Below are 251985 nucleotides of genomic sequence, written 5' to 3'. Positions count from 1 at the left end.
ATTGCCAGGAAGGATAGACGGCCAAAAGATGCTGCATTTAAGAAGCTCAGATGCAGAACTAAAGTTGACAAAAACATTCAGATACAAAAGAATTCCTATTTGGATGACACTGGGTCTGCTGCTTAATAATTAAAGTTGTTACCTCAAGGACCTCAGGAAATGCAACCACCTCTTTGCCAAGGAGAGACAGCTTTGAGGTACGGAAGAAAAGCCAGCAATTTCATGTAGCTTGAGCAGATCACAATTAACCATGTGCAGTATAAGAAGTTACAGAACACGCTTAGTCAGAGGATCTGGATCCAGCAGGGTGGAAGCAGCTCCGGGCTCAGTCCAAGCCACTCATCCTCTTAGCTGTGGAGAAGTGAGAATACATATCCCCGGTTAGAGAAAAGGAGGAAGAGCCAGAAGGTGAGGAAAAAGCAATAGAGTACGAGAGGTGTAAACAGAATTCAGGAAGAGTAGTAGTTGGCATACTTTATCTCTATGCTGCATTGTAATCATTTTAACTGATAAGCGGTATTTGCAGTGTCAAATGTAGGATGCCGAATCCCAAGTGAGCCTTGGGAAGAGAGAGAGTGCAGGCGTCGCCAGAGAGGTGATGTATTGTTTTAAAGTGTTAATAAATATGAATCTAGTGAGTACCAGTGTAACCTGTGCAATGCAAGTATGAGCAAGCTTAAAAGTTTATGGTCTGTCAAAGAGGAAGGTTTTATGCTGAGGCTGAGATTGTATGGTTGCTGGTCACAAACAGGTAGCCTATAGCAGAGGAGGCTGACGGCTGAATGCTCCAACTCCCATACATACATACAGTACAAGATTGTGCCCGACCACTTAAAGCTTTGTATTTTTGAAGAATTTTAACCATACCTTGACTTTTATTAGCCAGCCTAAATAAAGAGTGGTAGATTATAAAATATGATCCCCTGCCAGGACAAATTGATTTTATTTTTACAATGCAGGTGAAATAAAAAAAGACAGTCCTGAAAGTTAGTTTTATGATGAAAGTTAAAGGACAAGTCTCGGTCAAAAATGATGCTTCTCCTCGCGTTCCCTGTGGTTTTGCTGGAAGTCAGAGCAAATGTCAAGTGTTTACAGCAAAGCACAATAACTTCAGCTCCATCTGAGTGTAACAGAATGTTGAAGGTCAGCTGGATGTTTATGATATCGTATGGTGAGGCATCACTTATGGATAGGAATGGTTGCTCCACTCATGACCCCAAAAAATGATCTCGCGTTGATACTGGATTAGACTTCAGTGATTAATGTGACACACTATTCTGCCAGAAAATAATGAGATGTTTATTAGAGATGAATGGGTATTGGAATTTCATACAGAGGATTAGAGACATTATGCCGGATCACCACAGCTTCTGAGAGTCACATTAACATCCACAAATCATCAGCTGTAGGGTGATGTAATCATACCAAGTAATAACCTTGTGAACTTCTTCCGCTCATCTATGCTAGTCAATTTAACAGACTTGGAATGCATATGGCACATAAAAGTATTTCTGAATGATCTGGTGACCTAGTCTAATCGGGGATTCAGATGGATCATCTAAGGCCGTGAATTTGTAAGAATCCTGCCTGACTATACAGACCTTTCTACTCTTGCTCATTTACCCATTCGCACAAAAACGAGTGACTGCCATGGAAGGTGAAAGCTGGCTCATCTGGAGCAATTAAGACTTCAGTGTCCCCCACAAGGACACTCCAGTACAGGCTCTGTGCAGCAAACTAGCAATCTTCTGATTACCAGACAGTCTAAGCCACGCTGCCCCCTGAGACACAGTACAGCAACAATCCAGGCAACTTGCTGGGAGGTGAAACCTCTCGCACACTGCAGTGCAAGGTCAGATTAGGCAAATTTCAAACTTGGATAACCAGCTTGCCGTTCCGCCAAGACTCGGCCGCTAACAGTCAACAGGGATCACAGTGGCGGCTTCAAGTAAAAAAGTCACATCCATAGGTAGAAGGGCTTGAAACAATGTTTGCAGTGCATCAGCTGCAGCAGGAATAAGAGCAAACAGTAAAAGGACCATAAATGAAAAAAGACGCTGTTTAGTCAGGAATAAATCTGTGGTGGGGTGGAGGAATGACGGTGCAGGTTTTGACGGAAACGGACAAGCAATGTGGAGGCTTCCATGGTCAGACCTACGGAAGACAGAACCACAAATGGAGGTTCTGGTCCTGTCAGTTTCCCTGTCAGTCTCTTATGGCGTAACCTCCAGAAAGCTTGTTGTGCTAGAGAGAAAGACCACTGGAGCATATCCTGGGCTTGTAACCTCATGCTCTTGGGGACTGATACTCTTAGGACACAAACTCATAGCAGATGTGTATGCTCTCTTGTAGCAGGCCACAACATCCAGCAGTAGCCCATCGGCTCTCCAATGTTTTGGGGAGCAGACTACAATAGCACTGAAATACAGTGGGGGCCCTTGGCTACAAGGAATTTAGAATATTATATTTAATTTAATTGTTTTTGTACTATTCACATATTATCATTTGTAGGACTAGTATACATGCACTGAGTACAAAGCGTAAGAATTGCAGTAATTACAGTATTTATTGCAGGCTGCTATCTAAAAGTGTTTCCATCGGCTAAAACTATTGTTAGTTCCTTGTGAGTGTAAATTTTGCAAATTGTCAGGTGTAACGGATAATTTACATGTAGTGGAAAATGTAGGGACTGGTTTAATTTAGACATTGAGCATCAATTAAAAACTAATGTTCAAATTTTACCCATATAGACTGAATTTGGTACACATTATTGGGCATACCAAAACCATACTTTTAAAATATCAATAGTCCCCTTGCTTTTCATGCACCATCAAAGCAAAATGACATTCATACTTTTATCGCATTCAATTCAATCACTTCCTTCTGTATTAAATCTCCTTTTGCTATTTTTTTCAATCGATACCATGAAAAGGAAGAAAGCTAATTCAGCACATTCCTATATATATATATATATATATATAGTCACACACTTGAAATGACCATATCATTTGGTAACCAGTAGCACTAGCACACTTATTCCCATCATGCCAAGTTAAATCAAAATGACTGCTGTAAAAAAAAAATATATATATATATAAATATATATGCAGCGTACATCAATACCCAGGCTTATGTATCACATTAACCCTACTGTGCCCTCAGTGTCTTTCAACCACCTAACTTCATCTGTATATCTCTGTTGACTGTAGCCCTGTCATTGTCACAGACCCCACTTGGAACAGGGTTTTAATAAGGTTGAACACAAAGAAAAGAAAACAAACACTGACATCATTTATTCAATGGTGAAATTCAAAATTCTGGAACTGCATGCAACCAACATGTGTTTATGTCAGTGCAGAGGTCAGACACAATTGACCAACAAAGTGGAAGCATGGATTGATTTCCATCAGCATGATATCGCAGATCGTCCGCTGTTATATCTGGTACCACGACTTGAGCGGCCGATCTCGTACGCGCTAAAAGTAGTGAGACGGGGACTTCAAGGAACAAACTTGTTTGTCCTGCACATTCCTAAATGGTCATTTGGAATGATATCGGGGGAATTTAATACCGAACAACCTGAACTTGTCATCGTGTTCCTCAATCTAGCTCCACTTTACTATAATTTTAGAAGTCGATGACAACTGAAGATCAAGACAAGAGCTGCAGTTTTGGAGATATTCCAATGCAGTCCTCAACCCACCACGCTGGAGACATCCTTATGCTGTCTCATTTTCCAACACATCAACTTTAGGAACAAAAATGCTCACTGGCCGCCCTTTATATCCCACCCACTGGCCTGCCAGTGGTCGTAATGTTACGGCTGATCGGTATATGGCCACATATAACGTTTGTGTATTAATCGTTAAATTCTAACGGGAAACTTGCTTAAGTCATCAGGGGAATCCAGGAGACAGCGATGTCAGTGAATGTGCTTACAGCAGTTCCAGATTTCTCTTCTCTGGCAAAGAATGAGGAGGAGGAGGCAGTGGTACAGACACTTCCCGCTGTGTTTATTTAGCAGCACTCAGGCCTGTGTGTTTATGCTGTCAACATGTCAGCTTTGTTTTTGTCTTCTGATGCAGTGGGTTTGTCTTTTACCATGATGCAACATACAAAATAATATGGAGATGGTAACAGCTCCCGACTAAGACAGACTGGTGCAAAGTGCTATCACGTTCATCAAGGTCATTTTTCTTTTTACACATATTTTCTGTCTTTATATTAACCCTCCGTTTGAGTTCAATGAAGAACAATGCTTATGCTGATGTCTGCTTTTTTCATTTCTTATCATTTCTTTTTTCTCCCTTGTTGTGTCATTGCATAAAAGACATTTGGTATTTAGTTTGGTTGCATTTGCTTCAAAAATACAATGGGTTTTTCCTTGATCCTTAAACTTGAAATATTAATATCGATATTGAGATTTTCAGTGCTAAAACAGCATTTTTAAGGATATGCATCATAATTCTTATAATGACATACAGTCTCACAATTTATTTCTTGATCTTAGTTATCACATTTTCTGGAATTTTCTCTACAGAGCCAAAACCACATTCGCAGCAGCAGTATCAATAGGTTTTACTGAGACAGTCAAAAGTATATAGTGTTGGGAACAGTAGGATACATTCACCTTTACCTTTATAAATAGTGAAGGTCAGATATTGAGCAAACCTGTATGATTCATGACACTACAGGGACTGAAACATTTATTCTAATTTTTACATTTTTACACAACAATTTTAACATTTTTCTCATTCATTGTGTGACCACTTTACCAAGTGCACAGCCACTTGTGCCTCCTCCAATGAGTAAGACTGCACAACTTGTAGCTGAGGGCTAGTACTTGTGGATGAAAACTGTTGATTGCTCTTTACAGATTTGTTTCATTCTTTTCTCTTTGATATGTTTCATTTTTTTCCTTTTTGAGGAAAGGGGCTTAGCATAAGCCAACCGACAGACGAGACATCTTGGCTTGATGTTTATGGATGGGTTATCCATGAGCTGATCACTCACCTGGATAAGAGGAAGCTGGATGCACTCATTGCAGAGGCAGGTGATGCCAAGTTTAAACTGGAGTTCGGGTCCTCTACTGCAACTCAGTTGGCCAACTACCTAGTATTCCTGGATGAGATGTAGAGGAAGGTGAGACATTCATGATTACCTTTTTGCCATTACTCAACAAACTACCAAAATATACCATGCTTTTTTTTGTATTTTTTGTCTGATAAAAATGTATTCAGATTATTTTTACCCTTCTCTTAAAGCAGCGAACAGTACGATCACTCATGGAATAGCAGAGAGGGATATCAAGGCGAAAGTTGTGCATCTCGACGAGATGATGTAAATGGTCCCCACTTATCTAGCGCTTCCATCACCTTGCGGTTTCAAACCTCTTTACACTGGATTTCATTCAAACACCGATCGTGGCGGATCTGCCGTGCAAGTCACCAGCAGACAACTTGGGCAATTTGGCGTTCAGGGTTTTGCAATAAGACACTTTGGCACGCAGGTTGGAGGAGCCAGGAATCAAACCGACAACCATCAGATTGGCCAGAAGTCTGCTCTATCAACTGAATCACTACTGCTCAGCATGACAGACCTGAACTACGGGCTTCCGGACATTAAGCTTGAGTCAAAGGTATCTTAAACAGCTCAATAATATTTTTTTTCTATTCCTTCTTTTTCTCAGCCATCTGTCCTCCCAAGAGTTTATGAAGAGAAGATACAACATTTCTCCATAAAACTTTATTTCATATAGAAACTGCAGTTCCGTTGTGATATTTTATTAGATTTCTTCAAAGTCTGCACTAAGGCGAGTATATTAAATTAAGGTGGGTAAATATATACATATATATGTAAATATGTGTATATGTATATAGGAACAGCAACCATAACCCCACTCTTTGGCAAAGGTATACCATCTCAGTGAAGAAATACAAATTTTGATTAATTCGGTGCCAGTGGGACTAAAAATTATTCCGTCACATAAAATCACATAATATTGTTTGGGATGCATTTCATGCTACGCGCTGTTACTCAGGGTTTGCCTGTGTTTCTGATTTATCTTTTGACTTTAAATCTTTCATGTGTAGGATGCACAAATTCTAGACATCGATGCAGCTTTCCTCCAAGTGATTCAGCTGCCAGGGGAGATCAACGTTTCCATAAATGAACTGTCGGCTCAGGCCTCAGCCATCACTTCCTACAGGGAACAAATTCATAATGACTTAATTATTCATATTCTTTTTATTTTAAGTTAGCCTGAAAATTCAAGTCTTTACACAGTTACAGTCTCTACAGGCGATAAATTCTGGGCCGCAATCTTATTCTTAGAATTTCACTGTTTCCATAAGGACCCGGTATACTATCTTCTTCAGTTGCACCTTGTGCTTAATTTCTAAGAAGTGATGTAATCTAGGAGAGAGAGTGCAGTGGCGTGGAAAGGTTGACTCAGGTCTGACTCAGCACCGACTTGCACAAAATGTCAAAACTCCTCAACATCATCCCCTCCTCTTCCTCACTTAGTTTAAGAGTTAATGTTCTCTAATTCTTTAGTTGTAACTAATGTTCAACTTGTAATTTGTAAAATGTGCTGGTTGGTAAACAACCAGATGCACTATATCATCCCAACATAACACCATCAGATGAGGTGATATAAATATAAACTTGGACTGAATTTTTTTTTTTTCCCTAGATTCTTAATCAAGTTCCTATTTGATATTCTTTTTAAGGTTTTCTTTTTCTTTCACTTTTCACCAATGCCATTATCTTCACATACTCACTATATTTTCATGTTTGGAGCTGCTTTTGACTTAGCAAAAATATGATACAGTATTTACTATTTACTGCAAACTGCAAATATTAGCTGTTTGAGATATGATTTTTTTTTAAAAATCCAGAGACTGTAATTTACTTTTGACTGTTTAAAGCTACATTGTCCTTGTAGAAATGAAAACCATCCAGCAGCAGTCACACTGACATTTAAATGTCCAAAAAAAAGAAACAACGGAACTAACCAAAAATATACAGTCAGAAAATTGTGGCAGCAAAGATATGTATTCCATTTCCTTCTAAACATTCATCTTCTAAATTGCATTTTACGCTATTTAAAGTTGCAAAGGCACCAGGAGCTGTGTTCCTACAATCAACTTTTCTTCAGTTTTATCAGGATAAATAAGTGCAACCTACAATGGATTGTTTTGTTTTCCCCTATTTTGTTTCTTAATTGAAGTCCTTTAAAGATGTGGCTTACTTGTTTTCTTGCTTTCACTAAAAGTAAATATTTCCATGGTGTTTGTGATGTTTCCGACGCAAAATTCGAGACATGTATAACGTGCATAGACAAGAAACAGTCAATCTAGCCCTGACATTAGGAAATGCTAAAGCGGGATCAGGTTTGTACTTTAACTTTTTTTTTTTCTCAAAATTGATTTGAAGCAACAAGCAAAAAAAAAAAAAAGGATCTATTCTGTCACATAAAAATGTCAGAAAACAAACCATTGTGTTTTATATGTGTTTGTCCTATTTTCTTGCTAGTTGGAGACAGTCTATGACAGCGGGTTAATTCCAGCAATGAGCAGGACCTCCTTTCATTTCCACACAGTGGGATTCAATACTTTGAATTACTCGAAAGAGATGTTTTATCATTCAAGGGGCTGAAATTTCGAATTGCAAGTAAGAGGAAGTGGCCTGATTGGGCTGATGTGTTGAAGAAAAGCATGATCGGAAGGAGATCAGACTCAGGAAATTTCCAAGCTTAGGGAAACCAAGTTAGCGACAACCACAGATAACAAAGTTGCCATAACTATTGAATAGACTCAAAACATGTCTTACCACATATGGGGAGGCAGACGACCCTACAAGATCTTGAGTAGAAAGAGGATTTCTTTTAATCCAGGGCTGATCAGAAAAATGCCACATCTGGAAAGAGTGGCAACAGCAATGGGGAAGATCTTGAAAGTAATGATTAGTCACATTTTCTGCCTTGGCTGAAAACAGCTGTTGTTATCGCCTTAATTGGTGAGCGATCGGTGGCAGAATTGGATGGCAAATTGTTCACATATTCAATTCAGGTCCGCTGAACACTGCAGGCAGTATGATCCCTCGAGGTGATTCAGTTCGGGCTGCGTCCGAACTCCATTCATCCATTGTTCTGGGGATGGGGACTAATTTGAGCAAGTTTTTCAGATTTTTTTTCCAAGCTACAAAGGGGTGCTCACTCCCTGCAAAAAGGGCCATTACCCTTCCAGGGACGTCTTGAATACCATAACCCATGGTCCCCGCTGCCCTTGTACTGCTCGGATGAAATCTAAAGCTGCTAAGTATTTTGAGAAGACTACTCCAGTGTCCAAGGTGTCCACCTTGATGTTTGGATAGCTCGGGATATAAACAACCTTCGATTTTAATAAAAGACTGTCCAATTCAGCTCCATGAGAGGAAAATTCTTCACCGAAAGAAACACAGAAGCTGCTTAAGGGTTTAGGGTTTGGTCTGCTGTGTAACTGCTTCAGGTGAAAATAATCCATACGAGCGTTTCCTTCTGCGATTTAGCAGAAAGGATGGAGGTTTTTTTTTCCGAATTGTCTTTGCAATCTCATCTGTATGCTGTACATTGCCCGCAGGGGTCTTATAGTAGATAAGGATAATATAATGGCAAACAAACAGAAACCAAGAAGAATGTCAGTTACCGAGCCATGATTTGATACTACTCAAGTGTGAGCTAAAAGCGTTCCTCCTCCACTCTACCTTGCAAATATCACCAAAATGAGAAGCGTTCATGATGCAAGGACACAGAGTAGAAATTTTTAGCCAAAGTTGAGTCTACTCCGCCTGGTAAGGGTTGGCATATATTGGGATATAATGCTGACAGTGTGTTACTTGTCAATATATTGTATGTAAAATGGAATGTTCTACGTCATATTGACTTCCAAATGATATTAGAAATATATTCACAGCTAAAAACAGAACACTTTCAAACGGTCTATCTGAACTATAACTTTATAAGTTTCCAATTGAAATGGCAAATTTAATTGGTAATTTAAAAAATGGTAGAAATGGTAATTTAAATCCCTCACACAACCGTATGGATATATATGCTAACTAGCTACTAGTTAACTGTCCATTCAAGGGTCTTGGATCTTCTAAATATGATTTTTTTATCACTTTTTCTTAATAACCATTTATGATTTTTAATGCTTTTGGAATTTGATTAATGTAATTAGTATTATTAACCATTTCTAGGCACGAGTGTGAACTTATCTGTATATATTATATGTACACATGTTTTTTTTTTTTTTTTTTAATTTAAGTGCTTGACATTTACATTTCAAAATATGAATATCTTATTTATTCAAATGCAACCTTCTTTACTTTTCTTTAAGGATATTTGCTCTAAAGCCTAAAAATATATATAAATAAATAAACAGAATATTGTCAGTTTTATGTCAAGTTAAAACAAAATTTTCAGGGCTGTACGTGCTGTTCAGCTTGTTATCTCCCAATGAGCCTTGCAGGTGGAGGACGCCTGGAAGAACACAGAGTTCACTCGGCTGTTTCATCTCAGGATGCAGAGATGATATCCAGGTTGTGCAGTCACACACACATCTACACATAATTCTTGTAGTTTATTGTTAAAATCTTTGGATTTCTTTGAAGGGGAAATTAGCTGACAGCATTACCTTTTATCCCTTATATATATATATATATATATATATATATATATATATATATATATATGTATATATATGTATATTTATATTGTATATATTGTATGTGTGTGTGTGATTTTGTGATTCACAGTTGGTACATTTTAATACACTGATGTTGATTTTAGCCACAGTTTAAATGGACATGCCAATTCCTCAGGTTGCTTTCTTTCCCTGTCAATACTATTACTATAGTTAAGTTGCTGCGATCTCTGCTGGGGGGGGTTGGCCAAAACCTCAACATTTTGCCTTTTTATACATGACTGACATGCAAAAATTTAATTGAAATTGAATTCCACAATTGTCTTAACATCTACATCCCTCACTATAAGGATAGAATTGATACGGTTGAGTGTTTTCATTCAGAGACTCACAAAGACTTAGAAAATAATACAAAAAGGATTTATTTGAGCAGAATAATGTTTTGCTTTTCTTATTTTGGCTGCAAGCACACATTCATTACATATATTATATAATATTCAATATATTATTTAAGAGTCGTCCGCTCGCTATATTTAGATTTTCACACAGGCTTCGTGTGTTAAACAATAGCTCCCCCTAAAGGCTATCACTAAGGGGTATGTGTTGCTGTTCAAGTGATGGAAGAAGAGAAATGGAATAAATGTAAACTTATTTCATCCAGATTGTTTATCATGAGAAATTTCTCTCAGTCTGAAATCCTATTTACAAGTGCCTTCCAAATTCAATTTTCTTTCTTTTGTATGACTTCCTCAACTATTCTCTCTGAGATTAGTGGCTGATATGCCCAAAGGAACTGGCTGTATCTTCTGGGCCTCAGACACCAAAAGGCAGCTTCAATTTGAGCCCAAGATGTTTCTCAAAGCAGATGCGTCCTGGAAGGAGATCATGGCTGAGGTCAGCACGATGCCCAATGCCCTTAGAGCTGCGAAATGTTGTATTTGGTAGCATTCATGGAAAAACAAGCAAAACAAAAAATGGGTGAAACATTTACAGCCCCCCAAGCCCTAAAAGTCCCTTTCATCTTGGATAGATCCTCTTGAGGGATTTCAGCTGGGACATTGTTTAAAACCTACACTAAATCAAATGGACTTGCAAAAAATATACTTTTACTTCACACCTAAACCCCTCTGTCATTGTTTTGGGCGTTTTGCATTATTTCTTAAGGAAATTCTTTGTGTTTACAATGGCACTCTTGAGATGTGACAGCATATTTTTCCTGAATGATACAACTTCCCAGTTGTTTCCATTACCATTTCCTGAATGAGGACTGAGTGATAAACAACATGACCGATGTGTGATGCTGCAAACTCTGGTATTCATCCTCTATCTGTCCCTTGCAGGTTCTACTTCCTATCCAATGATGAACTGCTAAAGATTTTGGCCCAGACAAGAAACCCCGAGGCAGTGCAGCCCCACCTTCGGAAATGTTTTGATGTAATTACATGCCCGGAGTTTGCTTTACTGCCGGGCCGACCATCCATCGCTACAGGTCCATTGACTCCTTACATTGTTTGATTGTGCTGTATTCTGCCCGCATCTCAAATCCATGATGAACGTATAGAAATATGCAGTTGTGCTGCTGGGAGCTGAGTTAGCAGACGAGCCATACTCATCACAACTAGTTTAAATAAAGGAACTTCACAGAATTTGAAGAGAAACAGCAATTCGTCTTCTATAGTATGTGTAGCTAATTTACGCTTGTAACATTTTAGCCATCTGGTTGAGGGACTCTAAAAGAGGATTGTAAAGTAGGCTCTCAAATTATGCAAAAATAAAAAAAAAAAGAAGAAGATTTTTACCGTTGAAATTCTGCAGCAATGTTTAAATGCGTACTCATGCACTGTCTGTGAGAAAGCTGATGATCTTGTACAATGGTAAGATGGTAAGACTCTTTTCGGCAATAAATGTAAATAATATTTTTCTGCCTCTGAAGAAATTCTAGCTACAGTTCACTGTCGGTAACGGTTAGCAAAAACATAATTCAAGTGGATCATGAAGTCTCACAATAACATTCAAAATGATTCTGGCTATTGATGGAAAAATGCAACCTTTGATTGTCAAAAGATAACCAGGCCATGCTATAAATTGCTCAACAGTATTCAGTTTTGAGAAAAGAAATGGGCTCAGAATGGTCTAGTTAGGAAGAAGGTGCTGTGGCGGGGAAAACAGAGTTCACAAAGGAAATAAAATATCTGAGGTGAAAACCTTCTATTTAGATGACTGTTTGAAATTTGGATCAGTCAATTAAAACTCGGGCACACATCACATCAGCCTTCTTCAAGCACTCCTGAATTTATGCGTATAAGGTGTCTGTATGCGGCATGTGTGTACATGGTGGCATGTCATGTGTGTATTTCAGAGGTTGTTGCCCTGGCAGCACCGGTACAAGGCAAGCTTCTTTTATTGCTAATTAACACTGTCACTACGGCAATATTCTTCCGCACTAGTGCACAAAACACAGTCCAACAGCTTATATCTATTTTCCTGATGGCTTAGGAGGAGAAAAAAAAAACACTTTGAATGGAACCAGCCATCAGATTAATCTTTAATCTGACTATGAATGGCAGAGCCTGGGACCAGATATGGACACTTGAAATGTCACCATGGCTCCATCCAATTATATTTATGGCAAAGAATACCTGTCGGCCTGTCTGAGGCTGGTTATCACACTACTTATGGTAACACGTGACATGAGTCAAGCTTTAATATGGGTGAATATACAGGTGTAAAGCCCCTGACTTCAAACACTGCTCATCAAATCCTGGAATTTGGCCTGGCTAGTATGAGACAACAGACTCAAGGAGTTTATTGCCATAATGCATGTAAATTAGCCCTCAAATTACTTTCATATAGCCGGTAATTGAACAAGTGTTTGAAGTTGCGCTTTCTTCGTATAATACATTAGCATGAAGCGAGGAAACTAACGTATGCAGAGATGATTGCTGATAAGTAACGGATGATGCTTAAGATGGGCAGCACTTATCTAAGTCAGTTATCGAGTTTCCAATTCGCTTAGATCATTATCCGACGGACGCACAGTCAGTTTTCTTTTCTTCTTTAGAAGGAAAAAAGTTTGAGTTGTACGTGGATTATTTTTAAAAATATTTCTTAGAAAATTGAGATGAGTGATCTTCACCATCCTAAACCTCGTGCGTGATCTCCCACAGCCCAACCGTGCAGGACTGATGCCACTTGTGTATCTGGTTAGATCTGGAAGGCGCTCCAGCTGGACCTGCAGGGACTGGCAAAAGAAAGACCATTGCGGATTTGGCTGAGAACATAACAATGTGCAGTTTTCAGTTCTGACTGACTTGGCTACAAGGTCAGCATCTAACTTTCTTCTGTTAATTCATCCAATCAACATGTTTTTCCTTAATGACTCACTGCCACAGCATGTCTGGGCCCCGTCCCCTCTGGTCTGACTCCCTCTCTGAACTGTACCTCCTATGTGGTGCCTTTAGATGGCACCGTTGAAGAGGCAGTCAAACCTCTCAGCTCGCTGACTGTCTTTTATTGAGCATTTTCAGGGAAGATAAAATAATTGTAAAATAATTGGTTAAAAATTGTCTAAAGACTACACTATACATTTATATTTCTTTATTTAACACCTGTTAATTAAATAAGAATTTAGTCCAGAAAGGTTATAACTGAACATGTAGCACTTTATATTTTTGCCTTCAGGTCAGTTTTAGTACAGCTAAGACATGATTGTTTAAAAGCCAGTCTTTCTCTGAGGGAACATGTATTTCAATGGAAATGTGCTTTGATTAAAATTAAAGGATCGCGATGTTATATTTAAATGCTCAGAATAGTTGTGTTATCTTTACTTTCCCACCTCATTTTGACTCAGTTTAGTAATTTACTCAACAGACACTTGCATGAAAAGCCGATTCACCAGAGATTATTTTTATGAATCGCTATATTTTTGGAGATGTAGGCCATGTTGGATCTCAACGGAGTTTATCTTGTCGTAGTCAGAATTCTAGGAAAAAAAGTCTCTCACAGTTTGCATTATAAAATCATGGCCCAGTTATGAAAGAAAATCCACAGCCTTTGCTGTCAGCAGCTATATAAACAGATACTTTTTCTCAGTATGAAACGACTTTTAACAAGACTGTTTATCATTTTTCAGTAGAAGCAGCCATTTTTTTCTGAAAAGGGGTATATCTGTGGCATTCTCAGCTGAACATTTTTGCACTTTAAGAGAATCACAAATCATTTCCATTATATTTGAGAGAATGCTAACATCCTTACCATTTGGAATTAGCGGTATAGGAAAAGGAAGGAATGACTGAATGAATGAAACTGAAATATCCAATATCCCAATCAGCAAGAAGTCAATGATGTTTAACATTTTGGACAGACATTATATCAGCTACACATTTAACATGCTCCTTCTATGTTATTCCACTGTCAAAATAAGCAGGGATTCACTGTTCAGAACTGCACTGAACCAAATCGTTTATTAAACCGTCTGTAGTGAAGCTGCAATATCGCCTATAAAGATCTGATGTAATTTACCTGACACGGAAAGCTATGAGGTCACAAGGGAAAAAAAAATGAGAAAGGGGTGGTATTTACAAAATGGGAAGAATTGAAGAACACGTTATTATATGATGTCATATAGTGGAAGTGAGTGAGTGGTATTTTTAATGTTCAGATAGCAGGGTAAAACAATGAAGACTCTTGTAAAGCCCTCAGTGACCTTAGTATGATTCCGTTTTACAGCGTAATAGCTCCATTGTTGGCTCAATATGATCAGCACACGGATGAAATGACCGAACAGCTACTGGAATTCCAGGTGAAACACACAAGATAAGTGTAATCTATACAAGGCTTCATATCATAGATATTCCATTTGTCAGGGAGACGGACAGTCTGTGCAGCCAATAGCATCGTGTTACCTGCATCTTATCAGCTGGTAAATTCGGTCCCGTTTCCCTGCGAAAGACAAAAAAAGCAGGTGCAACTTTATACAGGAATTCCTCTTTATTGTCTGTATCTCACAGCATTATAAAGGTGTCAATAAAGATTACCTCAAAGCTGTTTTCGGATTTATACTTTGTTGCAGGTGCTATAACGATTATGGCTCGATGTGTTTGATCTGCCTCCCGTTCCTCTTGTGTGCAGAAATAGCAAGGTTAACTATTTCCTGAAGTTTATTTGTTTTCCCACATTCATTCACCAAAAGGAAAGAAATTGACTACATGCCTGATTTCCTTATTCTATGTTCTCTTGTGCACAAAAATGTCTGCAGGCCATGGAGCTGGAACACCTCCAGCAGGTCTACAGGAAGACCATCGCTGACAGAGAGATTCACAATGCTCAGAGCAAGCAGCTAAAGGTTTGAAATTCCACCATTAACAGCTAGAGTATCAATGCTTTCACCCCTGAGATGGCAGTACCAGATAGGGGATTAGGGTAATTGGAAGTTTTATTTTATTTTTTTTTGCCACTGTTAAAAATTCTACCATATGGCTATTAAACGCTGTTGGCTTTTATTGGGCTATTTTCTGTCTTCTCCACAGGATCAGCCTATTCAGTAACAGCTATCCCACAATCTCCAAATAGCCAATCAGAAGCTTGAATTTGTGAGTAATAAGGAATTAAACCACGTTAGATTATTTCCTCTTAATTAGCTTTGGGATCAAATTCAGAGTGCTTATGCAAAATTAACTCTGTGCCAATAATTATTCTTCTAACAAAGTGAAATGACTGCTAAATTACCTTAGTAGAACAGCTTTGATTGTATAACCACCTGCGGTTTGCCAGTTAATGCACAGGTCTCTTGTGTCTCTGTAACTCCCTCCCTTTACACAATTGTGCTTTTCCACACCATATCGATAGACGTGCTGTGTGAGAGAGTAATAAAATATCCATCTGATGTATTTTTAATAAGAGAACAAGCCTTGGGTATCCCTTCTCAAACGTTTAGTATCAGTGGCCTTTTCACGCTGTCTGAAAATAACTGACTTTGCAGAATTGAATGACGGTCAGAAGCTCCCAGGGTTTTTTAGGGGAACGTCAGGAATATCTTTCAAAGTGCACTGTGCATTTTCATATACAGGTCATTGATTAGTTTTGTTAATATGAAAAACTTTGTCCTTAACCGCTGCCCACGTTTCTTAGACGTCATCAAAATTTCTTCATAAACACCTTCTGAGTGTGGGATGGTAACGTAATTAGTGACACATTTCATTTTACCTTGTTGGTGTATCAATCATAACTGTTTACATAAACAATCAAACAAACAACGTGTGTGCCTGCAGGAGAAGGATGTGGCAATAATTCAAGGCCAGAAACATGCAGCGGGGATACAGATCCCACAGCTTCTGTCTGCCTTGAGTCAGCTCGAGGCCCGGTCAGTTCCTGATACCCTTCGACTACACCTCCTGTTCCTCAAGCAGTTTATTTGAAAGGAATTCATTTTGATAGCTGTTCATTACTGTCTCTCGACAGACTAAAAGAAGTGTCTCATGAGGCAGAGGCAGCCCGCAGAGAGCAAAATGTATGGGAGAGAAAGGCGGGGGAACTCCAGGAAAGATGCACTACTTCAGAAAAGGAGAAGCATGAAGCCCTGACCAAACTCCGAGAGAGTAATCACTTAGCGGAAGAGGCTTCTCTGCAGAAGGACCAGGTGACTATGGCCTTGTTCTTTCCTCATCCAGTGTTCACCTTCGTTCTCCTTCAGTGGAAAAGGCCTCGGCTCAGAAAGTGGTCCGGCAGCAACGCTAACAAGACCTTACATCCCTTCAGCGCTCTAAATGTTAGCCCGCTGAAATCTGTGCCCGTGTCTGCGCTTACCCTCTCCCCACAGGCTTTGTTAAGAGAAAAACAGAGAGCAGAAGAGCTGGAGAAGATAAAAGAAGCCGTCAAACTGTTGATCCAGGATGCAGCAGCGCGCACCCGAAAAGAGGTAAGGAGTTACTGAATCAGACAGATTCAATTTTCTGATTCATACTAAAACTTTAGCTGAGCTAGAACAATTCAGTATAAGTCAAAAGTTCCCCCAATAGGAAGGCTATACAGTATGTGGACCAGAAGACGTAAATATTATTCACTGCTTTTACTTACAACAGTATTTTACAGGGCAGATGCAACTTGTTTCTGATTTTAATCAATAGTCTACTCAGACTTACAGCCTTTAGGTTTTTCTAATCATGCTTTCAACATTTGCCTCTGAGACATTTCAAGATGTACAATGTAGAAATGAATTCATCCATGCAGTGATGATTCCAATCACACTGAACATAAGCTATCTACTTCAAAATCACCCAATTATTAACTTTAATAGGTATGATTATTCACTTTCTATATTTACTTGAATATCTCTAGAAATACCTTACACAGCATTAGACACTGATATTTCTCTCCGCTGCACTTTCATCTAGTAAATTATCATATTTGCTGTAAAATCCTCCTTATCCATCAAAAACTTTCAAGCAGTACACCCTGTTAATGATGCTCAAGTACAGAAGGTGGTCACCGGTTGGGCTTCAACAAATGTGTCAGAGTAACTGTTGATGTATTTGACTTTCAATAAAATACAGAACGTCTCTTACCTTTGCCTTATTACATCTTAGGCAATTTGCTCCCCGAGCTGGAGATTAATGCTAAACAATGCAGACAATGTGAAGCAATTTCCTTGCCATAATCTCCCCTCTACCTTATCTTCACTTCAAGCCATATTGAGTAATGAGATAAACCTGAGTTAATCCCAAAACTGTTAATATTGGTAGTCGGGCCTCAAAGTCACCTGAGGAAACCAAGTGCCACTCAGAGAGATGGAAATGAGGGGTGGAGTTTCCTCTGGGGTGAAGTGAAAATAGCTGTGATTGCAATTTTTCAACATGATATTGTTGTCTTTAATACTCATAGATGCTCTGTAATTGTTTTGTTCTCCATGTTCCATTTCCCATAACTATAATCCTCAAACTGAACAGGATGCCGTCATTGCTTATGCATAAGGACATTTTATTCATGTAGTATTGCAAATTAATCTATGTATGAAACACTGTAATTTTCCCAACTGACTAGAAGGTGCCTGGAAAACAACACTGGCATTTGAATCAGCCAGTATCTCTCTTCTGTATCAATTGTTCTCTAAGCACTGTTTTTTAACTCACTTCTCTTTCCTTACATAATTGATTTACAAGAAATATTAGCCAGTTTAGTTGTCCTTTTTAACTTTGATAACAATGGAACTTTGGGACAGTGAAGTTTATGGATAAAAAGTGATTTGCTGCAGTGTTTGCAACTTGAACTTTGCAGATTCGGTTTCACATCCATTGAAATGTACCCCATCTTCTATTCATGTATTTTTAGAATATAGACAATATTCTACATAGCTCCATAGTCTTCTATTAGTATATCATAAATACATCAAAAACCATCTTTAAGACAGGAAAAAGCCACCTCGTCAGTGATTCATGCCATGCTATATTGTTCTACACTTGATCTGGAGTTAAAAACTCTCAGTACATAAAAAAAATTCTTGTTAAGATTACGTTTAAAATTTAACCATAATTACTGTTAAAAAACATACTTTCTTTAATTTCGGTCAATGTAGGATCCAACAAATAATAAAATTTTTCAAATGATATTGAATTTTCCTCAAAAATCTGATCGACAACATATATATTTTTCTCAAGCGATAGAAATTGCATTGGATTTGGTTGGGAAGAATTGGTTATCAAGAAAACAACACAACCGCACTCACTGCCAAGTTCCCCTGAACGTGACAGGATGTTGTGGGATCACTAGCACTGGTGTCTGACAAACTTTGACACAAGAGATGTCTGACAGTCTTTTGACACGAGAGGTGTCTGACAATTTTTGACATAGGAGATGTCCCATCTCTGCAGAATGAGAATCAAGAAGGAGGCAGAATATATTCTAAGCTTTGTGCGTATCCTTCAAGTTGCACCGCTTCCTTTTTTTCATGGATGCTTGCATTGGAAATAGACTTTATCAAATGTTTGAAATAGATCATTTTGTCAAATTTTTCACTCACACCTGAAACTTTGTATTTTAGATTCAGTTGTCTTTTCATTATCTTTTCTCTTACTCCATTTAGCTTAGTAACTTATTTTATTCTTTGGCCAAGAATTCATAAACCTAACTTGCATTATGCTGCTGGAAACCTTGCACTGTAAATTAGTTTTTAGGTGTTTGCATATTTACACCGTCCTTCGATATAATAATGACAATAATAATCTTCTTCTTCTCCTTTCAGCTTTTCCCTTCAGGGGTCGCCACAGCGAATCGACCTTCTCCATCTAACCCTATTCTCTGTATCCTCCTCTCTCACACCAACTACCTTTATATCCTCTCTCACTACATCCATAAATCTCCTCTTTGGTCTTCCTCGAGACCTCCTGCCCGGCAGCTCCAATTCTAGCATCCGTCTACCAATATATTCACTATCCCTCCTTTGCACATGACCAAACCATCTCAGTCTGGCTTCTCTGACCTTTCCTCCAAAACATCTAACATGTGCTGTTCCTCTGATCATTCTCATTCCTGATCCTATCCATCCCCGTCACTCCCAAAGGGAAGCTCAGCGTCTTCATCTCCGCGACCTCCAGCTCTGCCTCCTGTCTTTTCTTCATTGTTACTGTTTCCAGACCATACAAGATCGCTGGTCTCACCACTGTCTCACACCTTTCCTTTCATTCTGCCTGGTAGTCTTCTATCCCATAGTACCCCTGGCACTTTTCTCCACCCATTCCAACCCGCTTGAACGCATTTCTTTACCTCTTTTCCACATCCTCTGTTGCTCTGGTCTTTTGACCCTAAGTACTTGAAATCCTCCAACTTCTTGATCTCTACTAGCTGTAGCCTCACCGTTCCATATATACTGTCTTGCTGCGAATAATGAAACTTATAATTAATAATAACTGCTATCCTGTAAATTTGTGACTCTGTCCGGAAAAAGATGGACAACTTGCGACAGCAGTGCAACATTCAGATCCATTGTATGGCTGAGGAGCTGTCTGCGTTGCAAATGGTAAGAATGCTGAGGACAAATTCAGAATCTGAAGTCCTTCTTTTTCCTCTCTGCACCTATCAGTCTATATATCTTACCTAAGCTTACATTGAATCACCTTCTTTTCTCAAGGAATGTGCAGACAAAGACTCTCAGATAGAGAGGTCCTTGAGAGAGAGAAAAACTGTTGAGGATGAACTGGAGAAGGTATTTCAACGTAAACATGAGTTGGAGTAAAAAGCTAAAGTTAGCATTGGTGTAAATTGAAAGTTGATTTTTTTTTTTTGAAGGTATGTAAAGAGTGCATGGATCTTGACCAGAGGTGTGTAAATGCAGAAAGACTGAGGGATGAAATGGACAGCGTTCTAAAAAGAACCAAAAACAAACTAAAAAAGATTGAAATAGAGTAAGTGGAAAATAACTGGTTACAAGCCGTTGTCATGATCGCCCTTAAAGCTGTACCACAGATCACAAGAATACCCCAATTTTGGTCATTTGATAATCTGACTTTCCGTGTCTTCGCTTCCATTTTCCATCCATGTTCCTTAAGGTACAGAGAGGAGATCTCTTGTTGCCGGGAGAAAGTAGAGCAGCAGCAGGGTGCTCTGGCCAAAGTCCGAGATGACTGTCTCAGCCTCATCGAGGAGAACCTGCAGCTCCGTGGCGAAATGGATGAACTGCAGAAAACCACCTTACTGATAGAAAAGAGGGCTAAGCAACAGGCAGGTTAAAAGTGAAAAAAATGGAAGGGTGTTATCAGCGACAATTTAAAGAGTAACATACAAAAAGTTTGAAAAAACAACAATTCTCCAGGAAACTTTGAGTGGTCAGCCAAAGTTAAACGGCATTGGCTCCGACCTGTGCAATTGACAGAATAAGCCGTATGGATACTGAAAGAGTAAATGAATTATTAATGGTAAAGGCTTATTCCAGTGAATAAATGAATGTTCTTCTTTGAGTTCGACGTCAAAAAACATCCTTGCTCTGTTGTCCTTCTGTAGGTATTACAGGTCGAGCAAGAGTACAGCCTGAAGGAGCAGGGCCTTGAAGCACGGTTGAAGGAGTTAGAGGAAAGCAGCCAAAGCTCAAGTGCTTCTCTTACGCAGCTCCTCAAAGTACAGCAGAAAACCATTCAGCGATGGAAAGATGAGGCCGCTAATTTGGTTCAGGCTTTTGAGAATAAACTCTTGCACCTCCAGTAAGAACCTATGATGGTTGACCACAACTCAAGCAAATATGACTTTAAATATATTTTGAAACCAAAGGGTAGTATGCACCAAACCCCATCATGGGCTAGAAACTTCCCTTTGGTGATAAAATAAACTAAACCTCAACTGCTTTAGTTGCAAAACATGTAAATGACTAAGAGCTGCTGAAATAATAATTGATACCGATTATAACTCCAAATAGGACTGAATAACGTCTTCATACATGAGCATACCTGCCTTAATATTAAATAATAAAATCAAGAGAAAGCCTTTTGCTCTACTTAATTATTATTCGTTATTCAATTCGTTTTTGGATAAAACTAAATATATATTTCATATGAATTTGTTTTTCCCTCAGGGCAGAGTTGAAGCGACAGAAGCAGCATTCACAGGAGCTCCAAGTTCGGCTGAAAACTGACCACAACACAACTGCGGAGGTGTGAGCACCACACACTCAAACAACAATGGGCCCGATTAGAGAACCAGACAAATTCCCATAATTATTGCTAAATATGTCTGATGAGTGGTGTCTGAGAACTTAATGCACAGATTGGCTCAAGACTGTACACTCAATTTATGAACGATTATTTTTACATCACATTCTAGCTTTCTCAGAGCTCTAGATTCAACTACACAAAGAACTGACAATGATCATATAATAGATATATGTTGATGGTGTTCTGTGTCTTGAGAGTAGAGCCATACTGACAGGCCTGAATCTTACAATTCCTTTTTTTCATAAATTCATGAATACCAAATCCCGCTCCCGTGGTGTTAATTATGCCAAATTACCATTTGTGGATTGCGCATTAGAATAGGATAAGTAGGATGCATAATGTCTATGCAGGATGTCTTCGATTGTTGCTTTAGAACAGGGGTATTCGGTGAATCATATATGACATATGGGGCAAAATATTCTGTTCTGTCACACTATAAAGGGTAAAGATTGTGACAATGATTGTAACATTGCCAAATGTTATAAATCATTTGCAGGATGTGAGTTTCTTGCACACATTGATAATCAAATGAGTAAATAATGTTTGTTTACAGGTCTTCAAATTGTACTTTTCTGTCTAAGGAGTATGAGAGGCTGCTAGCAGAGTATGAGGAGAAGACTAGTCGTCTCCAGAGACGCCTGGTAGAGACTGAACAAAGGGCTTCAGATGCTTCACAACAGGTCTGACAAAAGATTTTTTTGTTATGCAATGTTTTAGGTATTAAAATAAAATGCGGACCAAAAATCCCTTGCAGAAAAATTTTATCATATGTCAGCCTATGATGTGTGTGTGTATGTGTGTGGTTGCGTGTTCCCACTGGCTGCTTGATGAAGCAAACTCTTGTGACATAAGGTGGAAAAAATGCAGAATATACATACTGTATACAGACTGGTGCTCCTCAAGTTTATGTACCCATTCTGTGTTTTGATAATGGTGGTTGACAGCACTGTCTTTTCCCATTTGTTGTGGGCTGCTCCACACAGTAGCATGTGTCTTTGTCTCTTAGCGCTCTGCTTTTGCTACATGTAGCTCAGCGTTTCCTGTTCAGACCTTGTTGAAAAGGCTCTGGTGGCATCACTGTCATATCTATTCATGCAGCTATCACATGGCTTAAAACTACTCTTAAAACTACTTCCACACAGACCTTTTACACATAGTCCAAAATCCTTTAGTTCAGCCAGGTGAGATCTGGTAAGCATAGTTTATAAAACACTCATCAAACCTCTCAGTGAATGCGCTCCTCTACAATACAAGCATTTGAAGTTATGTTCCTGCGCCCATTCACTTGTTTTTCATCGATCCATATCAAGCAGTCATCAATACATTGACTGGCTAGACAAGATCTGCTCATTTGGAAAGTTGCATGAAGATTATTCAATATATGCATTTTATTTTGTGCCAGAAAGTAAGATATTAAAGGGCCCAGTGAAAGGCGAGTTATATTTAGAAAGACAATATTTTGGCTTTATGTGCACACGTGACTGAACAAGCAGGAAAACACAATAAAGCGAAACCAAATAAACTACTGGCTGAGACAAATGGCCAGATAGTCACTATCTACCCAAATCATATATCATCATCATTATATATATATAATCTGCATGAATATGGATATTGTTAAGTTTCTATTTTTTTTTTTTTCCAATAGATAACCATGCTGGTATCTGCACAGAAGAAAATACTTGATCCAGCGCCTGTATAATGGTAACCTTCACTATTGGAAGAGAAATATAGATCATTTGTATGTGCTAAGTTTAATCATTTAGGCCACAGAAAAAAAAAGCAATTGTAGATCTCAAATAAAGATGTTCGAAAACTGTACAGTTTAATACAATCATGTTGTATTTCATGTTTTTAGTGCATTGTATCCAAAACTACTTAATTTCTGTGTAATATGTTTGATTAATGATGCTGTTTAATGCTTTCTTTTCTGTAGGCTATAATAAAGATGTATTCAAAAATGTAGAAATACTTTTAATTATATCGGTGTGTTAAAAACAATCAGAAGATACAACAATTAGTGTCTAAATATTTAATGATTTTGTTTATAACTTCTCTGGTCAATCTGACACATAAATGTCTACCATTTAGACTAGTAGAACATTTTGAAAAAAATGGATGAAGGGGATTTGTGTCTCATAATGAGAGTGATTGTGAGATTTGTTTATGGACTACTGTCTAGACTTTGTACGAAAGCAAGATACACAAATATCTGGTAACTTTGAAATCAAGGAGGCCCAAGGATCGCTCGTTTATCAAAGATGCGAGAAAATAAATGAAATTATTATTTTTCTTGAAGACAGATAGTAAGGGATTAAGTTTTTCTGCAGTGTCTGCTACAAGACTATAACAATATTTACCGTGTGTGAAGGGAAGAAGCCTACAAGCTTCATCACAGCATCAACAAAAGCTTATTTGTAGCTTTTAGAAACATGGGATCAGGGTTTCTTTGGTAAAAAAAAAAAAAAAAAAAAAAAGTTTAAAAAAACAACAGGGGTTTGCTGCATTACCCAATCAAGAGTAAATCCAGCCATCCACTAAAGGGAATTCAAACTTATCTGTGCCAGAACTGAGCCAAATTGGCTCAAGCAGGCTTGGAAGCTGCTTCAATGGACTATCTCAGAGTGAACAAGAGGATTGTGGATGGACAGATATTTCATGATGAAATGCGATGCCATGTGTTCTGTGAATAAGAGGAAAGTCAAGCAGGGACGCTCAGGGATTGTGCCATCAGTTTTTCAAAGCTAACTTATTTGACAGCAGCATCAGTGCTTAAAACTACAAATTCTGGTATGCACTGTATGGTGGCTTCAACTGGCAGTCCTTTTTGTATTGCAAAATGATAATGAAAAAAACAGAAACTAACAAAACAACAAAAAAAAAAACACTTCAACACTGGTCTTGCAGGGGCAAATGTAGATGGTCAATTGACAGGAGTTGGTTGATATATTTTCCTCTAAAAGTAGAAGAAATATTCAATCGCGGGGATTTCACACGTCTTTCCTTTCCCACAGCCTCGGCAACAGGCGGCAGCGACATCTATTGGCAATTTGTAGGAATAACTTCCTAGTGAAAACCACTATTCTCCATTTCCTCTGGTGTCATTAAAGCAAAGAAACGATGGTGCCAGGTTGTTTCATGTTACACCGACGAGGATTATCTATTTATTCTACTCACTCGGAATCATGAAAACAGAAATTCCAAAGGAGAAAAGTGATCTTTTTGTATACCGACAAAATTCAATTTAAAGCACATTTCCAAAAGTCCCTGTCCTGTTGTTTTTCACTGCGTATAGTATGTTTTCTGTATTGTGTTTACAATTTTTAATTATTATCATATATTATTATTAACTGAATCCTTTTGGCCACCTGTGTTCTTTTTCACTGTATTTTTCATGTTGTAATTTTTCTGTATTGTGTTTACAGTTTTCAATTATCATATATTATTATTAACTGAATCCTGTTGGCCACCTATGTTCTTTTTCACTGTATTTTGCTTATTGTATTTTTTTCTGTATTGTGTTTACAATTTGCAATTATTATCATATATTATTATTACCTGAATCCTGCTGACCACCTATGTTCTTTTTCGCTGTATTTTGCATATTGTTATTTTTCTGTATTGTGTTTACGATTTGCAATTATTATTATATATTATCATTAACTGAACCCTTTTGCCCACCGATGTTCAAATGCCGTAAGCGCATCTGCTGCTCTCAGAAGTGCGTCAAACATTTTCGATATAAAAGGGTAAATTTGGAACTCCTGCGTTGCCACAACATAAGGTTGCGCTGCACGCCGGGAATGCCCGCTGTTGCTTGGCAACCATAAACGGCTCTTGCAGCTGTGTATGATCGGACGTTTAACTTGTGTTGTTACCTCAGTAAAAACAAACTGCCTTAACTGAGATGTTTTCCACACCTTTTTACACAGAAAAGCACAAACATAAAACATACCTCGGCGCTTGACATTGATGGTAGGCTGTTTTTACTTTTATTTTCTAATTTTCAGCTTTAGTTTGGACGGGGTTGTCCCTTTTTGCTTGGCGTGTCGAAGTACTTTAGAAACAACTACACGCCACGTTCGGATTATAAGGCGCGGCGGCTGTTCGGCTTTTGCGTTCATTTTCCAGATGCAATAATAATGATGAGTGTGGAAAAAAACGGGGACTTGGGAAACACACTCTTCGGTTCCGAGGCTGGGCGGGTTCGGTCCCAGTCCTGGGGGTTCGGGTGTGTGGAGCTGTGTCACATAGAAGAAGCTGTGATATCACAAAAGGGAAACATTATAACTGTGATGACACAGCAGATGCAGTGCAAGCATGATGGAATGGGAAATCGGGGAGAATACTGCAACCTAGTGAAAGTACACAAAGATATTTTGACTACCAATTATTTTCCCCTATCCAGCCGTCATCCATCTGTCCATCTACCGACGTTATCCCGCTTATTTGTGGATCATTTACTAACATAACCATCACTTTTTCTGACTTCTATCCATCTTCTGTCAAGAGCCTTCGGCGGAAATTGCTTTAACGCACCATGGCTTCTGCGTTTCCCAAGGATTCACCCCGTCACTTCGGTCAGAGCAGAGAGAATGAGTCAAATGGTAAGCCCCCTCCTTTACTGGCTGTTTTAAATACACCATGACTGTTATTTAACTTCTCTGTCTCAGGGTAGCTTTGACAATGCCATAACAACATTGTGCCTTAAGTGTGTCCTGTTTAGAATGTGAGCAATTGCACAATATCTTTGCTTTCCCTTTCTCTTAAGTAATTCTACAGTAATTCTTTTCCAATTAACACTCTTTACTAGAGCGAAAGCACAAGTTGCCTGAAGTATCAAGTTGCACAAAACTACCAAAGATTCCGGTCAAAGATACACAGGTATGACAAGAAAATACAATGTAACCACACCCTTTCATAGCAGATATTTCGTGGAGAAGTGCTTATGATGAGACAGACCCGGGTGTCTGGTGTTGTGCGTGATAATTCGCGGGGACTATTAATAGAGTTATCACTAATGAGTTAGAATCCTTTCCATGTAAAAGGTTTACTGACCGACTAGGGTCACGTGCACAACATGGGCTCAATTTAGTGTTGGACAGGGATTATCTTAGGTTATATGGAGCATGATAGAAAACCCAACTATGTTGGGTTTTCTATCATGCTATTTCAGATAGTATTAATTAATGTTGAATTAACAACTTATTACCATCAAACTAGTCTGAAGAGTTGTTGCATGAATGGGAATGAACACTGCAAACAAGGATGTTTGGCATACATATGATTCCATAAATTTACATACATTTTATTCTAATTTTATGTAATTGTACAGTTTCAGCTAAAACTGTATGAGTTGCCGGGGCCGAAAGATTCAATCAACATAAAGATATCTTACAAATAGTGATCACAATCTTTTAATGGGAGATTGGTAAATGGTGCTTGAGTGCAATACTGATGAATATTACCTTCTCCGTGACCAACCAAAATTATTCTAGGCTGTGCTGAAGAGGCGCGTGACCCGAAAACAGCCAGTTCCCAAACACTTAAAGACCCAGGAGTTTTTTCCAGGCTGGCACACTGAGACGCCTTCTGCCCAGCAGAGAGAACAGCCACAGAGACACCGCGAGCAGCTGTCTGTCCAGCTGCCTCCTCTGCTTGGCACCTCAAAGGTCGGTGACACATTTCTTCAAGGAGAGGAAATCATTGAACATTATCATCTCATTTATCTCTTTGAGTATTACAACTGTGGATTTAAATTGCTGATACCATAATTATCAACTGAAGTTAGTGTATGCTAGAAACACAAAAATATTTATCTGTTGGTCTAATGAGTCATTTTGTGTGTGTTTCAATTGACTATCTGACTTTTTGTCCTATTGATGTACTTCAACTGCTATCTGGTTTGAACGTAATGCTAGTTGAGATGCCTGCATGAGGGACTTGATCTGTTTTTTGTTTTTTGGACAGAGCGCGATGTCGACCCCTAGTCCTCTCAGGTGGCCCTTTTCTCTCAAGAGAGACGGAAAGCTGGACTGTACTACAAAAGTTCAATACCATGAGTATAATAAGAATGACTACATGATGATCAGCAATGAAGATGTGATAACAGTGTTTCATAATGAGTGCGACATTGTAACCCGTGAGCGGTGGGAAAAGGAGTATGAGCTGCACTGTAAGCTCATTCAAATACCTTTTTTCGCACGCTTTAAAATATTCAAAGCCTTCTATGTCTGGCACATAAAAGTTCGCAACAAGAAGGTCCATATGGCAAGGGAATTTCTCCGACAGAGTTTGTTCTTTGTCAGTCAGGTATGCTTTAATTTTGATCATTTACAGTCAAGACATAACATAAATTAACACATTCTGTTAATGTTGGAGTCATGTTGAAGTCTTTGATTTGTTGTGATGTACTTATTGGTTTTACGCAGTCACTTAGCCCAGCACTGATAGACATCAGGAAAATGTGTTTTGAAATCAGTACCTCAGGCTTGTATCACATGGAGAAGAAACACACCTATACACTGCAGGAGTTTAAGGACACCCAGTTCAGGCAGCTACAAGAGGTGCAATCACACTTTTATGCAAAAATATCTTCCTGATCCGTCAATCCACTAAAAAAAGGACATTTTAAGTGTCTATGTGAGTACCTTTATATGCCTTTTTATAATTATGCCTAATTTCTAATTTTGAAACCTCTTTGTTCACTTTTGACAGGTGTTGTGTGACCTGAAAAAATTTCGAGAGCTGGTAAAGGATGTCACAATTAATGCCTGTCGCAACTACTTAGCTGAGCATAAATACAAATCAAACATCCCAAGTACGTACTTGTTGATCAGTTGGATCCACATTAAAACACATGCATGCAATAATATTTGGGTGTTTCATTGTTTTTTTTCATGCTTGTTATAGGTCAAAGCAAACTGAAACTTCTATCCGAGGTCAATAAGACTTTCCTCTATAAACGTCTCCTCTGGTGGGTAGTCTCCTTGAGTTCATTTCAGTCGCCATGACTTATATACCAGACAATAATAATTTACTTGTGAAGAAGTTTTGACTATTTGCATTCAAAATAGATTAAAAAGATTATGTGAGAAGACCATACACTTCAATGAGAAACTTGATAAGACTGCAGCAATGTGACGATACTTGTAGCACGTTGCTCTTCCCAATATCCTAAGTCTTAATGTTGTACATCAATACCAAACAACCCACCAACCCTCAGTTTCTCACCCCCATCCAGCTTCATTCGCCTTGTCGACTATATGCTTGTCAGCACCTTGCACATGTTACTGGTGAGCGCAGTGTCTAAACTACTAGCTGTTCTGGAGGAGCAGGTGGGTCAAATGCCCAGCTGTGCTGTTATTCAAAGCTGGTGCCACCAGCCTGACACTGACCCTACTGAGGAGGGGGCAGATAAGAAGGTAGAGCATCAAACTCCCTTGAAACCTTTAATCCAAACATAGATCGTGATTATTCTCAGTTGAAAAAGTGTGTTGTCACAACAAGCAAACATACTAGTGCTGAGTCCTGCTTTTTGTATTTCCTAATTTAGTCTTTGGAGTGTGAAGCTACACGTGGCCAACCAATGTTCATGTTAGAACTGATGCTGGACTCCCATGTGTTGACCTACAAACCCTCAGAGGAGAACTTTCAGGTTTGACAGGAGACTTCTTAACTACTTAATTTGGATCCAAATATGATTGTTTCTAGTTGCTGTGTGTGAACCACTCATTTTTCTCCAACAGGAAACTATTGCAGAAGTCACTGGGCAATTCCAGAACACAGTGATGTCAGTGGATGCGCTCACAGCTGATCAAGATTTTTATTCTCTGACAAAAAATGAAGAGGACGAGGTTGTGCAGACGCTCCCTGCCATGCTTATTCAGCACCACAAATTTACATCTATTTTTTGCAACAATTTCATTTTTAACTTGATCTTTGTGTGTTACTGCCGATATTTAGCAACTGGAATATGAACCCTACGAACAAGAGTACAAAGATGGCCCCAGTTTGCAATTTATTATTGAGACGGATTGCCACCATCAAAGTGTAATCCAAAAAATTAAGGTCAATTTTCTTTCAGCATTGTTTTGTATTTTTAAGTTACTGTATAAATTGATCAAATTGCATTTTTCTGTGTATTTAAATGCACACTTACGTATATGTTTTTCTATTACTCCCAGAAATCTCTCAGGTTGGCATTTGAAGGAGCAAAAGTGTATTCCCTCACTTTTGAGCATTTTCGTTTGTTTTACAAGGAGAACGAAAGTCTGGATCTGGATGCATTACGGCAACACGATCATGGTAATTTATCAATATGACTTTTGTTCACTCGTTCACTCATATACTTCTTAAAGAAAATTGTATTATATTTTTAATGTTGAAAATATTCTGCCACTTTATAGCATTTTTTTTGACAAGAAACCCGCTTTGATATTCAAGAAAATACACACAAATATAATAATATATATATATATATATATAGGAGGAAAATGAATAAACATATAAACAAAACTCCTTAGCTTGTAAAATCCAAACATATAGAGGCAATCTTGTTTCTGTGAAAATATGATGTATAATCATGAGATGTTTAATTCACACTCAATATGAAAGCTACAAGATTAGGTTTGTTTTAGCTTATTTGTCACTAAACGCCAATATTAGGAAACCTAGAATGATTGACTTGCCCGCATACATAGTCCAGTTTATGTCCACATATAAATATAATATATATATATATATATATATAGGTATATTACTGACAGTCCTCCAAAAAGATAACGATCTTCTCCCAGTTGTGTCATTTAATTCCAAGACCACATCTGTCAACACACAAAACAAACTGTTACCCAAAATATATCCATGTACCAACATACAGAACAAATCAGTGATTATCTTCCAAAATTATTTTTGTTGATTGCTTCATTTCACAGAATTGTCCTTTTTTGGAAAGGCACTGGAATTGTATCATAGTGAGCACAAGGAGGCCTTAGCTATCCAACAGAGAAGGCATCTTGGATTACTACTTGTGGATAAAACACAGCTGAAAGAGATGCTCATCTCTTCCCCCCTCCGCTGTCTGGAGGTCAGGACAGATTAGACAGACATGAGATATCTACATGGATTAAAACAAAATTATGTTATGTTTGATATGTTTTATCATAACAATTTCCCCCACATAGACGGGTTGATAAAATAATAGCAAAAAATGTTGAAGTGTGTTGCTTAGCTCTAAACATCTGTTCCAGGTAATCAATGAACTAATCACTCACCTGGCTAAGAGGAAGCTGGATGCACTCATTGCAGAGGCAGGTGATGCCAAGTTTAAACTAGAGTTCAGGCCCTCTACTACTGCTGAGTTAGCCAACTACCTAACATTCCTGGATGAGATACAGAGGAGGGTAAGATGTTCATGTTTAGCTATGTTTTTTTGTTTGTTTTGGTTTGGTTGCAACGACCCCAAAAAAAGCATGTGCTCTTTTTCATCTTGCAACCCCCCCCATTGTATTTATTTTTGTATTCCAACATATCAGATTACGGTGCTGGAGGACCAACAGGAAATAGTTTGCCAGATGCATAATCTGATAAACATGTATTCAGTCCCCATTACTCCAGAGGATGTAGTGGCTTTTGCTACCCTGCAACCATCTATTAACTCATTACACAACATCATCATCGAGGGAGCAGCAGAGAGAGACTCCAAAATGGAAAAGTTTTGCAGCTCTCTTCAAAACGACATTGAAGAGTTGACCAATGGGGTCATAGAAACCAGCGCTAAATCAAAGGTTGGTTGCATTCATCCCTAAAACGGTAAAATTACTTTATTTATTTGGTGTTAAAGGAAATAAAGACACCCAACATTTAGCATGAGGTTGCCTAATATGAATGAATCTTGTTGAATCTTGAAATGAATCTTGTTGCTCATGGTATGTTCATGTTTATTTGCTCTACTCATGCTTTTAATATCTTTCATGTCCAGGATCCTCTAATCCTAGACATTGATGCCGATTCTTCCCAAGTGCGTCTCCTACTGGGGGAGATCCAGATAGCCATAGATGACCTGCAGGCCAAGGCCACTGCCTGCGTTTCCTACCAGAAGAAATTCAAGGTTATTCAGTCATTTATTTTGAATTCACATGCCTTCCTTTGATAGAAATAAAGTCAAAATAGTTTGTGACCCATCTCAAATTTACAGTATATTCAGCCTCGCTTCCTGTCAGGAAATGTCAGCTTTTTCTGTAAAATTTCCAGTATTTCAAGTATTGGTATTAGTCCCTATTGTATTAGGGCAAAAACTAAATCTGGGCAATCTGGTTTTTGTAAGATCACGCTCAAGATGATAGTCTGAGCCCCAAGTGGTATAAGAGGGCTGAAAAATGTTTTTCAGTCATGTGTTGATCTTTGTCATTGTTGATTGTCAAAAACATTTTCTTTTGATGCCTCCAGATGGAGTTGAGCAAGTTTAATGCCTTGGATGAGTTATCTGCAGAGTTCAGGCTGAAGCAACTGCTTTGGGACTCTCTGGAGGAATGGGACTCCTTACAAAGGGGATGGGGTCAGGTGAGAGACTGTCGAAATATTCCATGTTGGGGTCTGGACATGTTTAATTTTACACTGTTTGCTGTTTTACACTGTTTTCATATTCCACAGAGCCATCTTGAGCACCTCGATTTGGAACAGTTTGGCTCACAGGTTAACAAATATGGCAAGTATGTCACTCAGCTGGAGAAGGGTCTTCCAAGCAACAGTATCGTTCCAAGTCTTAAAGATAAGGTGGAAAACATGAAGCAGAGGGTGAGTATCGGATATCCAGCCAGGAATCATTTTACATCACCGTCTGGACTGCATACATGAATTGCTGATTTCTGAGTTGATTCTTTTGTTTTAGCTCAGAGAGATAATGCTTTTGCATGTTTTCCTTCAGCTGCCTGTCATCACCGATCTGCGTAACCCATTCATGAAGCCTGAACACTGGAGGACCTTAGAGTCTGTTGTCGGGAGCTCCCTCAACGTGGAAGACCTTACTCTCGGTGTTTTAGAAGATCTAAACATCTTTTCCTACAGCACAGAGATACAAGAGGTCTGCTCTTACTTATTTTATCATACTATTGTGCACTCCTTACCTCACTTGTTACTAAGACACTTATAGTTTTGTCACTTGTTTACTAAGACACTTTATAGTTTCACTGAGACACTTTATAGTTTATAGTTTATTTTTATTTCTAATTCTGCCTTTTTCTTTTTATTATTTATTACTGTTATATTTTCTGTAACTCTGGCACAACAATGTCCTTCGGGATAATAAAGTTGTTCTTATCTTATCTTATCTTATCTTATCTTATCTTATCTTATCTTATCTTATCTTATCTTATCTTATCTTATCTTATTTAGTTCTTAGACCAAATATTTATTTTGTTTTCATCTCAAAACTATATCTTCTATCCGCCACTGTTTTGTTGATAGTTTTTGAACCACGGCTTTTTGAGATAATCATGAATAAACAGGACTAACACAATGTAAACACTTTTCTAGGTGTCAGGACAGGCTTCGGGAGAGGCATCAGTGGAAGTCATTATTACAAAGGTGCGTGGAGAGGAGGGAAAAATATTTATCTATTGATTAAGGCCTTCCCCTCATGTAGATATGGAAATTGAATCCGGTCTATTTCCTGCCGAGCTAGAAACACTATTTTTTTTGTGGTGTCGGTGCTGTTCAACCTCTGCTCTTGTCATGAGTTGTGCAGGTGGAGGACGCATGGAAGAACACAGAGTTCACTGTCCTGCCTCATGGTGACTCCAAAGAAGTCTTCATTCTCGGAGGGACAGATGATATCCAGGTTTTAACATGGCGCACGCGTGCACGCACACACATACACGCACAAACACACACACACACACACAGGACAGATAACTGTGTTTTTGTGTTTCTTCATCTTTGTGCTTTTTTTGGTTTTGTTTTGTTTGTTTTTTCCTTTGAAGGTGATTCTGGATGACAGTATTATCAATGTGGCTACGGTTGCATCATCTCGCTACGTCGCTCCCATCAAGTTCAGGGTGGACAAACTGATGAAACAGTTGAACCTCTTCAACGAAACCCTGGTAAATGCAGAGAAAAAGATAATAACAACACAGAAGTCAGAATGAATGTTCAATGGCAGTGACAAATCCTGGATAAACTGAAATGTAGATTTACTCTGGCTTTCAATATTATACGGCAGCTCCTCCCTGTGGCCGTTATTTAGAAACACAGTTATCAACAAGGATATTAACACCTAGTTAATTTTCAGCAACTGTTATGCAGTGACACAAAGGTATAGGCATGGGATAAGGCACTTTAGTCACATAAAAAAATGTAAAAGTTCTTTTCATTCTGGAATTCCTCTGCTAGATAATCCCCATCCACTACAGGCTCATCACTACTGTTTTCTCCTTTTCTTTTTTAACTGGATTCCTAGGATGAGTGGCTGACATGCCAAAGAAATTGGTTGTATCTGGAGAGTATCTTCTTGGCCCCAGACATTAAAAGGCAACTTCCCAATGAGTCTAAGATGTTCCTCAAAGTAGACAAGTCTTGGAAGGAGATCATGGCAAAGGTCAAAAAGATGCCCAATGCCCTGAAAGCTGCCACACAGCCGGGTAGGTAACATACGACAAAAGCAAGTGAGAGGTAGAAAAAAATAACATATTCAAGATCAACCCTGAAGCCTCTTACTTGCCGTAGATTTGTTGGAGACCTTTCAAAGAAACAATGTTCTCTTGGATGAGGTCCAGAAGTGTCTTGAAGCCTACCTGGAGTCCAAGAGAGTTATATTTCCAAGGTAAACATCTGTATAGGGATTTTAAGTTAACCTGAATTTACATCATCTTAGATCCTCTTTTTGATAGTTTTGGACTTTATACTTTATTTTGACTCTAGACGTACTCATTAATCTTATTTTGCAATTGTAAAATCAGTTGTTTATCACTTATCTTCACAAGAGAGAATAGAGAATATGTGTCTGATGCTGCATGCTGTGTCCCTCACAGGTTCTACTTCCTATCCAATGATGAACTGCTAAAGATTTTGGCCCAGACAAGAAACCCCCAGGCAGTGCAGCCCCACCTTCGGAAATGTTTTGATGCAATTATATGCCTGGAGTTTGCTTTACTTCCGGGCCAACCATCCACTCCTGCAGGAGGTGTGCCTGCGACTGGAGAACAGGAGGTGATCTACAGCAAAGACATCCTGTTCATGGTCTCCCCTGAGGGAGAGAAGGTCAGCATGGACTAACCTGATTTCTTTTGCCATCTTCTCTGGTTCAGTTATACTCCTCTTGTTACCCAAAGTCCAACAATCGTCACCAGAACTAGTTTGAAAAACAGGGTTTAAGGTAACGCACCAATTAATCCAGGGATTTTGGCAGCAAATGCAGCCTATCTCTATTTATCAATATCACTAGACCACAAACTGTACGGTTAGGACAGAAAGTAGACTGTCAAATAATGCAAGAAATCAATAAAACCTTATTTTGCCCAATGCAAAACAATCGACCCCTGTGCTATTGGAAACTATTGTTTAATTTTCCCGAAGTTATTTCGGACAATTTTAAAGAGTTTCAAGCTTTGGGTTTTATTTGTTGCACTGTTCTTATTGGCTTGACAGTTATTTACTTGAATAGCAAATAACTAAATTGATCTGTTCGAAATTTTATTTTCTCAACCTGGCCGACAATTGCTGATATGCATTTCACCGCTTGGACATACTGATGTTATAACCTTTCACCGTGTTTTTAGAACAGACCTAATACTTTCTGCTCAATCCTCTAGACAAAACAAACGCAATATTTATTTAGTACTTTTGGTTTAAAATGATACATTTCCTCAGTATGTGCATGGTGTCTCAGATGAATCCAGCCCAGTCAGAGGCAGTCTCATGTATTATATCTCATACTCATACTTTTCCAATCGGGATGTTTTTTTAGTTTTCATTTATTTTTGTGTATGTTTGTGTTTTCGTTCAAGTAAGTCGAGTCGATTCATCATTGATAAATTATACCAACAAGGCTTTTGTGAATCCTTTCTGAGCCAACTGGAAACGTAACTGATACTGCCTGCTTCCTCCTCCACCGTGCCTGATGGGACCCACCGATTTTAAGCTCAATGGATTAATTACTGCCCTAGAATTCCTTCGCCACATCAGCTACTTGAATTGAAGCCAGATATTTAATTCTTAAAGAAGACAGTCCAGATACACTTTCACTTTTTAATGTTGAGCTTTTCTCGTATTTTGCAAGTGTAGGTGAGTTTGACCAAAGGTCTTAAGGCGATAGGCAATGTGGAGGACTGGCTCTGTAAGGTGGAGGAGGCTATGTTTACCTCACTGCGACGCCTCAGCAAGGCTGCTATTGCAGACTACCAGGTGAAATCGAGGGAGGAATGGGTGGTGGCTGGACATCCATCACAGGTACGCACACAACACACACACACACACACACACACACACACACACACACACAGTCACAGGCATTAGTATATCACGAGGCATCTGTCCCTTTTGTGCTGCGGTTATTCAAAAAAAAAGTAACATCTTATGAAAAACATTACCGGTATACTAAAGTTCTTCTGATGGTCTCTAATTCTAAATTATAGTTTGAAAGTACTTTTCATCTTTTCGCCAGGTGGTGCTGACTATCTCTCAGATGATGTGGTGCAGGGACATGGACGCCTGCCTGGAGGGAGATCATGATCACTTTGCTGCCTTGAAAGAATTTGAATTCACCAACTTTGATGTAACCTGCATTCATTAGTACAATACCTTTTACCCTAATATTCATAATTTGATAAATCGATCTTTTATGCTTAAGTATATTAAACTAATCCTTCAATATTTTGTGTTTTCTGGATCCCAGAGGCTGAATGCCCTGGCAGCACTAGTACGAGGCAAACTTCCACAATTACACCGTAATATTATCACTGCCCTCATCACCATTGACGTACATGCCAGAGACATTGTCACAGATCTAGTCCGCCAGAAGGTATACTACAATATATCTGAACAACTGAGATTAGAAATATAATACCTTAATGAAAAAATGATAGATGCCTTATTTCTCTTTCTCCCCTTTTCATTTAATTTCGTTTTTTTAGGTCGACACCAGAACTAACTTTGAATGGCAGAGACAGTTACGTTACTATTGGGATCATGACATGGACACCTGTATTGCCACCATGGCTCTGTCCACTTATATATATGGCTATGAATACTTGGGAGCCTGTCCAAGGCTGGTCATCACGCCACTTACGGTAAACATATGACATCCATGTGGTGATATATGTAAACACAAAGATCCACAACCCTTTACCTCACAGTGATCAAATCCTGGAGTTTGGTCTGGCAAGTGAAAAATAAAAATGATAATACATAGTAATATGTATGTTCATTGTACAGTTGTGTAGTATCAAGTGGCTTGCTGAGTAGAAGACAGGCAAATCCGCATATCGCCTTTAAAATATACAAATATACGACTAATATACTCAGTTGCATGCTGGCAGATATAAGCCCTATTAATCAACTTTGGATTTATGAGGTGAAAGTATTTCTCTTAGCTAAAGAGTTCATTTAGAAGCATTACATGCATATTCTTATTATGTTCCTTTTGAGAATTATTATGGCAACGGGGTTCCAGGTTATTCGTTTATAGTATTTGACAACAAAGCATGTTCAATTCAGTTACCACAGCAAGCCCTCATTACACCGTCATCCAGCAGTTTTGCCATTGCAATATAGCTTCTTGAAAATGTTCATAAAATAAAATGTAAAATGAAATGGGATTGAAAATGTATAAAACACGGGTAAGTGAAAGCAATAATTCACTGAATAGAACCTCTTGATATTGTCTCTTGTCTTCTGTTCCAGAAATGTAAATTCGAAGATGCTGATATGAGAATATAAACATTCATATGATGAAAAATTGTTACTAAAACCTATCAAAGATCATTAATAGGAATACTTGTTGAATAGTTGAAATGACATAATCAAGGACCAATTTCCTGTTTCAAAATATTCATAGGGAATCTTATGATGATTCCAAGGGTATAGCTAATTTTGAAGGCATTAATAAACTTATATATATATTATATAGTATTAATATATTATTTTAATAGGAGGGCATCCTTAGCCATCAGGGTTAGTTCCAAGCACAGTACAAAATTATCTGTAAGATTTACTTAATCATAAATATAGTCGGGATTGAAACACTTAATACTTTCCTCTCTCCTGATGAACAGTAAATTTCGACATTCAATCACAATATTAGTTTGTTTAGCTCAACCATAATTGTGAATAACTACTCTTGTTATGCGCTCTTGTGCTCTGCTGAGTATTTTTCCTGCTGTAGACTGAAGAAAAAAATGACAGGAAACCAATTTTTTTTGGACACTTGGTTTTAAATTGAGTTAATACATCAATAAATTGATCTTGCTCTAAATCCTTCCTTGTCTTTTTGGTGCAGGATCGGTGCTATTTGTGTCTGATGGGGGCTCTTCAGTTGGACCTGGGTGGAGCTCCGGCTGGACCGGCTGGTACCGGCAAAACAGAGACCACTAAGGACTTGGCTAAGGCCTTGGCCATTCAATGCGTGGTCTTCAACTGTTCTGATGGACTTGACTATAAGGTCAGCTTATCAAATTGTATCATTGTTGACTTATATATGGTCCCTGGTTTGTGATTTTATTCATTTATTTACTTAATTAAGTCTTATCATATTTTTATTAATGTTGTTGATATGCCTTCATTGTCTTTTAATTCAACGTGTATTCGTTTGCTGTCAGAATTCACTGCTTTGGCATGTGCTTGCTCTCTGTACTCTGGCCCATCGTGCCTCCTCTTTGGTGCCTTCAGATGGCACTGTTGCAAAAGCAGTCAAGGCTTCTAACCTGTGTTTTTTTTTTACATGGTCTTGCATTTGTATATGAATCTCCCACTTCCCCCAAATTCTAAGAGTTAGACATAGAGGTTATGTACATAGTAGAAATGATATAGTGTAAGTCAGTCTGTTTGAGAACTATTTAATATACATCAGTTATGCATTAACAACATTTTAACTCAATGCTTTACCTTAATATCCCTCCACGTCACAATTCTACTAAGCACTGTGATATCGCTCTGTGTACTTATTCTTCCCACGTATTCATGTCCCACAGTTTGACGGAGTCAACTTCAACCAAATATGCTGTTCTAATATTCACATTTGATAACTTTTAATATCTTTGAAGTACCCCCTTTTCATTGACGATATATTTTCCTGTACCCTTGAAGTTCCATATTCTTTCCAGTTTACACCAAATAATCCCCACAGTGAGGTTCCAGTTAGTTCAGCTGAAAGAAAATGTGTAGACTTCATTTATTCTCCCCCAGCCCTATTACACAAGAGGCTGCTCTGATTTGACATGTGCTTCACATACCTAACGTGTTAATCAAGTAGCATATTAAGAAATATAATTTAGATATTCCTTTTTGTCAGAGTCGCAACATGCATTGTTGTTGCATTTCAAAAATGTATTTGTTTTCTACCAAAACAATTCATTACAACGGGTACATTTTATCAGGTAACCTTGTAGCTACTGTTTTATTTTAATGATTCAAGGCAAGCTGTTGATTTACAATAAAATTACTGCCACTTTCTGCTTGTCCACATATCTGTAATAATTGCCCCCCTTTTTTTTTTTGGCTTGTAAGAAGATTATGGATATGACCTGTAGAAGCAGAATGGAGAATTAACTATTAATAAGATGAGTCATAATGTTACTGTGGATGCAACTTTACCTTCGGTCACATTCTTGCAGTGCTTCAACATCATGAAAGCATAATATTTGAGAGTCTTACCTCAGACTTAATGTTCATTGCATTGTTTCATGCATTAATTCTTTTTTTTTTTATTCCTTGTCTCATATGTTATCGATTAGACTTAACCACAATCAGTTACAAGTTTCTTTCTTTCTTGCAGATGATGGGGCGCTTCTTCAGCGGGCTTGCTCAGTCTGGAGCCTGGTGTTGTTTTGATGAATTTAACCGAATCGACATTGAAGTGCTGTCAGTCATTGCACAGCAGCTCATAACAATACGCAATGCTAAAGCTGCTAAGGTACAAGCAAGTTTATGAAATTACCCTAGAAGAAAGTATTAGCAAAGATTACTCAAATACATTCTGGCAAAATATTTTTCATGATTTGTAACTTTCTTTTCTTAATACATCAAACAGTTGTCACGGTTTCAGTTTGAGGGAAGAGAGATCAAGTTGGTGATGACATGTGCTGCATTTATCACAATGAACCCAGGCTATGCTGGAAGAACAGAACTTCCAGACAATCTTAAAGCTCTTTTTAGACCTATTGCTATGATGGTGCCAAACTATGCACTCATCGCTGAGGTAATGATTCCTTTACCTGTGCAAGTATACATCCTTCTGTCTTTACATTCCCCGTTTTCATCAAAATGGTATATCTGTTTTACATCTAATTTAATCAGTGTCCCTTCATCCCTCAGGTAATTTTGTACTCCGAGGGTTTTGAGTCCAGCAAGACCTTGGCAAGGAAGATGACCCAGATGTACAAGCTGTGCTCAGAGCAACTGTCCCAGCAGGACCATTACGACTTTGGCATGAGAGCTGTCAAGTCTGTTCTGGTCATGGCAGGGTCAGCGATATGGGCATCATACTCAAACATACACTGATATGCAAACATTTGGATGAAAAAAAAAAAAAAAATGACGGTCATTGACCTCTGCAGGGTTGTCCCAGCAGGACCAGCATTTGTACAGTACACACATGCACATACACACAGTCATACCCTCTGCCCACATATTGTGCCACTGTATTTATATTTGACAAGATTACATTTTAGCCACAGTCGTGACCTGCCATAATGAATAGAGTCAAATGCACATATTTATGTAAAGGGTTGATGTGGCTTTGGGCTTGACACAGGTTGCCTTAGAACTGAAAATACTTGGTTTGATACCCGAGCCCTTTTTGTCTGCCATGGTGCTGTTGGGCAAGATACAGAAAACCCTATCCGCCCCCCCTGGCTAAACGGCTTCCCAATGCTCACGATTCAGCCATAATAGGTTAAATGCAGAGAACAGTTTCCCACAATGGATAAATATAGCATTCAAATTTTCCAGTTGTCATTTTTTGAACTTATTTTTAAAAATTAAGTATTGGGCAGTCTCTGGTCAGATTACTGTGACTGCTAATATCAAATTTGGAAGTTAGCAATTGCATCGATTAGCTAAATGTTTGTTAAGGATCTTTTTATTGTTATTTAATTTGGGGGGATCAGTGATCAATCTTTGTCAAGAATGTATGCTGCTGTTACAGTATTTTTTTTTGTATTTTCTTATTGGCATTTATAGGGTTACTCAAAAAAAAGGACATTTCTGTGTTAGATTTATAGATTTCTTTGTGCTGAAGGTAGACACAAGCTTCGTGTTCAAATGGTGCTATTCTGTCATGCTTTTTCTACTGCAGAGAAAAGCAAAAGAAAAATATTCTTCCTCCTGAGTGTCAATATCATTGCAAGTGCCTTTCAGTATGAAAGTCCCTCGATTTATTGAATTCCCAATTTTTCAAGAGGGCACTTTATAGTTTGGAAAATGTTCTATATTTTTTCAGATTGACTTATTAAGTCATTGTACCCCTGTGTAACTCCAGGGCTGATGTTCTTATTCTGTTGTGTGTGTTGTGTGTGTGTGTGCGTGCGTGTGCGTGTGCGTGATGGGCATGCACTTATGCCAAATGCAAAATGGATAGAAGGTTAAGTAGATGTATTTACATTGCTATTCTCTCAAGAGATACTAAGGCCTAACTTTGCTGCTACTTAAAAAGCCTTTCAAGATATCAGGAATTAAAGCTACAGGCCGAATAAAACCATATCAATAAAAGAATGAGTTTTGCTTTTCGAGCTGGGGCAAGGCAAAACCGATTCACCAAGGTTATTCGGTTCCACGAAACTGGATGAAAGTAAGGGTACATGAAGTGGCTAAAATTACATAAGACAGCCGTTCTTTCCTTTTATGCTCCCAGTTGTTGCTCATAAGGTAAAATATAGGAAATAGTTGTAAATGGCCTGTGATTAATATCTTTTCCTAGATAATGCTCCTATGCCTAAGCTCACTTCAAGTTGAATCTCATTCATAATCATTGCATAATGTAATGTCTTATCGTTACTGAATTCTTTATGATTAATCATACTTGTTTGGAGGATCACTAATGCAATGTTGAATCATCAGCTGATTTGGAAACTGAAAATGTGCAAATCAGCCATATTTTTGTCAAATCATCATTTGCCCTTGTTTGCTTGCATTACTTATATTTATAGGAGAAGAAAAAGACTAATATTCATCCCTATAAGTGAATCCCTTTTTTGAATGTAATTTAAATAATTTAATGAATTTAATATCTACCAATTCAAAATCGTTATTATTAACCAAATGAATGAATTATTCTCTGACAGCAACTACTTAATAGATTTACATGTTTAGTTTAAACTGTCATAACTTCAATTCCAGTGCATAACCCCTTGATCACTGTGAGCTTTGGAAGAGCAGTAAATACACAATGCATCTCATGTTAATACTTTGTGATATGCACCTTTTTTTTATCGATCCATTCATTCATTCATTCATTCATTCATTGGATTGCCTGTCTGTGTAGATCCCTAAAGAGAGATAACCCCCATTTGAGTGAGGACGTTGTACTTATTAGAGCCCTGAGAGATTCCAACCTCCCAAAGTTCCTCACAGATGATGCACTGTTGTTTGGGTAAATAATTATGACTTAAACCCCCTTGAATAAGAAATACAACACAAGAGATCAGATGAAGTGATCACTACCTGTTAATGACTGTCTCCTTTGTGTTTATGCGTGTATAGTGGCATCCTGTCTGATTTATTCCCTGGGGTTTGTATCCCTGAACATGATTATGGTATTTTGCAATCGACCATTCTGGAGTGTCTGGTTAAGCGAAACTTGCAGCCTCTGCCTACGATGACCAAGAAGGTAAAACCTGTGCATGGTACAACTAGGCCTTATCATCCTATAGAATGATTTTCCTTTAAATTACTTGATAGTATTAACAAAAAAAAAACAAACAACTTACTGTTTATGGACTGTTTACAATGGATAGATGGACTTACTATTTACCACTTGACCGGCAGATAGTCCCTTCTACTTCTAGGGTAGTTATCTTCTATATATTATATTTTTTTTATGTATATAAAACAGCCGTCTATAACAGCCTATATATGAAATATATAAAAAAGGAAAAAAATGTTTCAGTTTTTTAATTCACAAAAAAATTACAAATAATTTGTTATACACAGTATTCAGATATACACTTTCCCTCACTGCCGTCACCAACAGGTGATTCAACTTTACGAGACCATGTTAGTCCGTCACGGTGTGATGTTGGTTGGACCTTCGGGCGGCGGTAAGACCAGTGTCTACAAAGTTCTGGCAGACACACTGGATACCCTTTATAATAGTGACCAGAGGGAGATCAACCCTTTCTATCAGCCAGTCAAGACCTATGTTCTTAACCCCAAATCTGTCACAATGGGAGAGCTTTACGGAGAGGTACAGCAATTAGTATGACAAGATTGAGCAGTGTTTTTTTTATTATCAACACTGATTTACATACTTGTTCTTAGATTTTCTGCAATTTTTTTTAGGTTAACACATTGACGCTGGAGTGGCGTGATGGTTTAATGGCGCTGAGTGTTCGTGATGCAGTAAGTGACACGACTGAAGATCACAAGTGGGTGATCTGTGATGGACCGGTTGACGCTCTGTGGATTGAGAACATGAATACCGTGTTGGATGACAATAAAATGCTCTGTCTGGCTAACAGTGAACGAATCAAACTGACTCCATCCATACATATGGTGTTTGAGGTTAGTGATACACCTGTTCCCAGATCAGCCCATTTCATTTTGTCCTGTAGATCTTGGTGTTAAAGAATTTTTGAATAAAATAAATCCAACATATTTGGTCCTCAGGTCCAGGACTTGGCTGTGGCATCTCCAGCCACGGTCAGTCGCTGTGGAATGGTGTATATTGACCCAGATGAACTAAAATGGATGCCGTATGTCCAGACATGGATCAGTGGTATAGGACCAAAGGTTTGTTCATGACAACACGATAATGCTCACAAACACATATGCATCTACAATTTGCACACTGAAGATAATTAGTAAAATGCGTAAAAGAAAATTACGAAGAAAAAAAAAACATGCCTTGTCCATTTCAATCGTTGTATGCAAGATACTAGAAGGAGAAAATGCACAATGGGTTCATTTACAAATGGATAACATAGACAAGGCACTATGACATAATACAAGTGGGATATTTCCACTTATGTAATCAAGTGGATTTTTATTTTGTTTTCTTGCTCAATATCACACCATCTTCTGTAATATCTATTTCATCTTATTTTCCACTTTACAGAAGATGTGCTGTAATGTTATTGTAGAATGTAAGAGTTCATTATTAGATCTCTGCTCATTGGAGTGAAGGCAGCTGCCGTCCTTTGCCACAGTACCCATCCCCAGTTCTCTGAATTAAAGCTAATGCTTTCTGGCTCAAGGTTTAAATTGTTTCCGATTAGCAGCACTAGATTTTAGAGCTACTTCATCTACACAGCCATTTCACTCATGAATGCAGGTCAGGCGAGGAGTTAATGAGCCCTTATTAGGCAAAACACTTGGCCAAGGGGAAACTATTGCGGTGATTTCCATCCAGTATGATCTGCTATATGTTTGCGGCAATGCCAATGTTGACCTGCAACCTAGTGTATTTTGCTATTCTGTATTGTACCATTGCTTTTTTTCCTTTTGCAGAATGTAGTGTTTATTTATTATGCTGTTCCCAATGCTGCAAAACAAATTGCTGTCTGCAGACAAATTATAAAAGTTGAGAGGTTATGATTATGCTTTATTTCCATATCATTTTGGTTCTGCAGTCACAGTGAAACCAGTCCATGTATGTTTTGTCAGTCCCTGTTAAAGACAAATTGGCTTGGCATCAAACTGGTCCAATAAAAGGGACAGTGATAATATGCATTGTGTGTTGTATAGTTATGTTTCAATTACTTCAGCTCTATTATTTATTCAAGTCTTGGTAAAAGTGAGTCCTGTATCTGTGTGTGTTTCAAGGCATATTAGTATCTAGTTAAATCTTGCCAATGCCTGTGTATGGTAATCTTTTATTTATTCAATGCAGGTTGTTCTGTGTGTGCCCTGTGTCTCTGCCTTACCTTAATTCTTTCATTGCATTCATTGCTCACTATAAAACTCATGGAAAAAAAAACCTCTCTACTCCTTGTTGTTTCTCCAGTTCCCAGATCCTGTGCGTAAATTCTTATTGGAACTGTTCGAGCAGTATGTGGACAAGGGTCTTCGGTTTGTGGTGAAGCGATGCACCCAGGCTATTCGGCAGGTGGACATCAGTAAAGTCAACACTCTCTGCTCCCTTCTGGAGTCATTGTTGCTGGGCAGAGATGGTCCAGACCTCCAAATGGTACATTCAGCTTAGATTTTGTCTGATTAAGTTTCGTTCTATTAGTGAATCAGTGCAGATACTATGTATATGTTAAAATAAGTGTACAGCGTTGGAACCAGGCCATTACTGACTGCTTATATTTATTTCTATGTGTGTGTCCATGTCTGTATCTGTGTCTGTGTGTGTCTTTTTTTCTGACCTGGTGATAGGACCCAAAGCAACTCAAAAGTGTACTTTGCCAGACCTTCGTGTTTAGCTACTTATGGGCAGTCGGAGGCAACCTGAACAGCACTCATTGGGAATCTTTTGACAACTTTGTCAAAGAGCAGTTTAAAGACAACAGCAATGCTAAGGTATATACTGTACATGTACGCATCTTTCAGGGTCCTCTAACTGTTATTAAATCTTTTCTGCAGAGGTGCTATGAGATTGTAATACAAAAAGGAAAGATGTCAGTATGTATTAAAAAAAAAATGGTATACACTGTAGTCCTACAGGAGCTTGTTTACCCAATTGTATAACATTTATTGGCAAACTTTGACAGTCAAATGATAAAACAAAGCACTCCTGCAACTGAAGGGTTGAGGCAAAGCTAATAACAAGAAGGAGCTGTTCCCCAACTTGAGGGAATAAGAATAACATTCAAAGCACACTATTTTCTTTATTTCTTGGTTAGATCAAAAGTAAAAAAAACTTGAATTGCAAATGAATATTTCGCTTCTCCAATCTCGCTACATTAGTTGTGAAGGTATAACTTAGCAATGGGGGAAATTTAAACTTCCGCATCCAAGAGGGCTGGTTCTGAGATTGTCACATTTTGGTGCCCCAACTGGACATTGTACATTGTACATCCAACACATAGCTTGATATTTGTAATGTTTTTACCGAGTTTTGTTGAGCAGATATGGAGGAAAGGTTTGTTTAAGGGCCATGCCTCAAGCATCTCTGTGCAGCAAGTTAGAGGAAAGCTCTACCTCACAGGTGTTTTCACCTTCCAACAACCCCAGGTCTGACACCAGTGTTGAACCTGCTTCATGTGACCTGCCTAAACTCAAAACATCCATGGGATTATCTTGACATTTTATTAACTGAAGTAGAACCTTAAAGGGGAAAGCGAAAGGAGCCTACCACCTTCTTTCGTCTTTGAATGTTTCCCCTGATGTTTTGCAATACAGCCAGCTCCCAGCAGGGGAGCTTGAGGAATTACACACACACATACACACACAAACACACACACACGGACGCACACTCATTGCCTCACACGCACACATGCACACACGCACAAGCACAATGAAACTACATACTCAATATGTATTCAACAAAAATGTGTCTTTGTTGGTTGAGTTTTAAATAACGCATGCATTTCAATGTATTCCTTAGAACTTTGCTAAATATGGGCCTCCATCTCCTTTGTAGCTTCCAAAGGAAAGATCCCTGTGGAGCGTGTACATCAACTTTAGCAGCAAGAGTCTGGAACCATGGGACAAGATAATCCCTTCCTTTCAGTACAGCAACGAGCAACCCTTTTTTGAGATGCTGGTTCCCACCACAGACACTGTCTGCTTTGGATACCTGATGGAAAAACTACTGTATGTGCGACATTCTGTTCTCTTCACTGGCGGTACCGGAGTGGGGAAGGCAAGGACTTTCAAATGCAGTACAAATATTAAGCAACCCAATGCATATATTTACAAACACACACAAGCTAGAATCATTTTGTGTTTTGGTGTTAGTGTAAATTATATAATATGTATAATATGTGAATTATATACGGCTAACTCAAGAACTCTTCTCTGCAACCTGTTACAGTCAGTGGTAGCTCGGGGTCTTCTCAACAGCATCCAGGAGAAGGAAGGCTACATCCCTGTCTATATTAACTTCTCTGCTCAGACTTCGTCCTGTCGCACACAGGAAATCATTGAGTCGAAACTAGAGAAAAAGAGGAAAAACGTTCTTGGTAAAATCTTGCCGTCTTATTATTTCATTTACCCCCATCTATTGTACAATGTCTTATAATGCTTGGTGGTTAATGCACTTTTATTTTGCATACAAATGTGATGCATACATTCATTCATTCATTGAGAAGTTGTCTATGTACCTGTATCAGCAGTGCATCTCCATATTCCAACTCCAACTTTCCAACTTTTGTATATCCATCAATTTGTCACTTGCTCTCTCTCTGATTATGTTTTATTCCCCACTTCCACTCTAGGCGCTCCTGGTAACAAGAAGCTAGTGGTGTTTGTGGATGATCTGAATATGCCCAAGCTGGACAGCTATGGCTCTCAACCCCCTATTGAACTCCTCCGTCAGTTCCAAGACTTTTCTGGGTTTTACGACAGGGATAAATTTGTCTGGAAGGAGATTCAGGTAAAAATCATTACAAAAAAATTATTGCGCATCATTATTTTGAATTTTGACAACACAGAATATGCATGGATACATATGCTCCAGGGGCTTCTGAGTCCAGCTGTATGCTGGCCTGAAGCATGGCTCTGCCCTATTTATTATTATGCAAACAGACTAGTTAACATACCCTTCATTCTTCTGTTAGAACAGTTGCTTTAAATAGAACTTTTACAGGCGCCTCACATATTTTTGGGGAAAGTGGGGCAGATTAGCCTCTCACTTAACCAAGAGAGCAGGATTTCTCAAATGATTTTCTGCTGCTCAGCTAGTAAAACTACAGAGTATTTATGTAACCATGATGTTTTGTTATCTCCTAATATACCCTAAGGTTTTATTAGGGAAGACATTTATCTAAAATATGTCCTGAGTATGTTTTCAAACAACAATACATCACCTTAAACCATGAAAACATTTGTTCTTGCTGATGTATTTGTCACAACTAGATCATTTCTGATGCATTACTCCATGTTAAGTTGTACCTAAATCTGTATGTCCAGGAAAAAATCTAATGTATCAAAAAGAATGATCCAAAATACATTCATCCCGAATGTGCATGGCTATTTTGCAGTATAATTCCTATGAAAAAGAGACCGTGACTTGCTGATCCTTTTAATTTGGCAGTCAATTCTTTTCCTCCTCCCCATCCAGGGGATGACTATTGCTGCAGCATGTGCTCCTCCGGGTGGGGGACGAAATCCCGTGACCCCTCGATTCATTCGCCACTTCAGCATGCTGTGTCTGCCAACACCTTCAGAAACCAACCTCAAACAGATTTTCAAAGTCAGTTTCACCAAACACTCAACTTACACAGATTCCCCCATAACACAAGCATCCACCACAATATCAACAGCATGTATCGTTACAATCACGAGACATGCTGATTTCTATCTCCAGCTTTCTCCTACTACTACTATTATCATCCACAACAATCACAAATTATTCTGTATCTCAACTTTGACGCAATCTTTCTTTCTTTTCCCCCTCTCAATATTCCTTCAGGCTATATTGTCTGGTTTCCTCAGTGACTTTTCCCAGACAGTGATGGACTGTGCAGGACAGATTGTAAATGCAGCTGTGGAGATTTACAACCGTCTGAGCATGGATCTCCTGCCCACACCAGCTAAGTCTCACTACGTTTTTAATCTCAGGGACCTCTCCAAGTGTGTTCAAGGTGAGCCGTGAACTTGTTTACATGCATGAATCTCAATGTACACCTTAACTTTCCACATTTCAATAAAGAACAGGTGCATCAGACTTTAGTGCAGTGCCTGGTTAGTTTGATACATTTGCATTTAACTGAGTTTTCAATTATTATTATTACTACTACTACTACTATTACTAATATAAAAAATTGGGGGGTTAATATAATCATATTCATCCAGTAAAATAAGAATGTTGTTTTTGTCTTCTTTCACTGAACTTTTGTGTAAGTGCAGAGTTTGACATGAGATCTCTGTTTTTATATAGACTCCATATTTCTATTTGATCCAATCAAACTGATTTAAACTGGTAGAATTGGAATTAGGATGAAGATAGGAATAACTTTAAATGAACAGTAAGATGGTATGTACAGTTAATTTTGAGAAATCTTCCCTTCTGCAGTTCAAATGTTGATAATAAAAATATTTCTGCATTCACTCACCCTGAATTACTTTTAATACTGAATGAGAATTAGAATTAGCTGCATTTAGAAATGTATGCATTAATCTAATTTTTCTTTGCGCAATATCCATATTTGTATGGAAACCATTTATTGCACTTGTCATTTGTATGCCGAAGACCATCTTTTGCATAGCTAACATCTGACCGATAACTTTGATTCCTGGATATAAAACACATTGAATACATTATGGATTTAAACTGTGAAGATGAGGAATAGAATGAAACACTTGACACAAGATTACCAGAAATTTAAGTCCAGTATCTTCACCAAGATACTTCAGGATTCTGCATATTTTAGCATTAAATATGCATCTTGATTGACCATTATTTTTAACAGCTTTCCTGTCACAAGTTATTAATGTAGTTGTACCACTTAAGAGCCACAATGTAAAGCTGAACCCAGCCAGATTGTGTGGCATAGAGTCCTTACCATCTCCCATTGACCTGCTAGACAACAGACAATGGGGGATAACAGCAGTAACAAAACAATTTTGATGGTGGCAACGGCTTAAAAACATTTTTGATGATGCTCATGTGAAAATGTTCCCATCCTTCCTCAAGGTTTGCACCTGCCTGCTTAAATTTGCATACCATAGTCTTACAGTACAGTATTTTATAAAACAAGACCACAAGACATTGTGTTTTAATTTGGCTGTTTCAGTCGTTCGTCCAATGTACACACACGTCTGTTTAAGCTCCATAGAAACAAAAAAAAAAAAAAAAAAAAAAAAATCTTTTTGTGTATATCTCTGGTGATGTTTAGGTATTCTACAGAGTGACTCAAGTCAGATAAGAGACAAGACCCAGATCTTTCGTCTCTTCTGCCATGAATGTCAGCGGGTGTTTCATGATCGACTCATCAACAACCAGGATAAGACTTATTTCAACACTATCGTCTGTGACGTAGCCAGTAAGACCGCTCTCTGGGAAAACTTTATGGATGCTAAAAATCCACTTGAAAGTTACTTTTTCATTTCTCTTCTTGCCAGGTAAATTTTTTGATATAACATTGGAGCCCTCATACTTTGTAACTCAACCCATCATATTCGGTGACTTTATTAAGGTCAGCCTGTCTATAAAATGAATATTCTTCATACCCTTAAAAGTAAAATGAATCCCATCTTTCATTCAATTCGCCTGCTTTCCATAACAAATTCCTTCTCAGGTGGGTGTAGAGAAGGATGAGCGCATTTATGAGGATCTTACTGACATGAATAAGATCCAGGCTGTTCTCCAGGACTACCTCAGTGATTATAACATGACCTTCTCCAAGGAGTCCAAGCTGGTTTTCTTCCAGGATGCCATTGAGCATGTCTCAAGGTAGCTACATGGAAACCTGTGGCCCTTTTTGAAATACATATTATCATGCTTTAACACCATCGTGAAGCGATAATAAATGAGCAGCTTTCAGTGTGTTTCCGCCCAGAATTAAGATTATCAGTTGTGATCTGATCTTCCCTCCACTAAATGGCAATCCGTGCCACTCACTTTTCCACCTGCTAAGTAAGCCAGATCAGCTAATTTCAGAGTGAATTAAACCAAATTGGCTCGCCTAGAAGGTGCATTCACATCTTACATGTTCTCCACTGAGCTGTTGTCCACTCGTTTTGTATCATTAAGGTCAAGTGTCGATACAAGGTCAAAATAGCCCCTCTGAACTGCATTGACTACTTAGTTGGTGGAAGGTAATATGTGGATACTACTTTGTATTCTCCACAAAACGCTTTTTTCCCAAGGGTTATTTGAGTCTCTAGGACATTGGAGGTACCACGCATGTGTAGTAATATCTTTTTTTTTTCTCTAGAGCAATCACAGCTGACTATTTGAAAGAAGCATATATTCATTTAGCTAGAATGACAGATATTGACCCTACAGACTATGAATTTTCTCTTAATTGTTTGAGAGAGTCCTGATACAAATCGATGTCTTGACCAGGTCTTCTATCTGTGAAACCGAAGTAATGTTTCATGATATGGCTCACCGCACAAATCTTTTCTCGGGTATAAATGTAGTGTGGTGGGAAGGGGGAGCATATTCTCCGACAATTAAAATAAAGAGACCCTCTCCTGCATTATTTATATTTTATTAAATATCTAACTGGTATGTAGCAACTATGACATTAATCTTTTTCCCATGAAAAAAAGTCTTTTGTCAACTTAGCAAAAAGGTGGATATGCAGCACTCTTCTAAATTCAAATATGAAGATACTAGATAATGCATAGTTTCAACTTTATTTGCAAATTGTGCTCGGCTTAAAGCATCACAGCTGAAACACCAGTGTGCATTTCGTCTCTCCTAGGATTGCCCGAATGATTCGCCAAGAGCGAGGAAACGCCTTGCTCGTAGGGGTGGGAGGGACGGGGAAGCAGTCACTTACCCGGTTAGCTTCCCATATGTGTGGATACCAGTGCTTTGAGATCGAATTGACCAGAGGCTACAACTATGACAGCTTCCATGAGGACCTGAGGAGGCTATACAGGTTGGCTGGGGTGGAGGGAAAAGATACAGTTTTCCTCTTTACAGACACTCAGGTAAGGTTCAAAGGCTGAAGTATCGACGGCAAAAATGTGTGCAAAGCAGATATTTTGAGAAGTCCTGCCTACATTTCGTAGATTGTGGTGGAGGAGTTTTTGGAGGATATCAACAACATGCTCAACTCCGGTGAGGTGCCCAACCTTTTTGAGAAAGATGAGCTGGAGCAGGTGCTTGCAGCTACCCGGCCAAAAGCCAAAGAGGCTGGAATCAGTGAGGAGAACAGGGACGAGGTACACACAAACACATGATATATTAAATTCCAACCAATCTTTTTTTCTGCCACTTCTGATTACAACGACGTAAAGCTGCAGAAACTCACTCGTCATCCCTTCATATTAAACGATGAAATGCTGAATGTTTTGGTCTACATTTGCATGTGGGAAAGGGTTAAGTCAAGATATAAGGAAATTAAGCTGTGGGAAGATGGTGACTGTCCATACTATGAATCTGTTGGACAACTTTTCAAGTCAGTGCTTTCAGCGGGAATGTTTGAGCTTCCTTTCTGCAGATAGCTCAGATGTTTAATTTGTGTCCCTTCTCCAAAACACAAAATTTGAATGACTGAGTCACCAACAACCCTCTGTCGAAACCTGATAACGGCTGGTGCTTTGGAATTAAGTGTGTTAGAGAAGCAAGATATCTAAAACATTTGAGGTAGTTGGTCCCGGGAATTAGGATTGGGAAACACTCTTCTGACTGAAGAGATATTTGGAGACAGTATTTTTATAACTGATTCCAATGGATGCACAAAGGAATAGGTGTTTACTTAGAGGCAAGACTTATCACCAACAAACAGGAATTGCTTGAGGCCAGAATTAAGGCATCAACATTTTTTACGGGATCCTTTTTTTTTTTCTTTTTATAACTGCTGTTCTGACATCAGAGTATGTCGACCAGAAAAGCTATTAAAGATATTTGAACATGTTAAGCATGTAACATTTATAAAAGGATTCTCTGCTTCTTGTAGCTGATGCAGATCAGCTTGGATTCTCAAGCTGATTTATGAGGATCTGCATCATAATTCTGACACCCAAATGAAACCAAGGGTAGAACAAGGACTTGTTCCGAGAGAGCAAACAACTACAAGGAGCAGAGACTCCTTTCATAAATGTTATATACTTCACATGTTCAAATATCTTTAATAGAGGTTAAGAAGGATCAACACAGAGTGGCTACTTTGCATCTCATAAAAAGAAAGTAACATTATTTATGATGCCGGTAACATCCTGAAACTGCACACATTGGCAAGTTATACTTTCAATAACCTTGGATTAAACACACCGCTCACAAGGAAACGGTAGGAACATGCATCAGCTGCTTGAGATCAACACTTCAGTGTTTGTGCGTTTGCTTGTCTCTAGGTATTCCAGTATTTCATTGCTCGTGTGCGGGAGAAGCTGCACATTGTGCTTTGTATGAGTCCTGTGGGCGATGCCTTCAGAGCTCGCTGTCGGATGTTTCCCTCGCTGGTCAACTGCTGCACCATAGATTGGTTTGTTCAGGTAAAATGAATGAGGTCTAAAATGTCAGACCACATGCTTCATGGCTATTTATCACTGTCTCCAACAGCGTTATTGTCTTAACGTAAACCACAATAAACTATACTGCTCAAAAAAATAAAGGGAACACTTGAACAACACAATGTAACTCCAAGTCAGTCACACTTCTGTGAAATCATAGTGTCCACTCAGGAAGCAACACAGATTCATTTTGACTTGTTTTAAGGACATTACATCAAAGTTGGATCAGCCTGGAGTTTGTTTTTACACTTTAATTTTGAGTGTGATTCCTAATCCAGACCTCCATGGGTTGATACAATTGATTTCCATTGATCATTTTTGTGTGATTTTGTTGTCAGCACATTCAACTGTGTAAAGAGCAAAGTATTTCATAAGAATATTTCATTCATTTAGATCTAGGATGTGTTTTTTAAGTGTTCCCTTTATTTTTTTGAGCAGTGTCTTAAAAAGGTATTCAAGATACTTTAATAGAGGACCGAAGAAACTGAGAAATTATCAGATTTAAGAAATTGAAATCAGAGAAGGAATAATGTTTCCCTCTTTAAAATGACTCAACTGGATAATGTATTTGACAGTGGTTAGGAATGGACTAGTACGGTTTCTGTAATGTTGTTAATGCTTTTTTATTCATTAATTATCCTCCTCTCTCACATTTGATGCTCAGTGGCCCCGTGAGGCACTGCTCTCTGTATCGAAGGCATTCTTCCTGAATGTGGACTTTGGCAGTGAGGAACTCAAAGAGTGCTTCTCAACTTTGTGTGTGGAGATACATGTCAGCGTCGCAATGATGGCCGATCGATTCTACGCTGAGCTAAGACGTCGTTACTACACGACCCCCACCTCTTACCTGGAGCTCATTAACCTCTACCTGTCCATGCTGGAGGAGAAGAGGCAGCAATTAGTGCTTGTAAGTTTGACTATCAAGTTACATCACAAAAATCATTAATTCAAGTGAGAATACCTCCATTCTGGTGTTAATCAGTCTTTATAAAAGTTTTTTTTGGAGGAAAATGGACACATACTGTTCTGACAACATCATTTGTGATGATTTTTTTTTTTTTGCCGATGATATTGTAATAAAAACTTGTATACAGGCTAAGGACCGTGTGAAGAATGGTCTTACGAAGCTGCTGGAGACAAATGTACTGGTGGACGAAATGAAAGTGGACCTGTCTGCGCTGGAGCCAGTTCTCAAACAGAAATCCATAGATGTCGATGCCCTCATGGAGAAATTGGCTATTGACCAAGAGAGTGCTGATGAGGTAATACAGGCACTCATTAAAAAAACATGTAAGCTACGCAAAATATTTTTTCCCAAGCAGAGCATACTGAAAAAGGAAAAAGCTCATTTTTCCTCATGGGTCCGCTTTACCGGACCAGTATGTAACATAAAAACTGATGCTTAATACAGGTGCGTAGCGTGGTAAAAGAAGATGAGGCTTTGGCCAAAGTCAAGGCTGAAGATACCCAGGCTATAGCTGATGATGCCCAGAGGGACCTGGATGAGGCTCTGCCAGCCCTCGAATGTGCGAACCAAGCCCTTAATTCGCTTGACAAGGCTGACATCTCAGAGATCAAGGTCTTCTCCAAACCCCCCGACCTGGTCATGACCGTCATGGAGGCCGTCTGCATTTTGCTCAGCACCAAGTCAGTTTACCTCATTTGCTGCCTGAATACTAATAATTATTTCCAAGATGGATTTTTGGATAACATTAATATAGGACTTCCCTCTTTCAAATTTGAAAAGCCTGCTGCTTATGATAATTGATTATGGTGGCCTAAAGCAATCGATAATCAAAATTATGAGTAGAATTGTTACATTAGAACAGTAAGTGCAAAAATCTACATTAACTGCTCCTTTATTTCAGCTGAGGTGTCCCTCAGCAAAAACCTTAATAAGATAAGATAAGATAAGAACAACTTTATTCATCCCGAAGGAAATTGTTGTGCCAGAGTTTCAAGCAAAAACATAACAATGATAGATAATAGTAGGAAGGAGGGAGAATAAGATATACAGTAAAAACTAAATTGTTAAAAATTAATTTAACAAGGGTTAGATTTGGTCCTCTTGTACTTTGCACTTGACCATTTCCATTAAGTGTGCAACTATTTTTTGGTCAGATTATTCATCCAGAAGACCAGTCTGGGAAATACACAGAATCATAAGTAATTTTTCCTAATTAGGGACATTGTATTCTCACTTCATTTGTTATAACCAGGCACAGTGACACAGTGTTTAGCCCTTTTCGCTAGAATCCAGAAGGACCCTAGTTGCATGCCTACAGCAGACCTTTCTGTGTGGAGCTTGCATGTCCTCATGTCTGCCTGGGTTTCCTACAGGTTCTCATTTCCTCCCAAAGACCAAAAATATGCAGAAGGTCTATCAGAGACCCTAAAGAACCGAGACATGTGAATAAGTCGGTGAATGTTTGTCTGTATGTGGCCCTGTAATCCACTGGCGACCGGTCCAGGTCGTACTCCGCCTCTCACCCAATGACAGCTGGGATACTCTCCAGTTCCCCCACGCCCCCGAGTGCTGGATGAGCGGTATAAATCATGAATTCATTAATTGATAACTAGGCACAATCAAAAACCTTAAAGTATCATCATCTTCAGAAAAGGTGATCAGGATTATGTTGGTATATTTAGAATAACCACTGCAAACACAATTTCAGTTATTGTTATAATAAACTCATTTTAAAGCGTGCCGGGAGATTTGGGTCAATTTTAATCCGTTATTGTAATTTTAGAAGGATTACTCATCTCCTGACTCAGCACTCATCCCTCTTTCAACCGTTAAATTTCATCAGTCATTAATCCCATGCACTGTTGCTCTAAATCAATCAGGATATGAAGTATCCTGCCTTTCTAACCTTTCACCAGCCTCTCTTCACCACTGGGGCACCTTTATTTTGCAGATGTGACAGAGTGGCAGGCCAAAAAACTTTATAATACAAAGGTCAGCGGTACATTAGCAATAATGAGGCAAAATGGAAAAGTTAGATAATGGTAGTTAGATAAGGTAAGAAAGGTAAGGTAGTTAGATAATTCCAGCAAATAACCAAAAAAATACTCTATTTCAGGACTTTTCCAGGGGGCATTTCTTCTCTATGAATTTCCTCTTTTGGGAAAAAAACACAGGAGTAAGTCTCAATTTTCAGGGGGAATTTTCCAAGAAAATAAATTGTCATGAACTCACAGGAGAAAATCTCCAAGCAGGTTATGAAATATATCTAAGTTAGCAAACATCAGTTTCATCTCCATGTGGATATTTTCAAGCTGGGCATAAGCTCGAGGTTTTTTTTTAATTTTTTTTAATCTTACCAGTCCCTCATTGGAATTCCTTTTTCCTAACAGGCCAGACTGGCTCAGTGCCAAACAGTTACTTGGCGATGCCAATTTTCTACGCCGTCTGACAGAGTATGACAAGGACAATATCAAGCCCCAGATCCTGGCCAAGCTGCAAAAATATGTCAACAACCCTGATTTCATACCTGAGAGGGTATGTTTGAATTTCTGGTCCCGTACTCAGACATATCTCATAAATCATCATACATCTGATATGTACAAAATTATGAAGTGCCTTATTCTTTTCTTACTATAAAGAAATACGAGGTTAGGGATTATATTATATATAGTATAATTATATTTTCTTATATATTATGTTTCCGCTTTAAGGTGGAGAAAGTATCCAAAGCCTGCAGGTCAATGTGCATGTGGGTCAGAGCCATGGATCTTTACTCAAAAGTCCTCAAGGAAGTCGGACCAAAGAGAGAAAAACTGGCCAAAGCACAGGTTTGTCAAATCAAGGATATCACCCCTTTAACAATGATATTAAAGTCTCAGTTGTCCACCAGGCAAGAACATCGAGTATCGGAGGGTAGTTCTTACAAATGTTTGCCCCACATCCAAATTTGTTCAGGGTATCCATTGAGGCCGTGTCCCATATTATAATGTTTAAATGATTTAAATGATACTGATTATTATAAAACATGCCATGACCCCAAAGATGAGGAATTTTGTATCACAGTGTTACATATCGTGCAAAACATCAACAACAGCATGAAGCAGGTATGCCTTTGTTGATCCCTTCAATATTCAGTAGGTGAAAAAAAATCATTGTCCATTTTCCTCTCGCCGAAATCTTTTTTTTTTCCTCGAATAACCATTTAGGCGGAGCTGGATGAGACCATGGCAACACTGAGAGAAAAGCAAGCGAAGCTGCAAGAGGTGGAGAACCAGATCCGACTCTTACAGGAACAGTTTGACAGCAGCATAAATGAGAAGGAGGATTTGGGTGATTGCATTCCCCTTTGAGTTTTCAATTTCCATCTTTTTTACTAGTTTTTACTAGACTATTTTATCTATTTATTTATTTGTTTGTTTGTTCATTCATTTATTATGAAAATGCCAGGAATTCATATTCACCCTTTTAGATACTTTCAATAAATCACTGAACCTATTTTTGTTTTTCTGTCTCGCTCTATGTGACTGAAAGTCAACACTATGGACCTGACACAGGCTCGACTGACCAGAGCAGGAAAGCTGACTTCTGCTCTGGGTGATGAGCAAGTACGCTGGGAGGAAAGTGTCGCCTGCTTTGAACAAGAGATAATCAATGTTGTGGGGAACGTCTTCATCGCAGCTGCTTGTGTGGCTTATTATGGAGCATTCACTTCTCACTACAGGCAGTTGGTAGGTGCAACATGTCACACAATCTGGAGAGGTATTTGTTACTGTATTTCAGATAACTGGGATAACTATTACTGTGCAATCAAGTTCACATCACAATGTAAGGAAATGGGCTTTGTTTGTATTGTCCAAATGGAAAAGTATTACAGGATTGGAAATCAACAAGATGTTTTTAATTTAAATTTCACTTTTAAAATGCAATTAAAAAAAATTATTTTGGTTAAAACTAAATCATGAAAGAAAAAAATAAAAACCCAATTATTTTCGAATTTATGCCACTTTCGCCCCAGCTGATTGACCAATGGATAATACAGTGCCAGGAGTTAAACATTCCCATAAGTGCCAGCTTCAGCCTCATCAACATCCTGGGTGATCCGTACGTGATCCGCCAGTGGAACACTGAAGGTCTGCCTCGCGACACGGTCTCCACAGAGAATGGGATCCTGGTGACTGAGGGTCGTCGCTGGCCTCTTATGATCGACCCGCAGGATCAGGTGAAGTTACAGATGATGCAGCTTTTAGATTCATCTGTGATCTATTAGTTTTGGTTCTAAAAGTATATCTGCACCGTTACATGTAAGAAGCACACACTGCACAAAGTGCACTTAAGCATGATCATTTTTAGAAATAATGTCTGTTTCGAGAAGTTCTTGGTGGAAACTGTGTTTTAACATATGAAACAGACTGAAGAGGATGGCTTTCAGAGTTGGGAATTCACCATAATTCTTATTTATGATCATAGGGGGAAACATCTACTGTATTCAAAGATATATTGTCTCGTTGATAAAAGCGTCCCCCAGCCTCCTTTAGCAGTCTTTTGGGGGAACTGTCGGAGACGACAGGTGTTTCTCAATTCCAGTGTCCTTGACTTTGGTCCCAGGGGTCCAACCAAGTCAGGTATTTCAGTTGCTAAACCTTAATTTATGATGTCTGGGTTGTGTCCCGTGTCCCTTGTGCAGATGGTTTGTGCAGTGTGGGTCTTAGGAGGATCAGTTCTGAGATAAAAATATAATTCTGTGGAGGTCTTTGTAAACACCACAGTCAGGCTCTCTGAACCTCTCTTGAGCCGATACTTGTTATGTTAATTGGTTTTGAAGGAAGTATTCTGTTTCCATAAAGGGAAAGATAACTATGATCACGAAAATTAATAAATTTAAGAATTGTCTCCCTAGATAATTCTAGCAATGACAACACTGCTCTTCAATTACTATGAAATACTGTGTCTTGAACAGATTGGACTATAGACTCAGGGTTATCATGGTGTACCATGGTTATGAATGTAGTTTCAGTTACATGCAAGGACACATAAGAGATCAAACCTGTAAACACAACACCAAACTCTTAAGTTGATTTTTGATCAGATCTATGTCCCTGACTTGCACCTTTGGTGGAATCCAATGATTTAGCCTAAAATGCAGTCATCCAAAACCTTTGTTGATTTTTCAGAGGTACGTGACATGCTGTCCCCTCTCGCAAGACACCCACACCCACGGTTTTCTGTTCTCCGCCAATGACCAGATATGTCATGTTCAATTAATCTGTTTGTTTTCTTAGGGCCATCATACATTGTGGGTAGTGAAGTGTGAATGTCAAATAGTTTTAATACAAATGTGTTTTCGGTTTACATGTTTGCCTTAGTTGCATACATTTATAGCTATCTGTGCTTGTACTTAAAAATGTTTGGGACTCTAACAGTATTTGTGTGTTTTCATGCGCAAAGACACATTAGTAAACACTGCAGATTCTGCAAAAGTGCTACTCCCCCAACCAGAAAAAACATGGAAATACTGTCACGGCTTTGCCTTCTAAGCCTCCTTGAAGCTGACTACCCACTAGTCTTTGACCACTGACAACTCTAATTTCCTCTTGTCGTGTTTAACTGTTTTTTTTATTCATCCTTTTCCTCCTCCTCCTTCAACCTCTTCTTATTTGGCTCCCTTGTCCTATGCTGTCAAGTGCAAAAATGGATCAGACAGAAATTCTGTCAACTTCTATATAAAGCGTCCTTATACAATATGTGTGTGCTACATAACATTTATCTGTGCAGTACCCTTGTTTGTTTTCTTGTGACACTCGCATAGCATCACTGACTAGAATGCCGTGCAAATAACATCAAGTACTGCCACTTATCCTCATGCTTAAAAAATATGTAACGGTCTGTAATGGTTTTACTTTATATTAAGGTTAATTCTCTCTGCCTCAGGCCAACCGATGGATCCGCTCCAAGGAAGCCAAGCACGGTCTAATTGTGATCAAATTAACTGATCAAAATTTCCTCCGTACTCTGGAAAATGCCATCCGCATGGGCATGCCTGTTCTGCTCGAAGAGGTGGGAACATACGCACTGTCATGATAAAAGTTTTCTTGTCATTACTTCCCTCCTTTTAGAATTTATTCAAGTCAACATGCATTTCCCCAAAGCACCAGTGTCAGGTATTTGTTTTTTTTTGTACATTTTGCGTTGTCTGAGTATAGTTGAAGGAGACCCTGGATCCGGCTCTGGAGCCCATCTTGCTCAAGCAGACATTCGTGTCTGGAGGGCGGACACTGATCCGCCTTGGAGACTCAGACATCGACTATGACAAAAATTTCAGGTTCTATATGACCACAAAGATGACCAACCCACACTACCTACCAGAAGTAAGGATATAATGCACATGCATGCACACACAAGCACACGGACGCACACACACACACACACAAACACACAGGCCAAAGGCCTAAATAACCTGTGATTGAACCTTGGCTTAAGGCAATGTTTATTTTTCTGCTTCAGCAATTCTCAGTGTACAACTGTTGTTAACTGTCAACAACTGTTGTCAGGATCAGCTTGCAACTGACATACTGATCGTCACCATGGTTTTGTTGCTACAATAACACCGTCAGACCCGGGCTTTTTGCAGGTTCCATCAATCAGATATCAATCTGATATTTTTAGTACTGGCAGAATGCAGAGAGAAATAAAACAGCAAATGCAAGAGATTTTGTACACTTGTGCCAGTCAAGCACTGTCTGATGATGCAACCAGACCTTGGCTTCCGGCTGCGGTCTTGACTACTTTTGTGCCCATGATTGTTTCGCCCATTGTTTTGTCGCCTTTTATATAACATCAGCTTAGGAGAGCAGAAAAATATTTGGCAAGTGAATGAGTAAATACAGAGGAATTGATACTATGGAGATAAGCTTTTGGCACCTGATGTATATAAGCCATATATTTTCCTGTAATCCTCCAGGTGTGTATTAAAGTTACCATCATCAACTTCACTGTGACAAAGTCTGGCTTGGAAGACCAACTGCTTAGGTATGTGCTTCTGTAAAAGATAAGATGATACTTTGTTTATAAAATGGTAAATAGTAAATATTAAATATTAAATAATAAAAGCAGACAAAACAACAACTAACAGATGCACACATTTTCATTTTTAAAAATAGCATTTGACTTTTATATTTTGATAATGGTGTCAAGATGTTGAATATGTTTAAATACATTCAATTGTTACTTTTTCCCCACATCACATGATCCTATGGTGTACCCTTTGTCTTCTAACTGCATGTGTTGCAAACTTAAAATTCATCTCATGCATGCAGTTTATTCATTAGATGGCATACTTTATTATCTTGTTAATCAAGCTGGCCTTATTTTGAAACCAAAACCAAAATATCTAGAGATGGTAGATATGAGCATGCAGCAAAGATGTGAGGGAGAGAGGGGAGTACAGTGAGAGGAGAGAAAACATAGAAAGAACCCTGACAAACAGGTTCGCCACATCAGCTGGGTCAAATGCTGCGACTGTATTCAAGGAGTTTAATGTCAGTTCATTCTGATGGAAATGGAGCAAAATGTGTTACTTGAGGCCCACTAGCAGCTGTACAAGATAAAATGAAATAAAGATTCGTATGAAATATGCATAATAGATGGGCGCTATCTAAACAAACTAACCAACAAACTGTACTACGTCAAACAATGATCTAAAAACGTGCATAATAAAACCTATTTCATATATCTTAATCAGAAAGTAATTATTGCAGAACGAAGCCTAATTTAGATATTTCATATAGAGTCTATTCTATGCTCAAAAAATTGAAAAAATAATTTTATATCATGTGCATTTTTACACGCATAATGAAATTAATACTCTCTCATTATTTATCTTTATTTACTTGTCACGTTTTTGCACTCCTCAGTGAAGTGGTGCGCTTGGAGAGTCCACATCTTGAGGAGCAGAGAAATGAGTTGATCGTGCGCATTAATGCCGACCGCAATCAGCTGAAAGCTATTGAAGACCGGATCCTCAAGCTCCTCTTTACTTCTGAAGGAAATATCCTTGACAATGAGGAGCTTGTTGAGACACTTCAGGAGTCAAAGGTACATTAAGATTTTAGTATATGAAACACTTGTTTCAAACTTTTTGTTAAAGTCTTTTCCCTCTATTTCCTTTCAATACTTCTCCGTTCTCCTTTCCACAGGTGATGTCAGAGGCCATAAAACAGCGCCTGGAAGAAGCAGAGGCCACTGAACTAATGATTAACTCTGCAAGGGAGCGGTACCGACCCGTTGCCACCCGAGGTTCCGTCCTCTACTTTGTTATCGCCAGTCTCTCTGAGATCGATCCAATGTACCAGTTCTCCCTAAAGTACTTTAAACAGGTGGGAAAACGACTATACTTTGAAATTCAGCCTACAGATAAGCATCGCTCTCAAATTTTAAGACTCTGTCATGGTCTTAAGGTTCGTTTCCTTCTCTAACTTTAGCTCTTTAACTCAACTATTGAAACGTCCGAGAAGAGCAACGTGTTAGAGGAGCGTCTCCAGATCTTGCTGGACCAGATCCTGCTCAACTCATACATCAATGTGTCCCGTGGTCTCTTTGAGCAGCACAAGCTAATCTACAGTTTCATGTTGTGCGTGGATATTATGAAGGAGCGTGATGAGATCTCAGAGGAAGAGTGGCACCACTTCCTAACTGCTGCAGCATCTTTGGAAAAGGTACAGCGGGAACCCGAATAGATTTACTGGTGCTTAAAACACATATTAAAAAGTATGAGGTCTCTATATATCATTGATGTTCCTGGTTGTTAAAAAGAAAAGAAATAAGCGAGCTTAATATTCAGCCAACTGCTTTGCCTGAGTTTTTGAGAAAAGAATGACTGGAGTGTTTGTGCCAGAAGCCCGATGTCACTAAGGAGATTTTGCCAATGAAGCCAGGATACATCGAACGGCATGCAGCTTAACTAGCTGCAGGAAAAACAGAGATAAAGGCCCATTTTAATTATGTTATGAGCTGCAAATCAAATTGTGAATATATGGGTAGAAGGATGCTAAGCTTGGAACTGCAAGACAAGACGTCTAGCGGAGAACCAAAAAGAGGATTTATGGATGTTGTAAAGCAGGGCATGGTGTGAGAAAATACCGAATGTTTACAGAATAAGGTTATATGGAGAACATTGGTTGGTTGTGGCAAGCCCTGAAGGGAGCAGCTTGCCAAACAACTTTTTACCTTTTTTTTTTGTATGTAACATCCAGGTATGTTCATTTCTACAACAAAGAAAGCAAAACTCAAAGGAATCTTTTCCTTTCCCTCATTTTTATTTTTTTGGGTTGATCAGCTCCAGATAAAAAGGGTGCTTTTTTTTACTATCCCCCATTAAGATTATTTTAGGTTAGCCTGCAGGCTGTACCTTCAATTCCTCCTCCTCCCATGCCTCTCGTGTTTTTTTTTCTTCTTCTTTTTTTTTTTTTTTTTTTTTTTCATAAAGAGGCAATCAGCCTGTGCCTGTTTGCTGGCTTATTGCCACTGAAACTGATGGGAAACACAGTAAGATTAAGACCGAATACAATGTGACAGGGTCTCTCTATGGAGAGGTGAGCAAAGTAAATATTTCTGTGAAGGGGAGATCAGAAAAGAAGAGTATATCTGTTTCACACACAGCCTGCATGCAAATGAGAGCAGTCAATGCAAAAGCCTACAAGTCGGCTACGTGAGTTCTTTGGAGAGACCCTGAAATTCTAGAGGGGCCTTGCTCAGACCAGAATCGACTCTTAATCTTTTTTGTCTCTTCCTTCACAATGATTCCTTCAGCATGAATTAGGAAAGATCATCTGACAGTGACCTGCTTTGTTTGTCAATAGCTAATAACTAATAGTAATCCTGTCCCGGTTTTCCTCTATTTCATTCCATGCAATCGAATATCCTGTCCTTACTCTACATCAGGGGTGGGCAAACTTTTTGGCTCAGAGGCTGCATTGACTTTTAACATTTGATAGACGGGCCAGATGAGCACAAGATACAATACATATGAAAAAAAAAAAAAAAAAACGCGTTTGTTAATAGTACATATCAGACTCTTCTGACATTTGCTTTGAAAATAAAACCAGCTTGGTTTGGAAGGCTCTGACGTTTGCTTGCATTTCATGCACAAAGCGATTTTTTATCCTAGTAGCTTCACGTGCAGCTCATTCATGTATCAGTATGTCCACAGTAAAGGTTAAATCACAAAGCCAATCTGTGTCATTCAGCTCAGGAAAATTCTCAAGTGTTCTCAAGTAGCTCCAAAAATGAAATAATCTCCTGTTTGAGCTCCCACATTCATTGATCCAATCATTCATATCAAGGATGAATTCTGTAACAATCTTTGGCGGGCCGGATTAAAAAGACCAATGGGCCGGATGTGGCCCGCGGGGCGTAGTTTGCCCACCCCTGCTCTACATCCTAAATACATCCATCATCTTCACTGCTCTTCCTAAATTTGAATTGTTGTCAGGATCATTTCTCATGTTTTATGGAATGGAATTACCAGAGGCTGATTTGCTTTTACTTATTTGCCACTGGTCCCTACGTAAGATTTTCCCTCATACTCCCGTAATAACCTCCCTCGTCTCTCGCTCTCTCACATAGGAATATGCAGAGCGGCCAGATATTCCGTGGCTAAGTGATTTTTACTGGGAGACATGTTGTGAGCTGGAGGACATGATACCCTGCTTCAAGGGCATCTCCGAGGAGATCACCAGAACACACATCTATGTTAAGCTAGGTAAACCGGCAATTGCTTTATCTGCTCTTGCATTATGTGCTCAGCTGCCTATTCTTTTTGTTTTTTCAATACAGTCACCGAAATACAACAGTACTTTTCTTCTCTCAAATAGTTAAAAAAATCCTCAGATTCATCACTGAGTGAGGGACACTTTGAAAGTGCTCATGTAGAGTTGTTCAACAAGAAATGACGACCCCCCTCTCTTTCAGGACGTTTCCAAGCATCCATTAATCCTGACAGCTGGGAAGATTATGTTTCAGATGTGCCTCCTCTTGAAGAATCCACAGAAACAACAGATATTAAAGGCCACTGGGATGAGAGGCTGGGGCCTTTCCAGAAGCTGGTCCTCATTAAGAGCCTCATGGAAGAAAAGGTAGACCATGATAACATATGGAAATCTCTCACAATTTTTGTTGTTGTTTTGTCATTTTTGATGCTGTGAGGTTGATATTATCAAAGAGCACAGCTCTCTAAAGTTCTCTAACTGGCTGATATCAATGATTAGATGGATTGTCTGTGAAAAGGAGGTTTGGCTGCTATTTGAATGTTTCCCCTTCAAATGGCACCATATTCATCTGGAGGTCCTGCCAAATCCTTCTGTGACACCAGGCAAATTTGTGAAACAACCGCTATGACTGAGGAAAATAACTGCTCAGTCCTTCCAGTATTATAAACTAATAATAATAAAAAAAACTTTTTATTTTATTTCCATCTATATTTTCATGGACACAGTACTCTCCATAATGGTTGTGACCTGTTGTATTTTCTATATCTCATTTCCTATTACTGCTTATCCTCACTATCATTTTTAATGTGTTTCTATAATTCCATTTTGTTCTTTGTTGCTTAGGTCGTATTCGCAGCAACAGAGTTTGTAATTGTCTGCCTGGGGAAGCAGTTTGTGGAAAACCCTCCTGTTGACCTGGCTAATCTTTACAACGACATGTCCCCCTCCACGCCACTGGTTTTCATCCTCAGCACAGGATCTGATCCCATGGGAGCCTTCCAGCGCTTTGCAAAAGAAAGAGGTTGTCTTGACAGGTAAAACAAATGGAAAAAGCTGGATCACTTTCAATCCAATGTGACAAGTAACTAAAGGTTATGAAAGTAGATCGAAATATCGTCAATTTTTTTTTGCCATATTATTGCTTGAGGAAAAGATTGATTGTACGGTTCACCAGGCTATTGCTAATGATGATCAGATTTTTACAATCTGGGCTGTTTACATTTCTCTCTATTTTCAGAGTTGAGTCCATCTCACTGGGTCAAGGACAAGGGCCAATAGCTGAAAAGATGATCAGGGCAGCGATGAAGAATGGCAACTGGGTGTTCTTACAGAACTGCCATTTAGCTGTGTCCTGGATGTTAGCCATGGAAGAGCTCATCAAGACCTTCACAGAGCCTGGTACAGCTTAGACAAATACATACCGACCTCCATACCATTTTCTTATGCAGACAATTTTACGTAACATTCACTTGATCTTTGAAATCTTAAATCAAATTTATTATCGTATATTATTTGTATTTTAAGCCTTGTTGGTAAAGGATACCCTTGATGTGAATGGGGTGAAAAAATCATGGTATTCGTACATGTGTCTACTCACAGTAACTGTAAATGTGATAAGATGATCTGAAACTGATTTTCACAAGACGGTGCAATAATTTACTAAATTATTTTGTATATAAAACATTGTGTTACGGTTATCAACAAAAAAAAAAAAAGTATCATGCTAGATAACAACAATAACAAATATCTGATAACCATATACTCTCCAGTTCTAGTCTTTTAGACAGTTAAAAATATGTGATAATATTCTCAGTCATCCAGGTCATGGTTAATCCGTTTCAAATATTATTGTGGCAACTGGACTCGATTTCTTCACTTGAAGACATTTTACCTCTCATCCAAGGGGCTTCTTCAGTTCAAATGGAGTTTGGGGAGTTTTCAATATACAACCACTAGGGTTTGGGGTTGATGCAGCCTCAGAGAGGCATAAGGCCGTGTTTTTTTGAGCCAATCCCAAGCCCGGATACATGTAGAGGGTTGCCTCAGGAAGGGCGTCCTGCGTAAAACTTGTGCCAAAACCAAATGTACAAATCAAGCCAATGACTCATGCCAATTCAGTGGAGGCCAGGGTTAACAACATCTGCTATTGGTGCCGATAACCATCAGGGTACCAGTGCAATTATGGGTTAAAGAAGGAGAGGCGGAAGGTGCGTTGCGAAGCCAAGAGTTTGGGACTGAGAGTCAGTACTTTGAGTATTAGGATGATGACAGGAAAAGCTAGAGTTGGTTGACATGATGCAGAGAAGGAAGGTGAATATCTTGTGTTTCCAGGAAATGAGGGGGAAATGTAGCAAGGCTTGAAGGTTAGGTGCAGGTTTTCAGTTTCAGAGTTTCAGAGTTTTCAGAGTTTGTTGAGAATATTCTCGAGCTGAAAAGAGTGTCAGATAGACTGATGAGTCTGAAGCTTGAAATTGGTGGGGATGTGAGTTAGAGGAGAAGGAAAAATTCTGGAATGATTTGAATGATGTAATGCCGAATATCCCCAGAGATGAGAGAATGGTAATTGGTGTAGACTTCAGTGGACGTGTTGGTGCAGGCAGTAGAGGTGATGAAGAAGTCATAGGTAGGTTCGGTATCCAGAATAGTGAAGTATTTGAACTTCCTCAATTATTCTGGCATTAGGACACCACCAAACCTGACATTTACGGCCTGCAAGTTTGGCCAGCGTCAACGAGGTCATAATATTGGAGTGTGAGATGGGATACAATCTAGTTTTCTTGACCCCCAATTAAGAAAATTAGTAACAAAAAAGTTAATGGCCTTTTTCCTTGATGCCCCTAGGCTGGGAGAATTGAACTTTAGAACAAAAGTAACCTATAAAGGAAATCTGTCTTCATTGCTTAAAGCAGCTAGATTTTGACGACATTGCTTTGACTGTATGAATGACATTTAAAGCCTTACAGTGTCTGCAGATTGGGACTGCACATGAGAAACCCATTGACACTGGTTGAGTTGCATTCTGACTTAGAAACACATCCAGTGTATAACTGGTAGAGTGAAATTGAAAACTGAAAGTGCAATTATTGGTAATTTTCTTTTTTTTCAGATTTTACTAAATTGAAAGAAAACATAGATAAAAAAAAAGGATATTGTTGAAATGTTTTGTCCTAATTTTTTTCTTGTTTCATCTTGTAAAGAGTAACATTCTACTCTTTTGACAGCCACATCCATCCATGAAAACTTCCGCTTGTTTCTCAGTTCCATGCCGACAAAGGTATTTCCTGTCACAGTCCTCCAGAACTCCGTCAAGGTAATCTACACCTCTTTTCTCTTCCAGTCTACTTTTACTTAACATGGTTAATGTCCTTTATCTGAAGGGATTTGATTTTCTATCAATACATAAAGTGTACCTTTGGAAAACAATTCGAATTCTCACCGGTATGATGGCCTTTAGTCAAGCATGAATGTCTTTATTATTATGCACGTGATATCATCATCATCATCTTTACAATTAGACACTATTTGTTGTAATCTGTGAATTAGAAAATAAGATTTCATTTGTGTTTGTAGGGATCAGGGTGTCTGACAATGGCCTACAACCAAATGGATGTGATTTGAATTTTAAAATTATCTGATATTCTACCTGTGGATTTTTGTTCGGAACTAGCTGAATAGAGTATTTGTCCCAAAATATTATTATATAGTCATATTAATAAGGCTGTCAGTTGCTAATTTACCATTTTTGTTTAGGTTAATTTAAAGACTGAATGTCTCACTGACTGTTCAGTAATCTGTAAACCGCATTCTTCATACTTCTTGAAAACTTCATCATGTTATTTGAACGAAGCTTGTTCATTACTGCTCTTTATCAGTGAAGCATGAGATTAGCAACTGTTTAACAGCTGCCACATGTTGCTACAATTCTAATGAACAGATGATCATAGTATATATTTCTGGCACTGGGTCAAAAGCTTTTTTTTTCAATTTCAGGGAGCAATGAAAATTTCATGATGCCCCTTGATATTAAAAATATCAGGGAGCATATATATATATTCTGGTTGAATATATAAACATTTGTAGCAATGACATTTATATTAGCTACCTTGAAGTTTTAGTCTGTTAGAGTATATGATAGTTTGGAAAATCAGAGTACACAGTGGTCTTTCAGACAGCAGCTATTCAGTCATGGTGCACATCTTTGTTGTTTTTTTTTAGGTGACAAATGAGCCTCCTAAGGGTCTGCGAGCCAACATGCGACGGGCCTTCACAGAGATCACCAGCAATTTCTTTGAAGACCACATTCTGGGACGCCCATGGAGGAAAATCGTCTTTGGAATATGCTTTTTCCATGCAATCATCCAGGTTAACCATCACCTGCACAATACCCCTTTATACTTATGGATATATTTCCCTTGTTGGTGTAAATATATGCCAGTTATCTGGCTTTTTCAAATAGATATGTTCACAGGAAATGCGTTTTTATTTTTTGTCATATAGGAACGTAAAAAGTTTGGTCCACTGGGCTGGAACATCCGCTATGAGTTCAATGACAGTGACAGGGAGTGTGCACTGCTCAACCTCAACCTCTACTGTAAAGATGGCTCCATCCCGTGGGATGCTCTCATCTACATCACTGGTAAGGAGGCGTATGCAACGATCAATCATATCCAAGCATGTAGATCTGTCCAGGGATGTGTTGTAAGATGTATGTATTTAGTTTTTTTATTCTTTCCATGTAATTATTTTTTACATTGAATACATTTTACGATCCTTTTCGGTAAGGCTCCAAAAAAAAACACAGTAGTCTATATCCAGAAATGTCTGTGTGTGGGAATTGGCTTAGTGCTGCTTATACTCCTTAGCAGAACCCTAACCCAAAACCCAGAGGTGCTGAATGTGATGCAAAGCATCTGACCATCTGACCACTCTCTGAAAGGGGAAGAGGTGATGTCTGTAAGCAAATCATGCAAAGAGGAAACAAACTGTCCATGTCGGCCACAGATCTAGCATGTTTTGATTATGGCCAGTGTTTGAAAAAAGAAAAACTGTGCTTGGCTCACCACCAGCCAGCTTCCCACAAAATAATTTGATATTGCTGTAATATTGTTGACAAATATTACATTGTACCATAATATGACTTTTGCATAATTTGGCATGTGCATTACAGGAAATGTACTCATTTCAGCAGACAGGAAATTTCGAGATGACAGTATCTTTTCTTGGTCGTCCAAAAACCTAATTTGGTGGCTTGGGAGAAATAATGTCACTTAAACTTATGATAACTTCATATTTTTCTGTCCTGTTTCTGAAATGCTGTTTGCCTGTCCCAAACTGACAGAAGTAAGCTATTTGGCTACGAATGCATCACCATTTTTTATTTTTGTTTGTTTGTTTTTTCCATCAGACATTAAAAATAATGAAATCAAACCATTAAGAGAGCAAACTGCTGAATCATGGAAAATAATAACAAAGGTCGCACAGCTGTTTGCTGCCATCTATCAGTCAATTAGGTTTAAAGAATTAATCAAAAGACACTGACACAAACCTCAGATTACACCCATTTAAGTGGTTTCGGTAAACAGCAAGAGCTGTGGCCAGACGCATTGTGTTGTCTGGCTTATCTAGCCATCTGTCCCATCCTCCTGACCACAATATGTCAGTAAAGCCCTGGAATTTTCCACACCCAGGCTGCAAACATTTATTTCCACCCAAGAATGAACTTGTCTAATTTTGATGGCCAGGGATTAAAACACATTTGTGTGCTCATGAATGCAATATCTGTGGAAAGCCTTTCAGCCATTCAGTCAACATTTGAACATTTGTCTGGAATATTCACTGAACTGATACGATTTTATGTGAAAAAAAAAAGACAGAAATGTCAAAAAGCATGAAGTGATGGTATGTTATATTCAGAGATCAAAAGTCAAGTTTAGCACAAGATGACATTCTGTAAGACTGTGTTTCTGTTGCATCATGAGATACTGACTTCAACACCCAAATGCATTTTTGCCTTAGATCCTGGATTTATATAAAGCTGATCAAATTTCAGTTGTATTTAATAATCTAATTTTAATATAAATTTAAAGCTTTTAAAGTACCTTAAGGGAAAGAAAAGATTCATTCAATTTACTGTCTTCATCACATCCCATATTTTCTCTTAATCTAGTTTTCAGTTGTACCTCCATATGATTATGTGCTGCACTCTGTTTCAATAGTGTGTAACACTCAAGCTGCAAATTGATATCTCTCATTGTTACTGCAAAAAAATGTGTTCTTAGTTTAATCCTTAATTTCAACAGCCGTCCTCTTCCAGGGCTGCAGTCTCTTAGAGGGAGAGAATTTGGGCTCAAACCAAGCATGATATTGCCTTTCCTCTTTTAGATGGACCAGTTCCTCTCTTCTGGCGCAAAAAGGCCGCTGCCAAGATTTTTCACGCCTGTAGCTTACTAAAGGCTTAAACAGAGATGTGTCTGGGTTTTTTTTTCCCTTTTCCTTCTTTCCTCACAGTCTTACATAACTGACTTTGGGGGAGATTAGATTTTGTCATTGTTAAAAGTAAAAGAAAAACGCTCTGAAAATGTAATGTAATGTGGAGAACCTAGTCATATTAAACACTGGATTCCTGATAAAGTTCATGCCAATGTGTGACCGGAATCATGCTGTGAAGATTAAAAAATATAAACGTAGTATGTGCTGACGGTATTGAAGTGAGATATGTACATGTGTTTTTTTTTTTTTTTCTTTTCCCCTCTTATTCCAGTCTGTGTTTTCAACTTTTTTATGCTAAAGAATCTGTGAGGTGTATCCTCTTAAGCTACTCCTGCTCATTTTCCTTCACTTTTATGACACAATCACTATTTTACAAATAATGTGTCTCTTGTTTTTGATCAAATTTAGTTAACTAAGACTAAACAATGCCAAATGAGTTGCCTCTTTAATACCAGAGGGCATCCAACTACTGACAGTGTCAATGCAGAATGAGTCCTAATCTTTTATGTCCTCTTATCCTGGGAAACCATTTGACTGCCTCTGATATCCATACAAAACCCGCCTTCCCTTCCCTTTGGCCTGGTCTTGATAAAAAGGGCTTCAAAATTAGGAAAAAAGTACATTGTGGACATTTTCTACTGAGAAAGAAGGTTACAAAGTGGCAGATGGAGTGCTATGCTTTGCATCCTCTTGCAGGCATGTATATATATATATATATATATATATATATATAATCTATGCTATGTTATATATAATCTATATAAATTATGTAAACCTATATTTGATGTTTGCTTCATTCATCTATAGTGAAATGCCATTTATATTTTATTTGGTAAAAAAAAGTTTCTAGTGTTGACTGAAACTAGTTATTTATAATTTGTTGCTCCAATCTCAAACATAAAGCAGGATTGAACAGCTGCACATTAAAACAAACATGTAAGATAGCACTGCAGACTGATAGCATTGTATGTGTGTGTGTGTGTGTGTGTGTGTTATCAGGTGAGATCACATATGGAGGCAGAGTAACGGATGCCTGGGACCAGCGCTGCCTTCGAACTGTCCTTAAAGGCTTCTTCTCCCCTGAAACCCTGGAGCCTGGCTACACCTTCTCACCCTCAGGTGCTCTAAAATCCCTAAACAGGAATAAGGCATTAAAGATATATTGCAGTCATTTGTCTTTATTTGACACGTCTCAATGCACTGCTTTTATTTTTTTGGGGTTAACTTGTTTTTCTCCTGTGTTTAAGGCACATACTATGCCCCAGATTCAGACCAGCTAGAACAGTTCCATATATACATTGAAAGCCTCCCAATCATTGACGATCCTGAGGTCTTTGGCATGCATGAAAACGCCAACCTGGCTTTCCAGGTAAGTCGCAATACTGTCCATCTATCCATCCATCCATCAATCTATCTTCTACTGCTTATCTGGAATCGGGTTCAGTGGGTCTTGGTTCTTTTTCATCCCGGTTGATCATGCCCGAACCACCTCACCAGGGAGGCGAGCAGGAGGCATCCAAACCAGATGCCCAAGTCACCTCACCTGACTCCTCCCTGTGGAGAAGCAACAATTCTGAGCCCTTCCCAGATGGCTTAGCTTCTCACCCTATCTCTAAGGGAGAGCCTGGACATTCTGCAGAGAAAGCTCATTTCTGCCGCTTGGATCTGCAACCTTCTTTTTTCAGTCACGGCCAACAGCTCGTGACCATAGGTGAGGGTAGGAACGTAGATCGACTGGTAAATTGAGAGATTTGCTACCACCAGAGCCCGACAGGCCAGAATAGCACTGTAGGACTCCTTCTTCTGCTTGATGGCATCCCTAACCGCTGGGGTCCACCAGCGGGTTCCGGGGTTACTGCCTCGACAGGCAACGAGCACCGGTCTGCCGCCTCGACAGTAGAGGCACAGAATATGGTCCAATTGGACCAAATGTACCCAGCCTCTCCCGGGCTGTAGTTAAAACTCTGCATGAGCTGGGCGTTAAAACTTTCTGATAGGGGGACTCTGGGAGATGTTCCCAACAGACCCTCCCGTTGCGTTTGGGTCTGCCAGGTCTCACCGGCATCCTCCCCCAGCTTCGGAGCCAGCTCACCTTCAGATGGTGATCAGTGGACAGCTCCTCCCTACCTGTCACCCGAGTGTCCTCAACATGCAGCTTCAAGTCTGATGATACAACCGCAAAGTCAGTCATTGACCTGCGGCCCAAGCTGTGCTGGTGCTAGGTGCACATTCGGACACATTTATGTCTGAACATGGTGTTTGTTATGGACAGTCCATGAAGAGCACAGAAGTCCGGTAACAAATCACCACTTGGGTTCAGATCAGGGGGGCCGTCCCTGAGAATCACACATTTCCAGGTCTCGCTGGCACAGCCCAGGAGACCATTGATGTCCCTGAGTAAGACGTGGGAGTCCCCCACAGGAGTGTTCTATAGCAGCCACTCTAGGGACCCCAAAAAAGGGTGGATAGTGTGAACTGCTGTAGGGTGCATAGGCACACACAACGGGGTTGGAACTCGTCCCCCAAACTGAAGGCAGACAGAGGCTACCTTGTCATCCACTGGGTTGAACCCCAACATGCAGGGCAGAGTCGGAGAGTAGAGTTGCAGGGGAATCAATATGTCCACACATCCCCAGCACCTCCCACCGAAGGCAACTCTAGGGTGGAAAAGAGTGCAACCTCTCTCAAGAGGCCTGGTTAAAGAGCCCGAGCCATGCGTCAAGTTGAGTCTGACTATATCTAGGCGAAACCTCTCAGCCTCATGCACTAGCTCAGGTTCCTTTCCCGGCAGAGAGGTAACGCTCCATTTTCCCTCAGCAAGCCTCTGCAGATGCGAATCGGACTGCTAGGGTCCCCTGCTCGGGCCACCACCCGGCTCACATTGCACCCGACTCCCATGGTCCCTCCTGTTGGTGCTGAGCCCAAAGAAAGAGGGACCCACGTTGCTATTACGGGCTGAGCCTGACCAAGCCTCATGGGTGCAGGCCCGGCCACCAGGCTCTCGCCATCAAGCCCCATCCCCGGTGACCAAAGTCCTGGCAATGAAAAAACAGGTCCATTTGTTTTTTCTTCATTGGGGCCTTCTTGAGCCATGCTTTGCTGCCTGGTCCCTCACTCAGGACCAGTTTACTTTGGGTGACCCAACCAGGGGCAAAAACCCCGACAACATAGCTTCTGGGGATCACAGGGACACACGAACCCCCCACACCACAATAAGGTTGTGGCTTGAGCGAGCATACTATAGAAATACAGAAGAAAGTACAAATACAATACAAATTCAGGTTGAACAAAATCAGCAGTTTTGTGTATCTTTCAGTCACGCTTTCACTTTTTCCACAAGTCATCATTTGAGTATTATACTTTTTATTCTCTCTGTGTCCCTGATTATCATCACTTTGTTGTCTTGTCATTTTCATTTGAAAACTGGGATAGTTAGACGTTGATGATAACTTCAGGCAAAATTAAAATAAATTTTAAATGAAAAAAACACCACCTTAGATTGTGCATCCACTAATTTATTTTTATCGATGCCATCGAATAGTGTATCATGATATCTCTCCAAGCATCCAAAAGAATGCATGCTGAACACTTTAATTTGTTGCAGTCAGAATGTGCATGTCTCTTGCGTTTGTGCCATCAGCGTCAAGAAACTGTGACTCTTATCAACACCATACTGGATGTTAATCCTCGCTCATCAGCCAGTCAAGGAGCTAAAAGCAATGATGACATAGTCAATGAGCTGGCAGAGTCAATTCTATCCAAAATACCAGGTATGAAGACACACTCAAAGTCAGTTTCTAAAACCATTTTACATTTTAATGTATTATGTTACCATCTTTTCTGTGTGTGCTTGTGTGCCTGTGTGTGTGATCAGACCTTTTGGACATGGACCAGGCAGTGGAATCTCTGTTTGTGCGAGACAAAAATGGACGCCTTAACTCCCTGACAACTGTTTTGGGTCAGGAAGCTGACCGATTTAATAAGCTTCTCAAAGTGCTCAAGGTGAAACACATTGTTCTCACACACAAACACACACACACACAAACACACACACAGACACACACACAAAAAGATCGATTATATAACTACTAATTTAACTTGTTTGTTTCTGTGAAATAGCTATCTTATATAAGCCCCATGTTTTGTCCCGCTCCAAGTGTTGAAATCTGTAATTACTTTTTTCACCATTTGGGTGAAGGGATGGGAGTCAGCAAACATAATTCTGAACATAATAAAACCTGCACACATACTGCAAGATTACAATATTTTGCAATAAATTGCACAAAATTGTTGAATACAATACTGAAACCGGATTTATGCATTCGTCTTAAATCAAACAGCTGCAGGTTGGACAAGCTTCCCAGTGGGGTGAAAGTCACAGTAAACCATCGTAAAAGGGAGTGCACTATAGAGTAAATAGTAATAATTTTTCTTTGTTCAAGGAACAGATCTGAAATTACCCTTTGTGAGTTGATTCATTGCTAGTGTAAAATAATATTGATTTTAGTGTTTTCAGTCATTTTGAATTCTTTATTTTTGCCTCTCTTACCCCACCGTGCCCTCCCCAGATTTCCCTTTCCACGCTGCAGAAGGCCATCGCAGGTCTGGTGGTAATGTCTGAGGAAATGGACCGCATCTACACAAGTTTCTTGAAAAACCAGGTTCCCACACACTGGTCAAATTCTGCTTACCCATCTCTCAAAACCCTTGCTTCCTGGGTGAAAGACTTAACCCTCAGAACCTCCTTCATTCAGGTCAGCGGTAGTAAATAAGCCAACTCTCATGCAGGTGTTGCTCATGTGAATTAAACATCTGCCAAGTCTGAGTTGTAAAAATAGATGTGCTCGACATATTTTAAAGCTCACTAAAAACCAGATTAATTGGAGTGCCATGACAGAAGCGAACACTATAGTAATATGATTAATTTCCTTTTTTTTGGCCTGGGTGTCCGTTTGTGTTACTGATGCTCACACAAGATGTGACAGAGAAATCCTCCTGCTCCTGCTTCTGTGTGCTCTTGTGTCTGTGTTTGATTGTATCTTTTCTCACTGAACATGAAACACATGAACATTCCAGGCTCTTCCCTGAGGCTCAGACCTCTTTCACCCCAACCCCCGCCCTCCCCTAAATATCCTCTCTCATCGCTTGGTTCATCTCCTCTGACTTAAACTGTTCTTCCGTAAGACTGGTCTGAACATGTGTCTCGTACACTCACTCCAATTTTACTTTCTCACATAGACACACACACAGATAGGACCCAAACAAAAAAGGGAGTGTGGCATTATTTCAAAAAGAGACGGGTAGCCTGTGAGCCAGTCTGCACATGCTCACCACCTCGGGGGAAAAAATCCACCTGACTGTGGAGTCACACATTCACTTTTGGGTCCCATAAGTAACGGACAACCTGGAATGGGCCATGGCTTGTTAAATACAGAATGCCTTAAAATGCTGGGTTATTTAAAGACACATATTTCCCTCTCCGTTGTTCTTTCCTCTTAGAATTGGATCACATGTGGACTGCCCAAATCTTTTTGGATCTCTGGCTTTTTCTTCCCCCAAGGGTTTCTTACTGGTAAGAAATACCTGCGGCACAAAAGCACTTTAATCTTTGCATTTCAGAGTGACACGATAGCACTTAAATTTCATTGTTATGTAAGTATAAGGAGCAAAGAAGACATAGTAATCAAATCAAAGTATTGAGGGAATGTCAAGGGATCCCAACACTGCATTCCCCCCATTTAAATACTTTTGATCCTTTCAAATCAACACAATTAAAGCTGGATATGTGTTCTCCTCTCCTCGCTGGCTTCTAGGGATTCTGCAGAATCATGCCAGGCAGTACAATTTGCCTATTGATGAGCTCAACTTCCGTTTTAACATGGTTCCTGCCTACAGAGACCAGCAAGCCGTCTGCGAGGCTCAACGCATGCTAAAAAGGGACGAAAAACTTGACATGGATGATGAGGTGATGGCTAATTTGTCAAAATGATCATTGTTAGAGGCATTTTCAGGCAATTTTGAAACCCATAGAATATATTTTAACCCAGGCTTTTTTGCCTTGATGATACAAAAATGAGATAAAATACTGAATTAATGACTCGGTGAGTCCTGTCAGGCTGGGCTTCCGTATTTCCCACTGACTCTGGCAGCCAGCCTCATTTTCATAATTAGAAGAAAAAGAAGTTAACATCCTCACAGTGATGTAAAAGAGCTCTAATTTTTGTGGCTCTCTGTCAAAAGCTGGAACTAGGTTTGTGTGTCTTTTGTGTTCTGTAGACGTTGACTGAGTGAGAGTTAACTGTTTTGCCAAAGCCTTGAAATACAAAGCAAAGCAGAAGAAAATAATTGAATTCAGTTCATTCTGGAACTGGTTCATGTAAGCAAATCTGCTGTTGCCTTACAGGGTCACCATTTCACTGCATACCAAAGTAAAAGACCACCTTTTTTTTTTTCTCTCTGATAACAGAGAGACTTTTTGTGGTCATTAGAAGATAGCGACATGTTGGATATTTTACATACATTTACACACCACATTGATTTCCTCTCCACCTCAGTGCCCTACCGTTGGTCTTCAGCCAGTTTAAATGCTCACTGAGCAAAACATCTGAGGCCGTTTTTGCGGGAAACGCTTTTTGTACAGTGAATTCATTACAAGGGTGTCAAACTCAATTTATGAGGCCCCCTCAGGAGGCCTAGCCGTCTTTTCGCATCGAGGCTGACGGTTGAAAATGGCTACTGTTTGCCTTTAACGGCACTGGATGCTATGCATGCAAATAAACAAAACAGCCCAGTATACATGTGTTTTATAATAAAATGCTTACAGTTTTATGTCTTCAGATGTAATGAAATATACAAAAAACAAATAATATACAAAATAATGAGGTGGACGGTGTCATATTTCGCCCAAAGAATTATTATAAAAGACACAATACAGACTCGGGATTAAGGAATTACTCAAGTTTATGGGTGAATTTCTGTTCTATATCCCAACATAGTATCTAGGATCAGATGAGGGAACTTTAAGTGTGTTCCTCTGATAACAATATTTACATATTTACATGTGAAAATGTTGTGAAGATGTCAATTGCAGGGTTTTGTAACTCCTGATAATTTTAGCAATCAAAATTTGGGTGAAAAGAAAAAGAAAAAAATGTCTGGAAAAACGCATTTAAGTCTAAGGGATTCAGGTTAGTGTTGATGTACGGCAAAGCTAATTGAGTGCTTTAGGTGAAAAAGGCAATATGGACAGGTATCGGCCGTGTTTGTAACTAAAAAAAGAAACGACAGATGGAAATGAAAACAAGTGGGGGGGCAGGGCTACATTATTTCTTCTTTTCTGGGCTTATACGATTGCTCATCCATCGTTAACCAAACAATGGAACTATCAAATATGTATATCAGAGTTGCAGAAGTCTCAGTGTGCACCCACATCATCCTAGTACTTTCCTTTTTTATTAATCGGAATGTAATCCAAATTGCACACTTTTCCCAGATCTGGCAATGATGATGTTATCATATATAATGATTTATGTTTTGGTTTGAACTAGCCTGAAAGGACATCCAAAATAACACAAACCGATATGTTGATATGAGAGTTATTATCATCACAGGGCAATTCCAGTTTCACTGATTAAATTAAATCTATGAGCTCGAGAGGACATCGCTGGATAAACATCAAACATTGCTGGTTCTAGAACTTTGCCCCATTTAAATTTACTGGTAGTTATCATTTGGGCTGAAAAGAGAGGTTGGTCACTGTGTTATAAAGGTGTTGCTCTAAAGGAATGTCTGAACTTGTCATTTTTTGGATACAGTTGCCGGAGCTGAAGAATGGCGTCTTAGTACACGGCATGTTCATGGATGCTTGTCGCTGGGATGATGACAACATGGTGGTTGAGGACTCCTTACCCAGAGAGATGCACGGCATACTGCCGGTGGTGCACTTTGAGCCGCAGCAGAACTATGTGCCTGAGCCCGATCTGTATCACGCTCCTCTCTATAAGACCTCAGCTAGAGCAGGGACGCTCTCTACCACAGGTATGCTGCGGATCTTTTTATTCCCATTTCTCCTCCACATCATACGCTGATGCACTTTCACGTTGAACTTTTGAACTGACCTTTTGTCCACTTTGATTTCTGTCTCACCCCAGGCCACTCGACTAATTTTGTTGTGACGGTCATGCTCCCGTCCAGTCGGCCCAGTGACTATTGGATATCCAAAGCTTCTGCTCTGTTGTGTCAGTTAGACGACTAACTTTTTTATTTTTGTATTAAACAAATAAATATTCATTTTGGATGTGTATCACTGGAGCAATGATTTTATTTATCTTTTCTCAGTGGAGTGCAAAATTGCTTGCAAAGTTGAGGGTATTTTCTATTCTGATGTTATTGAAAATCAGTGTTTGTTCACAGTTCTCGATCGTCCTGTAGCCTCGGACAGACCCGGTGCGTCTCTCTCTCCCGTTCTCTCTCTCTCAGTGTATGGCAGCAAAGTTCATTCTTCCTTCTGGGTCTTTGCACATCGAAGCAACGGTAAAGTCTGATCTTGGTCATTGGTGTGACGTGTTTATTGCAAAACCATAGCCCAACCAAATATAAATACGAAGGATAGTACTGTATTGAGTGTCCTTCACAATGGTCCATCTGTAAAGCAATTATACTCTACAGATATTAAGATACATTAAAAAAAAAAAAACACTTAACTACCACCTTGTTTGTTGAGCCAGGGCAAATTTACCTGTTTTTGCTCCTCGGCGCAGTAAATTATAAGCAGCAGTTATACTGTGAATTATATATTATATTATTTGAATTAATCTAACAATCTGTATAATGTTATGAACTCACAGGTAAGGGGACGAACTGCCTCATGGCAGCAATGTGTTCCTTTCAGACTAATAAGATGACCGCACAAAGCCAGACCCAGCGGCGTGACAACAAGGCCCCAGTTTATGTCTTATGATTTAAGGTACTGGACGTTCTTCCTCTCCATATTCCTAGCCAACGTTTCCATCTTTGCCCTGATAATCCTCACCTCAGGCCTTTGGCACAAAGGTCATTTTCCACCTTGCAGGTTTCTCCTGGACGGTTCTAGGCGCTCGTGTCTCTGTGGTTGACTCGGATTCAGAGGAGCAGATGGCCCGCGTGCTTCAGTGTGACGAGCCGGTAAACCTCACTGAATTAACGTTACCGATTTCTTGAATGTAATTGGTAGCTGTTCTTAGTCCTTTTTTTCTCAGACACCTTCTTACAGCTGGTATTTCTGTGAATAAGTTTACTATATCAGATGCAAGAGGTGGATGAGGGATGGGGAACTGCAAAAGAGGCAGGTTTTTATCAAATGTTACGCAAAACCTTCCATGAAGCTGTAAAAGGTGATGAGTTATCTAGTTTTGTTGGGGCTTTACGTTAAACTCAATCAGGATGTGACCATTTAGAGGAGACCTTTCAATTTATTATTCATGCTTGCATTCAAATGCAATTACGGTAAGTGAAATGTTTTTTTATTTGATATTTTTTGTTATGTTCTTTCCCCTGCTAAAGCTCAGTGGTCCATATCTAGTTTTGTGCTGTGTTCCTCCAACTCAGCGCTGCACAAATGACTTTATGCACATGCGACTTTCCGCAAATTGTGTGATAACAGCAGCAAGCACTGGTCTCCTAACCTCTTTTATTAACCTACTTTCTTCAGATCAGTCCTTTTTCTAGTGAAGATTATATTCTATGGATAACTGAATGTACTGTACCGTTATTAGGATAGAAATCATAAGGAGGAGTAGAGGAGGGGGGGATTGAAGGAGCAAATGAGATTTCATGCCCCAGTCGCTCTGAAACCAGATCAGCTACGTTCTGTGACCCCCTCTACACACACACAGTTTCATCCCTGTGGATTAAATGAGAGCGAGAGGACAGTTGATGTATAAAACAGATGTGCCCAGGAAAATTAAGGTGATTTTATAAGAGGGGGAAATGGAAAGAAAGGGGATTGATACGTGGGTTGGATTGAGATACAGCCAAGTAAACAGCCAACAAAAATCAACAGAGGTAACGTGAACATTTTATCATTTTGGAGTTGATCTAGCTTGATGGAGGATTTGGGATTTTCATGAGTGATTTAAACTGCGCAGATACTGTTTGCCAAGCAGATTTTACCGTCCATGCCACACAGATTACTCACCAGGCACTGAAATTATCAAACTTCCGTAGCTCTGACATCCAGGTGTTCTGCACACTGTGCACACTGTCAGTGATGAGTGACTTTCAAAAGATTGTGGTAAAAAGTTCAAAGAAATACTTTTTGAAGGGAGAGTTATGTGTAAGCAGTGGGCAGTTACACAAAATGTTAAATATGCCTGTGTTTGGGATGCAAATTGGTGACTTAGATAGACCTAGACAAGCTGTCAATCTAAAGCTAAATGAAGATGAATGAAGAACGGAGGTTTGTTTGGCTGGAAATGTTCTAAGAAAGCCAAGTCACATTCATTTAACAAAATACTGCTCTAATCTTTAGTCTATCAAGTTATGATATTATTTAGAGGTTTAATATATAGAACATGCTTTTTATCATTTCACTGACTGCACCTGAATACCACCAGGGCGTGCATGCATGGAAGCGTTCCAAAAAGCCGATGCCCGCAGACCTCACAGGAGCGGCAGGTGCGTCATCTTTACATTACATTTACTGCACAAAATCCTGCACTACATCCATTCCAGTTGACCTGATGCCAGCAGTGCCACCAAACTGACTCCAGTTCACCTGAACTGCCCCCCCCTCTCAATTCACACACAATGCACAGGGAAAGGGTGCAGTGGGAACATTAGGAATATGTAAGGTTTGTGTATTCTGTTGTTTATGTGGTGCAATTCCATGCAATTGTCTGTTGGAATGAACTGAAGCTTAAGATTAGATTACACCGATCTGAACTTGTCATCACTTTGATGAGTAGCGTGTGTCGTGTGTGTTTGCATGAGCAGCCTGTCATCTATGTGCTATTTTATATGTTTGTTGATTTCATTAATTACTTTTCCAAAACTTGTTCTGGTCTAAAATACCCATCTCAAGAGGTAAAATATCTCATGAAAGTCCCATTTTCTTGTTGCTCCCTCATCTCATCAGCTAATGGCTGTTACAATACTGCTGTTCCCAACCCGCTTCCTGCTTGTTTGTTCAATGCTTTATACAATATAATATGATGACTCTTCTTTCATTTCAGCATCCAGATCACCTGTGATATTTTGAAGACAAACATCTTCTTGTCTGTCTACTCTAGCTAGTCTTCTCCTCAGTTATACACTTTACTTATGCCTCCTGAGTCCTTGTTGTTTTGGTAATATAGGAATCAGTCAATGTCCCACTGTTCATTTTATTGGTGCAGGAGTTTTCAAGATGATGGTTCTCATCATGCTTGCAAGTGCTTGTTATCCTGCATGCCTATATGCATGCAGGATAACAAGCACGGTGAGGGAGACTTAAATTTGTACAACTAATTAGGCTCGTCCATCCCTAAAGAGATGCGCGCTGCTGCTGTTGAATGTAATAACCTTATTTTACTAGACATTTATCTCCCATTTATCCCTGACGATTGAAAGGAAAACAAAACATGAACAATACCATTAATGTCCTCATCCACCTTGGAAGTTCTGTTTTTCATCATTTTTTTCACTCCTGTATTGTTTCTTTCCACTCGACAGGTTCTGCTCCACAGGTTTCCCCCCGTGATTTGCTTTTCACTCGAAGAACCTGACATGTTAGAGAATGAAGCTTGTTAGTTTCCCCTTCGTTCTGCTGAGATCGGTTGTTGTTCTGTCACTGGGCATAAACTTGTCACAAAAAGTACAAAATGTGATATCCCACTACTCACGGCAACTTTTGAAAACTGATTATATGGTTTAAAAAGAAGCAAGCCAGTCAATTATCACACTTCTCCTTTATTTTTTCTCAAAATATCCATGTGCAGTGAGCATTTATGAACATCCTTAACAGGAGAATAAACAATACTCAGTAAAGAGGCACAAACCACAAAATAAAGTACACGCAAGTTGAGAAAAATACAACAATGGTGACGTTTAAAGAGTTTGTGATTTTATTGGCTTCCCACAACAGCCACAGTCTGTCTTTAACTCATCTCTCAATGGCTGTTCAAAATTATGACAGGTGCTCCGTCACATGTTTTATTCTCTGACTGACAATAATGTCCACGGGTCATTTGAGAATTCTTAATCGATCATCATTTGACGTGCCTTGAACAATCAATGCCGCAAACGCTTTTCTTCAGATGAACATGATGAACTGTACAGATATCTGTAATGTCACAGATATGTCATGAAATTTCCAAAGAACTGGCTGCCGTTAGTTTTCTGTCCAAGTCAAATATCTCCCGTAGACGTCCATTCCTGATGAATCTGTATTGCGGGTTGGCACATTCCAACCTTTTCTGCGACGTACTCGTATCATCCGAGACCCGAAAACAGCATGATTGACATGGGTTTTCTTCTAAAAACAGTTTGTTCTGTCAAACCAAAGTTTTTTCCTGCATTGCTCTTCTTTGTTCAGCATCAACTTTTTTTCTTATGGAGGGCGTGTAAAGATAATCCGTAGATGTACTTATTCATTTATGTTGAAGATTGTCTGCATATTCATAACAACTAAACTAACAGACGATTAGTTCATTTAATGTACTTTTTGGGAAATTAGGCGCCACATGTTAGCCTAAATAAAACATAATCTTCACACCGAGCACCGCCAATGATTACCTGGCAGGTTGCGGTGAAGATTTGTGCTGCTCCTGCACTGCTAAAACTAAGCCAACTACTGTTAGTGTTTGAAGTTTCATATTTACTGTACAAACATGACAGAGTCGCAGGAAGACACTCGGAATGTCAAACCATTCGATAAATACTACATCATTAACATCTACTGGTGCAATAGTACTTTTAAACCTCTAAAAAAAAATTTAAAAAAAACACACACACAATGAAATTACATCAGTTATGGTTAAACCAAGTGCAAAACAAAACAACAACAAAAAACACACCCCTGGCTGTTACACAAAACTTAACTTGATTATGATAAAATTTGAAAAAAAAAAAAAAAAAAGATCAAACTTGGTGAGAAACCACAAAATGAATATTTGCAAACTTCTGCATGAGCTATTCAGCTGAGGATGAAGATGCCCTCTTTGTCCGTAAAAGGTGAATAGCAGTATTTCAGGGCTTTGACAGAGCTGGGGTTAAAAAATGTGGTGGGAAGCAATAACAGAACGGCAGACATTTGTTCCTTTAAACTCAGCAAACCGAGGAACTGTTGTCACTCAGTATACTTTTTTCCAGCACTTGTAAAGTTTGCAATATCTGAGGATGTTGCTCGAAATCAGCTGCATCTGCGCAACAGTGAGAATCAGCCATGGATCCGATTGAGCCATCAGGGAGTAAAAAGATGCGTGGATCAACATAAATGCGTTACATAAGGTCCACGGTAATCCTAGTTGCATGTAGTTTACTGGAGATTAGTAAGTGTTTGCCCTTTGCAGAGTGTTCACAGCATAAAAAACAAAAAAATCACTCGTCACATGAGACCGGGGCCAGATACATTCCCATAGAAGAAAAGTATAAATTCTCCTCTAAAGACCAAACGTTGTCTTTCAATCCAAACTCATTTTGATAGTGTTACTCTATGGCATGTTTTTTGTAAGAATATTGCAGCACAGTATGTAACAACCATAGCACGCGAGACAGAGAGCCATAACACTGAAAAAATACATGACCTGTGTGAGTGGCTGTATTTGAATCACAAATTACACTAATGGTGCGGTCACGCAAGTATGGGTGAAAGGGCTTTTGAGGAGATTCATTTCGGAGGTGCAGCATGGTGTAATTTAATTTCAAAAAAGAAGCACAAAGCTGAAAAGGAATCCTTTGTTGCCCCAGTTAAAAATACTACTCCATGATACTAGTAAAACTTCATTCACATTTATAGGTATCGGACCAGGATCTGAGCTGTGCGAGGGGTAACACGATAAAAATAAAAGGGCAACTTGTGTGTGTGTGATTTGAATCACAATGAAGAGCAAATTTGTTATTTACATGAATTGGAAATGGGTGGCAGATTGACAATTTTGAAAATAACTTCATAGGTTAGTTGTTTTTTCCAAAATTACTCAGCAGCTCGCTTGACAAAACAGCCATGATAGTATTTTTGTGCAACTGCTATTTACCTCCCAAGATTTCCGGGGAGAAGAAAAACACTTTACTGCAATACTCACCTGAAAAAAAACAGACTTTCAGATTTTTTCCAAATGATGCCATGATGGAAGCCAATGTTGAAAAAAAAACAAAAAAACAATCCAAAAGCAACAGAGTCAGAGCAATGCTCTCCGATGAGATGCAGTGTGTTGGCAGGTAAACCAGGCAGCGACGATAAAGATATAAAGCGTATCGTGTCAGTTTCTACATGATTAACTCTCTTGTGTTTTCCTCATGCTCCTCTGTGGTAAACAGTATGTTTGGTATCATGTGGGGAAACCACAAGAACTCTCTATGTTACAAATAAATGTGTGGAAACACAGAGAAAGGTTCTGGAAGTAATGACATCTCTGAGCCGCAGGATCTACAGTGGTGTAGCAGAGGAGGCTTGTGTGGCACTGTCCTAACTGTGTCAGACGTTTTACCGTTTGCTTATCATCTTCACAGGATCGATTCGCCTTATGTGAAGTCTTTGGACACGGCTTCGATGAAATTGGGAGCCGACATGAGGATCGTGAAGGTGCAGATGATGGAGAAGAGCGAAAAGGCCACAAGGCACAGACGATCTACTACCGCCGCTGCAAACTTCCACTCGCTGCAGATCGCCTCCCCTTCGTCCTGCTCTCTGAAGCGCCTGGCGATGTACTGCACTTCCTCCAGGATCCGGGAAATTTCAGGAACCTGCTCCAGCAGTAAAGTCCGCGTGTGGTCCGAGTGGATGTCGCGTTGGGACGAGCCATTCGGGTGTCCGTCAATACCTCCTCCGCACATCACCACACCCGAATCAGTGCTGGGAGGGAAAGCCGGGCTGTCTGTTCCCATGGCATGGTATCCAAAGTAGAGGTTCATATTCCCATTGGTTGCGGTTGACTGCGTAGAGCCTTGACTTGGTATGGTGCTCATCTGGATGCTGTTGGTACTGTTATGGTGGGAAGTCGGGTGAGTGTATTTGAAAGTTGGGGGGCTGCTGACACTCACGGGTGATTTTTGATCCTCTCCAGGCTTCTTCATGCGGAGAAACCAGGCACACCAGTTGAGGAGGATGACCCGAACCTGGGTGAAAATGTGAGGCGCAAAGACAAAGGTGAAAGGAATAAGAAGGACGCACATTTTGGTAAAACTGAGGAAAAAAAACAATCGAGTCTACTGACTGAACTCTACTTTTGGTTAAAACAAAGGGTCAGGAATATGTAGCTTCTGTTTAGAGATGTTTTGTTTTGTTTTGTTTCTTAGTGAAACATAATTTAACGCAAGAGTGGCCGCCCACCCTGTTTCGTGAAGTAAAATTCGACTCATAATGGGAATTTTCATTAAAAAACATGAATGCATAAATACTCAAGGAAACTAACAGACTGTGAAATGATGGTTTCTAACCCAGTTGGAAGACAAATCTCTGCACGGCATCAAACTTTTGATGAAGAAAAACACAGGACAATACCAACTATGTCAAATATCTCGGATGGTTGTAGATAATGGGGTTTTTAGGTCGAGTCCCACAGCCCTGCACCTTCATTCTGTGACCTTATCCACTTACCAACCATGACTAGTCGTCTCTCTGCCGGATAAACAGTTAGTGAGCCAAATCATTCAGAGAAGAGGCACTTTCAATGAATGATTAGGATTAGCCAGGCAGAATGACCAATTTAATAGCAATGCAATTTAAGTATTATCACCAAAAAAAAGACTTCAACTTTTAACTTACCCATTTAGGCATTTTCCCACCGTGGGGGTCATGGTGATGGAACTGTAGAACCAAAACTGTCACCACCACGGACAGGCCCACAATCATCATTGTGCTCGCAAAGTACTGAGCTGAAAACGACCCAAAAGTGCAAATAACAAGTTCATTGAAATATAACAGACTCCACAGCAGATACAAATAAACAAACAAACAAACAAAAAATCTTCCAACTGTGTCTGGAAGAAGAATGACTACTGTTTCACTCCCGAATTTACAAACCAAACAAAATTTGTGCGCTCGGAGGCAAAGGCACCCATGGAAAGATGGCGCAGCAGTATATGCATGAAAACATGCACGCAACAAGCACATAAACACAAACACAAAATATATTTTGATCTCACTTCATAATTGTAGCTGAATGAAAGCCTATCAGGGTGAACACTCCGGGGCATCTAGTTTAGTTTTGCATCTTTAGCTCTATCTACCATGTGTTAGTGTGTCGACTCCAATGACAGTGAGCATGCTCAGTTTTGTTTTACATCACTGAGCAGCCAAATGATACAATGAGATGTCTCTATCCATAACCTCCCTTCCACTCATACCTGACACCCCGCTTTACAAAAAATACCGGAAATATCTGATGAGTATAATAACATTGTCAAAGATCCTAATGATCTGCAGTGCCTGGTCGGGTAGATTCGATGCATCGGCCAAAGAGAGGCCCTGAACCGGAAAAAATCACAGCAATCTAAATTAGAATAAATTTGCGAGCAAAGAGCTAAGAGAGTGAAAGGTCTGCACTGATTCACCAAATATTATTGGAAGTTGTTTTTTATATTTTATCTTTTTTGATGAAGCCTTTTGGCTGTGCTGTTTGAAATATGACATAGTAGTCTTTTGGATATTCATCAAATGTATTATTATTATTATTATTATTATTATTCTTTGATTATGGCTTTACAACCTGGAAAGTATAAAAGAAGATATTCAATTTAGTTGACTCTAAATGAGTACTTTAAGAAATATGTACACTCACTGGTGTTTCTGCTTGAGTCGTAAGTCTCTATGAGTCAGACCGCTATCCTAATTATTGCTCTATATTGTCAGATATCACTTGGTGACTCATATTATCCTAAATAACTTCTCATTTGAGCCAGTCCTTCAAAAAGTAGCAAAATTCAGAGTATCTTGCCATTTTCATATCATGCTCCTGAACCGCTTCTTCTTGATTTCTAACGCTCAAAGTGTATGGATCATCAAAACAAACAATAACTGAGCAAAAACGCCTCATACCAATCAAAGGAACGGAGTCTGAAGTTGCAGGCATGATCTCTGCCACCAGTAGCATGAAGACTGTTAGCGACAGCAGCACTGTGATGCCTAGAAACACAGAAAGACAGCGGATACAAGCGTTGAGCTTAGGAGAGAAGATCTTTCATCACCAAGTCACTGTTCTGTTAAATGTTGATTTAAGAGACCTTAAAATAAATGCATCTGGTTACGTCAAAGTAGGTGACAACTGCTGCGGCATGATTTTGAGAAATCCGGCCTTTTTTTCTCACCTGGAGAGAATATTCACGGTGTGTATTCTTACCCTGACCCTGTCTCTCTTGATGGCATTTTAAAACAAGCTGGCATTTTCAGGTCCAGGTGATTATCTTTGGTGCTTATAATTGGGCTTTTATATGTCAGCTAATGAATAGAATCAAACACAAATGCTAATTTCTGACTGTAATGCCAGTATTTGCATAGAGCATTGACAAATAAATGGGAAAGCAATAGCTTTAAGACCTGGTGGACGGAGATCAACAGTTCTGTCTGTTTGTTTGACCACAGTAATGAATCATCGTCCTAGTGTCTGTGAATGTGCGTGTGTGTGTGTGTGTGTGTTAGAGAGAGAGCGAGAGAGAAGCTATGTTTTCAGAGGTGTCCTGATTAGTGTGGGTTATGGTCTACCCAGCGAGATCTTCTCCCCGGAGTCTGCAGGGAGCAGGAAGACCAGCAGGGCCAGACCGGAGATGAGCACACAGGGGATGAGCAGGTTGAGGCCGTAGTAAAGTGTCCTGCGGCGCATGGTAACAGTGAACGTCACGTCAGGGTACGGTTCCTTACAGCAGTCGTAATACAGCTCATTGCGCTTCGCTGGCACACCTGGGGAGACATAAAAAATTTTGTGAGGCATCTGTTTCACATCATGGCAGAGACTTATAGTATGATTCTTCCAGCGTTCCATGGCTGAAAACATTATGAATTTGATTATCATTTTAGTTCATAAACTGCATTAGACCATGGCTTACTTTATGAAGCAAAGCAACCAACTAACATCTAAAAGGACTCCATGATCGTGTAAGTAATATAGAATTAAGTCGCACGGTGAACGTGACATCGAGTGACTTCCAATTCTGATTGAAAACTTTTTTAAATAATCGCTATGGTTTGAAACTGGATTGAATGCTTACGGATGGATCACTTGTTTCTTATGGTAGTTTTAGAAAAAAAAAAACCTTATAGGAAATGTGGTTCAAAAAAAAAAAAAAAAAAATTAAGTGAAAAGGAGATGCTTTTCTGAAAGGCTGTGTATAAGCATAAGACCATTGTTTCAATGGGAACTCACATAAATTGAAAGCATTCTATTTAATTCAATTTAAACTGCATCACCTGAACACTCAAGAGAAATAGCCATCTATTAATCTGATGGATTGCGGGTCTGCAGATGTATCCACTAAATCGTGTGTGTGTGTGTGTGTGTGTGTGTGTATGTGTGTGTCTGTCTGAGAGTACAGCCTGGCATGGATACGTTCTGAAGCACCAGGACAGTGTGTGTTCTTGGCCAACTTGCCGCTTGGACGTGCCTGAATTAAGTGAACCATCCCTGTGCCAGCTGTCGCCACACACACAGAAACCTAGGGCCAGCTGGGTACCCTTACAATGTGTGTGTGTGTGTGTGGGTGTGTGTATGCGTGTGTGTGTCGTATGAACTCTATGTTTGGCCTTTGATAATCCCTGACACCTGGGGTGGCGATAATGTGAGATCTTAACCCTCAAAATATAGAAAAGATGGGGCTTAAAAGATAAACATTAAGAGGGCAAATAGAAGCCAAGGAGGTGATAAAGTAACCTGATATTAAATGTACTTTCTTGTATTTTTTTTTACATCTTTGAATAATACCTGCTTTCTTTGTTCCTTGTGAACTGAAAATGAACTGGCTCAGTGTGGGAGGAGCTTTTAGAAATAAACTCAAGAAGAAAGTAATGGAAAGGAAAAATAATGTGATGCTATTTAGAGCAATAAATACGATAAAGAAATTAGGAAAACTCGAGTCCTTTGAGGACTGAAATGTCAAATTAGGTATCGAAAGATAAGTGTTGTTCTTTTTAAATGACGCCCTTCATAATTAAGTGATGCATTAATTTCAACTTTTCCGTGTGGGAACAGCGCTAAATGGAAGCCTGTTTAGCTGTGAAGACAGCCTCTGTAGGTGGCCTTCAAAAAAGAACATGTGGCTTGTTAAATAATTTACAGTGTAAATTCATGTTCTGTTGATTTGCTTATGAAAAATACATCTCAAAACTAAACTGGCACCATATGTAACACAAGGCCAACAAAAATTTAGAATTTCATATCATAATAAAAAGCATTTTCATTTGTTCCCACCTAACCGTTTCTGGAGCAACGCTTCTTTAGCGTATATCTTCAACATGGATAAGCCTGCTAAAAGGAAAAACTCTAACTTGTTTAGAAGATCTTGCTCCTCTCATTATTTTTCCAAATGATGTGTCATGTCATTTTTTGTCACTTGCTGTCTTGCACCCTGCTGATCGGCATTAATTAAGCAAAGGCTCTTATTACTGCTGGCATAACTCTTGTAAGCATATAAATCATACACCACTGATCCGTATGCTCTTATATATGATTACATTTATACAGACCAACTTAATGACTTTGGTCCATATCAAATATAATCTTGTCAACAGCTCAATATACATATCATAGGAAAACACTGTCTGTTGTAAAACTGTTACTTAAGGAAAAAGTGTGACAGTGAACAGCCCCATACAATGGGTGACCAAGCTCCAGCTGAGACGTAATTTAAAATTTTACTTTTATTTTTTTTCTAAGGTCTCAGCAAGCACTTAGCTGTAGGTTAGTAAGCATGATTATTGTTTCAGTATCATTGTCTGCAGACTGCCTAACAACCGAGTTGATGAGGCGGTTATTACGTTTTCCATACACATTGAAAGGATTAGTGGATTCACTGAATAAATGCATAAAATTCAGCAACCGAGAATTGTGATGTTTAGCATGTCTGCTGATATTTATAGCAGTTCTATTTATTTGAGTCTGTTTGGATAATTTCCTCTCTGTCCTCCCATTCTGTGATATTTTCAAGTGAACATTCCAGCAGCAAAGATGTGTTAAGTTACGTCACACTTGCACAAAGAATCAAAACACAGTTATGTGAAACGGACAACTGCATAACATTTTGAGAAAGCCTGAAACTAGTTTCTTTGTTTTCCTTCCTTCTCACCTACGAGGTCCCACTCCCCGTTGGGTATGTACGTAGAGATGTCCACATCCATCATCTGGAGATCCAGCAGCCAGCCGTTGTGGGTCCAGGAGCCAAACTTCAGGTCACACTTCTGGACATCGAATGGGAACCACCGCACATCGATGTAGCAGGTGCTCTTGAGGATGCCTGCACAGAAATAATGTTTTGTTGTTTTTTTTTTACAGCATTTAGAGTTATATACTATGATTGACTTGTTATGCCCATTTATGTTCCTCCTCTTGTGTGCATATTTTTGTGCTTCCTTGTGTGTAATTTTTGGACTTTTTAAAAATACAACAGGTCACTTCAGGTTTTACCAGAGGCAAAACTACTGTAAAGTTCCCCCATGAATTACATTCATTGATTGATCATTTTTACAGTATTTTTTATTATTTAGAAATCGCAACTAATGGCTTGTCACATGGAAAGCATCAATTAACGGATTTATTTTCATATATTATGTTCCATAGAAAAATATTGCATTTCAAAGTCTAACGGTGAATATTAATGCCATGAGCCAATTTTGATTTGCAGGTAACCTGTAGATCATTGAAGGAAGGTTGGACGATACCATCTCACGACCAAGAGCAAATTTATTCTAGAGATTGGTGTGTGTGATAATGTAACGTTAAAAATTGGAAGAAAACTTGAAAAACTGCGAGGAAATGAATCTTCAGTGCCTCACCTGGTGGGATATACTGACAGGATCCTGTAGCATTGACCAACACGTTTGTGTGGAACGTGGCATCAAACCTCTCGTCAGCACTGCAGTGAATTGGACAGAATATAAAAGAGGGACATCTTAATAGAAAGCTCTGGAACTCTTGTAATGAGAAAGTGTGGGGAGAGCAGCGTTTGAGGGAGAGTGAAATGGAGAGAGAGACAGACAAAGACAAGGACAAAAACTAACACGACCGAAAGCATATGTGAGTGAGAGAGAGTGGAGAGATTACGAGGATTAGTGTCAATCCAGACAGGCAGTGTTTAATTTAACTGATCATCTTTAAACAAATATGTTTTTTTCACCGTCGAGATGTCCTTCATACTTGCTGGGATTATCCTTACAATGTGAAGTACAAAGAACGTTGTAATTGAACAATGTGGAAAAATGAATCATTTGACTCTGGTAAATGAATTTAGCTTAAGACAGACGTTGTGTTTTTAATTGGGTGAACAAATACCTTTTCAAAGCTTTTAATCTTTTAACAGGCTCTTGTGAGGTAGCAGTCAATACCTACATTAATTCTGGATGAGTGTTGCATTTACAAAGCCTTCATTTTTTTTTTTTTTTTTATATAAAAACAATCCTGAAATCTGCTCCCTGAGCGCATGGCAGACCTCATTTAAATCAATGAAGTTCTTGCTGAGCTGTTCTGCCAAACAAATAAATGAAAGAATAAGCAAACAGACCTGAATGTCAGGAGCAATAAAGCAGACAGATAAAACGGTAGCATATTACACATTCATTTGTTTATGCATTGCATTGTCTTGTATATAGTCATACCGTCAAGTAATTTGCATAACAACAGATGGTCTTGATGGGATACACTGAAGCTGTACGTCATTTTGAGCGGTAAATAAGTGATCATCCAAGCTCGGACCAAACCGCCTTGCTCTTTTCCAGAATTTGCTGTTGTCTCTTCATACTTTTTGAATATTTACTGTTTAAGTCTAACGCCTAATGGAGAAAGTGACTTACAACCAACCACTTCCTCAATGCTCTTTGTCAACAGGTAGAACATAAATTTGGACTAATTGCGCTGAGAAGGAACCCACAAGCCATATGATGGGACGAAGCTTTGCCTGGTGCAGATTTATAGCCACTCCATCAGAAATTTATATAAAATGACCTTTTTTCATTTTGCTGCACAAACAGGCTGCCAGAATATTTTGTAAGATCTCCTTCTGAATGCTGAGAAAGAATGTGCTAAATTAGCATTCAGCCTTGTGCAGCCATTTGGAACACATTTACATTCTTATAAGTGAATGATATAAAATAAACTGGCAGGATGAGGAGATTGCAGGAAGTGCTGTAACTTCTATCTTTGACATTTCTTGGATTTGGTGGATTTTTCCTCCTTTAAACAGTTATTGCACTTATTACCATGAAAACATGACAACTGATAACAGTATATGAGGACATTTATTGAAGACTTATCTTAGATCTCAATCTGATTAGTAAACAGATCTCCTCCAAATATTGATGCCAAATGGACCAGATAAGGACTTAGCAAATGTGTTGAAGCCCAACATCCTGTTGCCATAGCTTCTAATCTTAATTCAAAATCAAATTCGAAAAACTTTATTCATCCCCTGGGGGGCAATTACAAATGCTAAAGCAGAAATAAGAGCCGAAAAAGAAAAAAAAATGTGAAAAAGTTGCTGATTCAATCTATAAAACGGTCATTAGCGTGTATACTTTGGCTTTAACTACACGTTCACATTAAACCTCCGAGCACAGAAAAATAAGGTTTTAGTACATTGCCTTTACCGTCAGGAATAGCACTGTTTCACTGTCACCCTGCTCAATGCAATAATATCACCCACATCTATATTTCATTCTTGTGAAAGGATGCCTGAATTATTTGTTCAAACATCACCCCGCCACTCATGTCAGAACTGTCGGAACTCCCAATCAGCCAAATAATATTTATTTTCCGAGGGAATCCCAACAGAGGAACAGCTTTCATTATTTACATTGCAAAAAAATGAAAGTAAGAAACTCTCCCTTTGCTTTTGTAGCTTCCCAACTGAATGTATCGCATGTTGAAATATTCAAAGTCATGCCTGGATCAGAACAAATTATTCATGCAGAACGACTTAGTGGCGTTGCTGACAAGAGAACATGCTCAGCATGCATTGTGTACATTCTGCATCGGTCCGCCCGCACAACAACTCGTGTTCAGTGTAACCGAAATGCACTCAGCAAATACTGCAAGTCTATTGAGAACACATTCCATGTAGTTCAAAAAATACAACAAAGCACACAAAGGTGCAGTCTCTCTGCAAGTAATTATAAATGAAGATGTAACACATCTACACCCTTCTGTGTGGCAGGCCCTAACGATGTGCGGATGACAGGATAAATGCACAGCTTTTGAATTTCTAAGTCAAAATTGAAGAGACTTAACCGTCGTCAAATGTTATAACGGCAACGGGACTTCGTTTCTCTCTTTGAAGGGTTCGGCTCTCAGGCTCAGAACAGAAGGCAGTTCTCGGATGAGAGGAGAAACATTTCCGAGGACAGAAAGAAACTCCAGTTGCTGTGATAACATATGTCAAAACTGACCATGCCGTGGATGACTGAGAACCTTCACAGACATACAAGTGACTTCTTCAAACACAGGATATTTCCGTGTCCCTGGAAAGTGTCAAAACCTACTTGTAGCCCCTTAACTAAAAACAAGAGTTCGCTGATCTCTGGAGTACTTCCAAAATAATGAGTCAGTGTTCATGACCTTCCGCTGTCTTAATACTTGTGATGTGTCCAATGCACATCGCATTAGTCGCCGAGTCAGAGGTAGAAGTTGCTGATGAGAGAAAATACTTGAGTGGGTAGAGTTGGAGTCCTGATTTTGTGTCATGTTTTGATTGCTGCTGACTTGTGGAATGTTCTTCCCAGATTTTAGCTTGATTCAATTGCACTTGACAATGAATGTCGCCTCCCCCTCCCCCTGTAAAGTACCCAATAACTATTATCCACACCTCGATCATAAAATGATTGATATAAATTCAGTTAAAGTTGCTTGCAATTACCTCATCAAATTCAGAGTCAAAATAGGATGGGGGATTTGTCATGAATTATTTACAAAGCTGTCAGTGATCTTAAAAAAGAATAAATAGAAAAAAACAAATATGTGCAATATTTAATGATGTGGGGGAAATTCATATTAGTGTCTTGTGGTATATAAGGATTACTTGTGTTGACATTGAGAAAGACTTGGGAGAAGTAACTCTCTGCACAGAAACATAAATAATGCAAAAGAGTATCAAAGCAAAATAAATTTGAATCTTAAATGTTAATCAGAGAAAGACAGTATACGATTATGTTGATCACATATGGTTTATAAATGGTCAGCACCAATTATAATCAAAACCTTTCCAACTCTAGCCCAATGTCTGTAACACACACACACACACACACACACACACACACACACACACACACACACACACACTCACACACACAGAGTGTGTCAGTCAGTTAGTCTTTTGAATCTTGTGCTGAACTGAACGAATTTTAGGGAGAAGATTTGTTTAAAGGACAGAACATTCTTGAAGTGTTGTTGGATTGAATTGACCGGGTTTCTATGTTACTGAACTGCACGAGAAAACAGCACAATGTCTGCACACATTTCGTAGAGAGAAAATTCTTCGGTGGATTTCAAACAGGGTTCCTTCAGTGTCAGCCTGGCTTTAACTAATAATGCAACATATCCCTTTTTTTTTTTTTCGCCTAGCCTTCTGTACTTGAAAACAGATGTTTTTGTTGTCAGAGTTAGAGGAGAGGAGGTTGTGAGAGTCCCATCTGCCCAAGTCAACCCTTTTGTTGAGGAAAAAGTATGTTCAGTAGCACAATGTGTTGATATAAACAGTCTGCTTTCCTCGCTAATCACCCCTAGTGAGACTCCTCCAGGAACATTGAAAGGGATTTGCAGCGACCCCATTTACTCGAAACTCCTGACCGACATATCCGCATGATAGTGAAAAATTTCCGAATCTGAACCTACGCCTATTACTGAGACCCGTATGAGGAGTTATTTGAACTCCACAGAAGCAGAACATAAGCATCGCTGTCGGTTAAAGTCTTTGGTGTGTTCGAGGGCAGCTTTTGAGCCGAGACTCTGTCCCTGCAAACTTATTCTATTACAAAAAACATGATTGTAAAAGGTATTCCGACGTTCCAAACTGTTTAAAATGTAACATTTCCCTCCCTCCCTTACTTCCATGCAGTAATCGTCCAAAACTGTCTCTATTATGAGTTGCTTAATGCATAATCTTTGTTCTTGTCCCTGCTGAACTCTTGCTTCTACTATCTCATCCCCACATGGAGAAAATATAAGTCTGGGTCACAGGTTAAATCTCTTTTCTTGTTTGTCAGACATATATCTATTAATTATTCCAGTCATGCTTTATACCTCATGCATAATGAATGCCTGTACTAATGTGCTTCTATGTCAGGATTATATTGTCATTATCATTACATCATCTTTGCAGCGAGATCCTCTCTCTCTTTCACACATATACCAACCATCCCACCATAAAAGAATCCTCCATCACTTTGAATGTAGAGCTGACAGCCCCACCCATCATTCAACTTAAATCTGCCATGTTTGGCAGGAGAGAGCGATGCCCTAGGAGACTTTGTGCAAAAGATCTTACTCCCTTGTTTAATACCCTCTTGTGGGGTTTGGCAGGGGGTAAATTATGATTAACAATAACAGTGCCCCTCTCTTCTGGTGCTTTTTCCAGCCGGCGGTAGCATGAAATAGCCACGCAGATGGCATTTTGCAAATTGTGATTCCATTAGTGATTTAAATGTGAAGTCTTTTCAGTAAAAGTGCATTTGTCTGAAAATTACCCTCAGTTTGCTGTATTGAAAATGTGTAGAAGTGTGTGTGCGTGTTTGCTGTATTGACAATGTGTAGAAGCATGTGTGTGTGTGTGTGCGTGTGTGTGTGTGCGTGTGCGTGTGTCACGGCCAAATGCATCTGAGTCACTCCCACCAAAACCAGACCAGACCAAAACAACATATTTTGAGCAAAACAAGCATTTTGTTCTTTCTTTCACATACAAATCAAATCTTTTGTGAGTAAATGTTCCACATTTGCATCCCATTGCTGCGCTCCCTTTTACCAGTTTTGAAAATTTCCGCAACCTTTAGTCCTCCATGGTAACACTTTTTCAATAGCCTTTCAGAAATATAATCAGGAGACTTGAACACCAGAGCGAGTCCAGATCACGTTCTGAATATCAATCCAAGAACAATTCACTTTTTTCTCCACATTTGTCAGTCTGTAACAGAACCATAGAAACGTAAACAGCAGAAAGCCAAGATGCCTGAGCTGGGTGAACAGAAAATAGGCTCAGACTGACTTACAAATAAAAGAATACAATTCACTTCAAGAGACAGATTATCTTTCCTTCCATCTATGGAAGTCCCATTCTGCGACAAACATGTGAAAAGAAATGAGCTCAACCCAGATGAATGTTGCAAGAGAGAACTTAAACTGTCTCAGTAAATAAGATGAAAATATCTGATTTTAAAATTGTAAACACCAAATAAGAAATGATTGTGTGCACAGCTAATGCAACCTATGTACTTGGTATTCATCCAAACCCTCATGCTTTATTAACACTTCAAAATATCTTATCTTTTTGACATTTTGAGCCATTTGATGCCCAAGATGCAAACTCTTTTTGGAGTTCCAGTTTACGCTCTATGAAGGAGAAGTGGCTCAATCATCTCATTAAACGAGACTTTAACCAAGGGTGAAATTACATCTTGGAAAAAAAAAACAAAAAAAAAAAAAAAACTCCATTGTCAAGCGTGTTGTTGGGCATTTGGAGCCTCAGCAAATGCCATAAATGTTACAAAAAATGTTTGGCTTCTTGATAAATAGCAACACATTTCAGGATGTAACTTCTCTGATCCATGCATGTTAAACTACAGACTGTGGATCATTTTAAATGCGGTATTCGTAAATAATAAACGGCTCTGTTGGGACATGGTAGGGCAAACTATATTTACCTGGGCAGTGGAGAATGTCATTATTGATCACTGAAATGAATTTTATTAGACAGCGTGAGCCCATGACTTACACTGTATTTCAAAATATTGTATATATATCTATGTCTACTCGCCCTCCGTGTGACTAATACTACTGTTACTAGGTATTAGTATTTCTGGCACGCCATCGGCTTATGATTGGCCGTGTAGCAGTAAGATGACTCGTCTGGTCCAGTTACAGTCGCGCAGCACGTTGTATGCTGATATGATCATGCCCACGCCGCACGGTCGCTCGGCCCTGGATGCTGTCCTTAGGCACTATACTCTTTATGTCATTTATATTCATATGTATTTATGAGGTGGGGCCCAACCGTGCACTTAACTCATTATTTCTTTTTAAAGACTGCGATATTAGAATCAACTTATGTAGTATTTTGCAACCCAGAATACATTAACCCAACATCATTGTAAATGCAATATGAAGTAAAGAACATTTGCAAATTTGGCAAAAACAAATGGAAAAAACAACTTAGATTCTTTTAATATCAAACATTTTATCTCTAACGCTAATATATCTCCCCCAACCCCACCCTTATGACACAAGTTTTCATGGGACTGATTTGCCCTCCACTTTATACTAATCCAGTGCAACACATCAGGTGCCCAGAATGCTGATCAAACTGTCAAACAGCTCAGATAATAATCAATATTGCAACTAAGATATGTATTCTAATGTGATGTCAAGTTGTATAATGAGAACCTTTGCTTCCAGCTGTCAATACAGGAACGGCTGATTGAGGACCGAGTGCAAATCGGCCACGTTGGGAGAGTAGTAGTGCTGCGTCTCCTGGACAATTGTGAGTTGGAACCCCATTGGAAGCATCCATTGTGTGGCCTGTGTTTAATGCAAATTATAATTCTATTTGGGTCATCATAATAGCTGTGCTTTTACGAGTAATTTCAGAGTTCATGCTCACATGCCCATGTTTTTTGTATTTTCTTCATACATGTATGCATTTTTCTATATCTCACATCAGACCAGGTAAAACTAGGAGATAGTAGAAGTTGGTGGAGGTGAGAAGAGAATCCAAAGTGAGACACACAGTAACAAGACAGGACAAAATGTGAGAACTTAGTGAATGACACTTTACCTGTTGTAGAGCAGGATATCTGGGACCCACACCAGATTGGAAGGAAAACGCAGGTTCTGAACTCCAGGGTAGCTTTCTGGGTTCCAAGAAAGATATATGTCTGTCCAGTACTGGATAAAATAAGCAGGGAAATGGAGAGTAATTAGAACAGATGGTAAAGGCAGTGGAGTTAAGGTGCAAATGTCTGTCGGAAAGGAATTCATGATAAATAGATATAATCACCCAATATAAGCTCCTTTTCTGATATGTTAATTCATTCTTACTTCAGAAATTGCTATCAAAACTCATCCTATCACACAATGTTGAAACATCCTCCTTTCTTTGCTTACATTTGTTAGATAATATAATGTCTCTGTTCTTATGTCGGAGTAGATATTTTTGTAAAATCGCCTTCCAAACATTCCGGACCCCTGTACCGTCTCCTCTGTTATGTAGCCTGTATTTGGTTTGTCTCAAGACTTTGAAAGGATTTTGAAGCGGCACGACACTAAAACTATCATCTCACACCAGCCAACATCTAAAGGCTAGTTTTTAGAGTTGTAAGTGTCATGCTAGTCTGACACTTAAAACTCTGAGGCTGAGATTGACACTTTGGATCTGTGGATCTTAGATCTTAAGACTTTGAAGAGATTTGGAAAAGATTCTCGGAAAACTACGACTAGGTTCTTTCAGCACTTTTTTCCATCATGCAATGTTTACACTGGGTATTTGCAGAGCCTCTGCTATTTCAGTCCATCACTTTTCCTTCTCCTCTCAGTCGTGATATGTTGGAGAGTTGACATTGTACAAGCTGGACCGAACTGCCCACAGCTCCACCATCCTCTCCTTTTTCTGGATGGTAAGCAAAAAAGTACCATCTCTGCTGTCAATACCGCTCTGTTGATTGTTTGTCGACCACTTCTCCTTTTGTCCGGTTTTGTTGGTGCTTTCCTATTACTGGTGATTGATTGTGTCGCGTCACAGTAAAGACTGAAAGACTTGTGATGATACCAAATGGATTTGATGTTGTTGTAAGCCCAAAGACTAAGAAATGACTGAGCTACATCTGCACTAAGACTGTAAGCTTACCACCTAAGAATCCGTTAAGACTCTAAAGATTTCTTTCTGACTTTAAGTTTCAACTCTGCAACTGCAAAAATCATAAGCGCCGCATTAGCCCATTCGCTTTTAAAGATCAAACATTTGAACTACATCAGTGTTTGAAAAGTGTTTTTACAACACCACAAGTTACCTGTATCACTGTAGAAAAAATCACAAAACTGCTCTCACACACAGCAGCGATGCAAGCAATAGTGTGTCAGATCTATCAACTATGATGAGAATTATGATGAAACCCATTCCAAAATTAAGAAAAAGTTCCTCCTTTACACATCCCAGGAGGCCCTTGAAGCTTACTTTGAAGCTTATTGAGTTTGCACTCAAATAATGAAGCCTGATCGGGAAACCTTGCCAACCCAACAGTTGTTGACTCTGACCTCCCCCTGCAGTTCCATTTGAGCCTCAAGCCAGATTTGGCAAAGACCTTTGTTGGCATCTGAAGTATAAAGAGACGGGGCTTTTTGTTTCCCCTTTTTCTCAATTCAAAATGAGAGACAAGGTGATATCTGATCAGTAAAACTGCTTTAACGTGTCCATGCATTGTGATCACGCTAATACTGTTGCTTGTCTGAGGATTTTCCCCTTCTCTGCATGTACAGCATATGTGTGTTTCTATGTAAATATGTATGCATGTATGTATGTGTATGTGTGTGTGCGTGTGTCAGAGAAAGAGTGTGTGTCATCTACAGCACATGTACACACGACAAACACTAGACGCAAGCACTCAGATGCTGTAGCTATAAGGCACATTCCCTCTGGAGTGAACAGTCCCATTGCTGATGTGGCCACAGTACACCGGGCACATCTGTTGGTGCACATATGTCTGCACATGGGTTAATGTAAGTGCATACAAATATAGGCAGATGTAAACGTGTAGAGGGGATTCTGTGCCTTTGGGTCTGTTAATTTCTCCCCAATAGTACTTGCACATCTATCTGTGCCCAATTTGCACTGTTGCCAAAATCATATTCTCTTCCAAGAGACACTATTAGTCTGAAGGGTGCCAAATGATGAAGAGTTTGTCTCCACTCACGCAGCTAATGGCTTAATCACTACACTCATGATTAGTGAGCCTTGGCAGCTTGGTGTTGGAGAGGCTACTTTTCATGTTTGTTGGCCGGGAAAACGCAACATAAAGCCAAGCGATCAAATCGCAGCTCAGTGAGTTCTTGGTCTCTCGGGAACAGGTGAGGAGATACCGAGGATACTGGTCTTCAAGTAGGTTATGTAACATTTGAGAGTGTCACTAATTTCGGACAGGTTCTTGGTCTGAAAGTGTGAAATTCATTCTCTGAAAGCTAAAACTGTCCACGACCCAAACACACCGACATTCTTGAGGTCGTAGTTCACACTTAATGAGCTGGGACTAGAAAATTAAGACTTTTGTCTCTAAAATGTTTAATTAAAGTCATTGATTAATTGATATTAAAAAACTTGATGACATGTAATCAATCGCTAATTGCTGCTTAAATGTAGACAATCATTTTAATTTATAGATGTCAGGCACCCTATGGGCTGGCTGATATCCAAAACACATCAAAATATTTATTATGATGTTATCTTAATGGTCATACTTATGTTGTTGTGACTGTTTGTCGTATAAAACGATTAATGGGAGAGGCCCCCAGCCTCCATTTATAATTTGAATTTTTATACATTTCAATTTCTTCAAAAGCGGAAAAATGCTCTAAAATGTAGATTACAGCAGTCATCCTTGCTGCAGTTTAGATTGATTTGTTCACTCACACAACCTGGCCTTTAACCAAAAATGATGGAGTTGACTTTAATGAGGCAGAAATTATATAGAGAAATATATGCATAATTATTTCTACTTCTGCTGCTGGGAACCACTGGTTTAGACATTACTTATTTGGGAGTTCAATTTTAAAAGACAGGATTCTGCTTATATTTCTCTGTAGCTGAAATACCATAAGAGTAATCCAACCCTCCCTCGCCACGTTTCCTATGTGAGAATTAAGACACAACAGCCTTTTTCGGAAAACGTCAGCTCTTAACATTAGCAGAAAACAGTTTAACATTCAAAATCTTTTCGACGAGTTGTATTCAATGCCCTCTGAACCTAGAATCCCGTTTTTCTTGATAGTTCAGAAGAGGTGACTTCATCTGTCCGGCTCCAACTTTGTTAATGCATTTCTCAGGTCTCCTTCAAAATTTGCTGCATCTGCAGGCCACTTAGAAGGCATCAAACCAAAGTGGATGCAAGTATTAAGACGCAGCTTCCTGAATGATTGATTCATTCTCAAACTGCCAGCCAGTCAATGACCAGCTCAGCTTTTCAGAGGGTATGTGTGACACCTTTAAACGCGTCATTCCGAGTGACATTGTAGGGATAATTCTGCTTTTTTATCGACCTGATTGGTTTGATGTCCATTTTTTCCAGGACAAACTGACCATAAAACAAGCTTGTCCTGCCACTGTCTTATGTTCAACTCTCCGTTATTGACAGCTAAGGTTCCACATTCTTGAGACGTATTATTTGGACCCTCTTTGGAATATAGCCAGACGATGAGCAGGTTCGGCGAAGGCTCTACAAAACGGTACGTCTAATATGATTTTAGTGACAGCATCGTAAACACCCATAACACAAATTTTATTTATTTTTGGTTGGGACAGTGCATGTTAATGAACACACATGAGACATGCATGTAAACACACTCCGGATTGAAGCCATGGGCTATTTTGCATCCGTTGTCCCACAGTTGCGCTCACAAACACACTCTCATTCATCCTGACCTACTGTAAATTAGAGCCGATGTTGACAAATCAGTGCAATGACATACTTGGTTATAAACTAAACTAAACTATAACTAAGAGCTGGCTGTTTACTAGTTCTGACTCATTTTAAAAACTAGCTAGAATGTCTCTCCAAGCAAATGCATGTACCGACATCCTGCATTGCAACACTGAGTTAGTAAAAGTGATAATATTCTACAGTAGAATAAAAAATCCACAGAATGTGCTGTCTTTCACAACATGACAATTTTTGGGGAATATTAAATGACATCCTTAGGCATCCCAACTATCTCCTCTGATCTGTCTTATCTAAACTACAGGCTTTCATTTCAAAAAGTTGTCAGAGGCTGATCTGATAAGTCTGTTTTCTAGCTTTTACTCGTACCAGATTGTATACCTTCAAAGCAGTCACAGGTGAAGATTTTTTTGTTGCAGCGGAAATGTGAATGTCAGCGCCCACGGGATCTAAACACCTTCCAAAAATACACTCATTGAATCGTGTAGCGATCACACAAAAAGGACCGGGAGAAGCGACGTACCAGCTGCAGCCAGGCATTTGTGATCAACACTTGGTTCTTTTCATCCTGTTAGGGGAAACAAGAGGAGAGGATACAATCAGCGGCAAGTTGATGTTATTTCAGACAGATAATAAATGAGAACATTCTGCAGCGGAAATCAAGATGAAAAGAATAAATACCCCATGTCGGGTAAACAGAAGGTGAGATTACGAGGCAGATGCAATGCAGCCCGTGAGTAAGAGCTAGTGACTTCACTGAATGATAATGACAGTAGATTTTGTCTTTTCGTACCTGTGGTCATAGAAGATAACATAACATAGAAAAGCCAATGCTTATATATTATCATCTATTTTCTTATTTAGTCACTCATTTTATTTAATGCTAAAGATAAAAATGACCACTGAAGCAGGTCAAAGATGTTATCTTTTAGCACTGAGCACGAAGGATAAAGCTCAGCCACCGGGAGATGACTATTTTTTTTTTATTTACGCTAGCACACTAGAAATGCTGGTGTTGCATTGTGACACGCATTGTAAGGGTCAGCTCTGTGGTCAGGGAGAGAACCAGGGGTGGGAGGGTTGAGTATAAAAAAAAAAATCTGAAAATCAGACAGATGTAAAATGACAGCAAGAGGCAGGGAGGACAGATAGTTCATGGGGAAAAAGGGAAGAGCGAGAGGTCAGACATATAGGCAGGAGTGGAGTAAAGGAAAAAAAAAAACCAAGTCCCTGAATTGCAAATGGACTTTTATAGTCTGTTTGGCAAAATTCTACATGTCAGTGATGAGCTTTGCTTCTCATGTAAGCGCTGGTACGCCTTGTTCCTGACATGTTGCCACTCTCTTGCCCGTGAAAAATGTGTTTGACAGTGAGAGAGGCTTGCAGCATGTTCCTACATCTGCATCTAGTGTCTGTTTTTTTCACGGATAAGCAGCTTTGTTTTCGTTTTGCTCTTTATTTTCTATATCGAATCATTGAAAAGGCTTACATAGCCCATGACGGCAGCTGGAATAACACTTCCAGTTGAACTCTTTAAGAGATTTGACATGGCGGTGGCAAAAATCGAATCATGAAAACAATTTTCTCCCTTCATCTCCTTCAATCTCCCATTTTTCAGACCTAATCTGGTATATCCTTCTTATCACAGTACTCTTAGGTTCTTTCCTCAATGGATATTCTATTGGTGGTGGAACTTGAAAATCTTAGTGGTAAGAGAGACGGTGTTTCTGTGAGTAGTCGAAATGGAGATACAACATCACGGCATATTTTATTGTCATGAAAAACAGTTTCTGGATCAGTCAAAAGCAATGGTTTCACTCAATGACAGCATGGAACTGTCTCTGTGACAGTACTCCATCCCAGATTTCAACACAAAGTCAAGGTTGCAAAGACATTACGGGAGATTCCATGGGTTAAACATAACGGTGTTTGGGAGACATTTTGGTCCCCCCATTGTACCTAGCTGGATTAAATCCCAGCCAGACTGTCTGTCTGGATGACTGAGGTTTGAGCACATTGTAGATTAACTTGATTTAAATGGATTGATTTTAGTTAATGGCACAGATGCGGCGTAATTACTGATTACTGTTTAAGAAATGTAATGGACATTGATGGAGATCTGAACATCAGAATACAGATTAGACTTACTAAAAAAGGTTCTTGATCTAGTATTCACTGCATAACCCTGCTTCTTTACTAATTTGCACCAAATGGCGGATTTAAGAAATAGCTTAAAAAGTACCTCTGGAATGTTTAGGATCCTCATATGTTAAACAGAAACAGCCATAACATAAAATATTTAGATTAGGTACTGTTCTATTTAACCCTCAAATTATGTTAAGGGTCAATTTGACCCATTTCACCCATTGACCCAATGTGTCAAATTGACCCTTAACATAATATGACGGTTAAAGTATTCCATGTCCCTCTCCTCCAAAATCATCTTTCTAATGGTGTGTATTCCCACCAAATGGAAAAGATGAAAATAAAAAGTCTGCTCTGACTTGATGCGTGGTTAAAACCAATTCTTAAACGGTTCTATCACATCCTCGCCTCCACACCTCCATCCCTGATCCGATCTTATCTCCACCTATCCTTTCTGATCTGCTCCCTCTCAAACGGCATCGTTCCTCCACGGCTGATACCAAACATCTCGTTGTGTGTTTTACAAAGCAACATGCGTCTCTGTCGCAACGTTTTTCAGATCATCGCCTGACTTTGGCTTTGCCGCGAGGGAACCATGTTTCCATTTTTTGTGCCTGACCTCACTTTTGTGGGATTTCCCCTCAGCAGCGATGGGTAGTATCTGCCTCGGTCAAACCCGCTCCAAACGCTATAATCTCCACACAAATCTGCTCTAATTGGTTTTACAGACGCCAGACTTACACCCCCTGAAAGCTCTTTAACTTTATCTCCTGGCAAGTCAAGTGATGTTGTATAGCCAAGGATGTTACTATAAATGTTAAATTCCAGAATATTCTTTTTTTTTTTGCTGATTCATTTATTTTCATCTTGTGTCTTGAAAGATAAGAACATCCTGATCTGAGAGCCTGTTTTTAAAAGACACCAATTCAACAAATCACATCTCAGAATCCTCAGTTGCATTTCCCCTCTCGAATGGCTCCCTCATATTTCCATCAATGATACTGTATTGCATCTGACAATTCAACAGATGTGTGCAGATGATGGGGCGCTGATCGCTATAGCAGCAGCACAATGACAAGCGTGTCTTTACACAAATCCTCCTTCTCAGGGCTGAGAATCACACACAAATTCATGTGGAGGGATGCTAAATATCTTGCATGAAACATTATCTGATAAGAGGAAGCTTTTGGCTTTACAGCTAAATCCCAATATGTAAGACGTTCATGCGCTGACAAAATAAAAGTATACTTCAAGCAACCCTTCAGTCCTGGAGGATGAGTACTGTTTCTAAATGCATGAATAGCTAAAAACAAATTTTTGCTTTGTCATCTGTCTTTTATGCCATTGTTTAAGAGCAGGCTGAAAGCAAAGGAAAAATGTACTGACGGTGCCCCTGTAGAATGAGAAAAGCACATACATACATTACAATAAAGCTCCATGGTAAATTCCATAGCCAAGGGAATGTGCATAAGCATCATAAGCAAAGCATATGGGAAATGCTTCCTCATATAGAGAACATTTTGCATGTGCATGCATGTGTGTGTGTGTGTGTGTGTGTGTGTGTAGTGTAACTGGTTTGTGCAGTTTTTCTATGGCTTGACTGAACACTGGTGTGTTAATGTTTAATCCACGGTGATCAATTCTGTCACCACCACCCAAATCCCCCACCTAAGTGTGCAAAAATATACATATTTATTTTTGTTCTCATTGTAAAACAACAAAAAAGCTTTTTTTTTTCCTTTTGTTTCTCAAATTGATCCCTGCATTTGATTGCATGTTTTAAGCAAAATTACTCGAAGGGTTATGTATGGGTGTTGATGAAAAAAAATATATCATCGTTTCTAATTTATCAAATATTTTGTCTGGAAAGTAAACAAATCAGCTCTTCGCACATGAATTATTAATGTGTGGAAAGGTTCCTGCTTTGCTTCTGAAAACCCTATTTTCCAGAGCTTTTCCAGGAAAACCCAAAATTGCCCCCTTAGTTTGAGTGCAGAGAGAAGGTCGGTCTTCTTCGGGGCTGCAGTCATTGAACCCTTTCCTTGCACAATATTCTGTCAACTACTCTGTTGATGATTTGAGTAATGTACCACACAAATTGGTTTATTGTAAATCTAGTGCCAAATATAAAAGAACTAATGGTTTTCTTTTGAGGAAAAAAAACAACAATTATTTCATGCAGCTAAGAAAAGCTCCTGTACAGGAGTTATTGTTTCTGCTTGATACAAAAAATCTTGATAAAGTAACTTGAAGATGGCAACGTTTTCTGCTTTCGGGAGCTTTGGCATGGAAAATATAAGAAATATTTGTTCAAATATTCAGCTAATGAGATTTTCAGGATGGCAGGACATTGTTTTTAATGCTTCATCTTCAATGTGCATTAAATGTCATGAAAAATGGCTATTGAAATCTTGGAGGTGAGAGCAAAATTAACTGCGTTGTTTTTCTTCACCACCATGTGGTATTAAGTGGGAACTGGGATGAGCAGCAGGCGGCACTGTCTTAGCATTACCGGCGCAGAACAAAGAGGGTGTCATCTCACAGAAAGAAAAATACATTTAAAAAAATAACACCCATTTTTGTTTCTTTTGCGAAATAGAAATCCTACTTTTGAACTCAACTGAAATACATTCGATGTGCAGGAATGTGTCCAAAGTTACGCTTCATCACTTGGTCTGGATTATGTGGATATTAGACGCCAACACGTTGTGACCTTCCGTCCCGGTCGGCAACCAGGCATGTGTCCGTCTGCAAGTCTGCCAATTTGTGTTATTATTCATGGTGATGGAGGCCGCGTGGGGACATCAACCTGCCCCAATTCCCTGGTTAAACAGTCATCCAGGAGCAGATGGAAGACTCAAAGGCCACATGTACACACATGCACTAATATACACAAGCACACTTACATTATTTACAAATGTCCATTAAGCACTAATTCATGGTTTGCCAGCTTATTCATTATATATTAAGCCAATGAAAAATTCAAATATCAAATACCGGTATCCTAATCATATACACGCATGAACATATCATGACAGTAAACCTGATAAAATGCTCTCATAGCAAATAACAACATTCATTTGAACAACCTCAGAAGTCACACACTGTTGTTATAATATTTTCTGAATAAGAACCAGGCAGTATGTTCTGTCTTGCTATTTGAGTGTTTACTGGGCCTCTCTACGTCAAAGACCACAGTTAAATGTTGATCCAAACGTGTTGCAGAAGACTTGACCATATTAATAATAGAATGGGAATCCTATGTTACAGCCCACGCTTCCAACTCAAGGAGACGCACACATCTTGTGACAGGGCTTGCTCGGGGATGTGACATGGTGTCCGCTTGGGTTTTTTGGATGAGCACTTCGGACGTTAGGCCGACCCAACAGGCAAGAAATATGCAGGTTTATCGTGGAAAAGGTGCTTAAGATGGATAACATAAGAGAACACCGAATCCGGATGAGTTTAATTGGTTCACATTTCCAGTTTGTTTAGTGATTGTTGATTTGAAGTCTTTCCCTGCAACTGATGACATTTTAGACCTGCGATTGTAAATAAGTGTTTTGGGCATTGTTAAAAACTGCCTTATGTAACTTAATAAAGTAGATAAAGGGGGAACTAATATACATAAAAAAATGTTAGAGTAAATGACAAAGATCATCAAAATCTGTGATTGGTTGGTAGTGTAAGAATTTTTTGGAGTAAGTGTCATGTGAAGTTCAGGGGTTTGGCCATTCTGTCATTTGCATTTAAGTCTGATTAGGTTGTGAAGCATATTTCTTTTCTTTTCTTTTTTTTTTTTTTTTTAATAAGGGGCACAATGGCCAAAATCGTTATAAGACCAGGGAAGATTGAGACCATGTCTATATAGGCATTTGAAATCTTTCTTTCTCTGCTCTTACATTTGATATATTACATGTTGAGAAGTTCACAAATCTCTGCCTCATGTTTCAAAAATCTGTTTTTATTTTCAGAAGCACAGTGGATGGCAGTAAAGGAGTTAAGGGAGTGATAAAACCAAGCCACAGCATTTTCCTTGAAAAAGTAAAATGCTAAAATGCTCTGTTGCTCTTAATCTAAGAACACCTCAACCACAAAGTTCACGCATCGATTCAGATCTGGGGCTAAGACGTGATTTGAAGTCAGAGCATTACAACCGATGCTTCGAGGGGACCGCGCAATGTAATAGTTTGAAGCAAAAAGCCACTTGCCTCGGTATATGGGATTGGAATGAAAACTTGTTGCGGTGTCTAAAAATCAAAATGAGATGTGACAGAAACTCCTTCTGAACCTCACAAATGTCACTTTCAGAGCCGGGGGTTTGACATGACAAGGAGTGAAGCATAGCAGAAATTGGAATTCTGCGGCATCGTTGGGGTAAATGGACTTTCTGTTTTCTTTTGGTACATTTGTGCGCATACATTTGTGTGAGCTTGAAATCTAGGATGACTGGATGATGACTTAAAACCCTTCAAATATTGTGCACAGTGATGAAAATAAAGGGGAATTATATCAGGTACTGTTTCTTAAACCACAACATTTTTCATTATCTTCTCTGATCCATTTTCCTCCAGGGGCAGGTTGCCGTAAACTTACTAAATCGACCCTTACACCTCTGTCCCCAGTGCTGCCAGACGGCTCTTTCTATAAGACCTTGTTTCTGTCAAATGTGCCAGAAACGCATTTCAGGGTATGTAACAAGAGGGCGCCCAAATTAAATGGAAGCTTGAACCCTTCACCCTATCTATGAAGCGATGCCCACCCATTCTGTGGAAGGAAAGCTCTCAAACTGCTCATTTCAGCGGCTTCATTCTATCAGTCACAATTCAGAAGTTGTGTCTGAGGGTGAAGGTTAAAAAAAGTATTCACTCATAAATAGGTAGCGTTGCTTTTCACATCACCTCCCTCTTCATTAACTGCTTAATACCTGACTGCTGATGCCACGGTCATGCTCCTGTCAAGCATCAGACTCTTCATTGTCAGCATGAGTCAAAAGTCTATTTGAGCTCCACCGGAGGAGAAACTATTTTACTCATGACGAAAAGGCAAAAATTTCAATGTTCCTCTCTAGACTTGGGGAATCTGTCGATGAGAAAACAAATGGCATCAGCGCCAGAGGCAGCCCTGGCAAAGCCCAGCACCCAAATTGATGGATCATTCCAGAGACTCCGGCGACCCACATTCCCTCAGTCTGTCGGGGTCCTCAAATCAACACTTAAAGAACAAATGAGCAAGTTTCCACAAGCATCAACGGAGCTCCATGTGCCCACAAACAAGACTGATCCCTCATCATCCTGGATGAAAAGTACCTGACGCAAAGTTTTGCTTCAGCATCTGCATAAGAATGTCATCATCACCTGGTGCTTTGTTACTTCACCGTCACTTTCTGCCACTTAAGTGATGCGGGTTGAGTTCCAGCAGCACTGCTTTCTCAAGGAAGTGGTCAATTGTTTTCTTAAGCTGTAAAAAACAGTCTTAGCCAAACCCTACGATCAATTCATGAGTCCCCCGTCCCTTTCCCAGAACCGATCCGAGATCACCAAAGCATTCGCTCTCCTTAACCTTTCCTAGATCCTCAAGTGCCAGGATTTTTGCTTCAGGACCAACTTAAGCAACCATGCTTCCAGCCCGCAAGGTCCCTGTGGCATTTTTCGGTGACCCTGAAACCAATACGGCCTTGTAAGGCCGTCTTTTTCTCCCTGAAAGTACACGAATGCCAATGTCTCCCAGTGGGTTGCCTCCATAACAAAGTGATTGAGTGATTGATGAAGTTGAATATTACTCTTTTATGTTAGTATTTTGGAGTTCACTGCAGTCACTTTACAGGTAAATATCTTTCTCATGTAGAAATTAACAAACAGATTTAAACCTTACTGTTTTACACGTTTTGTTTATTACATTTTTTTCCTTTTTTATTTGATAAAAACATGCACAGGTACATACCACATCAATGATTTGTAGGAGCGTCAGTCCAAGTTCCACAACGATGGGCGCCGAGTCGTTTTGGACAGGCCTCTCCAAACGATTGTAATTGACCATGAGGTCGTGGTACAGCTTCCGCTGGTACACGCCACCGTTACAACCTGGGGTAAGATAAGATGATAAAGTTGGATGAGTAGGTAGTGCAGACATTGTAAATAAATTGAGAAAATGACGTATTTGATCTGCTTTGGTTTTCACCCAGCAGTTCAAATTCCACCACTCAACGAACCACTCAAATTCTATTAGCCCTATTACTGCATACCGCAGTCATTTTCAAAAGTAATTCTTACAGGGCAAAATCCCATGAGAAATCCTGATTAAGTCCCAAAATGCTGATATGCATATTATTAACTTTGTGAACTTTAAATTGTACTGATTGTCTCTGTCCCCCTTGTGTTCATTAGGCCTCATTGAGAGGATTCAGCTGAATGAGACATCCATTTGCTGCAAGAGTGAATATTACAATCTGCAAAGCAAAAGAGCACCCGCTCTGCTATCAAGGTAACTTGTGTTTTCTTTGGTGTCATTTCGACAGTTTCTCTTTGAGAAAGGATTTTATTGTTGGCTTTGGATTGAAAGAAAAAAGGGGTTATATGGTGCGATAGCCACAAAACCCAAAACAAAAGAACAACATGAGGTAACAAGCACAGCAATTTATGTTATACTGCAGGATTCTGTCAACATCATTCTCCCTCTGATACTTTATTCTGTTAAATAATCCTGTCATGAGCTGATTGAAACAGTCAACCATAACATATATAAGGCACAAAGCTCTTATTTGTGAACAGCCATTGTCAGAACCTCTTGTGTGAGGTGTATAAATTACACAGCGACTATGAACATCCCTGAATAATTGAGCTTTTTCTTTTCAAACAGGAGCAGGCTGTTCATGTAGAGCAATACCAACTAATTTAGAGGTGTGTGTTTCTGCCCTCCGGGGAAATCGAACTCCAATATACCCGCTCTCTTTAATCCACTTTACACGAACTACCACGGAAATACCAGTTAAAATGGTTAAACCGCACTGTTCGTGGCTAACTGGGTTTAGCTTTCATTTGGAGCTCTGCAGAAAATAAACAACAAAAAAAGCTAATTGGAAGACGCAGCAACAAATGTGCAGAATGAAGCAAAGAGATTCAAATTGTTACAGAAAATTATTAGATCCAGTATAATGATTAGGCCAACTTTGCTCTCATTTGCTTGGCTGATTATCCATGTAGCGTGATTAACATTGACTACCGCATCTTTAAAGTAATGTGAAGATTTGAACTTTTTTTTTTTAGAAAAAGATTTCCAATTTTTTTTTCTAGCTATAAAAACTAATGTAAACTAACTAAAGACATAAACATAGATAATACCCTCTGCCCCTTTCCAAAAAATGTATACATAAGACTTAATACATTTTTAATGAAAGCTGGAAGACAAAATAATAATTATTTGGCTAAATTGTACCAAAAAAAAAAAAAAAAAATCCAACATTTTGTCCTCGGCTGGAATGATTGCTTAGCATGCTTCTTGCTACGGCTACTAGCTGATTCACGAATTTACAAATATTCCAGGCTCTATCATCTCCCAGTTTCCCACTGGAGAGGACTCAGCCTGTGTCCCCACCACCTCACCCATGAATTCCTCATCCAAGTCAGATGATGTGCAAACATGCAGCGAGTGACTGCCGAGGCGCAAGAGAGCCCACGATGACTGAGTGGATAACTAATTAGTTAATGAGGCAAAAACAAAGAAAGACAGCTTGTAATGCACTTGTGAGATGGAGTATTGGCCAGCGTCAGCCTATCTTGGTGTGGCAGGAAATCTGCATTTTGTGTGCCGGTGGCTGCCAGCGAAAGCGTGGAAGGGAGTCGAGCTGAGATTAAACAAGCTGAACGGAGTAGAGTTTTATAGTGAATATCCCTGTCACACTGTAGGGGTCACGATGTCTGATTGGCAAAATAATATCATACGTTTAAGCTCTATAATAATCAATTTAATTGTCTATTTCACTCAACAGATTTTCTTGTCCGAGAGACGCCTCAGCTCTCCCTGTTGTGTACAACTCTACGAACACTGAACAGTTCAAGCGGAGAAAGTTCTTCCTTCTCCTGGACAAACAGGTACACAGTTTTGGATTTTTGTTGCAGCCTCGGGCTGAGTGTATCTGGGCTTGGAATTAAAACACGGTGGATGTTTGTGCAAACAGTGTCTTGGAGGCCGTGTGCCAGTTGCTATGTTGATACTCACTATTCTCTTTTTTTTACCCCATGGTTGTGTTTACATGTCAAAAAAACACATAGAAAAAAATGCCACTAAAACTCTTCTCTGTATCGGTACTCGTATCCAGACAGCAGCAGTGTGCATTGAGAAAATATTAATTTTTAATATTATTTGATCATGGCTGTTAAACTGAGCTAAAAATAGGGGAAATTTGCAAAAAAGCACAGTAATATAATGTAAGATGAGGACTCCACCCCCAGTCATGATCACAAATCCAGTTTACCTTTGACGCAACCCGAGATGACAATAGTTTTCATGTTCTAAATGTGTGTATATTTGATTTCACTGACATTATGGTTTCTTAACATCATGGCAAAAACATGTACGGGAGGTGATAAAGATCCTGCGAGTCTTCCTCAGATAGGAGTGTTTTTGAATTCCATCAATGCAAATCTGATTTTTGAAATGATGCCGTGAAATTGAAAATCACAAAGTGTTGCATTTCTTAATTGAGAATTATGGGGGCTTTTCAAGTGATGCTTGTTACTTAATCAAAAATCTTTTAGTTCTTACTTAATCCTCCAATCCAAAAAAAAAAAAAACTACAACATAAGACCTGTATTTATTGTCAATCTTTTAGAGCAGTTGATCTCACAATCACCATAATGCGACTGGATTGTGTCTTTCACAAATCCCAAATGTAAATCTTTCGATTGCTGTACCTGCAGTTTGTAGTGAAAGCTCTCTTTCATAAATCTCAAAGGTCGCGGGCGCCGTGGCTCCCCTCTGCTCCGCCATACATCCATCAGATACATTTCTGTTGCGTAAGACAGGTTTATAAACCATAACAGACTATGGATGCATGGTGGGGCGGGCATGTGGGCAGATGGTTGCATGAAAGCAGTAAAAGCTCAGCCACAAAGCATTTATTCAACCAAAAGAGCGCGGCGGCAAGATTGTTATAGTAGATAAGAACAGTAACTCCAGAAACCACAGCTCATCTGTTGTTCAACATCTGCCCTGGCGTACTTGGCCGACAGTGTGAACCGTCACGTTAAAGGAGGTCACGAGGGTTTTAAGGATGAGCGGATTACCGCCTCATTATGTGGTGTAGCCTTCAGGGCGGATACGTGTAGAGGATATAAACAGGACAATAGACACACTTCCATCCCAACCCTTTCACACCTTCACTCCCCCGACTCTTCTGATGTTTGCACGGCGGCAAGGTTTGCGTGCATGTCCCATTCTTCTGGGACGCCGTGGCTCAATAAGTAAAAGGCTTCTGAGGAAAAGGAAAAGTTTTTGTTGTAGCAAAAAAAAAAAAAAATGGTGTATTTGGAGCTCTTGAACTGAATTTTTGAACAACAGTACTCAGTTGCAGGCATATTGACAATGCAACAAAAAAAAAAGATTCAAAGTTTATCTATAAAGCTTTGCCTGCTGAAGCCTATCCGCGCTGTCATTGGGCAAGATGCAGGGTTCACCCAGCACAGGTCACTAGTCGATTGCAGGGTAACATATAGAAACATACAACCGCTCACTGTCTTATTTACATACCTGGACTATTTATCGTCTCCAATAAATGTTTTTGGAATTTGGGGGAAAAAAAAAAACAGAGAGCCTGGAGGAAACCCAGGGATACGGAGAGAACATGCAAACTCTCCTATTCTAAGCCAACATGGGACTTTCTTGCTGTGGGGCAGAAGCGTTAATCACTGTACCGCACGAAGCTTTTCTACGTGATTAAAATGATCATTATTTACTTCAAAGGGGTTTTAAGTCGAGAACTGCTGTAGAAAGCGTGTGCTTTATGTGAGCATGGAGAATTACGTAGCATGATGGCGAGAACTTTCACTCCCCAAAATTTTCACCTTTGAATAGGATCTGGAATGAGTCCTTCAGAAGAAGAGCATATGTTGAGATGTAGTCGAAGATGGATTTTATACATATGAGGTAGAGATAAAGAATATCTGGGTAAGATTCTGAGGTTGGAAGACCAAAGAGGAGATTTATGGATGGAGTGAAAGAGGACATGAAGTTAGTTGGTACGAGAGGAGGATGCAAAGAATGGGGTTAGATGGAGGCGGATGATTCTTTTTGGTGAACCCTGAAGTGAGCAGCTGAGAGGAAAAATAGAAGAAAAAGAAGAAACTTACTTTAAATTGCAAAGCTAATAGATTTCAGTGGCCTCCTTTCCTTTCCTACCAAAACTCAGTGGATATTTATTTCTACCAAAGTAAAAGATTCTGATTCACTTTCCTAACCTGAAAGTTGTCATTTTAAGAAAAATGTTTTGCTTTTATGAATTCTTTTTTTTACCCTCAGTAATAGAAACCAGTTCCCTAATCGCTATATATTTCACTGTTCAAGCAGATACACAAATACTGACGGGCTCCGCCATCGCCGAAGCCATAGGAATGTCAAACAGGGACAATATACTTCCCTCGTCAACAACTGATCCCGTATTTTTCCATTTCATAGGTGTGGTCCAGGTGTGTCTTTCAACCCTAAATCATTAAGGTCGTGAAATTTTGCTGTTCGGGAAAATAAAAAGGGTGTGTTTTATTGCTGGGGATGTAGCCGTATGCAGGCAATTCACTTTATGAGTTGTTCAACCCTGGATGCATTAACTGCCTTTACAATCAGCTTCAACGGACTGGGTGACCTTGGTGTCATGTTCGCTTTCAAAGACGGGTCAATAACAAATCATAGAGAGAAAGACTTGTCGTGGGTTTTATGTGAGTTATTACCTCTATACGGCTTCACTGGAATCAGCGCGGCGAAATTCAAATGGAAACCCACGGGCTTGTGTGCTTTATGGCTATAAACTGAACTTGCATAAAATAAGTATCGCAACAAATACAAGGCGTGTTCCAGAAATGTCTTAATTTCTATAATAATGTTAACAAAGGCTGTTATTAATAAATAAAACATTGTTTAAATCAGTACAGCACTGTAGAGTAAGTATTGTAATGGGGTGTTTCTGTTGCCAGTTGGTACTGAGGCTGAATTGACCCTAACAAGGAACCCCGATGACATCGGTGTCACTGACCTAGAAAACGTGTGATGGCAACAGGGTTTCTGTGGCACAAACTATTTTAAAACGATTGAGATGGCTTACTTCATTGGATTACTAAAGAGAGAAAAAATAAATCAAATTTTCAAAGTAAGAGGATGAAGAGTAGAAGGATCTGGAACTGCTTTGTGCAATTTGTTTCTGTCTAAATCAAAAAAGACTGACTTTTTTCAAGCCCGATGATTTAAATGTCCTGCACGAGGAATTTGTGTGTATTCCCTTGGATTACACACAATTCCTCTGCTAAGGTGACAATGTGACCTGCCCTTTTTGATATCATGGAACCAGGAGAGGCTTCTGTTCATAGAGCATTTTCACACCTCATTTCAACTCATTTCCCCTGTTAAGGATGATTTAGCCATTCAGACCAAAGTCGGGGCAATTATGGTAACCCATTTAAAAGAAACAGAAGAAAAACAACTGAAAGAAAAGTGGAAACGAGTGCAAGGGAAGAAGAAGCCACCAATTATTTAAGCAGGCAGGGGTTGGTTTTCTTTCTTTTTCTGTTCAGAATCACCCTGTTAGAGAGGAGACAGGACACAAGTGGATGAAGACAATGTGTTTCTGTGTGTGTGTGTTGCCAAAAATACATAATATAGAAGTTTGAACATATGTTAAGACGCGGGTCAACTGCAGGCACGCCATAAAGCAAAACCAAAATCACCATTGATTATTCTTTGCTGACCAAAAAAAATACACAATAAGAAAGCGTAAACTCAAAAGAGCAAATTCAAAAAAAAACCCTTGGGTCATATTTATGAGTAACAGCTGATTGCATCCTTCAGCACATTCTTAATCTGGGCTTTTCCCATTTTAGTGAGTTTTTTGGATGACCACACTGCGACCACTAACAGCTTGTTGCTTGCAGCCATATCAGTTTTGTAATAAGTGGGACTTTAAAAAGAATAGAGCAGAATCAATCTTTAATGTCCCAGAGAGGTGGTTTTAGTTTACACGGGCAACAAATCGATAGTGCAAAGGAGAACAATGACCGCAAAGTCAATAAGAGACAATGAATACCAAATGGGACATTGTCACCCAAGCGCGAGAATGCTATTTGAATGCCAATCCCCTGGACCATTTTGAGCAAAATTCAGTTGAAGATAAAAAAAAAATAAAAAAAAAAACGATAAACACATTACATCGTAACACATGTTCCTCTGGAACTAACACACCTTTATGCGTAACAGTTGTTCCTCCTCTATCCTCTAGGTGTCTGTTTCTTAATAATTTAATTTCAATCTACATAATGGGATGTTCCTTGCATTTTTGGTCATCTATGTATAAGTAATGTATATTTCAGACAATCACAGTAAATGCATCTTGGCAGGGTTCCTGGCGGGGAACCTGTTTTATTTATATTATAGTCGGCCATGTATGTCGATAAAGGCGTCGGGAATTTCATGAACAAACTCTGCAACGGCTCAAAGGGACCGTCACGCTGCTGAGATGGTATCAGTGGAATGCCTAAGTGTCCTTAACTTCTAGACTTAGCCAAGTTCAATAGGTTATCATTATAAAACAGAGTATCCGAAAAACATCTTTAAAATATCAATAGATGTCCACATTCACAGCCAACAAAGGACAGTACCCCTGAATCCTGGGGATTCAACACGCTTTCCCCCCGATTACTTGTACACTTCTGATATAATCTCTTTTACAGTCTGTTTTTCTCTGAGTCAAATAAAAGTTTGTTATGAATCTAGACACCTTTGAAACATGCATACAAGTGTTTTCAGTTTTGTAGCCTAGATAGGACAGATGACATCAAAATGACTTCACATACTAACATATACCACAAATATAGCATGATTGGAAATAAGGAAATTGGTTTATTGTAGGTTGACTGAAGGGAATGGCCATGGCAAAGTTTGGGAGCGTCTGGCTTAAGTAAAAAAATGTAAAAAAAATTAATAAAACAACCCATCACTGTCAAAGCTGAAAAGATGAGTTATCACCGATGATACCCTTAGTTAAATTCGAAGCCTGATTCATGTCTTTGCATCATCACTGTGGCTCTGACAGGCAGTGTATTTTTTCAGGTAAATGTAAGCAGCTCTATCCAAACTTTGAGGGCAGCTGCCTTCTCCCGTGATTCACTAAATCCCAGTGATTTTCCCAGCTAGAAAATAATTTTTGGCAGGATTGCAGTGATTTGGGACTAATAGCCAAAAGTGTATTTTCACAACTGTATGAAAAAATGGCAGCTGCTGAAAAGTCCTCTTTACTTGTTGCTCTAGCAAGTATATCAGTATTTCAATGTCTTCACTGAACGTGAGAAACTCCTTTTCTTGATCGAACACCCTGTTCCTTCGTCCGAGAGTTATGTCTTGCAAGACCTGTAAGACCTGATTTTTTTTTTTTTCTTCGAAATCATTACCGAGACTCAGGCGAGATTTCAATAATCGGTGAAGTGTTAAGGCAAAGCAGCTGTGCAAGTTGACGCTCCTGAATGCGCCGAGGCAGATTTTACCAGCTTTACAAAAGTGTGTTTATGCTCCGCTTCACTTGAAATACGCTGAGTGTGTTTCTGACAGAAGGCGTGTCACTTTGGAATCATCAGAATGAGCTGGGCAGGAAGTCAGACAGAAGAACAGCATAAGCTTCACTTCATTTACATGATTATTTTGAGAACATAGACAGAAATCTAAGAATTTTCAACACAGATGATAAGAGATACAGCTCAGAAATTAAAAGTCGAACTAATTCCACGGTTGCGTCCATGGAATAATGCGCAGAAGAAAAAAAAAGGAAGTAACACTGCAAACATTCACCACATCAACCTTCTCATCCGAGGTACAAAAATCAAGTGGGTGAAAAGAGAAAATGGTCAAATAAGAATACTCGTCCAGAACATTCTTCAAAAACGGGGGGGGGGAAATGGCAATTTTAACAATTTTAAAATGATACCAAGCCTGTTTCCTGTCAGTAATGTGCAACAGCAGAGGTGCATCTTTAAACAGATAGAGCCATTGTCTGTGTGCTTTTTCTCACCACAACAACCGTTCTCTTGCACAATTACAACTGACCAGGAGGATAAAGAAAATACAAAGAAAGAGAAAAACATATACAGTCTTGCTACAATTGCCTTCTGACAGACTAGGTGATGAAGGCTGTTCAAAAGCAATAACTGCCTGAGCCGCCCCCTCTTGGGAACCACGTATTTTTGTCAATGTTCTGTATTTGTACTGACGTTCAGCTTGTATTTGTAGAATGAATAAATGCCACGATGGTGTGCAAGGCTACTGCCGATGCCAATCTCCTGCACGACAGAAAAAAATATTTTCCTCCGATGACTTTGTTCCTTTACAAAGCTCCATTCCCATACACATTAGCCTTTTTTTACGGAGCCTGCGCCCTTTTTTTCATGATGTTCACAAGTATTATCTATCCAGAGATGAAGCCATTTGAAAAGCTACCAGTGGAAATGTGTCTGCCAAGCCGTCGGCAAATTCATAAAGCAGTATCTTCAGTCAGCGCCTGATCTAGTTTCCTTTTGATGCAGAGGAATAAAATTGAGCAAAATAAAAAAAAAAGTTATTATGAGAAATTATCTCGCTCCTCCTTGTGATGTCCTTCAAATTTCATCAAAGTTTCAAGAAAGCTTTTGCAGAAGTCAAGCAGGTACTTGGGACATTTCTACGAGGGTTGAAGAGTGATTTATCTGTGATTTTGTTTGACTTTAGTCTAATGTCAAAGAATTTTCTCTTCAAATGACAAGGTGAAAACACACCTACAGAAAAAAAAAAAAAATGGGTGCACTTTCCAGGCTTAAAAAAGTGAAGTGAAAGTTGAAGTGCCTTGATTTGATTGCAAAATCGTCTCACAGCGTCAAATTACCATTAAGATAAAGATTGATTTGGATATTTAATTCCCGATTCTAAGATTTGTCATTATTTCCCCATAATTCAACATGTTTACACGGCAACCTGTGACTCCAAACATTCATGATCAATTCTAAATCAAGTTTTCAGTATTATATTTGTTTTTAATGTTTTAATACCCCACTTCGTGTCTGCAATAAGATTATGGTTAGGGTTACTAGGGGTTTGTTATATGGGAAAAGAGAAACATTTTCCACAAGTGTTTTTGGTTTTAGTTGTTTTCTTTCAGGCATTCTTCACTATACCCTAGTGTTCATTGCATGAATTATCCAGTTTGAGTGAGCTTGCTTCAAACTTTCTCCATCCTCCCGTCAAGCTTAACAAGATACAACATTGCTACCATTATTTGAATACAGCCTGTTATGGAAAACATCTTGTGGCTTTACAGACATTTTGCACTGGAAAGCATTCACATACACACACACACACACACTGACACACTATTAGCAGCAGAGGTGCAGCGCGAGGCGCTAACCTGACCTTCGGGAGCAACTTTGGGTTCAGTGTTTTTCCCAGGGATATTACGGCGTGCAGACCGGAGGAGCTTGAGTTTGAACCGCCAACTTTCCGATTGGCCGGACGCCCTTTCTACAACAATGCTGGAGTACAAAGCAAAGCCTCCTCTGATAACTCTTGTCTTCGCTCCACGCCTCATCTCTCTTGCAGCTAATTGTTGATCACATATGCCACAGGGGGAGGTTGAATAAAAAAATCCTTGTCTTAGCAGGATGAACAGCTAGATGTTGCTTTTGGCGTATCGCTCAGAGGATGGAAAAATGTGAAAACTTTGGACAATAAGCTACCAGACCTAAGATATTTGGATTTATTTGTTTGCCCGGTGTGAGTTCCTCGTCGGCTCTTGCGAGGCAGGTGAAGAGGACCCTTGAACTCTTTTGCTTCTGCCGCCCCCGGGGTTGTCATTCTAATCCGGGAGCGGGCCGTTTCAGGACCACGGCCAGCTCACCCTGGAGACTGCTACTGGCTGTACGCAGGAATAACAAACAGCTAAGAACAACAAAACTAATCTCAGCCCAGATTCCAGGGATAAAGGCGCACCAAGACAAAGACACAAAAACACCTTCACTTATTATCTTATCCCTACATCTTTTCATTTACAAGAAAAAACCCACGAGAGCCGCATTTGGCGTTCACGCTCCTCACATCCTCATGACATCATTTAAGTTGAATTTAGTTGGAGATTCTTTCATCCCTCCCAAACCGTACCCTGGGACTACATCTGCGCTTTTGTGTTCACCAGCAACCGTGCGCAACTTGTTGTAGCACCGACGTCTCACTTTGAGCCCTCACCTGTGTGCGTGTTCACGCCGACTGCGAGGAGAAAAATCATTTTACGCAGCCATTTTATTCCTATTTCCTTTGGGATCTTCCATATTGCATGACAAACTCATATTTCCTTCCCAAGAATCTCTCACCAGGCAGTCATATAACCACAGTAGGGGGCATCATGTTGTGAAAGTAAAAATAATCTATGCGCCATCTAGAGCTACTGAATGTAATAAAAGGGATTCAAACATATTACACAGTTTTAACCTCACATATAAGTCCTCTCCTCTACCGGTCACGCATTTAACTATCCTCCGGCTGCAGATTACACAAAAGGGATGACCAGCCTCGGCAGTTTTCGTGCAGTACGGTGGTTTGCTTCTCCTTATTCCCGGCCAGATGTTGTCAGTCTATTAAAAAAAGGGCTCCACATGAACAAGCTGACCCCACGGTGCCTTACTCTCACACGCACGCCGGTGATGTTGCAGTGTGCGCCAGGCGGTGGAGAATCAGTGATGCACCAGCCTTTTTTTTTTTTTTTTTAAATTTTCACCCACAAATATAATCACACAGCTGTGAAGAGCATGGAGGTAGAAGGAGACAGAAGTCGCCTCCAGATGTGAATGGGGTTCTGAGTAGAACCCTTGATTTTCAAAACAAAAAAAAAAAAAAACGGATTCTTTATGAATGACCCACCTTGGCAGCAGAAAGTCGCCCACAGGTAAACTCCAGTGAGTGCGGAGATCTTCCGAGCGTCCATCATCTCAGCAGCGATGGTTCTTCCCCCTCCAGCCGGTTGGAGATGTAAAAGTTGGAGTGGTGCTGTTCCGCTTCTCTCTCCTCCTCCCTCCCTCTGCGTGTATGTGTGTGTGTGTGTGTGTGTGTAAGGAGGATGCTGGAGGGGGGACGCAAACGCCTCGGTCTCCTCTCGTTCCCGTATATGAGGTATCCCCGCGCACGACCGAAGCGCGTGTTTTTTTCCCTTTTCCCTTCGTCACTGACCGTAAAAGTCCCACCTGTCCGCTGCCGTCAACTTCGCTTGCAGCCCGAAGTCATGCGGCGATCACCCGCTTTATGGTTGATGACTTCATATGACGCGCGTAAACTGTGCGCAGGCACAACGCGCGGTCGGGGACCCGCCCTCCTTGACCTTGGGAAAGTTTTTTTTTCATTTTTATTCTTTTTTTCTTACTATTTTCCACCCTCAATCCTATTTAACTTATTTTAAAATTCTAATCCATATTCTCACTCGACCTCCTTCCTCTTATCATCTCCACTGTTGTTTCCAACGTTGCACAGCGTCAATCATTTATTTATTATTCAGACATTTTGTACAAGAGCAGGTGAGACACTATTTTTTTTTTCTTGCCTGGAATCCTCTTTTACGACAATCACCTATTTTTACGCACCGCAATATTTTCTCAGTTCTGATTTCCCTCTTATTACTCTTGCTCCGACAAATAATTCACCTTTGCTATGAGCCAAAACTCTGCTAGTGTCGCTAAACAACGAAAGGGGATGAAAACACATCATACTCTGTGCAACCGATATATTATTTTTATTGCACGTTTTATGAAAATAGACAACAATACAAACACACATACACACAGGCGCGCATTCCCATTGGAATGACAAAACATGAACGGACACTGTCTTCAATGACAAATTAACCAATCTGCTATTTACAGCAACTGAAACTCATGTTCGAATAATCTTGTTAAGCTCAATGTATAAACACAAGGGTAACTAAGAGTAAACGAAACGTTAAGAGCCATCAATGAGTCAGTGAAAATTCAAGTTTAGAGAAGTTAATCAAATTAAATCGATAGTTAATCAAGTAAAAGTAAGTATGTAGAGAGATAAAAAAAAAATAAAAGGGATATCAATTTTAATTTATATGGGCAGATAAAATGCTAAAATGATTCTAATGTTACTAAATTGATAAAAATAGATCATTCAAATTACACTCAAGCTAAACACATCGGTCTTGGCGGAGCTTTTAAAATATCTCTGAATTTCCAGCTGCCCTTGGCTTTTCAATCGAATAAGAAGAGATAGCCAGCTGCGTGATCCACTTTGAAGTTAAGGTGGTGTATCATACCTGAAGATTCAAGGCTACCCAAGAGGTCAAAGGCTGGCAGATCTGATCAATCGCACCATTTATAAAGCAATAGAAAAGGAACTTCAAGTAATTTCTGCAATGCAGAGACAGCCAGTGCAGGGGTAAAGTTAAGTTGAACTATGTGAAGTTATCCATGAAATAAAAACAACATGTGTATGGAATTCTTTCCATTCTGGATAATCAACATGATAAGGCACGTCTTTTCCTCCTTATAGGCCTGGAGAGAGCGTTCAACCTTTGTGGCTGAACAACGGATGCGCTTACAATAAATTAGGTATACAGTCTCATTTGTCCTGATAAAAGCTCCCCTGCCAGCGCGTGCATAGGGTTCACTACTTTTTTTAATCAAGTGTCTGCGTAGTGCAGTCTGCCTCTGACTGAGACACTTACTGAATAACAGGCAAGTTACAAGACAGAAGCCAGAACTCTGAACCCGGAAAAAACAAATATCGAAAAAAAGTTGTCGAGGTTGTAATCTTGCTCTGGAAATCGTCTGCATATTGGATTTATTGCTCAGCTGGTCCATGAAAGATCAGATTAAAAGGAATATGGGGCGGTTTGGTGGAGAGAGCAGGTCGGTGTCCGCGGGCAAAACTGAACCCCCAGTTGCTTCCGATTGTCTGGTTAGCAACTTGCTCGGCTGCTGCGCCCTCAATGTGAGTCGGTGTAAAGCGCTTTAAAACCGCAAAGTGCTGAAATGTTGTCAGTGGAGACCATTTATCATGAGAGGAATTTGAAATGTAAGTCATTTTTTTTTTTTACAATTTTAGCTTTTTTTTTTGGGTTTGTTTGAAGGAAATCATCTCATCTTTAAACTCCTGGTTCAAACCATACAAATCTTCTTTTTTTTTTTTTTTTTTTTAAATGTTATTAGACTTCATCCTTTTATGCTGTTATTTTTAGGCAATGTGCATTTCTGCATATCCGAGATGCTGATGACAAACTCGCAAACTCATTACAGTTGAATTCATCTTGGATCAGCATGTCAGCCATCCGGTGTAGTACGTTTTTGTTTTTACTTGAACTGTTGTTAAAACACATCACATCACATAATCTCTTCCATCAGCATGGCAGAGAGGCTTGTACAGCTCTGTCAGCGGAAGCGATACCACCTCATCCATGATACTAAATGAAGGTTAGAGTGCGTGTGTGTGTGTGTGTGTGTGTGTGTGTGTGTGTGTGTGTGTGTGCACACAAGCCTCATTATCCAGCGCAGAGAAGGGCTTGATGCGCCTATAATCTGTTGGCTTGCTCGCATATGTCTTCCTCGCATCATCCTTTTAATGTTCTCGTATTCTCCTTCTGTGGCTGTTTTTACACCTCAGTCACTCATTACATTCCTCTGATGCCACTTCCCACCCTCATTACTCATACCCTGTTGATCTTCTATCCCGTCCGTCCTCTCTCTTCTCCTCCTCTCCGTCTTCCCTTTTCTTTTCTCTAATCTGCTTCTTGATTCTATTTTCTTGAGTCTTGCCTTTGAGCAAGTGATGTGATGATGTCCTCAGACCATTATGGAGACCGCCTGCAGCATTTCGCCGGCTCACACTGTCTAGCGAGCCCCTTCCCATTCTCCTCATCCTTTGTGTATACCCCCACCAACACCACCACCACCGACATCTCCACCCCTTCTCCCCTTCCTCTTTTTCTGTCTCCCTCTGGCACGATGTGGACAGTGTCGTACATGTATGCAGACTGCCATCAACTCACATTAAGTAAGTGTCCTTGGCCGAGCCTGCGGGGCAGGAGTTGTTACAGTGTGCATTTCTGTAGGAGTCTGTGTCCTCGGGCAGTTTCTGTGCACGCAATGTGCACCTGTTTCGCATTTGTGTTGTGTTTTCAAGTCCCACCCTTCCCCCTCCAAACTACACTCAGCAAATGTATGTACAGTATTGCTTAGTAGCCTCGAGCCCCTGTCATAAATATAACACATAAACAGTGTCGTGGACAGAAAAATCAAGTGTAAGGATGGGCAATGGAATTCTCCTCGGCTCCTCCGAGTGCACATGAAAGCATACATCACCATGAATGTACTGAATGTGCACGGCATATGTACTTAATGTGCACTATATGTGCACGGAAGAGGCACGTCTGTGTCTCGGGAAAAATGAAGAAAACATTCTTCAGCCGTTGGGATCCCGTCTGAATAACGAAGCTTTATAATCTAAATGTGATTAGAACATCAAATTAACAGATTAAACTGGAATTTTAACCAACATGGAATTATTGGAGCAGCGTGGATTTACACTAATCACGCACGGCAGTAAGACCATCTGCTTTGTATTGCGTCGCTCAGCTCGGACCTGTTGAGGCATGCAATTCAGTGAAATCAAGTAACCTTGTCATTCTATAAAATTAAAGGACTATTCATCATCTTCTACGAACCGTGCGCTATTTTGTGGGGAGTGAAGGGGAGCCCTGAGAAGTAGGGAAGATCGTAGGCACTTGATCTGCCAAAATGTTAGATTAACCTCAGATTTCAGAGAATTGAGGCCACACACAGACGCACTTTTAAAAACATGTGTCCAGGCCACTTTCTTTTATTTCTCCCGTCCTGTTTCAGATGTCTTTGAATTTATTAAGGACTTTCAGTAATAGGCAGGGATCAGCATGTTGACTTTGACTCCAATTTTCCCCTCTTTGTGTGTAAGACCCTCCACTTAGGGGACGACTATGACCTTCGATTTTGAGGTGTTGATATTCATCCCGGCCGCTTCACATTTGATCGCAAACTGCTCCGGTAAGAGTTGGAGATCACAAGGATCATCTGCAAAAAGCAGAGACCCACTCGTGCCTGCACCTAGAAATTCTGTCTGTGAACAGATGAACAGACTCAAACCCTCACTGGAAACAGCGCATCCAATGCAGACCGAGCTCTGAGACCAGTCATACAGGAACTGCCCATATAAGACGGTCTGGTACCTCATATTCCCATAGCTTCCCCCTAAATGGGACTGTATTTTCATTGCTTTACAGCCAAATGGCAAATATTCTTTCTTGATAAACCACTGTGTTGTGTCTTTAGCACCTTCACCTCTCCAGCTGACAGCTTCAGCCACTTCAGGGAAAAAAAAAACTGAAATCCATCACACACTACATTATTCAGTATGGTTATATTTTGATGTAGCTGTTAATATACAGAGCAAAGATAAATTATTCATATTTACTGAAACCTTGTGTGTGGCTAGCAGGGCTGATTGATTCTCAAATAATGCTGTTTTCCTCACTTTAAGATTATCCGGTACTGTATGTTAGCGGGCACTCAGGCTTTGGACGGCAGGTTTAAAAAACATCAGACCCAAAGGTCTGCTTCAAATGGGACCGGGATTTCTCTCAAACGCAAGGTCATGTCCCGAGCTGGGGCAGGTCACCCAGAATGTTTTTCACCACCTGCAAATGTCTTACCTTAGGGTTATATTGCTCCTGGCTCTCTCATGTGAGTGACACCACTGGAAGACGACGACACAACACACACGCACGAACTGAGACAGGAACGAGCAGTTCAATCAGGATTAGATATCTTCGCTATGTGGCATCCACGGTGAGTGGGGTCACTGACATGTCATTTCCTCTATGATGAACAAACCGGACCTGCTTATTAGGAATGTGTGTGTATATGTGTGTGAGGCTGATTTTGTGCAGACAGTGGCTTTCCGCTGAGTTTCGATTTGCAAAGATGCCAGCAGATGTGAAAGAGAAAATCAAGTCTCTCTTAATGCCAAGAAATTCCCCGCGGTGCTTCTGTAATCACCTTTCAATCCTTTGCTGCATATTGAATCTGGGGCTGAACTTCAATAATCGCAGACTTTAAACCTACATCCCATGTTTATACGAAACAAAGGGAAAACGGTTTTTGTGCGGCACTTGATATAATAGGTGAAGCGATGTCAAGACTGCAAGTAAGTGACGGGCTGGATTCAAGCGGGACAGTTTCTGGATCAGTGGTGAAAAGTGCCTTGAAAGTGGTGAAAATGAGGATTTGTAACCAAATCTGTCGTTTGTTCCCATAAAATCAGTTTGTGTTGCTACTTACGAGCACTTGAGTCTGCTTGAAACTTTCATCTTCCTTACTCAGTGAAAGTTGAGAGTTGTATCCCCACACGGGTTACAAACTTCTTTCAACTGAAATCAATTTCCAAAAGTTCAATAGTGATATCAATACATAATACTATCCTTCTGAGTCAATGTTTGGATCTAATTTGGCTCTCATTTCACTCCTTCCATGAACTGTTTTGGCCCCGAACATTGGCCGACTCAGTGCAGCTGCCCAAATTAAGCCCGCTCGAATCGAGGGGTCTGACGACAGATGGTACCGACTAAGTCTAAAGATCGTAAAGCCCCCTAGAGACAGATTTTCATTTGGGTTTTGGTTTGTATTTCGGGGTATATAATAATTTGGAAGTCGGCTGGAGGAAAACTGTAAAGATTACAATGAATGAATGACCTCTGGAGGTCCCTTTTATGGCTCGAACCCTCATTACTTAGTTCTCAAAGCCATGGGCTATGGGGTGCAAATCCCCAAACCTGACAGTCAGAACACATAATCAGCAATTGTGGCCGCAATTCACTTCTTTAATGAATTTTCATCACAATTCAAAATGGCAATTCCACAAGAATACTTGAGATCGTTACTTAACCTATCGGCGTTAAACACACATTCGGTCTTGAATCGTATCAAATAAAGGCCGGAAATCCGATGAATCCTGCAAAACCAGAAATTGGACTTTGATTTGATTTTCAAGGGCTTCAACCATCGGAGTTGAAATACATTATACATTCCCTTCGGTCTTCACCTTGCTGAAAGATGGATCAGGATGAACTCCTTAGATTATGAAAAAGAAATGGTAAATACACTTCTCTTTTGCAAAGTATCAGTTACATCTATTTCATACATTTCTTGTATTCCAGGTCATAATATTTCCAAAGAATGCGTCCAGACTTTAGACTCCAAACCTACAGTTCCAAACGTTCTTCTTGCTTGACCACGTTTTGAACTTTGAACTGGATTTGGGGCTTAAGTTGCCATTAGTGACTTCCTCCTTTCCTCTGTTGTTATATACTAATTAAAAAATTGGCAGTCCCTGCACATTATAAGAATTAATTTCAATCAATATTTTTATAAATGTTTTCACTATTAAAGCAATTAATCATAGTCTTTTCTATCAATTTCAGGAAACCAGTGTTAAGCCAAGTCAGCTTCATACATTATTCAAACATCACACACATTCACAGGGCCAAAAAGATGGGCGGTGCATTTTTTTCTGACCATGGTGTTTGTTTCCATTAGTGGACCTGTTTGTTCTTCCGAGTATTTTTCCATTTGTCCATTTTTATTTGCACAATTTATTGCCAATGCCCACCCAGTCTGTTTGCCACCAGCGACTTTCTTAGCGCTCAACCTCCCTCTCTGCAGTTGGTTTTGTTGAAGGCTGGGCAAAATGATTTAAACTGGGAAAATGTCTTGGCTTGACAATTTCACCATCAACCGTGAATGAATTAATATACATGAAGATTTCACACTAAAATGTAATGTCTGAAAGATCCCAACCCCATTTCTTTCCCTCCCCTTTTGGATCCTTGGCTTGCGCTCTAGAATACGACTTCTTTTTTTCTTTTTTTTGTATCCCAAATGTCACCGCAACTACTCAGTCGCTCAATGGATGTGTTGTCACATCGATGATGACACATCCTGGAAGTTAATTTTGTCATTTCCTTGACCTCAACTTACCCCAGCATTCAGTACATGGCCTCAGAACAAATCCACACCTCACTCTTCCTCACAAACACGACGCAGGGTAAAGTGCTGGCCGCATGCGTGTTGAATTCTTGTCTTTTTCAGGAGCTCATCTGCAGTTGCCATTTTGATCTTTCTGCAACCAAAAATACAGTGGATTTTTTAAGCAGCAAGTGGATTTGCCACCTCTGGCCTTCTATTTTCCTCTCTGTTGTGCAGCTCTCACTCTCCTTTTTTTTTAAAAACAGAAAGGCTTTATGTAGCAGAATACAAACAACTGGGAGCAAAAGATACAGGAATGCACAACAGCTCAGCATCTGGTTCTCATACTTTACACGAGGATCAACCTTAATACTGGCAAACCAAAAATGCTTTCAAATGGATTAGACTGCCACTGTTTCTCAAGTCAACTCTTAAAACCTTTTTTTTTTTTTTTTTTTTTAATAGGAGAGCTTGACTTCTCGATTGTAATTTCATTTTAATCTGATTTGTTTCTGACCGGCAAATTTTTCACCACACGCTGACAAGAATGTGGTTCAGTTAAGTCAGGCATGTCCAAAGTCCAGCCCGCAGGCCAAATGCAGCCCATGTTCAAATTTACACCGGCCCGCAGCCTCTGGCATAAAATCAATTATAAAATCTAAATCGGTCCATCAGCCCATTTTTCTGTTTAGTGTTTTTGATCTGTGTCTAATATTGAAATAATAAAAACACTGTAAAATAAAATAAAATAAAACACTGTATTATAAACACTGTAACATTGTTAACACATAATGTAATTTTATAATGAAATTATATTTTCCTGTTTACATGTTTTGGATAGAGAAGTTCATATTGAGCAATTTAATAGTGAATAATATGTAATGTTTAATCTTTCTTTGTATCCAGATGGACTTTTTGCTCATTTTATGTGGTATTCAAAGATGAAGGACAGAGTGATTTTGGTAAAAACTTTATATTTGTGTTCTGTGTTAAGACATGAAAAATTTGCCACTTGCAGTAAAAAAAAAAAATCATACATTTTCATCTCACCAAATATGTCCCTTTTTGCAAAAGAGACTAAAATGTTAAAAGCTACAGGTTACTCAGTGTATACGTTGTTGTGTGACCGACTGCCAAATGCATTTTGCTGAAGGTCAGCTGTGATTGCCTCCCGCAACGGCCATCCAGTGATGCAATGTGCAGGATAAGCAAAATTGAGAATGAATGAATGAATGTAGAATATTCACAGCTGTCAGTCTCAAGTTGTTGACCAATGAAACAGTGAATTACCTCATTTTGTGGAACATCTTTGAGAAAGTGAGGCATGACCAAATCAGAGACGGTACACTGATCGGCCCTTCCTGTTCTTAATGTTCCCTTCAACCATTTGTGTTCTAAGATGCTGTCGGTTTGATAGAAATATGGGTCTCGTTTTCTGATATCAGTATGTGTGACTGTATGTGTGTGTGTTTGTGTTTGTGTTTGTGTGTGTGCCTCAATTCCCACGATAAAAGCTGTTTACAAAATTAAACACCGTGTTTGGAAGGTAATACTAACAGCAGGAGAAAAGTCTGCTTTCCCAAATCTTAGATATAATGTTTTATGAATAGATCTTTAGCGTCTTTGTTTATTTGGAAAATCACAGTTAATATCACAGACTAACCTAAAGTACTAAAACAATATTATTACCATGTATATTACAAACAAGTTCAAAAATTATATTCAAGGTTCAAGATGTGATTTAATAATGACTTAGTTTTTATTTATGAATCATTTTCCAAACCTAAATTGCAGCATGTGAAATTGGTTAGCGACAATATTAGCAGATGCTTCACAAAAATGTACAAATAATGGAAATCCTGAATAATTCAGATGGAATTAAGAATTTAATGGACTTTATATTAAACAATCTCAAATTGGATTACAAGATTACTTAAACCTCCCCTTTACCCAAAGTATCTGAATAAGAGACACGAGTAAGAGACTCGATCTCAGTCTATTATGTTTCTCTTTTTTGCAAACTTAGAGAAACTGGTACCGCACACACACACACACACACACACACACACATCTTAGTTTGGTAGTGGTGTCCATAACCAGCCCTGCTGGTCATGACATCACAGTCTTATTATAATAATAATTTAGTTTAATTTAATTAATGTTATTATTAAGCATGATAGTGTTGTCAGAGTGACTCATCCCTTACCAAATGTACCCGGTTCTTTGGACGCAGGCAGTGAGGGAGCCACTCTACAACTGTGGGTTTCAAGCTTTCTGCTCTCTTAAATGAGAAGGTTAGGCTTAGATTCCCAGACGCTCGCTCAGCACTATCTCTGGGCTCTGAGCTGAATTCCAGATGGCCGCTCACACATCTCTCACCAGATTGTGATGATAATTGGTGTTCGGGTAAGACACGCTAAATTAGAATCAGTTCAAATTAGCACAATTTTCAAGTACCATATTTTTCTTCTTTTTTTTTTTTTTTTTTTTAAATGTCACTTTGACGCTTGCCGATAGACCCGACGCGCAATCAAGAGGTCTGACTTTGTAGTCCAAAAAAGAAAGTAATCTGGGCTCAAGTTTGAGACATAAAGATAATTTCCATGACAGCTAAAGAATTTCTTTTACAGAGGTTTGCATTTGTGTCAACGTAGTCTATCATAACAAAATTGTTGTAATACCCTGATAAATGACAAACAGCACTTTTTTCACCTCCAATCCAAAAAATAAAATGGCTCTCAATGTGAAGTGGTATTCGAGTAATTGCGGTTACATTAACGGGGAGAATGTTGCATGAGCCATGTCACTCCCTTGAAACAGATAACTGATGTCTCTTTTAATACTGTTTATTATTGTTAAATAATAGATTTTTCTAAAAATTCTTTTGAGTGCTAGATATATGTACTCATTGAATAGGTTTTGGTATTTTACGTGTCAAAAATTTGCCATACTTTCATCAGTTGATGGCCTACAAGTTGATTTTCATGTCAACACCCTTCTGTCTTATACGCACACACACACATGTGCAAGTTAACCCACTTCCACTCACACTGACTCTCCCGTGCACTCACAAATGCAGAGAAACACACACCTGTCTCCCTGAGTCAGATCTGTCGCTGTGAATAATGGAAGAGTAAGTTGAGGTCAGACTGCTCAAGTGCATGCGAAACACTTAAGCATGGCAGCCATTTTAATAAATCAGAGAACAAACTTGCGTCTGGCAGAGAAAAAAAAAAAAAATCTAGGCCAAACCACAAACATTATGATATCACCAGGCTGCACGCCGCCCATCAAATACAATGACGGGTGGCACCAGCTTGCGTTTGGAAATTTACTCAGACAAATTTAAAAGAGGAAAACAACAAAAGGGAAATGGATGACACACTGTCTCCGCCTAATTATAACGTATGATGTGGCCTTTAAGACAATTCAGGGAGGCTTTAACAAATCCAAAGGAAATCGATACAGACCCGTAAACCATCACTTAAGAACTGCGGCGTGTGTTGTGTTTTGCTTGAAAAGTAATTAAATCCTTGAGCTTCACAAAGATCTTGTTTTTTTTTTTTTTAGATTGTCATTTCCGAATATATCTGTCAGGTTTAAACACGTCTTGTCTTTTCAGTAATTCAGCATTCTTCTTCATGACTATGCCTTTCTGATGTGCATCTCTCTATCAGGGCCAAAGGAGTGACGTGTCACATTGGCTTATCTTGTTCATTGTCATACGTGAGTTGTTTATGTCACATCTTTTTCCATGCATTGCTGGTTTTCAGTCAAGCCTGACTATTTTTCTTACTAAAACAATGCACTCACTGCCACTCAGTGGTTATACTCTGCCATTACAGCAATGCACAAACGCTCCTGCTTTTATTTCTCGAATCAACATCATACCCATTCTTTCTGACTCCTCTTAAATCTGCTCATCTATATGTTCTCTTGATGAAACCAGAATATTTATTATGTCAATCAATTTTTTTTTTTCTGTTTTTATTAGCATCAGCATATGTAGTACAACAGACTTAACAACATTCTCGAGATAATATAAGATAAACTTTATTGATCCCTAGAAGATATGATGCACAAAAGAACTGGTAATTTATAGAGTGATATAAGCTATGTGGTTGCAATGGCGGTGAGAGACAAAAAAAAAAGTTCAAACAGAAATGTTCAAATTTACACTACTGTTTATTGCTGTCAGTCCTTTGCACAACTGTGCATGTAATTTACATAACAGGACGAGGTCCATATCTGTAGTTTCCAGTGCGGGGGGGGGGGGGGGGGGGTTGCTAATCATTAGGCTAAGAGGTAAGTTTGTATTCTTGACATATATATATTTCTCTCTCTCTCTCTATACATATATATATCTAGAAAACATACACAGTATGAATGTTTCAGAGTATCAGCAATAAATCATGGTCAAACTGGAAAACAACAGTGAGCCTTTAAATAGTATTCAGTCAGAGTACAGATTTCTTTTTTTCCAGTATGTGTGTTCACTAAGGTGAGCTGAGGTACATCTGTAGAGCAGGAGTGAAGATGAGGATAGTTCCTAATATCGACACTGTCAGGAAGGCCCATAGGAAAATCCTGTCAAGCACCTGAGCCACAAACTTCCAGTCCTGCACAACCTGCAAGAAACCCATATGAGAGATGGAAAAAAGGAAGACGAAGAAAAATCCAAACATTTCACGATGAAACTTACATCAACTATTTTGGGACAATTCAGCTTTAATGCTTTATTATCTATTTGCATTTTCAGAGGATTGAAATCCTTGACGCTTAAATAGAATTTAGACAAACAATAGTTTTAAATATTTCTGAGGCATTGCGACAAACCCTGAAGGGAGCAGCCGAAAGGGGAAGAAGAAAAAGAGTGTTAAATATTACAGTAAAGGTCCTAACCCACAGATAATATATTTAAATATAATCTCAATAATTGACATTAATAGTGTGGCATCATATTTTGTTATTTGTATTATATACACATTAGTAGTGTTCAATACACGTTAACCTTTTAATCAAATATATAGTTTTTATCAATGTAATTATGCAAAAATTGAGAGCATAACATGAAATGTAAAACTCAATATGAGTTAAATGCATAGAGTTTGGCAGTAATGTATAAAGCAGGATCAAATGGAAACATTAAATCATTTGTTAACTGTATACTGTTCGAGTAAATGTACTTTCTTCCCATCGCTGCATATGAACCAAGATATCACAAGTGCTCTCTAAAAAGCTATGAGAATAAAAAATTTAATTGCTTGCAAGACAACAGGCAGCACACACACACACACAAACACAAACAAACATATATATATATATATATATATATATATATATATATACACATGTCTACGGACCTCTCGTATGAAGTGCTCTTTTTTGATATGCCGGCTGATGTAGCGAACTGAATTGGTTGCTTTCTCCAGCATGGCCAGCCAGGCTTGGTTCTCGTCTTCCTTGGCTCCCAGGGGCCCCCTCTGCTGGCCAGGACCGCCCCGCCTTCCTGCACCTCTACGGGGCTTTAACTCAGGGCTGTGCATCTCAATATCAGGGAAATGGTATCTGTAACCGCGGAACGATTTCATTTTCCATTTATCTGTTACATACCGTGCATAGAAATACTGTGTAAAATGTACAACATTACCTATCGGTATGCCCCCTCATGCATAGCAGTCTGGGAAGTCTCTGAAGGAAGAGGCTCTTTACCCACGGGGCCATTGGATGGTATGTTGCAGAAGAGCGGTGGTGGACGTTAATGACAAAGACCGTGACAATGATGGAGAACGTGACAAAGATCATGATGAATAGCAGATACTCCCCGATAAGTGGAATAACCTTGGACATTGAAAAAAGGAAAGATAGAAGAAAAGAAAAGAGAAGACATGGCCCTTTGAATTTTGAAATTTGCAATGCTGCATATCAACTTTCTGCAGACTCTTTCACTCACTATCTTTCATGAGTCAAAATAATGCATTCACGCAACATTTATTTTACTCATTTCGACACTTGTCATTTTTGTTCTTGAGGAAGACATCAAACCCTGGGAGGCTCGAGATGAGCAGGAGGGACTTGTACGCTGCTCCGTAGATGATGAAGACTGTATGGGTGAGGAATCTAGAACACGATTAAAATTAGTTTAACCCACCTTTGAGGAAGAAGGGATGATTTCCTCTATGACCAGGAGGAACACAGTGAGTGACACCAGCACAGATGTGGAAAGTGATAGTTTCTCTCCCTCGTCTGATGGTAAATAGAACACCAGTACAGTAAGAAAAGATAGACCTAGGCATGGGATGATGAGGAACAGGGTGTAGAATAGGGGCAATCTCTTGAGGATGAAGGAGTACGTTACAAAAGGGTACCAGTAAACGCCATCCCTCCTGCTTCCCTTAATTCCTGTGGCATTGAGGATCTCCCATTCACCATTGTCAAAGAAGTCCTTGCGGTCGACATAGTGATCCACAAGGACCAGATCCACCATATTGCCATCATAAGTCCAAGAGCCAAATTTCATGGAACAATTCTGTCGGTCAAAAGGGAAGAAGGTGACGTCCATGGTGCAGGAGGATTTGTAGCTGGCAGGCGGAGTCCATGTTATGGTGCCGTCCCAGCGTACGATAGCTTTAGTCATCAGGGAACCCTCAAAGCGACCGTCTGCACTGATGACGGATAGAAAAGAGAACAGGGAGCGCTTGTTCACCACCGAGGTCAAAGAATCCAGGTGGACGGGCGGAAACAAGGCGAGGCAATTTGATTCATGCCTAGAATCCCACCTGAGTGTGAGTTGCTGCTGCGTAAAGACGACTTGTTACTCACTTTTCATACAGGACAATATCAGGCAGCCATATGGTCTCTGAAGGAACTCTGATGGATGTAATTCCTCTGTAGTCATCTGGATTCCAACTCAGTTTCACGTCAATCCATTCCTTCACAAATAGAGTTGTGGCGTTTGATTAACTTGAGAAATCAAATTTACAGGAATCTTGTATTGTATGTTATGAAAAGCAAAATGTGCAACGTGCATAATATTTTGACCTCAAAACTGAACAAACAGCTTGAGAGCATATGTGTCACGAGTTTTTAGCTCGTCTGTGACCATGACCTTGTTTGTGCCCATTGCATTTTCTTTCTAATAAGAGATTGAGATTGTAAATTTTCATTAATCTATGGTTATGGTCAGAAATAAGTGAAAACTGAAGGTACTGTATATTGTCTTTAACCCAAATTGACCTCAGCTGTAGCAACAATGTAAAACAAAGTGAAGACTTCCTTCGGACAGGTAAACCAATTGACCGAATGTGGCAAATAAAAGTCACTTTGATAGCCAATCCTTTTATTACCAATAGTGTGAAATCATTTGAAAACAATCTGTAATGTTGTGAATAAATAATCTGAGCACAGCTGATAAAAAGTGCAATTCAAAATACAAAGATAAAGTACCTGCCACAGCCAGACATTTGTGGTCATCAGTTGATTCTTTTCATCCTGTGGGAAGAAAGGAAAGGAAGGTGATTCTCACTTACAATTTATAAATCTGAGTAGTGTTCATTGAGAATGGTTAGCGAAGCCAATGGGCCGAGAAGCCAATTGGAAGCTTGCAGACATAACATTGAGATGCATGAGCAAAGTACTTACACCTAAGGGTGGGGGTTCGATGCAGGTTAATGACTTCTATGACCTGCAAATAAGAAAGCTGCTCTGGGGTTCAGTACCTTGGCTTAGAGTAGATGTACACAGAGCACTAAATAGGGGGAAGAGAAGCTAAGGAAACTCTCAAGTGACTGGCGTCATTGGTGAAATAATGTGATAAAACCACAGAAGGTGGGCTGCCTCATTTGCCCTGTACAAAATGTGGATATAGTGTTGGATGAAAGTGAGAGATGCCAGAGGCGGGACAGAGGGAAAGTAATAAAAGAAAAAGAGGATGATGGGAAATAATAGCAGGAATAATTTTGTAAATGTCACAGGGGTTTTTTTTACTGTTAGCTAAACATGGGTATCGAGTTTAGGTCCAGGAGTGTCCTTTCGTAGACATAAAACAATAAATGTCGAGCAGAGGGAGAGATCTATGGAATAGATTTGGTGATCTTTAAGGCCTCTGGAACCACTGAAGCAAATCTGATTGCATTACCATCTTTGTGAAAGAAAAATTGATCGGTAGCGCTTTCTTGATAAAAAAAAAAAAAAAAAAAAAAAAAAATCAAGGCGGAAGAATTTTATTTTCTAGACACCACTAGATGGCATTCTTCTAAATATCATCTCCGGGACATATAGAGAACAAAGATCACATGCCGATAAAGTCAAAATTTAACCCTCTCTGACATTAAAAAAAAACATCTCTATCTCTCTCTCTCCTTCTCTTTCTCTGTCTGTTTCTGTGTGTCTGTCTGTGTATGTGTGTGTGTGTGTGTGTGTGTGTGTGTGTGTATAAATAATAAATTCCCGCTGGTTCTGCTCAGGCTGATGGCCTCATTACTTTCTCCCTCCAAGAAAGACCTCTCTTTTAACCTTTCTTCATGTTTCTTCTCATTCTCTTTGAGTCTTTTCCCATTCAATTCCCTCAGTTCCTTATCCTGCCTGTTTTATTTCCTCACAACCTCCATCCTCAGTCTAACCTGCGTTGACCCTGCCGCCCTTTCAGCCACACACCATAGCTCTTTAGTATCGTTCTAACCATTGACAGTCTTTACATTTTTCACCTTCCTGTTTTACCTTCCATAATTCATTCTCGTCGTCCGCTAGTGACCTTGACATCGGTGATTTATATCAACTCCCTCCAAATGCACCATATGTTCAACATTTTTTCTCAACGTAAGCTCTGGTTTTCATCTTACTCAAAATAAAAAATAGAAATTCTGAAGAGTCTGAAGAGATGTGTGATGAAATATGAATGACAGTCTTTCAGACCTTTGGATTTCATTATTTCGGTTACACACGACATCACGCAGGATATGTTCACTGCAGAGTAAATTGTAACTAATAAATTATCAAACCTTAGTTGCAGCAACAACTTTGATGACACCGTGATCATGTCTTTGCTCAATTATTTTTGTGTGCCGTATTTTTCAGGCTATAATTCGCCCTTTTTTTCATGGTTCGGCTGGTCTTTCGACTTATACTCAGGTGCAACTTATATATTAGAATATATGTTTGTTATTTTCACACTGACAGCCGCGAGAGTGCGCTCTAGGCTTCTGTGCCAGTATCTGCTACTCCTATTACTCCTGTATCACGGAAATTCTAAAATTTAAGCATCAACTTATAAAGACAAATGAGAAAGACTGAAAAGAAATACCCCCAAAAGAAAAATCTGCAGATTGCATGCTGCATGTAGTGAAATATTCAGGTAATATAGCAGAAGAAAGAAAATTATGAGCGATAAACTAGTGAGGGACTGGCGAAAAGTGGAGGATACTCTAAGTGCAATTAAGACAACAAAAAAAAGCTAAGCTAAAAGCTGGACGGCCACAGCTAGACGAACAAGGTCACAAATGGGCGCTTTAACAACGTGCTGCCGGGAGATGCTTGTCAAGGGTGCCGCTACGTCTTCACGCTCAGGTAGTTGTCAAGGTGATGACTATAAATGACTTTACGGGAGGACCTTCATGGTGTTACCGCTTCATGCAACGCAACCGCCTCTCAATCAGACAACAATGTCCCAAAAACAGCCAGAGGAAGCGGCTTGCCGCCTCCCTCCGGAGTTGGCGGGGTGGCTCAGAAGTGACACAGAGGATGAAAAATTCAATGCATTTAGTGATTTGGAGTGAGATTGAGAGTTTGGTAAACTCAATATGTTATGTTGTTTATCCTCTATTTATCTAAATAGCTGTTACCTGTTCACACCCGTTCGGCCTGTTCTCTGTTCTAGTATTATTACTATTGTAACAACTCCGCGGTGCTCAGAGTTGTGTGAAAGAGAGACGATTCGGTGGAGCCACCATTGCTTAATTCTTCTAATTGTTCTTATAAAGATAAGGTTTAACCAGCAAATCGTCATTGTTGGGCACATCCACTCGGGCATTACGCTGAAACTTGCCTTTCAAGGTAAAATGTCTGTTCTTTGACTCTGATTTCATCAATTAAATTTGCGCCCCTAAATGCGACTTATATATGCTTTTCTCTTCTTCAGTATGCAGTTTTTGGCCGGTGAGATTTACACTCCGGAGTGACTTTTAGTCCTGAAAATACAGCAATCCGTTTCAATTGTCCGTTTAGTATTTCAAGAAACAAACACTGAAGAATCAAAATTTCCAATTTCAGGAGTGATCCCAAATTACATCTTTACGAGTTCTCCTGCTGTCTCTGCCACAATGCGACAATGTTTGTTTTTTATTAAGTTTATTCAACTATTTTAAACTATCAAGGCAAACTACTCCATGCCTCCTTCTTTTGCAGACTCCTGAATCAGAAAGTATTTGTAGATGTCATTGTGTCTCGTCGTGAATCTTGCGTTAAATCCATTCCTTAAAGTGTTGTTTTATAATTTTGGAGGACTGTAACCACTAGCTATATTATGCTGGTAAAAATATATTATTTAGAAAGTGCAAGATATATACAAATGAAAATGAATAATTCAATCTGGTTAATGGCTGAATTATTTAATTTCATCGATGATATAGCCAGGATTCAGGGTAGTAAAAACCAGTGCCTGCTTGCTCTGTGTTGCTATTTATACATTTGTGTTTGTCTTGTGACCTCACCACATCAACCAGCTGCGAGATCTTTAGTCCAAAGCGTACAGTTATGGTATCATTCGCGTGCTGGACAGGTCGCACCCACTTCTGGTAACCTCTAAACAGGCTCTTTAGCAAGGAATCCTCCATCTCAGCCAGCGACACAAAGTCCTCCTGAGCTGGAAAAGGAGATAAGAATGGTAGAACACAGCATTTAAACAGCGATCATATCTGTCTCTCAAAGTGCGTCACAATGCAATCACAGAGGCGGTCACAGAAATAGCAGAGGCTTTGGGAGCAGTCAGTGGTCTCAATCAAGGATACATCGACGTGACCTTTTGTAGCAGTGGGCGTGAAACCTTTGCATGACCTCCTGCCTCATCAGCTCACAGCTGCTCCAAACTGTTGTGTAGAAAGTAGCAATGAAGACCCAATGTTGATGTTTGAGAATGACCACAGTCTAGCCAGCATATATAAGTATACTGCGTATATACATATATATGTATGTAGTATCCTGTGTACTTATAGCATATGTATATATGTTCACATATGCTGTATACTTGTATATGCTTGCTGGACTGTTCACACAGTATCACTGGTAATTTTGGATTAATTTAATTCGTTATTACTTGAGTTTCTTTTTTGGGGGGCAAAAATACTCGATAGAAGGCAATATGTATACACTAAACATGTGTTTTATTTCAACTAAAGAACAGACATAGTGCCGAAATTGCAACCAACCGCCTTTTTTTCATTAAAGAAATATCCAGACGTAGCCCCTCTTGTCGCCAGCAGCTGAACTTTAACATTATCCGAGGCCCAACAATCTATGAAAGTCTGGCGCAAGCCAGGCATCATGGTTGTCCAGGTTCCTGCAGAGGAATCTCCAACTAATGTGTGCTTGTTATTGATGTGGTTAAATGGAAACTCTTTCCAGCATTTTGTGCAAAGCAATCGGTTGACTGTCCCATCTTGGGGTCTTGTTTTTACTTAAGCAACCCAAATACGTTGTTTAGAACGGTCCATCTCGATCAAGGTGGATCTGCCGATAGATAACGTTGGAGCACCAGTTAGTTGCGTTGTGGGATTAGAGCCACTGTAATCCCAGCTCTTCCTCAGATTGTGCTTTTTTGAACAGAGACTTCAAATGTTCTTCCTAGAATCTGCTGAGGACTATCTAACAACTTAGGTGTTACTGCTCTGAAAGACAAAATCTTTATTAGGATCACTTATGCCTTTACATCCCACATCTTCTCCAACTCTGCTTTGGGTCCCTGGTATTTTTCTGCCTTCTTGTGCTCTTTCCTAATGATGTTGGTATCATTTGGGATCTGGGTTATTTATAGTTTAACTGAAGACTTACAAAACTGAAAAAAATACAAAAACATGAATTTACTAGAGTTAACGACAGTGCTGTTTAGATGTATCTGCTCAGACAGCTTAGCAAAGGTCATTGTTTTTCTTTTCTGTCTCTCATATGCATGACATCATGCAAAGGCTGAGCTGCTTTGTAACAAAGTGCAGTACCTCTCAAGAGTCTCAAAAGTGAGCAGAGGGAAGGAAAGAAATATGAAGTTGGTGTCTTAGAGTTTAGGCACACAAACACAAACTGTCAACCCAGAACTGACAGCTGGTCATGGCCAAGTGGATGCATCTAAGCTCCCAAGGCTGACAAAATGATCATGCTGACATGATCACCTCAGACAGAACAATTGCCAGGGGACACGAGCGGAGCCCACAGCACTTTGCGCAGTCAGGCACATGACGTAGTAGTCAGTTAAAAAAGTGGCGTTGTGAGGCGGGCCGGAGACGGTACAGTGAAAGAAGGCTGCTCTCATTTCACCGGCCACTGTACAGAAAAAAGACCGCAGAGAGATTTGTTGTGGCACAGGTACACTTCCAGAACACACAGGGTGAGGTTTTCAACTTTTACAAACAGTCACTTCCACTGCAGCCGAAGTGCACCAAGTAGGTCAGCGCTTTGGTGGAATATTCAGAATGGCTACTAAGTCCCCAATTCACAATTTGTTAGTATCTTGTGTCTAACTCTACTGAATCTTTTCACTTTTATGTGTAGCTAAGAATCGAATGGCGACAGCGTTTGGTGGTCGCTTGAGGCATTATGTGGTATTTTGGCTTAAGCTGCAGGGGACAGCCTACCGCCGCAGATCTCTGTGGTTCGATTTTTTTTTTTTTTAGATAAACAAGACCGCATACGGCAATGCGTTAGAAGAAGAGAGGAAAAAAAAGTTTTGAATCAACAGTCTCTTGAACAAGAGGACCCGAGCAGAGCAGAGGAGTGGAGAGTGCTGATAAGGATGGAGTGAGACAGAGTGACCCGCCGCTATTCCCTGCGGCGTCTGAGGGAGACGGAGAGGGCAGAGGAGAGGTTGTTACAGACGGAGAACTCAACAAGGACACGTGGGATGAGATTAGATTGAAAAACAGATATTAAAATCAACTAGAGAGCCTGTCTTTTTAACACTGCCTTATTGCATGGCGGTCTTTAACTGTCTTAATTATGAAGGCACTGTAGAAATGTTTTTGTTTGTATTCTTTACAATGACTATCAGGGTGTAATTTCAGTGTGTGCAGTTACTCTGTAATGGGCAAGTATTGATCTAAATCTTGAGGATGTTTGATATATGTTATGTATATATCAGTTATATACATCAATACTTGCTCAATACAGAGTATATATGTTGGTCAAAAAATGCCATCACTATCTGAATTTTAAAGGCCCACATAATTTCTAGATGTAACAAATGTTACTGAGAACCATTTTTAACCATGTGTAAGCCCTTATGGGGTTGTATTTCTGTTACCCAAATATACCTTTGGTAACAATATCTAAGGGCAATTAAACAAATAAATAAACAAATAAATCAAAGCGTAATTAAAATTAATTTGAAATAAAAAAATCTGAATTAGGTGACATCTTAAAAGCTTTCTTCTCTTTTTGAGACAAAGGTCCACCATATTCAGCACTACACTGCAACTGATACTTTGCCACTGTAGCTTCTTAAACAAGGACCTATTGAATAAAGAAACATTCTCCGCTATGCACATTCAAAATGAATTCCACTGGTTTCAGTCTTTGGTAGATGCCGTGACATGCATTGAAAAGCAAAAATGAACAGGGTCAAACCAGCATGCGTAAAATTCATTGCGTGAGCGCATGAATAGAAAATGCAAAGACTTTAAAGAGTGGTTGCACCTGAACAAATGGACTTTTCACCGCTCCCCGCCCCTTCCATGTCGTCAGTTTGTTGAATCTGACGGTGCTCTTTTGGTGTCACAGAGATTTCTTCCCATTGCATCATATGCCCCACAACACATAGTTTGAATGGCTTTAAGATGGAGCATCGTAACGTTCCCTCGGATGAATCTCATCGACCGTCTCCACGGGAAATAGTACTGTTAGCAAATCCTCATCAACAAAAAAACACAGAGGCCAACCTTGTCAAACACCACAGGGACACCTTCCTTAAATGCAGCCTGCTCATTCCTCCATATTGGGGGGTTGACGAGTGTATAGTTAATTTAGCAGCATTGAAGGAGAGAATATTGATTAGGCCACTTGCTAGGACAGCTGAAGGGGGGCAGGGAGGATTCTCTGTGAGGAAATTATGGCATTGTTGACTATCTGTGCATTGTAGTTGTTGGCCTGTATGTGTGTTGTTATAGCAGGCTTTTAGAACGTATGTACATTAAAAGCATACCTGCGAGTGCATGTCTGATTGTGAAAGAGACCTACATATAGTGCACAATAGGAACCCATTACCTGCATACACAAGCACCCGCAGAAACACACACACAAACACATAAACATCTTGGGCCTCAATCTGAAACACCCTATGGGTGACACAGTGGTATGATCATCTAGCCACCGCCACCATCTGCTCGCTGCAGAGCCATAGCGGGATGTACCACTGAGAGGGGTAATGGGATCAGAAGGGAAATAAAAGTGATCCCTTTTGTTTTAAAATCTGAAGTTTCCAGGAAGGAATAGTGAAATATAAAGAAAAAGATGGAGGCAAGTTTTTTTCCAGGCAACCTGCGGCACTGCTACTTTTTGGTCTTAATGTAACAGGACAGGTGCCTCGGGGGGAGCCAAGACTTTTCACAACGACACATCCCTTCAGTGGCAATGCCTTTGAGCAATGTGCTGAATTTAAACAAAAATGTCCACATATACAGTCAATTGTTTCACAGTGTGTGTGTGTGTACATTGAAACTGAAATCTACAAAAAGGACTTTGTTAATTGGAAGCATTTCCTTTCATTCCAATGGCAACCAGGTATTTTGAATGGTTTTGCCAAAGACAGGAGGTGGTTCATTTATTTATTCTTGCGTTTATTTACTTTTTTATGTTTTATTTTATTTAAGCTCCACAAACAGTATCCCATTCATTCTTACAGGCTTTTTACAAACCGTGAACTATCCAACCCAATCTATCTCCTTTGGTGTGTCAACGCCAAAGAGCAGCGTATAATTCAAAAACTGTTGAATTCTTGTCGAAATCTTCTTGTCTTGGCAACTTGGCAACAAACACTGTTGCTCATAACTTGAATAGTGGTCTGACACTGGAACCATCCTTGTTCCTGCTGTTGGCCTTTTTTTCATTTCATCAACTTATTATGACATCATAGCAATCTGTTTTTGTTGCACCAGCTCTCCCGCACACACAACCATACAAACACAGGCGGCTTCTGTCCGATTCATAAAGCTGAGATGACCAGATCACACTCACATCGAGTCTTTAAAGCACATCTTGATTTTTCTTTTAACCAAGTTTCACATAAAACTGCCCCTACACAAATACTTGGCTCCCTGTTTTCTGACCTCACAGACATAATCAACCTCATCAAATACACACTGTCTCACAGAGTTGCCTTCAAAAGTGTGTGCGTGCGTGTGTGCAAGCATATTAGTCAGAAAATTCTGACTGCATTCACACAGACACACACTCAGAACAGAATTTACCTTTCATAACAGAGACATATGACATATATTATATCCCATCTTTTGAAGTCACAGCTTTATTATATAAGGGAATTTGTGGCTTCTCTGCTCCACAGCCTCATATTGTGTTGACTTCTGCAACCTTGCGTCCTCTGCCAGGCGCTGCGCTCCCGTTCGTTAATAAATGCTGGTCTTGCTCTGCAAATCTAACCCTATCAATTTGCCCTGTAACGCACAGCTAGACCTATAAAAGTGTAATAACAGACCAACACAACAGTTATTCGTTAACTCCATCTCACGCGTCTGTTAGACCGGTATAACCATGCAATTTCCACAAATGTTTTTTTTTTTTTTTTTCAGTTTTTTCTTACCTTGCACGGCGGCCCCCCCGACAGCCAGGAGGAACCACAGCAGGGAAAGTGAAAACTTCATGGTGTGTGTGTGTGTGTGTGCGCGTGTGTGTGAGTATCCCACCCCCCCACCCCCGCTGCCCCTTCCTCCTCTTTATTCAGACCGATCAAATTCGTCCAAATCGAAAATCGGATGATTTTTCACGGCGCGCTCGGTCCTGCAGGACGCATGGCTTCAACAGGCGCTCCGCCGCGGTGTCCGCTCTGCAGCCGCTTGTTGGTGGCTTTGTCTAACACGGACCCTCCTTCGCACAGCAGCAGAAGCAGCAGCAGCAGCAACGACAGCAGCAGCACCCGTGATGTATAGATATATTTATATAATATATAACCCCCCACCCCCACCCCCACCCCCGCCCCTTGTCCGATTCAGTCGCCCGTTTGTGCTTCTCCGCAGCCTCCCTGTGCGCGCGTATCCCGGTGCAGAGCAGGAGGCTGAGGGCGGGAGAGGATGAAGAGGAGGAGGAGGAGGAGATGGAGGAAGAGGAGGGCTGGCCCGTCACAGGATGAGAGGAGAGGAAAGCTGGTCCCCCCCTCCTCCTCCTCCTCCTCCTCCTCCTCCACAAGATGCTGCACATCCGTAGGGTTCACATGGTAATGCATGAGTGGTCCAAGATGTACCGTGGCGTGGTTCTTATCAGACTGGTTTGGCGCTTTATGAAGAATTTGGAGAATTTAAATGCGATGACAAATCATATAGAAGTGACCTTTAGGGGAGAGAGTTCATCCGCGAAGGCTGCTCAGCTGCCTCAGAGACAGCCGTGACTAATGTGACATCTGCATGGATCTATGAGAAAGACATCGGCAAATGAAGAAATGTTTCATGATCTCTACGCGTTTAGGATAGAGGAACTGTCGGGCCGGGTCAGCGCACGACGTGTGAAGTGACGACAGCAGCCGTTAGAGAGAAAAACATGCAAATCCGACAAATTGTGTGAGCACCCCCCCCCCGGTCTAATGTTAAATCCTCCATTATGTTCTTCAACAGCGGGATATTTGCTTTGTCATGTGGAGAGCAGCACAGATCCACGTGTTCTTTGCGATGTTGTCCTCGAATCGATTCTGACATGCTCTTAGTGATCACCTTTATCGTGAGAAGAAGCGTTTCTACCCCGCGGTCTATACTTTCAAGATGTCAGTGGCCTCATACCAGCGAGGGAGGGTGTCCTGCCTTGCGTGATGAGGCGGAGAGTGTGTGAATGACAGACTGTAACTCGCGCTGCCACCAATTCTCAAATCCTGGTGATGATCTTTGGGACTGGCAGGTTAAACGTGCCATCAAAAAAAAAAAGCGAAAAGAATCACATCCCTCCATCCCTCCTGTAGACACCCAGAGATCTGCAGGTTTTATGAATTGATGGACTGGATATTTTCCTGTGGCTCATTTTGGCTCAAGGCCATGAGAGACGTTTTTTGCTTTTTTTTGGGGGGGGGGGTATTGATTAATCTTACATTGTTTTATTTTATTCACAATATTATATATTAGCCTTACGTTCATATTCAGCATGTGCAAGCCTTTGGCTAACTTAACCTACTTCTCTCTTTTTGCCCGTAACTAAGAGTTAGCAACTAATTGAAGCGATTGAATCGAACATTAAATCGTATGTTGTCTTTTTGGGCAGTCACAGTGTTCTCCCCGTGTCCGTGAGGGGTTTCCTTTCTGGTTCTCAGGTTTCCTCCCACAGCTGAACAATATACAGTGAATTTCACAGATGTGTGCATGAGAAATTGAATAGTTATTTGTGTCTACATGTGATCCACTGGTAACCGGTCCAGGGTGAGCCCGACCTCTCGCCCAATAACAGCCAGGATAGGCTTTAGCATCCTCTTTGACCCTGACTGCAGGAATTAAAATTCAACTTTATCTGTTTTTGTTTCTCTGCTCGTTTTGGTCCGTGTGTCAATGCATTAACCATTGATGGCACTCCTGCGTCCGACCGACGCCGAACAATTACGAAGGTTTTACTTTTCTACAGTACTTGTGTTATGTTGCTAAAGGCACTGGCCCAGAAACTCCACCTGCTGTGTTACACCAGCAGAACCTGCTGGGGGGTAAACATTTAATCCTGGTCAGAGCTCTATGTGGGAAAAAGTGTCTTACAAGAGTTTGTTTGACATTTGTTGGGAAAATGTCTTCATTAATTGAAGTGTGTTGGACCAAAATATGAAAAGACAAATGTTTGAAACATACTTGATAAGAGAAGTGTCTTTCAAAATCCTCAATTTGCACTTCATAGTCATCAGTTTCCAGTTTTGTAGCACAACTGCTCACGTGAAGAGCAAAAGTGCTAAGCCATTAGTTGTTTCATGGGGAACCCCCAGAGAGGCTCTGGAGCACTTAACTTTATTATAAATGTCTCTAGATCATCTTTCAGTGAGCAGTGACCTATAAGTTTCCTCTCGGAAGCCCATCAAATTTCTCCATAGGCAGTGAGTCTGCACATTATCTTAAATCATCAGCGGCATCAATTCGATGCCTCTTTCATGTGGCTGCACACATTTCTACTTGTCGTGTCATGTCACACCACTCCATATGTGCCATGCTATATTCTATTATTGTCAGAGTTTGACCTTAAGCACAAGTGTGTGGTGGGAGTAAATTGAATTCATTCTCATGGCGTAACAGCGTCGCACACTGGAGTGAAAGACAAGAACCTCAGATGACTGGAACAATACACTCCGAACTGCGTCACATCCTGAAGCTAAATTTAATTAGAGTTCATTGCGTGGGTGGATATTACAGATTCCAATTAGAGCACGAGGTTGTCGTGAAATGATTTCACATGTGTTTTTATTGATGGTTTTTGCTACAATCTGGATTAGGAACATCAAAACAAATGGGACTTAAATGACAACACAAAAAAAAAATTCTGTTATGTGGCAGAGTGGTGACTTCTGAATAATGACTACTGGTACTTTGTCTTTTCGGTTATTGAATTGCAATTTTTGTAAGTCGCTTTGGATAAAAGCATCTGCTAAATGACTGTAATGTAATGTAATGTAAACAAATGAGAAACAGTTCACAACGGTTTAGATTGAGAAGCAGGAATACTGTCTGTTGGGGGAAAAAAAACAATAACATGTTGCTCGGGTTGAGCTCTTATTCGTTATAGTGCCACTTAGACTTTGGACTAATGGACGCAGGATGGAGGGGTGAATAGAGATCTTTTCTTTACCCAACAACTGAGATTATTTTTACATGTTGTAATTCCAAAGGTATTACCTTTCGCTGAAAGGAAAGGGTGAACGCAAGCACTTACTGTGGCACTATCTATCTAATTATCGCATGCACACACCAAGGGGATGTGGTGTTCTAGCTATCGATCTTGCAGTTTTTCTGTGCGTTATTAAGACACTTAGGACAGTCAAGACGGATGCATGGCTTGTGGCTCAATTCAACCACTTTAGCAAGGACCAGTTGCTTTACTGTCCGAAGAACGGTCGAAATACTTCTGCGAAACAACCAGAACCAGGATGGAAATAACAACAGGAGTTATATTGGGACTTAAATTGACAGAAATGCCAGTCGAGTGTTTGGAAAACGCCACAAACATTAGAAAAACAGCTTTGGCTGGAGCCCAAGATCATTACGGACAAGAGCAGCAAAACGGATTTTTGACCCTGTATGTCACAGGGTAAGCACTTCAATTTGGGAACTCCCTTTAGTTTGCTTTTTTAAGATGATTTGATTGCTCATATCAAAAACATTATATACAACTTGTGCAACAATGTTTATTGTTCATAATGCAGCGCCATCAGTCATATTCGGTTGGCTGTGACTCAACTGGTGGCCCAGGGATTCCTCTGATCAGGAGGTGGATGGTTTGATTCCTGGCTTCTCCCATCTTAAGGACCCTCGAGCAAGACAACGATTTGCTCCCGACAGTTTTGTTAGACTTGCATGGCAGCTCTGACGCCCATCAGTGTGTGTGCATGTGTGAATGTGTGAATGGGTGGATGGGTGAACGCAATGTATTGTAAAATTTAAAAGCGCAAGGTGGGGAAGCAATATACAGGTTGAGATGATTTAACATTAACCATACAGCTAATAACTTTGACGGTAAAAAAACAAAACAAACAGAAAACAAATCTGAATCTTATTGATGAATAGCGTTTTTAGAAAGGCCACGTTGCGATATTTGATGAATGAATGAACACATTGTAGAATTTCTTGAACACAAAGAGGGCAGAGTACACCAAATAATACAAAAGATTTGGAGTAATTAATGGAGTTAAAAGAGCTAGATCACCTGACATGGAGCAGGGAGCGTGGTTTTCCCGGACGTTGTTATTTATTCAGGTAATTGACTCTAAACAAATTCACAGCAAGCTGAAGGAGATGGACTCTTTTTTTTCCTCTAATTAAGTTTGAGCCAACAGCAGCTGGAAGGGGATATGTGAGGTGAATCATTCTGCACCCCTCCAACACACACACACACACACACACACACATTAATTTATAATCAGCAAGAAAGCATACATTCACGCATGCAGGTCTCATGCTTGAAACTCTGCCACTTGGCAGCTTTAGTTGGCTTTGTATATCTCATTAAATGCTTTCTTACCAAGGCACCTGATCGCTGATTTGTTATTGCCAAGACTTGCCCAAGGGGGAACCCAGCCTATCTGACACACACACACACACACACACACACACACACACACACACTGACAAACCAACACAGACACATTTAAAAAGTAGACGCAACCTTTCTGGTTATCTAACACCCAAACAAACCAGCTATTCTGCATCAGTGAACATAAGACTGACAGCAAGTGCTTTATGAGACTCGTTACACAGTGCTGGAGGTAAATGCAGTTTCTGGATGGTCTTTAAATCGCAGAGTACTTCAGTAATTAGCTTCTATCCACTTCCAAGTTAATTAAGAAAATTAGTTCACATTAGGGTCAAGTAGTGAGGAGAGGGTGGCTGGAGAAATCTTTGTTTTAATTAGAGAAAAAATGGAAAAAAAAAAATGCTGTGAAAAGTAAAAGTGAAAAATATGCTTTTTCTGTCTCTTTTCTAGGTAAGTCTTTATCTCTTCCCATCTTTAAATGGCCCACAAACTCTTTTACGTGAGACTTTTATTAGTTTGAATGGAGCTGAAGCAATTTTGTTCTGCTTATAGTCAGAGACCAAAGCTCAGTGCTAAAAAACATAAATATTCAAACACCCAGCAGCGAACAAATACCTCAGCTCTTTGATCGTCTGTGCGGTTTATTTCACACCACCGTTTAAACTCTGCCTCATGTTCAGTGACCTTTTCATTCCAAACCCCAAGAGAAAGGTAAAATCCAGCATCTGCCGTGGTCTGTGTCTGCACTCTGTCCTTGTATTTTTTATGAGAAACAATTTCCATATAAGTACCCACTAATACAGACAGCGTGGCTCAGTTTTCCAAATTTAGACAGAGTTCAATGGTAACTTTACACACAAAAGGTCAAATTATTCACAAAAATATGAGTGTTTGGACTCTGACAGTCAAACGGAAGATATTATAGTGTTGTCCAGAGCGGAGTTTACCAACAAATCCGACATATCTGTAACTCTGAGTTATGAGAGTTACACCTTGAGATGGTATTATCAGAGCAAGGGGATTTCCAGAAGCAAGCCCCATCAGATGTCATCCACGAGGGAGTAAATCAGAGTACCAAAAACATCAGCATTAGCTCGACTTTGCCTTTGAAAAGTATTTTTCTGTTTTCGTGTCCTCGCCCTTGGCCTTCGACTCTTGGGGGTGACTATCTTAAGACAAAAGGCCTTTATACATGTGGCTTTTCATACCTTGAAACCATGTAAGGAACCCAAACAACGATACATATTCTTAATTCATTTAAAAATAAGTGGTGGAAAACAGCTGCTTTAAAACCCTTCAAGGTGGCTCCTCAAAAAAGACTTTTCCCAATAATATTTATTTTAAGGGAACCGGTCATCACTAAAAGGTATTGTATAAACATGCAACAGCAATCTAGTAGCCCTTATGGAGTATCATTCACCGCCATACACCCTAACAACAGGCGTTCAGGTATTCATGGGAACACAGGGTGCAAGGAAAATCAGCAGTGATCCATTGTGGCTTAGTGACCAGTATATCTAACAAGGCGCAGCTCCCAGGGGGATTAAACTTGAATTACCTTGTCAGTCTGGCCATCTCAAACAGAGACAAAGAGAGAGATGGACAGTTGATAGAAAAACAGCATGACCCAGACAGGCCTCTGGTATTCGAACGCCGCACAAAGGAATGCAACATTGCATTTAGTGTTGGATGTTCTGTATATTTCTTCAACGATAAGGCAGTTTTATTCAGCGTTGTGTCACCGGCTGATTCAACCAGTGCGTGCAGTGCAGTATGTGCAGTATGCGAGTCCTAACCAGTCATCTGAGGCGAAACCTTTTCTATTATTCATTGTTATTTAGAGTAAGCGGACATGCTTGAGCTCACTGGGATGTGTCAATCAAAGATCGCTCTGTACCTTGAGCATCAGAAGGAGCCACACTTCTCAGGACGGAGCTGGCCGGTAAAAATTAGGTGAGGTCTGCAGAGAATATCAGCAAGAAGAAGGCAGAGTGCAGCACTATTTCTAATACGGTATATTTTAACCTTTTTTTATTCCCTATTACCATGTATTCATAAGAAAACATGAATGAGAAGCTAACATTTTTGTGTCGACAGTCACAGTAACAGGATGTGGAGTGAAAAAAGTCTGACATAACAAAACAATTAAGTTAGAATTGGACTATAACTTTTGTTAAAAAAAAAAAACAGGATGCCACCTTGGGAATGGGAATGCATTTCAGTTTGCTGTTGTACTATTCCACCACTTTTGCAGAAGATAGTGTTTTCCTGAGCTCTAGAGTACTTGAATTGATTTGAATGCAGCTTAGAGACCACATACGGAATTGAGGAACATTGGACTCCGCTTCAAGCTCCCATTAGGTGCCTCGTGCATCTGGGGAACAGTGGAGGCTGCAAACAGTGAACCCTTTCCTCCTGCTCCTTAAACCTGATGGGAGTCTGTTGATGAAATGTTTGGTTCAATGGGATTTAAACAACTTGGAAAAGAAATGGCAAATGCTGAGAGAAAGGTAGACAAAATAATACAAAACAAAGATAAAATCATCTTGAGAGGAGGCACGGGAGGAGGGAGCGGTAAACAAAAAATACAAAAAAAAATATATAAGCAGACGAGATTGGAAACCACAATCCGTCGCTGATTACAACAAAACGATAAGTCTGATTTTCTGCCCCAATTGCCATGGCAGCCGGAAGCAGCTGCAGTGGCAGGGTAGCATTCGCTCTGCCATTCCACTCCTCTGTTGCCCCAGCCGGTCAATTACCAATGATACGGAAAAGGAGTGAAGATCCTGCAGGCTGAGCACATGCCGGGGCAACGGGAGAAGGCATACGGCGGCGGGGGCATTTACTGAGAGGAAAAGTGAGGGCGAGGGAGGGCATGTTGCTGCCTTCGTCGGTACACCAGTTTATGCTTTAGGCACAAGGGACGGAATGGAAATGGGAGACGATTACACATTCATGCATACTCACACAAACGGACTTTTTGCTCCTTGGGAGATAATTCCACTGACTTACATGGATATCCTAACACTGCAAGGTGATATGAACTCCTCTCATGTCACTAGAGAGGGATAGAAAGGGTTTGATGTCATGGCAAGAGTTGTGTTATTTAAGTAAAATTATTAAGATTCCAGAAATGTAAAGGCCCAACATACATCAATCGTATATATGTGTGTGTGTGTGGTTGATGAGGAAAAATTAGCTCAATAAATCTGGCCCAATTGAGCTTTACAATGATAAGCATTCCAGGCAGTATTCAAACACAGTAGATGAGACAATTATGATCGAAATAGCGTTTAACTCAGACCTGAAAGTCAGAGGGTGTGCTATCAGAGTTGACTGCACATATACTGACAGCCTGAGTGAGTGCTGCTTTGCGGAGGTCACACTGTTAGTAATAACAGTTGTTCTGCCTCTTATTTGTGTTTGGTGGTTACATCACAATTGTCTGTAACTGTATTGATCAGCATAATCATAGAATAGAGAATGAATATATTGAAAACTATCCAAATGTTAGATTGAAAGACATTACCTTTTTTTTTTTTTTAATCTTTTTTTTTTTTTATTACTTATTTTGAGCTCGCACCCATGTGTGTACTCAGCAGGGTGTTTATTTTGAGGCACTTTATTGCAACTCTATCTATGCCCCTTAAGCACAATATTTTCAAGACAGGGATATTACACCCCCTTTGCAATGGAAGCGAAAGCAACTCTCAGTGACAAAGAGGAAGCAAAAGCACAGCACCTGCGTGCAATGAAAATAAAAGACAAACACATCAGCAAGACAAAAACATGGGAATGGGCTTATGCAGAACTTAATGTCATTTCCACTCTACCGCTCTCCTTCTTTTATAGTGAAGCTGTCACAAAAATATCCTGAGCGAGAGACAGAAATCTGACTCAGTCAGACTCGCTGTCTCCACTCATGGTTGTTGCATACCTAGTTAATCTACACACACACACAATCGTACACACACACACAGGCAAGACAAAATTCAAGCTCCTCAGCTGAATATGTCACAAAAATATTATGGAAGGAAAGCTAAAGATATGACTCAGTCAGAAGCTTTCTGACTTTCTTTTTTTATTTTACTCTTGCACACATTCTCGCATGTGATACAAGACAATATGTTGCACTAAGTTTCTGCACTTTAAATTCATTCATATTCATATCACACTTCATACCGTCCGCATCATGTATATAAGTACGCACTGCGCAAATAACTAGTCTGTCTTTTTTTTTATTTTTATTTTTTATAAAAACATGCTTCGAGCCGGTAACTCATCGGAAAATTTCATTGTGCCTGCATAATGACAAATAGAAATCTTGATTCTTGGTTCTTGATGTGATAATGTCTCAAACACACCATGAATATCAGGCCCTCTGAGTATAGTGATTCTCCACCAAATATTATTCTGTTTCTTTCAGATACAAACACAGGTGTTCCAGTAGTTGTTACATCCCTCAGTGGTATATTGCATTAGCATATTACCCTAAATTTTCATATTTATTAAGAAAACATATTCCCATAAAATGAGATTTTCTGAAGTTTAGCTTTTAACCCCCCCCAGTTATTATTCTCAGGACTGGCCATGATGATCTCATCATGGAAAAAAAGCCCAATATGCTTTGGATTCAAACACATCATTGTCCTCACAAAGACAGAAAGACTCATATATATATATATATATATATATATATATATATATATATATACACACACAATCCCTGTAATCTACCATAATACCTCCCTGAAACCGACCAGTATTTGAAGGCTCTGCGGTATCCTCAGGGTACTGCTGTGGCACCTATCAAAGAATAATGATTCACCAAGCCTGCCTTAATGTGGAATATTTTCTCTCTAATATGCTTACTCAGGCGCACACACACACACACACACACACACACTCATACGCACACACACACTTTACTTGAGTGTGCAGTAAAAATAGGAGGCAGCACTCAGATCTGTAAATATTCTTAAAAGCTCTGCGTGTGTTTCTTTTGTGACACAATCAACTCTGAGCAATATGTGCAGTATTGGTGCGATTTGAACGCATAGGTGATGGGGGCGTTTGGCCAGGTCTGCGTATCTCAGGAGGTAAAATGTGTGTGAAAAGGATAATAGTGATTAGCTTTATGATTCCCCGGCTTTCCACGCAGACTGTGAATTTGTCAGTTTAAGAGAACTTGTAATTTGGCTGCTTAAAACTTAACACAGGAGTAAATAAGAATAATAAGCGCTGGAAGCACCTCGACTCTTTCTCCTGCATTCAGAATGTCTAGATATGACATTCCACCCATCTTAACTGACTGATCATTGTTTTGTGTTGTTAGATCGAAATGAGAGCACAGCGGAGCGGTTAATATCCAAATAATGTTTTCTGACATTTACTGCCAATTGCAATGACCCTGGCTGTCTTTTCTCCCCCGCACCAGCGTTCTGCCACAGTGCCAGCTTATCCTGAAGATGTAGCGCTGCAAACCAGACCATCGCCCTCAATCGCTTCAGCTCCGAGCCTGCCGAGATTACCGAGGTCTCTCTGTGATGAGCCTGTGGCTGGAGGAAAAATTCCAAGGAATAAACAACGGTAGATAATCTCCGATGCAGCGCCCCCTCTGGAGGATTTAGCCGAGCACCCCCAGCCCAGTGGCCATGGTGACAGTGACAGTGGTTGTAAACCAGTTACCACAGTTTGCCTGCAGGAGATATTATTCTCTGCAGCCAGAGCCTGGATTTCAGGTAGATGCCCATAAATCTTGTGTGAGTAGAATGTGGAAATAGCTTTGTTGTGGAAAATATACACTCTATGTTTTTAGGGTTGGTAATTTTGGGTACGGTTTATCGTAAGGAAAGCACATTTTGGAACGGAGAGGATTTGCAAAATCAATTCTGTTTCTCGCTAGATATGTTCTCCTTGAGGCTATATTAACACGAGCTTTTAACAACATTTCTAATAAGTGGATCTTTAATGAGTCATTAGGTCACAGCAACCTAAAAGCAGTTTGTTCCCCTACACTGAGTCATATCCAAGGACGACGGAGAGGACAAATGTGTCACTGATGGACCACTCATAGACCTTTGGATATCAGTTACTAAGCTGCTGAGTAAGCATTTTAATTGTAGTGTGTGGGCAACTGCAAATAATGCTAACAAAGGGGTTTTGGGAACACCGCAAAATAAACAGTCCGTTTCATTAGTTAACATATTTAATTTTTTTCTGCTTTACACTCCAGTTGATCCGTTTTAAGTCAAAATTGACTTTGTGTCATGGGTTATCATGGCAGTCAAAGCTATGGGGTTTTGTGGATGACAGCAGGACATTTTGATTTGGACTTCTGTCTGTAAGCACCTGCTTCACTCTTCCAAATGGGCCTCATCAAGGTGAAAAAAAATATCCAAAGTTCAGATTCAGCATGTCAAGCATGTGATTCAGTAGGGCAACCTGACACACCTCGCATACCAAATCCAAACCTAAATGTCAGGGCCTCATATGTTGTTACTTAAACACCTGAGGTAGAGATAAATTTTGCATCTTGGTTCTCAGGAAGCAGACATTGAATAGCACACTCTGGTAGCAGCAGGTAGCATTTAGCTTATGTTAGTCATTTGATTGCTGGCAGCCATCAAAACAAAATGGACCAGTGAAAGGTAAATGGTCTGGCTTATTCATTACAAGGAAAGAGGCTTCAGTTTATGAAAATATCAGCAATTGAATTGGATTATAAATTCATTGCAGCGTCCGAAGGTGGGATAAGATTAAGAGAAGGATGAGACAGGCCTTGTGTTGAAGAGCTTGCCTGACCTGGTGTTTCTAATATGTGTTAATAACTTCATTTTAAATGCAAATTATTAAATTCACATTTTTTAACATATCCTGTACCGGCACACCTGGGAATTTTTTTTTCCCAATTGATTAGATAGACATCAACCGGCAAAGTAAGTCCTAGCGAAATAAAACAGTCAGGATGCACACAAGCAGTGCGGATGGGATTAGCGCACGATATCTTGGCTCACTCAGGGATCGCAGAGCGGAAAAACAGCACTTTGGCTTATGGCGAAGAGTTTTACAATCCCCATGAATAATTGAGAAACAGGCATCCGCATCCTTGTTAGCTCTAACTGACTTGTCTGCTGTGATGATGATGATGTTTGAGCAGCGCGCAGGTCCCACTCACATGCATTTTTTTTTACAATTGTAAGTTCAACCCAAACATCTGCCTCAGTCTTCTACACGAGTCTCTCCAAGAATCAACATTTCCCTGATGACCAAGCATAACAGTGATGATGTCAGGAAAAGCACCATGGCTTATTTGTTCTGCAAACCCTCCGCAATGTTGTTTGTTTCTCAGTGAGGGATGGACACAGACACTGAATCAGGAAACCTGCAACAAATACAAATACTAGTGTTTTATTTTCAAGAACAGCTCTCCCAAACCAATAGGTGTGAGCTTCAGTGTTTAGCATATTTTATGAACTATAAAAATGCATTGCAGCCACTGACAGTACAATAAGAAACACTTTTTTACATTGTGAAAACATATCACCGCACACCATTTGTACACTGGTGCGCAGAGGTCTGGTGATGCAAGGGGACTCAAGTATGATGAGATGTAATTTATTAATCCCACGGTTGGGATATATATATATTTATAAGGCCTAATATACTGAGAAATAACTGAGAAAGGAAAACATTTTGAACACAAAAACACAGATGACATTTTATTTGATTTTAATATTAATCAATCAAATTTGATCGATTCTTTTGCCGAATGATGCTTCCCGTTACAAAACACCTGAACTCCTTTAATTTCTACATTAGTTCTGAGACATTCTTTTTCAAGATGTGCTTTTATTAAGTTTTGAAAATAACCTTTCACTTCTTGCGACTGAAAATGCGAGTGTAAGCAATAATCTGTATGAAGCACACGGCGTGAAAAATATCCCATGTAAATATTTCATTAACTATCACCATAGAACTATTATAGATTGTTTATAGATATTATTATAGACCTATTCACTGATCTGAATAGGTCAAAGAAATAATCTACATGCACAAAAGCTGAAGAAAAGTTGCGTTATGATTTGAGAAAACGCAGGAACGAGCAGCCGTGTACATCAGGCGAATGCATGTGGGGGATGGGGAGAGTTTTCTCCTGACAGAAAGGGTACACCGTGTTATGGGAAAAAAAGGGCCAACAACTGCCTCTGCAGTGTAGTGAGCCTCCAAAAACTGATTTACCACCACTAAAATGTTAAAATCACAATCTCCTTTCCTTCTCTGATTGAACGCCCCTGTCCGATGGGCCTACACACGTCAGCCCGCCTCTTCACGCCACTGTATACTGTGTATATCAACCGTTATCTTTTTTTTTTTTATCTTATGCAATAAGAAAACATATTGGTGTGATTTAGGTTGTTATTTTCAGTGTCAGCATATTGGCACAGCATATGGTGGACTGGATTATGTCAACCAAGCATCAGTTGTAATGCCATGTGTCCAATAAACAAAAAAAAAAAAAAAAAAACAGGATCTGTTATATTATTGTTGATTTTATCCCCCCCAAAAAATTGGTACATGAAGCTTAGATGAGGCTCAGGTGATTTATATATACATGGTATTTGTTACGGTGTTTTTCCATCGTGACTTTTCCATCTCTATGGAAGAGTACAATTGCAATTTCAATATTATTCAATGTCATTTTTATCTAAAACCTTTGGCATTGGACACGCCGCCCTGACCACGTGCCCATGAAGGGACTCAGACGAAGCCTAAAACAGAATGCTTGCCTGCGAGTGTGTTTGCATGTTTGCATTTATGATACAATTTCATCAAGTATCGTGCAGATTTCGTCTGCACCTGCTCTATCCAGCCGACACAAACACCTAAAGCTGTTAGAAAGCTCAGTGGTGCGCATACCTTAAGGCAACACGCTAAACTATTTTCCTGACCTCAGCAAATGATTCTGGTTTTAGTGAAAACTTTTAGTTCTCCCTGTGTTAACGCTGATTATTTTGTCACTGCTAGGAATTCATCATTTGCATTTGTGAAGCTGCTGGCTTTATGGAGAGTACTTCCTCAACTGAACCCTCCATATATTCACCTGGTGACTGAATTTAAACCATATTCCTCAACCCTGGTTGTCATGACGGCACATTGGTTGATGCTTCCTCCTAACAGCAAGAAGGTCCCTCGTTCTATTCCGACAAGGGGCCTTTCTGTGTGGCATTTTCTCCAATTCAATATATGTGACCTTATGATAGACACTTGGAAAAGCCCATAGGAAATGTGATATAGATAATAAATGGATTATTGCAGTCTTCAACCCTGCGTCAGGTCAACGTGAATTGTTTTCTTCATGGTGCTATGTTTGCTTCCTGCGTCCCGGCTGTCACAAGGACTGATCACACAAATAACGGAACATTTGAAGCAAATGTGTTTTGGCTTGTTATTATGAGCGAGCCCTAAGTTAACTGGCTTTGACATCTGGCATATTTTGACATGAAACCAATGAATATCCTGAAATAACCTTAAAATTTCTCCATCACGTGGAAAAAGATTACAAACACACATCAAAAAAAATGGTTGTTTGTTTCATTTGTGAGTCATTGATCCAATGAATGCTGTTAAATTAACATTGATTTGTATTACATTCCTGGCTTTTTTAATCAAATTAAATTCAAATTATAGAATTTGTTGTCTCTTTTGGCACAAAATCTTATCTAAAATTTTCAGTTTGTTTTTTTGTCCCCCCCACGGTTAATCATTCCTTGTGACCCAGTTGACAGTGAAGCTTCCCTGCATCTCCAAAATGCCACTGCTCAGCTCATTACCAGGGTGAAAAAAGGCACCTGCTAGATATCATATTGATTTTAAAAACTTAATGTTCAGTACACTTTGGCTTCAAAGTGCCTGGCAGCTCCTTGCATCTTCAATGTACTGAGACCGTATGCATCTACCCGGCCATTAAGATCTGCAGATGGATCCAGACTAACTCTCGGGTCACGGGCGGGCAACTAATGTGATTGGGCATTTGTTATTACAGCCATAACACAATGAGGACTTTACCTCAGCTATCTTCTCATAAATCACCTTTTAAAACCTAGCTGTACGTGCAGGCTTTTGGGATTTAACATTTAATCATTTTTTTTTTTAATCATATCACTCTCCTTTTTCAATCCTGGTTGGTTTTATAAATGCATATATTAAAAGAGGGGAACAATTTGAACTATCATAACGGACGTTTATGATTTATTCCATATTACATACTAAAAATGTGACCGCTTTGCGTCATCATCACCCACACACAGGAATATTGTTGAACATCTATAAAGTATTTCTGCGGTGAGCTCACTTTACCATTGCCAGCATGCTGTGTTCATCGCATATCTCCCTCCTACTTTTCTGTCTGAAGTGTGCCTGGGAGACTAACGTTGCACATTAAATCTGGTGATTTCCTACCTCTAACAGCTATCAAAGAAACACCTCTCTGCTGCTGGACCGCATCTCTCCTGCCTCTTCCTCCCCCGGTATCCCACAAGCAAACATGTTTCTCAAAGTGGGAAAGTCAGCAACGCCCTCACATGAACACGAAATAAAAGTTAGATAAGGATTTGGACATTTAGGGACACCTCTTTTCAGCTTTCAGTCTCGGGTATAATTCGAGCGCACATGTTCAATATGTGCGCTCTCCAAAAATAAACGGATGGCGTGGTTTGTCGTCGATGGCTGTTTTATCTCTCTTGCATCGTGTCTGTTTGCGTGGCTGCGTTTGTGTGTTCGTGTACATACGGAGCCAAATCCTGAGAGCCATCGAAAGCTATCCGCGGTCTTCACTGAGCTTCAAATAAGCGTCCTGTGCTTCTGGGTCCATCATAATTCACAATTGTGCTTTACTTCAGCGTTTATAAAATGAAACCATCCGCTCAAAATTGATTTCAAACTGATGCTCAGCTGTTTTACACTCACAGGCAGCCACTTGCTCATCAGAATGAGCAATCTCTCCAAGTGCAACAGAGCATCAGATAATACAATCCAGGACAAAACATTTGTAATATGTTTTATTACAATGTTTAAGTTATGATATTTAAAACAATTTCTGAAATTGTCTTCATCCTGCTGATTCATTTTATGAAATGTGTTGTCTCATTAGCCCCCCTGAACACCGCACCTCTAACTCAATTTTTCACATACATAAATCCAGGGCACCATTGGTTGCATGAAAAACTGATTATGTATATTAATATTGCACCAGCCAGGCTGCAGCAGACACAAGGCTGCTGCGCTCAATCCATTTCACAATTTGGCTCTTCCGAGTCATTTGTGATCTAATATGAATGCACAGTACAGAGGCAATTTATACACAGCTCTGATCTACATTTGTGCAAACATGATAATGTTTGTATATTAGGGAGTGAGCTTCTGTCCTTTGTGTGAAACCCACTGAAAAACACAACATGAATCACGCAACGGGATGTAATTTCAATTCTGGTTGACATCCCAATTCCATTTGACCTCCGTTACTAAAAGCCTGGGATTGTGCATGTAGTCTCGTTGCTCGCATTGTGTTACATGGCTACGTTCCTGTTTTCAGTCTGCGATGTTTCTGCTGCCTTCAAGCAAAGAGCTAAAACTGTTCTGAATGTTTTGAGTTGAATGTAAATGTAAATCTGAGCCTTGTGTACACAATGGAAACCAAGAGCTGGAGCATGTAAAACCCGCAACATAAATTGTTGACATGTCTATAATTGATGATCAGTTTCTGCAGCACCCAGTTTTAAGAGATCTTGGTTTATTCTCATATCATAAATCAGTAAATGAATAACATTATCAAGCGTGTGTCAACACGGCTCACATGTTCCGCAAAGTCAAATCAGTTTCATGCGTGTTTGTGACCACGGAAAGACCAACAGACTGTGCGACTGTTACTGGGGCTGAACACAAATTTATACTACAACTCCTCTAACATTTCATTACATCTCTTCCCTAATGCCATTTTTGTTCAGTCACATTTTGAATACATGTTTTTTTTTTGTGTGGGTTCATGTTTTATACAGGAATATGTTGCTTATGTTGAGGACAACATGTGTGTAGCAGGGGAGGATTGTAGCACTTGAATAAGCTTGTCCAAGATGTAGTTATACATCCCCGTCGATAGGGGGCGCAACAGGGGAATGAGTGAGAGGTCAAGGGGCACAAAACCTCCTTAAAAAGGGCACAAGAAACTTCTCCAGGTGGTACAAGGACTTTGTATATGCTGGATGATCACGAAAATAAAGTTGGAAAAGGACATCCCGTGGTGAGTGATTAAAGACTCATTTTCCATACACCAAATGCTTTTTGGAGTGATGTAACATGGACAAACCAAGCATTCAAGTCTGTCACCATTCTGTACAATGCTTTGGGCCGTCACCGCCAGAAACAAAAAAAAATCAAGATGGTTTAGAATAGCTTTTTCAGATTCTGATCACTTTTGTCTGCTGCCCTAAATAATTGATCTTCTTTTTAACACCTGCATGTTTTTTGGGATGAGATTTTTATTGTTTTAGTAGTGAGACATGTGTGGAATGTTGGGGGGATAAGTCTTACGCATTTGAGAAATACCTTCCACAGTTCCCTTTCCATTTCAGAACACCATATTATTGATATAAATGACAGTGATTCTTCCATCCAGCTTGAAGCTCAGCTGTGAAAACAGGCCACTATCAGTGCATAGTGATGTGATTGTTAATGTGTCTGTATAGAAATTTGTTTTTTATAACGCACAACGACAAAAATAAAGAGCGCAAAGTTGTCTGCTCCAAAGAACAACCTATTCTGGAAAGCGAATTTCTAGTTGCTGTGAACAAAATGCTGAAATCTCTCTAGCATAGTGTTTGGGTCACAGCCTACTTCCAGCTTGCTCCTCCCAAGGGACTGTAAAGGAAGAGGGTTCAGAAGGAAGCAGGTCTCTTACTGTCTCTCTTCTCACAGAAACATGACGGTTTCAGAGAGCGTGAAGCAAACCTAAATGATCATAAACTCTTTTTTTCTTGTAATTTCAACAAATTGTTAAAATGAAATCACACTGCCACTAAGTCTCCATGTATTTTCTATTTTGGCAACATTAACAGCATGTTAATTAAGGATTTCGGATATCACATACAGTTCATGTGAGTCATTATGTTAAAATATCTTAAGAGTCTGATTTAGCACATAAAGCATCTGACGAACCACACATAAAACCCGATTAGACAAGAGTGGGGAAATGGTCTTTCTTGTGATAATATGAGATGCAGTTTTGGGATAAACAACAGAAAACCCCACAGGAATTTTATATAGTGTTTTCGGAATTGAACATCAGTCTTTTTCTGTGTGTGTGGGTGTTGTTGGATGAGCAGCGCACCCCACCAATCACCCTCTGGCAAATGAAGTCTGGGACACCGCACACAGTCATAAGACCATCATTTACCGGAAGATTTCCCCCAAAAAAACAACCATACTTAATCGTAATGACTACTTGTTCGACCCAAACCATGATCCAGACCTCATAAAAACCGAATGATGTGGCTTATTCGTCACCCCAAGAAAAGCAGTTGATTGCCTGCAATGTTGACCATTTTTATCTAACATTGAAATGCAGAATAGTAATTTTGTTTGTAAATGAGGTCATTGGTTTGCTGTAAAATACTTGTCGTGCCCATTTTTGATGAAAACTGTTGCACTGAACAGTACTTTTTTTCACATCGTTCCAAACAGCTCGGTTGGTGGTTCATCATACGTACACCAAATGTTGTTTTGTTTGTATGAAGCCTGAACACACACACAGGCAACCCCACACACACAAACACACTTGCATGCACATACACACACTATTGCTGACTAACACTTTTGTTTTTCTACTCTTTTCTGTCCATCAGAAGGAAGTGAATCAGGTCACAGAACCAAGCAATCTGTATAGCTCACGGATGAAAGTATTAAAGTGCTCTAATTGCACACACAGATACACATGAATACACACACACACACACACAAACACATACACACAGGGCCATTGACCTGCCACTGTGCTTTATCTTAAATGAAATGCTCTTCCAAATGAACGGTTTACAGACTTTAACAGCAGCACACAGTATCAAGGACAGAAACCAAACATTAGCTTTTCTCTATCATTTTCCCTTATTATCACTTTTTATCCACTTGGCAACAGATACTTGTGTAGTAGTTCAGCCCTTGTTAGCTTCGTTCCTTCCCTCTCTGGCACTGCAGCCTTCCCAGCCTCTGGGCTACAGGCATGCGTTTCATGCTCTGATGGCATAATAACTTACTATATAAGAGATTATCCAGTATGTCAAAATGCACTCTGATCTTCTTCAAGTGTGTGTGTGTATGTGTGTGTGAGTGCGTGCGCTCGCAGCATTTATGATCGTATGCAACGCCTTCCATGCTCAAGTTCTAGTGCCACAGATCCAAGCGCATGAGAAAAAAAATCAGAAAAAAAACTGTGATCCAGTCCAATCCATTTCTAATTCATAAAGCAGATTTAAAAACAATAAAGTTGACCAAAATGCTGAACAGTAGGGATGAAAAATATTTAAAAAAACACAAACATAAGACACATTTAAGACATTTAAGAAACAAAACTTGAACATAAAACACTGCAAAACCCAGAGATACAGATATTTTTTTCTAATGAGTTTTAAAAACAGGGAGAGAAGAGCAGCAACCCCTTACACATTTTAGGAGCTGGTGCTGGAAATGCCTGATCCCCCTGAGTTTCAGCCAGGTTTTAGGGAGCGCTTAGAGCAGCTGATCAGCTGATCTTAGGGACCATGAGGGAGGCTGAAGAAGGTCGGAAATCATGTGTAAAAAGCATGATTTTAAATGGATGCAGTAGTGCACTGGGAGACAATGAAGGGAAGCCGAAAAGATGGAAATGTACTCTCTGTGAGTTCCTGTTAAAAGTAGAGTTGCAACATCCTGGAGCAGCTAGAGACGAGTGAAAGAATTGTGGCTGATCTCAGTATAAAGTGCATTACAGTGATCTAAACGCATTGTAATTAAAGCATGAATTAGAATTTTCAAACTCAGACATGGATAAAATGTGTTTCCTTTATGAAATTTTCCATATTTGGAATACGCTCTTCTTTTGAATGAAATTCATTCCTGTAGTTGATCTGCATATTTTATCATTGACATCACCTGAATAATCTCAATGACGCTGAAACATGATCCAACAGTTAAACTTACATAACTGTTGATATGCATAACGCTTTTCAAAAATGATTTAAAACTCAAGGTTTCCCACAATGTTTGGCTTGTTTTTCTGTTATTCAGCTTTGGGAGTATTGATGTTGGCCACTGATCAATGACCACAGAGACAGTACCTTCTGTGATTCACTGCCATGGTGGCTGAGTGGGAAATTTAATGAAGCCAAATGTGTAGCCAAAATAGAACTTCAAAATGGTTTTACATAATGGTTCAGTTTTGTTACATGTATAATATTGTATTTATCAATTCCAATAAGTGACACTGTCTGAAACCCCTGAGATTTACTCTTTTAGTCTGACTCTCTGCTTTCATGATTTTCCTTACGTCAAGAATTATTTCCTTCTGAAACATACAGCCATGGTTTGTGGGACAGTTTAAAAGAAATTTGAAATATTTTTCATGTAACATTTTATTTTGCCTCTACAATTGTCCATGGATGGTTCTTTAAAATTATTTTAATTAGACACTGCATATGGAGGCTTAATTAGCCCTCGTAGCAATCTTCCCGAATGTGTGTGTGTGTGTGTGTGTGTGTGTGTGTGTGTGTGTGTGTGTGTGTGTGTGTGTGTGTGTGTGTGTGTGTGTGTGTGTGTGTGTGTTTTCATAAAAATCAGCCATCAAAGTTTTTATGTTAACGAAATAAATGCTTATGAGAAAGAAATATCCATTTTATTTCGGGTTTAATGACAGACATAAGAAAGGCAATTTTCACGCATCAAAACATTTTGCTCCAATAAGTTTGTTTATGATACACTGAAATGTATGTTGATACAACAGAAACCAAAGGGGATTATTGATTGAATTAAAATGGGCAGTTTCAATGAAGTAATTGCCTTAATCTGAGGATAATACATCTGTGGTCAAAACTAATCTAAATTACTGTCTTGCATGTTTCTTCCACTGTGTGTATATGGTTAATAGCAAACTTAATCAAATATGACAGAAAGAGACAAGATTAAATTAATTGCCATGGAATTGGATGATAGAAACAACTCAGGAGTAAATTCATGTTATGCTATTTCAGGAGTAACTAATCAAGACCCATTTAATCCAATGTTTTCTGGGCCAGCCAATTACCTTGTGGAACATTAATTAGAAAGAGCATTCATAAACAAATACATTTTAATTACAAAAGACAAAATAGACCAATCTGATTGGTTTTCAAGCGCTGTTAAGTTTGCCATAAAACTTGCTCTAATTGGAAATGACTCAAAAAGATCTAACCCAGATCGGCCGTGACAGCAAACAGCTTGATGAATCAGATCAGTCTTTGTGCATGACAGTCTTTGTTGGCTGCAGCCGCAGGGCGGAGCTCAGTTTGGCTGAGGGTGTGTGACATGTCTACTGGAAAGGGGGCAAGTGCCCTTAGCAGGCTATCCAGAGCTCAACAGCACACCGTCATACTCAGCTGCAGCGATACAGTCCATTCAGTGATATCGAAATCTACTGCTAATTTAAGTCAATCTTTGATATGCATTCTTTAAATCATGCAACACGGTCAGAATTCATTTGCCAATTTTAAGGGTTCTAAAATATCCGCAATGGCTTGCACACAATAATGTGTTTAGGGCGACGGGAGCAGAACCTTCAAAGCAGGGAAGAGAAGATTTTAACTATTTTCATCTATTATTACAAGGAAATTGAGTGTCTGGGAACATAAGCAGGCAAAATTATTTCGGTCATTTGAAAAGGAATAGTTTGTTGTCTTTGTAAAGACATGTCAAAACACAAACTCTGTTCTCCATTTTTCATTTATGATAGTTGTTACATGATACTTTTGATCAACCGATTTCAAGTCAAGAGGCGTCTGTCATTTAGACAGTGAGCCCAAAGAATGCAATGAGATTTCCAAACCGCCTGCCGCTGTGGAAAATTCCACAGACCAAAACACGGCAGTGTTTGGTTTTCTGATGTATCTGGGCCTTCAAATGGGACAAAGCATATAATTATTTCAGCCATTGCTAATGAAGTAAAGAAACCAAATAAATAGATGTGTAATCCTCTCCTGCTCTCGCACCGCACAAATTGAATGTGCATTTCTGAAGTACTGCTCATGTGACATGAGAAACAAGAATAAATACTGGTAAACTGATGATTGAACTTGTGCAGGAATTGCAAAGCAAGCAAAATGTTTATACAGGAAGATATCTGCAGGCACAGCTTAGAGCTCCTAATATGTAATGATCTGTCTTTATCACGTTCCTTTGTTTGTGCCTCCTCTCAGCCAAAGCACTGTAATATAGGAGGACTCCAAAATCTACACCTCAGATGCTTATTTCAATATCAACTTTGATTTCAATCATGCAAGACTGGACATAACTGGACCAGTTTATCTATTTGGGTGAATGGAGCGATCGATCGAGTTAAAAGTTCTTTTCTGTTATTTTTCTATGTTTAGATTTTTTGTTCAATTTTTTCAATTTCATGGCAAATACTTCAAATAAATGGCCCGGCAGACATAAAACAAAATATAAACATTACATTTCTATCAACAATAAAATGAAAATACACTTATTTACTAGATAAAGTGAACCGAGGAAGCAGAATGAAGAAACACTGTTTGCAGATGATGTACTGACACTTACTTTCCACAAATATTATTCAAAATCAGGGAACACTATCATAATCTTGCAGGTTTCCCACGGCAAGAATTTTTGGATCAAATTTGCAGCCTTAAAAGGCGTCAAGTTAAGGCATTGCAAAACTTTACATGTTCAGCAGTTCAAACCACTAAAATGCTTTCTACAGCTCCCTGCAAAAACGGCAGAGGAAAAACTGGCACAGCAAAGAATGTCGGAGGACTTGAAATCCAGCCTTCAAATGAGACTTAGTCACTTGAAAATCATCAAAACAGGGGTCGTCGTGAACCCCGATCAGTCGGCAGTTATGAGACAAAGCCAAAAAGAGGCTGGAGGAAAAGGCCCACGGTTCCCATGACACACACGGTCACAAATACCCATAGAAAGATCCTGTCAATCACCATGGCAACATACTTCCAGTCGTCCTCCACCTGTGAGCGAGGCAAGAAGCAAAACACAAATCAAACACGGGAATGAGACAGTTTTGATAAAAAGGATGTGAAAAAGGCCGAAAACTATTCCAAAATCCAGAAGAAAAAAAAAAGGATAGTGCAGCGAAACAGAGGAGCTGGTACGAATCGGGGGTGGGGGGGTCAGGAGGGACGGAAAAACGGTGAGAAATACAATGAGAAAAGAGGGAAGCGAGCTAAACATTTCTTGAGGGCCAAAATGAAAAATTAATACATAATTTGCATAATAAAATTACCATGATAATCACATTCAGAACACATTTTCCGAAGAAAGTGAAGATATTTTGACAAAGCTGATTGAGCCATAGGTTTAGCATAACAAAGGCTTCTTCACCCCTTCGGGAGATTTTACCCCCTGCACTGACAGAGAGGGAAAGGAGAGCTACTCAGATCTAATATTATTTGGTTAGGAGTAACAACAATGTTAATTTCTGGAATAGTTTACGAATCACAGCACAGCTCTCAAAGGTGTGTTTTGCATAAATGCATTATGCATGGCTCATGTTTGCAGTGTTTGCTTTCTATATGAGGTCCATTCGAAGTTTCCAGCAGTGGAGTATTAGATCCCCTGGCTGGAAGTTGTGTCAGTTATTGCATTCCTGAAATGAAATGATAAGGCTCCAAAAAAAAAAAAAAAAAAGGATTCACAGTGAAGAGACTGCATAATTTTGAATATTCAAATATTCAAATTAAAGATTGCCAAAAGTACCAATCATGATTTCATTACCAGACTACATATTGCTTTATATTCTTCACATAATTATAATTTTTTTTTGACCACATAAAGATATATGAAGGTTGACATCAGCCAGAGCCAAAAAATGAAAAAAAGAGCGCAGAATTTCAAGCGACCGGAGGAATTACATTGTTAATGGATGGTTCTTTTACTTAACCTTTTGCTTGTAACAGCAAAAGAAAGAACTGGCCTACGCATTAAAAGCATTAAAAGAAGACAGCCATTGTTAAAGCCATTTACACTGAAATTATGTTTTTGATTGGTATTAAAAAACTGTGTGTGTGTGTGTGTGTGTGTGTGTGTGTGTGTGTGTGTGTGTGTGTGTGTGTGTGTGTGTGTGTGTGTGTGTGTGTGTGTGTGTGTGTGTGTGTTGATGTCTCTACTTCTTTTCAGATGAAAATATGTCATACTGTGACTTATTTGCTATGGAGTATTGAGTATTGAGCGTTCCTGACAATTTTCTTAGAATGACAACACAAATTGTAGGTGGTGAAAATATTTAATGCACATCAATGACTCATTCGACGCTACTTAAACGTGATCGCTATCGGGTTTGTCTTATCTGTAATTTCGACCACAAAATTTCCCGTTGACTTAATAATTACTCCTGATGGTTTTTCTCTTAGTCCACTCACCTCTTTTGCCTTGTTGCGGCTTCTCATGTTCTCAGCGATGTACTTGACGCTCTCGATGGCCTGCTTGATCTCAGGTGAGACCACAGAAAAGGCCACCACCGTATTGATGCTCTGCTGGCTCAGCTGACGCGTCATCTTCCCCGTGTCATCTTCTGGAGTTTCCTTCCCGTGTTGGCATGGACATGGGCATGTTTTTCCAGCGCTGCCCTCAATGGAAGATAGTTTACTATCCCCAAACTCCAGACAGTTGAGGGAACCTCCTCCAACCTGCTGGAAATCAAAACCACAGACTAGATTAAGTTTCTAATCTGGCTTTAAATCTCATAATGTCATGTCTTAAGTTTGTTTATGTACTGTGGGGTCTTGGGAGCACAGCGCGAGGTGCTCCCTCTCGATAATGACCACAAAGTAATTACTGAATATGGACTTGGCTTAAATGCTTAGTCGAAGTCATCAGAAGGAAAAGCCCATGTTTGATTTATCTTTTGATTTTGGAGGAACAATTATTGCAATTGGTTTTTGTGCTCAGGGGGAAAAATGAAGACGGGAGTGTTTTCTGTATGTCTCGAAAAGGAGGCAGATATTTGAAGCACATTTTTTAAAGAGCAATAACATTCAAGGTGCAGATACAGTATTTTAAGAATATGAATCTATTTGTCACCAAAAGTCATTGTAAACAAGTGTGTTGTGAATTTTTCCAGGTGACGTCGTCAGGATACAGAATTGACTTAAAATCGTTTTTTCTTCAGAATAACTTTAAGGCCCTGCTCTTTCAAATTAAGGGTTTTATTTCCAAGGAGGAAACACGTGATTCAGACATATTTCTAATGGCCTTTCTTTGCTTCAAGTTGTTTTATTTAATTACTATTCTGGCGGCGCACTTCTTCTCGGGTCACATCGGTTATGGAAATGCATACTAACCTTTCCATTTGTACCATGTTCAGTGCCGTGCGTAGTGAGCACAACAGATACCTTGGGCCTTTTGCCTTCCTACATGATGAGCTGAGAAAAGGCTCTTTGCTGGCCGTGCCGTTGTCATCCTATTGAGGAAGGCGGCACGTTTGCCACATGAGTTTGCAGTCCAAAATCTTTCCAACTCAGACCATCATTCTTACTGATCTTTCAAACCGTTTGAGTACGAGCCAAAAGTGACCGGAACACTGAAGCACATGGGGCAAGACCTTGCTGTTATCTTGCATGGAGTTGTCCATCATTTGTGTGTGAGTGTTTGTATGTCTGTGTCATAATTATTCTTTTGTTTTTTTTTTTTTTGGAAACACCTTAAGTCCTGCTGAGTAAGGGAGGATGCTGTATATTAACAAATTCCATTTACCATCCACAAGACAAAAGAAGTCATCCGGTGGGTTCAAGAGAATTCAGGACTATGTTGCTTTATACAGTTACAATAATCTTGTCAGCAAAAGCAGTGAATGGCAAATGTCAGCAGATGGATCGGGCTATTAAGTTTATGAGTAGCCATATAGTTTATGAACTAGGCAAGATATACAAAAGGTGGCTGATTATGTAGCCTTCACTGTTGCCAAGAAATTTCAGGTTTGATGACTGATCTCTCTGCTGCTGCACCACTCTGTCCCGTATCCAGCCTCCTGTGAGGGAGGAGCAAATATTTCATCGTGCGAGGCACTTTGACAGTGAATGAAGGACGTGGAGAATTTTGAACTGTCCCGCGGAAGTATGAGCTTCATGAAAATATAACTTTATGAGTTTTATCAGTTTGAAGGTGACACAACCCACAGGGACTTTTATACACTGCTCGAAAAAATAAAGGGAACACTTGAAATGAAATATTCTTATGAAATACTTTGCTCTTTACACAGTTGAATGTGCTGACAACAAAATCACACCAAAATGATCAATGGAAATCAATTGTATCAACCCATGGAGGTCTGGATTAGGAATCACACTCAAAATTAAAGTGTAAAAACAAACTCAGGGCTGATCCAACTTTGATGTAATGTCCTTTAAACAAGTCAAAATGAATCTGTGTTGCTTCCTGAGTGGACACTATGATTTCACAGAAGTGTGATTGACTTGGAGTTACATTGTGTTGTTCAAGTGTTCCCTTTATTTTTTTGAGCAGTATAGTTATACTCATCTGGTTTGGGAGCCTTACCTGCATCAAGCTATTCTTCCTCTTCTTCAGTCCTTTCCCTCCTCCTCCGCCTCCTCCTCCCCCTCCAGCTCCTCCTGCCTCCCCACTGCTGTCCAAACCCCCAGCCCTGCCGTCTTCATCAATCGGTCTCCGCATCAGCATAATCCTCGGCAGCACTTTGAGGAACACAGATCGCACCCAGCCCGGCATGGTGTGGGTCATAGGCGTGCGATAGTGTACGTTCAGCACGAACACGGTGATAACAATGCTGAGTGTGACAAAGATCATGGTGAAGAGCAGGTACTCTCCTATCAGCGGGATGACCAGAGACGTGGAGGGGATGGTCTCTGTGATAACAAGCAGGAACACAGTGAGGGAGAGCAGGACGGAGATACAGAGCGTGACCTTCTCTCCGCAGTCGGACGGGAGGTAGAAAACCAGCACCGTTAGGAAAGAGATGAGGAGGCAGGGGATGATGAGGTTGATGGTGTAGAAGAGCGGCAAGCGGCGAATGTAGAAGGAGTACGTGATGTCTGGGTAGATCTCTTCACAGCAGTTGTATTTAATATCATGTTTGTAGCCTGGAGCGTCAATGATTTCCCACTCGCCGCTCTCCCAGAAGTCTTTCAGGTTCACCTAGGCGACGGATATTCATGTCAACTTCAAGTCATTGAAGAACTCCACAGTAGAACAGGGTCTAAGAACAATATCTTGATACCTGTTAATCAATATGATACACATGAGGCTTGGATACTTCATTTAAGAAACCGCAATTCAATTTAATACCTAAATTTAATTCCCATAGGGCATGTTTTAGCTGTATATAGATAATCCTATAGCTGGATATCCCTTCCAAAGGAACTATGCTTTGTGTTCTAATATACATCCGTTTCATTTGGTTTAGTACCTCATATTCTGTTTTAGATTAATATTTAAATGAGTACTCACAGTGATTATGTATTCCAGGGTAACAAAAGAGGCATTAAAAGCAGGGTAGAGGAGGCTGATATCCTGATTTTCAGACGTGGAATAATGAGTCTTTGAAAACCCTGGGTGCTACAATTCCCATTATGCAATGCAATCACAGATGTCAGGAGATTCGCCCTGCTTCGGAAATGACCACTTATTTCAAAATGTATTCCCACAGTTAGTAAAATAGCATTCATTTTAATTAAATATTTGAAGTCTTTCTTAAGGGGTCCCCATCAGCTGTCACTGTACGGTAATTCAGCGAACAGTGAAAACCTAGTCTCTGCAAGACACCGACATTGGCCTATTTCTTATCTGCAAAGTAAATACCCTCTAAAATACCAAAACATAGATGTCAAAGTATGAAATTAATTACTTCTTGGAAAATTACCAATTTCCCTGCTTAACAATTTTTACTATCATCAACTATGTTGCGCATTTAAAAGCCATCTTTTATCCACATATACGGGTGATTGTTTTTTTGAATGAGTAAGGGATAACTTGTGTAGAACATTCTCTGGAGAGCAGCATCTAACATATTTATCCACAAATATAACAGCATTTCTGTTTCTATTTCTAAAATGTATGGAATACCAATATATACTTAATTCTAAGTGTAAAAAAAATCTATTCACGATTTCTTGTTACCTCTGACGTCACAACAACAAACACTGACCTTTGACCCTATAAGTACCAGGTCAATCTTGGCTTTATCATAAGTCCAAGAGCCGAACTTCATCGAGCAATTCTGATAGTCAAAGGGGAAGTAGGTGATGTCCATTGGGCAGGAAGATTTAAAAATGGCAGGAGGAACCCAGGTAATGGTACCATCAAACTTCAACAGAGCCTTGGTCTTATCCTCCACCAGAAAGTCACCCACAGCGCTGTGCATGAGGTGCACGTTCCCGAAATGGAGTGGTATCCCAGTGGAAAGACAGTATGAGGAGACACGATACGGGCATGTGTAGGTTACAAGATGGGTCAGAAGAAGTCAATGGAGAAATAAAAGAGAGGGAAAAAGAGAAGGGAAAGATTAGAGGTGAGTTTAAAGGGGAAAGAAAAAGGCCATTAGAATTCAATACCATAAGGTTTGGTACATCTCATCGTAAAGTAAAATATTAACTGTGGATAATATTTAAAGTCACTCTAAATAGAAAAAAAAAGCTACTAATTTCAGAAATGGAAATTGAAAATGTAAATTTTTTTCTGAACAAGAGATGATCTGACTGTATCATATTAGCAGATGTATTATCATATTAGCTGGTCGTATTAAAGTTATTCTGAAGAAAGAAATTTGGGCGTTAACATGAGGTTTGGTCCATTTTCACCTCCAGATACTAAAAACCTCAGTCAGTGGCTCTGCAATTGAAACTGTGCTACAACAAGTAGCTCACAGATGTTGATTTTTGATGTTCTTTTTTTGTGTGTGTTCAATTTTGCCTGTTATTGTTGCAATAAATTCCCTAATTTGGTTTAAAGTACAGTGAGCCCAAATGAAAATCATAATTGTTTATGGATATGAATGTTCTTATTTTGATAGCCATGCTTCTCTAGCATTAAAAGGCCGTAACCCCATGAGATCCTTTTAGGATAATGTCTGTTTGCGATGTGCTGGTCGGAGCTGATATAGCCCCGTCTGCTAAATGATCACATGCATTTACATAAAAAAACCTTGCGCTGGACTCTGTGACATCACATCATCCTCTTGCTTACAGAATAAATAAAGAATGAGAATAAAGAATAAGAAAACGCAAATTAGCTGCATAAACCTTATATCTGGACGACAGAGATAAAAGATTATGAAAGCAAAATGTTCCCAAAGGTAGGATCGGTATCTCTTGCAGGATCACAGTTTGAAGTAAAAATAACCAAAATAACACAGGTCCGTGTTTCCAAATATCACATGGAGGTCAGAGTAATTTAAGTACTCTAAGAGTATTTAAGGTGCTATTACCTTCTTAGTTTGGCAGGGTCTATTGTTTTTTGTTTTTTTTGATTGCATTGTTTTTGTGGTATAACAGTCTAAGTTAAAGGTAATGCCAATACTCCCAGGCTTCACTGCTCCCATAGTCTTAGTTCCCCAGCTCAATATCCAAGGGGTCAGGGGTCAGAAGGAGCCGTAGCAGGAGGTATGGCTGATAACTGGACCCACAGAAGGTCGAGCTTTGAAAATAAGGGACTTTTTTTTTTTTACAGCTGTTCATTCATTTCCCCATTACCCAGTTTCACTGTCTCTCTCCAATCCAAAAATAAATATGTAGCTTTTTGGGGGGGGACATTCTGTTACACATTTTGATTGCAATGGCCTAATCATGATAATGATAATGATAATGGTGACGATCTCACTTGTTGTAGAGGACAATGTCAGGCCTCCAGATCTTGTTTGAGGGAACTCTAATGAACTCAATTCCATCAAACTCAGCCGGCCTCCATCGCAGCTTGTAATCATTCCAGATCTGAAAAAAAAATTGAAAAATTAACACTGAACAATTTATGCACGAGTCATCTATTTCTTGTTTTCCACTGTATGCTAGTCTGTAAGACTCACTAAAGCGGGAATATTTCAGGGAAATATTTATACCGGGGGCAAACCCGTCTTTGATGTCTTAAATAAAGATATTTTTGCAAAATAAAAATCAAATAATTACAGGCAGATAGTTTAACTGAGCAACTGGGTTCTTTTCTCGTATTCACCGCTGAATATCATTGCTGTATTTTTTTTGATGGAACTCAAAGTGATGGAAATGGTGTGCAGAAACTAAGTAAATACAAGCTACAATAGTCAACAGACATCGATTATACGGTACATAGTGAGTGAAAGAAAGGGAGGATGAGTGCATTCACTCGCTATTCCATCAACATACCTGCAGGTAACGTTTCATGAGCCGTGGATCCATTAGTCTTGGCTATTTGCATGTCATTCAAGATGAATTCATTCATTAGCAAGGCGGATTAATATCCAGTTATGACCCGGGAGCTGTTTAATTAACCACTGCACGCAAGGCTGGCTTTTCCATTTATCTGCATTACGATTGGTTGGCGGTGAAATTCATGGAAGGGTGAGCTGTTATTGTTTTCAAAATACTAGTGATTCCACATTTGCTCTCCATTCCATTTATACAAACAGATGACAATGAAACAGGACATTTAGAAATACGCTGTCGTTTTTAATATGTGCTTTTGTTTCAGCATTATTTAACAGAAAGGCAGGATGGGAAGTCAACAGCTTATTCAATTTAAAAGAGTACATGGACCAAACGGCTAATTCAGGTAGAATTTTATACAGTTACTTTTAATAGAACATATGAAATATAGTTGGCATTTTATTCAGAGATTTTATTTTATTTTATTTCAATATTATCTTAATTTATGTGTGTATTTACTTTATCTATTGTCAAAGTAAAAAGTGAAATGTCAGTATTTACTTTTTGAGGTCTGGATACAAAAAAGTGTGAGAAAACAAATAAAACATTAAAAAATCTTAAAGTAAACATTTCAGTACCTAGCCAAATGAAGAAAATTTAGACAATTGACAGGGGTCTATTTTATTTTTCCTGTGTTCCTTTTTAATTTGTTTTAACCACAACCTCAGTAATCAGTACAGTGTCTGTGCATAGATGTGATCCTCTCCATAGTTCCCAATTTAGTAAAGTTGGGAATCTCAATATATTTGTAGAGCTTTGGAGATGCTCCATTCCTAAATGTACAGCAGCATCAACCAGACAAAGCATAAGGAGCAGAGATTGAAAGGCGATTCAGAAAGAAAATGAATCCCAAAGACATGATGCAGGGAGGAAAAAAAAACTGCTTCTGGTGTTTCAAAAACAAATTTGAATTTACATAGGTCAATGGGAAAGCCTTTTGGGGAGGGGGCTTCAGAGGACATCCCCTACAGAGTTGTTGCACAACAGATGTAATAAATTAATCAAGAGGGGGGCTTCCACCATCAGCTATAAACCCACTGGCAGCCGTCCAGAGTGTTTATCAGGGACTGCGGTGTTGATATAGCCTCTCATTAGCGTAGCCTCGGTCTGAATAAACAGCTCAGCCGTTACAAGCAGCCTTTACAGACATTTCAATGCATTCTAAGTGGAGAGCTCAAAGATCACTGCATCATTTTATCTCCCATTGAATCATATCAGTGTCCCACAGCTGTTTGGCCTTGTACTGCAATTAGACACCCATTCAAATCACATCTGTTATGTTTACACATATGCACCAAGGACTAAAAGAAGCGCAGTCATAACGTTAAGGATGGAGTCAAAATGTGTTATTTAGGAGATGAGTCGCCTGCGCCAGGTCGGGAGTTCAGGGTCAGCGGCCATGGATCTGCTGACAGGCAGAGCGTGACGAAACATAATGCTGGCATTGATCAGCAGCTGATAGCATTCAGGGGTCCATCTAAAATCAGCCTGTTTTCTTCTTCACTTGGTCTCCTCACTTTTTCCTCAGGGCTGTGCTAACCATTTTGGTGATGTATAATGTTCACAGTGACACACACGGTCATGCACACACTCACACTGGGAGGGAGAGAAATAAATTGCAGCATAGCGTATTATGTCTGCTTAATATGCATAGGTTTGTGCCCGCTCTGTCACTTGTCCCTATTTCCAACAAGTGTTACGGTCAATGAAATATGTAATGGAAGTTTTGTGTGCGTGTGTGTGTTTTTGTGTGCATGTGTCAATGCATGGGGTTTGAAACTTACATGTCTGAGCCATAAATTTGTTTCCATGATCTGATTCACTTCATCCTGATGGGAAGAGAGGGGAAAAAAATACAAGTTGTTAGTCAGCGCGCGCGTGCGTGTGTGTGTGTGTGTGTGTGTGAGGGAGGGGAGCAGAAAGAGAGAGATTGTGAAGTAAACCATTTTAAGCAACTGTAAGCCAAGTGTTTAATAACAAGGACGGAAATGAGTTCATGTTAGAAAAAATAATGTTTTAAATATCAATTCAATTCATTTTTAATAGAAATCAGTCCATTCTTCTCTCATTGGATATTTGCAGCCCTTTCTTTCTTAGACAGCCATTGGAATATTGACCTTCCACACAGTCCTCACCACAATAAAAGTGGAAGTGTGTGGACAGACAACACTTGGAGTCACTCAGTCAGAGCATGGACGTGCACTTGTGCACACACACCTTTGTAGAAATCTCACCTTGCCAAGCTAGCAGATATCACTGCATATCGGTAAGGTCTGAAAAAGGTCCCTGCAGGCAATTTTCTCTTAATCTGAGGATTTCCGCCCCTCCAAGCTGAAAACCATATTTTTCGCTGTAGGATCGCCCTGATCCCTTTAAACTTAATATTGGAACTGCAAGACGACGACACTCATGCGACATTTCTGAATCCATGAAATTGAAAAGACTAAAGAAAAAAAGAAATCTGCGTTAATTTTACCCCTTTCCTTTGTTCCACAGCTTATCTTTCCTGTTTTCAATGCCGACAGATGTTATCAAGATAGGTCACTAAACATATGCATGCCGTTTTGTGGAAGCCTTAAGTAAAGTAAAATGAGGATACCAAACCACGCTCTGAGAATAATGCGGACAGCGGCATAAGATACATTCTCCAGTAGCTGTGTGTGTGAGTGTGTGTAATAATAATCATTTATACTTCATTAATCCCTCGTGGGCTAATTCGTTCTCTGCAATTAACCCATCACGGATGAACCATGAGCAGTCGGCTGCTGTCCACCAGCGCCAGGAGAGCAGTTAGGGGTTCTGTGACATGCTCAACGACACTTGGACACACTGGGAGGAGCCAGGAATCAAACCAGGAAGGTTCGGTTGCAAATTGCTCTACCTCCTGTGCCACACCACCCTCCGCTGTGTGTGTTTGTGTATGTGTGTGTGTGTGTTGCTTACAACTTTGACCAGCTGGGAGATGGACACCTCGAACTCCACTGTGACAGGGTCGGAGACGTTCTCCACCGGTCTAATGAACTGGTTGTATCTCCTGAACAGCTTCCTGAACAGCCGGTCCTCTGCCTTGGATGAGAGACATTCTGATGATAACATAAAAAAAAAAGACAAGCAGAGATAAGAAAAGTGATGGATTGTTTTAGTTGTTTTGCTCAGAGCTTTGGCAGATTATTCAATTGAAAGGGGTGAAAAAAATTCTTTCTTGCCAAGACAAGTTTACTTGGCAAGACTTTGGCTTTTGAAGTGCAGCTGCATTACTCCAAATCAATTTTAACCAGATTAGAAAAAAAAACATTCAACTAACAGAAAAATCCAATTAACTTTGAAATCAACGTTTGATGATAGTTGAAGAATCATCTGATAAAAGTATCTTGAGATCGAAGCTTCCTAGATCATGGGATATGAAACCATACGTTTAAAAAAACATATCTGACTTGACTGAGATTGTTTTTTTAAATATGCTGGTCTGGTTTAATTTGGGTCACAGAACAATGTTCAATGAGGAGGCATCGGCCTTATCTGTTCTGAATGTTTTACATTCAGATTCTGATACGGCGCCCATGCAGCCTGAAGATAAAGGGAGGAGAGAAGACAATCATGATATTCATGATGTGTATGCTCTAAGTTGACCTTTGACCTTCTCCCAAATGGCATGACAGCGCCAAGTCTCAAAGCTGCAATCTATTTCTATGTGGTTCAGTTACCCATAAGACCTTTTTTATTACATCCCGTTTCAAACTACACCGGCTGGTTCATTGGGGCAGGACCTGCGTCTACTTTACCCATCTTCCGGTGACTCATTCTTCACCAGCACAAATTGTTGAACATAATGCCTGAAGCTAAACCTTAACCTTGTTTGTTTATTATTAGCCTTTCTGCCAAATTGCAATTTCTCTAAAACCCCGGGAACACGGTTGGGGTATGTTCAGAAGCCTTTGACTCTGATTGTTCCCCCGCTGTACACAGCATGTTATCACACAGATAAGCATAAAGTTAACATCTACTGCATTTCAATGAAAGTTCTGAGCTTGGAAGGGCACTCATATGAAGCTTGATTATATTTACAAAGCAAATTAATGCTAACAGTTTTGGAATGTATAGATGTAAATTTTTCATGGAAAAGAGACACTTTTCAAACCCTTTGTGAATGCTTCCCACCCATTATATATAGTGTGCTCCAGTGACGTGCAGTCAGTAGAGGCAAGACCTCACCTGTCATCATGGGAAGAAAAAAATGTAAAATGAAAAAATTTGATTAAATGGTCATATTTATTCAGTACTATAAAGATATATATATATTTTTTTTTTTTTTCAAAATTGCTGAAAAAAAATCACAATTATCGTTCAAATATGAGGAAGAAACTTGCATTGACACAGCAACCAGCTGAGCCCACTATGAATTGCACAATGATTGTGCTAACTGTGCTGATATGCTATGCACTGAGACCCTATCGATGTCTCTGTGTATGTCACTATTAAAATTTTCCCTTTTAATATATGAACTAGATTTCCCTAGTTTAGCTGATGTGTATAATGTTTTTCATCAACAACTGTAACATGTTTCTTGTGCTGGTCGATCATAAAACAACTGAGAAGAGACATTAAGTGAGGCACGCAGTAACGGTGCCTCGTGGTAGGGGGCACTGGTGATCCCAGGAATCCTTTTTACTACTCGGCTACAGAATAATAGAATTAGCAATAGCAAATTACAGTAAATAAGGGAGGGATGGTGAGGGATGAATGTAAATCTCCTGGGCAGCTTCTCAACTTTTTGGCCCAGAAGGATCTCATTCAAACTGTTCCTGAGGTGACAAAGTTGCTCCGGCCGGTGGTCACTGTTCCAGCTGCGACAGCATCGGTGGAGCGCTCATTCTCAGCAATGAAAAGACTCAAAACTTTGGAACAGGACCGATCAAGGACGACTGTCTTCACTGGCAGTGATTTCCATTGAGACAGAGAGACTTTTAAAAACTGAAGAAAGATAAGAAAGACTTCTAGAAGCGAGTTATCGATGCTTTTCTTCAGAAGGAGCGGTGCATGAACTTCATTTATAAGTAAAGGTAAGAGATAATAACGTTCTTTTTTATATGGGCTTTATTTATATGCTACACTTTGTACATGTAGAGAATGCTGATATGATATTTTAAACAAAACACATTAAATGATGTCAACAAACTGATGAATAAGCTAATCTGTAGGGTTCATATGTTTGTAAATCTGACTGTGAAGACATCAGTGCCCGAAGCCCAGGATCTTCTTTCTGAAGGGTGAAACCGGTAACTGTCCTGTGACTCATGAAGGTTCCTTGTTCCATTTAGTTCACCAAAGACTTAAATCTCAAAATCAAGATCAATCACAGAGTAATGTCTGCATTCTTCTCTCATGACGGAAATGTAATGTTTTTAGTGCAAGTCTAATTTCTTGAGGTCTTGGTTTTGTATTTGACACGATGGAACTCTATATTTGGATGTCACTGACTGACTAAGTGATCATACATTTGTTTGCTAAATTTATAAACATTTCTTTTCTTTTCGACAGATCTTTGTGCTATTTTTGGAGAGAGCATTTTCATCTTTGAAATTAACTCTTTTTTTTTTTTTGTTTGCTTTTGCTTTTATTTTGTTTTTTCATCATATTTTTTTAAAGAATTCGCTGTCACTCAGGTGCTCCAGATTTGTGGATTTATTTTCAAGCGCTTGTCAGATGCAGCTTAAAACAACACGGTGAGAGTAAAGAAGAGCAAGGAAGCAGAAGGCAGATAGCTGTTTTTTTTTTGTTGTTCTGTGAGATTGAAGGGAGCAGCGTGGTATGTCTGTGCAGGTCACCGACACATGTATCCCAAAAAACTGTATTAAACTAATTTTGAAGGGCTTACTTTATTCTCTTAAAGCACAATTGTGCGATTTTACTGAGCAAGAACAGGCCCAGCTGACACAAAACCAAGATACGAGGGTAATTAATCCGCTTTCCACATTCATTCACAAGAGATAAATATACTGCTCAAAAAAATAAAGGGAACACTTAAACAACACAATGTAACTCCAAGTCAATCACACTTCTGTGAAATCATAGTGTCCACTCAGGAAGCAACACAGATTCATTTTGACTTGTTTTAAGCACATTACATCAAAGTTGGATCAGCCTGGAGTTTGTTTTTACACTTTAATTTTGAGTGTGATGCCTAATCCAGACCTCCATGGGTTGATACAATTGATTTCCATTGATCATTTTTGTGTGATTTTGTTGTCAGCACATTCAACTGTGTAAAGAACAAAGTATTTCATAAGAATATTTCATTCATTTAGATCTAGGATGTGTTTTTTAAGTGTTCCCTTTATTTTTTTGAGCAGTGTATATAGAGAGAGAGAGAGAGAGAATGGGCTTGAATGAATGGCCAGACATATTTTATTGAGTGTGAATCTTTGATCGCCAAAATCAGTTTATCACTCAGTCTACATATTTATTTGTTGAAGGACCATTTGAAGTTTTCTCAAGGTTTTTCTGAGGTAACAAGATCCCAAGAGACCCTTTCAGGTATTTACATGCTACTTGGCAATCAGGTTGTGACTAATGTGGAGACATGAAAATCTAAATCATGGACTTCATTTGTTTTCTTTCTTTCTTTTCTTTCACCGTTTCTCTCATTTTATTCAAAACCAATTTGTTCTTATTTTACAATTACCACAAGTTAGCCGCAAAAATGTTGTACTTGGGATCATTACTTAACATTTCATTATTTAAAACGACTAAAAGCAGACATCCACCCTCTCAATATTTCCCAGGCAGTGTAGTGTGGTTAGTTGTGTAACGCCATGACACTTTAATGAGTGAACAAATCAGAGAGACGAGTGGAAACTTCCACGTTAGGTTTGTTGCCTTAAAGCCAAGTGATTCAGACGTGAAATCGCTACCAGTCACCCACAAGTTCGAAACCCCCCGATTGCTCTCAAACTTGCCACGCAGAAACCCCACTCACTCCTCATCACTCTATTAATATCCAGATCAATATTCCTTTCTCATCTGCAGGCCAACTAGAGAGGATGCGGTAGGAGAGGAGGCGAAGACCGCGAGGAAGGAAAAAAAAAAAACAGGAAATAGTGTCAGAAATGAAGAACTAGAGACACCTTAAAACATTGCCGGCAGGTATCGCCTTGAGGTTTGCGTGTTGCTTTCGTCCACCCTTTCTTTAAATAGCTTTGTGCTTGTTCTCATTTGATTTAAGGGCTGTTATGAGAAAAAAAAAAAAAAAAAAAAACGACACTGCGTTGGCCCCATTACATTTGAGATTTCCCCTCGAAGGCGAGAGATTGTCCTCATGCGGAGAACAATGACATTCGAAAGGCGGTGTTGAACTCCTGGTGACAGTCCTGTGGTGAGAATGACAGGAGAAATAAAAGGGACCCAATGATACGGCAGAGAAAAGAGGAAGCGGAGGCAGACTGGAGGTAAAGCCTTCTTAAGATGTCACTTGGCAGATTATGCCAGACTTCATAGCCTTCTGTTTGGTTGCCGCCTGGCCGTGTTGATGTGACGCTCAATTTACTTTAAAGGTGCCGAGGTACTTTAAATTTGATCCATGTTTAGCAGAAATGGAAATTTTCCAATGTTTGGTGTTGACAGCAAAACAGTATGGAAGGAGATAATGGAGAAGGGAAGGAAGGAAGGAAGGAAGGAAGGAAGGAAGGAAGGAAGGGAGGGAGGGAGGGAGGGAGGGAGGGAGGAAGGAAGGAAGGAAGGAAGGAAGGAAGGAAGGAAGGAAGGAAGGAAGGAAGGAAGGAAGGAAGGAAGGAAGGAAGGAAGGAAGGAAGGAAGGAAGGAAGGAAGGAAGGAAGGAAGGAAGGAAGGAAGGAAGGAAGGAAGGAAGGAAGGAAGGAAGGAAGGAAGGAAGGAAGGAAGGAAGGAAGGCTTGTCATGGTGTTTCAACTATGATTACAAAGCTGCACTGTGTTACATGTCCACTGATTAAATAGGCCCTTCGATCAGAGACTATCCTGTAGTCACGTGCACGCGCAGATGGACTCATTGACATGGTCAGACACATTTCACACTAAAAATCATAAAAGAAGCAATTATGAAAGAAAAACCAGCGGCGGGTTTCCGCTACTTTTGTCGGAACGCGTCGCCTCCCCATCCTTGTTTCTCATTATGAATCTATCAGTCCAAAGCTCCAGCTCTCATCCGCAAAAAAATTTACATGATAGAATGGGGGGTTGAATTACAATATTATCAAAATGTATTTCATAATTTTAAAAAAAGAGTGCATGATCCGTCCGCCAGCAAACCGCTAAAACCTCCTAAATAAATAAGCATGCGGTTGAAAAAGTGCTGCTCAGACAGGGAACTGTCTAGACTCAGCTGAACAACTAGCTTTTTTTTTTGTATCTCAAGCCTCAGATGTCCTCAATTAAGAATTCAGCCACCTTTAAAAAAGCAAACTTTTTTTTTTTAATCATGGGCTAACATTGTTTTTATTAAGCTACATTTTTCCCCTTTTTTTTCAGCAACTCAACTATCAGGTCTTTAACCCCGACGACTGGTTAGAAGCCAGCCGGCTGTCACGGAAATCATAACAAGCAGACATCCCAGCAGACATCGTGAGGACAGACGGGGGGTTTCGGAGGGGCAACGAGGTGACAATGGAGAAAAAAAAGCTGGGATTCTGGGAGATGACGACACCCGCGACTCTATGCATTAAAACGGTAAATGCAAACTTTTGGGCCGAGGGAGAGGCTTGTTATAAGATGAGAGGGAAAAATCAGCATGTGTGAGCAGCATTCGCGCAGACATGGCTTCAGGAAAATACTCGTCACCGCTATCGATAGGGCATGACAGTTGGGGCAGACATGAATAAATCAAGAGACCTGATAGTAATGACAGTTTTATTATCAACTATGTTGGAACCTAGAAACACTTCCAATGAGAGGAGCATTTCTTCAGCTTAGACGTTGAATTAGTAGTCATGGAGGCAAGGTGACATAAACGAGCAAATTCGGCGTTCTCAGTGAAACTTAGCTATGCACTGAAACTCCTTAGATGGGACAAATTATTGATTTTATCAACCCCTTTTTTTTTTTTTACTTTGCCATTCACAAAAATCTCCGTCGTTTCTACGTGAAGGTAAATCGAACAAAAAAAAAATACACGCAAGAAGACATCAGGTCAGAGTGATCATTCTGAGTCCTGCTTGTTTGTGAGAAAATAGAGCAGAGAACAGAACACTTGTCATTACCATAAAGGCAATAGCATGTCCTTTTAGGGTGCTAAATTGCACAAGATGAATAATTCAAATCCAGAATCTGTTAAAACTCACTTACATACGAAGTTACTTTAACTACTGATCCCATGAGACATTTAATGCTCCAACCAGACATTGAGGCTGGGGGTCAACTTGGCCATCATGCAAAAGAAAAATGGCTAGAGATGGTGTGAGCGAGAATAGTGGGGGAGGGTGCGTCCGAGTGTGTTTGGTGGGGCGGGAAAAGATGGGCAGACAGGCTGTGGAGTGGACTTTTGGTGAAGAAGAAGAGGCTCTCGAGACGCCCGAGAGGAAACCGAGAGTCTTGCAGCACTCATTGCCCTGCCGAGCATGCAAATGCTTTTAAATGGCAAACGCGAAAAATAGAGGCGGGATGAAAGAGAGCGTGTATTTTTAACATTTATACATTCATGTGTGAGACATAATGCCTTTGCGATGAGCTGGTTCTCCATTCATTTACTGCTAAATCTCAAGTATGAATGAAGTGAAGAAAATCAAGACAGTATTAAGTAAAGAAAACACGTTGCCTGTATATATGTGTGTGCGTGTGTGTGTGTGTGTGTGTTAAATTCATAACAGAAGCACAAATTCCAAGTCATCTTTGATTTATTTATTTATTTGGAGGTTGGTTTTTAAGTATTTGTGGTGCAATAATCCTGTCGGCTGCAGAACGTGTCTCTTTCTTGGCTCGTGAGAGGCAGGTGAGAGTTGTATTCAAGGCCGTTTTATATAAAGGATTATATTGCAATTCAAATTCAACTTTATATAAGGCAAAACATTCAAAACTTGCAGTTATCATTATAATAATAGGGCTGTAAATACCACTGTCTTTCCATGGAACATTCTTCTGTTTTGGTCTTATTTATTGATTCATACATTATTTTCAGTTTATTAATTAATTCAACTATTGGCATTGTGTCAGCAATTTCAAATATCAGTTTCAAGGGTAATTGTTATCTATTACAGGTAAAATTGTTTAAAATTGAGTGATGTTTTAGGAATGCATAAGAATTGCAATGTTCAAACCTGATTTTTTGAAAAAGAAATAATGCTCTCTATCACTAATAGATTCCAAATATGACTCAATATAAAATCTTTATGACATTCTCAGAAGAGAGCACAGTTCTCCGTGAGCTTACACCCTTTAAGGTCAAAAGCGAATGTATTTTTCTCATCTTCAGAATGAACTGATCAAATTGAAATTGGATACTTTTCCTCCTTAAAGCACACACACAAAAATGGGTTAATTCAAATATGTAAGAACTCTGTAGTCCAATATCTCCGCAGTGGCTTTTTCATTAGGTAGAAACGAAACCTCACAGCGACCGTATCCTTGAGACTAAAACTAAATGTGTGTCCTCTAGGTTAAATACGCTTTCTGGGGAAAGTTTTCAAGGAACCTTGCAGCAAATCAAAGAATGTTATCCAGTGGATATGAAATGATATTGAACAAAAAGTGTAGAATCTAATGTTCAGGTGAGCGATTCTGAAACAGGCGGATAATAACAAAGTTATGAGGCATTGCTGTTTTTCAACATATTTCCATATGATTCAATTGGCGTTCAGCCACGCCCCCAATGAACTGGGCTCTGCTCTATAAATATTTCTATGATATAAGCCCTGAACACACACACACGTGCACAGATCATGGTGCTGCACAGTTCGCTGGATCATCAGTCATGCATTCAAATGCATCATGAGAGCAGCCTCTCCTTGAATATAAGGGAACAACATAAGAAAAAAAACATACCTACAGGCTGAAGTAGCACATTTGTCGCAGCACTTTTTCAAAGCACCAGATGCAAAATATATATGTTATATGTATTCTTCGTACCTCTGTATATGAGCATATACAGCAAGTTGGTTTGTGTATTTGCAATTGTACGGTTGCATTAGTCTTCTATTTATCATAAAGTCCCACTCATGCTTTGCACGAAAATAATGTCATGTCAGTTGTAAGATTGTAATAGATGATTAGTTTATATTAGTTTCAATATAAAAAAGTAAAAAGTATACTCATGGTTAAGGCTTAGCAAACCAAGTTCACAAAGACAGTTTGATTTATAGGTTGCCATAACAGGCAGATAGATTATGTGGGATGTGGACTTAGAAGACCATAACTTTGGAATTTGGCATCTGTTCTCAGATCAGTTTGACTCTTTCAATTAGCTTCACATTCAAATCACAGAATATCAATTCATATATTTATATTGTCATGTGAACAATACGATATACAAGGAAATGAACCTCTGAAGATTATTAACACTGACCGGTTAGTTTCCACTTTGGGGATAGAAGTTCCAGGAATCTGTGTGCCGACATTTTACACACCTTTTCAAATTCAATCAATAGATGCAGCTTCCCAGAGGCACTTCTGTTGTTACCTGAAGACACAAGGAGCTCTTATTTTCCATCTGGCTGCTCCTGCGCACTGGGATAGTTGTTGAGCATTCACGGGCTGTTTAGATTCTGTGAACTCAGCTTTAAAAAGTGGACAAAATGCCATCTGTTTAGAGGATTCTTCAGGGAGATTGCGTTTTATACGATTTTAGATACTGTCTGCCATGTAAAAATAAGGGCTTTATCCTTGTTTTGTTTACTCATGTATTGATCTCCTGTGTATATCCTACGCAGAGGGTTGTAGGTGGGGTGGAGCTGATCCCAGCTGGCATGAGGTGAAAGGCGGGGTACAGCCCGGATCAGATGTAGAGATATAAAACCATTTGCTCCCTCATCCGCACTTACGGGCAATTTAGAGTTTTCAATTTACCTACTTTGTGTTAATGGCATTTTGAAAGAGTCTACAAAGGAACCTAAAGCCACTGCCATTTTATCCATCGAATAATGTGACCTCATGCCATAGGTTTTCACCAGGGAAGACTGAAAAATTAAGGAAAAAAATTGGAGATAAATTCATCATAAATATGATGTTTAACTTTTTTCTTAGCTATTTAGAATTGTAATAAACATGGTGATAGTGTTGATAAAATGGTTTGCCGGTGCAAATCTGTCGTAAAGAAAAAATGTTCAAGGGGTTGGTTTTGCCATGTGAATTGCATAAAAAAGAAACAGTGAATATTTTATATGTATAAACTATATTATTTATGTGCGCTGAAAATTGCAGGTCGTTGATTTTGTGAATTTTTTAAATGATCTTTTAGTGTCTGCTGAGATTTGGGGAGATGTTTTTTTTTTTTTTTCGTCTGTTTTCCAATCATTTGTAGCACATGAAATTCTCAAATTACTTGGGCTATTTTTGAAATTTAACTGCTATTTTTGAATTTTGACTGCCAAGAAAAGACTCAATTTGAATCCTATTTTCAATTTAACTGCCTGATGCCACTGACTGCGTCACCAGAGCAGTGGCATCAAAGCAAAGTAAACACAATCATCTTGGCATTTCAGTTCACAGCTTCTGACACGCCATTGTACATTTTCCTCTGTCGAACACACAAGCATGTGAGTGTGTAAGTGTGTGTGTGTGTGTATGCACAAATACTCCACTCCAATACGGTCAGCTGAGAGCAGGAGGTTGTAAAATGCTCTCACACCTCCCAGCCAGGAGGTTCATGCACGGAACAAAGAATGTGTGTGAGCCTGATAAAGCATAAAAGAGCCCATCTGCCACCTTGCATGATTCAGATAGCTGATATTTATGCCCTACCAGCAAAATATTTACGTTAACACTTTGAAATGCCGCAGCATAATTATAGACTCTGCATCTATTTCCACAGAGTGGCTCCAGGTCACATCCAGGATCTCTGCCTCAGCTGCGGTCAGTGATTAACTTGCTGAGTGCATTTCAGTAATCAAAAACCCTGACCTTCTTTATTTCTTTTCAATCTTTCTTTCCTTTCCTTTGGTCCTTCTCTCCTTCATTTCATCCTTCCTCCCTAAATGTTGGAAGGATACCTATATGATTTCCAATACTACTTAAATGAAATCTAAAATAAATACTTTTCAGTTTTTAGGATCCTCAATAAAAAATCACTAATTCATGCACTCGTTAACTTAAAATGCATTATATTCTTTCACGGAAATGGCAGCCATTGATATAACTTTAAATGCATGTCATACACTAGGTTATCACATTTTATTCAAAGGCAGACGTTGCCATGAGGGTTTTAATCAGTTGTCCACAGACCCTCATATCAGTGGGGGGGTGAAAGTGTGTGTGTGTGTGTGTGTGTGTGTGTGGAGGGGGGGTGCTGTCGATAAAACGACCTCCCAAAAAATCCACAAACCCTCAGCAGCTGTAAACACGGGAAAACAGATTCCATAAACAAATTCTAATCTGCTCTGGCCCCTTGAAATCACAACTCAACGTCTGAAAACAAAATTTGCATTCCTCCAAAAACAAAAAAAAAAGGGGGATCATTTGCCTTTGCTGGATTCTTTTGCATTTCATTTCGTTGGCCCGGTGAAGCTTCTGTCACGATCCTCGACTCGTCGAGAGAAAAGAAAATATTCACCACTTTTAACTTTGAATTCTTCACGTTAGTGTCTGTTTTCCATGTTTAGAAACATTGTAAAACGGAGGAGTGGGAGTTTAAGTGTTGGAGTAGTGTTGACTTTTGCGCGCAAAAAGAAAAGACGCACCACCTTGTTGCAGACTTCTGACAACAGAAATAATGAGGGGAAACTCGTTGAAAAAGCGCACGTACAGTGAACGCATCACAAGATCGACCCGCTGACTCGTAAATTCTCTCATGATTCTCTCTTTTCGAAACCAGAGGATCCAACCTTCATCTACCTGGAAGCCCCAAAGCCGCAAATCCTCGCCGCCACCTGGGACTAATCCCACTTACCTTGCGTCATTAAACCCACAAGAAGAAGCAGGAAAGTCCGCCTCGCCGTTGGCTGCATCTCTCCTCCGCTGTCGTCTGGGGATCCTTTGACTTTTTTTTTTCCCGAGTCCGTTTTGGTCGGATGAGGAAGAAAACACACAATTTAAATTAAAAAAAAAGGCTTTTCCACGGAGCCCACAGTCAGTCGCGCTGTGCCGGTGCGGTCCTTCCCCGCGATCTGATCCGAACTTGTCAGCGTTCGTCCCTCCCCCAAGAGCGCAAAGCTTCCCTCTGGCGCATCCTTACGGACTCCACGCACGGTTTGCACCGTGGGATCATAGGTGTGATCGGACTGTGGAGGGAGGGGGGAGGGGGGGTTCAATGATGTCAGGAAGTGGCGTGGAAGTGGAGCAACTTGCATGTTTGGTGGTTGGAAGTGAGAGGGAGTGGAGATTTTTTTCAATTTTTTTTTTCAAACTCCGTGGTTTTTTTTTTTTTTTAAACTCACACACGGGGAGTATGTTTTAATCTCACAGCCAGTGAATCCTGACTCATTCCTGATTAAATATTTGCCTTTTTGCAGTTTTATACGCGCGTCCGCTTTCAGCACCGTGGACAGCTCTGGTGCGTTTCAGACGGAGGTTACTGAAAGTGAACTCTCCTTCCAAAAAAAAAAAAAACGCACACACGGGATGAATATGAAACGAAATTGAAAGATTAACTAAAGCAATCTTTTTTTTTTCCTCTCTCTTTACTGGGACTCCGTCGTTTGGGTTTTAATTTTAGCGTCCGGTTTGACGTCATCAGACCCGTTAAGGGCGTCATGTGTTGCGCTTCACCGTCGAGCTGAACCGAACCGAAACCAAAAGATGACCGTGAACCAGAGATAAGAAGGATAAGTAGGAGGAAGAGAGGGTGTGCGTGTGCGTGTGCGTGTGCGTGCGTATTTTCACTCAAATACCCCTCAAACTCAACGACACAGAGGATCTGGCTCTTTCCATTCACAAGCACGCAGCAACGAAACATCATGTATTCCAGATGTTAAGACTTTAAAATAAGACTTCCCTTCATTTTTCTTCTTATTATTCTTTTGGATTTTTTTTTTTCATGTCACTAGAACCGGCAGATTTTTTCAAAAACTGTTTTGGAGGTGTTCAGTCTTAAAATGATCAGGGAGCTTTTTCAATCTAATTTAGATCTTTGGAGCTTTAGAAGAGGGACAGGCGGTGCATATTCATGCTGTGGAATTTAGGCTATAATAAGAATAAGAATAAGAATAAGAATAAGAACAACTTCATTTATCCCGAAGGAAATTGTTGTGCCAGAGTTTCAAGTAAAACATAACAATAATAGATAATAGTAGGAAGGAGGGAGAATAAGAAATACAACAAAATATGAAGTGTCAAAGTTAAGGCTATCAAGTGTTTTAAGGTCTTTTTTTGTAGATTAATTTGTCATAGAAATTAAACAAGCGCGAAATAATTAGCATGTGTGTGCCAATTTAGTTTTGTTGGATTTTGAATTATTTACCTTATACCATTATATCATTACCTTAATTGAAAAAGGTGTGGTTTGATTCCAGTTTGTTTTTTTTCTCTCCGTGTAGATTTCTTCTGGTTTCCTCCCAGAGTCCAGAAACATACAGCAGAGTAATTGGAGTCTCCAAATTGCCCAGATATTTCAATAAGTGATTGAGTAGTTGTATGTTTCTATATGTGGCCCTGTGATTGACTGGCGACTGAGAGCTGGAACAGGCTCCATGTGATGCTGACTGCAGGATAAGCAGTATAGGAAATGAGTGAATGAATGAATGATTGGTTTGTATCATATTTTCTTCTATTATTGATTATGCTATATTGTCTTTTTACTGCTGTTGTTTTTGCATGGACATCCCCCCCCCCCCCCCCCCCCCGTCCCCGAGGCCACTTAAGGTTTTTTGTTGATGCAATTCTGTTTCTCCTTAAAAAAAAATGCTAAAAATAAAACTGAAGCATTTGCTCTACTAGAAAATGTATTCTCATGGATCTTTAATTCAGATAATATGTTGGCTAATTGGAGGGTTTCTGGTAAAACCAATTAAAACTGCAACAAACTAGCCCCTGGGAAATTTGATTGAATACATCTCATTTTTCAACATTAAAGAAATACACTTGGAGAAACAATTATCAAATCAAGGTTGTTGATCTGTGTAAAATGTTTGCAGCATTCAAATGAAATAGTTTAATGCATAAAGTTTGCTTGGGGTCAGACTCTGCCAGATGTAGCTGTGAATATAAAGCATATTTGTTTGTGTAGTGTTCAGACAGACACACATACTTCGTATAAGACCCCGGACCTTTGTTTATATAAACAAAGATAACCCTCACAAATAAATATTTCCTTTCTAAGTTTTGTCAAAACAGTTCGTAAAACCCCCGATGACACAAGTGAAATAATCAAAACATCTCCCCCTCGCCCTTACACAGCATTTGGAAGGAGTTTGCCAAGTGACAAGACGCTTTACATGAAAAGGGCGGATAAGAAAAAATAGAATACGTAAATAAGGGATAATGTGTTTTTTCTGTTGCGGGTGTCATCATTTGATGAACGCTGACCTCACACTGTGACATCATGCCACGCTTGTCTTCGTCAGCCTTATTATTGGATCTGTTCAGAAGGAGAACTAGGTGAGAATCGATGTTTCTGCCAGGACTGTTTAGCGTGACGCACCACAGCCCTCAACGCCGCACTGCCTGGAGCATGTTTAATTCATGTTTTTTTGTAAAAGCCGGCCGCACTGACTCCGAAAGCCATTAGTGTCACCCTTTTTTTTTTTTCTCCTTGGCACAATCTCACCCCTTTTGGCTGCTCCTCTCCTCGCAACAATTTGACTTTTCGTCTATCTTTTCTTTTACTTATTGCTATCAGTCCTCTATATTCTTTATTTTTTCATGGCTTCTCTGTCATGCTACCCCTTCATCCTTGTCTTTTCTCATCCCGTGCATTGCTCCTCCCCAACCCATGTGCTCTCATTCATGTGACATACATTGGTGCCATCTCTCTGTCTCAAGTGAAGCACAACACATAACAATATCCGTCTGTGCCGCTCAAACTTTTAGACCATCGTGAATTATTCAGGCCCACATATCTGCACCACATCTCTGACCTGGAGAGAAGTGCTTTCATATTCAACTCAGAGTAATGAAATCTGGATGGCCTTTTTTTTTTTGTGGCATGGTAGTCTGACTCTGGCAGGTTTAATGGACTAAGGGTGGCCAGAGGCCTCTGGAAGCTTCCTGGAAGCAAGGAATGGATGCCGGGCTTTCTCTTGTGGGAAAGAGATAAATAGCGTTATAATCCATAGTGTAAGGAGTCAAAGTTGTCGAAGGGGAAGAAATGACGGTCAAAGTGGTTGGAGGTCGCTGAGACCGTTGGCACGCTTACATTCCCTGCAAGAGTGTGAGTGCAGTAAACATATGGAAATAGGATGTTTACATCTGCTTTGTCTGGTGTTAGTTGTCATGAAAACTTAGAGACCAGCCACTGAACAGGAGTTGCGGATTAATAGTGGTAGTTGGTCCTGAACAACAACATCTGTGAAGCTGCTAATGATGATTTAATTTCCAATAATTAATGTATTGGCCTGAACTGGGACCTCCAGTTTGCTCCTTTATCTCGAGCATGAAATCATTCCACTGCTCTTCAACAGCAGTAGAAAAATACAGTGGAAGTCATTGTTTGCTACTGATGAGTATGTTTTGAGCAGCGAGGAAGGCATTAGTAGTATTCATCATAGGGTTGATGAAAATTAGTAATTAGTGACATTTGCATAGTAACACTTCTATGCTATGGAAAAATCCAACCAGAAACCGTGCAAAGTGTGCAGGATGTTGTTTGGATGTGAGATATTCAATGTACATAAATTACAACTTTCTTTTTTCTTGTTTTTACCCTATCAGGTAGGTTATATAACAGTGATGGAATCATATGTCTGATTAATACAATACAGTTATATATATATATATATATATATATATATATACAAATGCTGGGATAGGCTCCAGCATCCCTGTGACCCTACATACAGAATAATATATTATATATATATATATATATATATATATATATATATATATATATATATATAATAAGTATGCTACTTATGAGTATATATATATATATATATATATATATATATATACACAGCACAGTTACCTGTATATACTGCACATACACATACTGCATATATATAAAACACTTTTTGAATCAGTTGTCACAAAGAACAAATAGAAAAAGGAAAAGCAACCGGGGTTTGGTTGTTGTTGTTGTTGTTGTTGGATGTTGATGTTGGTAAAATTAATGTTCAAAATTCACCCATTCATTAATTAAAGTTGATATGTGTGAAAGAAAAAGTAAATTGAATTGAAACAGGATCAAGACTGAAAGTGGCACAAAGTATCAAATCAGTATTTCCAAAGTTCATCTCAATTTGTGAAGTTGCAATTTCTCAAACTAATTCCCAAGAGATTCCCCCAATGGGGGGCGTCATTATGAAGAATGGAGAAAAGAAACCACTGCACAAACAGGGTATTTCTACTCTCATCTTTTGCAGTGCGGAGCATGTTTTAAGCACTCACAGAAAACTATCTTCAGGTGGCAACAATAATTTTTCCAGCCGTTGTCCACTCAGTGTCTAAAAGGAGTCAAGCAAGAATTTGAAAGCAAAACAGACTCTGCGTTAAGAAAGAGAGCTGGCCTCGATAAAAAAAACCCTCTATCAGCCTAATCAACCCAGCTGATCGTGTGAGGTCAAAATGAAAGACAGCTTCTTCTTTAATGCTGGATTATAGCTTTAACACACACACACACACACATAACATCTCTGCTCACACAGACAAATTCTACAGATGCAGAACACATTCACACACCCACATCTGTTCATTTGGCTGATTAAGGAAAGCACTAATTTGATTGACTCAACCCACGTACACCTATAGCTCCACGGGGCAGTGTTGTGTTTCTGTAGCATGAGGCTGCAGCAGACCTATATAGGGATGATTTACAGCCAGCTGCAGGTAACATATTTTAGCTCTGAGAGAACAAATATGCGCAGAAACATACAAACATATGCTCCTTTTTGCAAACCTAATCTCCTCAGGGATGTTAAATGTCATACGGTTTCGGCACACGTGATGCAAATCACATACCTTTTGTTTTCTATGATTGGAACAAATCAACCTGAGGATAACAATTTCAGCTCCAAATTGTGCATGAAAACTCTAACTCGTATTTCAATGTCATCGATTCCTATCCAATATGTGATTTTCTCTAGATTCACACAAATGTCTGCAGGTCGCTATGGGAAAGGATTGTAAATTAGGGATTATAAACCAGTGTCCAGTGTGATGTAAATGTGGGAGCTCAAAAGTAAGTACACGCTTGTGTGCATGTGATTTCAAGGGTAAGTGTTTCTGAGGTGTTGAGGGAAGGAGGACTTCTTAAACAACCTCAATAAAACCCTATTATTACATTGTGAGTGCTCTCTTAGAGCATCACACTCATTATTGGCTACAAGGGTTGGAGATCTCTTACTCATGGCTGTGGTCGCAGAAGGAAAGGCTATTATAATTAGAGCTGCTGTCAACACCAAGAAAAATTAAACAACCTCTGGACGGTTGAAATTGAGCCAAAATGTTAAAATTGGCTGGCAAATATGGAGCAGCAGTGCTGGTTGAACTGCAAGAATTTGAAAGTTTTCTCTACTTGCTCTCATGTTCGTTCGACAGTATTTTAATGTAATAAACTGATTTTTTTTTTTTTTTAATCTTGAAATTATTGGTAAGTTCAGTCATTCTTGGGTGCTTTTTGTTCAGGCCTAAGTTAAACACACACACAGACAAACACACACATACAGACTTTCGGCTGACACAGATCAAACATTTTCCACCGCTTTATAAAAGGTTATCTAGTAGGACAGCTGACTCAAGGCATCATGCCTAGCGGGTGACATCAAGAGGGGCTGCAAAGACATAGTAAAAAGTCATGCAGTATAACCTTGTACACAGTGGTGTCATTTCATGTTTTTTTTTTCCACCACCAGTGCAGTAGTATCTTTCATTCCACATTCTACAATTATTAGATATATGTTAGGAAATGACCCTGCCATGGTCAGTTAAGTTGTAGTCCCAAAACTGGTAGCAGTTGATGAAATCTTCTACGTTAGCTGGCTGCACACATGAGCAGGTGGAGGCATGAAAACACATTGAGGTCTGATATCTGGCACACAGCCTGTCCTGGGCAATTTGGGCGTGTAGCGTGAAAAAGGACAGATAATTGGGTTTATCACTGCCGTATTTTTAGTTCCCGCTCCTCCATTTGCAATTTACAAAAGACTAAGGAAGGGTGGAGGGAGTGAAAGAGTAAAAATAGACAGAGGGGGAGAGGATGAGGAATGGGGTTAATGAAAGGAAGGGGAAGAGGCAGCAAGAAAGAAAAAAAAAAAAGGGGGAAAAGGGATACAGAGATAGAGCTTGGTACGGGTCCAGGTCTGTTGGTGCAGCAGAATCTCCTCCTTCAGGCAGGAGTTCAGGTAGACAGAGAGGAATGAGTTCTCTGCTCTGCCTGCGAGGTGTCTGACAAGCGCTGCTTATTTTGGAGTGCAACCTTGGGATAGTGAGGTGGCACAAGGAGCCAGACTTGCCACTGCGATGCAAAAGATGCGGAGAAGATGTGAAGTTGCACAGAGTGTGCGGCTCGAGGGGTCACTTTATGTTATAAACTGAGATTCACAGCGTTTTATTGGTTGAGATGTAGTTCTTGAACTTGTTTCCTGTTTGCAATTGAAAAAAATAACATCAAGTGGAAGATACTTAAGCCGCACAAACAACAATGACTTCAAAACAGAATGTCTGGAAATAGTGATGTTGCAAGTATCTAAAATTACAATTACATGTGTTTCTTTCAGGAATATTGATTTTGTTATTGTAGATGTTTATTAATAATCATAATGATCCTACATTTATTTTTATAAATAAACCTATTATAGCAGTCCATCATTCAAAACACCACAAAAGGTCCACAAAATAATATATGAATAACTTTCATTTAAAGGTAGATACTAATACATTTATAAGGGTACATTTGTTTTTTTTTTTACATGTTAATGATGATTGTATACAATTATAATGGACTTTCACGCTGCTTTTTCTGCTTTTTTTTTTTTGTTGATTTTGTCTGCATTTATTGAAACTATAGCATAAGAAAGTGGTCAAAGCTTCTCATCAACTGCATGAACTACATGCACTGCATGAATCTAGCTGCATGCAACTAGATTCACCTGAATCAACACAGTTCTAGGTCACCCGAGGCCGGTAGGGATGGGATTGGATGCTGTGTGGATGCACAGGGTGGCGGAAAACAGAGGGATTGAAAGGAAATAAGGAGAAGGGCAGTATCCTGGAAAATGCTTCCCTGGAGATCAGTGGGTCATCACTCAAATTACTTCTACCTGGTTTTGTTATGTTTTTATGATTTACTTAAAACGAATCATAAAATGAAAAATCACGGACATCTTTGCAGAGGATGTTTCATGATGTGTTATTGCCAGAATTTGTAAAGATAACTTTAAATGATCATACTAATGTACAAACTTTTAAGTTCTTAAGTGTCGGATGACACAAAGACGGATTATTTTTCTCATTGGAAATTTGTTTAACCCAATGTACCACTTAAACATGCCATTATTGATCTTAGTCTCTAAATATTTTGCGGTGCTTTATAAAAATCATACCTAAACGTATAGCTTTGCATCATTTAATTTCTACTGGCAATTGGGCATAAGTGCATCATAGGACATAGCATAGCATTAATAAAATCATATCAGTCAAACGGCTCCCCGCCCATGTAGTTACGCACAATGTGCTTACAGAACAAATTCTCATCTAATACAGCGATAGGACAATCGGGCAGTCCTGACATCCATCAGCCTCTCCCGCTAACACGTCACCATCACATCCGCCTCTCTCATCCTCCAGTCAGACTTGGATTGATAGGGCAGGGGAGGTGGTAAATATCAAACACACACTGACACACACGGATGCAGACACCAGAGGAGGGAACAGTAAATATGCCTTTTGTCGATAGCTATCTACAACAGCAAAGGCTCTTGTTGTTTTGCAGATGTGCTGACTTCAAGATTTCTTGTAGTACTTTTGCCAAGAGAAAGGACTTTGGCAGTTAAATCTTATCACACTCTGTTATGTGTTCATTCATGCAAGAGGGCACATACAGTAACTATGTGCTTGGTCTTTTGAGGCCGTTGAGAGCTGGAAGGGTTGTTCTGTTTTTTACTGCTAAGTTGGAAATTTCTGGCTCTTTGAATCTCATTCAAATACATGTATATATACATTTTCCATACAACGAAAGCATAATTCAGACTAAGTAGACTCATACACTGACCTACAACATCCAAAATGTCCATTAACAGAATGTGATCCTTCATGCTGACCTTTATTCACCAACAAGAGTGCGTTATCACAGAAAATGGAAGCGTCCCCATCGAACGCCCACAATTATTTTATATCATTGACAACTTTAATTAGCAAAAATCCATTTTGTCTTTTTAATGTGGATATGAGGGAATACATTTTTTTTAATTGGTTGATTCTATGAAGTTTAGAGGAATGGCAAAATGTATCTTTGGTTAGACTGAAAATGTGTGCATTAGATTATATATTTCACATAACGTTTACGTTCCTTTGTACCCTTCCGTCTTTGATCGCTTGCAAATGTTAATAATGACATTCAAAACAAGAAGTAAAAAACTTATTTTTGGCTCCCACTTTCTCCACCTTTTACAGTTTTACTGAGGCTCAGAGAGGCTCCACGATATTTACCCTCTAGTGCAGAACTCCTGCTGTCGGTGTTCGGCTCAGTGAAGTCTGGCCAAACGAATCCTGTTGTGCAGCACACATACTCGCGGTAATCTATGGTAATGAACCTTGCGGAGCTTGTAATGTGATGCATATTTTCACAGCATCTGGTGCAGAACCAGAGACTGACTCACTTGTGGTCGGGCTTTTTAAAGCTTGAGTGTCTTTTCTATAAGGTCCTGCTGGTCCATCATATCAATATATTACTCACGTCATCTTCCAATTTTCTATATCAAAAGACAGATTTCTTCCAAGGCCATGGCCAAGATTTTGAATTTTAACTGCAGGTATTTCTAATTTATCTTTACACATATTTTCAGAACAGTCAAGGGCAGCTGCAATTAGAGATAAGCCAGATTTCATTCAAAACAAACCTTTTTTATTTTTTTCTGTTCATCCCCATCTAAAACTAAATGAAACTTGGGCAAGAACACAAGAATGAAAGTTATGAAATGTGTGTGTGTGTGTGTGTGTGTGTTTCTGTCTGTTTACGGCCATTTATTTATAGCTATATATCCATATATAAACATATGTATTAATACATAAATATGTGTATATATGTAAGCATTTTATATATGTATACATACATACATACTTATATACATTTTACTGTATGTGTTGTGTGTGATATAAATAAATGTAAATAAAAAAACATGCATATATGATTGTGTATTTTGTATCATTTAGAGCACATGTATAGATGTATGTACATTATATGGCCAAATGTATTCGTTCACCTGCCTTGACTTGTTATATCAGCTTAAGTGACATCCCATTCCTAATCCATAGGATTCAATATGACATCTTTGCAGCTATATCACCTCCAATTCTTCTGGGAAGTCTGTCCATAAGGTTCAGGAGTGTGTTTATGGGAATTTTTACTATTCTTCCAGAATGCTAATAGAGAAGTACAGAGATGGTCAGAGGGAGCTGCAATGCGCTTTTATAGACTTAGAAAAAGCATATGAAAGGGTGCCAAGAGAGGAACTCTGGTATTGTATGAGGAAGTCTGGAGTGGCAGAGAAGTACTGGTACAGGACACGTATGCTTGCTGTGAGACAGTGGTGAGGTGTGCTGTGGGGGGAACAGGGGGAAGTTCAGGGGGAGGTGGGACTCCATCAGGGATCAGCTCTGAGCCCCTTCTTGTTTGCAGTAGTGAGAGACAGGCTGACAGATGAGGTTAGACAGGAATCCCCATGGACCATGATGTTTGCAGATGACATTGTGATCTGTAGTGAGAGCAGGGAACAAGTTGAGGAAAATATAGAGAGGTGGCCGTATGCTCTGGAAAGGACAGGAATGAAGGTTAGTCGCAGCAAGACAGAATATATGTGTGTGAATGATAGGAACTCGGGTGGAACGGTGAGGCTACAGGGAGTGGAGATCAAGAAGGTGGAGGATTTCAAGTACTTGGGGTCAACAGTCCACAGCAACGGAGAGTGTGGAAAAGAGGTAAAGAAATGGGTTCAAGCAGGTGGGAAAGGGTGGAGAAAAGTGTCAGGGGTACTATGGGATAGAAGACTATCAGCCAGAATGAAAGGAAAGGTGTATAAAACAGTGACGACCCCAGCAATGCTGTATGGCTTCGAAACAGAAACAATGTCTCCTCACGAATGAGTCATGCAAGCAGTGTGTGTGTGCAAACTAATATATGTATGTAACACCATATACAGTATATTTATCTATATACCTTTAAGCATGTATATGCACCTATATACATACACACATAAAAGGCTGCATACAAACACACACACATTGATGTATACTGTACATATAACAAGATGTAACTGTTTATATATATATATATATATATATATATATGTGTGTGTGTATATATATATGTGTGTATGTGTGTGTATAAATATATATAAACAGTTACATATTTAACATTATCATACTATGTATATAAAACAATAACTATAAATAATGTATATGTGTCTGTACGCACACGTATATATATAATGTTTAAGTATGCAGTACTCGGAAAATGCAAGACAAATGTCAAGATAAATTATTGCAGTAAATTTGTAATACATATATACAAGCAATTGCATGTATATATGTAATGTGTGTATAAAAATATAACATTATATATATATGATAAATATAAAATTTGGATGAGTGACTATATAAGTATAATGCATATGTATTGTATATTTGACTTTTTTATGTATGTATATATGTATGTATTTGTGTCCTCTATTTCATGTATACTGTATATATGCAACCTATGTTCACAAATACATATACACAATATCTATATTTAATTATATACATACATTAATATGTATACAAACACATATGATACAAAGATCTGTGTGTGTATTCACATGTATAATATACATCATGGTGAAGGCCTTTTCAAAAATGATTCTTGTACTCATTGTAGTACAAGCACAAGTACTACCAACATACATGACGTCTTTGTCCACATGATTAAAAATTAATCAGTGTGTGACATTGTCAAACAAACAATGGGTGAAAGAGCACTGGACCCACAATTCAACATCTCACATTTCTCAGCCTTTTATTCAACATGTTAAAATAAAATTCAGTCACTTTTTAAAATCTACATTCTGCAGCTGCTACATCATATTTCTTATATTCATTTTATCTATTGTGTGCGGGTGCATGTACATGTACATGTGTGTGTGTGTGTGCGTATGTGTGTGTGTGTATTACGGTCGTAATACATTTCTTCTACACACAATTCATACTAAAATTTACCTGAAAGATTTCTGAACTCTGATGAGTGGTATTTGGTAAGTGTTTTAATACAACATAAAGAAAAATAAATTATTATTAACAATTATTGAAAAGGTGATCAAGTGAGAAAACCACAGTTAGACAGAATAAATTAAATTAACATGCATTTGAGTTCAAAATCAAAAGATGCATTCCTTCTCTGGAAGTGAATAATGACACTGTGGCAGAACCAGAAGACAACGGAGAGAAAGAGATGGTACATGAATACTGTTATGAGGAATAAGGTTGAAATGGGACAGAGCGTCCTTATTTTGTTGCAGTAAATGTTGCCCGAAAGATACGGAGAAAGGAAAAATGATGGTCCTTTGTACAATATCAACATAAAAAAATGATAAAATGTCTATTACTTCTCATCCATCTTGCTGCAAAACTTGTGCTTTGTCTGCTTGAAGTTTACTTTCTTCACCGCCGTCCAGAAAAACACTGCCCATTACTCATCAGTTTTTGTTGAACTTTACACTGGGAAAGTTGAACATTTTGGAGCCTTGTAGAGAACATTGTTTTAGTAGGTGAAAAATGTTCTACAAATTAAAAGCGAGTGACATGCAAACAGGGACATCAGGTGGAACAAAAGAGAAAAACAATGAAAGCCATCAGTATGGAAATGTTCCAGCGATTAAGGTCCACAGCTCGGCACTCAACCAGCTTTCAGCTGCATTTGAGGTTTGTTATCCTTCACAGCCATTAGACACGGAGAAGAGCTGGAGCTGGTGCAGAATCTCTGGTAGAGTTTTCAGAGGAGATGACTGCTCCCCGTGCTGAGTCACTGCATCCTAGAAATCTCCATACCTATAGAGAAACAGCCACAGTGTGGTGAGCAGCAATATGAATCGAACTTTGCAGGACATACTACGAAATGAGCAACATGTGATTTTTTTTTTGTCATATTAATATCACTTTTGAATTGCTCTTCAACAGCCAAGATAACAGGAGGGCAAAATTAACCATAATCAGTATTGGATTAAACTGGTTATATGCAGGACTGTCTCAGAAAATTAGAATATTGTGGTAAAGTTCTTAAAACAAAATGTCAACAAAACAAAAACAAAAATGTCATACATTCTGGATTCATTACAAATCAATGGAAATATTGCAAGCCTTTTATTATTTTAATATTGCTGATTATGGCTTACATCTTAAGAAAACCCAAAAGTCCTATCTCAAAATATTAGAATATCATGAAAAAGTAATTTTTTTTTAATTGCATTACAGAAGATAATGAACTCACAATATTCTAATTTTCTGAGACAGTCCTGTAGTCGATGTTCAGTATCTATATCTATACATGTATGTAGATATATGTGTATATATATATATATATATATATATATAAAAGCATACAGATTAACTATTTTACTGTACATGTATCTACCACATATATATAATATTCTTGCATGTCTGTGTGCATATATATTGTATCTACTATTGTGTATATGAATCTTGCATATAAACTGTATATTAACATATATGTGCATGTATGTATATGAGTATATATATGTGCGTACTGCATCTGTCTTGTTTACTAGTATGCTGTTGTATGCGGAATGTATTCTTTATAGGAAGATATTTATGTATGCATAGATATATACAGTATGCTATATGATACAAAATACATGGCGAATAAAACAATCAGTACGTATATACGTGTCTTTACACTTTTTATGTATAACTATATACATATCTCAAAACAAATATTTATACCTATTAAATAGTTACAAACATACATGTACATAGATATAAAAATAGAGACTGTTTTTATGTATATAATGGATGCATAGCGCATCTGTCTTGTATAAGTACAATGTATATGTACTGTATATTAAAACATTATATGTATGTATGTGCTGCATCTATCTTGTGTAGGCTGAACATGTGATATGACACAGACAGATGTAAAGGAATGAATGTTGATCTACAGTATTTAAACATTTTAAGTGAGAAGTGTGTGCATAGATTTTAGTTTGTGTTTCAGTGACTCACACAGTGTCATCTGCGGTGGGTGTGTTGTAGCTCTGGAACAGCGGTTGCATGAAGAGCCCCAGTGTTCCCACCACACACACCAGGATGAAGATCCACAGGAACAGACGGTCTATCACCATGGCTACATACTTCCAGTCCTCTATGATCTGTAACAACAATAACAATTTGGATATTTTCAGGGCTTTGTGATGAAAAAGTGTTTATATTAGGTGCCTCTACATTTACATTGAAAAGCTTCATATGGAACATTTCTGCAGGGGAGAAGATTCAAGGACCAAACACACCAGTAAAATATTTTGAAAGAGTTTGGATTCGTCGCTCAGAGCTGTGTTTGATGTTGTGATGCATTTTCAATCAAACTGTTTTAATCCCTCCTATTTATAAGGGATTGTGAAATAATAAAAATGATTTATCTTACAATCAGACATTGATAGTCATATGTTTGGCGTTAATAATACGGGCGATCATAGCAAAGGTTTGTAGAACATGCACTTTTCAGTTATCAGAAGACAAATTGTATAAATTGTATAAAAAAAAGAAAATTAAAAAAAAAATCAAGCATGGCTGGATATACCAAGTTTCAGGATTATAGAAACATACGAGTTGAATATTGTAAAACCGCCGTCCACATGATGGCACTGTCGACTTATGTGACCTATTGACTTGTCACTGATTGAAGTAAACAACAGACTAAAACTTAATTGGAAAATATACCAGATATGGTAAGCAGGAAATTAACTAAAAAAGATGTAACAGATAAAGAGGAAAAAATATATAATGAATGCATAAATAAATGCATTCATTGAAAATATCTTGAGGAAAAAAATGAAAAATAAAATAAAATACAACCAAAGCAGGAAGTGACTACCTGCTATTGGCCTTAAGCCGCTTTATCTTGCATAACATCCATATTTTGTAACTTCTTGTGTACAAAACTGAGGCAAAATTTAAAAACTAAATGTTTGCACATTGGATCTCATTTATGTTTTGCCTTTCATCATTTAATGCACCGCAAGTGTAGAAAACGTCTGCACCCGATGAGACAAACCACCCGTAACCAGCTCCTTCTGAGTAAAATGAAAGTGCAGATTAAAACGGTTTAGGATGTAGACAGAAAATTGCACCTATAATGGTTTCTTGATATTAAACACAAACTTCTTGAAATTAGTATTCAGCTGAAATGCTGCTGCATTAGTGTTTTATACGGAGTGCTTTTATATCTGAATAGGAATTAGACAAAATGGTTATTAATAGCTATGAATAATCACAATGGGGCAATAGTCTCATTTTGATGACTTCTTGCTTCCATTCTTTCTCACATCACTGTCATCATCCATCTTAATAATATTCCTTTATAGGCCTCATCCAATCCATTTACTTATGCCATCATTCTTCCCCCCTTTTCATCCTCCTCTGATTATTCACTCCAACCTGCCCATCATCCATATCTTTCGTTTACCACGTCTTTATCTCCTCACCCCTTCATCATCATCCTCCGTCTTCATGTGTTCGGCGATATATTTCACTCCATCCACCGCCTCCTCCAGATCTGCGTCCCATTGGGGCCTCTGGAAATCTGAATACCCACCACCCCCGTCCGGGATGTCTCCAACCCTCCAACAAAACCGCTGTGCCAAGTCCTCGTTCACATAGATGGGGTCGGCGTCTGTTCGGATCCCGCCGAGTTTTATGTTTGAGTACTGCTTCTTCTCTGTGCCGGTCTGAGGGTAGTTTTTTCTGCCCGTATTCTTGCTGTCGTATTTGCGGCGAAGCTTGTCACGAGCATTAGAGGAACCCGGTCGCCTCATGAGGAGGAAGGTGGGGAGGCGGACTAAGAAGAGGCGGTTAACCCAGTTGGGCATGTGGTGGGTGGACGGGGAGCGGTGGTGCACATTCAGGACACACACAGTGGTCACGATGGAGAAAGTGACCAGCACCATGGTGAACATCAGGTATTTACCTACGAGACAGGGTAATCATGAGTTAAAATTAAACCAAATATTTAAAACCACAACAAATTCCTTTTTTTTTTTTTTTTTCTTTTTTAATTATAATGAGAATGACTTGTTCATTCACAGATGTGGGCCTAATTTGAAAATATTGGCACTTAAAACTGAGTTGCTGCGCAGATGTTGGACACTTTCGGGCCAATTATGTTACCATTGTTTTTCTTGGCATGTCATTCTACCTGCAATGGGAGGAAGTAAACATAAAAGAAATCTGTATCGTGAAATGTGTGTCAGCTTAATTGACAGCCAAAATGCAGAGGAGAAAATCTAATCAAAATTTGTCTGATTTGATTCAAGACAGAGATGCCTACTTATAAATATAGCAAATTTAGTGCACAAATTCTTTGCTGCAAAAAAAAAAAGATATTAGCCTAATTTCAGGTGAAACATTTTTTTAAATTATTCTTAAAAAAAACAGAGCCATCTAACATTTGCAATGCATACTGACAACATAAAGGCATTTTTAGACTGATCCATTTAGCTTTGTGACTAGAATATATGCCTCATGCATAGCAGTTTATTTAAAAGCTGTTGCTTCAAACACCATGAGATTTTTTTTTTCCACATTCATAAACAGGATTTCTTTCCCATGAAGATTAAAAGTTTCACTTAGAGGCACAAGCCAACTGATTAAGAAGCCTCCTGTTTGCCATGATCCCCTTAGTTAAATGCATGAGGAAAGGCAGAGAGCCAGAAAATTACCACTCATGGGTTAGCATAGCACAGTCAATTGTAGAACTGCCTTGGGCAAAAAAAAATCCCAAAGCTGATTCCTAGAAGTACCAACAACTTTCTTATGTACGCGGCATGTTGCGTGCATTCTCTCCTTTAAACATAATCTCATCCGGGGAACTTACAAAATTGCTGCATGTGCATTATATTCAACGCAACATCAATTAAATCAATGATACATTTGATCATTTTAGCCCAAATTGATGCCGACATCAACGCTATGAGGCTGATTCTTAAATAATACGATTGACTCATTTGTCACATCCATACAAAATTTGAAGACCCATAATTTTTAAGTAAGAAGCTTCTTGAGAAGAGATTCTCTCTTGAATCAAGAGAAATTAGATGAAAGCAAACTCCAGAAATTAAATGAACATGAGTAAGCGAAGGATGGACGTGATCAATTGAAGGAATAAGGATCATGATGAAGGAAATGTCTTGATATTATATCACGCAACATTGCAATTAAGAGCGGTAGACTTTTCCCTGACATGAACTCAAAGTGAGCAAGAGCCTTTTTCTCTCCACGCGTAGGATCATGAAGTGTGCGGAGAAACTGTGTGCTCAACTTCCATCTGTGCTCTTGTTCAAACATGTTACTTGCTTCTGGCAGTGAATCAGAGCCTGGAGATGTTCCGGCATAAATAAATGAAAATGCAAGTCTAAATGATGCCAGTTATTTTGTCAGTGTTTCATTTGTTAATTTAGGTTTTCATTATTTAAAAACCTTTGATTCCTCTTCGGTTTGAGGAGAATCTTTGTTCTGTTTTTCCTCGTGTTCTTGTCTCCCATCTTATCTCTAGTTTACATTCATAATTCTGACAGCTCAACTCTGCTTTCTTTTTAACGGGATGCTTTTTCTTGAAACGCCACTAAAATCTCTCTCCTGGTCAAGCCCGCTACTCTGCAACCGCCCACCATCCCCAAACGGGGAAGACTCACCTGAGATGTTCCACCCACCACAGCACTGACATCCATCCTCCTGTTGTTATACTTCATAAAAATGCTCACTGTTTTTGTTTGCATCTGCATCTCACCTCAATATAGATATTAAATAAATGTGATACATCAATGAATACATCTAAATATTATTCCATTCATCAGATCATTTTGCTGGTCTTTGTCTCTTCAGAAATAACTCGTGTACTTAGCTGCAGAATTTGGTTCCCTCTATCTCCCAAGGGGGAAGGGGTACAGGCAATGAAAGAATATATAATAATAATATATCATATATGGGTTGTAAAGGTGCAGTAAAAAAACATGAAATGTAATTCTTTCTTCTTCTCCTTTGGGATTTCTCAACTACACATGATCACTCTGGTATCTCAAGAGCTGCGGGTTTGCAATAACAAAAGATAATCATTTTGAATGTGCAGCAGCTCTAAGATGGTCATGTGGAGGAGAAATGAGCAGGATGAAAAAAAAAAAAAAAGTTCAATTTTCAATACTCTTTAAATTGATATTTTTAGCATCAATACTCCATTACTTTCTACGGGCCGGAGCTATGTGGAGAAAATACGTATAGACAAAGACGTGAAAACTCAGCTGACCTATGAGTGGCACAGCGAGAGAAGTGGGTGGCACAATCTTGGAGATAAGCAGCAGGAACACAGTGAGAGCCAGCAGCACTGAGATGCAAAGCGTCATCTTCTCCCCGCAGTCGGACGGCAGGTAAAAGACCAGAATGGCCAGCGAGGTGATGAGCACACACGGGATGATCAGGTTGATGGTGTAAAAAAGCGGCTTCCGTTGGATGACAAAATCATAAGTGATATCCAGGTAAGTGATGTCGTTGGGGTCTTCGTTTTTGCGCGCCGGGAGGGAGACGATGTCCCACTCCCCGCTCGGCGTGAAATCATCACGGCTTGCGAAGTCGCTGGTCAGGATCAGGTCGACCTCCGTGTGGTCGTAAGTCCAGGATCGGAACTTGAGGGTACAGTTCTGTTGGTCGAAGGGGAAGTTCTGCACCTCGATGGCACAGGCCGACTTGTAGATGGCCGGGGGGAGCCAGAAAATGTCCCCTGTGTTGGAGACCACAGCATTGCAATAGAAAGAGACCTCGTACACACCATCGGCACTGTGAAGCATTTGGGGAAAGAGAAGACTTGAAAAATGGATTCAGAAGAAGAAAACTTTGTCAAATAATTAAACATTTTCCATTTTTCACAAAGCAAGTTCCATCCATCTATATTGTCTAATTTATTATATATTGTATTCGGCAATTCATTTAATTACTGCAAAGAAATGTCTCCCGCTTCTTCTTTTTCAGGAAAAAAAAAAAAAAACAGTGGATGTAAATATCCAAATGTCTTTAAAGCGTCCAGTTATTCGTTCATACATTCTGTCAGGGTTGAAACAGGAACCTTCTTTTTATGAGGTAAAAGCGATAACCACTACGTCACCATGTTACCCTAACCTCCAGTTAAATTGCTAAATAAACGCATCCCCGACATAATCGTCTGCTTATGCTGTGAAAATAATGTCAAAGATTCCATGCTTATGTACGAGCCTACAAATATTTTTATTGACCTTTGGAAAAATTCACACTTTAATCACCAAATGTCAAAGTTCAAACAGGAAGCAAACCACAACTTCTTACATGGTTCAACAAAATCACACACACATGAATACGCTTACTTGTTGTAAAGCACTATATCAGGAAGCCAAATGTGTTTGGACGGTATTCTCAATTGTTTGATGCCTTCGTATTTTTCCGGGTCCCATCGCAGCCTGTAGTCATTCCATTCCTGGAAATGAAGGCCGTTCGAAATCCATCACTAACAAACAAACCATCATATCACGTAAACTGCGAGCAAACACCGAGTAGCGATGTTATCTACCTGAAACAGCCACAAGTTGGTCGTCATTATCTGCTCCCTCTCATTCTGCAAGAGGAGAACATCACTTTAATATTTTCCTTCACAGGATCAATGGAAGCATTCATCAGTTGGATAGAGCTTTTTTGTGGAGATTTTGTCCATTTTGGGGCAGATCACTTTGGCAGGTTAGCCACAACATCCATTTGGGGTGAGATGCATTGGAAACATTTATTCTTTCAAAAGAAACTGTAGGTGACTCACTATTTGAGCTCATCTGGCTGGACTATACCCAAAAAAAAGAATTTGTGTAAAAAAGAAATCTAAATCAAACCATTAAGTACATTGCAGCACAATGTGGTGTGAATGGAGCCAGCTTTAGATACTGTATCGACGTTGTGTAGTTTCTTTATTTTCCTCTCAGCTACACATCATTTTTAATTTTTTTCAGTGCTCTGATTACTCTCATCTCTGACTGCATCCTCCACAGTCGGATATTGCATTTAGAGTCATTGCGGGTAGCAATCAACCCTCAATTTGGGAGGTTTCTGAGGCGAGGAATTATTAAAAAAAATATTTGCAGAACAAGTAACTGGGAAGTGGGCAAGCAATATATAGAGCAAATTAAAGCTCTAAAAAGAAAAGTGTCAGTACAGGCCTATTAATGGCTTCCCATTGCTTTTGATAACTTATTTTTGTTACGTGTTACTTCCTCAGAAAATTAATTAAGAAGCTTTGAAACAGTAATGTGTGAAAGTAACGTGAAACATAAACAAACAGGTGAAACATCAACAGCAGCTCCTCTTTTGTTTATTGTGTCGGTCTGCACTTTCAGAGTAACTCGAAGCTTTTCAAGACTTTTAAAATGATATTGAAAAAAATAGGTCAAATTGTCATCACTGAGTCTTTTCAGAAGAGTCCAAATAATTTATATCATTCAGTTTGTAGTTTGTACTTTTTACATTGGGCAGCATCACGGCCTTGCAACCAAAGGCCATCAAGCAAAACAGACACACACACTGTTACTTCTACTAGATGGTAATTTGACAGTGTGACGCCTGCTGTGACTTTTGTCCGCGACCATCTCTCTGTGGAGATTCAGCTTGAAATGACTGACATGACGCTGGAGCCGAAGCCAAACAAACACTTTTTCTATGTAATTTATTTAGACATTTAGACTTTAGACCATCTGTCTTCGGCCACTTCTCAACTGATGTGATACTTCCAAATGTAACCTCGATTCCTGCCAACCTTCCTTATTGGGTTGCATCTTAACCAGTAGCTGATATCAATGGACAGTCAACTTCTATTCTTAAGGTGCACACTAGTGTATTAGAGCCATATAGCAAAGAGTGATTTCCAATTAATGTATCAGATTTTTAAAATCTCACAGTGTGTAGTTCTATCGCCCAATCAAAATGATGGTGAAGAGCCCTGTCGATGGCTGAGCTGCTTCAAACGACACCCATGATTCAAGTTATTGGCGTCTAAAGTTCTTCTGACATTTCTTTAGGTCATAATAACAATTTCATGAGTGGAATGTATGTAAATTGCGAAACATTTTTTAAAAACCAAAGTCCAAGAAGCCACAATATGTATTTCTGCTTAAACTGAACAGGGTAAATGACATCTAGTAGTTACGTGTTCATTCAGTAGTATATTTAGCTAATTTGTTGTACATTTGAATGTTGGTCTGAGTTGTTGTGGGGGAAACAGCAAATCGGTGTGTTTGTTTTTTTCCCTTCTTATAAACTTCAGGATCAAAAATACATTACGTCAAAGACAGTAAGGCCAATCGTGTGTGTGTGTGTTTACTCACAACACTGATGAGCTGAGACAAAGACACTTGTATGGAGATGGTGACCTGTTGGCTCTTATTGACTGCTGGCCGGATCAGTTTGTTATAGCGCTCCGGGCCCAACAGGTAGTTGACCAGCCGCTCCTCTGCATTCTCTGCTCTGCAGCCTAAATAAACAACAACACAGACAAACAGAAATGTAATTCAGATCTGTTAAAAACCATAAAAATGTGTCCTAGTTTGAAATGTTTGCAATCGGGATTGAAGTCAAACAATCGCTGCTGTTTTTTGAAAAGAGCATGTGCAGTCAGCCAAATGTAACTTGCAGTAAAAAGCAAAATGTCATTTGTTTCCAAGCCATCTTTAACCATTCCACAACTCAACATTCTACCTCTGCATTGCAGTTGGAATTGTGACCCCTCACCTCCAGTTGTTTCCAGTCCAGAGTCAACGTGAACAATGAACAATTACCAAGTTGGCTGTAATAAAGTAAATTTTACAAAGAGCATTTAAGTGGACTCAGGCATCCTTTTTTTAACCGCCCATGTGTGTATATGGCTGCGTGTCTTCCACTGCTTTGTCTTTACTGCAGGGTTTTTAGAGTAACAAAATAAACAAAAATCCAGTCATGCATCCTCGCCCATGAGCACACCCTTGAAGCTTCCTGTTTTGCATTACGTAAAAGCAGTTTAATGAATAAGTCAGAAGTGAAACGCCATTGTGCGACTCGCTCATCTCCCTCTGCAGCATTGTTAAGCAAATGCATAACGAAGCAGGGACTATGGGGTCCCTGGTACCAATTGGATCACCTGTTTTTGATGGGATGTTCTGTCTTTGAAAGATACTTCCAAGAAAAACAACTCAAAAAGAAAAAAATCTTGACTCTTTTCACTTTTTGTATTTAATAAGGAAAATTTTTAAAGTTTTGAAACACACTACCAAGTCAGAAAGCTGTATTGTTATGTGTTGGACCTGGTAAAGTAGTGCGTTTAGTATTTGGTGTGGTCAAAGTATAGAGTGTCTATAACAATCACATCTTGTGTGTAACTGAACTAAAACTCATTTGTCTGTAAAAAGAAAAAGAATATGAAAAATGTGTGCAAAGATTTAATGCATTTTACTTTGGGGAAAAACACATGGAAAAAGGCTCGCATAATTGCTCTGTGAGATTTTAAATGCAAGGATGTAAATATAGAAAAGACTCCATGAACCATCATCAATACAATTGGGACTCGTGTACATTTTAAGGCCCCGAGAGAGAAACATGGCTGAAGGCCAGTTTTGTCAGAGCTGCTGTGTTCCTGGCCTTGTGCCCCTCCTGTTGGTTTTAAGCAGTTGTGCTGCTGCATGGCAGCCAGATCGTGGTCAAAATGTACCCCATGGTTGTCTTCTGGGTCACTAAGTCACCACCCCGGAAGATCTAGACTGCCTCTGCTACGCCCTTAACGCTTGACCTAGTTTACACAAGATCCTGGAGGATCCCGGAAGATCATGACTCCTTGTGCTATGCTGCTGACTTCCTTCCAGTCCCCTGACCGCACTGCATTGCATACTCATTACACCGGAGGATCCCACAGAGGGTCTTAGGTACTTCCTTCCAACCTTTGCCTGACACCCCCCCTCTAATTTTACCAAATAGGATCTGTGATCACTTAAGTTTAAGTCCTGGGGGAACAACAACCACGACTATTGATTGACAGGCACAGCCTTCAAAATAAAAGTCCGAAACTCGTGGTTGGGAAATTCCCTTGTTGTGTTTCTATCTGAGGTTTGCTTGCAAAACTAACATTGTCTCTGTCGAAACGTGGGTGGGCATTAATATTCATCTCCTTCTGCGGGCTGGGGAACGTGCACGCGCGGACGCTCACCGAGAACGTGTGAGAGATGCTGGAGAGGCGCGCGCCCCCGTGCCTTCACGGTGGATTGCTTTGTTTTAAATAATGCAAAAGCGAGAATTCCAGATATCCGCGTCTTGATGGAAGCCCAACAAATAGTGCTCTCTGTCAGCCGGGATCCGATGGCACAGATCGGCGTTCTGAATGTCAAAACAGCTTGTCCGGCCTTTTTTTTTATTTTTTTTATTTGAATTTATCTAACCAGCCTTGTGGTGCAGAGGAATAAAAACTCAGACAAAGTGACACCGAGGCTCTCGAATAAAAGTTAGAATGTCTTATTGGACTGTTCTCCCCCAATGTTTGCTAGACACCAGATATAAAATAGCCATTGATAAATTATTAAAAGTTCACATTATTTTAGACAGGAGTATTTTGAGACGGTGAAAAACATCATGCTCCATTTTAAAACATCTCTTCAAAGATTGCATTGCTACTGTCGCTGGAAATAAAATTTGCAAACAACTTAAAGTATGATGCTGCTTTTATCTTTGATATTGAACTCAAATTTTAAATTAAAATAAAGGCCAATTAATTAGAATCAATTAGAAATAAACACACACTGTTCATTTTGAAAACACAAAATGTTAAAAAATGATTACAAATCTCATTTGAACTCCAACAAGGCCTGGAGGTCACGTGTCCCAACCCCTGTCGTGGAATTCTATCATTTTCTGAGAGTGAGTGATTTTTTTTTCCCATCCGTGTTTTGAATTGATTTTCACACGGACGCTTTTCAGCACCACGGACAGCGACTTCATTTTAAACGTCAAACTCTTCATCCTCAAATAAACTCCTCTTCAGAATCACATGTCCAGCAGAACTTCCGGATGGACACACACACACACACACACACACACACACACACACACACACACACACACACACACACACACACACACATACATAAAAAAAAAAAAAAAAAAAAAAAAGATTTCATAATAATAATCTCACCGGCCAAATAGAGCAGGAAAAGCATGCAGGCACCCCCGGTGGTCATCCTCCCTCCCCGGACAAAAAGTCCTCCGGTGCCGCGGAGCTCGAAGAGCGGTGGTCTGTCCGGATCCGGCGGTTCTCCTTCTCTGGCTGCTAAAAAAAAAGGCGGAGCGCAAAACATACGGATGAACTTGTAAAGTTATGTTTTTTTGGCTTCGGATTTTGCTTATTAAGAGTTCACCGGCGAGGGCGAGAAATGCTGGTCCTCTATTTTGCGGCTCCTAAAAAAGTGCCAGACCCCATTGTCAGCCTTCGCTCCAAAATGTTTAAAGTCCTTCTGCTGCTCTTCCTTTTCAATTTCTTTTTTTATTTTTCCACTTCAGCGGATGCTCCCAGGTCCCCCCTCCTCCTCCTCATCCTCCTCCTCCTTCCCAGCCGAGAGAAGCGCGCAACTTAAGAGTGTTCAGGTTCTAGGAGTTCCAGGTGGGGAAGTGGGGGCCGGTTCCACTTAACACTACAAAACCAAATAAAAGAAACTCGGGAAGGATTTGCCGTGGGAGTGTTCGTGTCTGTGATGAAGAGCGAAAGCAGCGATGGGGGTGGAGGTTGGGGTGCGTGTGTGCGTGTGCATACGGGACTGTCTCAGAAAATTTGAATATTGTGTTAAAGTTCTTTATCTTCTGTAATGCAATTAAAAAAAACAAAAATTACTTTTTCATGATGTTCGAACATTTTGAGATAGGATTTTTTAGCTTTCTTAAGATGTAAGCCAGATTGAGTAATATTAAGATAATAAAAGGATTATAATATTTCAGTTGATTTGTAATGAATACAGAATGTATGATATTTTTTTGTTTTTGTAATTTCATTACAAAAGATAAAGAACTTTATCACAATATTCAAATTTTCTGAGATTTTTTTAATTTTCTCCTATACATGCTTGCACCCCCCATTCCCCACAGCAACCCCAAAAACTCTGCAATGATCCGAAGTATAATATCTTCTGTTTTTCCACCAAACCTTAAGAGTCGTCTTTGTTAGTTTAATTATTTGAACTATCAAATTTCGGGGAGTAAACTAGTGTTTGTTCAGGGAGCGGGTAAAATAAAAGATCCAAAAAATATCCAATACATCCATATAATTTGTCTTATTTCGTCCACTAGGAGGCTCAGTGAGGATCTTGAACTATCAACCTCCATGACTCATTTTCTGCTCATTTTCTTCTTTGCCATCATTTCTCATATCATCTTGCGATTGCTTCATAGTTTTATGACTTAAATTCACTTTGGGTTATAATATAAGTAGATTTGTCTCAATATAATGTTAAGCCACACTTACTGGACGGTCAGGATGAGTGGATAATTCCCCCCTTCCTCCCAAGCATCTTACCTGGGCAAGATATATGCAACAAAGAAAAGGTATCTAGTCATAGCAGATGCTGAGAGATTTGCTGTCAACAAATATCACTTAGATGATAAAAGCTAGTGCGGAAAAATTCCCCCCAAAATCACAAATATTGTCATTTCTGACTTGAAGCTGTTGAGGCTATATCTGTGACAAACACGTGATCTGATACCTTCCTCTTTCCTCACGATCCGACGACGCTCTGTTGACTGTGTGTGTGTGTGTGTGTATTCTCATGTGAGTGTCATCCCAGCATAGTACTCCTCACACTTTGGCTGCAGACGACTAAGATTTGCCATCAGTGTAAGAGGAGATTCATGTCACAGGCCACTCCACCGTGGCAGCCACAGAGAATTGGCTGAAAACCTCTGGAAAGACATTAAAAAAAAAAGAAAGAAAAAAGGAAAATACATGAACATCCACCACCCTTTCAGACACTTCTGCTCGTTGTTCATGAATAATCCAACACAATCTCAGTAGTAAGAGAGGCTTTCTTACGACCATAGACGGTGGATGGAGTATGTTTGTATTCATTTTTTGCTTTTTTTCCCCTTTAGAGGTGGGGGGTGAAACACCAACAAATATATCTACTTCAAAAAAAGAACTCAATGCAGAAAACAAAAGGAAACAGACAAAAAAATACATTAATAATTCCCCTTGTTTTTCATTTAAAAGGTAATATTAAACATCTCAAGCACTCCTTACATCAACCCCCTGTCACTGTCTCATGGAGAGCTTAATCTGCAGCAACAGAGGGACAACCTGTGATGGTATTGGACTCGAGGCAGGATTTAACCTCGGCCAGTCACCTGTCAGTCGCAGGGCACAGAAACATACCACCAATTTGACATTCACACCTGCACTTGCAGTTCACTTAACCTACTGCAAGGTTTTGGACTTTGGGAGGAATCTGAAAACCAGGAATGCCGGAATGGGCAAAACATGCAAACTCTACCCTGAAAGAATCCATTTGGCCACTGGATTCAAGCAGGAGGTGTCTGTGCTGCGCATTCTTTGCTTTCGGTATTGACCGCAAACTTATTTTAAGTGAATGAGCATTATTATACATTTTGTTTCATATTTCATAACCACATATATATGGTTTCCTGCAGCTTGTGAAGTAGGGTAGGGTCGATAAAATCGTCACATGGAAGATTTTGAGGTTTTGAACACAGCTGGATAAAACCTAGAGGAAGCACAGCTACTGGTGTGTACCACCTGGGAGCTAGGAATTTATTTTTTTGCCAATTCATATCTAAATAATACACTGAAAAACTTAATACATTAACTTGACATGACGGTGGTGCTAAAGTAAAAATATCACTGGCAGTCTAACATACCCAAGCCGAGAGAGGGGGGGAAAAAAAGGTAATCTCATAAATTAAACAAAAACAGAATTACATTTTAAGTCTTAAAAATGTGTGTTCTGGGGATTTAGAGACGCAAGGCTCTGACAGAAGTCTTTTTTTTTTTCTTTTTTGCACAGTGGCATATTTCTCACCACATTTCCTTGTTTTTCTTTTTTAAAAGAGATCAAATTATGACAAATACAACAACAAAACTTTCCATGAACAACATGGGGTAAGAGAAACTTTTCATCCTCAACAAAGTCAGAATTCTTTTTTTTTTGTCTTTCTGCCAGTGTGCTCCAGGGCATGATCCTACTTAACTGGTGAATGCGCTTGAACTCCAGGGAGAAGTCAACCCATTGAACAGAGATCCATTCTGTCTCTGGAAAAGTCACCAGAGAGATTTTTGGCATTTCACTATCATTAGGTTGCCAGGGGGCGGGGATTCTTGAAACACAAAGCCTTGGATCCTGCATCTCCCCACAGTTTCTGAGGAAAAAGCCCCTTAAAAGGCAACTTCTCACGTTTTTCAAACTCACTCCTCACCATTTTTGACCGCAGCTTTCTTGAACATTCCAGCTTAAACTTTGATTAGCCATATGATCTGGTTGCCCAAATGTTAGAACAGCAGCAGAGTCTGAAGTATGGTAAATGGTCTCAACTTATATGGCGCGTTCAGCACCTTGCGTTTTCAAAGATACACAATATTGCATTCACCGTGCAGAGCTGCCATGCAAGGCACTAAACAGGCAATCGGGGGAAATTCGGGGTCCAGTTTCTTGCCCTTTGGCAGTCAGACAGAGCTTGAGGAATCAAGCCGCCAACCTTTCCTTTGGAGAGACGACCACTCTACCAACTGAGCCACAGCATTCCCATCATCATTATTAAAATACCAAATGTGGGTGGTGTTATGTGGGGACGAGACCTCCACTTATAAAACTAGAATCTGCACCTGACCTATGAAGAAAATCTAGCAAATCATGTCTCCTTCAGAAGAAAATAAGGAAAAAAACAGGCATTGGCTGTGCACTTGAACAGACAAGTGTAAGACAGTCACAGCAAGTGAGGTTTTTTTTTTTTTTTTTTCAGAAAAAAAACACCTGGGCTGTGCGCTTACGTCAGAGTTTGTTTTGGGCCACAGCTTGTAACCACAAATGTCTTAAAGGCTGCAAGTCAGTCTGCTGTTGTTAGAGGTGAACCATTAAAAAATACTGTTAAAGACTTAAAAGCTGTTTTCATCATCCCTCAAGTGGGAACAAAATTACTGGTAATATTGAAAATGTTTTTTGTGATAATAATGATCTATAAATAGTAATGTCTAATTTATTTTCCGCAACAATTATAAACCCCATTAAATTCAAAGTATGTTTTTCCCCCCCTTTCTTTGTGAATAGAATGTTTAAGTTGGTGTGGCTGGTGGCATTCCCTAATTGTTCTGGAAGCATCTGTTAAATCTGGGTAAATTATAGATAACACAGACAACCATCATGACTCTTCTTGGAGGACCGGATCTGTTTCAAAGATAAATACTTTAGTTTATCGCTGAAAAATCAGTTATTTTTTGAGACCCACAGACTTTTGCGTTTTAAACCTGCACACGATTCTGCTGCTACAGAGACTCTTAAATTGTCAATTTACCTGTACATTACAGTATTATCAATCACCCATTCCAGTAGAATTCTCGAAATACCATTGAGGAGACGGTAGTCCTGACCTCACCTTATGTAGTGTGTTGAATAAAGCGCTAGGGGGCGACGGAGACCAGATGAGTGTGAGTGGAGCCCAATTCTTGCTTATCAACAGAGCGGAATTCCACTTCAAAGTTCTGGTGAAGATAGCAAAGCATTGTATGCACAGGGTGTGACAATAAAAATACCAAAATAATAATTTTGAATGAACTTTAGAATAATCTTCCTTTGGCGCTTTTCACTGCTTTTATAAGATTTAAAAAAAAAAAAAAAAATTAATTCAATAACTTGACCATTTGTGCTGCACCCCGAGTCATGGTTGGGGACGGGGATGGGCTTTCATACCAGTGGTCATTGAGCGTTGAGAGAGTTGTCAATTAACCAATTGCATGCTTTTAGACTGTGGGAGGAAATCAGAGAAAGCCCACACAGACATCGAAGGGCCCCCTGTCGGGTAGAGCCCGGGATCTTCTTGCTGTGAAGCCCGGTCTATTTTTACCATACTGCTATCTTAATTGTTCATGAAATGTTAATAGCAAGCCCAAATTTCACCTCTGCATGTATATGCAAGTATAATAAAATCTAAAACCCTAACACATCCATCCATTAACCGTCTTATCAAGGAAAAATATAGGAATTCAAATTACCAGACCTAATATTTGAATTAAAAGAAAAAGAAAATGAGGGAAGAAGTTCAATGTGCAACAGTTTAGAAGAGGATGTTATACATTTATTATTGAACCAGCTTTTGAAATCCAAAAGACGAGGTAAGGGATTAAAAAAAAATCATTGCACTACTTAATAAAGTATAACTAGTAATAACTCTCATACAAAATGTACAAATGTTTGTTAAAAATTTCATTATCATAACAGGCCTTCAAATGATTTTGGTTACAGATATAATACATAATGAAACTACTATAACACCATTTTAATGATAGTTTCATAGAGTAAAATAGTGAAACAACCCAACAAAATTGCATGGAAAACGTTGAGCAAAAATAACATAAGCACTAATCATACTGGTTGCACCATTTTCTGAAAAAGACATAAATAGTGGGACTGAGGTAATTGCTAGTGTACCAAGCAACAGAAAACTGTCCAATATAAAACAATACTAAGATACAATGGATGCATAGTCACAATTATGACCTTTAAACCCAAAATGACAGAAAATAAAATTTCCCTCCATGACACAATGTAACACACATACGACACAGAAGACCAGTCTCAGTAGTGACGGTCGACCTGGACACCGAATCACTGTTCGTTTAAATGTATTTGGGGGACGGGGAACAGACTCCAAAAAAAAAATAAAAATAAAGACAACTCAGGTAAGTTGGAACTGGGGAGGAGGGGAGGGCGAGGGAGGGGTTGGGGGATTATAAAAGGCATCTTTGTAATACATTGCAGGTGCCTGGCTGACCTTTTCAACAACACAGTTTTGTTTATGCAGTCTCTGTAGGGCTTATCCTAGAGCACGGTATTGACACAAAATATTCTTGAAGCGCCTCTGGTCCAAAATGGAGATTTTTCATCCTTCTGATGTTTGATAAAGCGTAAGATTAATATGGTCTGGTCTGCAGTCAGTCTCTACCTCTGCTGAGCCCAAACCAATCTGAGGTGTTGTTTAACACACAATTAACACGGTGAACTGAACGACAAGCATTGTAAAAATAACGCAGGAGGAGTTAAACATGCAAAACCCATCCACCCACACACAGACATATACTCAAACACAAACATAAAGAAAATAAAGTGTATTTTTCACTCGCACCCTGACTCTCAGTAAACACAATCTTTGTCTTGAATCGTACACACCACATATATGAGGAATGCTCGAGGAACACAAGGACAAAAAAACAATTCTGCCAATTCAAAATGCTTTTCTAGAGTAGAGGACAGTCTCTGTGAGAGAAAACAGGATTACCTTATAAATCTATCCAGAATTACACCAGTGACAGGATCGGACTATTCGGCTACCAATTCTCCACCAAGGTCTGTTAAGTACAACCACGCGGAAACCTTTTCTGTCCGTCGAGTGGAAGACTGAAAGGAACATGTCGGTTTGAAATGGCTGCGAGTGAGGCTCAAAAAAAGCAATAAATAAATGCATGTACACATGTCCAGTTTCAGCGTGTGCGGTTCAAAGGCCATTCATAGAAAGGAGTAAAGGTGAGCAGAAGGCAGAGTAGCATGGGGTGTGATTGCCCGAGTTAGCACAATCAGTAGAAAGATTCCACAGCCCTAAATGCTGATCACACTTGTCAATTAACAATTTAATGATTTAGGAGCACTGGTCCCATTCCCGAGTGAGTGGAAGTGAGTGATATAAGGAGAGAAGTACACAGTATGGTTGGTACACCCAATAGGGAGACAGGGGTTGTGGTGTTGTGGGGTATGACTCTGGAGGTCACTCAGAATCCCGCTGGACCTCGGAGGCATCGGCTCGGCAGATGGGACAAGTACGGTTAGCCTGGGACCACAATTGGAGGAAAGGAAAGGATTCATTATTTTATACCAAACCTATTAGTGTTATCCTAAGCTTTTCAAAAACATGCTAGTTTAAAAAGACTGCTCGCACTACAAACAACGGTTCCAATCATTTGTGAGACTTTTATGCATCTTAGCTGATAGCATTAAAGTAATCTATAGATCTAAATACTTTCTCACTTGATTTTATCATTTGTAAGAAGCATGCCGCTAAAAGGACAAAAATGGAAATCCAGTCATAAAATCCATGAGGGGCAGCCAACCTTAGACTTACGCTGCTCCAGCCTTATTGATTTGACCTCAAGGTTTCAACATTCAAATTTTAGAATTTAGAAAAAAACATTCTTCGATTGAAGAAGGTATTCAATCTATTGAAAAGTGGTATATTGACAAAAAAATTATAAACATCAGAGTTTCTAGAAAAGACATACAAAAATATAATACTGCAATTAAAGCCCTGCATTAAGAAGCATGGCTGTTAGTTTGTGCATAAAGATGTGTCTTGGTCTAAGTCTGCAATGAAAGTCAGTGGTGCAGCAGCTCAGCCAGCAATGCTAACATGAGCACTGATTTTAGATTTTTCAGGGCTTTAAACCCTCTTATTAAACTGCAGGCTTATCAGAGGAAAATAAGGCAGGTCTAAGGAGTCGGCTTAAACCAACACTGAACCTATATTATGTATATTATAATATAGTATATTATTATAGGAACTGAACTAGCATTGTTCAGTTAGCACTGAATAACATTTGAAGCAGATACTAGAAAAACACATTTCCAAAATGGCATATTTTAACAATGTGTTTTTTTTTTCCCCAGTGTCTCTGGATTAGTCACGTCCTGTAGTCCCATCGCCTGAGAATCTTCACTCACCTTAAGCCACTTATCAACACACTTGGCGTGGAATTCATGATTGCAGGGAAGAACCCTTAAGAGTTGGCGAGTCTCAAAGTCACACATACACACCACGCACCTGTGAGACAAAGTGATGATGGTCCCATTTTTAGACAGAGACAGACCACAGCAAATTTGAAATGCTGCAAAAAAATAACCTACACATTATTCAGGGCAGTTTGATACTCACAGTGTTTGCTCAGACTGATGGTTGTTGGGGTTGAAACGGTAGGAGGGAAGTTGCTCTATGTCTGCTTTAGTTAAACCACGGGGCTTGGCCTCCCCGAGACGCTCTGCCAGGTTCAACAGGGCCTGAAGGTGTAACGGAGAGAAGTAAGTTTAAGTGAGAACATGTTTAAAACTGCAAGTGTCTTTTGAAAAAGTGTTGGGGAGAATTCCCCATCCAGTGGAAACCATCAAGACTTGTTGAGCTTACTCGCTATCTGCTAGTACAGAAATCCGATGGCCTTCTTTCAGAAAGGATATAATAATAAAACCTTGAGTTATTTATTTTGGTAGAGCGTTGTTGCAGTAGATGCAGTTACCTCATAATTCTCCACCTCTCCATCATCCACATCCAGCTCTAAACTGATAGTGGGGGCTACATTTGAAGGAACAGGAAGCATGGACCTGTTTGAAGAATGCGAACACGTCATGAGAACTGAACTTGTCATGTTACAGTGGCATATGTTCTTCATCTATGGAACTCCAGGGAAAACCCAGGGTTGAAAGTACTTACAAGAAGTAAGGCAGGAAGCTGGGGTGGTAAGGAGAGGGGGGCACAGCCTGCTGGGAGCGGTAACGCCGCCCCGTGAATCGGCGAGGCATAAAGTGGGGATAGGGCTGTTTCAAAAGAATAGAGAAAGCCGGAGTTATTCCACAAATAAACAGCAGTCTATACTCTACATACACGCTATATAGTCACTAAATGCTATATAATCAAATGAACATATTCACCACTGTAAAGAGCTCCTGTGACAGGGGGTCATGATGCGAGAGGAACTGGAGTGGTGTAGAGGGCGGCAGTGTGGAGGGAGGCTGGTGGTGATGGTGGTGATGGTGGTGATGATGGTGATGGTGGGCGTAGTTAAAACCTCCGCCTACTGAAAGTTGCTCTCCGAGAAGTTCAACCTCATTTTCAATCCTCTGTAAAGGCTTGAAAGAAACACAGAACGTTACAAATCATGATAAAGGCATTACTGTTGTTGACATTTGAATGAAAATCTGTGGCACATTTTTTCACAGAATGATATTTAGGGAAGGCAAAGCAGAACCATACCGATCGTGGCTGCTGCGTCTGGAAAGGCAAGAACTGTCCATGTGCATGGAGGTGGGGAGGGTGATGAGAGAGGTGGGGTGGCGGTGGAAGCAGGAACTGAGGGTCACTTGACAGTAGTGAAGGGAAGGCGTAGGGCACTGGTAAATGTTGCATTGAGCATGCCTGCAGCATCTGGAAAGAGAGAGGATTGGAAACATAAGACAAAATATCTGACAGCCCCAAATGTCGAGATTGCGATTACTTTTTAAATCTTGCCACAAGGTGGCAGCCAAGACTGACGCCTATATGGGCCCTTCAAACAGAAATGTTCTGCAGGTTTTTTTACTTTCATCCACTTTCTGTGAGAGCACATTCCTCATCTTGAAGAGCCATAAAAAAGAAAAAAAAAAGTACAGGACTAAGAGTACTTTTTATTAACAAACCCTCCCACACAGTCCCTCAGATAGCACACTGTGTAGTTCTCACCGGGTGGTAATGTTGCCCAGTGCTGAAGACCACACTACAGGGGGGAACCTGTTGTTGCGAGGAACAGGCCGGCGGAAGGTGCTGACTGCTACACAAAGGTGCTGCGAGGCCATGAGGAGCTACTGGGGTCATAGTGTAGGAGACTGGTACACTGCCCTGCTGGAGCTGAAGAGAAAAAGCACGACATTTGCAACACAGTTCAACACATGCACACTCCATAAAGAATTTAAAGAACATACCTGTTCATGCAAGTCCATGACCATGGGTCCTTGTTGTTGCTGTGTTGCATGATGTTGTTGCTGATGGTGATGGTGGTGGTGTGCAGCCGGGTGCAGTAGCCGTGGCGACAGGTTGGGAGGGTGGAACGCTCTGGGCTCCTCCGAACCTGCTCCACCACTCCCGTGTGTGGGGCCCTGTCCGTAGGCATTGTGTGACGTATGTGTTGGGTAAGTCTGGTGTGTTGAGGGATGGGGGTTGTGGTGGTAGTTTTCATCCTGGAGCTCTGATGGTGAGAGACGTGGCGCAGGTCCTTGGGTGGAGGGCTGATGGTGGGCGGGCAAGTGACGAGTGGGTCTGGAGAGACGGCCACGCTGACGCCTTGCTGGGGGGCTTAAGGGCGTAAAATGTAATATTTGAGACCAAATGGCAACAGCTAAAAATGTAGAAACAAGTACATGAGATTAAGGTGAGGTGGGGGGACACACCTGCGTCGGTGGCGCGCAGGGGTGAGGCATCTCTCCTGGTGGTAGTGTGTGTGAGCGTGAGGCTGTCGACGAGTTGGGGGTCCTGACTCCCAGGGGCGGATGGGGGGAGAGGGGGTGGATGGTGGGGGAGCGGATGAGGTTAGCTGTTCCAAGACAGACTGACTGGACAGCCTTTGGCGTTTTGGACTGGGGCTTTCCTCACTCTGAATGGGGAGGGGTGGAAAAGTGGGGGAGAAAGAGGGGAAAAGGAGGGTAAGAGAGGGGATGGTATTGTGGTTAGTGACCCAAGGCACTCATATCAAATAAATCCATTTCCCTGTGATTCACAGTCCCTCTGGCTCTTAATCCATACAACTGGACAGACACTCCTTCCTTTGTGACTCGTGGCATTTCCTGTATGTGGGTGCTTACATGACTTGTATGAATTGTATGTGTGTGAAAGAGCTTATTACACCATCAGTGTTTTGAGGCCCTCTGGGTTCAAAGTCACTTCCTCTTGGAGAGGGGAAATGCAAAGCACAACAAGCACTCACAGGCCCGTATGAGAGTCATGCGAACACACCCACAAATGGATGGCTTGACAAATGCTTTCTTACACAGCCAAGGGAAAAAAAACATGCCAGTGGTACACCCACATGACATTTAGTCACCCAGCTTTGGACTGACTAAAGTTTTATCCTATACTCTGTTTTAGTTCTATCTCATATCTCATATCTGAGTCATTTAACTTACTGTCAAGCAGTGACTCGCAAATTTGGCACTATGTGAGGCAAGAGCACGCATGAACGCATCCTAACACTCGTGTCACTTCTTAGTCATCGCCCCATAGTATGCAGTGTTGGTAATAGAGACAGTTTGTTTTTCAATGATTAAGATTACTTACAGTATCAGTACCTTCCCGTCACTTGCTAGTGGTGGCTAGATGGTGTCATACCAGATCCAAATGGATCTTAAGCAGATACTATCCATCTTTAAGTTTGAGATAAATTATAAAATTGCAAATGTGAGAGCCTATTGACACCAACTCTTTATGATTGTTAATGAAGTAAGGCTTTCACCAAAGTACATTTGTTCATGATCAGTTTACTTATAATTCTGACTGTGTACAGGGAGAGAAAAAGAACAGTACTCTCTCTAACATTCAGCACCTCTGAGAAACCCCTAACCTTGACTGTTTACGGGCTCACCTTATGCCTGCTTAATGCTCCAGTAAAATTTGGTAGAATGGTAAATTGCCTTTATTTATCTTGCACTGTTCTTCCTTGGTGGCAATCCTAGTGCTGTACAATATTGCCTCATTCACATATTTAGGGGTTCGCTGGTGTCAGAGGGCGACACAAAAGGCACCAGTCTGCTCATCGGGAGCAATTATGGGCTCATGATCATGGGGTACTTGGATCCGGGGGCGTCTTTCGATCCAGTAGTGCCTATCAATTATCAGAAGGCCACGGTAGTCACTAAGTCTTATTGCAGTTCAGTACTGTCTCCCTACCAAATGGCTGAAAGTCTGACTGTTCCCCTCACAAATGAATGTTATTTTTAAATGGGTGGGGGAGATGGGCACTGCAATGACTATGCCCAGTTACAAATAATTGATGCTTGTAATTGAACCCCTTACTTTTACATTTGTAATGAATTCCATTTATGACTGCCTTGAATATATTCAGAGAAGAGAGCTTTACTCTTGAAATAAACTCTATGACAAGGTTTATATCGGAAGTGCAGTAGCTCTACAGACCATAGTTTTGTTCTGGAGAACACATCTGGGTACTCAAGAGACAACATAAATGCCTTCATACTTCCTCTTAATTACTATCCTAACACTTTTCCCCTTTTTTTGATCCATGCCTCCATCTACCCTCATCGTGGGAGAGACACATTGCTCAAGTGTGATAAAAATGACTCAGCGGCTGTGACTTTTAACACATACACACACACACAACGGCTCAGCAACCTTGAAAGCTGTGTGAGAGCTAACAGGAAACAGCTGGAAAGCAGACTGTAGACGCAGACAAACACATACACACACATACGCACACACACACACATATATATGGAAATACCTGCAGACATGCACAAGTTCACAGTCCACATGGAAGCCTGCCACTGTTTTGTGCTCTACAGCCTATAAAGAACAATGCCTACTGTAGCTGTCTGGATGCAGACTGTTCTAACAAACCTGAACAACATCAATCTGTTCAAGCGCCAACAAACTGTGCTGTAATGACTTCAATCGGACCAGAAGTTTCTGAATTTTATCATTCCTCATTTTTACGTCTCCTATGAATTAACCATCAGCAGCGGGTGTTTGTTAGTTCGCTCCAGTTGCATGATTAACTGATCAACACATCAGATCTGCTGGGAAACCCCTGGAGAAAGTGGTGGCTGTGTTTCACATGCCACCCACCTGGGAGAACCCTAAATAATTTCAGGTTTGCAGTGCATGCGTTCTTATGTCTGCTTGCATTACTGTAACAATTTTTGTTTATCAGCTACCCTCCTCGAACCCCTGAAAAGCCATGCTATATTATGTGCTTCCATACTGCTTTTCTCACAGCCTGAATAATTAAATCTACTAACTAATCCCATTCTTCCAACAAGCACTCTCCTTATTACTGGCAATATGATACATATTAGCAAACAGCGATACTGAAAAACCCAAGTGAAGAATATAAATTGAGATGTGAATAACCAAACCTGAAATACATGATTTTAATAAGCTTTACTTCAACAACAAATTCATCAGCTTATTTACCCTATCTTAAAGAAAAGCCTCGAACAGCAAGGTGTCCTTCCATGCATATAATGTTCTTTTAAAGGCTTTTTCTTTTTTGGCTTTTCCAACGCACTGATGAGGCCTTCATGTTGTTAAGGACACATTCACATCATTCTACTAGTTACTTTGGGTCAATAAAAATTAGACTGTAAGTTTATCAAATACAAAGCATTTACAGCAAGCAGGTGGAGGTCATGCATTTACAGAAACTTTCTTGGGAATCTTATTTTTAAATATGATGTGGAGTGCACAAGCAATTTATGCCCTTCTGATGATGGAGGGCACCAGTAATCCACCCCCACTCTGAAACCCCTCTGAGCAACAAAACCGCCTATTCTACCCAACACCCCACTACCAACATAGCCCCAACACAAAACCCTTGGGACATATACTGTGCCCATTTTCATATCTAAGCCAGCCTCTTCCATCCCAAGCTTGACATATTCCAACCCTCCTCAATACCCCCTACCCCCACAAGCACATGCTCCATCTATCAGATAAGATGAACCCCTGAACAGGCCCTGCTACCCCTTGCTCCCTCCCCTTTGTGGAATTCCTGCCCGTCCTGTCTGAGACCCTGGCCTAAAATCTGAGGGGACATGACATGAGGTTCTTAGATAGGACACACACACACACACACACACACACACACACACACACACACACACACACACACACACACACACACACACACACACACACACACACACACACACACACACACACACACACACACACACACACACACACACACACACACACACACACACACACACACACACACACACACACACACTCCTTTGTCTGACAGCAGTTCCCTCCCCCTAACATGGTTAGACAGGCCCATCAAACTTTCATACTAATGGGCGATAGTCTGCATGTGTTAAGACAGACTGTGTGTGTGTGTGTGTGTGTGTGTGTGTGTGTGTGTGTGTGTGTCCTCTAGCAAAATGGCTTAACATGTGGCCTTATATGCTCTAATAGAGTGCTTGTTGTGAACATATAGAGACACTCGTCTGGTTCAAACATGTTTCCACTAAAGCCAGAAAGCCAGGATGTACACAGAAAAAAAAATGCTGCTCACTGCTGCTGACAGAAGCCCAAAGCACACAATGACTTCCAGCAAGGCCCAGAAACATTGTTAACCACACTACGACCGATATTACAGCACATTCTGCAATACTTGCGGAGAAGGGAACACACACTCAACTTTTCACTCTGTCTACATCCGGACAGAGCAAATAAGACAGCCAGGACAGAGATCCTGAAGCAAAAGAACAGGCACACCCTAACATGTTCTATTTCATTGTGTCCACACACAGGATCTGCATGCACCAAGTTGCATACACAGAGTAACTGTGAGTAGCAGCTGTTGTGTCCTCCCTGTTATTGCAGAGAACCTAAATAAAGAGAGGTCCAAGCCCACAGGGTACATGTTAACACACACCTAAGAAATAGAGCTCAGCCCAGGTTTCTCCAAGATGTGACATGATTGTGCAGGCTGCACACTGCGCAAATATGGTCATTTGGTTTAACAAATTCATTAATATTGCTGACATGCTTCCACCAACACGTCTCCCTCCCCCATTAATTTTCTTTCCATCAACAAGATTTCAAAGCTCATTTTGTTTCCTCTGCCACTGTTCTCTACTTCCTTCCCTTCCTTCCCCTCCCTTCCCTTCTCTCACTCCAACCAAGTCCCACAGCTGGAGGTGAAATCATTAGCAATACCCCCTCCCTGTTTTTGGCCTCGTCTCCCTCCCTCCCTTCCATATCTCCCTCCAACCTCTCGGCAACACCTTCCTCACCCTCCTCCTTACCTTCTTCTCCTTCTGCGCATTTTTGTGCTTGATCTCCGTGGTTTTATCACAGACCACCCCTAGAGACAATTTCTAAAGTGCCCTTGTATAATCCATTACCTGTAAATCATCATGCAAGATATAAAGGGTATACCTATATTTTGTGGTGTTCAACACACTGACTCACCTTATCGCTCTCCTCTCCATATGTATGTTCCGGCTGACAGTGGTAGGACCCACCTGAGGCCCCTGCAAAGAGAAGCGTAGAGAAGATTATAACAGTGTCAACAAGTGAGACAAAAATGTCACTACCATGGCACTCAATAAAGGACCTCTGATATGGAAATACTGTCACATCATTTCTAAGATCCTTTATCCGATGGGAAAAAGACAGTTTTGTGGAGGATCTAAATAATGTGTACTGTGATGTGAATTTGTCATTTTTTTATGTGTTCCATATACATTAAAATACTGATGAAACTCGTTTGTGTTCTTACATTCAACAAGTCTTGTCCAGGTCTGTATGAGTGTTAAACACATGCTGCTCTGTTGAACATGGTCATCGGTTCAGACATTTTATGGTTCAAAGTATTTTATGTAACTCATCATAATGTTTAAACATGGTGATAATATAACCTCTTGAAAACGATAGCAGCACCATACCCGGTCACAGCAGGAAGTATCTTGTTTATCTCTGTAGTAATACATTTAATCCTTTTGTTGTCATTGTTCTAATGCAAGTGGAGTTCAATACACAATAGCAAGGAAAAATAAACATGTTTGTGAGAAGGGGCTCTGACCACATCCAGCACAGAAGTGACTTAAACACATATGGTATGCTATGGTCTCAGATCCAAGGCAATACATGTGGATGCACACACACACACACACACACACACACACACACACACACACACACACACACACACACGCACGCACACACGCACGCACACACGCACGCACACACGCACACACGCACACACGCGCACACGCGCACACGCGCACACGCGCACACGCGCGCACACACACGCACGCACACACGCACGCACACACGCACGCACACGAGATGAACATTAATCCAGGATTAAAGAAGCTTTTTGATGATACCGCTGCTTGCAACATGGCTAAGACTTTTTTCCACAATCCTTTCATCTATTTTATTGTCTTTGCCATTTATTCTTCCTTTTGTTTTTGCCTTTTCCGTGTGGGCCCATCTTTAGCCGGGGACATCCTCATCACAGATGGTGTTAGTGGTCCACACTCCGAGTGTAAGGACTCCCCAGGGCGCTCCAGACAAGGCCACTTTTACAACAGAGATTAAGAAAACTAAACTAAAAGGAAATAAGATGCAAAAAGGGCTTTCAAAAAGAGCATTTTTCACCTCATGGCTGTTTGTTTGTAGGATTTTTCCTGCTTACAGCCACCTTCTTTGAAGAAAAGCTATGATTGACAACAAAGAAGAGAGGGGGGAGAAAAAGGGAAAGAAGAGGCAGACAGAGTGAGGTTTTCACCACTGCATTCCTAAATCCTTAAAGAAAGGCTTTCTCTCACATCCTCCAATCCCAAGAGCAGGCAAAATAAATGGATTGAAAGGGTTGAGGTGAGTAAAGCTTACATTAGTGTGGTGAAAACCAGCTAAAAGACCAATTTCACCAAGATGATTTAAGGATGAATACTGGTGAAGTATTCATGGGACTCCCCAGCTGCACAGCGCTCCGCTCTACAACACTCATTCACTGATCACAATGGGCAAAAAAAATTCAGCTACCTTTCTGAATGTCGTCTCACTTGCACAGCGTCATAGTTGGGTAAATTGAGTCAGAGTCATGTCATTCAGTTCAAGTCACTCTATACAGGACATCACAGAAGCTGAACTGGTTTCTGAAAGTTTCAATGGGATGGTGTTGAACTATGTTGAACTAACATGAACTAAACACAGCAGAGTATACACATAGTTCACTTTTTATGCAAAGGTTCTCAAGGAGAATAGAGTACTGCAAGAGCAATATGAATGGCTATGTGTATGGATAATGTACATATCTGACTTCTACTCACTTATACAAAAAAAAAACACACTTAGTAGTCATTCAGGGACTGCAGTGTATTTATTTTGAGTAAAAAGCTTTCAGTATTGTGAAATAAAAGTCACATACCACCTAACAAACTGATATGTGAGTATGTGGTCATTCATACACCAGCAGCAGTATATCACTGGGAACATCAAAGGTATATTACAAATACTTTACTTTGCCTGGAACACACCATGGAATAGACAGTCTATTCTGTTCAGGTTTCTTTTAATTTCAGGAATACAGTATATGGAAAAAGCACAGGTGCATCATGCAAGTAAGAGGTGGCTTTCAGTTGAAACAAACTTGTGAAGAAATAGTGTATTTTGAGAAACATACCATAACATAAACAAAATGTGATAATGTAAATTTTTACGGGATACTTTCAAAGTGTCATATCCAATCTGACAGTTTATCCAAGCTTCCATAGTTTTGCTGATATTTCTGTCATGATACTACTACAATTTTATAACCATCTAAGAGAAGTGAGCAGAATCAACTGCCATAAAAATTGACTCAAACATTGAACAGTCTATAATGAGTGGAATACTAAGGACTCATGTCAATTCCACACATGAGCAGGGCCTAAAGCTCAAAGGAACCTGTACAAGTCCAGAGTCGACACCCTGAAGCATTTAAGTAAGCCCAATGCAACAGTTTGGATCAGAGACTTTCAAGATGCTTGCTGTTGGAAGAAGGGAGTAGGCGCAAACTCACATTTACTCATATAGACGTGTTTTACATGCATTCAATATTAACTACAGAAACTCCTTTCGCATTTACCTAACAATGTCTCATTATAAAGTTACAATTTAATCATATGTTAACAAAAAAAGCCACGCAATCTTACAGTTGCACTTCAGTGATGAGGCCAGAAGAAAAATAGGTGCTAATTGTTAAATACGTACCCAGTACTCTGTACACCGCTAACTTGGTGAAATGCAAAAGGTGTCGATGATGTCAATATGAAGAAATGCATGTATTTCAAAAAGGTTAATTTCACAACTTTCCAACTGTATCACCATGCATGAACGGCCATTGTCTGGAAATAGGATGTGGGTGTGTTTATGATACTCCTATGATGCCAATGCCACAAAACCCGGAGGACACAACGGGAAGAAAGTCATTTAGACAACAAGGTTACTGAAAATGTTGAACAGGAGAGAGAAAATTAAGACACTTGTCAGAGGTGCCATGGCTCCAATTGTAAAACAAGGAAAAAAAAAAAAAAAAAAACAACAAATAAGATGTATTTAAGATCAGATCATGAGTTTGACACTTCTACTGTCTGAACGTCTGAGAAAACAACTTAAGTCCATGTAAAGAGCCAGTTCTTTTGAAATTTCCTAGAGTAAATACAAGAAAATGTCTTTGGAAAGAAAGGGAAAGAGTAGTGATGAGGGGGTGACCAGGGAATGGAAACTGTCTGGGACAAGAAGAGTGCAAAATGGGGGTGTAGAGGGAGAGGACATCAGCTGAGGAGGAAAGGGGAGACAGGAAAAGATAAAGTGAGGAAAAAACATAAGGAAGAGGATTGGAAGGGCAGTCACATTGGAGAGGGCAAGAGAGAGAGGAGAGAGAGAGAGAGAGAGAAGGGTGGGGGTTGTGGCTTCCCCTCTTGACTGCTATTGATTTTGTGTAAGCCTCGGAGTGCATCAGCTATTTCTATCCATTTCCTCCACCTCTCCTCCCTTTCTTATCCCTCTATCCCCCTTTGCACTCTGCTCAGACACCCTCCTCACACATCCTCCTTATCCTCACCACTCTCCATCGCTTCATCACTATCCCTCCCTGCCACCAATCCATTTCCCTATGTGCTGGCCTGTCTCGCTTCCATACATTCCTGCTCTGTTATCTCACAGCATCCACATTGCCTTGATTTCCCTAAAGTATCATCTCTGTCCATGATCTCCATCACGCTTCCCTTTTGCAGTCTCTGCCTATAACTATATCTTCTGCTGTCATGTCAATACAGAACACGGACGAAGGTATTTGCTGATTCAAAGAGTAAGTTTGATGAATAAGATGATAGTGAACGAGTCACAAAACAAATCAACTGCTTAAAGTTAGCAGGGCAAAAATAAAACAGAAGGACACAGCAAGTTGGTGGCTCTTATACAATTACAGAAAGTAAAGACAATTTCAGGAGGGCAAATCGCAAACATGCACATGTACACGGCTCTCGCACCACCCCGCCTCCCAAACACATGTCACAGCACACTTCACACCTGAGTGCAAAGCAGGAGTAACAAGCTGGCATATGAGCTCAAAATAGGCAGCATATAACGCCTTCCTAGCCATTACCTGCCGAACACTGATTCACACCTTCTACCACTCTCCCTCTCTGTCTTCCGTTGCTTCATTGTGCTCTTCTTTCTCATTATCTTATTTTCAGTGGCATTGCTGCTGCAGTCCTTGAGTGTGCTCCTTCTCATTATGTCTGAAATCCTGACTGACAAAATGTGCATCCCTCAATGAAGGTACCTCGCACAAATGCAATATTACTTTATACTGAAACCAAAAGAACAAACAAAAATAAAACTGAGACATCTGCAATGTTTTTAAAATTGGGTAAAAAATAAAATAATAATAATAATAAATTCTGTCTTATTTATGTTTTGACTTTCAGTTTGCTCCTGTAACCCCCCCAGCTTTGCTTGGACTTTCCGAGCCAAACAATTACAGATACAGCACCATATATGATGTGTAGTTGACATGATTTGGACATGCATGCCATATAAGTCACAAGCCTGTGAAATGCAACAACCTTTAATTCCCATACAGTTTCACAATTAGCATCAAAATTTTCTAGTTAGCAGAACAAAGTACTAAGGGTAATGTTTCTCCGGTGTTTCCCCCTTTTGAAGTTCATCATGGTGCATTGTGACAGGAGGAGAAATTTTTGTACAGTTATTACGTTTCTGACAGTCATGTTCCTGCTCCCTACTCACCCTGAAAGAAAACAAAATGTGTGCAGATACACACAGTGAAAGGGAAAAAGAGATACATGCGCTTCATATCTCAATATAAAATCCCTTCTTCAGAGGAGAGTTCATTTCTATATGCTATTAGGACTCAGAAGACTAGCAAAGAGTATTGATTTGACAATTACTCTTTTCATAAATGAACTTACGGCAGTATAGGAAATAAATGCCCTCCAACTTCTGACATTTTTGCACTGTATCCAAATGTTCAAATTCTGACTCAAATTTAAAAAATGTCACCTCTAAACCCAAAGAACATAAACATGTCTGAAAAAATATTGGCCCATGTGACCCAAATTCAAAACAGTATGGATGCACCAATCAATAAGCTCAATACATACACATTTGATGTACACACACACACGCGCACATGCATGCACGCACGCACACACACAGAGTGTGTTCCATTGTGTCATGCACACATCCACAGAGAGTTGTGGTAGCAACAACCATGTGCATGCAAACCAATACATCCCTGACATTCAATTTTAAACACTCAGTAGATCAATTTTTGCTAGTCCTATCACCTATTTTGATCAGCCTCTTGTCGTATCAATGAATAATTTTCTTGTTTGCACACCTCTTGTCATTCTGGCTAGTATGGCGGACATGGATAGTTTAAACCAGGAACCGATACACAGCTGTGTGCTGCAGTTGTACTGGACATCGGGGCTCTGGTGGCTGAATCCTCTCGGTTAGTGACCCACCCCACTGCTACCAAACGCTTTACATGGCTCGTACACCCACACATTCTAATTTTAATATGCAGAGTCAATATTATTCAAATAAAAATTAGAATTTACATTATTTCTGTCAACTCTGCTACGTGGCATGGTTTTCTATAAAAATGGCACCATTTTAAAAACATGTGTGGCTTTAATCACATTACTTTAAAGGCTATAACTGAAATGAATATAAAACCAAAATTAATTTAAATGTAATTATTGTTTCAGCTCAAATTGAAACACGTTACTCCCTGAAGTTGTGAATCCTCAAGTAAACAGAGAATAAGTATGAAGGTGTATTAAGTTAATGGAGACATGTTCAGCCTGTAGATGGACAGCCAAGCAGTAGACTACAATACAAGATTTATTTCAACCATTTCAAGGGATTCTTGACCATACCACAGGGAAAGCAAACTGCCAACGCCTTTTACATTTACGTCCACATGAGTAGACACTTTAATGTAACCAATGGCCCGTACAGGTCATTAAAGGATGCCTAAAATTTGTTAAGGCATAGATTGAAGCTGGACATACCCACGTCCAGATATCTTCACATTTTTGAAGCAAGTGAGCATGCGTGCATACACGCACATACACACAAGAATTTTAGGTTTTAGTCTTGTATAAAAACTGGTAAAAAAGGGGGCACTTAACACAAACATGACACTCAGCTACATTAGAGCATCTAAAGTGAATAGACTAACAAAAGATGGTGAAAAAGAAATGCTCTCTTATAATTTATCCAAATCAGCTCAATAACACAAGACGTATCCGGTACTTTATGGTCTCATTTGGTGACAAAAAAATGTTCTTGACCCATTTTGGTTCCAGACAGTAAATTTGGGGAAATGTTGATTTTATTTTTTTTTCACTTACAATTAACCCAAATATTCTGGTCCTCTTAATTATGTAGGACAGGATTGTTTACGGTTATGTACATAAAAAATGAACTGCAAAACAATACATGTATTTCTGCCCCTGTAAGCTATCACCATGGCTTAGAAATTAAGCACTGATAACTGGACAGTGTATTCTTAGAACTTGGATTCAAAAAAAAGTTGGGTCAAAGCCAACTTGCCAACTTATGTAAAAAGAACACTTGAACATTTTAGGGTTTTGTCACACTTGGAGGAGAAATCCTACCCAGTAAACAACTAACCCAAAACCTGAAACCCATGTTCATGACCAAACACTTTGGTCTCTTGTCTTAACATACTTGGATTGGTGTTGAAAACAGCACCCATAAGTTGCCGACAATTGTCTTTCTGTCCCTAGCTTGGTGTCCAGTAACTGAGAAACAGGTTAAACAGGGTTGAGACTAACTTTGTTGTTGAGGAATATCCCATTACCTTGCTTTGAGTTATTCTAAAAATGTTTTGAGTTTTCATACATCTGTAAAGTGAAGTACTGTTTTCAGTTTTACATCATTTTGCTTATTATTCAAATCTACAGTCCCGTACACTTCAGAATGTATCTCACTACTACTGTCAACATCTCATTATGCATGAATCCCAATGACCTACTTCCATTTACTGCCATACATGCATGTGTTACACTTTTATCATGTTTGACACATTCTTTGGGTGACCAGCAGTTCCTCTCCATCTCCTTACTTTTCTCTTCCCATCATTCTGGTACATGCTGAATTTGATGTTGTCAGTACAAATAATCTTGTAGAAAGCTGCACTTTGTCAAGATCTATTTCAGTTTAATATTTTGAAAGTTAACAGTGGTTGGCACTGTATTTCAAACCCTCCATTTCTCGATAAGGTAAGACATTGAAACGGCTCTTCTGCAGTGTTGTGAATGATAATTCCCCTCACCAATGACGGAATTCTGCGACCAACTATTGCAAACATTATCTAGATGTGTTAAGTGTTGATGTCACAAGGGCATTTCTTCTTTTTTAGGAACTAACCGTTGATTTGGCTATTACAGAAGTATTTGCCTGTTCAGATACAATAGTTTTTCAGCATAATGATGATCATGATTTGGATAGAAACTTCTCAGACAGATCCTGCAAACAAATAATACCTGGGATCAACACCAATGCTTCACTTCTGTCCATGAAGCAGCATGCGCATAAAATGTCAATGTCATCAAATTGGCGAGCTTCATAAAACCATGGTTCTGGTTATCTGTGCAATATATCTTACTAAAAACACACATATTGAAAGATGGAAGTCTATTTTCAATCACATCTGTTTGCTTCCTTTCAAAACTAATATGAAGGCAAAATTTCAAAAACAGGTCACAATCACAATATTGTTGAGCTTGCTGTATGTCAGGACAACATAGGGCAACATTACAAGCATATACTGGATATGAAAATGTAAATTCTACATTAAAAAGTAGATAAAGGTATGTTTGTGGGAAAGCTGCTGAAAACAACGTCAGATGTTTTTGATAGACTTCAACATAATCTTGGCAGTGATCAGCAACAGTGGGAGAGGGGTGGCTTAAATAAAACAGTTTCTCGATTATAGTCTTTGTGACCATCCAAGACAATCCTATGTGGCGTTGGAGTTCAAGCATCCATCTGCCATATCAGTTCTCCACTACTAGGTCTCTCAGCCAATCACTTGCATTAGCTTCTCTGGTCACAGTATCCTCAGTCCTTCAAGGCTACACACTTGACTGCGCTCCGGGGGGATATATGCTTCCTCTATGTGCTCTGGTTACAATGCTTATGTTGGCCTATGTGCCCAGACACTCCATTTCCATGATACTTGCTCACATCCTCCTTTTGCCTTTTTAAATATGTTTGAGTCTTATGCCCCCACACACTCCCTGGGCCTCTTTAGTCCTCATGTTGATGACGCTCATTTCCAGTTGAGTATTTTCACTATAATGGGCTTTTTCCTTTTTGTCTCCCTGTACTCTTACAACCTTCAGAAATATTTTATTTTCTTTCCACATTTCAGAAAATTGTTCTCCCAAAACAGATCAGAGCCCATCCCTTTGACCACAGACTCGCCTTTATCCCAAGAATAAGCGATGACCAATCAACAATCACTATCTAGGTATCTATATAATATATTCCCACTTTGAAACTAGGTTAATTAAGACCAAGCTGACTACACACTAAAAAGAAGTTGTCTTATTGACAAACAAACAAACAAACAAATAAATAAATAACTTCATTTTCATTTCTGTTACAGAGATAGGGCTGATAAGGATTGGGACAGAGAGGACTAGTAAAGGTAGAATAGCATGAGTCTGTCCCACTGTCGCTGTGGGCAATCCATTAAAACGATCTTTCCATTAGACAAATGTGAGGGAGGAGGCAAGAGAAAATGGACCAGCAGGGTACAGAAAGGGTTGACTGATCTATAGGGGAGGAAAAGATGAAAATGACAGCCAGGACATAGTTACAGACTTGGGTCACAATCATGAACTACTGCAAATTAGGTTTTCAAAGAGTTGAACTCATGTACTTCTGTTTTCTTTTTTAGAGGTTTCTGTGCTGCATCTCTAGCCTCATGTTTACTTAGACATGTTCAGGGGCCTTTAAAATCCCGGCACATGTAAATTTCCCAATATAGCGGGGTTTTTTTGTTATTGTTGATTTTTGAGTTAAAACAGGCAAATAATCAGAATTTGGGAAAAAAAAACATTTGAATGTCACAAACTCCGAGAAAAACTTCAAAGAACAGGACACAAAAGGGAAAATGAGGCCAAAAGAGTGAATAAACAAGGAGAGGGATTCATTGAAGCGTACAGGATATCATTAGCTTTCATGCCCAGCGCAGGTGACTAGCGAAGGAAGAATAGACTAAGTATGTGTGTCTCTCTCTCTCCCTCTCTGTCAGTACTGGGAATAGAGAGAAGGTCTAATAAAAAAGGTGTGTAGTGTTGGGGAACGGCCAGCTAGCCAGCTGCTTCTCTCTTGTGAGGGAATATTCAACTGAAAGCTTCCTCTAGCTATAATTAAAATGTAAATATTCCTCAAAAATAAAGTAACTAGCATGGTTTTTATTTTGCCAAATACAAGCATTACTTAGCTTTTGGCCATGTAAAACACTCCTATTTTCTTACCTCAAGCATTTGGATGACAAAACAAACACTGACTTCTACCCGCTGATAAGCATTATGCTATGCCTTATAGTCGAGGTACTATGACAGAGTTTGGGTCATATGTGACAGCAGAGCCATAAACTACTGACAATGGCTGGTTCAACTTATATCTTAATACATGACAAACAGATTGTGATTTTCACTCGATTATTGACCCTCACAAGACAAAAACATTTCAATTTCTCCATGAAAAGATTTTCTTTTAGTTATACTAAAACCATAACTCACTGCTTACTTGCACACCTTCACCAAATTAGTGATCTATTACTCCCAAGCAACCTGTAGATTGTTTTCTTCTTCAGACAGGTAATTCCAGTCCCCTTACAGGGTACTGCCTTTGCTAAACCTCTGAACCTAGCCTGAGCAAGCCTGCGGACAGAATGTGTCATAACCAGACAGAACATTTAACACATGTGATGTGTGCTTCTGTCAGGAGACACTTTCCTCTATCGAGCTCATTTACATTATCCAGACTGGTTAATTAATGCTTAAAACCAGAAAAATATTAATCACATGTCTCTTCAAGTTTTTGTTTTGTTTCATTAAGAAATACACACGGATAATTTTCTTCAAACCAAATAGGCTGAGCCAGTCATTTTCTGAAAACGTTCCTGTGGCTATACTTTTAAAAATGGAGGTTCCCCACAGTGTCCCTGAATGTGAAACTCTAGCTGTGTTGTTTCTTGGTTGTTTGATTCACAGCACTGCATGCATTCTACACTCAGCACCAGTGCACTCACTTGTCATTTTTTTTTTTTTCGTTTTTTTTTTGCTTTGCAGCAGTGGAGCAAAAATATCAAAGTATGGCTTACCCTAGTTACTAGCAAGAACCCCCTCTTTCTGACACCCTGTATGCCCATCCAGCACTAAGAGTAGTGTATGAGTGTTATTACAGAGGCCATGGCAGTCTCTTTAATAACACTACAAATCCTATTTACCAGTTAATTGAATTTCATACCAAAGCACTGGAAACCTTACAGTAGTGTGATTCTAGGCGGGGAAAATAACCCATTTCCTAGCACAGGGCATCCCAAAATGTCTCACAGAAATAGTGTAAAACAAACAAGATCTTAGCATTTTTCGTTCCACTGGAAAACATGCCCTCATCATTAACAGTAAACTCAAACTACTCTCAGAAGCTAAGGTTTTAAGACTGTATTAAAACCTTGTCACTGCCAGAATGAGCAGTGGTGGGATGTTTTTTTTTTTTTTAATGTTCTCTATTCAACTTCAAATTGGTACTACTCATATTAAAAGCCCTTGTTGTGTAGGCAGCCACTTCTTTAAATGTTCTTGCAAGGTTTTCCTAAAAGAATACACCATGCAGAGTTTAAGCACAGATTATCCTAGTACACACTGTAGGTCTTGTTACCTAGCTACATCAATATTTGTGCAGTTGACTAAAAGTAGACAGGCCACGGTGCTTTAAGAAACACAGTCTGGGTAACTAACCGTGCAGTGGCTCAGCAAGCTCCAGGCTCCCCTAGTCAACACTACAGGCAACTGTAGTTCATTTACCTATAGTGTTCTAATAGCATCCACATCCACACTGCAGCATTGTGGCAGCCACATAGAACACAACAACAATGTACACACGTGAAAACATTTTGCCAACCTCTGGACACCCCCCGCCCACTCTCAAGGTATCCAACATAGTTATATGACTTGTGCGTAGTGCTTTTGACGACGATCAAAGTGGAAGGAAAAGGTTGAACTAACGTACATATCGTCAACACACACACACACAAAAACAGGGGCAAAAAGTAATGACAATTACCTGCTGCCGGGACGCGGTGCGTTCCGGGAACTGAGGAGAGCCTCACGGCCGAAGAGGCGTTACTTCCCGGGGCTCGCTGCTGGTTCTCAGCGTGGCTGCCGTGAGCTCCAAGCGGAGCGCAGCCGGCACCGTGCTGCTGTGGTGGATGTAGTTGCTGCTGCTGCTGCTGAAGGTGATGTTGGTGGCCGGATCCCATGACTCCGCTGCCAGTAATTCCATTGCCGTTCCCTCCACCGTACTGCTGGAAATATCCAGACCGAGAGCGCGATCGAGTCCTCGGGGGTTCCATGGCCATTTGGTGGGCGTGAAGGGGATGGAAGAGAAAAGAGGAGGACGCGACAGGGGACTGCGGCGGAGAACTGGTGGTAGATCCGGGCTGTACAAAGCCCCTAGCGCCGCTGTGGCTGTAACTATAGCCCCCAAATCCTCTGCCCCCCTCCGCGCCCCCGTACTCTGTTCGCTCCGCCGACTCCGCCGCCCCCGCCTCGTCGAATAAATCAGCCCCTTTAGGGACAGGCTCTGGGGTGGAGGGCAGCCGGGGGCAAACTCTGGGCTCCTGAGTCGTTGGCTGTCCAGTGCCTGCGATTGGCATTTCCTTTCGAGGGGGAATTTCCTTGGGTTCCTTTTTTCACGTTTTTTTTCAGTCGTTTCCTCTCACAGACGATGCTTTTATATACTGAAAAATAGAAAAGTTGAGTTGAAATATTGAGTCGCAGTTAACCACATCGGCGTATTCCCCAAAGTCAGACGCGCGGCTATAAACTACCCGCGTAGTCGGTTCTGAAGTAACTTTGAAGAAATACTGGCTCAAGCTACTTCCCCTCGGGGAAGTGGTAGTTTACTTAAACAAAACACATTTAAAATTAAGCAAACGATGTCGTTCAACGAAACGCATTCAACACTACACACCGACCAAACATCAAACGAGAGGACAATGATAGCGAGTTCGGGTGGGAAACTATTGTTTGTTTCCTCCCAAATGCGGTAACATTTGAAAAAGGTATAACTAATTTTGGTTAAGTTAATAACTGACGAACAGGAAGCCCAGTCGTAGCTCGCTAGCTCGCATGAGGCTAGTGTTGGGGGACGTGCTAATGCAACCTAAGTTTCATTCGTACCAAGCTTTCAATATTTCTATTGGTTTACGACTGTTACTTTTGACAATGTCGGGTGTATATTTAAACTGAGTTTATGGTCACTTTGACCACTTTAACAATATTTTTAACTAGTTTAGCCAGTCTGCGTAATGTCGTTCGCTAGCTTGCCAAGCCATACAACCCCTCCTCCTCCGCCGACCAACAGAGAAAATTCCCAGTTGCTAACCACCAACGCAATGAATCCATTTACTTTTCGTGGGTAACAGACGTAAACTGAAAAAAAACGCTTAGAATAAAAAACTTTCTCCAAGTGATTTTCATTTGGTGAGCTTGTGTCGCCGGTTGTGTTTCTCCGCCGGGGATGGGCAAGACAGACGCGCACAAAGATTAAAGTGATCAACCAAAAATTTACAAAGAAAGATCCAAAGCTAAAAAAAAAAAAAAAAAGTCAACGCAATTCAAAGAAAAAAAAACACCTCTTTGAGTTTCCCCGAAACCCAGACAGAAATCACTTTCGTAATGTTTTACAAAGACTTACCTTCAACGTGCTCTCCTCGTCTGTGATGCGACTCCCGACTTGAATCGGTCGATAATATTGTGAGTGAATGCGAATGTGTGTATGTGTATGTGAGTGTGAGTGTGTGTATGTGAGTGTGTGTGTGTGCTCCCACTGTTCGCTCGGTGTCAGCGTGAAATGTGACAGACCGTCAACGCTCAAGTCGGATTTCGGCAGACCTGAACAATCGAACTCTTTCTACTCCAAAAGCCGGAAACCAACGGTGGATGTTTTCGTATACCATCCACTATGAGCGCATCGCTTCGACGTGTAAAATGTAAGCTATTTTACGACTGTAAGAATTAAAGCAAACGCCATTTAACGGGCTAAAGAGAACCCGCGAGGGATCTGGGCTCGATTATTATTGTCTGTAAAATCAGAAGCCGTGGATAGCAAAGAGGCAGGCTAAAAGGGGCTTTAAATTATTTATTTACAAATACCAAGCCTACCCATTGCAGCTGTTTCCTCCACAGCTGAAAGTTCGCTCTAGAAATAAGTCTTTGATGTGTTTGCAAAAGTTGAATGCAATCGTAGTCTGCGTAAGGAAACAAAAAGAAGAGAAAACAAAAAGACCGACACCGAATTCGCAGGTTCATTTGACGTATTGCAGATTAGATCACCGAGACGAGTGTGTTGCTGGTTCTAATCTAACGACAGAATGAGATTTCGAATCCCGCTATATTATTTTATCAATATTTGGGAATATTATCTCCCAAAATGACCAGTTTTTAAGCCAAAACACTTATCGATTCTATGATAAATGTAATATATGTTTGTGGAAAAGTGTGGTCTGGAAATCGAAATGATCGGATACAGACTGTAAATAATGCTCTCACCCCCGATTGATACTTTATCAAACCTGAGTGTGAGTGGAAATGTGTTTGACATTCGTGTGTCCACACCTACACCCAGACCATTTCGAATATACCCCGCTCCTTTGACTTTGCTCTCTAATTTCACACACATTCAACTCCAACCCATCAACACCAGTCCTAATACACACACACACACACACACACACACACACACGCACACATTCTCTCCTCATTACACTCCCTTTTCCTACTTTGATGATATGCAAATAAGCCTCCCACCCTCCTTCCCTCACTCCTCCCTCCCTCTCTCCCGCAAGCAGCAAGACTCCGCACATACGCATCACACCCGCACACACAAATACACACGCACGCACAGGCTAATGCGCTGTGGCAGCGGCCACAGACAGGCGGGGAGGATCAATTTTTTACCCAGTGTGCTACCGATATTCACAAGATAAGGCCACAGAGGAGAGAGGGAGAGAGAGAGAGAGAGAGAGGTGGGGGAAGGAAGGGAACCGCCAGAGAAGAGATGGGATAAGGAAAATGGCGAGTGGGTGTAATGAAGGGAGGGGGTGGAAGAAAGGGTGTCAAGGAAAAACGGGTGAGTGGGAGGCGGAAAGAGGAAGAAGAAGAAAGAAGAAGAGGGAGCCGTTGAGTGCTTCCACGGGTGAGAAAGTGGAGAGGGTGGGGAAGTCTCGTGGGTGTGTAGCAGGGGTGGAGGCAGGATGAGTAAGTGGGTTAGGGGTGGTGGTAGGAAAGGGGGGATGGGGTGTAGAGAGGGCTCTGGGGGATGGGGTTGGGAATGGTGGGGTGGTGAGGGAAAACTAGGGGTGTGTGAGCGTGAAGGGGGAGGGGGTAATTTTGCTGACGTGCCCTCTTATTGGCCTGTTCAAAAGCTGGGGGAGGGGCAGCCACAAACCATACTCTCACCAGCTGTAGGGAAGTGCAGAGAAACAAAGGGGGGAGTGTGTGTGTGTGTGTGTGTGTGTGTGCGCGCGCAATGGTTGGGGGGGCAGATATGTGTGTGTTTTTTATGTTGATATTCTGGTTTAATTAGATTCCTATCTAAGTGGTGGGATGAATGGTGGTGATCAGAGAGAAGTTGGGTAAAGCAGATAAGGGAGCAGGCTTTGTTTGAGTTGGAGAATTGTGTCTGAGTGCACATGCAGGGTTCTTGATCTATTATTCAATTTCACTTGAGAGACAGAGAGAAGCAAATTACCAGCAATGTTTCACATCTACTCATATCGCGTGGAGAAAGGGATATTTGGTGTCCGTGTGAAGATGTAATTCGGTTGACATGTTGTAGCTTACCGAAGAGTTATGCAATGTTTCTGAACGTTATAGCTAACGTACGCTGAAATATTTAAAACCGCAGCGGCTGATGATATTTTCTCATCCAGTTACAAAGTTTGCAACAGAAAGGAAAGACATTTACCAGTATCTCTTGAGTAATTAGAAGACAATTAAACAAAATGCTTGAACTGCACAGATGAAGAAATACCATTCCAACACACACAAGCAGGCACATTGGAAGCCATGTGTTTGTGGAGCCCAGCTGAACCCCGCCTGCTAAACCAGTCTGCTGGCTGTGACAGACTGACAGGCAGGGAAATAGAGAGGGTGGAGTGTGTGTCTTTTGTAGAGGAGAACAAGAGTAAATTGAGGCGAAATCGAGACAAAGAGGCAGACTGACTAGTACAGACAGAAAAAACTAAACTAAAAGGAGACAAATTAAAGACACATAGAGACACATACAGAGAGAGAGAGAGAGAGAAGGGGATGCATAGTCATACATGGAGAATGAGAGAGAGAGAGAGAGAGAGAGAGAGGGAGCAGGGGGGAGAAGAAGCCAAGCTTTCTGTGGCTTAGCCAGACTGGAGCGGTGGGACTTGGCTGGCTGTGGACCCTTGGCTTCACTATTAAAGCAAGGAAAAAAAATCACAGTCAAAAAACGAAAAGGGCAAACAGCTATGCCAAGAATGCACAGGCAAGAAGCAACACATTCGGTTCCTTCTGCCTGCCTCTGTTTCCCCATCCATATCGAAACAATAGCCGGGTCCAACTGAACGCTATACGCATTGAATCTTGAGTATGGCTGAAGAAGTTTTAAACCATTTATCTACGGTTGATGAAACTTCTTGTGTAATGTGTGTCAGCACAGAATAATATGTATTCTGCCCCTGTCTGCTCTTAACTTGTAGAATTTCATTGAAGTTATGTTATGTGGATTTAATACCAAATTAATATATTCTGGGAATTTTCCACAGTGGTTGCTTCAAAAGCCTTACCGTCTCAAGTACAGAAACAATTACATGCACACAGATGGGCAAATTTTGAATTGGCCAGAAGAGCTAAAGTACAGCTCGTTATTGATGGCAGTGTTGATTTAATAGACAAATACTTTTGTTTTTCTGGCCCGGTATACACTTGGTTATGTGGCTTTTTTCTGGTTCACAAACAGCAACGGTAGGGAATCTATGGCCCATGAGCCATATTTGGCTCTTCTGGTGACAGCGTATGGCTATCAGATAGCCAACTGGTTTATCCACGTCACCCTTCATAACGGAGAAGATGGTGAAAAGAAAAAAAAAGCGATGATTACCATGCAGTTTGGACAGAGGAATTTGCATTTGGATCTACGCTATAGCTTTTATGGCTCTCCCAGTCAAAAAGGTTCCCGACCGCTGACATACAGAATGATTGTGAGCTCAATAAATTGGTCTGATCTATATCAGTGTGTTCTATCAGAGCAGTACCTAATTGTTTGCCTTTTATTTTATCATTTTGGACTAATTGTACATAGATAACATAGAGTGCTGTATTTGGTCCCAACAAACATTTCTGAAGATTAGAGGATATGCAAAGGTGGAGTGGACACTTGACATGGAAGAGCACATCACTTTGGAAAGAAGAAAGAAAAAGGAATTACTCAATAACAAGACAAAACTGGGTACATTGCCATTTTTAAAACTGTATTTGTCAAACTGAATGCTATCCAGTTCAACACCATGTTTTCCTCCTGATTTAGCTGTGCCGATTTTAGCATTTATTGTTGTTTTTCATAATGGATAGCTATTGTGCCGCATCATAGTGTAATGTACGGTATAATATATTGTGTATGTACATAAAATGTATCTTATAATCCATAGATGACTTAGGTTTTTTGGGGGGATGGTGGGTTAAAAGAGGAGAATGGTGAAACCACTCAAGGATGTAGCTGATTGTAGAGTCAAAGGCAACCCATTGTGATTGATTTGGCTTTTCTTCAATATCGGTGACCTAAATGACTGAGATAATCCACTACCATTATTGATCAGGAGACTTTTGAATAGTGTGCTGTATGAAAAGTATTTTTGTTATTATACCAACTGCAGGAGGGGGGAGACAAAAGGTCCAAAATGTAGGATTAATGCGACTAAGACACAGACATACACACACACACACACACACACAACATAAAGACCACATCATCTTTCCGTTTTTTCAAATTATGCACCAAACAGATGGGAAATTTTGTTTTGAAAAACAGAATATCCCATAATGCAATCTGTCTGACCCAGCCACTCACATCTCTTAATAAATGTAATAATGTCACCATACTCTAATCATATCACTACATGGAAGCATGCAGGGATTTATAGGCTTTACCAGATTAATAGCGAAAAACAAGGAATTATTTTCCTAACTTTTCCATCCGCTGATAGCGTAAGTAGGGATTATAGCCTTTAGATTGTCTGAGTCCAAAAAGGCTCTCTCAGTGGGGAATATTTGTGGAAAACACACCCCAGAAATGGCTCCTTAACTCATAGCCACACCAAAATATCCATCCGACAGTGCTAAATGAGAACCAGAAAGTCTTTGTTACAGTAAAGATAGGGAGAGAGTCTTTTATAGCATGGTTAGACAAGCTCACAGTATTTTCCCGAACAACTCATACTCTTTTCTTGACTTTTAGAATCTGATTATTTTAGATGGACGAGGGAAAAAAACTCTAATTTTCTGCAACAAAGTTGAAGTAAAAGCAGCTTTTACTCCCTTTTTTTCTCTCTCCCCAAAACAAGGCACCACAAAGGAAACCGTGTGGTCCCTCAGTTATTTCCTTCATCTCTGAAATGCAATTGAATTTTTTTTTTGCCATATGTACTGCATACTGTGAGGCCAGGATGTCATCCCCAAAGCCATGTCATACGTTGGGCTTAGAGGAGAAAAGACAATGCCAAGACCTGTCCTGTGCATCCCCTCCCCTCCCACACACATGCCACACACACCCACACGCACGCACACACACACACACACACACACACACACGCACGCACATTCAGAGTTTTGAAAACCGGCATTCGAGGGTTTGGCCTTGGCAAGATCTAAACCACCAGAAGAGACTAAGGAGAGGAGCCAGTGTTTCTCTCCTCCGAGCTCTGTCTGCTTCCAACACTCTCTCAATGTTACTATAAATCCTGTTCATGAACAAATATTCCCACATCTCTCTATCCAGTGTATTGGTGTATATGACTTGGCAGACTTGAACTATGTATATATGCGTGCCAGTGCGGGAATGTGTTCGTTAAGCGTTTTGGCAGTTTTCTCAATGCAGCCTTACCAAAACATCCACTGGGAAATGTGGTTTTAACGCCCCCTCATCTCTCCTCTTGTTTCCTTTCACTCTCACAATTACATCGTTTTTGTTTCTCCATGCTTTGCGCCCACAGTCTTTTTAATGTTCTTCTCTACCTTCAATTACGTCCAATTTTCAATAGAGCCACCTTTGAAAATGGTGACTGATTTTCCCTTCCAGCCGGCATTTTAAGATCTCCCGACATTGGTCATTTTTGTGAACATCGATTTCTCTTCCATTTGCATCAAAAGACATTGTAAGCTGAGCTTGTATATAGGGCTCCAATTTAGAGTGGAGCGCTCCTAGTGCTGTCCACACACAATGAATGCTGATGGAAAAACATGATAGTTTATCCTGTAGGGAAGACTGGTCAGATGAAGTAGCTGCTTGGTATTCCATCCCTCTCCAAACCATGACATGCAGGAGAGAGATGCTGGAAAATATGCAAATGATGAAAATATGGCCTTCTGAGGTTCATCAGCAACAAAAATAATAAACAGAATGTGATGTGGATGGCATAGGAAATTTAATGTTGCAATATGCATGCATGTATCTGCAAGTTCCCGTGTGTTATCCTGCCAGCTCACTTGTGCAGATGTTATAAGCAAGAACGTGAGTGATCGGGATCAACCCACACAGGCCTTTGCCTGTTTTCCATGGTGAGATCAGCGTCCCTGTTCTGCTGCGCAAAGTTCATCAGAGTTCAGTCTCTTTGTCCTTTTTGTCTCGCTCATCTCTCCCCGCAACTGTCCTGCCGAGGTCCACCTCTATCGCCCATCCCGAGGGGATAACTGCCTCCACGCCGCCTCCCCCGTCTGTCCCGACCCGGCCTCTCCTTCTGCTTTCTGGCTGCAACCTCTTTTCATGATGTCACTGAAAGGAAGAGCAGGCTTTTTCACGTGTATGTCTGCAAGGGTATAAATGGGTGTGTGGTGTGTGTGTGTCTCTGTGAGTCAGAGAGCGGGGGCGTGTGTGTGAGTATGTGACAAGGGGGGAGAGAGAGAAAGAAAGAGAGAGAGAGAGAGAGAGAGAGAGAGAGAGACATAAAGAAGGAAAGAAAGGCCCAAGTGTCAAGTTTCTCCTTTCAATTCAAGGGCTCAACTTCTTGTTTTTAATCTGGAAAACTGGGTGAAAAGAGCAGGAAAGGAGAGAAGATCGCAGGGAATTTGAGCCGCTGACAGCTGTTTTTTGTCCCCTCTTTCCCTTGCTCTCCTTTTTCACACTGCCCTCATCTGTCTATCTTTATAGCTCACATCTGATAAGCCTTAACATATATATACCCTATAAAACACGATTTTTTTTGAGTTGTGTATCTATAATATGTGTGAATAAAGATTTTTGAATGATTTTTTTTTTTTTTTCAGTGACGACAGAGTTTACTTTGCAAATCAGTTCTTGCTCTCTTCCTGTGTCGTCTCTTTTACCACATCCTGGCTGTGACTTCTTTAGCTGCTGACATATACTTTAATGGTTTTCCTGTCAGTTATTTGTACTCGTGTTAATGTAGATCGAAATTCTTGTAGAACTTGTCTTAACAGACTGCAAAATAAATAGGTATATGCCATCATGGTGGGCTACTGTCCAATCTGTGGGAAGCCTGTCTACTTTGGTGAGTGCTTGCCCTCTTTAATTTCTATTCTATATAGGTCTTTCTTTCCACGTCTCTGTGACATTTTCTCAAGTAATTTTTCCCATAATCTTCCTGTCTTTCTTGTCCTCTCTAAATGATTCTGTTTTATGTTTTCTGACTGAAAAAAAAAACATTTACCTGTGTGTGAGTTTGTATGTGTGTCAATGCTTGACAGAAGCTCAAAAAAATAATAAAAAATAACAAAGCTATTTGATAGGCCATGTTAATATACCAAACAAAGGCTGAATGAAGGCCATAAGCAATAGCCGCATTCTATTTTAGAGTCCTGCGAAAGGTGGCCCTTAGAGACAATTTAAAGTTTTTCAAAATAGTATTTATTATGTGCTACAAGCCCATGATGGACTTGTTTGTGGAGACATACCAAAAACACAATTATATCCTCTACCGTTTACCAGAGAACAAACAAATCTTTTCTCTCACTTCTTTCGAAAACACACAAAAATGCATGGGACCCTATCAAGTACAACAACAGGATGTGGGTCTAGACAAATCGGCTTGCATGCTTCTCTCTGGGTTTTCTCTTAACCCTGTGTTTTTTTTTTTTGAAACTCTGAAATCTCCCCCAGTATTCAGGCCAATCTTTTTAAAATAATGTAACCATTTCTAGTTTTTATTGTGCTCCTTGTAGCACCAGTTTTACTTCCCCGTTCACATGGCAGCCAAATTCAAAATCTCTGATGTGACCTGACCTACTTACCTCTTTCTCCAACTCTCTGGTGTATTTGCTGTGAGAGAGGTTCAATTGAAAGTCATACATCTTCTTGGAAAACAAATGTGTGTGTAATTTATTGGATGCCTATTGCCTTCATCAAGGTAATGATATTGCATAAATAATATTGTGTATTTTCTGAGGTAAATAAGCATTGAATGAAACTGAAATAGCTCTGCCTATAATGCAGCCCTCATCTTTTATTTCGGTCCAAGGTGAGAAGAAAAGATCTCTAGGGAGAGATTACCACCCTCTGTGTCTGAAGTGTCATAAGTGCAACAGACAACTCACAGCAGGACAACACGCTGAGGTATTTGATTACAATAAATCAGGTCAAATGTGAGGAACGAAATGATGGAGATGTGGATTATGAGTGCCTATCGCTTTCTCGTTGCATTTCAGTACGACGAGAAGCCATTCTGTTCGCACTGCTACATGAAGATGTTTGGTCCGAGAGGTATTTACTTTCTCAAATGAATATATGCAAACACATTGGCATCCATGTGCAACTTTTAAATATTTGTATTTCTCATGACAGGAAACAGGTGATGGGTAGAGCCATGGAAATGGAAAAATTAGATATTAGCAGCGTAAGTGACGTAATACGAGAAAGGAGAAGCAGTTTAGCTCTGCTCAGTCTTATATAGTGCTCTAAAATTAAGATTAATAAGAAAAATGTCTTTGAAAAGTATCCAAGTAAAATGTCTTTGAAAAATTACTGTTACAATGTAACAGTGCCATTGTTCCATTGAATAATAAATGTTATGATAAATGTTTTCTTTTTTCTCCTGTAATCAAGTGTGAGTGTTTCGGAAGGTCACGGCCACCAAAATTTCGATCAGTGCATGTGAAAGTTTGGGCCAAATGTAATGACATTTCCTCCAGGTGTCCCTGAGATATTGGGTTGAAAAGAATGTGATGGATGTGAGGTCAAGTTGAACTCGACCCTTTAACAACCCAAATCCAAGCAGTTCATCCTCGGCCTTAAGTGGGCACAGAATTTAAAGGAAATTCTTGTAAGACGAACTTGAGATATCTGGCTCAGAGGAATAGGATGGTAAACTAAAATCTAATAAGATAAATATGAAGACCAGTTAACTTGGAATAAATAAAACAGAAATCTAAAAATCTGCTTAGCATGATAGGCTGGAAGTATATTCACCTAGTACCATTTACAACTCTAAAAGTATTAGCCATGACATTACGACCCCCGACCCACTTGTGTGTAGATCCCAATGGAATCAATTCTGACACAATGAAGCATAGAATCTATAGAACTCAAAAATGTGTGCTGTGGTTGCCAACAGAACTTTATGTTATACATTTTGGCCTCCTTGGACAACCAGTGTTGCACACCCCACAGATTTTAACCTATATGTAGATCTGGGGCATTTGCAGGCCAGTTGGTTTTGGTGCTCTTTAAATCATTCCGGAACCGTTTTGCCTGGGCAAAACATTATCCTGGTTAAAGAAGCTACTGCCATTAAAGACTACAGCACAATTTCCCAAATGGAATATATTTGGTCTATTATCGTGTCAAGGAAGATGGTTCGTGTAAAAGTAATGTCCACATGAATGGCTGGAAGCAATATTGCCCACCAGAACATAGGCCAAAGCATCACATGGGCCTTCCTTTTTCCAGTACTGCAGCCTGGTGCCATGCTGTCCATATGACACACACACACACACACACACACACACACACACACACACACACACCACACACACACACACACACACACACACACACACACACACACACACACACACACACACAAAGAAAACAGGATTAGGTCAGCTTCTTCCATTTGTCAGTGTACCAGCTCTGGTTTTCTTGTGCATCACCAATAGACCATGGGAGCTCATGTGCCTATCAAATGTTCTTTTTGGCAATGATGAGGTCACCATAAACACCATCTATACAGTTATAACATATACTGTATGCCACAGCATGGGTTCTGTCACTTTTGTTGTCT

General features: G+C 39.8%; 8 protein-coding genes across 9 annotated transcripts; 3 read left to right on the top strand and 5 right to left on the bottom strand.

The window, feature by feature from the left end:
• The first annotated feature begins 14397 nt into the window (after window positions 1-14397).
• LOC147214007 (sodium channel and clathrin linker 1-like) lies at window positions 14398-22065 on the top strand. The gene is made up of 12 exons (XM_086142207.1): window positions 14398-14487; window positions 14944-15030; window positions 15956-16047; window positions 16146-16323; window positions 16504-16602; window positions 19624-19695; window positions 19807-19881; window positions 19965-20080; window positions 20225-20396; window positions 20676-20872; window positions 21241-21319; window positions 21964-22065. The coding sequence occupies exons 1-12, from the start codon at window positions 14398-14400 to the stop codon at window positions 22063-22065; spliced, it is 1359 nt and encodes a 452-aa protein (XP_085998333.1).
• A 3854-nt stretch (window positions 22066-25919) lies between these two features.
• On the top strand, window positions 25920-79679 carry dnah6 (dynein, axonemal, heavy chain 6). Its single transcript, XM_086142206.1, has 81 exons — window positions 25920-25986; window positions 26193-26263; window positions 26878-27051; window positions 27350-27691; window positions 27811-27945; window positions 28097-28199; window positions 28292-28355; window positions 28623-28803; window positions 28935-29036; window positions 29128-29235; window positions 29345-29449; window positions 29566-29686; window positions 30316-30467; window positions 30631-30783; window positions 30916-31167; window positions 31362-31490; window positions 31829-31942; window positions 32033-32176; window positions 32307-32462; window positions 32915-32965; window positions 33126-33218; window positions 33361-33480; window positions 33837-34017; window positions 34103-34199; window positions 34408-34636; window positions 35660-35824; window positions 36039-36149; window positions 36270-36395; window positions 36508-36663; window positions 37872-38033; window positions 39366-39503; window positions 39621-39788; window positions 39905-40053; window positions 42072-42179; window positions 42290-42416; window positions 42780-42992; window positions 43088-43309; window positions 43415-43537; window positions 44751-44933; window positions 45125-45268; window positions 46332-46553; window positions 46725-46872; window positions 47128-47285; window positions 47973-48104; window positions 48324-48495; window positions 49750-49896; window positions 49976-50049; window positions 50152-50306; window positions 51286-51517; window positions 51599-51751; window positions 52883-53023; window positions 53706-53948; window positions 54136-54303; window positions 54453-54688; window positions 56399-56543; window positions 56720-56836; window positions 57215-57338; window positions 57540-57736; window positions 58024-58227; window positions 59937-60062; window positions 60209-60373; window positions 60967-61034; window positions 61919-62099; window positions 62201-62380; window positions 62486-62719; window positions 64629-64764; window positions 64974-65137; window positions 65615-65805; window positions 66009-66169; window positions 67993-68081; window positions 68987-69133; window positions 69269-69407; window positions 72260-72379; window positions 72508-72629; window positions 74901-75030; window positions 75135-75262; window positions 75829-76014; window positions 76760-76832; window positions 77074-77225; window positions 79075-79297; window positions 79411-79679. Exons 1-81 carry the CDS (start codon window positions 25920-25922, stop codon window positions 79512-79514), a joined length of 12126 nt encoding a protein of 4041 aa, XP_085998332.1. The 3' UTR covers window positions 79515-79679.
• Window positions 79680-83167: 3488 nt separating this feature from the next.
• On the bottom strand, window positions 83168-123037 carry LOC147214005 (neuronal acetylcholine receptor subunit alpha-7-like). The gene is made up of 10 exons (XM_086142378.1): window positions 122754-123037; window positions 111567-111706; window positions 104002-104046; window positions 99611-99720; window positions 92415-92494; window positions 91709-91876; window positions 89136-89330; window positions 88473-88559; window positions 87201-87310; window positions 83168-86551 (listed from the first exon to the last, which is right to left on the bottom strand). Exons 1-10 carry the CDS (start codon window positions 122818-122820, stop codon window positions 85958-85960), a joined length of 1596 nt encoding a protein of 531 aa, XP_085998504.1. The 5' UTR covers window positions 122821-123037; the 3' UTR covers window positions 83168-85957.
• Window positions 123038-133739: 10702 nt separating this feature from the next.
• On the bottom strand, window positions 133740-146005 carry LOC147214004 (neuronal acetylcholine receptor subunit non-alpha-3). Of its 2 annotated transcripts, none has more exons than XM_086142381.1 (8): window positions 145911-145993; window positions 140602-140748; window positions 137342-137386; window positions 136718-136827; window positions 136047-136560; window positions 135546-135736; window positions 135259-135463; window positions 133740-134523 (listed from the first exon to the last, which is right to left on the bottom strand). In XM_086142381.1, exons 2-8 carry the CDS (start codon window positions 140722-140724, stop codon window positions 134392-134394), a joined length of 1320 nt encoding a protein of 439 aa, XP_085998507.1. In that variant the 5' UTR covers window positions 140725-140748; window positions 145911-145993; the 3' UTR covers window positions 133740-134391. The 2 variants fall into 2 exon arrangements, with proteins under 2 accessions (XP_085998507.1, XP_085998505.1); XM_086142379.1 differs by having other exon boundaries at window positions 133742-134523; window positions 140602-140753; window positions 145911-146005.
• A 22422-nt stretch (window positions 146006-168427) lies between these two features.
• Window positions 168428-190683, bottom strand: chrna6 (cholinergic receptor, nicotinic, alpha 6). The gene is made up of 8 exons (XM_086142589.1): window positions 190267-190683; window positions 179146-179285; window positions 177987-178031; window positions 175625-175734; window positions 173955-174162; window positions 172331-172945; window positions 170197-170466; window positions 168428-168786 (listed from the first exon to the last, which is right to left on the bottom strand). Exons 1-8 carry the CDS (start codon window positions 190322-190324, stop codon window positions 168661-168663), a joined length of 1572 nt encoding a protein of 523 aa, XP_085998715.1. The 5' UTR covers window positions 190325-190683; the 3' UTR covers window positions 168428-168660.
• A 10825-nt stretch (window positions 190684-201508) lies between these two features.
• LOC147214002 (neuronal acetylcholine receptor subunit beta-2-like) lies at window positions 201509-214525 on the bottom strand. Its single transcript, XM_086142321.1, has 8 exons — window positions 214102-214525; window positions 211277-211422; window positions 209482-209526; window positions 209279-209388; window positions 208192-208718; window positions 205379-205860; window positions 203901-204046; window positions 201509-202709 (listed from the first exon to the last, which is right to left on the bottom strand). Exons 1-8 carry the CDS (start codon window positions 214262-214264, stop codon window positions 202694-202696), a joined length of 1635 nt encoding a protein of 544 aa, XP_085998447.1. The 5' UTR covers window positions 214265-214525; the 3' UTR covers window positions 201509-202693.
• Window positions 214526-219232: 4707 nt separating this feature from the next.
• On the bottom strand, window positions 219233-242341 carry rnf38 (ring finger protein 38). Its single transcript, XM_086142670.1, has 13 exons — window positions 242199-242341; window positions 240564-241239; window positions 229119-229180; window positions 224357-224559; window positions 223892-224261; window positions 223653-223817; window positions 223188-223358; window positions 222866-223063; window positions 222648-222751; window positions 222454-222538; window positions 222099-222220; window positions 221888-221987; window positions 219233-221000 (listed from the first exon to the last, which is right to left on the bottom strand). Exons 2-13 carry the CDS (start codon window positions 241153-241155, stop codon window positions 220938-220940), a joined length of 2235 nt encoding a protein of 744 aa, XP_085998796.1. The 5' UTR covers window positions 241156-241239; window positions 242199-242341; the 3' UTR covers window positions 219233-220937.
• Window positions 242342-248644: 6303 nt separating this feature from the next.
• Window positions 248645-251707, top strand: LOC147214000 (cysteine-rich protein 1). Its single transcript, XM_086142654.1, has 4 exons — window positions 248645-249258; window positions 250225-250319; window positions 250412-250466; window positions 250548-251707. Exons 1-4 carry the CDS (start codon window positions 249216-249218, stop codon window positions 250556-250558), a joined length of 204 nt encoding a protein of 67 aa, XP_085998780.1. The 5' UTR covers window positions 248645-249215; the 3' UTR covers window positions 250559-251707.
• Window positions 251708-251985: the final 278 nt, after the last annotated feature.

This window comes from Fistularia commersonii, chromosome 35 (genome assembly GCF_037954325.1).
Source record: "Fistularia commersonii isolate RoL2024-O1a breed Wild chromosome 35, RoL_Fcom_v1.0, whole genome shotgun sequence".
Taxonomy (NCBI): Eukaryota; Metazoa; Chordata; class Actinopteri; order Syngnathiformes; family Fistulariidae; genus Fistularia; species Fistularia commersonii.
This window is presented reverse-complemented; position numbering and strand designations above follow the sequence as displayed.

Coding starts and splice junctions, on each gene's coding strand:
- LOC147214007 (XM_086142207.1), top strand. CDS start 14,398: ATGATTCCGTTTTACAGCGTAATAGCTCCATTGTTGGCTCAATATGAT. Junction 16,048..16,145: donor TTGAGTCAGCTCGAGGCCCG/GTCAGTTCCTGA, acceptor GTCTCTCGACAG/ACTAAAAGAAGTGTCTCATG. Junction 16,324..16,503: donor CTTCTCTGCAGAAGGACCAG/GTGACTATGGCC, acceptor CTCTCCCCACAG/GCTTTGTTAAGAGAAAAACA.
- dnah6 (XM_086142206.1), top strand. CDS start 25,920: ATGGCTTCTGCGTTTCCCAAGGATTCACCCCGTCACTTCGGTCAGAGC. Junction 27,946..28,096: donor AGTTCAGGCAGCTACAAGAG/GTGCAATCACAC, acceptor CACTTTTGACAG/GTGTTGTGTGACCTGAAAAA. Junction 33,219..33,360: donor GAGGGACAGATGATATCCAG/GTTTTAACATGG, acceptor TTTCCTTTGAAG/GTGATTCTGGATGACAGTAT.
- LOC147214005 (XM_086142378.1), bottom strand. CDS start 122,820: ATGATGGACGCTCGGAAGATCTCCGCACTCACTGGAGTTTACCTGTGG. Junction 92,495..99,610: donor GATATCCTGCTCTACAACAG/GTAAAGTGTCAT, acceptor AATTCACTGCAG/TGCTGACGAGAGGTTTGATG. Junction 89,331..91,708: donor CGGGGAGTGGGACCTCGTAG/GTGAGAAGGAAG, acceptor ATGTCTCCCCAG/GTGTGCCAGCGAAGCGCAAT.
- LOC147214004 (XM_086142379.1), bottom strand. CDS start 145,971: ATGAAGTTTTCACTTTCCCTGCTGTGGTTCCTCCTGGCTGTCGGGGGG. Junction 136,828..137,341: donor CAAATGTCTGGCTGTGGCAG/GTACTTTATCTT, acceptor CTATTTGTGAAG/GAATGGATTGACGTGAAACT. Junction 136,561..136,717: donor GATATTGTCCTGTATGAAAA/GTGAGTAACAAG, acceptor ATCCGTCATCAG/TGCAGACGGTCGCTTTGAGG.
- chrna6 (XM_086142589.1), bottom strand. CDS start 190,324: ATGCAGCCAACGGCGAGGCGGACTTTCCTGCTTCTTCTTGTGGGTTTA. Junction 174,163..175,624: donor GACATTGTCCTCTACAACAA/GTGAGATCGTCA, acceptor CCTCATGCACAG/CGCTGTGGGTGACTTTCTGG. Junction 172,946..173,954: donor TGGTACTTATAGGGTCAAAG/GTCAGTGTTTGT, acceptor TCCGTCGCCTAG/GTGAACCTGAAAGACTTCTG.
- LOC147214002 (XM_086142321.1), bottom strand. CDS start 214,264: ATGTTTTGCGCTCCGCCTTTTTTTTTAGCAGCCAGAGAAGGAGAACCG. Junction 209,527..211,276: donor TGTCTCAGCTCATCAGTGTT/GTGAGTAAACAC, acceptor CTCCTCTTGCAG/AATGAGAGGGAGCAGATAAT. Junction 204,047..205,378: donor CGGAGGATGATGATGAAGGG/GTGAGGAGATAA, acceptor TTGTTGTTACAG/ATCATAGAGGACTGGAAGTA.
- rnf38 (XM_086142670.1), bottom strand. CDS start 241,155: ATGCCAATCGCAGGCACTGGACAGCCAACGACTCAGGAGCCCAGAGTT. Junction 221,988..222,098: donor CATCAGTCTGAGCAAACACT/GTGAGTATCAAA, acceptor TTTGTCTCACAG/GTGCGTGGTGTGTATGTGTG. Junction 221,001..221,887: donor GTGTTGATAAGTGGCTTAAG/GTGAGTGAAGAT, acceptor TTGTGGTCCCAG/GCTAACCGTACTTGTCCCAT.
- LOC147214000 (XM_086142654.1), top strand. CDS start 249,216: ATGGTGGGCTACTGTCCAATCTGTGGGAAGCCTGTCTACTTTG. Junction 249,259..250,224: donor TGGGAAGCCTGTCTACTTTG/GTGAGTGCTTGC, acceptor TTTCGGTCCAAG/GTGAGAAGAAAAGATCTCTA. Junction 250,320..250,411: donor CAGCAGGACAACACGCTGAG/GTATTTGATTAC, acceptor GTTGCATTTCAG/TACGACGAGAAGCCATTCTG.